Source organism: Canis lupus, chromosome 3, assembly GCF_003254725.2.
Source record: "Canis lupus dingo isolate Sandy chromosome 3, ASM325472v2, whole genome shotgun sequence".
NCBI lineage: Eukaryota > Metazoa > Chordata > Mammalia > Carnivora > Canidae > Canis > Canis lupus.
This window is the reverse complement of record NC_064245.1, coordinates 17396141-17683385: the sequence shown is the minus strand read 5'-3', so window position 1 is coordinate 17683385 and position 287245 is coordinate 17396141. Positions and strand designations below refer to the sequence as shown.

The 287245-nt window shown below is 38.0% G+C and overlaps 2 protein-coding genes, 4 long non-coding RNA genes, 1 other non-coding gene and 2 pseudogenes across 12 annotated transcripts; 4 read left to right on the top strand and 5 right to left on the bottom strand.

Annotated features, from left to right (window-relative positions):
• Positions 1–4486: 4486 nt before the first annotated feature.
• On the bottom strand, positions 4487–8237 carry LOC125754813 (proline-rich protein 36-like). The gene is made up of 2 exons (XM_049108116.1): positions 8219–8237; positions 4487–7425 (listed from the first exon to the last, which is right to left on the bottom strand). The coding sequence occupies exons 1-2, from the start codon at positions 8235–8237 to the stop codon at positions 4487–4489; spliced, it is 2958 nt and encodes a 985-aa protein (XP_048964073.1).
• A 17934-nt stretch (positions 8238–26171) lies between these two features.
• On the bottom strand, positions 26172–33303 carry LOC112654040 (uncharacterized). Of its 3 annotated transcripts, none has more exons than XR_004814394.2 (5): positions 32851–33302; positions 32359–32477; positions 31383–31501; positions 29696–30359; positions 26172–26335 (listed from the first exon to the last, which is right to left on the bottom strand). It is a non-coding gene; the product is annotated as an uncharacterized LOC112654040 (long non-coding RNA). The 3 variants fall into 3 exon arrangements; XR_003132670.3 differs by having other exon boundaries at positions 32359–32622; positions 32851–33284; XR_003132669.3 differs by lacking the exon at positions 26172–26335 and adding an exon at positions 26391–29145 and having other exon boundaries at positions 32851–33303.
• A 14778-nt stretch (positions 33304–48081) lies between these two features.
• Positions 48082–74369, top strand: LOC112654038 (uncharacterized). The gene is made up of 7 exons (XR_003132666.3): positions 48082–48205; positions 53442–53538; positions 55589–55684; positions 60125–60221; positions 67200–67374; positions 68273–68340; positions 72786–74369. It is a non-coding gene; the product is annotated as an uncharacterized LOC112654038 (long non-coding RNA).
• LOC112654252 (U6 spliceosomal RNA) lies at positions 61586–61692 on the top strand. Its single transcript, XR_003132901.1, has one exon. It is a non-coding gene; the product is annotated as a U6 spliceosomal RNA (small nuclear RNA).
• On the bottom strand, positions 68605–82470 carry ARRDC3 (arrestin domain containing 3). 3 transcript variants are annotated; one of them, XM_025438329.3, is made up of 8 exons: positions 81846–82461; positions 77608–77689; positions 75655–75802; positions 74513–74615; positions 73764–74020; positions 73272–73434; positions 72846–73000; positions 68605–71397 (listed from the first exon to the last, which is right to left on the bottom strand). In XM_025438329.3, exons 1-8 carry the CDS (start codon positions 82123–82125, stop codon positions 71341–71343), a joined length of 1245 nt encoding a protein of 414 aa, XP_025294114.1. In that variant the 5' UTR covers positions 82126–82461; the 3' UTR covers positions 68605–71340. The 3 variants fall into 3 exon arrangements, with proteins under 3 accessions (XP_025294114.1, XP_025294116.1, XP_048964212.1); XM_025438331.2 differs by lacking the exon at positions 81846–82461 and adding an exon at positions 79558–79684; XM_049108255.1 differs by lacking the exon at positions 68605–71397 and having other exon boundaries at positions 72847–73038; positions 81846–82470.
• LOC112654036 (uncharacterized) lies at positions 79329–144527 on the top strand. 2 transcript variants are annotated; one of them, XR_003132664.3, is made up of 5 exons: positions 79329–79463; positions 87277–87373; positions 133902–133968; positions 134430–134470; positions 144391–144527. It is a non-coding gene; the product is annotated as an uncharacterized LOC112654036 (long non-coding RNA). The 2 variants fall into 2 exon arrangements; XR_003132663.3 differs by lacking the exon at positions 134430–134470.
• On the top strand, positions 79740–81814 carry LOC112654041 (uncharacterized). Its single transcript, XR_003132671.3, has 3 exons — positions 79740–80287; positions 80422–80506; positions 80813–81814. It is a non-coding gene; the product is annotated as an uncharacterized LOC112654041 (long non-coding RNA).
• Positions 144528–160746: 16219 nt separating the features above from the next.
• LOC112654007 (cytochrome c-like) lies at positions 160747–165011 on the bottom strand (annotated as a pseudogene).
• Positions 165012–279553: 114542 nt separating this feature from the next.
• Positions 279554–279885, bottom strand: LOC112654035 (neuronal regeneration-related protein-like; annotated as a pseudogene).
• Between the last annotated feature and the right edge of the window lie 7360 nt (positions 279886–287245).

Here is a 287245-nt window from a genome sequence, read left to right as displayed (position 1 = left end):
CTCTTTCAGATAAATAGAATCTTTTTTAAAAACCAGTAGAGAGGGATCCCTGGGTGGCTCAGCGGTTTGGCACCTGCCTTTGGCCCAGGGCGCGATCCTGGAGTCCCTGGATCGAGTCCCACGTCGGGCTCCCGGCATGGGGCCTGCTTCTCCCTCTGCCTGTGTCTCTGCCTCTCTCTCTCTCTCTCTCTATCATAAATAAAAAAATTAAAAAAAAAAAAAACAGTAGAGAGGGATCCCTGGGTGGCACAGCGGTTTGGCGCCTGCCTTTGGCCCAGGGCACGATCCTGGAGACCCGGGATCGAATCCCACATCGGGCTCCCGGTGCATGGAGCCTGCTTCTCCCTCTGCCTGTGTCTCTGTGCCTCTCTCTCTCTCTCTCTGTGACTATCATAAATAAAAAATTTTTAAAAAAATTAAGAAAAAAAAAAACAGTAGAGAATTACATATAAGGGGTACCTAGGTGACTCAGTCAGTTAAGTGTCTGACTCTTGATTTTGGCTCAGATCATGATCTCACGGTCATGGGATGGAGCCCCTGGTCAGGCTCCTTGCTTAGCGGGGAATCTTCCTGTGTGCCCATGAACCCTTCTCAAGTAAGTAAACTTTCAAAAAAAAAAAAAAGTTACATTTAAGTACGAAGACCTCACTATGACATTCATGATTCACTATAGTAACTTCAAAACAGCTACTTTGTTGTGTTTACTCCTCCTTATATGCTCCCTACTCCAGCCAAATGAAACCGTACCCACCATACTACTACTGGCATAAGATAAAATTAAGGAAATTAATGTGAAGGGGGAAGGAGGAGAATAAGGAGTATGGATTTTGATAAGATGATGTATCTTGATCAAATTAAATTTTATCAGTAGAGTTCAAAAAAACATCTCTTAGTCTTGGCCAGTACAAAGGCCTTAGGCTAATCTTTGCTTGAGAAGGAAAGATCACATTTAGTCTGGCATAACAGAGACTCTTTTTGCCAACTAGCCCCCTGGTAAAATAGCTCTAATTAGAAACTTTGGAGTACTTTTCTTTAATCTCCTTAATATTGCAAATATCATGAAAACCACAATGAGGAATTGGAGGCAACATAAAGAAGATTATTGGTGTCTACAAGCAGCATAACAAGAGTGATTCTCTCTTTTGCGCCCCCTGGCAATTTGGGTGGTTCAGAAGGGAAGAATGACTCAGCTTGAAATATAGGGCAATAAATGAGAGCTGGTAAAATCAATTGGGGAAAAAAAACCCTGAAAAGATCTTTGTTATATTTCAAGAGTTGTATTTGTTATGGATGCAGACAACATTCAGATTGTTTTAGTGGGGTGGCTGTGGGCAATATGTGCTCTCCCCAGCAATAATTTCATAACAGTTAGGCTCATTTATTGTAAGCAATAGAAACCAACTGGGGCAAACTCTTGGCCCCATTAAGATAATTAACAATAAATTACAATAACAAGAAATAGTCTAAAATAGCAAGTTAAAAATAAACATGAAACATATTAAGCTTTAAAACAAATTAAAAACACTTGGAAAGACACTGGGTCACTCTGAGAACAAAAGAAGTTAAACAACTGGGACTTGGGGAGCACAGCAGCTAGGGTTACTAGCTATTCTCAGTGGACAGACTGCCACATCTGTTCAGTGTCTTCGAGCACGAGGACTGAAATGACTCTGCTTCAGCCGCTTTCTGCCTTTTTGGGACTCAACCAGATTGAGATGTGCAGGACAGATATTAAAGAGTCACGTGTTTCACCCTTGGGAGGAAGGGGGAAGAGAAAGTGCGGGATGTCCTACACTGAAGTGTTAGGGAGGATGATGAGAACTTTCTTAACTAAGGGAAAGAGGGAGAAAGAATCCTGGGCCAGCAGAACAGATGCCCACTACGAACAGTCAGGAGCCTATCTCAGAGCTGCCCCTCTGGTCCTACTCTTATCTTTCCCTGACGTTGGAAGGATTCCCTTCATTTTCTTACCCTGATCCTAAGAGATTTTCCATTTGCCTGTCAATGTGGTCCTAGTTTGGGATCCCTGGGTGGCGCAGCGGTTTGGCACCTGCCTTTGGCCCAGGGCATGATCCTGGAGACCTGGGATCGAATCCCACATCGGGCTCCCAGTGCATGGAGCCTGCCTCTCCCTCTGCCTGTGTCTCTGCCTCTCTCCCTTTCTCTCTCTGTGACTATCATAAATAAATAAAAAATTAAAAAAAAAATGTGGTCCTAGTTTTAGCTATAATTACTTTTTTATTTATTTTTGGGCTTACTTTTATGGTCAGACTAATTTCATTATGAATTTTGTCTTATCCAGTACCATAGGTAGAACACGTCTCTATGGATACCTTGACTTTGGGCTGTTGGCCTCCAGAACTCTGGAGGAACACATTTCTGTTGTTCTAAGCCACCCAGTTTGTGGTACTCTGCTAAGGCAGCCCCAGGAAACTAATTCACCCTCACCTCTTACTTCCTCGTTTTTAACCATCAGCCTTAGATTGTTACCATTACTACAAACTGGTACTTGCAATATTTTATTATACACGCAAATCACTTGGAGATCTTGCTAACCTGTTGATTCGGTTGTGGTATAGTTCTGGTGGCACCTGAGAGTCTGCATTTCTTACAAGTTTCCAGGTGATGTCCATGCTGCTGGCCCAAAGGCCGCACTTGGAGAAGCAAGACTATATGTAAGAGGGTCAACAATGGGAGGTGCTTGTCAGAGATGTGTCACATCTAGGCTTTTTGCCACAATGCTAACAGGGATAAAATGGGGAAACTTACCCAGTGAGATGAAAAGACCATGAGTAAACAAATAAAATATCCCAGGGAAGAAGAATAGGAAAATTTTCAAAATATACTCCCTCCCAGATTATTCTCTAATCTCCAACCTCTCCCACAGCCCCCCTCAAAAAAAAAAAAAAAAAAAAAAAGTTTTAGAACACAAAGATTTCAAGTTTCCTTTCTAGAGATATACATTTATCAATATAATACCAAGTTGATATCTTATGTGGTCATTTTTCATTTTATTTTTTAAGTTGAGATCTCAGGTTGTCTTTTTTTTTTTTTATTTGTTTATTCATGAGAGACACACACAGAGAGAGAGATTAAGTTGAGATTTCAAAAGGAAACAGTGCGAACAGAGATGAATGGGCACCATAAGGGAGCAGCACAGGCCAATTATCTTGAAGTTAATGAAGTTTCTCTTGTACTTGGGAAGCGTGATCACTTGGTCCAGAGACTAACTTTCAGGGCTTTCCAAATGGTCTGTTCTTAGGTATCGCCTTCAGAGATAGTGTCTCTTTAGGTATGAGGTCTGGTCCGGGAATTGGTGTTTAAAGTCTCTGTGGATAATTCTGTTGTAAAGCAGGTTTAGGAAGTAACCGGCCTGAAATAAAACTGACTGTGTAGGTACTACATTTTATTTTGTAGCCAAATGTCTAATTAAAAAAACAAAACAAAACAAAACTGTCTCTATTAACATACGTTAAACAATATTGCATATAAAACCAGTTTTAGAAATAGGGTTGCCCAGTATCAGAACTTCAAAATCAATCTTAGGACAAAGTGCTGTGCATTATGAGGATGTTTCTTGGTGTCTTCACAGAGTAATGTGTCACAGGGTCCTCCTCTGGCTAGTAGTTTTGGAACTTTAAGTGTAGGCAGGCGACTCTGTGGACTGCTTATTAATAGGGTCTATTTCTGGGCCTCCCCACAGGCATTCTGAGGCTGTAGTTTGGAGTGGGGTCTGAGAACCTGCACTGCGGCCACGTGGCCCCAGTCACTCTCCAGGCAAGTGGGCACAGGCTGCAGCTGCAGAAGTCGTGCTGTCCCATTGTTCTCCACGTGGAGTCCGAGAGAGGAAGAAGTAAGGATGACTGCTCGAGAATCTGCATTCTAACAGCCTGTCCCAGGACCTTTCAAAGGGTAGTGACAGCCTGAAAATGAGCCTGGCATCCAACCAGCAACTGCGGTGGCAGATGCCAACGCCTTTATGAAGTGTTCCCCGGTTTTACAGTAAGTCACTTAAGCCCGCGCATCGTGCCAAGTTCCAACCTGATTTGCGTCACTGCACTTGTGGGTTTGTGCCAAGACAAGTCACCAAACATATTGAAAAGATAACCTAAGAAAACGGGGGATAAAAATAAGATGCAGGCCTGGGACGACAGAAGCAAAGCCGGAGCGGAGGTCATCTCTAAGTCACCGTGGAAGGACGACTTTAGGGATCTGTCCCAACAAGCCTCTGATGGAAGCATTTGATTAGTGGGGCCAGGGAGCGCCCGAGGCCAGAGCAGCCGGCCCGTCGCCGCCCCCCCTCGCCCCCCGTCGGGATTCAAGGCGCGTCCGGGGGCCGCTCCTTCCCGCTCGGCCGCCGGCGGCGGGGCTGCTGGCGCGCAGGCGGGCCCGGGGGTGGGGGGTGGGGGGAGGGGGGCGGGGAGGGCGGACGGGGCAGCCCCGGCGGCGGCGGGAGCCGTGACTCGGCGCTGAGTCACGCCGGGCGCTACGTGCCGGCCGAGGCGGCCCCGACCCGGCCCGACCCGACCCGACCCGCCGCCGCGAAGTCAGCCGAGCCCGCGGCTTCCTGGAAGCCCTGCCCGCGCCCGCAGCGGCGGCTCCCCCGCCCCTGGGCCCCGCGGGCGCTCCCGGGCCTGCGAGTGCTCGCCGGGGCCGTGCCGCCCGGTGACTGCGGGGGAGGCTGCGGGGAGACTGCGGGGGTGACTGCAGGGAGACTGCGGGGAGACTGCGGGGGGACTGCGGAGGAGACTGCGGGGAGACTGCGGGGGGACTGCGGGGGAGACTGCGGGGGTGACTGCGGGGTGACGGGGGGAGACTGCGGGGAGACTGCGGGGGAGACTGCGGGGTGACTGCGGAGGAGACTGCGGGGTGACTGCGGGGGAGACTGCGAGGAGACTGCGGGGAGACCGCGGGAGACTGCGGGGTGACTGCGGAGGAGACTGCGGGGGAGACTACGGGGTGACTGCGGGGGACTGCGGGGGAGACTGCGAGGAGACTGCGGGGAGACTGCGGGGGAGACTGCGGAGGAGACTGCGGGGAGACTGCGGGAGACTGCGGGGAGACTGCGGAGGAGACTGCGGGGTGACTGCGGGGGAGACTGCGGAGGAGACTGCGGGGAGACTGCGGGGTGACTGCGGGGGTGACTGCAGAGGAGACTGCGGGGAGACTGCGGGAGACTGCGGGGAGACTGCGGAGGAGACTGCTGGGTGACTGCGGGGGAGACTGCGGAGGAGACTGCGGGGAGACTGCGGGAGACTGCGGGGAGACTGCGGGGTGACTGCGGGGGAGACTGCGGAGGAGACTGCGGGGAGACTGCGGGAGACTGCGGGGAGACTGCGGAGGAGACTGCGGGGTGACTGCGGGGGAGACTGCGGGGTGACTGCGGGGGAGACTGCGGAGGAGACTGCGGGGTGACTGCGGGAGACTGCGGGGGTGACTGCAGGGGAGACTGCGGGGGTGACTGCGGAGGAGACTGCGGGGTGACTGCGGAGGAGACTGCGGGGTGACTGCAGGGAGACTGCGGAGGAGACTGCGGGGAGACTGCGGGGGTGACTGCGGGAGACTGCGGGGAGACTGCGGGGTGACTGCGGGGGTGACTGCAGAGGAGACTGCGGGGAGACTGCGGGAGACTGCGGGGAGACTGCGGAGGAGACTGCGGGGTGACTGCGGGGGAGACTGCGGGGTGACTGCGGGGGAGACTGCGGAGGAGACTGCGGGGTGACTGCGGGAGACTGCGGGGGTGACTGCAGGGGAGACTGCGGGGGTGACTGCGGAGGAGACTGCGGGGTGACTGCAGGGAGACTGCGGAGGAGACTGCGGGGAGACTGCGGGGGTGACTGCGGGGAGACTGCGGGGGTGACTGCCGGGTGACTGCAGAGGAGATTGCGGGGTGACTGCGGGAGAGACTGCGGGGGTGACTGCGGGGAGACTGCGGGGGTGACTGCGGGGGAGACTGCGGAGGAGACTGCGGAGGAGACTGCGGGGGAGACTGCGGAGGAGACTGCGGGGAGACCGCGGGAGACTGCGGGGTGACTGCGGAGGAGACTGCGGGGGAGACTACGGGGTGACTGCGGGGGACTGCGGGGGAGACTGCGAGGAGACTGCGGGGAGACTGCGGGGGAGACTGCGGAGGAGACTGCGGGGAGACTGCGGGAGACTGCGGGGAGACTGCGGAGGAGACTGCGGGGTGACTGCGGGGGAGACTGCGGAGGAGACTGCGGGGAGACTGCGGGGTGACTGCGGGGGTGACTGCAGAGGAGACTGCGGGGAGACTGCGGGAGACTGCGGGGAGACTGCGGAGGAGACTGCGGGGTGACTGCGGGGGAGACTGCGGAGGAGACTGCGGGGAGACTGCGGGGTGACTGCGGGGGTGACTGCAGAGGAGACTGCGGGGAGACTGCGGGAGACTGCGGGGAGACTGCGGAGGAGACTGCGGGGTGACTGCGGGGGAGACTGCGGAGGAGACTGCGGGGAGACTGCGGGAGACTGCGGGGAGACTGCGGGGTGACTGCGGGGGTGACTGCAGAGGAGACTGCGGGGAGACTGCGGGAGACTGCGGGGAGACTGCGGAGGAGACTGCGGGGTGACTGCGGGGGAGACTGCGGAGGAGACTGCGGGGAGACTGCGGGAGACTGCGGGGAGACTGCGGGGTGACTGCGGGGGTGACTGCAGAGGAGACTGCGGGGAGACTGCGGGAGACTGCGGGGAGACTGCGGAGGAGACTGCGGGGTGACTGCGGGGGAGACTGCGGGGTGACTGCGGGGGAGACTGCGGAGGAGACTGCGGGGTGACTGCGGGAGACTGCGGGGGTGACTGCAGGGGAGACTGCGGGGGTGACTGCGGAGGAGACTGCGGGGTGACTGCGGAGGAGACTGCGGGGTGACTGCAGGGAGACTGCGGAGGAGACTGCGGGGAGACTGCGGGGGTGACTGCGGGAGACTGCGGGGAGACTGCGGGGTGACTGCGGGGGTGACTGCAGAGGAGACTGTGGGGAGACTGCGGGAGACTGCGGGGAGACTGCGGAGGAGACTGCGGGGTGACTGCGGGGGAGACTGCGGGGTGACTGCGGGGGAGACTGCGGAGGAGACTGCGGGGTGACTGCGGGAGACTGCGGGGGTGACTGCAGGGGAGACTGCGGGGGTGACTGCGGAGGAGACTGCGGGGTGACTGCAGGGAGACTGCGGAGGAGACTGCGGGGAGACTGCGGGGGTGACTGCGGGGAGACTGCGGGGGTGACTGCCGGGTGACTGCAGAGGAGATTGCGGGGTGACTGCGGGAGAGACTGCGGGGGTGACTGCGGGGAGACTGCGGGGGTGACTGCGGGGGAGACTGCGGAGGAGACTGCGGGGGTGACTGCGGAGGAGACTGCGGGGGTGACTGCGGAGGGGAGACTGTGGGGAGACTGCCGGGTGACCGCGGGGGTGACTGCGGAGGGGAGACTGCGGGGGTGACTGCGGAGGGGAGACTGCGGGGGTGACTGCGGAGGAGACTGCGGGGGTGTCTGCGGGGTGACTGTGAGTGATTCCTGGTGACTGCTGGCTGACTGCGGGGCTCTGCGCCGCGAGAGGCTTTTTTTTCTTTTTTGTGTTTGCCAGGCTTTTCTTTTCTTTTTTTTTTTTTTTTTTTTTTTCGTGTTTGTGAGGCTTTTTGTTTCTTTTTTCTTTTTTTAAGATTTTGTTTATTTATTCAGGAGAGACACAGAGAGGCAGAGACACAGGCAGAGGGAGAAGCAGGCTCCATGCAGGGAGCCTGATGGTGGGACTCGATCCCGGGACTCTGGTATCCCGCCCTGGGCAAACAGCAGATGCTCAACCGCTGAGCCACCCAGGGGTCCCTCTTTTTTTCTTTCTTGTTTGTGAGATTTTTCATTTATTTTTTTCTTTTCTTTCTTTTTTCCTGGCAGGGGAGTGACACGCAGATCTTTTTATAGTTTCCAGTATTTTAAATGAAGCACAGGAAGAATGGATTAATGAAACATGTGTTGAAAATTATGCATCAAATTGTCACACACACATGATTATAAATGTGACCACAGTGGTAGCTTTGAATGCTGGGTAACTGGGGGAAAGCCGTATTAACTGTTCTGATTTGCCCCTTGTTTTAGCAACAAGACAAAACAAATCTCCAGGTTTTTGTGATTGTGTCCAGTCACCTTTTCTAACACGTAAATTATTCTAAAGACTGCAAACATATTTGATAATAATTTGGTATGGGTTACCAAAGGACAGGGGAGCCATGTCGTTGTGGGCCTTGTGCCTTCACTAATAGCAGGTTGTCCTGAGGTACAAATGATACTTTGTCAGTCTTACAAAATATTAATGGTAATGCTTACATCTTTGCTGAAAGGCGAAGGCAGGTATTGTCAGTAAGTGTAGCTAGTTAGTGAGATAGTCCTGGTCTGGGTGGGGTAGTTCTGATTTTGAGGCTGATTTCCAAGACAGAGTCAGACTGAGTCTATAGAAGTTGTGCCAGCTGTTGCCAGTCATTCTGCTTCTTTGGGAGAATTGCATCCTTCTTTATTCCTGTGTGTGTGTGTCTGTGTGTGTGTGTGTGTGTGTGTGTGTGGCGATGCAAGACATTCAAGAGTTGTATTTTGACAGCTTTTCTTGCAAAGAAGGAGACTGAAGTAATTAGAGGTTGCACTGACTCACCAAGGTTACAGAGAAGTATTGCTGCCCAATTTTCTTATAAGAAGGGAAAAGCTACCAATCATATAAAATAAGGAAACCTGAAAATAGATGCTGAGGGGCCAGGAAAGCAAAAATGAGTTCTATGGACCAGAGATGGAATCTAATATACTCAAACTATTTGTAACCAGAAACATACTTATGTGCAACCCTTTAACAAAAGGACAGGTCAAAATATTTCTGTATAAAATATTTAAAAGCGGGATCCCTGGGTGGCGCAGCGGTTTGGTGCCTGCCTTTGGCCCAGGGCGCGATCCGGGAGACCCTGGATCGAATCCCACGTCAGGCTCCTGGTGCATGGAGCCTGCTTCTCCCTCTGCCTGTGTCTCTGTCTCTCTCTCTCTCTCTCTGTGTGTGTGTGACTATCATAAATAAATAAAAGTTTAAAAAAATATATATTTAAAAGCTTAACTAAATGTGTATATCATTTGATGTTAAAAAAATGTGCTTGATTCTGATTTGCTTTATTAGCTGATCCATATTGAGACTGCTTTGGCGCTTACAGGTTCAAAGTTGAGTTTGAAACTCAAGTTCACTTTACAAGTATGAGCTTGGGCAAGTTTCTTAGCCTCACTAGGCCTCAGTTTCCTCCTCTGTGAAATGGAGATTATAATTACTGTTTCATGGGCTTGTAGGCAGGATTAGAAGAGATGATGCCTATAAAAGGTTTAGCATAATGCTACGCACATTTGAAAAAAAATCCCTCAGTAAATGAAATCTTGTGTCTTGTCACTGTTATTGAACTTGATTGATTGGTTAGGTCACAAGGATGTATTGTTTTGTCCAGATCACAGCACTAATAAAAGGTTTGGGAATATATGTTATTAGTACATTGGTTCAATGACCTTGGGTAAGATTGTAAAACTTCTGGGCGAGTATTTAATTGTCTTTGATTATGAGAGGAAAGCTGGGAGAGAAATAAGGGAAGTTGAAATCAAGGGAATGCTTATAATCACCAGTTGTCCAGAAAAGTGGTAAGTGATGTAGAATAGCCAGGCAAGAGCCCTTTCCTTTTGTCCTCAGCGGGAAAAACTTAAGAATAGAATAGCAGTCACTAGACAGAATATAACATTTGCCCTTTAAATTATAGAGCAGTTCCCTTGCCATGTAGTAATTCATTAGATTTTGGAGACAGAAATGTGTTACTTTCCAGGTATAAACCCAATGAGCTTAGCTATGGATGGAGGTTAGTGACCAGTCTCCCAACAACCTCTCCAAGCAGCTCTGAGTCTCCTCCTCATTCGAGGTAACAGTCAATCTCTTGCAATAATGGAATATTTCTTTTAGAATTACCCTTCAAGTGCTGTAAACACCTGTAGTCTCCCATTTACAGAATCGAGAGTGATGCCATCCCTAAAGCAGCTGCATTCTGTGAGACATTTGCTATAATGATTTTCCATTTATTTCCTTTTATAAATTCATCCACTAATTTCTGAAATTTTCACTATTGGATTCTGGAGACTGAAAAGTGAACAAGGTGGACAAGACCTGATCATAGAGGTTATACCCTGGTAGGGAAAACAAACATTTAGTAAGTCAAACAACAGACAAATTCACTAAGTATTAAAAATTCTTAAGAAATTGGGGATCCCTGGGTGGCTCAGCGGTTTAGCGCCTGCCTTCAGCCCAGGGCTCGATCCTGGAGGCTCCGGATCGAGTCCCGCATCCGGCTCCCTGCATGGAGCCTGCTTCTCCCTCTGCCTGTGTCTCTGCCTCTGTGTGTGTGTGTCTCTCATGGATAAATAAATAAAATCTTTAAAAAACTAAAAAATAAAAATTCTTAAGAAATTGATAAGTACTGGAAAGGAAAAATCCTAAAGCACTATCTTAGAGACTAGCAGAGAGAATTTGTTTACAGAGTCAGATCAAAGAAAGCCTCTCTTGAGTAGGTAACATTTCAGCTGAAGTTTGAAAGGAAAGAAGGTAGCAGGAAGTGGGGAGAGGGGGGAGGAGTGTTTCAAACAGAGGGCACAGCAAACCCATAGACCTTCAGCTGGGAAGCACCTTGGCTGGTTCAAGGAACTGCAAGTGACTAAGGAAATGGGTAACATGATGTGAGGTCAGAGTGGTAAGGAAACCATATCCTGGGGAGCCTTAAAGGCCATTACAGTTTGGATTATATGCTCAGTAAAATTGGGAGTCCTTGAAAGGTTTTCAGCAGGGGGTTCCCTGATATGATTTGCATTGCTAGAAGACTGCTGTGTGGGGAATGTATGGGGGCACCTGTAGTGCAGTGGGTAATGAAGGCTGATACCGGGGCTGGTGGCTAGCAGTGGAAATAAAGAGAAGGGGGAGGTAGAGGAGCCAGAATGGGCTGATAGATTGGAGTGAGAGTCAAGAGCAAGTGAGCTCAGAGATGACCTCTCCTTTTCTGGGGGTTGAACTTTGGAGATTCACAAGTCCTTGGTGTTTTCCTGGCCAGTATGTATGTATGTATGTATGTATGTATGTATGTATGTATTTATTTATTTATTTATTTATTTTAATTTTTATTTATTTATGATAGTCACAGAGAGAGAGAGAGAGAGAGGCAGAGACACAGGCAGAGGGAGAAGCAGGCTCCATGCACCGGGAGCCCGATGTGGGATTCGATCCCAGGTCTCCAGGATCGCGCCCTGGGCCAAAGGCAGGCGCCAAACTGCTGCGCCCCCCAGGGATCCCCTGGCCAGTATTTTAAGTGAGGAGTTCAGACTCATGTGTGAACATAAGTACACACACATGCACACTTGGGAAAACACCCACTGCTACTTGTGAAAACAGAACACGCTGAGAGGACTAAGGTCCATATAAGAAATGAGTGAACAAGTGCTTTTCGGTGAGTGCCCCGTACTTAAAGGTGTTCTTTTCTACCTCACTACTTTTATACAGGCTGTTGAAAGGAACATCACACCCTGCCCTCTACTCTTTGTGTATTCTAATCCAGCTTAATCTTAATGCACAGGTAAAGTCCCATTTTCTCTATGAAGCCACCATTGACACCCAGGTGGATCTCACTGTCTGTAGGACCTTGTGACATACATTCATGGCCCATTCTTAGGACACGTCAACTTTGGCCAAGTCATGTAGCTATCCCCATAGTTTACAAGTCTCATAAATGTCTCCAACTCAGCTGTAAACCCTCTTGAGACCAGACACAGATTCTCATAAGCCCATTATGACACCCACAATACCTGGCAGCGTGCCCTCAACATAGAAGGGCCTCAACAAACAGCAGTGTAATTACTGGCATTTTTACATGGACAGTAACTTGATCACCTAGTTTAATAGTCCATATATTTAGTAAATAGGAGATTAGGTCACAGAGAGATAGTACTCTCACCAGATCAGAGAACTCATAAAAGCTTTGGGACTATGCATCACACACCTGTGGGTTCAGTGACCTTGGACACGATCCGTAATGTCTGGGCCTCCATTTCTCATATAAAAAAATGAAGAGGAAAAAAAAAAAAAAAATGAAGAGGTTTATGCCTCATGATCCCAAAAGTTCTTTCAGGATTTCTTTTTAAAAACCAGAGTCACTGAATATTGTTAAGAACCAGACACTGAACTGAGGAAGCACTGTTGCTATCCTTTTAACTTTTGTAACAACTTCATGAGGTGAGGTGGTGTTATAAGGAAATTTAGATATAAGAAGTTTAAGTAACTTGCCCAAGGATACTCACTAACAAGCAGCAGAATAGAATTGGATTAGAATGCAGGCCTGTCCAACTGCAACTCCCAAGATCTTAATCGTATCGCTGTCTGCCTCATTTCTACACCCTTCATTTTATAGACAGGTGGTGAATTATAGATATTTTACCCAGAACCTGGATGTCTAGGAGTTGGTAGAGGTAGATCTGGATTCCAACACCAGCTCTCTTTTCTTTATGATATGCTGTAAGTGTCTATTTTATCAAAGATTATTCAGGATGGGACTGTTCTGGTCTATTTCGATGAGTATGTTGGTACTGGAAAGAATTCAGCAATGAATATAGTCAATTGTATTTGCCGAATAAAGAAATGAGTTTATTTACTTGTTTAGAAAGCTTTTGCGAAGTACCTCTGTGCTTCACCAATTCTAAGCGGAAGTCAATGAAAAGGCAGGTATCAACAAATATAGAATCATTATGCTGTACACCTGAAACTAATGTAACACTATATGTCAACTATATCTAAAACAACACATACACCACAAATGGCTTCCTTATTTTACCATGCTAAAACTTAGCAGGGGATTACCCATGAACATGGGGTTGGAATAGATAGTTCTCTGACTTAGAGATCTATGATAGTCCACAGAGTAACAGACTTTGAAGTTCTTTTCCTGTTAAAAAGTATGCATCTTTAAAAGTTGAATGCAGAAAGATTAAACCTAACAAGAACATGAAAACCTCTGCCATTGTGTTTAGGAATATGATGATACAAAGCTTCATTAAGGCTTATTTATTCCTTAATTATTAAAAACTTTCTGGCTGTAATGCTCCAAAACCCCCACATATATTGGTCTCATGTACCTAAGAGAAACAATAAACACCATGGGGCCAATTCTGATGCATAATACCACCTGTTGGGAGACTTCTGAGATGGGAGGGGTTACTTTTGACAGTGGTACCACTCCTCTGCTGCTCTTTTTCTTTTTGAGAATTAATACTTCACACAGTGTGACTACTGTTCTCATCCTCTAGAAATTACCCTGTTCTTGGCTACTGTTGACAACTCATTACCTCCTTAACTACTTTGCTGATGTAAGGAGGAAAAATAACTTTCTTTTACACTTCTAAGTTCTCAGCTGGGGTTTGGGTAACAAAAGAGTAACAAAGAAGAGAAAAATCATATTCATTTATGAGAGGTTTCATGTGACTTGGGAGCCCTCCTAAGGAAATGAGGACATGATGATGTTACTTAGACCCTAGTGATTTTTAGGATAGATGTAACAAAAGGTGGAAGGTCATGGGGAAATGTGATAGGCTCAGAAGGGAGTATGAGCTTTTTGTTACCACACAAATTGGGGGAAACAGCAAGAGATGTTTATTCAGATTCCTCTCAACATCTTGAAAATAAGGATGCATCCTTATTCCTCCGGGGATGAGAAGGTCACCCCTCACATAAGGGTGTTATGACCTGCCTTAGGGGAGGGTCGGAGAGTCCTTGCTACTTGTGCTGTTTCTCAAATTGATTATGCCACAGTGTCCTATTTCAGGGTACCATGTCCTGAACTCCTGTCAATATTTAAGACCAATAGCCTACAATTTTGGAGACCACAATAAGTTTCACAATAAAATGGCCCAAAAAAGGGGGCGGGGAGCAAGTATCTGATAAAAATTCCATTAACATAATTGTGGAAATACACTTGGGAGCCAAGAGGTGGCAGTTTTTATAATATATGAACCACTCTTTGTATGCAGTTTACTGAGAAAAGTCGATGAATATAAAGTATATTCCTTCTTAATCAGACTGACACAGAAAAATGACACAGTTTACTTCATTTCTATTTCCAAAAAATAAACATGACTCCTTGCCTTAATTCAAATTGTGATTTGGGGCACCTGAGTGGCTTTTTGATTGAGCCTTTGGCTCAGGTCATGATCCCTGGATTCTGGGATTGAGTCCCACATCAGGCTCCCTGTGGGGAGCCTGCTTCTCCCTCTGCTTATGTCTCTGCCTCTCACTCTGTGTCTCTTATGAATAAATAAATAAAATCTTAAAAAACGAAAGATTGTGATTTGAATCATCACAGAACCCACTTTTCCTAGAATCTCTGAATGTATAGCCCACAAAATGCATAACGAAATGGCCATGGACCCCCACCTGAAGGAATTTATAATGTACTTCGGACACAAAGTCAGGAGAGGAATTCTAGGTCTTACTATGACTGTCCTCGATTATACTCTGTTCTTTGAATATACCCCCATGAAATGATATTGCTGGGTGCACTATAAGGCCACACACGTGGACTCCACTCAGTAGTCTTCTTATCTCCCAGATCTGAAGTCAGGGAGGCCTGCATTAATATGAAGGCCTTCCCAAAGCGTCCTCTCTGAGAAAGGAAGAATACAGAAGGGCTGGATCTACACAGAAGGGTGATGGTGGTGATGATCTCAACACCCATCCCAAATCAGAATATTCCTAGATCTACTCTGGGATTTTCCACAGCCAGACTTAAGCCAAAAGCTGGCACTCATCCCAGTAGACCAGGGCATGCTTTTAAGTCTCCTAGCAAGTCCATGGACCCCTAGGAAACTTGAATACTAGGCAAAAAACAATATTTCCTGCTGTTTCAAATGTCAGTGAGTTGCCTTTAGAGTTAAAAGTGACAGTTTGCAACTTTGTATGTGTTTATTCCACAAATGTACACAACATATGTTTTTCTAAGTGTGACTGGAGAATGAGTCATCAACATTTCTAGTTGAGTTCTGAAGAATACAGGAACTTCTGGATACTCTGATAATATGTTCATATGCCAAGGGACATTTGTTCTTATTAATAATTATAAGAAACCACAGTTCTGCTAATCGAGTATTTGCCAAATGTTGATGTATGTACAACTTCTCCACAATATAATTAGATGAAGTAAAACATCTGTGGGTGAGGGGAGGCCTAATTCAGCTGACATCTGGCCAACTTGCATTGGCAAGCTTTTATCTGGCCAAAGCCTATGCCTCTATACTGCACATTTGGTAGGATAGAACCTACTCTCTAAGGGAAATGGTTTGTTGCAGGATCTAGGAAAAAGACTCAGGGACCAAAGTGAGTGAATGATGGGTCTGTCTTAAAAAATCTAGGGACTCGGGATCCCTGGGTGGCGCAGCGGTTTAGCACCTGCCTTTGACCCAGGGCGCGATCCTGGAGAACCGGGATCGAATCCCACGTCGGGCTCCCTGTGTGGATCCTGCTTCTCCCTCTGCCTATGTCTCTGCCTCTCTTTCTCTCTCTCTCTCTCTCTCTGTGACTATCATAAATTAAAAAAAAAAAAAAAAATCTAGGGACTCAAGATGAAAATGCTGTTATCCACTGTTTGTATTAATATAGGTAATAGTGACAGGAAACAGACTCACCATATGAATAAAACCAGTGCTGGTTAGTGAAAATCACAGCACGTGCGTAGTCTTGGTTCTTCAACAGTGTAATCTCTAGCTTTAGATAATACTCCTTTGAGGTGAACTGGCACAGTATCATTATCCCCCTCTTAAAGATAAGTTAACGGGGGCAGCCCCAGTGGCCCAGCGGTTTGGTGCAGCCTTGGGCCTGGAGTGTGACCCTGGAGGCCCGGGATCGAGTCCCACGTCAGGCTCCCTGCATGGAGCCTGCTTCTCCCTCTGCCTGTGTCTCTGCTTCTCTCTCTCTCTCTGTGTCTGTCATGAATAAATAAATAAAATATTAAAAAAAAAAAGATAAGTTAACAGAGTCAGGAGATTCGATGCTTTATTTGAGGCCACCCAAAAAACCAGTGAAGACTTCATTATGCCTCTTCTGCCCAATTCAGCATGGGCTAGTAGCCCCTAGATGGCTGTGCTGTTTTATTACATGTGTTGCTTTATTACTGGGGACAGGGTTTTCTGCAGGCTTTGCACTTTGATAGCTTACTGGGTAGAATTAGGATTGCCCACTCACCCTTGAATAAGAGAGGGAGGATGCTTAGGCCAGAGGTGTGGTGAGGCATCTTGGATACTTTGTCTAGTGAAATCTCTCAGATCAGATGGAAGCCCCAGAGATATTGAAGATACTGCTACCACATTACATATATTGAAATATAGTTATAGAAGGGCTATTGCGTTAATAAAACCTCTACAAGGTTGAATCTTCTAGAGGAGAGTCCGGATGTTATGCATGAGGTAATGCTCGTTAGTGGGTGTCAGGGTGAGGCTCAAGGGTGCTGTGCCTCTGATGAGCTTGGCAAAGAGGAAACCAAATGTAAACCTTTGGCCACCAAACTTCTGCCAGAATGAAGGGGAAAGGGGGTGGGGGGCAGGGGAGTAGATGTTCCCTCTAAATCTAAAGTTTAGACTTCCATCTTGGCTCAAAAGGAATTTTACTTCAGATTTCTCCAAATCTAGAGGCACATAGAACAAACGGAACAAACGGAAAATTAAATAAACATAAATACATAAAAGGGGGTTAACCTCGAATACTGACATTAAAGACCTATATATGAATGTCCCCTTAGCCTCGAAGCATTTATAGTCTTAGTAGCTCGATGTGCTATGCTTTATGTACAACGGTAATGAAGTCTTGCCAAGCAAAAGTTCAGACTCCTAGTCAAGATGAACATATGCATAATAATTATTAGTGTTACCATGATCATGGTAAATAGCATTTATTAATGGCTTACCATATGCCAGGTCTTAGGGTAACCTTTGTATCTCATTTAATCCTTAGAACAAGCCTACAAGACACTATTATTCCTTATTCACTGAAGCAAAATCTTGGATCAAGAAATTTGTTCCAAGTCATCCAGCTATTAAAGTGCATAATAGGACAAGATTTAAGCCCAGGTCTATTTGCCTCCAGGGTCTATGATGTTATAAAAAAGGCAGATACAAATGCTTGTTCAGTCGTGCCTGTACGTCTGTGTATAGATAGCAGGCATCAAAATTCGGACACGGGCTCAGATATGCCCGTATGTAGCTCTGTTTCTCCATCTCTGATCTTAGTCTGGCTCAAGGGCCCTGTTTCCACTGCCCGTGAAAAACTGCATTTTGCTAATTAAAAACTCATGTTATTATTATTATTAATTATTATTATTTTTGTAATTCTCACTTAATATAGGATTGCTCTTTCTCTGTCTTTTCCCTTCTCCCTTTTAGCAATGAGCTAGCAAAGGGAGATAGAGAGTGGGGCATACGTATCACCCTGACGTCAGGTCGGAGTGGCACATGTTGTCTCTGTCATCCTCCATCCCTGTGGGCCTCGAGGTAGAGCCCAGGCTGCTTGGCCCTGCTGGCCTCTGCTGCTGCTGCTCACGGTTCATAATCTGTAGATGTCATGCTCCGACGTTCTCTATACTCCTTATCCTACCCCAGGCTTTGGGTCCCCTGGCTATTCTCTGCTACCCCAGCTCTTCTGTTGAGAACTGTGGGGTCAGAACTGTGGGCACTGTCCTTCTCTACGTGGGGGGTTGTGCGGGGGAGGCTCCCTTCAGGTCCATGTACCCAGCTCCTCCTGAGAATGGAGGCAATACTCTCCACAGTCTCCACCTCTACTCTTCCTAAGCCCTATGGGGTTTCTATTGCCCCCACTCAGGGACAGCACATAGACTGACCAGTTCTCCCTTTGGATCTCTCCCTTCTTCCCGCTGGAGAAACACCAGATGTTTTACCCATTCTGTGGCTTAAAAGAGAAACTCTCTGGGGTTCTGGTTCCTTCAGGCCCCCCCCCCCTTTTTTTTAAGATTTTGTATTTATTTATTCATAGAAAGAGAGAGAGAGAGAGAGGCGGAGACACAGGCAGAGGGAGAAGCAGCATCCACACAGGGAGCCCGACGTGGGACTCGATCCCCGGTCTCTAGGATCAGGCCCCGGGCTGTAGGCTGTGCTAAACTGCTGCGCCACCAGGGCTGCTCCCAGGCTCTAAGTCTTAAGAAGCTTAAAACATCCTTTCTTCTCATACAAGTATTTGCCTTTCAATGCAATTCTATTTACTTTAGCCTTCCAAAAAGTTACCCAGTACTTTAATTTATTTCTTTAGTCTATAACCTTCCTACTCCAAGGCATTCCCTTCCACTAACCTACAGGTTGATGTGGGCAAAGGAGAAATGCAAGAAAGAAAAACATCAGTAATTATCTCAAAATAGTAACACATTTCTGTACAGAGATAAATGAGTGTGAACAGAAAGTCTTTGTCTTCTGTGAGAGTGGTGCCTTAACCCTAACTTCCCTGTACGTATGTGTCTTTTAGTCACTTCTCAACAATATTCATCATATGTTACCTGATAATGAAATGAGACAATCACGTAAGGGGATACTATACTTTCAGAGTTTGCAGTTATACTTTCCTTAACAGAGAAGCAATTAGGAGGTGTGAAAAGCACTGTATTTTCTGTCTATGTGTAAGTTAACAGCTGATGAGACTGCCGTTTCGCACATATATCATCATACTTGCTTCTTGTGCTAAAAGCAGCACAGAAGTGAACCACAAATTGTAGCCACTGGCAAGTTTCATACCAATTTCATTGTATTCAAATCACTGACATTTTCAGCTAAATCATATATTGCAAACTCACTCATATATTTCCTACTAGCTGGTTAAAATCATTCTGCTCCCGGACTGGGTGAGGCTCTGAAACACCAGCACCTGAGTCTTGGCCGTGTGACTTGTACCTGAAAACCAGATGTTCTCTGTGTCGGTGGCCACGCCTCTGCAGCATGGCCCAGGCCCCAGATGCCACACCAGAAAGCTCTCTCTGTCATGAGGTCACACAGAGTCAGCTCATGGAGCGAGGCTGGGAGGGAGAAGAGAAAGGCACATTCATCTACACCCCCTCCAACTGCCAGGTGCACACACATTTTCAGCAGATAAAGAGAACATCGAGAGACCTTTTTTTTTTTTTTTTTTTTTTTAGATTTTATTTATTTATTAATGAGAGACACAGAGAGAGAGGCAGAGACACAGGCAGAGGGAAAAGAGGCTCCATGCTGCCCATTTTTGTAAAAACAAAACAAACCTCCAGAAGGCTCAAACTCTTGGAAACACTTAACATATATGTTTGCAGGTGTTTAGAGAAAGGTCCACAAGGGACACATTGTGTCAGAAGCACAGGTCTGAAGGTGTTTCTTCCTTCTAATGCAGTCAGCTTTGGAGACCACTCTTGTGGAAGTATTTGGTGATGCAAAAGGAGCAAGGGGGAAACATGAGCTCTTTACTCTTCAGGGACATGAAGCAAAGCATAAAGGATAAAGGATCCCGTGCACTGTGGGGAAGGAAGGAGGTTTGCAATCTAGAGGCCACAGCCTAACTCTTCTCAGATCCATGCCTACCCCGGCTGAGATAATAGACTCAGCACGAAGTCACATCTTGATTCTGTCCCAACAGTGTCTCTGCCCAGGCGCCCAGAAATGCAGTATATTCATGAAGTGAAGGATGTGTGGCAAGTCCTGCTCTGCAGTTGGGACATGGCCCTGGCACACATCTTGCTGACATGTGCCACTCCTGGAATGCTGGGCCACTACACCCTCAAACTAACTTCTGGCTGAACTGGGGGTGTCCTGGTTCCAGCCGAGAAGAGGCTTCAGTCCCGGTTTTCACACTTGAACTTTTGTTTCAGGAGCAAAAGCCAAAAAATGCAACCTACCCTGAGCAACAGCCAGGATGTTGATACTGCCAGGCAATTCCTGGCTCAGTGGACCACCACCTCCTACTTTTTGGACCAAGAGGATACACCAGAGACCAACCTCCCGTGATTCAGGCCTTGCTGACACATCACTGATCCAGCCAGATTTCTTCCTTTGCTTGAATTACTACCTGGTAATGAATTGCACACTTTGCAAATGTTAATGCTCTCAAACTAGCAAGATATGGAAGAAATATATGCAAGATTTATTTAAAAATGATGGCCCTGGGAATTAGAAGAGTTTATGGGGAGGGGGGAGATTTTATTTTTAGTACCATTTCTGCTCTAACAAGCTTCAACTTTATATAATAACTTGCTACTGACATGTGATTCATCATATCATCACAATTCTAGCGTGGTGTATTCTTTTTCTATACAGAAATGTTAAATGCATAGGACTTAAAATACAGCTGTATGGGAGAATACTTCTTAATCTATATGGAAAAGTTGGCTAGGACTTGAATGAAATAAACGTGTTGGTACCCATTAATACGATGTGGGGGGATCCCTGGGTGGCTCAGCGGTTTAGTACCGCCTTCAGCACAGGGCGTGATCCTGGAGTCACAGGATCGAGTCCCACGTCGGGCTCCCTGCATGGAGCCTGCTTCTCCCTCTGCCTGTATCTCTGCCTCTTTCTCTCTGTGTCTCTCATGAATAAATAAATTAAAAATCTTAAAAAAAAATATGATGTGGGATAGTAAAGGTGAAAAAAATCCAAAAATATTGGAAGAATTACACAGTGAGACTCTGCAATTATGTGAAGATTGTCTCAGGCTTCTGGATCTGGCAACTAAACAATTTACATTATATTGCCATATAATCTATTCATGCCACTTTATATTTTAATTGCTAAATTTCCTTTAAAAAATAAACTCATGTTAGGGCACCTGGCTGGCTCAGGTGGAAGAGCATGTGACTTGATCTTGGGGTTGTGGGTGCAAGCTGCACGTTGGGTGTAGAGGTTACAAAAATAAATAAACACACAAACAAAGTCATGTTTTCATTTGCTTTTAACCTTTTTTAAAAATCAAGAGTCACAGAAAAGCTAACTGGTTATTATTTACCAAATAAATGCTTAATAGAGAAAGTCAAAGCATCTCCAGAGTCCAAACCAAGGGCATATTTTATTTGACCCACCTGCCTCCAAGGCTGTCCTTTCCAGACAATTATGTTTTATTGCTGCTATTCATAATGCCACTTTGGAACTTGATTTTTTTTTCCTTCCTCCTCACTTACCTATTATCACTGAGCTATCTGTACTGCACCTAAAATGCTCAACAGATAGTGGAAAAAGACACAGAAACTTGGAAAGCATGAGTAGGTTAAGGGCTAAGTAACAGCAAAAGTTGTCATAGGTGCTTAAATTAGTAGAATGGGAAAACAAGGATTGCTTTTCTTGTTTACAGTTACATTGACTGACTCTTCACAACGACAAACAGAGTTTCAACTTTAGGAATGTAAGAGGTTAATAACTGTATTTTTACATCCTACCAGTTTCATCAGTTTATATTTTATCCCTGAAAATTTGCTGTGTCTTTGTGCTAACTATAAGAGGCTTGCATTTTTTCATGAGCATACTGAGCACAAGAATGATGAATATTGTCGAGTAAGGAAAACTGAATTCCCTACACTTGTTCCAACTTTGACCTTGAAGAAGACAGAAAGTTTTCTCATTAGGTATTGTTTATGGTTCATGTGTTCAGATGAAGCAAGTTGGTAAACCTGTCAGAGAAAAATTCACATTTCTCAGGAGCATCCCATCAAATAATATGAATATATACATGTCATATGTTTGAGACTCTATGGTTTTGTTTTTAGTGTTTTAAGCTTCAGTTTATGTGCTTGTTGATACGAGAGTCTTTCTTTTTGGAAGTCCAAGCAGATTGAAAAACAAATTGTGAAATCACATGACACTCAGAAATATTGCATCACTCTATCCCCTCCCCCCCCATCCCTTTCTACTTCTGTCTCAAAAGATTTCCTAACATCTGAGAGCACCATTAGTGTGAGTACATGGGCATTTAGAAAGATGAAGGAATGTTTTGTAGAGCCCCGCAAAGCACTTACTCTTATAAATCCTGTATGTGATGAATTGACCACTGAAAATTAATCTCACATATGCTTGTGTTTTGTTCCATTGCAAGCACAGTTGAAAGAATACTTGTTTTGTGTTAAAGCAGTATTAAGACAGCATTTATTTTCCAATCTCTTTCTGTATTTGAGTTGTAGGAAACCAAGAAAGAAATTAGAAGAACTGGTTCTAGTAATTTAAAAATCATGGTGAAGAAGTCATAATGCTCTCAGTTCTGGTTGCCTTTCCAAGGACAATGAGTATAAGTCCATGCTCATTGGTGGATGTATCCACAAGAGGCAGGTTCAACAACAGCTGGAAAGCACTTCTTCCCAGAGCTGGAGAATTTCAGAGCAGATTAGCTGTATATAGTCAAATGGAGGTAGCCCCAAAGAGAAGGCTTGTGCATATTGAGCTTTGGCATTTTATTCAACAGTTATTATTTATTAATATATTGGTCCCTGCTACAGTAGCTGTTATTGTTATTACTATTATTATCTGCTCTGCTCACAGTACAGAAATGAGGACTTGGCACATAAAAGGCAATCAATAAGTATTTATTGAATGAATGTATGACTCAGTTAAGAGATAGGAATCACTACTTAAAGAAGAGTAATTTTCACTTGTTTTACTGTGTAAAAACAATACTCAATAATCAGCTATATATAATTTATTTTCTTTCAGACTCTTTTTTGCTAAAACTTTTCTTTTGTCTCTACCAGAGAGTCAGTGAAGTCGGACACTCAACTTCAAGTTAATTTCCTTCTATTTGTGGATGTCGTCCATGTATATGCCTTTCAGCCAGTGTAATCTTTCCAAAAGTTCTTGTTGACTGTAAGAGCTTGAAAGCTCGTTATTGTTGAAGGAATGAGAAGACTGACATCCATTGTGTCTCAGTTGGTGACAGAAATATGTGACACTAAACAAGGCCTTTATCCTCTGTTTATCCATCTGGAAAATGAGAACAACAATACTCACTAGTCTGGTATGGAAGTGATTGCCAAGGACTTTGTGATCCACACAGGGAAGGTGATATTTTAGTTGCTACATATTACAGATGTTTCCCTTTGATTAATTGGGTGTTCAGGTACTGGAGCACTTTCAGAGATGTTAAGCAAAAAAAAAAAAAAAAAAAAAAAAAAAAAAAGAAAAAAAAGAAAAAAAAAGAAAAGAAGCAGAGATGGGCTTGCAAATTGTAAATAATAATTATGTTTCCTTGATGTTTTAACTTTACTTTTAATAATCTACAGCCAGAGATTAGAGACAAACAATTTAGTCCAGTGCTATTTAACCAGGCTGTACCCACACTCCCTTATGGAAGCTTTAAATCTACACATTTCTTGGGCCCACCTTACTTTCCCCTGATTAAGAACCAGGGTTCCAGACCAACCTCTCTCTCTCTTTTTTTTTTTTTTTTTATGAACTTGGACATTGAGAGGCAGCTAGTAAATGTAATTTCAGTACTAAAACCTGCCTCTTCTGACTTCTGATGGGTTGTTATTCCCATTCAATATGAGATATCTAATCTGTTAGTGTTGAAATTATATAATTTTTTTTTTAAACTCGGAGCTCGAACTCACAATCCTGAGATATAGACCTGAGCCAGGATCAAGAGTTGGACACTTAACCAACTGAGCCACTCAGATACCCCTGTATTGATATATTTTAAGTTAACTTTCTAGATACAACTTTGCAGTAACCCCTGGAAGTTTAATTATCTGCATTACTTTATAGTTTATAGGTATTTTATCCCTTTTTATTTCTTATCTATAAAGTCTTCTGAGATTCCCCTTGTTAGAAATAAATTCAATCCCTAATAAGCTTTTAAAGCACATTAAGCTTGTATTCGATCATTTATCACTCAGTATGGTCCTGTATTAAAGAATTTAATATGGAACTTTTTCTTTGTTTCCCTAGCTTATAAGCTCTTAGAGATAGAAGTCAACATGTTCATTGTCTTTAGGACATAAGAACATATAAAGTTTGCACCAGGCAATGTGTTAGACCAGTGGTTCTCAAATTTTAGCAAGCATCAGAAATAGTTGGAATGCTTATTAAAGTATTTATTGCTGCCTCCCCGCCCCCCCTTCTGATTAAGTGAGTCAGGGGTGAGATGAAGAATTTCCATTTCAAGTAAGCTCCTAAATGATGCCACTCTTCTTCAGGGTTCCTCTTTGAGTATTGCTACTACTCCAGTAAGTAGGTTTTATTATTCTCATTCTCACAGAAGTCACACAGCTAGTAAATGGGAGAGTCAAGACTGGAAACTAATCTCTTGATTCCTAGTCCTGTGGTCTTTCCTTTATGCCCTTTCTCCTATTCTTGGAATTCCTTGTATACATCTTAAGCTTTCAAGAAGTGCATGCAAGCGGGGTGCCTGGCCGGCTCAGTCAGTGGAGCATGTGCTCTTGATTTCAGGGTTGTGAATTCGAGCCCCATGTTGGGTGTAGAGATTACTTAAAAATAAAATCTTTTGGGCAGCCCGGGTGGTTCAGTGGTTTAGCGCTGCCTTCAGCCCAGGGCATGATCCTGGTGACCCGAGATTGAGTCCCGTCTCGGGCTCCCTGCATGGAGCTTGCTTCTCCCTCTACCTGTGTCTCTGCCTCTCTTTCTCTCTGTGTCTCTCATGAATAAATGGATAAAATCTTTTAAAAAAATAAAATAAAATAAAATATTTTTAAAAAAGAGAGAGAAAGAAATGCAGGAGAATAACTGACTATTAGAATGGAGAGAGACTGTTGACATTCAGTTATCAACTTCGGCAAATTAACTTAACCTTTCTCCCCTGTGTGTCAGTTTTCTCATCTGTAAATTGGGAATTAGCAATATTTACCTATAGTGCACATTATAGTTGGCTCTCCCAATTTGATCTATTCTTTTTGCACTGTGTGGTAGGCATTGTAGTATGGAGAATTGCCCCAGCATCAGGCGTAAATTATAATTATCCAAATCAATCAAGATAATCATAATCCTCTGGATTATGAGATGAGTTAATCATACCATAGTATTTCTCCTCCTCCCAACTCTACTTCTTATAGCTGTTATTTAAAAGATAAACATCAGACTGAAGGTGGATCATAAGGAAGAGAAGGCAATTCTTTCACTTTTTTCATTGTTTGTGGGGCACTCTCTCACCTTTGCTAGATATCAGTAAGGAAGCAAGTTTCCTACTGATGGCCATGCTACGGAGGGAAATGGGTGTTTAGGAGGAAAGCAATGCTGGACGTAAGGACAGAGATCGCACCTAGGAACCTGGTAATAGTATGAAGCCACTAGATTCCTCAACCAATCCTGAAGCAGCTTTCTCTTTAGACTGCCAGTTATGGGAGCAAACAAGTCCCCTTGTTTTAGTTGGTTGGAGATTTGTGCTTTTTTTATTCCCTTTAACTTAGAGTCAAACACCCTAGCTGATAACTTATCTGAAAGTATTACTGTAAGAGTTAAATGACATATGCATAAAAGGGGCTTGGCATTAATTAGGACTTAACAAATATGAATTATATATCCTTATCAGGGAAGTTAGTGGGTCCAAGTGAAAAAAAAAATATATATTATTGGTCTCCTTTCAAATTCTCCTTTATCAAAAGCACAGGTGACCTTAAATGCCATTGTCAGCTCCTGACCAAAAGCTCCCTTGGAGGTGTTTTCACCGGCAGGATTAGAGAAGCCAAAATAACCAGGTGAATATCTGTGACCATGATAGACAACTTGGCTATAACAGGAAAAGATTATTCTGAGATTTATAGAATCACAGAACAACAGATAACAGTTAATTTTAGTGAAGGGATTCACAAAATAAGTAGTTGGGTGTTGATATCTCTGGTCATAGCTGAAAAAACTGGGGCTCAGATTAAGTGAATTGCCACCAGTCTCGTAGGAGAGATGGATTGCATCCAAACTTGGTGCTCATATTACTTGTAGTGGACGTTTGTTCTTTTGGCTGTCCAGAATGCCACCCTTTCTTTTAGGGCACTGTCCCTCCACTACATTAAACATGTGATTCTTTGGAGGCTGCCAAATAACATTTAGGTTTTTTTTTTTTTTATTACTAGGCTAAAACGAAATTGTTTTTTCAATAATAATGTATATAGTCATTGACCCACACCTAAACATATTAAAAGACTTTATTTATTTGTTCATGAGAGACAGAGAGAGGCAGAGGGAGAAGCAGGCTCCCATGCAGGGAGCCCAATGTGAGACTCGATTCTGGAACTCCAGGACCACATCCCGAGCCGAAGGCAGATGCTCAACCGCTGAGCCACCCAGGTGTCCCTAAAATTCAAGTTTTAAAAGGAAACAAGAAAGGATAAGTAGAAGATACGTAATCTTTGGTCAGTAGATGATTCTATTATGATATCTTTTAGATACCAAGGTTTGGAATACCTTGACCAATGTATTAGACAAAAAATCCATAAGAATTTGCTTGGGAGACAGGGAATAGATCCATTTCAAGTTAAAAAGTATGAATTTGAGGATATATTTTAGAGAGAAAGAAGCTTGCAAGTCACCAGAACATGCCCTGGACTCGTGTGTGTGTGTGTGTGTGTGTGTGTGTGTGTGTGTCTTGGTAGTGATTTTGTGTCATTGCCTCATTCTTGGCACTCTGTCAGTACTCAAGAAAACCAGATTGAAAATTTGGAATCTGTGCTTCAGTGGATTGAAACTGACCTCTAGTCACTAAGGAAAAATCAAAACAAAACACACAAGAATTTAGAGAGGATTTTTTCTGCCAACAAATAATTTTTCCTTGATGTTATTTCTTAGTTGGGCCAATATTCCAATGGAAAAAATAGATAGATTGGTCAAGAGTTCAATGTGATTTTTTGTGACATTTGACCTTAACTGACATAATAAAAAACTAATGGCAGAAAATTATATTCTTTCATATGGATATATGTGTGACTATTTGTTTCACACAGAATATTTCTTTAGAATATTTTATTTATTTATTTATGAGAGACACAGAGAAAGAGGCAGAAACGTAGGAAGAGGGAGAAGCAGGGTCCCATGGGAAGCCTGATGTGGGACTTGATCTCAGGGCCCCAGGACTACGACCTGAGCCAAAGGCAGATGCTCAAGCACTGAGCCACCCAGGTGCCCCTCACACAGAATATTTAAGAGGAAAAAGTAGGAAGGATAATCTAATGGTATTTGGTTTTATTTGCAATGTAAACTCTTAAGCTAATTTATTTATTCAGCAAATATTTTTGCCAGGTACTATTATAGCTACTTGGGATGGATCAAGGAACAACCCAAAATGGTAACAAAACTGCAGGTGGAGATGAGGATTTAAAATAATGTTGGGCTTCTGAGACTTGTGACCTAATTTGTCTGTTTGCCTGTAATTGTTATCATGATTCTTGGCTAAACAGCTTTTTATAATGCCTTGATTTTAAAAACTTTGCTTAGGGTCTCACTTCCCATCCTTTGTTGAGCCAAATGATGTGATAGGTGAGGGAACTAGGGAAGCTCAGAGGAGGTTAAACTGGTGGCAGACTCTGGGATTATTTGGAGGAAACAATGTAAAAGAGTGACATCCACGTAAAGAAGAATCTCTGAAGGGAGATGTTGGATTCCTATGGAAAGGGGAACTCTGAGGGAAACTGGTCAAGATTTGAACAAGATATTACTTATCTTTGTGGTGTGAGATACCAAAACAAATACCTCAGCAGTACTTAGGGAAACTTCAAAAACCTCCATCTCTCTTCAGTATTTCTGGTGGGGATTTTTTTTTTCCTTTGTATCTCTTCCTATTTCCCTTCTTTTTCTTTTTTTTCTTCTTCCTCCCATACGTCAAATGTGTAGAGAGTAGCCTTAGGGTAGGGGCCAAACAGCCTAACATTTAATTAACAGAAGAAGGCTTTAGCCGGGGGTGGTTCTAATGCCTTGGGTGCCTACATAAGCAAACCAAAACCTAAGCCTGTAATGCCTCAAGGTTAAGAAATTGAAACAAAGACAACCAATCACAGTCAGTTAGGCTTTCCCAAATAAGGCAAGCCCTTAAGCTCTAGACAATCAAATAATTTTCTTGCTTTTCTTCCTCCTCTTTTCTAGAAAAATCTTTCCCTTAGCTCTTGTGGGTAGAGCCCTCTTGACCAATTCTGGTCTGGGGCTGCCCAATTTGATTCAATTTTTGCTCAAATACTTAAAATTCGTAATATGCCTCTATTTATCTTATAATGCTAGTTATATTTGGGTTACATATAACTTCTTAAAACATTCAATGTTATATAATCTTACATTTGGGAAAAGCTGTTGCTCTCATAAATTGGACATCAGTAAATAACTTAGACAATCTCTTCTTGACAGGGAGTTTCAACTGGAGGTCAATTTAAAATCTTTACCGTTGTCAGGGGACACCTGGGTGGCTCAGTCAGTTAAGCGTCTGCCTTTGGCTCAGGTCATGATCCCTGGGTCTTGGGATCAGGTCCCTTGTCCAGCTCCCTACTTAGCAGGGAATCTGCTTCTCCCTCTGCCCTTCACCTTGCTCATGCTTTCTCTCCCTTACTCTATCTCTCTAATATAAATAAAAACTTAAAAAAATTTTTTTTTACCATTGTTGAAAGGAAAGCATAGGTTTAGAGAGGCTTACACCGAATCATAGAATTCCATCATTAAACATCAAGCCATTGGTCAGACTAATGGAAAAACTGCTGGCTTTAATGGATATAACCTAAGCAACAGTAGTAGAAGGAGGAGTAATGGTAATGAGATTAAGAGAATTTGTAGTAGTGATAGCTTCTATTTACAAGGAGCCTCCTGTGTGCCAAGGACTATTCTAGACAACTAGATATTGTCTCATTTAATTTTTTTTTCTTTTAAGTAGGCTCTACGCCCAGCATGGAGTCCAACATGGGGCTGGAACTTACCGTCCTGAGATCAAGACCTGTGCTGCAATTAAGAGTCAGATGCTTCACTGACTAAGCCACGCAGGCGCCCTTTGTCTCACTGAATTCTCAGGACTCTTCTATCAGGTGGGTGCTTAGTGTTACACAGTTTTGCAGCCATTCTTTGACACATCTTTTGGGCATGGATCCCCAGGAGAATAATAGATTATCTATGGTTCAGGATTCTGGCCTATTCTGAGGAGATAACAAAGAGCCTGTTACTCTCAGAGAAGGTTCTCAGGACTTCTAATGTTTACCTGGCCTCAGAACGGACCTCCTTGGTACTATAACCTCCCTGATGAGGAGCCCATTTGTCTCCTGAAGCACTACAGACTCTCTAGATGCACATAGGGGCACAAATCTGTAGTCTATTTGGAATTGACACTATGGAAGAAAACAAATGGCTGGATATTTTCATCTTCATCTGCAAATACAGTAAGAAATGACTGTGAGATGACTTCTTTTCCTCCCTCCCTTTACTATCACCTTCCTTCTTTCCATCTTTTTGTCATTCTATCTTTTGTTTTTTCTTTTGTGTATCTACTCAAGTGTTGAGGAGCTTCTTTATGCAAGGCCCAGGGCTAGATGCTGGGGCTGCATGAACGTGGTATAATAAATATATATTTTGGTCTTCCTCCCTGGTTCCTGGCACAGAGCCTCTAAAACTGAAACCCTTGGAATTCCTTGAGGAATAAGGTGACAGAAGCATCTTTTGTTATTCATAATAAGCCCTTTTCAACCATACCTGTTTATGCTAATGAGATGACTCTTGGAAGGTGGAGGCTGATTGCCAGAGGATCCAATCATGTGATTTAAGGGTTGGAACATTCATTTTCACCCTTTGACCTCCAGGTAGGAAAGAGGCTGGAATGATAACTTATTCACCAGTGGCCAATGATTTAGTCAATCATGTCTACACAGTGGACTCTCCATAAAAACCCTAAGTTATGGAGTCCAAGGAGCTTCCATGTCAGTGAAGACATCTAGGTGCCAGGAGGGTGGCACATCCAGGGAGGGCATGGGAGCTGCACACCCCCTCCACCCACACCTTCCCATATGTATCTCTTCCATCTGGCTTTTCCTGAGTTGTATCCTTTATAATAAACTGGTAAATGTCAGTGAGGTATTTTTCTGAATTCTGTGAGCCATTCTGGCTAATTTTCAAACCCCAAGAGGAGATGGTGGAAAAAGTTTATATTCAGTTGATCAGAAGTGCAGGTGACAACCTGGGTCTTACGATTGGCATCTAAAGTGCAATCTTGTTGGACTGAGCCCTTATACCCAGGGCGTGTGCTAATCCTGGCCAATTACTGTCAGAGTTGAGTTAAATTGTAGGATAGTCAGTGGTTGCTGAGAATTGAAGAATTCCTTGGTGTAGAGAAACCCACACATCTGGTGTCAAAAATGTCCTGTGGGCAAAGAGGAAACAAGTTTTCCTTTAGTTGATGTTCCTTTTAATTGTGTTCAAAGCACAATCTTGGAGTCTAGAGAGAACATAATTTCCATACAGTGCAGGTCATAAGTACCATGAGGTCAGGAGCCATATGTCTTGTTTGCCACTTTATCCTCTACCCTTCCCTTGTACAGGACACAGCAGTAAGCACGTGCTCCAAAAAATACATTGCATGAATGAATACAAGTTTAGTATTGCTTCACTAATGAAAGGGTACGCTTGAAACCGCATCTGGTTAATGCCACCCTACAGACTGCCCAAACTGCCCTCAGGAAAAACAGAAGCACCATGAATTCAGATCTTGAGAGTAGTCATCTGGAATACATACCTTATGAAAAAGTAAGGATATTCAGGTTGAGTAAGGAGACACTCAGTTTGCAAATAACACATGTTCGTTTTTATGTTGCTAAAGACTCCTTGCTAGGAAACGAAACACTTGTAATTTAATATGTAATGTTCTCAGAGTCTGAGGCCAAACCACCTCAAGTTGTGAACGCTTTGGCTCTGAAGAGCCAGTCAGGGTCAGGGCAGGGCAGTACTTGGCCTAATGCCCCTCCAGAATAAACCAAACAGCTACAGGAAGTGGTTTCCGTGATTCAGTAGGTGGCACACTTCCTTTTGAGTCAGAACTGAATCATGGCCGTGAGAGACAAAAAAGACCTATTTCTTTATCCCATACTTTTCCCCTATTCCCAATAGTAAATTTATCACAGTCTGTCATATGACATATCCTGTTTAGTTTAATGTGTTTCATCAGAAAAGAAAAAAAAAATGCGAATCAACTCCGAGGAGGCAAGAAGAGACTGGGAAACACGGCAGATTGAAATGAATCCGAGCATCATTCTTTCATCAAGGGCCATATTCTCCAAGGAGATTGGAAGAAAAGCTATAATCTGATTTCACTGGGGTCATAAAGGCCCCAGGTTCTCTCGACTCAAATCTGACCCATTTCCAGTGGAAGCAATTAGATCACACTTACATAAACCATGTTGCTTTAAATGGCTCTGCTCTCCTCTTCACTCACTGACCCTGGCTTCCTCCCTGGCCTGTCTGCTGGAAGGCTCTTCTGGTGCTGTCCCAAGCATGGCCCTCCATCAGCTGTGGGTGAAATGATCCTGTTCTGAATGTACTGAATGCTGCTGGCAATGCTGTAAATTGTTTTGAGGCTTAAGGAAAAACCCCCTGGATATCAACAAGTCATAAAAACAGACATATTTTCTCAGTGTGTCTTTTATTTTTCAATATTTACAGTTCTGGGAATGTAAACATTTTTATCCATATTTTCATCTGATAAACTTGGTTTTATTATATATTTGTTGCTTCCTTCTACTCCAATTTTTCAGGTTTCGTGTTTCAAAACAAAGATTCAGAAACTCATGCTATACGTCCTGTATTTATATCACACAAGGTTGAAAATCAGACAGGAATCAGAAATCTTACTGCCATGGGGGTGCCTGGGTGGCGCAGTCGGTTAAGTGACCACCTCAGTTTTGGACCAGGTCATGATCTCAGGGTCATGAGATCGAGCCCCACATTGGGCTCCGACCTCAGCGAAGAGTCGGCTTGGGATTCTCACTCTCCCTTTCCCTCTCCTCCTCCCACCTGCTCATGTACCCTCTCTGTCTCTCTAAAATAAACAAACAGATAAAGTCTTTAAAAAAAAATGCTATTGCCATGTTACTATTCTACAGCTGCTCGGTGAACCATTCCAGTTGAACACAAAATTCAGAATCACATAGACCTGTGTTCACATTCAAGCTGAACCAAAAATTGCACAGCTGTGTGACCTTAACCTCTCTGAACCATAATTTCCTTAGTCTATACAGTGGGACTCTAGCATAAGGACAATATTACTGTGAGAACTAAATAAAGCTTTTACATAGTGCCAAGAACAGTTCCTAGCTCATACTTGGCGTTTAAAATAAGCTGGTGCCCTTTCACTTTATTTACAATACCTTTCCATTGGGAGGTAAGGACAGCATTTGGACAGCACAGCTGCATGCGCGCACACAGCCTCGTCCTTCCCACCGACGTCAGTCACATCCAGCTCCTTTAGCACTTTCATCAGCAGCACCTGCAGCACATGTGATGTCAAATGGTATCCTTAATGGAGCGGCCGAAGCCAGCTCCTCTGGACGGGACAGTTGTGGCTGACAGATGACAGCCAAATGTGAGGGAGTCCTCATCTGACACACTGACGAGAGCACCTAGAGGATGGTCTGGGAAGAGAACCACGGGCAGCGCTCAGGGCCAGACAGCAGCCGCTCAGCCCAGGTCAAACGGGGCAACGTCCGGCAGGCAGGTGGAAATGCCCTTCTGAATCCTCCACCCTTCCGCAGCCCTTGAATTCCTCCCACCTAGCCACACAGAGAGGGCCGTGGCTTTGAGGGAAGAGTAGTGGTCCCCCCTAAAATTAAGGTCCAAAACACCGTTTTGTTTGTACTCACCTGTCTTAGAGGCGTCCCTTCATATATTGTGGTCGCCCGGTTTCCGGACTGCCTCTTCCCCTGGACTGTGAGCTCCTAAAAGGCAAGGAATGTGTCTTAATTGTTTTTTCGTCACCCCTTACCTGTATAGCTCAGTCCCTAACCCACAACAGATGCTCAACCAGTGTTTGTTGATCTAGAAGAAAGCCAAGGAAGTCAAGTCGGAGAGACCATGGGAAAACTCAACAAGGAGTCGGTGACCTCTGGGGCCCAAGTCTCATGGGAGGACTGGCTGGGTAGGCCAGTTTGGAGAAAAAGAGCCAGAAGTCAGATCCCCAGTGTGACAATATCGGGAAAAGAGGACAGAAACTGTGAAAATTGCACTTGTTGCAATCTAAGCTAGACATGACTTCTGGAGGTCTGGCCATTGTCTGAGTGGAGTGTTGATCGTGCCTCTGCTGGAGGCTTCTGTTTAAATAACTACCAGAGTAGGATGACTCAGCAGGCACTGAGTGGGGCACTCTCAGGCTGTCTCCTCCTTTAAGTGACAAATCACATTGCCCCGGGTGTCTGTGGAGGTCCCCGGTATGACACACAATAGCTCCTTTCTTGCCAGCTCATCAGCCAGGGTGCCAAGTCACCCATTACTAATTTGGAGATGGACAGAAATTGTTTGACAGGCATGATCTCATGCCCCAAGCCTGGAGATTCCTCTTTAAAATGGACTCTTATCAATGGATTCGGGTTCTGAAATTTAGAGGCTGCATTTAAATTTGTATTCTGTCTCTCCATCCAGGACTCTTGATTATCTTCAGGATAAAGCCAGAGTTTGATATCCTGGCAGCTTAAGTCCTGCAGAAACTGACCTACACCTGCTCTCCCAGCACCACAGCCCCTAACTAGGCTTTGTTTCTTGGTTCCCCTTAACACTGGCTTGCTGCTCTTTGTTTCTTTGTTTTCACCCCTGGCAGATAAAGGGCCCCAGGACAAAGCTTTAAGAAAGAGGCCTAGGAGGAAATCCTATCTAGTGGCCACTTCCTGAGAATTGAGGGAAGTTACCATTATTAAAATTTAATGGCATATTGGTCCTGAACTAGCAGTATTCTCAGGAATTTTTGTTTGATAAGTGCCAATCACCTTTCAAGTAGGGATCCGAGAATAGGTCAGATACAAGGGTCAAAAACAGCAGGAGCCTTGAATGCAATACGTGAAAAGTCCTGCCTAAAAAGCACGAAGTAAAATTTTAAACTTGTGTTTTTAAGCACTCGAAGTGTTTACATGTCTTCAGGACTGATATCAACCTTCAGATCCCATTTTTGCAACTGGCGGTGCAGAAGGAAGTAACCTGTACCGTCCACAACGCCACTCTTCACCTCTAATGCCATCTTATGTGTGAACGCACCCCAAATGGCTTTCCAATGCAAAATTTCTCAGCTTCATCAGTAAATATAGTCTCTGGTGAGCAGTGTGGTCACATATACTGTTTCCTCAGAGCTTAGGTCAGTGGGTCCAGGACAGGTAGTGGTGCTTATTATTTATTCCATTTGAATTTGAAAGAGGACCTCGCCACTTGGTTCCATCCTCTGTAGATTGTACTCAAGAATAACGGTGAATTGTGGCTCCTGTATACCCTCCAGGGTTTTCATTGTCAACCTAATTATTATTCCCAATAATAATTTCTGTTGGCAGACGGTGGTAACTCTACAAGAGCCCAGAGACATGTTGTTCCACTTGGGTAAAATGGGCAACAAGTAGAGAAAATATTCAGAAATTATTACGATTCTAGTTCATTTGCAAATTTTACTTTTTCCACTTGGAGCTATGCTATAGTTATGAGTCCTTAGGAAATCCATTTTGGATTGCTTGTGATTTTTAACACTATTGAAAAATGAAAACAACACTTAATTTCATGAGTTTTTTATAGACATTTAAATATGTGTAGATAAGCACGCAGAAGAAACTGCAACATCTACAGTCTCCGGATCCAGAAATAACCACAATTAATATTCTAGAGTTCCCCAAGTTTTCCCATGTCTAAGGAATTATGCTGAACATGTTACTTTGTTACCTGGTCTTCAACTTTAATAATAGTAGATATACCTCTGTCTATAGCAATTTAATTGCTATAATGATTTATTATTTTATGGGTTTTTCATAATATATTTAACTATGCCTCCTTATTTTTCTGTTATATAAATGCTACAAAGACACTTTTATAAATACATGTTTGTCTGAATCTCCTGTTAAGCCCTACAAGTAGAGTTTCTGAATGGAGGTCATGATTTCTCTTAGGCTTCTTTTTCTAATATGTGGTAAAATATCTTCAGAAACTTTATATCAATTTATACTCCTACAAATGGTGTAGATTTTTTTAGAATCACCATGACAATCGCTGCTGCAAAATACCTTTAAATAAATGTGTGTGTGTGTGTGTGTGTGTGTGTGTGTGTGTCTGTGAATTGACAAACATTTATTGATCATCGTCTTAAGTGCCACACACTGCTCTGGGTACTGAGAAAGTGAAAGAGGTAGGCAAAGACTTCTCAGCTTAAATTTTATTGATGGAATTGAACAATAAGCAAATAATATCATTTTAGGTTGTGATATATGCTCTGAAGAAAAATAAAGCAGTCTGTGTGTGCATTTGTGTGGAAGCTGGATGGGACAAACATATAACTATTTTAGACAGATGGTCAGGTAAAGCCCTGTATAAAGATTCAATATCAAAATAGAAAAGGTTTCTTAAGCTAATACCTGATTATTTTTAGAAAACTCTAAATGTGGACAAGTACAAAGAGAAAATAAAAAGTTGTGTATAGTCCTAGCAATTTGGTTCATATGTTTCCAGTTTCATTTTCATCACATGCACACATAACATGTGTACCTACATTATTATTAATATATTGCTGAATATATTATAAATATTTGCTCAGCATATGAAGACATTAGTTGTCAGAAGTATCTATGGCCGGTGGGTCCAGTGTGAAGATTCAGTGCTCAGAAACTTAGGGTTTTAGTGTGTGGACCAGTAGATATCAAGAGTTTTGCAATTGCAACAACCATTGGCAATTTGGTTTAAAATACTTCCTTTCTTTTTTTCTTAAAAAGGCTGCATTGGCATAATTACATGTTTGCTTTTTTCATTAAAATGGTTTAAAATTCATTCCCTATGGCTGAAAAATCTGCAACAGAGATAACTGGAGAAGCCACAGAAGGCCACAGGACAGGCTTTAGGAATTACAGTTTTGAGATGAAAATACCAATAGGAAAATACTTGCTAATGCAATCTTGCAAATTCTTAGAGGATATCCTCCCACCTCTGAAAACACCACAGCCAGTTCTCTCCCTGTCAGGCCTCTAAACAGCACCATTCTGTTCCACAGTTGTAAAATGAAGAGTCTTTTCTGACACTTGTTTTCTGTTACGTCCCATATCCAGTGCATCAGCAAGTCCTGTTGGCTCTGCCTTCACATTAAATCCTGACTCCAGCCACCTCTCACTACCTCTGTTGTTGGCACCCGGATGCACACTACCACCATCTCCCTGAACTGTCACAACCCACTCCCTACTGGTCTGCTTTTAAACTTTCCTCCTCCTCCTCTCACTTCACCCCTGCACCTCCGTATAATCTTTTTCCCACAAAGCAGCCAAAGCCACAGTATTTCTATATCAGGACCAAGGCAGGAAACAGAGGGCATACCCAAAGTAGGTAATTTGAAGAGTTTAGTAAAGGAGCAAGTTAACAAAGGTAAGGACAGGTTTGAGGGAAGTCAAAAGGGAACAGTGTGCTGTCTCAGAGCTTGGTAGTTACCAGAGTCAAGAAAGGGAAATGTCCAGACCTCACCCCACGTGAGCTCTCAGAGGCCCTCCCTACCATCCAGTCTTGTTTCCCCCAGCACTGAGCTGGAGGAGGGGCAGATAGAATGTAAATCAGAGAACGTCCTACCCTGCTCCAGATCCTGGAATGTGTGCCTATCTCACTCAGTACTGTTTCTCCTCTGGGTTTCCGTATGGAGGGAGTAATTCCTAAATACATTCCTAGCTTCTCTCTGTCTCTGGATACTCTGCTCCTGGGAAGATGGATTGACTTATCCGGTTGATAAGTGTGGGACAGAAAACCAGGCATGGCACTTCACTCCCTGGGAGTGACAGCCAACAGAAAGCAGGCTCGCTCTTCTCTCTGCCATCATGTCTTTCTCAGGCTGCTTTGGCCCTGCCAATTGACTGCAGTGATCACTGCTTCCTTCTGCCTAACACTGGGTTCAATATTAGCAGGTCTGCTTGGTTGACAAACCCAAAGCAGCATCTAACAACTGCCTCAATCGTTAACAAAGCTGTTGTGTTGGCTTCCATTTTATACTTTAGAACAGAATTTCTCCCTTTAGTCACTCATCAGGTATTTTGTGAGAGAATGCTCTATGCCTGATACTGTTCCACTGCTCAGGATACATGAGAGAGGAAGAGAAAGAGAAAAACAGATAAAAACATCTTGCTCTATTTCACCTAGTTATTTAAAACCTGGGTCAGGAAGATGAGTACAACTTTTTTTTTTTTTTTAATTTTATTTATTTATTCATGAGAGACACATACACACAGAGAGAGAATGAGAGAGAGAGGCAGAGGGAGAAGCAGGCTCCAAGCAGGGAGCCCAATGTGGGACTGGATCCTGGGTCTCCAGGATCACGCCCTGGGCTGAAGGCTGAGCCACCTGGGCTGCCCGATGGATACAACTTATTGGGGGTCTGTTCTAAGGCTTATAGCTTTATTCAGCTCTGATTAAAACAGAAGGTTCTCATACAAGGATCTTCCTGATACTGCGATGAACCTACTGGGAGCTTGCTTCTTCGTGAGCTGCAGATATGAACTACACTAGATGGAGTTGTTACACAAAGGCAACTTTATTTGAAGCAAATAAGGAGATCATGGGGAATAGTTTCCAAAGCCGTGACTCCCTGAGCAGGGATAAAGGGGTTCTTTTTACTTGGGGTTTGTGGTGAATATTCAGAGGGAGAGTTTTGTCATTGCAATGAAAAGGCGGGCAGAGGTTTGCGCCTGTGCACTTCAGACAACCTGCCTCTACACGCACTGTATGTTATGTTAATGGAGCTTACGCCTCTCCCAGGGCAGGGATCTTAAAATTATAATAAAGTTGAGGTAACTGCCAGGTACTTTATTGTTTAGCTTCTCAAGCATCGCCCTGGTGGTCAAGCTCTAATTTGCCTAGGCCAGGTGGTGTTTGTTTCTTTTACTGTTCTAGAAATTCATTAGTTTCTAAGAAGTAAAATTGATAGTTAGTCCTGAGCACAGAGGTCTTGCTGGTGACAATATGATTCTTGCTCTTTCTTTCCTCATCTCCCATCACACTCTTTTTCTCCGTTGTGTTGGCTTCCCTGCTGTTCTTGAACCCAGGATACACACTCCTGGCTCTGTTCTTTGTACCTGCACCTTCCTGCACCCAGACCACTCCTTCCCTACGCTGTCCCCATGATAGCATGTCTCACCTCTGTTGGGTATCTGTTGAAATGTCACAGTGAGGCTTCTTCCATCCACCTGTATAAAATGAACCCCCCACATCTGTTTTTAGTCTATTTCTCTTACCACATTCTTCTTCATATCATTTATTACCACTACATGTATGAATTGCATGTTTAAAAAAGTGACTGACAAAGAGGAAGCACTTTACCAGGACAATGATCCTGACAAGAACATACACAACATAATGCTGACTATCTGCCAGGCACTGTTCCAAGAGCTTTATAACTATTAACTCATTAGTATCATATCATATCACTTTATATCAACCTCCTAAAGTGGGAACTGTTATCATCTACACTTTACAGATAAAGAGGCTGGAGCACAGAGAAGTTATGTAATCTGCCCAAGGTCACAGAACTCATAAAAGTGGATAGAGATTTAAACGTAGACAGAGTTGTACCCCTGTAGAAGAGCAGGGACTTTGTTTTGTTCATGTTCTATCTCCAGGACATAGAGTAGTACCTGGCATAAAAGTATCAATAAATGAACAAATTATATTATTTGCTTCTTAGAGTTTTGAAGACTAAAAATATTAATATGTGCAAAGGGCTTCAGCCAGAGCCAGACACATAGAGCTCAATGAAGAATTTTTTGTAAAGGAAGCTGCCTTCCAGTTAACCGTGGCCTATAATAATACCCTCTTTCTATCTTCTGAGCGGCATTTAGATATTGTAGTGGGTGTTCAACTTAAAATTAGGAGAACAGTTCTCAAGCTATGCTCTGATCCATTATTGCTGAACTCTGAGTTGGATCACTGTCTTCACTGCTAAAATCAAATAATGGAATTTTCTCAGCTCTCAGAAAAACTTCAAATAAGTAGATAGAATCTTTTTGAAATTTTGGATTTTCTTCTCTCATGAATTTTTCTTAAGACATCAGCATTTGCATCTTATCTGTTAGGACCAAAGTAAGCAAATAAGTAGCAAACAAATACCAACAGGAAAAGATGGAAACAGCCCTAACTGGAAGCCAGGAAGCAGCTTTGTTTTATTTATAAATATAAGATCCAGAGAGTGTGACTTACAACACCAACACTGAATATTCTTGAAAAATACATAAAATGAATATTTATATATTTATGTAAGTTGTCTGTATCTAGATGTAGATACAATACATAAGTTTTTTGGTACTAAATCCGTTTTTTGGATTGGAATAAATATATCTGTATTTTATCATGTGATGTGAAGAATAGCTTGACTTCCAGGATGTTCTGCTTCCCAAACAAATTAGAGAACTTTTGAACTTGGGAGAGCAAGAACAAAGAAAAAGTAGAAACCTAGAAACCAGTGTCAGAGATTTCCCACTGATCACTCATCATTTTAGATGAGGACACCCACAAGGATCTTCGCACCACTGTATTTTCAGTATAATTTTTGGTCTGTCATTTCTCTTCCACCCACGTGGAAGTCATTCAAGTGTTTAGAATACCAAGAAATGCAGTTCTACAATGTTACTCAGACACTGTACAGATAACTCATACACACACACACACACACACACACACACACACATATACCAAGAAAATATGATTTTCCCATTGGTACAGCTTACAAAAGAAAAACCAAGATACATTTTTTAGAAGTTACCTAGTGGCTTAGTATTATTTTGCTTAATTATTTTTGCAAAGTAATAATCTCAATACAGACACTGGATGGCAAGAAAAAGTTTGCAGTGTAAGAGTAAAAATGTGAAAATAACATGTCATTTGAAGGGCCTAATTATGCTTTTGGAAAGAGCACTGAACTGTAGCTATTTTCATTAGTGGGCATTGACTGTGCAAATTCCCACTTCAATCGGGCCTTGCCATTGCCCCCAAACCATGCCCTTCGTGTAAATATTAGTGCAATTTCCACCACAAGGATAAATCATAGGGATATTAACCAGATCTCCTTGAACAGTTCCACTGAGTTCCTCCTGGCTGTAATGAATCTCTTCCAGCAGTCAGCTGAAACATGTTTATTTTAAAATATTTAAACATTTACTTGGTGCAAAATAAGGGAGCAGCAGCAGCACATTTAATGACAATTTTCTTAACAAAAAAGAGGAGAAATAGATGTACGCATTTATAGTAAGTCCTTACGTCACAGACACATTCCAAATCTAAAAAAGAGGAAGATATAAGATCCCCCTCACCCCAAAGTTGCAAAATCATTTCTCAAAAGAACCAAAAAAAAAAAAAAAAAAAAAAATCCTCCAAACTTGGAATGTCCCCTTTCCCTAATTTTTTTTCCTCTTCATTGTTGGCATTCTATTTCTCTCTCCACTGTATCTTTTATCTTGGTAAATCCCTTTAGATCCTTACTATACCCCCCCCCCCAAAAAAAAAAGAGTTTCTCCCATAGAGGGTCTTAGTGAAAGCAACCTAGTCTCACCAGTACCAGCCAGGCAACTAGGGCAGTAATATGTTGTCCCCTTAATGGAATGATTCCTGTCACTTGAAGAATCAGCCACGTTGCACAAAAGCAAAGAGCAAGACAGGTTAGCACATCTCTAGATTTAGTCTGGGACCTTCTCTATGTTTCTGGAGTGGTTTCCGCAAATTGTGCATAATATGTATCAGAAAAATGTGTATAGATAGATCTAGAACTGGAGGAGTCCTTGTTTAAAATATGAAAAAATAGGTAAAATACCGCAAACAGCCACTTATTGTGAGCATTGTCTTGTGATCACACCATTGCTTTGTGCTGGTGCTCAACCTCATGGAAGACATGACTCAGATTCATTTGCATATTACACATGTCCAGTCACATTGCACAACAAAATAGATATTTCAATAGCTCTACTTCAGTCTAGTCTGGTATATTTGTGGTTCCTATGGCAAATAGCCAGTTCTATTGCACCTCATTTTGCCTAGTATGTAACACAGATGCAAACCTCAATATATCTCAATAGCTAATGCTTATGTTTCATTTTTGCCTACATCTCCATTCACTGAAAGCTTTGAACATTTAAAAAACGTCATGTAAAAATAACCTGTGTTTTTATACAAAATGTAAAAGGCTAGAAGGCTGCAGTTAACATTTCTAAAAATAAGGTTGGGAGCGTTGCTCTTTAAATGTAATTACAAAGCCACCAGTGATGGTAGTGAGTGAGGAAATTGCATTTGTAGCATATAATTGGCATTGACAATGAATGCAGAGATTTATAAAATTTAATTGCTACTCTGATAGTTGGACTACCATTAGGAGATGATCATAAACTAATTTCTAGATAACTTTCAATACAAACTCATACTCTGCATTTGTGTACTCTGAATCATAAGGTGTATTTTAGAATCCAAACTCAAGAATATGCTGTATTTTTTATTTTTATTTTTTTTATTTATTTTTTTTTGAATATGCTGTATTTTTTAAAGGTAACTGTTGGCTTGGCCAAGACTAGCAACTATTTCACTTTTCAACTTAAAATTGTTTGTCACTACCTCATCATGTCTCATTTATTTTATTTAAAACAATTCATAAAACTTTAAAAAAGATTTTATTTATTGATTTGTGAGAGAGCATGAGCAGGGGAAGGGACAGAGGGAGTGGGAGAGGGAGAAGCAGACTCCCCCCCTGAGCAGGGAGCTGGATACAGGGCTCAAGCCCAGGACCCTGGGGTCATGATCTGTGCCAAAGGCAGATGCTTAACCAACTGAGCCACTCAGGCATCCCCAAATCATAAAACTTTTGCAATGGAGAGCATAGTATTGCATATATCCTGGCATCTTTAAGTTTATGGATGAAAATAAGGATGGGAAGCAAAACAAGTGGCCAGTACTGTCTGTATCTACCTGCTAACATCCAGTTTACCACAAAGTTCTATCTGTTTCACATTAACTACTTTTCATCCTCTTTGATACCCTCTGTCCAGGGTATCAAAGGGACCTAGGGACCACCCTCTGTCATCTGGACTAGTGCAGAACCTCCTGACTCTCTTCCCATCTTTATGTTTCCCCCCTTGGAATCTATTCTGCACACAACAGCCAAATAGATACTTTAAAAATTTAAGTCAGGTTACCTGTCTCCCCTTTTTCAAACCTCAGAAAGGCATGGCGATGCTTTTAGAGGAAAATCCATACTGCCTGGCTTGTCCCACATTGTACTTTCTATCCTCTAGCTGCTCCTCAAGTCCTACCATGCTGCTTTTTTGTCATTATGGCCCAGCCATGCACCAGCCTTTCTGGTTCCTTTAATGGGCAATGACTTGCTGATCTCTCTGACGACCATTTTTGCCTCTTATTTTTTAAGCCATACTAAGTACTAAATATTGATTGTATTTTCAGACAGCAAAGTCATTGTTTATTCATTCTCTTTCCTCTGAACCACTGGGTAGACATTGCTGGTTCACCACTGTCTTCCCTTTGTTCTTGGGCATGAAGGAGACTCTATTACTACGCAGCCTGTTTCTAGTCACTTGAGGCCATGTGTCCAGTACTAGCCATGAAATGTAAGCATAGGTGAGACCTGTTACTTCTGGGCTGAGGCAGTGGGTCCTCTGCTTTCCCATGTCAGATTCTTCACCACCATTCAGGTCTTAGTTCACATGTCCCCCACTCAGGGAGCCCCTTGGCCCCAATCCAGTCACTCGGCCCACATGACCTTGTTAGGTTTTTTTCCCCCCATTACACTATTTACTATTTGAAGTCATTTATGTGTTTATTTAGGTAGAGTCCTCTTCTCCACTAAAGATTTTAAAATATTAATTTTCATATGACTTTTACTTCTTGCCTAATACAGTGGCTGGCACATAACAGTGCTTGAGAAATATGTGTTAAATGTATGACCAGAGTACAAATTAGAAACAATCAACCCACTCTCACTCTTTGAGATCTCATATATAATGATAGAAAAACCTCATTTAGTCATTTAGTCATTCAGCCATTCATTTACAAATTCATTCAGCTTTCACTGAGTACTTCCTATGAGTTAAGCACTATACTTACTAGGCAGTGCAAAAGTGAGTAACATGGCACCCTAGACATTGAGGTACTCCTCTTGTGGTGGGACAGTAAGACATGTAAGCATATAATTATGGTACCATGTGGTACATGGTACAACAGAGATTGGTGCAAAGTGCTGTGGGAATAACAGAGAAGAATTAGTGAGACTTTTAATTTGCTATTTCACTAACAATATTCTATGTTATCTGATATTTTGATCCAGTAAAAATGCTAAATTATAAGCTTATGTTCTGCTATGATTACAATGATCCTTCAAATAACCTCAGAAAAGTGTTACTACTCTAATTTAGAATAGTTTGGCAAATACAAACTTAAATCATATCCCACTTACTTATTTTTATTTGATTAAAATTTTTTTTTTTTTTTACTTATTCATGAGAGAGAGAGAGAGAGAGGCAAAGACATAGGCAGAGAAGCAGGCTCCCTGTGGGGAGCCCACTGTGGGACTCAATCCTGGGTCTCCAGGATCATGCCTTGGGCCGAAGGCAGGCACTCAACTGCTGAGCCACCCAGGCGTCCCTATTTATTTATTTTTAAAAGATTTATGTATTTTAGAGAGAGCATATGTGAGTGGGGTGAGGGGCAGAGGGAGAGGAAGAGAGAGAGAATCCTCAAGCAAATCCCCACTGAGCATGGAGCCTACTCTGGGGCTCTATCCCAGGACCCTAGGATCATGACCTGAACCAAAGGCAGACATTTAACCAACTGAGCCATCCAGGCACCTCACTTTCTTTCCTTTTTTTTTAGTTTCATGTCTTGGAATACTTAAGTTGTCTTAAAGTAAATCTTTTTAAAAAAATTATTTCTTTATTTTATTATTATTTTTAAATTTTTATTTATGTTTAAAGTAATCTCTACATCCAATGTGGGGCTCAAACTCACAACCCTGAGATCAAGAGTTGCATGCTCCACCAACTGAGCCAGCCAGCTGCGCGGTCTTAAATTAAAATCTTGAATTCTTGAATCCTGCTTTGATAGTTAGAGTGCAGTGATCTTGAGAAAATTAATCATCTCACTAAATCCCAATTTCTTCATCTGTAAGTTTTGGTTGTTTAAAGAACTAGGTAAGTAAAAAATGTCCTTGGCAGCTATATTATTATTAGTTTTATTCTTGAAATACAGTCAATTCTTATTATTCGTGGATTCCATATTTTTGAATTTGCCTACTCCTACAATTTATTTATAATCTTAAAATCAATACTTATGGCACTCCCGTGGTCATTTGCAGACATGGGTATGTGAAAATTTGAGTTACCTTAAGAGCATGTTTCTAACTGTAGTCAAACAGGTGACTTTTTATGTCTTCTTATTTTAGCTCTCATAGTATTAAATGCCCTTTTCATGGTTTATTTAGTGCCACGTTTTCCTTATTTTTGTGCTGTTTTTTTTTTTGTTGTTGTTGTTGTTGTTTTGGTTTTATTTCACTGTTTAAAATGGCTCCCAAGCATAGTACCGAAGTGCTGGTCCTAAGTGCAAGAAGACTGTGATGTGTCTTCTGTATTATCTATCAAGGAGGCATTAGTTATAATGTGAGTGGTCATGACATTATTAAATAAGTTATCTTTAAACAGAAAAATACAGAAATAGTAATGTATTGATCAGTTGACAAAAGTATTGTGACCAAAGGCTTGTAGGAACCTAGCTTTGTATTTTCCCTAGGAGCGATGCTTCACTGTTCACTAATTCAGTGTTTATGGCAACTTTATAGAACATAACTACCCTGAATAATGAGAATGAATTATATTTATGTTGGAACCTTGCTTTAAAAACACCTACGATTTAGTGGAATGGTATATAAATAAGACTGTTGGAATTCTCAGAATCACTTTATTCTAATAAACATCAGAAGTACCTGTCTATGTCAGTATTTTATATAACCCAGCAAATATTAAGGATCAAGGTCAAAATTAATTTATGCCAGTCTAACTAAGGCTCTCCTAGTTTTGCCTCAATCCACCTGGTAGGTGGCCAAATAAAACATAAACAGGATGTACAAGAACATGTTTCTTACTTCAAAGTACATAACTTAAATGAAAAGACATTGGGAAGAAGAAATATTTCTTACATAGAGAAGCACCTTTCCTCTCAACCTCATTAAAGAACAAGAATTGCCTTGAGTGGGAGAAAGGTTATCACAAATCCTTTCCTCTATGAGGCTGCAAGAGGACAGTCTCTGGCATTGGATACCAAGTTAGGGAGTTTTCAATTTTGTGGAAAGGTTTTGAATGCAATTATGGAGAGGGGCTCTTGGGAATTACATTAAAATATTATCCATAATTATTGCCTAAACATCTCTCAGAAGATTAGCCTTGGCAGGGAATCAGGCACAAGGAAGTGAGAATTGGGAAGGGCACATTTGAACCTGGGAGAAAGATCAGGAAAAGTCTAGAGTAAGACAGTGGTTCTTAAACACCAGAGGGATTTAAGAAACATACCAGAAACCAGCTAAAATACAAACGCCCAGGGGTTCTAACTGAGTAGGAATAGTGAGGGTCCCGGGAATCCTGATCCAGATGGTCCTGGGCCAGACTTTTGGTGCGGATGCTGTCCATGGCCAGCATAGAGGACTTGGGATGCCTGCGGGAAGAGTCCTTCCTACCACTCACCTGAATGCACTTCTGTGCGTTATCCCAAGGATATAAGGCTTTGGTGGGATGATTCTCTGGGAGAAGATTATCAAGAATGTGCTGAGGAGACAGGAGGATGAAGAGTTCTGAAAACAAGATTTGCCTGTATATTACTGTTTTTGTTCCTTTTGGGGGGTTTCTAAAGCCATTGGAAAAAGGATGTGTGGGCATTATTCTGGCATGAGGAATTCTACAGTTAAAGTCGTAATATTCATTGCTTTTCAATTTATGTTTTGATGTTGGTGATTCATGGGAAGGAAAATTTAGCTTCCTAAAATTTTAAACACTTGCATCTACGTGCCAAAAAACTGATGTCCCCAATCGTAATACATTTCACATACTTACTTCCATGGACAACTTCCTGACTTTAAAAATGAGCTACGTGTATTCCTTGGGGTTACTAACCAGGGCCACTTTTTCATTCACTCATCATCAAATTTGTTTCATCAACAAATCTGTATGGTATTTAAAGTACATTTAGTGCTGGTAAGCTTACATTCCAGTGGAGAAGACAGACCAACAGCATGTACAACAAATAAATAGTAAATTATATATTATATTAGAGAGTGTTAAGTCCCGTGGGAAAACTCCTACATGGGAAAATATACAGAGAGAGAGATGGGATTCAGCAGGACGGGAGAGGCTGTTTATAATTTTAAATGGGGTTTTACCTCTCATTTGAGTAAAGACTTTTGGAAAATGAGGTGAGTGACCATGTAGAATTCCAGGCAGAAGGACTGGCCAGGGCATAAGCCCTAAGGCAGAGAGCCCGTGTAGAATATAAAAGGAAAGGACTCGAGCAAGGATCAAGGGAAGTGTGGCCAGACAGCTCTGTTGGGTGGGTGCGTGGGGGATGAAGTCACCATGATGAGAGAGGAGATCCAGAGAGTCTGGAGGGAGCCTCATACGCCACCGTAACAATTTTGGCTTTCACCATGAATTAAATGGGGATCCATTAATTGAGTTTGAGCAGAGAAGTGATTTGAGCTCACTTTTGAGATCACTCAGAGTGAAGTGAGTGAAGTGAGATCACTGGCTGTCATGTTGGGGGTAGCTTACTAGAGGGCAAGGCTAGAATCAGGAAACATTTGGGAGGTCAGCACAGAAATTTACCAAGGGGGTCCCAGCAACTTAGGTAGACTAGGGCAGTCAGTAGTAGTGAAGAGGATGAGAAGCAGTTGCAATCTGGATATATTCTGAAGGCAGAGCCAGGTAAGCTTCCTAATAAATTAGATGTGAGATGTAAAAGAATTCGAGGATGTGTCTCCGGATTGAACAAATGAAGGACAGAGGTGGCATTAACTGAGGTGGCATCCTGTATGTCACCTAGCACTGTACCACTTTCAAAAGCCAGTCAGTATGAACTGAAACAAATTGAGGCATGAGTATGCATTGGTTAAGTGTAGCCTCCAGAGGTTGACTGCCTAGGTTCTAATCTTAACTCACCACCTCGTAGCTGTGTGGCTTTGAGTAGGTTGCTTAACTTCTCTGTGTCGCAAATTTGTTCTGTGAAATGGGGATGACAATAGTACCTACTTTGTAGAGTTGATAAGACTTAGTGAATTCATACATGAAAGCATTTAAAAAACAAATTGGAATGTATGTGTTAGCTAAGAGTCCTATTTAAATGCTAGATATGAAGACGTTGCAACTCTTTTTCCCATTTCTTGCCATAATGAGTCACTCGGTGACTTTTAGTTAGGAAGTTGTAAACCTTTCTGGGAACTTCAGAATAAAGGTTAAGTATGATTTTCATTTGCCTGTTTGTCAGATGAGTGTTAAAGGAACAAAAGAAATAATACTTGGACCTGCCAGAGGAAATGCACACATATTCAGATATTAACATTGAAGGCAGTTTTTCTCAGATTTATGCTTCAGCCTGTAATTATGTTAGAATAAAGAGGGGAAATGTTCAAAAAAGAGACCTTAGATATCGTCTAGTTTAACCCAGTCTTTCTTCATTCCACATTGTTATGTAATCCAGACACAGTGTCCTGGTGTCGCCTGCTCAGGAGCAACTAGACCTCTGATATTGACAGAAGATCAACTCCAGCCCCTTTTATAAATATGGAGGAAGAAACTCAGCATCTATCTCAGTATTTTCAGTAATCCTTGAGGGGCTTTTTTACATTTCTCTTCCTTCTTTTCCAGTTTGCTGTTCTCTCTTGAGATCTCAGGCTCCGCCCATCTCCGATGTCTTTTTCCCCATCCTGTTCCTAGCATTGGACACAGCCTGGATTACTCCCATTTCACAAAGCATCATTCATACAAGGTCAGGAGCACAAAGACTTTATTGGAATTGGAATTCGTGTTAACAATAAAGGGTTACAGTACAGGAAACAACTTCAAAATCATTACTGTCACTCTTCTAAAAACTAGCAGTTAATTCCCACTATGGAGAGAGAATTTCTGTGTCTCCTGAGCATATTGCTTCTAGTTATATTTTTGAGGTCACAGTTCTCTTCTTTCCCAAGTCACCCCTGTCTCCAAGCCTCGTATTCTTCTTCTATCTTGCAAAACAGTTTAAACTGGAACTAAACTTTTGCCTTGTAAACTATGTCTCTCAGTGTTTCCCCTTCCATAGCGAGTATTATATTGGTATATTGGTAAATACAGGAGACATTTATTCCAACCCCATCAGTTGTGTCACCCAACCACCCTAGAAAGCAAAACCTGGGATTTATTCATTCAATGACATTAATTGAGCTCCTGTGTCAGGTACTGGGCAGGGCCTTGGCCAGGTAACAACAAGCAAATGAGGTAGTGACTCTGTACTCACCGAATTATGGTCAACTGGCATAGGTAGATGATATTTAAAAAAAAAATGTACACTGCAAATTATAAAGAGTATCAAGAGAAAAAGTACTGTGAGGGTTTCTAGCAGACTGAGCTCATCTGGTGCAGGTGGATTAAAGAAGGCTTCCTGGAACTGAGATGAGATCTGAAAGATAAGGAATAAAGGGTGCAAACCTGGAAGGCTGAGAGCAAAATGAGCTACTAAAAGGCAAGTGTGGCTTAGGCAGGAGAGCGAGACAGAAGGTGGACTCTGCAGGGTCTCAGGTAATACTGACTGTAACGTGGTCGATATCAAGGGGAACCACCTGTCAGTAAGCCACTCTGGCTGCTCCAGGAGAGAATGGACTAGAAGGAGCAGACGTAGAAACCGGAGGCCAGTGGGAGGCTGTTGGAGAAGTCCAAGCAGGAATTTATGGTGGAATAGTCTAGAATGCCAGCAGTGCACCTGGCAGATAGGGTGTGTGTCAAATTGTTTTCTCTCTCTGTGCACTGAATTACACCCCAAGGGACTTGTGCCACGTCACATCCTTCAAATAAAGAGAAACAAAGATATGCTGTTTCAGGGCTGCTCAGCCTCAGCCCTGTGAACATTTTGGATGGGATAATTCTTTGTTATAGAGGCTGTGCTGTGTTGTAGGATGGCCAGCAGCCTCCCTGACTTCTACTCACTAGGTGCCCATAGCACCTCTGCCTCTCCCCGGGTTATGACCACCCAAACTGTATCCAGACATTGCCAAATATCACCTGGAGTTTGGCAGGGGTAGGGGAGATGCAAAATCACCCCTGTTGAAAACTGGTCTGTATGAAACACAGATATTAATTTGTTTGAAAATGTCTGAGGAATGTTCAAAATTTCCAGGCTGGCTTCTCTGAAAATAATTGAGATGGAAAGCAGAGCAAAACTGAATGTTTTGGGAAGCATTCTACAATGAAATTTCAGGTTGTGTGGATAATAAAGAAAAAAGGAAACTGATTTGGAAAAGGTTTTGTCCATGATCACATTTTATATGTCATTATTTTATAAAAGATTTTATTTATTTATTCATAGAGACACCCAGAGAGAGGCAGAGACACAGGCAGAGGGAGAAGCAGGCTCCATGCAGAGATCCAGGGTTTCCAGGATCACGCCCTGGGCTGCAGGCGGTGCTAAACTGCTGCGCCACCCGGGCTGCCCTATGTCATTATTTTAAACTAAGTTTTCTAAAAGCCTTCTATCATAATAGGAAAGAAAAATACAAGAAAATCCCTTGAAGTTTTTTTGTTTTTTTTTTACTTTTAAATAATCTCTTCACCTAATGTGGGGCTCAAGCCCATGACCCCGAGGTCCAGAGTACTGTGCTCTACCTACTGAGCCAGCCAGGTGCCCCCCAGAAAACCTTTTTTGACAACCTTATAAAAAAGATATTTCTCAAGATTTTCTTCTTTTAACTCTGACATACATAATCTCCCAGAACAACTGAGATATGCTCCTGATTATTTATATAACATTTCCTTAAGAGGAAGCAGGCAGATTGCAAACTAATACTGACAATAATTTAGAAGCATTTTGGCTGATGATTATTTTTCCTCTTCTTGAACATAGGGCCTGGATTATTTTATTTTATCTTATTTTTTTTTAAATTACTTATCAGGGGGAAGGTACCAAATTACTTTATTTGAAGGAAGGGAAATGAAAAAACTTCAGTTGACATTTTGGTACAGGGTCTGAATATTTTAGATTCACACAAAAAATAATTCCTGTTTAAAGCTATTAGAGATTCCACTAAACACTTTATAATTGAGGACTGGCAAAATATTATTTTGAGTAAATTACCAACTAGAAATCTCTAAATTTGGGGCACTAGCCTGGCTTAGTCAGTGGAGCGTGTGACTATTGGTTCTGGAGTTGTGGGCTCCGGCCCCACAATGAGTATAGACATTACTTAAAAATAAAGTCTTAAAAAAAAAAATCTCTAAATTTAACTAGCTGTTGGCAATGACAGTGGACCAAAAAAAAAAAAAAAAAAAAAAAAAAATCTAGCGCTAAATTAGTTTAAGTAATTCATGACTTGCTTTAAAGAAGGTAAAATCAGATTAAGGATTTTAATGTCATGGGTCTGATTGGGAGTGGATCTTTTTGTAGTACATCAGGCTTTCCCTTGTCCCTGCGCCCGCCTCCTAAAGCCCTCCCTGCTTCTCTAAGTTCGTATAATCATAAACTGTCTTTTTGGCAGACTCCTCTCAAAAGCTTCATGGCAAGAATTCTCTTGGATTTTGTTTGTCCTTTCCCTTTTATAGATCTGTTCAATTGAATGATCTGTGCTTCAGTTTCCAAATCATTATTGGCAGAAAACTGGAGTTTAGAAAGATTTATTGTTTTTAATTTAAAGCATTGCATTCTGAATGTAGACTACGAAATATTATCTTTGCTAGGACCATTTCTTCTCTTTCTTTTTTTTTTTTTTTTTTTTTTTTTTGCTAGGCCCATTTCTTAAACTCCAAACACTTCAGCACCATCACACAGTCCAGGAGCTCTTAATATTGTTTCCAACTTTTCCTGCAGGATATTTTTTCTTTCAGAGAAATGTTTACTTGCAAGACCAGCAGGAGCTTGTAAGTATCTGAGCTAACAAACACTGTGGGATCACACTAGAATTCCCTTTAGGCACTTTCACATTTTAAAATCTTGAAAGATTTTGATCTTTCCTTCACACAATTGATCACTGAAGCAAAACTCTGAAACATAATCATCAGATCATCAGAACATTTTGCACCGTGTGTTTTGCACGTCAGCCTAGCAAAAGCACACAACTTTCTCCAGAGGCCGATAGGCCCCGATGGAGCCTACGTGTCACAGCAGACGGAGCACGTGTGCTCAATGTGGCTTTTTCTCTAACATATACAATCTGTGTCTCACAGACCGCAGTTCCTGCCTACAATCTGGACAATCCAGTTCTTCCTTTGCAGTGATTTACATTAAGAGAAAACAGTACCCCTGCTGTGTCATTTTCCATTTCATATGCACTATGTCTTAGAGAAACAATATACATAACAGTCAATGGGTGGCAAATACTGTCTCCGAATGGAATTTTTGGATTAGAAGGAGACTTAGAAAACTAGCTCATGCCCAGATATTCATCAAAAGAGAGGCAAAATATTGCAGTGCATAGAAAAAACCTGTCTTCTAGTCCTGTGGAAACTGTGTGTGTGTGTGTGTGTGTGTGTGTGTGTGTAAGTTGTTTAGCTTTTCTGACCCTGTTAGCTCTTTTGTGAATAACATCATATTCATACACTTCAAGATGTCTTTGAGTTGACGATGCACCATTATTTTAGGTATCATTAAGGAAGAAAAATATGATAGGTGGGGGAATGGGTGAAATAGGTGATGAGGATTAAGGAGTGCACTTGTCATGATAGGCACTGGGTGATAAAAATAAGAACTAGGGGAACCCTGAGTAGCTCAGTGGTTTAGCGCCTGCCTTCAGCTCAGGGCATGATCCTGGAGACCGGGGATCAAATCCCATACTGGGCTCCCTGCATGGAGCCTGCTTCTCCCTCTGCCTGTGTCTCTGCCTCTCTCTCTGTCTTTCATGAATAAATAAATAAAATAATTTTAAAATAATAAAAAATAAAATAACTAAAAAAATAGGTGTAGACATCTAGGTCAATGGACAAGATTAAGAGTTCAGAAATAGACCCACATTCAAAACATTAATTGATTTTTTTTGTTTGTTTGTTTACAAAGACAGTAAGGTAATTCAATACTGGATAGTTTTTTTTTTTAATAAATGGTCATGGAATATGCGGATATTTACATGGAAAAAATAAATGTGACCCTTAAATAAAAAAAAATGATGCCAATTAAAGTATGACATAATTCATTTTATTACTTAGAATTATTGCTTACTTTTGATATTTGTGTTTTTTTTAATTAGCCTTTTTTTAAAAAATTAAGTAAGCTCTACCCCTAACATGGGACTTGAACTCATGACTTCGAGATCTACTTTTGATGTTTTTTTATTAAATATTTTATTTATTTATTGATGAGAGACACAGAGAGAGAGAGACAGAGACATAGGCAGAGAGAGAAGTAGGCTCCCGACAGGGAACCTGATGCAGGACTCGATCCTAGGACCCTGGGATCGTGACCTGAGCCAAAGGCAGACAGATTCTCAACCACTGAGCCATCCAGGCATCCCTATGTTTGATATTTGAAAGAGTTCTTTTAGACTTAGATATAGATATAAATTTTTGTGGTACGTAACTCTTTAATTTTTTTTTTCTTTTTAATTTTAGAGAGACAAAGAGCAATGTGGGGAGGTCAGGGGCAGAGGGAGAGGGAGAGAGAAACTCAGACTCTGTGCTGAGCATGGAGGAGCTCTACAAGGGGCTGGATCTTAGGACCCTGAGATCATGACCTGAGCTGAAAACAGGAGTTGGTTGCTTAACTGACTGCACCACCCAGGTGCACCAGTACTTTACTCTTGTATATAAAAAAAGAAAAGTAGAAACCAAATAATCAGTTAAGGTATTCTGAAATTTTCCTTGGAGTCCAGCTCTTCAGATTTACTTTTGAGTCACATTTATCAATGCCTATGGATATTGGTTGTTAATGCAGCATTTTCTAAAAGACAGCTTTACTATGGTTATTATACATTCTCCGCTCCCACCCCCCAAGCTTCTAACCCTATTTATAAGTTTTGAAGCTGTTGCTTTTTTCATCTTATCCAAAGGTGTTATCAGAAGGCTTCTGGACAAGAGCTACAACTCAACTGGTCCTAAAATGACGTGTGCTTAGAGTTTTTGTGCTGCCACCAGAAATAACTACAGGTTTGTGCATAGTCAGTGGCAAGTGCATCATGATCCCTGCTTAGCCAACAAAGATAGGAAGATACTAACCAGTTTCAGAGATATTAAAATGTGAAGTAAGAGTGTGTTTTTTAGAATCCAAGTATTGATTCAAAAAACCAAAAGAGGTCATTGTGACTTTGTAGAATGAGTTAGTATATTTTAAACATCATGCCTGTGTAGTACTTTTTAATTTAGGTATTCCCATGTTCAATGGAATAACAAGAGAGGAGAGTATTGCCATGGAGACTATTATTCCTGCTAGGTTTTAGAAGGAAAATGTAAGACTCAGAGGTCAAGCAGCTCCCTAAGGGGTGTTATTTTTAGGGATCAAAGTGGTCACCTTTCCCCCCTACTATGTCTTAGGTCCCCGCTAGAATCTCTGAAATTCAAAGTATTTAAATTCTTTTAGGGAAGTTGCTTGTTAAAAGCACAATCTAGAAACGGGGATGTGATAATCTATTATTAGTCAATAACACCTTGGCTTCAAGTTGTTTATCAGAATAATTTTGGAATCGACAGCCTAGTTAGAAACTAATCTATAGGCAGGTAGTAAGAAGAGCATAGTCACAAAGTAATAAACACGTACAAGGTGGCAGAGTATGGCATAAAATAAATATATCGATGCTGTACACGTTAACAGGATCACAGCCGACCTACCCACAGCAAATGACCATGTTAACTGACCGTAAAGATCTTGAGATGGACAGCTGATTCTAGAAATGCTCTACGTATCTATCAAGTCTTGTCTTCAGGGTGTTTAAAAAAATGATGATGTTCTTCAAAATGGGCTGTTGTAGCCTGGTGGAAAACGAATAGACAATTTGCTGAGTGATTTTTGAGAACTTCCTACACCTGTTTTATCCCTCACCTTCCTCTTCCATAATGGGGGTGGTAACCATGCTCACGTGTAAACAGGAGCATCCCTTTCACTTTGTTCTCTACAGGCTACCGTCATGGTCACTGAATGCATTGCTGCCATTTCTGGCCTCACATGACATAACAACATTCAGTGGAAGAAGATACAATGTTTTTTCCTTCTGTTTTCCTTTAAGGGAGAGGAAATATTTCCTGGTTGCCTTGTGGTTCATTGGCTAGACTTCATTCACATGATCTTTTTTAACCCGTCTCTGGCAAGTGGAGAGGGTTTACTGTGATCGCCTTACTGACTAGGATTCACTCCTTCGTCACCTGCGAGGGATGGATGCCCTAAGCAAGTGGGAATTCGGTCAACAATGAAGTAGGTGGGAGTGGCTGTAAACTGGCCCACCTAACAGTTCTGTTCTGCTATTCCTTAGGATTACTGGAAAACTAAGTGATAGAACCTTTTTCTTTCTTTTTTTTTTTTTTTTGGTAATGAAAGAACTTCTGTGAAGTACTTAGTAATAAGGATGGCATTGGCAAATAAATCTCTGATACCTGCTGGGTGCAGTACTTTGTCCTATACATGTAGAGCTGTCAATATACAGTATTCATCACAAAAGCTTCATGAGGTATTTGTGTAATTGTGATCTCCTTTTTACATATGTGGAAACGGCACAGAGTGGTTAAGTAACGTGCCTAAGATTTTGCAGCTTGTAGGTGGCTACGCAGTGTGGTCCTGGAGCACATGGGCTTAACCATACTCCTGGTAAATAGTAAGTGTTCAACCTCTGTTACCTCCTACTATCATTGTGTTGACCTACATTCCTTAAGCAGCCTTTACAGATTTTTGTCTTCTTATTCTGGTCTTTGAAGAGAAGGAAAGATACATTTAAAAAATGTATAGGAAGGGGTTTGAATAAAAATGGAATAGAAGCGTTTTTCAAATTTATGTCATAGCCTGTTAGTGGGTTATAAAATCTATTTAATGAGTCACAATCAGCATTTAAAGGGATAAAATACAATGCAATAGGATAAAATAAAACATTGGAATCAGATAAAAAAATACCAGCTGTACCCCTTATAATGACTCTTGTTTCCCTTTCAATTACATGTTTATTTTAGGTATTTGTTCTAGGTTGTCAAGTAAATTTTTTTTTTTTAATTTTAGGTCGTGGTCAGAAAAAGCTAGAAAAATCTACTGTAAAGTCTTGCTACTCAAAGAGTGAACAAACAGCATCACAACACCTGGGAGCCAATTCAAAATGTAAACTCAGACTCCACCCCAGGACCTGCTGTTTGGGAATCTGCATTGTAACAAGATACCTAGGTTTTTCTTCTATGCTCCTTGAAAGTAAAGAAGCCCTGTTCCAATACTGGCTGTTCTCTGCCTAATTACATGTGCCCTCAGGTGTGAGGAGAGGAGAATTGAATGTAGTTTGAAAAAGATGCTCAAGTGATCTGCTCCTCAAGTTCCTTTTTTTTTTTTTTTTTTTTTAAGATTTTATTTATTTATTCATAGAGACACAGAGGGATGGAGAAGCAGACTCCATGCAGGGAGCCTGATGTGGGACCCCATCCTGGGACTCCAGGATCACGCCCTGGACCGAAGGTGGCGCTAAACCGCTGAGCCACCCAGGCTGCCTTCCTCAGGTTCCTTTAAGTTGACTTCTCTATGGAATAACTCAGAGAAATAGCTCACTGACTTTCTTTTTTCTTTCCTTTTTTTGGACTGAACGTTGATTTTTTTTCTAATTAGCTGATTTTACACACACATACTGTATATACACACATTTCTAGTTTCTCTTGAAAAAACTGGAAAATCTGACAACACAAAGCTAATTTTCTCCAAGGCAGCAGTCAGCTGGAGCTGAGTACTGTCGGTACACTTTGGACAGAGCACTAATCCCCAATCTGCTCCACTCCCCAGGCACACAGCCTGCTCCTATGTAGTACCTGCGTGGTCCCTGAAAGCATTCACTTTTATGATCCCTGCCCTGCTCTATATTATCCTGATTTAAAATTTTTCTTCAGAGAGCTTAATCTGTGATCATTAGATCTTCTTTGGACTTACCTACTGAGAATGATTAAAAAAAGATTAGGCTCTGCACCAGCAACATAATTTATCAAAAGTATATTATCTCAATTATAACAAAAATATATGGCTTTGGACCTCCTGTTGCTTGTCTTCTGTGGTTTTTAGATTTCTTCTTCTATTCTGCTTCTAAGAAAGACAACACAAGACAGAGCTAACCAAGGCTTCTCTGTCTTAGCTCATCCATACTTCATGGCTGAATGGATGGTGTAAGGATAGGAAGCTGACCAGAGACACTTTCTTTAGAAGCTTCATTAATTATGATCATCCTCTCAGTTGGTACCTCATAGGTAGCCCTTCTTTTTGTATGGTAGTTCTTTGCTTTCACGAGGATGAAGCCTTAATCATAAAAAGATTAAGTACTGGTTACACCCACAGGCTGCCATAGTGAAATACTGTAGACTAAGAGGCTTGAAAGATAGATATTTATTTTCTCACAAATCTGGAGGTTGGCAAGTCCAAGATCAGGATGCCAATGTGGTTGGGCTCTGGTGAGAGCTCTCTTTCTGGCTTCCAGATGGCCACCTTTTTGCCGTTTCCTCACGTGGCAGAGAGAGAGAGAGAGAGAGACAGAAGGAGAAATCTGTCATCGGCTTCTTCTAAGGCCATAGTCCTACCAGATTAGGGCATCACCATTTTGACTTCATGTACCCTAAATTCACTTTTAAAGATCTTGTCTTCAGATAGTTACGTTGGGCATTAGGGCTTCACCATATGAATTAGAGGGGGGCCAGATTCAGTTTATAGCAGTGCCCACATGTTAATCATTACCCAAGCATTTTTTGAGCATCTGCTCTGTACTCAGGCTGGACCAGGCATTGTGATGGTTGGAAGTGTGGTGGGATGGGATGAAATACTCACTGAGGAGGCAATCATAAACTAGAACAAATGCTGTGAGGTAGAATAAATGCTGTAGGAACTTCAGAGTGGCAGGGATCAATGAAGATTGAAATGGTCCAAAAGCCTTATGGAAGAGTTGAGGCTTAAGCTAGGATTTTAGAACTGGTGAAAGGAAGTAAGAAATGACAGGATAAGAACCCAGACCAGGAGGGTAGTAATGGGAATGGAGGAAAAGGGCCAGGTACCAGAGAGGTCTTACAGAAAGCACTGAAAAAACTTGCTAACTGACTGGCATAGAGAGGACTTCATAACCGAGACATGGAGAGAAAGGGTGAGGAGAGTGGTTCTTTTAACATAGATCAGAAATTCCAAGGGTGAAAGAACGTATGGGGGTGGTGTTAGGTACATGGGGAAAGATAAATTCTTTTAGAAATAACAGTTTTTAGAAACTGGAGAATTTGCTAAATAAAATATCTGTGTTATCATTGAGAATAAGGGCAAGGAGATGAGAAAAAGTAGGACTGGAGATAATAGGTATTTGAATCATTATCATAGGGTTGATAATTGAGGCTAAGGAAATGAAACATCTCTTTGAGAAAGTATTTAAAGAGATTGTAGAGAGATGTATGGAAAGAAAAGAGTGAATAATTGTCATGACTCCTAAGGATCTAGCAACAGCACATGGCGTGGTGGTGTATGACTATTGAAAATTTAATGGATTTAGTTCTGATTTTCTCAGGGTATACACAGCACTTAGTGTTTTGTAAAATGAACATTTGTTGGTCAGTTTGGTGACTGAATGGATGAATGTTAGAAGTTTAAAGTCCAAAGTGCCTGTTGTTCATCAGAGATGTTTTCAGGTTGAGCAGCTTTCCCACTTCCATTTAACTGATTGTTTTGACCATTAATTATTACTTACACACTGAAGAGTTGATGAGGTAAAATGTTTCTCCCATCACATGAAGGGGTTAATCAGCTCAGTTTTCAGAGGAGTCATCTGACTGTCATACTCGTCCAGGTACATTCACTAAGGCATTCCCAGTGGGCGGGGATCCTGGAAAATTATTATGCTGTGACCTAGTTTTCCCTTTGGAACCAGGTCCTCTCTCCTGGGCCTGTCTCAGCCTTCCCTTGGCAGTTCTGCGCTTATTGACCTTTCTCTTTGCACCAGCAGCTGCTGCTGATGGTCCAGTCTGCTTCTGGGAAGACAAGGTGTAGTTAGTGGTCTGCCTTTGAATTTCCTACTCCTCCGTTGGAGCTCAGAGCTGCTCACAACTGAACCCAATATTTTAGATCCTCCAACCTCTTCTCATCTCCTAGCAGTATTTGCCATTCTAGTGTCTAGTTCTTCTGGAGTCCTGGTGTGGATAAATGAATTTTATGCTACCTTGTGGCTTTCTGATGACAAAGCCTTGATTCAGATAAGGGGTTAATTAATAATATTTGTAGTGTTATAATAAAATTCTAGGACTTTAAATCCAGACAATCTTGGATGTGAATCATTAGGCTTTCATCTTGACAGGTGTGTGATTTGAGATGGCTGCTCAACCCTTCTTGAAAACAGTTTCCCCAGCTAAAACATAAGTGTAACCACTGTCTTTGAAATTGGCTATAAGGATAAACAAGGCAGATGTACATCAAGAGACCTCGCCCAGTACCTGGCGTATTGTAGGGGCTTCGTAGGGCAGTATTTTATATGACAGGCCAAAGCAAAATACACGTGTGTCATTTCTCTACTTCACAAATCACTCCACGTGGACTTATGAGGAAGAGGGTTAAGGCATACAGACATACAGTCTTTCCCCTAATTTAGCAATATATACTCCAAGCTCTACCTGGTCAGAGCTTTTCGATTTCTATGATGTTATTTTGTTAGCTAGTGCTTCAACGTACTGAGGAATAGTACCTTAGAGAACCAAACAAGTTAATAGATTTTCCTTAAATTGGAGCAATTTTCTTCTCCTTTATTGAATCAAGAAAGCTAACTGTCAAAGAAGCATAGAATGGTGTAGATAATACCCTAAGGTAACAAAACTCTATTATGTTGTATTCCATTAGAACTGAGCTGAGGGTATTTGGGAAGGAAATTTCACTGTGTAATAAGAGGGGATTGTAGCCCGAACTTTATACTGTTTTTCTCCAGGGTTTTCTATTGTGTACTTTAGTAGCGTTATCCCAAATAGAGATATCCCAGGTTCACTTTTTACTCTTGAGAGAATCTAGTGTTAACATAAATTGGAGATTATCTTTGAAGTAAACAACATTAAGGTGAACAGAGAAATATTCAACTTCCTTTCAAAGGAACATTTCTACTTGCCTATCATCTTCCTCCCTCTGTTTATGTAAGCCAGAATCACTGGTATCTTTCCCACAAAAGCAGGCAGGTGACTTTGCAGCTGTTCCTGAATAACAGCCAGATCTTTTCAGAAGTCTTACTCTCTTCTGACTCGTAAACCAACTGAGGCTCAACTACTCTATGAATTAATTTTTGTTGTCGTGAGTTTTAGAAAACCAAATACATTCCTTATTTACTAGTCCTGTCCTGAAATGTTTTGGATCTGTATCTTAGCATTAGGAGTATATGCTGAAATTGCTCAGTGCTATAGGTAAAAATACATATCTTCATGTTAGAATTGGGAAGAGTCTAATTACCTTAAACAAGAAAGAGACTTTTGTCTAAATAACCAAACCAATCCCAAATTGTATGTAGGCACACCTCATTTTATTGCACTGTGCTTTATTGCACTTTGTGAATACTTTGTTTTTTTGCAGATTGAAGGCTGGTGGCAAGCTTGTGTGGAGCAAATCTTTGGGGGCCTTTTTTCCAATAGCATTTGCTTATTACTCTGTGTCCCTGTGTCACATTTTGGTAAGTCTCCCAATATTTGAAACTTTTTCATTATTTATTGTATTTGTTATGGTGATCTCTGATCAGTGACTTTCGATGTTGCTATTAAAATTGTTTTGGGACAGTGTGAACCACACCCTTGGAAGACCGTGAACATAAGTGACAAATGTGTGTGTCTCCTGATGGGTTATACCCCATCTCTCTATCTCTCCTGCCTCCTTCTTCCCTGAGACACAACAATATTGAAATGAGGCCAATTGGGATCCCTGGGTGGCGCAGCGGTTTGGCGCCTGCCTTTGGCCCAGGGCGCGATCCTGGAGATCCGGGATCGAATCCCACATCGGGCTCCTGGTGCATGGAGCCTGCTTCTCCCTCTGCCTGTGTCTCTGCCTCTCTCTCTCTCTCTCTCTCTGTGACTATCATAAATAAATAAAAATTAAAAAAAAAAATTTGAAATGAGGCCAATTAATAACCCTCTGATGGCCTCTTAGTGTTCAAGGGAAAGGAAGAGTCACATGTCTCTCACTTTAAATCAAAAGCTGGAAATAAATAAGCTTAGTGAGAAAGACACGTCAAAAGCTGAGATAGGCCAAAAGATAGGCTGCTTGTGCTAAATAGCCAAGTTATGAATGCAAAGGAAAGGTTCTTAAAGGAAATGAAAAATGCCACTCCAGTGAACAATGTGATTGATAAGAAAGTTAAATAGCCTATTGCTGATATGGAGAAAATTTTAATGGTTGACTATAAGACCAAACTAGCCATGACATTCCCTTAAGTCAAAGCCAAATCCAGAGCAAGGCCCTCTCTCTCTTCAGTTGTATGAAGGCTGAGAAAAGTGAGGACACTGCAGAAGAAAAGTCTGAGGCTAGCAGAGCTTGGTACATGAGATTTAAGGAAATAAGCCATCTCTATAACAATAACAGTGCAAGGTGAAGCAGTGGGTGCCTGATGGAGAAGTGGCAGCAAGTTATTTCGAAGGTTTAGCTAAGATAATTCATGAAAGTGCCTACACTGAGCAACAGATTTTCGGTGTCGATGAAACAGCTTTATACTGGAAGAAGATGCCATCTAGGACTTTCATAGCTGGAGAGGAGAAGTCAATGTCTTGCTTCAAAGCTTCACAGATAGGCTGACTCTCTCATTAGGGGCTAATACAACTGGTGACTTTAAGTTGACACCAATGCTCACTTACCATTCTGAAAATCCTAGGGCCCCGAGGACTTATGCTAAATCTACTCAGCCCGTGCTCCATAAATGGAGCAACAGAGCCTAGATGACAGCACAATATGTTTACAACATGGTTTGCTGAATATTTTATGCCCACTGTTGACATCTACTGCTCAGAAAAAAAAAAAAAAAAAGATTCCTTTCAAAATATCACTGCTGTGCTTGCTTCAGCAGCACGTGTACTAAAATTGGGATGATACAGAGAAGATTAGCATGGCCCCTGTGTGAGGATGACACGCAAATTCATGAAGCGTTCCACAAAATATCACTGCTCATTGACAATGTGCCTGGTCACTCAAGAGTTCTGATGAAGATGGACAATGAGAAGAATGTTGTTCTCATGCCTGCTAATATTATATCCACTTTGCAGCCCAGGGACTAAAGAGGAGTTTTGACTTTCAAGTGTGTATATATGTATGTATTTTTTAAAACAGATTTTATTTTTAAATAATTTTTATAATAATAATAATAATAATAAATAATAATAATCTCTACACCCAACTTAACAACCCCAACATCAAGATTCTCTTGCTTGATGATTGAATCAGACACCCCAACTTTCAAGTGTTAATTATTTAAGAAATATATTATGTAAAATCAAAGCTGCCATGGATATAGTGATTCCTCTGATGGATCTGGGCAGTCAGTTGAAAACCTTCTGGAAAGAATTCACCATGTTAGATGCCATTAAGAAAATTTGTGATTCATGAGAAGAGGTAAAAATATCAATATGAAAAGGAGTTTGGAAGAAGTGATTCCAGGCCTCATGGATGACATTGAGGAGTTTAACTTCAGTGGAGGAAGTAAGTGCAGATGTAGTGGAAAGAGCAAGAAAACTAGAATTAGAAGTGGAGCCTAAAGATTGCTAGAACAATCTTGATAATTGGCTCAATTGCTAGAACATCGTGATAAAATTTGAACAGATGAAGAGCTACTTCTTATGGATGAGCAAAGTGGTTTCTAGGGAGGGAATCTACTCCTGGTGAAGATGTTATGAAGACTGTTGAAATGACAATAAGAGATTTAGAATTTTACATAAACTTAGTTAATAAAGCAGCAGCAGGGTTTGAGAGGATTGATTTCAATTTCGATAGTTCTACCATAGGTAAAATGCTATCAAACAGCTTCACATGCTACAAAGAAATCATTCATGAAAGGAAGAGCCAGTTAATGTGGCAAAATTCATTGTTGTCTTATTTTAAGAAATTACCACAAGAAAGGGTTCCTGCCTGGCTGCTCAGTTGGTAGAGCACGTGACTCTTGATCTCAGGGTCATGAGATCCACTTTGGACACAGAGTTTACATAAAACAAAAAAGAAATGACTACAATCACCCCAATCCTCAGCAACCAGCACCCTGATCAGTCAGCAGCCATTAACCCTACACCAGCAAAAAGATTATAAGTTGCTGAAAGCTCTCATGATGGTTAGCCTTTTTTGGCCATAAAGTATTGTTTCATTAAGGTATACACATTGTTGGGACACCTGGGTGGCTCAGTGGTTGAGCGTCTGCCTTTGGCTCAGGGCGTGATCCCGGGATCCTGGGATCGAGTCCCACATCGAGTTCCTTGCATGGAGCCTGCTTCTCCCTCTGCCTGTGTGTGTCTCTGCCTCTCTCTCTCTCTCTCTCTCTGTGTCTCTCATGAATAAAGAAATAAAATCTTTTTAAAAAAAGGTATACACATTGTTGGGGTGCCTGGGTGGCTCAGTCAGTTGTGTCTCTGACTTTGATTTTGGCTCTGGTCATGATCTCAGGGTCATGAGATCGAGCCCCACGTTGGGCTCCGTGCTTGGCATGGAGCCTGCTTAAAATTCTCCCTCCTTCTCCCTCTGCTCCTCCCCTCACTGATGCTTTCTCTCTCTCTCTCTCTCAAATAAATAAATAAATAAACAAATAAATAAATCTTATAAACAAAAAAGGTATACACATTTTTTTAAAGACACAATGCTATTACACACTTAATATAGTACATTATAGTGTAAACATAATTTTTAAATGTTCTGGGATATAAAAACATTTATTTGGGGTTCCCTGGATGGCTCAGTGGTTTAGCACCTGCCTTTGGCCCAGGGTGTGATCCTGGGGTCCCGGGATCGAGTCCCGCGTCAGGCTCCCGGCATGGAGCCTGCTTCTCCCTCTGCCTGTGTCTCTGCCTGTCTCTCTCTCTCTCTCTCTCTGTCTCATGAATGAATGAATGAATTAATAAAAATAAAAACCAACAAAAACACTTATTTGACTAGCTTTATTGCAATATTCACCTTATTGAAATGGTCTGGAACCGAACCTGCAAGATCTCCAAGGCATGCCTAAAGATGGATTATGTGGCATTCTGAAAGCAAGCTCTCACCTGAATTTCATCCCTGTTGCATAACAGGTAGATGGGTTGACTATTTGGCTAGAAGAAATCGCAGAAGTCATGGGAAAGTCTCTTTTTACCTGATGAAGAATGAAGAAACCAAGGCCCAGAGAGTTCACTGGTGGTTACATTGGGACCAACTAGCTAGAGGAAGACTGGGAGCAGGATTCTTGATTCCTGACACAATGTGCTTTCTAAAACCCCATGGTTATTGGATGAATCGTGGCTAGCTTTTACTGTTTCAAATAAAGTAGTGGCCTACATAGTACCATATACTATTTTCTAGAGTGAAATTTAGTTGTGTAAGTTTTAGGTTGTAGTATTGGTGTAAGTATAGGGAAATAATAAATTTTACAGTAATATAAAATCTTCAAGTCCAGAACCTGAGTACAAGGTTATGATATTTTAATTCAACTATATCAGGTATTCTGAATGGAAAGGTATTGCTGGAAGAGGAATTTCATTTTTTTTTTAAGTTTTTATTTTTTAAGTACAGCCAACATGGGGCTTGAACTCACACCCTGAGGTCAAGAGTCACGTGCCCCACTGACTGAGCCAGCCAGGTGCCCCAAGAAATTTCATAGATTAAGAAGCAGGAAATGCAACATCAGAAAAGTCAGATGACTTGTTCAGTTCATTCAGCCACTTAGTGTCTGTGGACCAGAACTTAGATTTCTTATCTCTCAGATGAGTGCTCACCCCCAAACAGTAACCCAGCAGGAAAAAAAGGGGTAGCAGGGAGGGAATGTTTCCTTTGATCTATAGTGATTTCACAGTTTGGGACTAAATCTGCTCTATAAAGTGAGGAATAGCTGAATGTATTTCCTCTAAATAGATAGCTTTTCCTTATAGGTACTACATTATTAGCATGTTTTCTTTTTTGGAGGAAAGAAGGTTGTTATGGATTGAATTGTGTCTCCCAAAAAGATAGGTTGCAGCTCTAATCCCCAGTGTCTCAGAATATGACTTGATTTGGAACAGGGACATTGCAGATGTAATTAGGTAATATAAAGTTTGTGCTGTAGTACAGTGGACCCTTAATCCAGCACGACTCTGACTGTATAAGACGAGGAGAAACTCAGAGGAGAAAGCCATGTGAAGGGACAGAGACCCTAGGAGAAGATGGCCATTAGATAAAAAAGGGCAGAGGTTCCAGCGGTGCGTCTGCAAAACAAGGACTGCCAAAGATGGGCAGCCACCACCATAGGCAAGAAGAGGCAAGGAAAGGTCTGCCTCTGTAGACTTCAGGAGTATAGCACTGCCATGATTTTGGACTTTTAGCCTCCAGAACCGTGAGAGAGTAAATTTCAGTTGTTTTAGGTCTCCTGGTTTGAAGTATTTTGTTGAGGTAGCCAGTAGGAAACTAATAACAGAGAACAATGTAATGAGGGAATTTATGGGGCTTTTCCTGGTCAGGCTGCTCAAGGCACTCATGAAAGCTCGCCAGCGGAGGTATTTGTCCACTGCTTCCCTACACAGCGTGTACTCCTGTGGTTGTTTCTTCACAAGGGTTTCCTGAAGTTGACTCTCCAAATAGGAGAAATAGTAAGGAGAGAGAGTATTTTCTCCTCTGCTTTTGTCATTTTGGGATTACCAGTTTGGGAAGGGAATGCATGTGTGATTTTGCTGTTGTGGATTATGGGACCGCTTTTTATAAGGGCTGCCAGCATCCTGTTTATGTGATGTGTGTGCTGTATCTTAGTTTCCTGTTATTTTCCTCTTGTTCTAAACATCGTGAGTACTACCTTTTGGGATTCAGATCTGTCAAGATGTGTAGATTATACAAGTGTGTCTTGCACTTGAAGGTAGAAATGTTGATGATGTCCTTAAAAAAAAAAAAAAGCAAAGCAGAAACTGGCTGTTTATTCTAGCAATTTGTTTTTTGCATTTCTATCATTATTTAAGCTATTAATCATTAGAGAAAGATGATCTAATAAGTACAAATTCCTATATTCAGTAAGGATCAGATAGCAAAAATTCATGTCATCTAAAGTAATAGTAGTGTAATAATTTGACTTTCATCTGTTGTATCATCACTGTTAGACTTAGGACAATATATTTTAATTTTTCACATCCTTCTGTTTACTGATAAGACTGTTTTGTGTAACTAGTAAATCTCTAAATTATGCAAAGATGTTTTAACTCCCTATTTTAACTTTATTAATGTTCCCAGAGACCTATCAGTGCCAGAGGTAATAATCATTTTGTGTAGATTGTAAACTGATGTTGAGAATTTATGGAAGTCTTGAATTTAGAAGTAGCAAAAATCCATTTCCAGTTAGACTTAACTATAATGCATCAGAAATTCCTCAAGTCATAAGCATTTGTTTTCGTGAATCACATTAGGCTATATGATCTTAACATAAAAGTATTAGAATCTATTCTAAAGCAACTTGTTGTTTTTCTGCTCTATAATAATCGTGACTTCAATTACCTAAGTTAGTAATTGTGAAGCTGGTTTGAGAAAATATATTCTTTTCCTTATAACTTCATGCTATTCAACAAAGACAATGATATTGGTTCTATTTCCAGTTGGGCTTGTGCATTTGGATTTTTAACTACTGGTTGTTTTGGATTTGACATATTCGTGTATTGGATTTCCATCTTCATGTATCTACTGCATTTCCTGGCTATTTTCCTAAATTTTTTTTCTTAAAAAGATTTCAGACTACATTCCTCAAAAGTCAAATTAATTTTTTAATCTCAATAAATTTTTCTCTCATGAATTGAAAAATGCATCTCCTATTGATTTTGAAATCAAGAAATAAAAAGACAAAATATTTCATCATTTAGTCATGGATGTTTTGAGAAATGCTGGTTGTTAATATAAGTATAATAATTGCCACCCATCATTATAGTAGTAGTTACAAAATTGTATCCCCAAAATATCAAGCCATAAACAGGCTTTGAGATTTAAAATGGCATGATTATTTTTCATTTATTTTTTTTTTAAACAAGATTTTATTTATTTATTCATGAGAGACACAGGCGGAGGAGAAGCCAGCTCCAAGCAGGCTCCATGCAGGGCAGTCCCATGATGTGGGACTCAATCCCAGGACTCCAGGATCACGCCCTGGGCCGAAGGCACAGCTGAGCCACCCAGGCGTCCCTAGTTTTCACTTACTAAGTTCCCAAATCCTCAGCTCACTTACAGTCTGAGACTCATGAAAACAAAGTTGCCTGTTGTGTCTTCATCTCTTACTTTTCTTTGGTGTGCTACAGAGCTTCTTAAATTTAATGTACTTACAAATTATCTAGGAATCATGTAAACAGGTATTGGGTCAGTATTCTGGGATAGACCCTGATATACTGCTTTTCTAATGCGCTTTTCAAGTGATCCATTACTGCTGGTTTGGACAACACTAGAAATACCAAGAATATATAGTAACCGCTTTTCTCCCTTCTTCTGGAAACAGATTTCTATTGGGAAACCCATTCTGTGTGGCATGAGACATAACCCAGATATTGGCCAATCAGAATCTTCCCTAACAAGTGATTTGGAGAGTCCAGATGGCTTTTCTTCCTGGAGCTATAGAAGCTGGGCTCATCTTTCTTGGCCTATTATGAAAGAATAAGGCTAATATGAAAAAGGTAAGTGAACAGAGATGAGAGACAAGTGTCCTCAGAGCATTATTTGGATTTCTGGATTCAAATGTATTTAATATAGTTCATCCTTGGAATTACTGGTTATTAGTGTTTTAGTACTTAAGCTAGTCTGAGTTTCTCCCTGTTACAATAAAAAAAAATCCTGAAAAATATAGTAAGCTTGGTCATTCAGTAAATCCTAACTGGTGATAGTTTGCTAAGTATCGATGACAATGCGGAAGCAGAGCCAGGTAACTATCAATTGTATATAACTTGAAACATGTACTTAACTCAGTCTAAAAGTATTCTAATGCAAATTAAGAAGCACTGTAGTTCATTTCCAATGTTGTAATTGACTTAGAGCATTATTTCTTTACCTAAAGATATATTATAACCTTGTACCTTCAGTGATGAAAGGGACTTTGGAGATCTTTTCCACCTTGAAGATGAAGACATCAAAATTCACACATTTTGTTCAAGGCTACATCTAAAGTTATAGAACCCAAAACCTCTATCTCCCTTTCTCATGCTATAGTTCTTCCCTTGGTCATCTTTCTTACTGTATAGACATTGTGTAGATTGCTAGCTCTTATATCTGTAAAATTGATTATAAACATATTGTCTAAACATTTGTCACACCTTATGTATGTATACAAATTTGAGAATAGGAGAGAATCATAGTATAAGGCACATATACAACTTGATAGCTAATCTAGGAGTATATAAACACTGAAGAAAGGTTATTTTCTTAATGTGGTCCAAAACTACTTCTAATGTTACAAATCACTGTGAAATCCACACATTCCTTCAGAAAAAGAATACGTACAGTTGTTCTAAAGTTTATAAAAAATATTTTTCTAAGATTAGTTAATAAAACTTAATTTATGTGCTCTTGAAATAATAGAAACTTGGGACACATCACAGCAAGAAGGAATTGGTACCTGAAAGTGAAACTACTTTACCTGGTAACAGGTAAGTTTGGATCATATAGAGGACTGAAATTTATACAATGGACTTACAGCTTTTATTTAAACAGCATCCATAATTTGATGGATTATTAAGTCAAACGCTGATAATCAGTATTAAAAATTCCTTTAAGGTTTCAGTAGTTCTCTTTGGTGGCTTGAAGTAAGTCTTACCCAGAATGGCTTAAAATAGAATTTAATTGTAGTTCTAATAGTGTTTGCATGTATGATGAGTTACTGACATGATCAAGATTCAAGTAAATCTCCACAATTTTACAAAAAAGAAAAAAACAAAACACTTTATTTTCCACAAGGAAGAGCAATAGGAAAAATTAAATCATTTCCCACATATTGTTTTCTTAAAACAGAGCCTACAAGGACATATTCAGCACCAAATAAAACAGGAAAAAAAGAGAAATTACAAACAGCCATAGAATATAATCTATAAAGCAAACATTTAATATTGCACTTTGTTTTGCTAACGTTTTGGGTTTTACTTTTCCTAATTGCAAAATCAGGAATCTATCTTGAATACTGGAATACAACTGTGAACCTCACATCTTATGTCAGGAATTGACCAATATTTAGAAGAGAGTAAAGTAATGCCTCTAAATAAGAAAGAAAAGAAATATTTTAATGGGGAAAATAAAACTTTATTTGATAAAGTTTTATATATTTAAAATTTAATCACATTTTGTGACCCAGTCCAATTATCAGAATATTGGTCATTCTTGCTTCATGTGTTATAAGAGTATATGGTGATAAGTATTCCAATGCTATGCATATCAACAATTGTTCCCTAGTCAGTTAGACATAAGAAGAGAGAAAAGAAAAGGGATTTTTCAGACAGTCCCCCCCCCCCCAAACAAAAATAAAACCACCAAATGCCCTTTATGCCAAATATTCCATTAGCTTCTTTTGAGGGGGACATTCACAAAATGATTTAACAACAATAAAAAAATATTTCACCCCCATTTCCTTATTATCTAGTATTAGTTTGCTACGGGAGCCCAAACCCTTTACTGAATCACTTAAAACGCGATTCATTTTTACGCTGGGCTTTCTTCACCCTGTCAGCATTTTTCAAACATGAATTGTCTTCCATGTTTTCTTAAAGGCCACTTATGGAAAAGCCTATTTGTTTTGTATGAAGCTTTAAGACAGTATTTAACCAGGTCAAGCACCAAGCCAGAGTTACTATTATTTTCAGCCACTTTATTCACTGTGGGGTTAAATGGCAGGATAGATGTAACATCCATTTCACACGTATGTTGCAACATCAGAGATGCTGATTTTCATTAAAAACAGCAGAGCTGAATTCCTTCTGAAATAAGACAATCAGTACACTTGGTACCTTGGAAAGTGGTTTTTAAGTGTCATCATGAATGCTGGTATATTTGTAATGAGCCAACTGTAAATTATCTTTAATTATAATGTACTGAGGTGGTTGCTCTTATCTATATATACTCAAAGTGAGTGGTTTCTCATGTTTAAGCAAAATGTTCTTTAGGTAATGGAAAAAATACTTTCATTAAAAAAAAAAAACCCACAAAAATATAAAAACAGTTCTCATTCCAGCATACATTCTAGTATTTGTAATTTTGAAGTTATACACTTTTAGAATAAACCTGGGTTTTCAAGCTCTGAGAAGCTTGAGCAGGATAGGAAATGTATAAATTAAGCTAATTGTAACCTGAATATATATATACACACACATACACATATATATTTGGATCTATGTGTATGTGTGTATATATATATTCCTGCTCATTAAAATACTCTGCACCAGCAAAAATGATTTCCAACATATGTGTTTTGGAGGTAATTAAGTAACTCTGTATAAAAATAAATGCACTTTCTCCTCTTCTCCAGTGACTGGAAAATTTCCATACTCTTAAAATAATAAAAATAACAGTAAATTTTAAGAGCAACAAGCCCTTAACTCTTTGCTGGTGCCTGCCATACTGCCTTTCTTACTCCATTCTTAGCTCTGCTAGTTTCTTCTTTTATGTCATGATAAAAAGGGAATGTGGGTGGGTTATCACTTTTGTGTATGTCCCTTTTCCAAATTTCCCTCTCCAAAAAGCCAACCAAACAAACAAACAAAAAAATAACTCAACAGTGCAACAAAACACAAATAGCATTCCAACAGTTTGGCAAGTGATGCGTTCACCTGAGATTAAGTGATTTTAGGCAGTCAGTAACAAAATGCTGCTTTGCTGTAATAGTAGAAAGGCAACAAATTCTTAAAAGAAACCAAGAAGGTATACAATCTTGACAAAGTCTCTTATTAGCTTCCTCCTCTTATCTCTTTTTCCCACATATCTGTTGCGTATCTACTACAGTAGGCTGCAAAACATACAGCAAGAAGGATTGGCTTGAAGGCATTTGATGTTTGTAAATAAATCCACAATAGGATCCAAGCTGAAGAGGTGATACATGGTCAGCCTAGTAGGACATTTCTGAGCATGTGCATACGCAGGTAAAGTCCAGGCTATATTAAATTAAAAAAAAAAAAGTCAGTGCGTTTTTTTCATGTTAAAGTTTTTTCAAAGCTTTCTTTTGTTCCTTGTTGTGCTGACCACAAACAAGTTTTTAAAGAGTATCAAGAGTCTGGCATAAATGGAAAAAAAAAAAGCTGTAGTGACATCGGAACTGCACAATGTAAGCATTGAGCATGTGCAAATTTTCAAATCAAAAGAAGGAAATCATCCCTCTTTACAACGTGGTGTCTTGACACGTATGACCATAGGCTAAGAAGACTGCTCTTAGTATGTGCCTGTTTTAAAGGAGAAAAGCTTAGATCTTCAAGCATGTTGGAGCAGTCCCAGAATGTTGCTGTAGGCTTCTAAAGCATGATCACTGGTTGTTTCATGTATTTGCCATTTTTCTGGGCAAAAGCAATTCCACTTCCTCTGAAAACGTGTCTCCAAGATACTTCTCTGTCCTCAGCTGGGAAGAGATACAGTTCGGAATCCACATCAACTTGATTTAACCAAGTGTTCCTTCAACGAGATGGGCAGGATGGTCTATCATCTGCTGACTGATCAGGATTTGGATCAATCTAAAAAGAAAAGTGAAAAAAAATTACACTTCTTTGAAAAGGTCTAATAAAAATGGAGCAGTGACTAACATTTTGAGTACTACTGAAGAGTTTAATCAGAACATACACAGCATGTAAGGGAGAAAAGGATACTCGTAATATCTATAAAGTGGCTGATATTTAATTACTAGATTAATAAGGTATGCCCAAATAGTTCTCTTTCCCAAAAGCTAATGGTAAAAATTTTATCAGTGAATGGTGTTTTACTCAGCACTTCGTAGTATTTAAGACTAAAATACAATGGAGAACACATCTTCGTAGTAATGATCTTTGTAAAGTATCCCTTCCATCCTTTTACAAAAGTCAACTCATGTTTTTCTAGGCTTTGGGAAGAATGCAGTTGTGTAAATAATGTTCTTGGTGAATATTTGAAGTAATAATTTGTGAGTAAGAGACACCAGAGAGGGCCTAGGAAAATTAGGTCTATCAAGAAATAGCAAGGCTGAGCCTGCCCCCTTCCTCTGTTACTAGTGTGACTTTCATATGCACATATATTCAAAGCAAGGTGACTGTATCTCAGCTGCCTCTCGGGTACAAAGAGAATGGGCACAAGAAGGCAAATAATTGGCTTTAATACATTTCGTTTACTGAAACATCTTTTGGACAAAACCCATTTTACTTGCATTTAAATGTGGCGTAATTTAAAGTGACTCACAAAACTAGGTAAAACACATTTTTGAGGGGGGAAAAAAGCAAGTAACTTTCAATAACTTAAAAGAGAAAAAACCTTAATACAATCTAGAACTTCCTCCTCCTTCCTCTTCCTTTGAAGATTTGGCTCCCTTCTCAGGGAAGACTTTCTCGATTTCCAAGGCCTAATGAACTGCTCCTCAAATGAACTGAGTGCATTCTAATCACTTTATTATGGAATACCTTGCTTCTAAATTTGTTCTCACAAATCTGTAGGCCTCTCCCAAGTAAGGGCCATGTTCTACTCACGTAAGTGCTTCGTGGTCATTCATATGAGATGAATAAAAAGAAACCGTGTAGAAATGCTTGTCTAACATGATTTGCAAATATGTTATCTTCCCCTATGACTGGGAACGTTATATGCAAGAATTACATTGGGAAAGGATGATAAAGATAACTTCTAGTTACTTGATTAGTTCATGCTTGCAAAATGCCACTTCTATTGATGCTTTAAAGTATGAATTGTTCCTTTAACTGGCACTTTGTAAGTATGAGTTTAGAGCATTATCCCTATTTCCCCAATAATATGAGTTCTACTTATTAAATTTAAGAATGTGAATCTTGACACCTTAATCAAATGTTTATCCTGTTGTTCTAGATCATGTTTTTCTATTAATACGATGAGAATCAAAACCTAACTACTTTTTTTTTTTTTTAAGTCTGCAGTGCTATTTCCTAGGAGAGTCTGCCCATTTCAGACTCAAGATGCTGGGGCTTACCTCTGAATAAAGAGGTGGAGGCAAGAACCGAAACTCCTGGATATATGCAAACAGTGGTCCTTGAAGCGCTCTCTCAAAGTCATCACAAGCACTCACTGGTGCAAGATTGTTCCGCCTTTGTTCCTCTGTTACCACTTCTGCATAGCTGGGTGGTGCTGAAGGAAAAAGATACACGCAATTCGAACAGCATGTTCTTATGCATGTCAAAATACACAGAATAGTAGGTATTAAAAAGGAATGTCAAGGTAAAAATAATAATTGTTTTGTGATTAAAACTAGGGGGATATATGTTTTAAATCTAACATTAGGGACACATCTACTTTCTGCAGATATAGACAAAAATTTAATCATAAAATACTAGAAGCAAAATTACAATCTTGAAAATAATCATACGAGATTAGGCTTAAACATGCATTATTGAATTACCTTCAGGTCTTTCACGTAGGGATAAGCCAAGCCAGTTCATATTCATGCTACACTGACTGCTTACACTTGAGGTTCTGCTACCAAATGGATGTAGAGGAATGGTACCAATGACAAGTGGCAAATTAAGAAATAAATCCATAGCTCCAGGAATATCCACATATACCTAAAACATTGAAAGGAGATGATAGGTTTAGAATTCCAAGCATTATTTCTTTTTAAAAAACCAATAACCCAATTTTAACATTACCTTAGTTTTTCATTTACTTTCTTTTATACATACATATATATATATATTCTAAAATAAAAGTTCCTCCACTATGTATAGTACTGTGTAGTACATTTACATGTGACATAAAATAGTGGTAATTCAAATTAAAGGTTTACATATGTATGTATCTATGATACATGGAAGATAAAAACCAAACCCTGGAATAAGACAGAATGATATCCTCATGACTTTAATAATGAACAAACTCTTAAATCTATACATACCATTAGTGAATATTCCACACGAATGATGCTACAGTCGAGGATAGAGGGAGAAACTGGTGGAATTTTCAGCAATTTTCCATTCCATGTATCGGTCTTTCCAGATGATAAGGATTCTCCTCGCAAGTTAGCCACCAGCTGTTTTACTTCCTTCATTTTCCCTTTGGCATAGAAGGCCTGTGTTTGGTAAATGGCTGCCTTTGGCACTACCATTCGGGAAGAGCAGTTCTCAATCTCAGCAAATATCTGAATTGATTCACCTGGTGAAAAAAAACATGTATCTACTGTTAAACAAATAAAAAACCCTCTAAAAATGTAGATAAGTGTGAAAGTTCAATGGACTACATGGATGAAAAACTGTCCCCAAAGTGGCAAGTAACTTAAATTGGTAAAATGGCTACTGATTTCTAGTAGCTATTTAAAAATAGACATCACACAGGACACCTGAGTGGCTTAGCAGTTGAGCATCTGCCTCTGACTCAGGGCATGATCCTGGGGCCTGGGATCGAGTCCCATGCTTCTCCCTCTGCCTAGGTCTCTGCCTCTCTCCTGTGTCTCTCATGAATAAATAAATAAAATCTTAAAAGAAAAAAAAAAAAAAAAAGGAAACCACATTCCCATGCATGAAAGAAAACGGAGTTATTTTACCAAAGAATACTGTATTACATTTGCATTTAGTAGAAATACTATAAATTTACACCAAGAGCTAAGAGAAGAAAGACCACTTCTGTGGGAATCCATCTCATACATACCTGGGGTATAGCCCTTCCTTTCGATTTTGGCACTTAAGGATATTGGGCCTGAGGTACAGAACCAGCAACAGAGAGTCTTTTCTTTTGTGCCTGCTTGGGGTGACTGCAAGAAATAAATTTAGAGAAAAGGGTCAATGTATAAATTAGAGCAGTAACAGAATGTTTTAAAATAAAACTCTTGATTCTTGGGGAATTAAAATTAAAAGCAGTGTTGCTTTTTTTCCCCCAAGTGTATTGAAATATACTTTTTAAAAAACTAACCAATGGCTTCTGAATTATACAATTATTTTTGTTTTATACAAATTTCCATCCAGTTAAAAAAAAATAAAACAAAAAACATGGCTTAACATATCCCATAAACACAGTTTTCGCTCACACTATTTACATATATAGTAATTAAAAACAAACCAATCAAACAAACAAACAAACAAAAAAACCCTTTCCACATTCCACTTAAACTGCCTTAAAAAAAGGCAGCTTGGAAAGCAACTTGGTTCTAATCCCAAATGTTAACATCTTTCTTTGAGAATGTAAAAATCAGTTTTGTGAAAAAAGGAAAACTCTCATTTTTAGGATTCTTATTTGCCTAAAGATGTTATCATTTGCTTAAAACTGATGAAGTTTTTAAAGTCAAATTTGAATCTTGTGAAAAAATGCAATTAAAAAGGATTTCTTTTAAAATGTAATGGTTTTTTCATGAAAGTGACAATCTCCCCATTATTTGACAACTATCCCTATATTGGAATATGCAATGCAGTCCAAATTTTAGAGTATGATCTTTTCATGGTAAGTGACATACATTTTCTTACAATAAAAATAATTGATAGTACTGTTCCGCCTCCACTTAAATTATCCAGGGAACAGATCTATTTTTTGTTATTCTGTTAATTTCAGAGTAAGAGTTATTTCATACCATATGTTGCTTTGACTTTAAAAAATTTTTAAAGTCATTATACTGTCAGGAAATACGAGCATATTCTTCACTAATTTGTGTGCTCTTGACTGTATTTTAAAAAATATATTAGTATTTACGGAATTTGAAATCACGGTTTTAAAATTATACAGACTGCATAGTTTAGGTGATTATTCTTTAGTATTTATATGCCAAAAAACAAAGAATGAAGAATTCAGTCAATTCTTACCAGTAATGAAGGAGTGTTGATATCTATATGCTCAAAGACTGTAAATTCCTTCTTTAATTTTACTGGTAGAAGCCAAGGCCTGTGCAATTCGGCTTTCACCCAATAGCGCACACTGCCATGTCGGCCTTCGAATGAGGTAGCAAGTGGTCTGTGCAGAATATAAAGTTCAATATATTAATTTTATACCTCTTTTTAATAATTATACAGTAGGTCAGCATAGAAGTGTTACTATATTGCACTGTTCATGTATCAATGAGGTATCAAACAGAATTTTTTTAATTTCCAAAGGGAGAAGTCATTGGGGGAAAAAAAGCCTTCTGTTTTCCAAAAAACAATAGCTAACACTTAAGTATTATAGAAATTTTGCTTTAAAAAGCCAGAAGAATACAATCCCTTTAAACTAAGAAGAGGCTACTTTCAATGCTGGTGGCAAAATTATGAAAGTTTGGAAAGTCAGCAATTCTTGAAAGGTTGGTAATTTAAAAACAAAGTTAAGAATGGTTTCAGCATTTCTAATATTCTACACACTGGCTACGAATTCTCTCTCCTTTTATAGGAACTAATTAAGAAGGTCTAGAAAATGCCTGGGACTGTTGTTATAATTTCAAAAATTTCACATTTTATAAACTCTTCTGAAACTCTAAAAAGCTGCTTTTCCGTTTCTTAGGTTACTCATGTCCTAAGAACTCTTTTTGGCTGTGTTGTATAACTTTACAGAACTTAAAAATAAAAAGAAACATTTCTATTAATCTGTATCCAGAGAATCAGAACTGGTTTTCTTCCCATCCCCCTTTTTTCATCAGAACTGGTTTTCAACTCTCCCCTAGATTTTATTAATTGTGGAGGTTTTATTTCAGTAAGTTTAGTCTCTTTTTCATAATTTCATTAGAAATATGCCCAGTAGTCAGTTACTTACAAGGTAGAGTGCTAACCTGGATTAGCATGAGAAGCAGTGGTGTTTTTACAGATTTATTTTGCATTTTAGACTCTTGCATTAATGTGTATAGCATGAAAATGCAGTATTTATGTAAGTCTTCCAGAGTCTATTTTAGATGACTTTGGTTTATAGATAGAATTTTTTTAAATATATATTAAATGACCTCTATCCTTAAAACTACTCAGGTCCAATATTAGCATTATATTCAGACTCGCAGTACTTCTATTAAAAGTAGATTAGGGCATTACATTTAGAAAGAGGTCACGTAATTTGATAAATACTCTGGAAGACACCATTTATGAACTCTATCCACATATAACCATTCAAATACTAGAATAAAGACATTTAAAAAACTGAGGAGAGTATAATCTCTTGCAACAATCTATTTTTACTAATAAACCACTCTCCTTTTTCATGCTATATCTGTGCCTTATATTTAGGTATCTGATGGGTGTTTCCCTTGAATTCCAGGTCGTAGTACACCTGTGTGACTTTTTCAGTTCTTTGCACAGAAGCTACTGAACTCATATCAAAAGAACATCCACTTCTAACGTTAGGATATTTATTTATTTTTATCTTTTCAGCTTACTGCTGTTGGTTAGCATTTAGCAGAACAGATTAAATGCTTAATTTTTTTTGAATTATTGAGTCAGAGACTTGATATGTTCCACGTTTCGGCTAATGCCACCTGATATAAAGTACAAAGTGCTTAGTATCTGACGAGCACCTTCCAATTCACTCTCAGTACCTGAAATACTATTCAAGTCTTGAAAACCTCATAGGTTTCAAGACCGAGGACTAAGAATCGAGCTTTGCTTTCCATAATTTTGCCAGGCTCCATCAAAAAGCAGCTTCTTTTTTTTTAATGTATTGTTTTCCTCTAGCAATATTCAGTAATGAAAAGGGTTTTTTTTTTTAACTAAAAAATATCTAAGTTTAGAATGACTTTAATTTTCAAAGAACAGAGGTCTACCAAAAAAAAAAAAAAAAAAAAGCCTGTTACTCATAATACTTACGTCTGTGGAAGCTCGAAGCTGAATGCATATTCATGCCTTCCTGAATGAATAGTGTTGAAACCTTCTTCTGAATTATCATCATCTGAAACAAACAGGAAAAGAAAACAAAAGACTGGATATTAGACCTTTATACAGTCTTCCTGGTGGCATCGCGTTAAAGGTACTCTGATAATAGTTAAGGCCACGGGCTTTGGAGCCCGCGAGATCGGAATTCGGACTTTGGTCGCTCCCTTCGGGCCAACTACAAGTCCCGAGACTTCAGTTGCCTCCCCTGTGAGACCGGGATGATCCGTAGGCCTACCTTACAGGTGTCTTTCTAAAGGGAATGACCCGCACTGCGGGGCACCTGTGACTACTAGAGTTCACGTCCAACAGAGGAGTCAGAGCTCAGGTGACGCCGTCCTGGTCTCCAATGGTTGACCTAAAAATTCATGACTGGGGCAGCTGGGGTGGCTCAGCGGTTTAGCGCCGCCTGCGGCCCAGGGCGTGACCCTGGAGACCCGGCATCGAGTCCCACGTCCCGCTCCCTGAGTGGAGCCTGCCTGTGTCTCTGCCTCTCTATGTATCTCTCATAAATAAATAAATAAAATCTAAAAAAAAAAGAAAAATTCATGACTGTATGTGAGAGAAAAATCGCCTAGATCTTTAACGTCCGTTTTGATACAGAGGACACGAATGTCAAAATCCTACAACCATCAGAAAACTTTGTCGAAATGTTGGAAGTCAAAAAAAAAAAAAAAAAAAAAGGAACGGGGATTTTTTTTTTTTAACGTTGGTTTTAGGGCTAACCAAAACAAAACTTCTTGATTGAATCTAAAACGATCACACTTCAGTTTGTCCTGGCAACAAGCTAGAAATTTGCATAGATAAAAATTTATCTTTTGAGATCTAAAAGGTGCCTGGCCTGCCTGCTTTTACCGGGAAACCACACTGTTCCAAACATTCTGGAAAAGGTGAATTCTGATCAGGTTGTTTCCAACGGCCAGGAAGGAGGAGGACCTTTCTTTTTTTTTTTAAGACCCAATTTCTGGAGACCGATTTTTTTTTTTTTTAAGATTTCTCCAGAATAAATAAATTGCACGACACTGTGGGCGGGGATGCCGGACTCTTCGGAGGACTCTGATTTCCGCCTTGGCGAGCGCAGGGAACGTCTCGCTGACGGAGAGTGCGGCGCGGAGGCCGACCTGGCCAGGAGCGCCCGGGCCCGCGCCCGCGGACTTCCCCCGAAGCGCCGAGAGCACACGACGCGAGGCCCCTCACGTCCGAGGGGCACGCGGCGGGGAGAGGCGTCCCCGCGCGGCCGCTTCTCTTCAGAAGCCCCGCGGAGTCCCTTTGCCCTCAGCACGGCTCCCCTCGCCCCCCGTGCAGACGCCCTCAGCGAACCCCCGCCTCGGGAGCGGGCCGGCGGGCCGGGGGCCGTTTCGCGGCGCTCCCCTGCGAGGCGCCCAAAGTTCGCCTCCCTCTCCTTCCCTTCCCTCCTCGCTCCCTTTTTGTGCCAGCTCAGCAGTCTCATTGAGGCGAGCGGCGGCGGCGGCGGCGGCGGCGGCCGCGCCGTGGTAAACAAGTGCCGGGCTGTCAATCAAGAACTAGACCGGAGCAGGAGAGGACCGGCCTAAACCGGCGCGAGCAGATCCCAGCCGGCCCGCCCGCGCGCCGCCGCCGCCGCCGCCGCCGCCGCCCGCGCGCCCCGCTATACATACGGCATACGTCGCGCGGCGCTCGCGCTCGCGGTCGCGCAGCCTAGCCTGCTGGGGCCGGGGGGCGGGGCGGCCGCAGCGCGGCGCTTCCGCTTTCCACGCCCCAGCCGGTGACCGGTTCGATCTGGCTCGGGCCACCCTGACACCTTTCCAGTGACGGTGAGGGAAACCGGGGCGGGGGGGAGGGCAGGGCCGCACAATGGGGGGTCGGAGGACGCTCGCCGAGGGCCCCCACCCACCCACAGCCACACACCCGGCTTTCCTTCCCGTCCTGGCCCCTCAGGTCCCAGCGAGGTAGCCGGCCTGGGGGCTGCTCGGGGTGGCACACACGCTTTGTTCCAGCTGAGAGGAAACGGGCCTTCACAGAAGCCACCTGACATCTTCCAGCCAAAAAAAAAAAAAAAAAAAAAAAAGCCAGGAAAATGGGGTCCGGCTAACCCTGCCGCGCAAGTTCCCTCAGGATGGGCTGGCCGGCTCCGGGCACGCCCAGCGGCCCAGCGGCACCTGCGAGGCCGCCGCGAGCTTCTCCCCGTGGGCTCGTCCGACCCTGGAGGCCGCAGGCTTCCGCCCCCCCAGCCCCCCAGGAAGGCCGGCGCGGGGGGCGACCCGGCGGGGACCCGGGGGGGGGGGCGGGGGCGGCCGCTCCGGAGAGACTCTGCCGGCGCACGCCGGTTCCAAGCCACGCCCACTCTCCCCACCCGCCCGCGCCCAATCCAATCAGCGCGCGGCATCGCCTTAGCAACAGGCTAACAAACGCGGCTCCGCCTATCGCCGGGCGCCCGGGGCGGGGCCTCAGTTACCAGGCTAGTTTGAGAGGTCCCACTTTTAAGTCATTGAAACTATTCCAGCTAAAGAGAGCCCGTCCACGCTTTACGGGGGTCGAGGGGGGGCATCTCGTGGGGGGGGGGGGAGGGGGGTACGGGGTACCCGGCTTTCTTTAGCACGGAAGCACGGAGCCAACTAATGAAATTGCGTTTGTCCCCGTAAGTCGTGATTCTACTTCTAGCTCGGCTGCAAGCCTCAACTCCTCCAAAACCTTTGTTTCTTATGTATTTTATAAAAAGCTGCAACGTCCAGAAAGGTTCAAACGCAAACCCCTGCGTCTGCTTTCCAACAGATACCGAGGCTGTCATTCGGCATCTGCAGTTCTTATCAGTGTTCCTGCTTGGAAAGAGGAGCTAGGAAATTATCTCAGGATGCAGGTTAGCTAAGGTGCAACTGTGAAAACCCAACTTTATATAAAGAACTGATTTCATCTTCGTATTTAATAATAGTGATAATAATAATAATAATGCATTACGTGCCGTAACTCAAAAGCATCCTTCATTTCGACACTTGTCTTAGTTCAATTAGCACTTCCTCCGGGGACGTGGTTTTTAAGATGAAAAAAGGTTAAAGGTGTGCTGTACTTTTTGAAAAATCGGCCCCATTTGAACTAAATACTGCATTAAAAAAGAGAAGCATGAAATTACATAACCAGTTTTAACATTATATTCTTCTTGGGCTAGGAATTAAGTCATCGCCACCACCTGACGCGTGTAACCAATCTGCTGAGAGCAGAACAAGCGCCCCTCCTCACCACCCCCCAGAACTGGTCCGAAACAGGATTGAACCGCTTCTAACAAAGGGTGGAAACTTAGAAAAACAAGCTTAGAGTCTCCTATATTTCCACAATGTAACCATTTAAACAATAGATTGGAAATCTCAGGACCCCTTCTCCCCTTGACAACCCTTTATCTCCCTTTTCCAACCAAAAATCAAATCCAATGTGCCGAATACTTTTCAATTCCATTTGACTGGCACGGGTTTCATTGAATGCACGTTCCAAAGTTAGGCATCCTACTCGGAAAAGAAAATTACTGACCCGAGATGGTTCCTGAAACTGATTTGAAACCTATCCTAATGATAGGTTACTGTCCTTTAAAATAGAGAATGCTTGATGTAAATTTATAAAGGATTTGGAGAGAATAAGGAAAAAACACGTGGGGTGTCGATACCATATGTCAAAATAAGCCACAGAAATCCTTGATCAAAAAACAACGATGAGTCCTTTAAAGTATTTTGCGTGTCAATATTAAAAGCGAAAACCACCTATTAACCCACTTAAAAATGTTATTCCATTTCTCCACTGAAGCTTAGTTTCTAGACCTGAGGTTGCAGAGTATAAGGGGGAAAAATGGAATATTGGGACTGCAGGGTTTAGCAATTAATTTGGAAACTGATTAGTAAAATTACTGGATGGGATTTAAGTAGAATTTACAAGCAAGGTAGAAATGTACTGCAAGTGCGTATGGCACCGACCAAGCCGGGTCTAGAGGTAGTTAAGTGCAGTTTGCAGTCACTTTGCAGATGCCTGCATGCATTACGGCTTAACACACGATGAATGTCAAGGAGAACCAAGATCTTCCAACTTTGCTAATCTTCATCAAGCTGCTATGTGTTACGCCCGGAGTGGAATTACATTAATTCAGAAAAAGCTGAAAAGGCACTTTCCCAAAGAAAAAATCGGTCTAATGAGTCCTCCATAATATAAAAACTTACCTCTTTCGTGTCCAATTAAGATGTCTTTATGGTTGAAATATTCTACTTCTTCAGTGTAATTCTGCGTGTAGGCAGTATTGGAGCCGGCGTTTCTCGATTCGGTCCAGCGTACTTTCGCATGCCCTCTTGCATGAATTTTAAGAGATTTTACTCTGATTTCCCCAGTAACTTCTAAATTCACCCTTCCTGAGACTGTATCCCCACTAGAATACACAGGGACGTTGCTGTCATTAAGACAGTCAAAGCTTATTGTCAAACTCTTCACCTTTCCCAGCACCATGTTTATAACAACAAAAAAAAATCTATAAAAATATAATGTAAGACCAAAAAAAAAAAGTCAAGATCACATATAAAATGTGATCTTCACCTAACACTGATCGATGTCTTTGCCGTGCAAAAAGCTTGCAGGCAAGATCAGTGATTCTTTACAAATAGTTCATTGAGATTTCTTAAAAAGTCAGGGCAGCAGAGCCGCCGCCGCTGCACGATCCCGCTAGTCTCAGTGGTCTCCTTACAAAGACGGGCGGCTGGAGCCTGCCAGCTCACTTTAAGAGCAGCTTTGTGAAAAACAACCCCAGTGCGCAGGCGCACGCCGCGGCTGCTGTCCGCCCTCTCGGCGCGTCCCCGGCTCGCTCGCGGGTACAGTAGGTGCGCGGCTGCGGGAGGGAGGCTCCGGGGCTGTCGGGAGGCCGGGCCTGACTTCTCTCCATCGTGGGCTCCCATTGGCAGGCGGGCTACCGTAAACCCTCGACGTGCGCTCCGGGGCCGCTTACCGAGCTCACCCTAATAGATCCTGAGACAGTGGGGCTCGGGGTGGGGGGGCGGCCAGGGACGGGCGGGAGGCTGTGTGCAAAGCCGGGGAAGGACAAACTGCCGCGTGCACAGCCCGAAGCCTGCGTTCCCGGCACTGCGGGGTTCGGCCCACTGCTCGGATGGAGGGAGGAAAAAGTGATGCGTGAAGGCGGGTGGGGGCAGGGGGGAAGGAAACCGGTTGGGCAAGCGGCCGGCTGCTGAGCTGAGCACGACCTAACGAATTTCAAAAGAAGACGTAATAAAAACCAGACAAGAAATAATGTCCGTAGACACGAGCATTCTTGGCTTGAACTTTTTTTTTTTTTTTTAAAGACCAGTGCGTTGTAGGCAGTTGTGGAAATGAACTCAGGCGAGGCCACAGAAACCTTAGAGGAGAGGACACCGTAAGGAGCCAGAAGCAGAAGCAACTAGAATTTCATCAATGGGTTGTCGTTGTTGTTTTTCAATCAATAGGTTTTGCTTTCTCTTCAACTGTTTTTGTCTTCCATCTCTTAATTAGCAACGAAACGCAACAAAGTTGTTTGCATGATGACGCGGGGGTGGGGTGGGGGGGGGAGGCTGACCACTTCCTAGAAGGAAGAAAAGAGACTTTTTTTTTTTTTTTTTTTTTAAAGACACCACCTCCGGCTAGATGTGCAGTGTATGACATGATTACAACTCTGTCCAGGGGATTAAAAATAGAGTTCGGCCTAAAAAAGTACCACCTTCTACGAGGCAACATGACACAGTGTTTTAGCTGACATCACTTTCACGACATAATAGATCTTCGTTAGAAATTAGTGAAGGCTGTAACCTGGTTTTTAAAAAGCATGCTTTGGTATATGAATAGAGCTTAGTTTTGTAAAGTTCTAATGTTAATTTTTACAGGCCCAATAGCCTTAGACGGTTCAACATCGTAATTCTCATACTAAGTCTCAAGACAAGTACATGTATCTCTCGATTGTGAACATTTTAGTAACAAATGGCAATGTTTTCATAAAATCACACTGGGGTTCAAAGTGTAAGCATAATCTTTTCTAGATTTTTGCAATCAGAACTTTCTAAGAAATGTAGAAGGGAAAAAAATAAGAATCTGGAACTATATATTCATAAACTGTAGAAGGTTTTTGACTGTATTTAATGGTCTTGCTGTTTTCTTGCTTTTGGGGGAAAGTTGACAAGGCCAATTGCCTTATTTGACAAGGCAGTGATCTTGGCCTCAGCATTATATATAAATATGCAAACTATTTGGAGAGCTAATGGCAAGCCATTTATCTCTAATTGAGTTTAGGTGGTTATGTTTAAAGCTATGAATTTGTGTATTTGAGTGGGGAAAAATAGTCTTTTTTTTTTTTTTTTTCTCCTCTTGGTTGACACCTGGTGGAAATTCTAGTGGTTTAAGTGCTTGGGATTTTGTACTAGCCTTAGTGGCAGATACTACTTGGGTTTTTTCGCCACCTAGTGGCAAAATGGTGAATTTGCGAAGATGTCAGTTTCTTAGCTTTAAGGTCAAATGATATTAAGCATTCAAATGACATTGGACAAGAAACGGATTTAACCGTGTAGTACACAATGAGGCCTTCATTAATAAATATTGTTTTAAATTCTTAAAGGCTACTTAACAATGGCTGAATTCTTGAGAATTTTTAGTAAACTTTTCCCAGTAGGAATATAACTTACTTACGAAAAAATAAGTCAGCTTTTTAAATAAACTAGAATTGCATTTAACCAGAAAGAACCCTAAGAGATTTACTTGTAGTTTGGAAAATTGTTTTACTATATTTAATGATTCATTCCTGTGACTATCATGCTTTATTCCTTCTCTTTGAAGCTTTTAGGATATTATCGTCTTTATTATTTACTTTGCCATTTCTCTTTATTTTCTTTTTACTCTGTCTTCCTAAACATTGATCACTGACCAGTTGCCAGGAAGTTTTTATCCCCTATCATTTTTACTTAAGATCCTACTCAGCCTAAATATTACCTTTCTTTGTTTTGGATTTGGTCACCTAACTCTTTCTTACATGTCTAAACTTGAGTTTACTTGCTTCATTTTGTTTACTTCCTCCTATTTATTCAAACCATGAAAACGCCAGAAACAACAAACAACTCTGGCACCCCTAAATTCCTGTTTATGTTTTATTTTTTTTTTAAAGTTTAAGTAATTTCTACACCCAATGTGCAGTTCAAACTCACAATCCTGAGATCGAGTCGCATGCCCTTCTGACTGAGCCAGCCAGGCGCCCCTATGCTTTCATGTCTAAAAGAAAAAAAAAAACAAAACACTTGGACTAAATTTTGGACTGTTTTCTTTCCTGGCTTTTGTAACCTCCCCTTTTCAAAACTCCTTGTTTAAAAATCTGCCTTTAGATAAGTTGAAATGTTGTATTGTAGCTGTTATTGTGGTCTTCTGGACTTGTCTCACTAGGCCCTTATTGTATTTTGCATTAAGTTTAAGCTATTCATCTTTACCACCAAGGCTCTTTCCTAGCACCCCAGCCTACGTCTCATATGCCATCTCCTCCTACTCATCTGCTAACTCTCTATACTCCTGTCAAGTACATCTTCTGTCCCTTTGTTAGCCTGTCTTGCTGTTGCCAGTGTGAAGTTACATGCTGCTTTCTCTGCCCAGAACAACATCCCACTGCTGTTTTCTCCTTCCCTTCTTCTAACCCCTTTACTAGACTCAGCTGGCACAACTGAATAAAATTCCAACTAGACAGAATAACGAGCACCTCCTTCCTTTTTTAAAGCTTCATCAGAGCTTAAAATAGAAATCTGTCTTTATGGTATTTGTTTCTTGGATTTTAAATTCAATGGCTGTTCCGCCTTACTGTACAAAGGAGTAAACCCAATCTCAAGAACTCTGTCTAGGGGCACCTGGGTGGCTCAGTTGGTTAAGCATCTGCCTTTGGCTGAGGTCGTGATCCCAGGGTTCTGGGAGTAAGTCTGCACTGGGTTTCCTGCTCAGCAGCGGGTGGGTTGGGGTGGGAAGGTGGGGAGTGAGGGGGTTGGTCTTCTCCCTCTCTCTCTGCTGCTCTCCCTGCGTGTGCTCTCTGAAATAAATAAATCAAATCTTCAAAAACAACTTCTAAAACTGACAAATGATAATCACTATCAAGACACTTCATATTGATGTGGTATGTAAAAATTACTGCCAAGTCTGGAGTTTTTCACATATCAAAATGCTTGATATTATTTTTAAAAAAGCAAGCTATCTCAACTTCTCTTTTTCTCCCTCCCTCTCTAAAAACAACTATCCCCCCACCAAAAAAAAAAAAAAATACCCTCAAAAACTTGTTATTTATTGTCACTATTTTTCCACTGTTTAATGGAAGCATTTTCCAAGGGTCTGCTATGTAAAGTTAGTTTTATTTATTGATGTTAATTATTATACTTATGCTATCATGACTTAAAAATGGCGAGAGAGAATTATTGCTTGTCATTCATCTGAATCAGCTCAGTTTTCCTATTTTTCCTGTTGTTGAGGAATTTTACTTGCTACGACTTTGAAGAAGTAGCTATGATGAAGGAAGCGTTTGTTGGGAAAAGCTGTAAGAAGGAGGGGCAATTTAAGTTTAAAATTTTGCTGGGGACTCACTACCTCCAGAATTCTAAGTGTTTCAAATGACCTTTTGTTTCAGGGTCATGATACAGGTTAGATGATAGCTAAACTTTGAAATCATACAGTCTGTGGCTTAGTAAATTCACATGTTGCTAATCAGCAATTGGTTTTCTATTTTCTGTTTTTGTAACACAATTTTTTTTTTTTTTTGGTTTATGTATAAACTCTACATTTCAGGGGAAACATTAGGCAACTGAAATTTTCTGCCCCAAATTGATATGTAATTGATACAACCCACTGATAATTGATTTCTGTAATCAGGTATGGATTTGAAATTATTTTGCTGTGGGGAGTCTGATAGGACCTTAAATGCTTTACTATTTGGGACTTTGAAACACATGAAAAGTTTTGTGGGCATGAAGTAAACATGCTGTTGTAAAGATGCACAAAACAAAGTGTCTCAAATGAGGAACAGAATTAAATCATGAATAATTTACAAATTGAAATAATATAGTCTATCTTGGTCTTTAAAAAGTGGGAGTAATGCTTTGGTAAAGCTAAAATAGTTTTGTAAGCTCAGAAAGGTCAAAGTATAAGAAGAAACTGAACTGAGGGGCACCTGGGTGGCTCAGCGGTTGAGCATTTGCCTTTGGATCAGGGCCTGGTCCCAGGGTCCTGGGATTGAGTCCCAAATCAGGCTCCCCATAGGGAGCCTGCTTCTCCCTCCTGTGTTTCTACCTCTCTCTCTGTGTCTCTCATGAATAAATAAATAAAATCTTAAAAAGAAAAGAAAAAAAAAAAAAAGAAACTGAATTGAGCCTGGACCCATCCCTCAGGTCTTTCTGCAAATGAAGAGGAAGGAGAGAAAAACCTTTTAGGGAGAGTTACTTGATAGATAAGTGGCCAATGGGAGATTACTGAAGGAGAAAGAATGATTATAAAATACAGTCATGTTCCTAAAGAGGATAATGTGGGAAGGAACAAAAGACCATACTCTTAATGTTTTTAGCGCTACCCTTTCTCAACTTCACGAACCTCGGTGATTTTGTGTTCTAATCGCATTGTTTTATTCAGTGTCTTTGCAGGGATGTTCAATCCAAATGAAACATAATGAAATGAAGTGTTGGCTGCTGGCTCAGAGACAGTGGTGACCATTAGAGAACAAAGCTGGGTAAGTGGCCTATGGAAAAATCATTGAAACATTGGTAAGAAAGACCCATCAGAGAGGGTGAAGGTGAAGGGCAAAGATCTGTATTCTCATGGAGGAGGAGGATGGGGAAGGATGACGGGACCGTTATGGTAGACAGTCCGGAGGTTTCTCAGTGGTCAGGCTTACATTCAGAGAGTAGACATGGTACGGGCATGGCTGTTAATGATCAGCAAGTCAAGGAGACTTTTTGGGGGATCAGAAAGCCTGACTGAAAACAGAAAATGGAGAGGGGCAGGCTTGGTGGGATGAAGAAGGTTTTTCTTTTATAGGTATATAAAAGACTTAACATGTATTGACCAACAAGTCCAGAAAACACCAGCTTTTAGGCTAAGTGGGGTGTGTGTGTATGAGAGAGAGAGAGAGAGAGAGAGAGAGAGAGGTCATCATTATAACAACCAGAATACTAGTATATTTTATGGCAGCCATTGTACTTTCTAGTTATTATCTTATTTGGTCCTCTTAATAGCACTGTGAGGTAAATACACTCATATCCATCTTATAAACAAGGAAATAAACTTGGAATGACAAAGTAACTTGCCCAAACCCATACAGCTAGTAACAGATGATTCTCAGATTTGAATTTATGCTCTTAATCAGTAGGCCATGCTGAAAGCAAGGCAGTAGGCTTGTTTATTGATAAGCCTCCAAGAAAGCCTTTGTAATCGTCCTCCCCTCCCCTAGTTTGGATTATATGTTTCTCTTCCTCGTTCACAGAACCTTTTGAAAACCCTGTTTCTTAACAGGATTTTATTTGGTTTGTTTTTACTCTCTCTTCCATAAGAGAGAGTAAAACCATTCCGAACCTCTCAGGGGTACTCTTCATATCTTATCTAGGGCTCAAGAGTTAATCATTTTTCTGTCTCCAATACTTAGCATAGTGCCTGGCACATAGTACACACTCAATAAATGTTTACTGATCTGTGATAAATTGATAAAGGAACATTATCTGTAAGCAATCTTCTGTTATAAGAATCTTATGGGAAAATTTTCCAGATATCCACTTGAAAGCACCTGAGACTGATGAATGAAAAATGAAATATAAGTTCAAGCCATCATTTTATAAATGTGTGCTGATTGCCTCAATGTCCTCATCATGATGTATTGTCCAATCTCCGTTGAAGTAAATAAAATTTAGTGCATTAGCTAAAATTTTATGGTTTTAGTTTTTATTTATTTTTTAAAAGATTTTATTTATTTATTCATGAGAGACACAGAGAGAGAGAGGCTGAGACACATGCAGAGGGAGAAGCAGGCTCCATCCTGGGAGCCCGATGTGGGACTTGATCTTGGGTCTCCGGGATCATGCCCTGAGCTGAAGGCAGATGCTCAACCGCTGAGCCACCTAGGCATCCCAAGTTTTATGGTTTTAAAGTAATAATCATGTTAAAAATGCATATATCACCTTTCAGCATTTTTTACTTATATTTAGTATATTATTTACAACTAACGAACAAAGAATCTTCCAGCCTGCTTTTGATTGCTTTAGAAAAATACTATTGTGTGCCATAGCAGAGAGCGCAATACCTGGCTGTAAGAATTTGGGAAGTTCAATGAAACTTGTGATATTGCTTTCTGTATTTTTAACATAGTTTCACAGCTGACATTTAATAAAAGTATTCTGAACAGATTTGCAAATAGATCATAGAAAGGTTTATTTCAAAAATCTTGATTTTGTAATATTTTATTTGGTATATACATGGAGATTATATGTAGGTGATATCTATCTTGGAAATTAAAATCACTAAATACATTTCTGAAGACAAACACTTTTTCGTTCGTAAGTTTGGTAAATCTGACAGTCGGGTATGTGAAAACCTGGTCACTAAAAATCTATATTATTTAAAAATGATTTTGCATATTTTTCAAATATATTTTTATTTTTAAAAACAGTGAAATAATTAGATGGAAAATACTACAATATTTGCTGTGGAGACACAAACTTTTCTGGATTCATGAATAAAAATGTGATATAATCTTCTGGATTCTTACAAGGTAGTAGAAAGCCTGAGCAATCTCAAGTGCTGTGGATTACATTTTTAAAAGAGTTTGTATTTAAATTCCAGTTAATATACAGGGTTATATTAATTTCAGATGTACAATTTGGTGATTCATCACTTCCATACAATACCTAGTACTGATCATGACAAGTGCACACCTTAATCCTTATCACCTATTTCACCCATCCACCCACCCACCTCCCCTCTGGTAAACATCAGTGCTTTCTCTATAGTTTAGAGTCTGTTTCTGGTTTGTCTCTCTCTCATATTTTCCTTCCCTTTGCTTTTTTGTTTTGTTTCTTAAATTGCAGTGGATTAAATGTGTTTGTGTAAAATTAACTTCTGAACTAGTAAATTAATTTTCCTTCAATAATTATAAGAAAAGCTCTAAGAATGTGTTTAAAATATTGTTTTGCATAATTTACTAAATAAAGGAGATCAATGATAAAATCATATAATTAACAAAGGTAAAATATGGTAGTTAAGTTTAGAGAAAGAATGTGGTCAGTGAGTAGAAATGTATGATCATGTATGCAATTGTAAATTTTTACCTCTGGCAGCTGGAATTTTTAGTTTAAAATTTATAAAAGACAATTTAAGAGAGCTAGAAAATACCCACATATACTTCTTCACAATTATGGGACTCAGAAGACCTTTTTATGTATTGTATGCAATGTCCAATCTGTCAGTGTAGGTCCCATTAAGTAATTGAAATGTTATTTTTTACAATAGGGATTTTTCCCCCAAATAATGTTTAGTTATTAATAAATAACCATTTAAATGATAGAAACATTGTCTTCCACAAATCTTTATATTTGGCCCTCATTGTTTTATAATATTTTAAAAGGATATCTTCTTATAAATATACTATATTTACCATACAGTTTATGTGTAGAATTTGCTGTGGGGACTTATATGTGTTTACTCACTAGGACAGAAAGGAAAGAAATATTCTATGCCTGAGCAGTGCTAATAATTTCTGGTATTATCTCATTTCTCAGAAGATAACTTTCTGTTAGAGCATGTTTTTTTTTAAAGCAAATAAATAAAATGAAAAATAAGAATCGTAAAGAGACTTGTTATATTGTGTTAAGAAGAGACAATTTTTATCTCTGCTTGATAAGTAGGATACATAGAAAAAAAATCAGAAGATTGGCTATGAAAAGAAGACAATTTTAAGGAGCACTAGAAGAAATATGCCTTTAACTACTTACATAGTTCTTAAAACATAAAATGATGAATATGGTGGGCTAAGCCTTTACCTGCTTTATATCATTTGATAATAATAGTGCAATTATCCTCATTTTACGGATGGAGAAACTGAAGCTTAGAAAGGTCTAGTAGCTTGCTCAAGGTCACACCCCCAAATGGCAAAGTTATCTTTACAGGATTTACTGTTTAAGGGTAAATATAAGCAAATAGTTACAATAAAGACGTGTGTACAATAGATATATGTTACTTAGAAGAACTAACATAGTATTAGGAAGCATCTAGCAAAGGTATTGAATCCTGATACAGGGCTCAGGCAGAGCTTTCCCAGAAGAGTTGAGATTCACTAGAGATGAGAGGGAAGTATCATCTAGATCAATCTAGAGAAGTAAATGGAACATATGATTCATTGTCTGTTTTTTTTTTTTTTTTTAGATTTTATTTATTTATTCATGAAAGACACAGAGAAAGGCAGAGACATAGACGGAGGGAGAAGCAGACTCCTGGTGGGGAGCCTGATTTGGGACTTGATCCCAGGACCCCAGGATCACGACCTATGCCAAAGGCAGATGCTCAACCACTGAGCCATCCAGGTGCCTCTGTGATTCATTGTCCTATTTGGGACACTAGTGAGCATGAAAGGGAGGCCAAAAATAACCAGGTTTGTCCAACAGAAATAAACAAAAAGCATCCTGGGCAAACCAGAATGTGTGGTAGTCTAAGGAGTTTGGATTTCATTCTAGAAGCATTCAAGAACATCGAAGGATTTTCAAGCAGGATGACATGAACAGATTTATGTTTTGGAATAACTGAGACTGATGCTGGAAAATGGATTGGAGGAAATTTATAGATTATTTTAGGAGGCTGTTTTGGTAGCACAGGGGAGTGTGATGGTGGCCAGAATTGCGTAATATTAGATGAAAGGGAAATGGATTAAGTTTAAGAGAGATTTAGGATGCAGAATCATTATAATGTGGGGTGTAATTGGATATGGGTTTGGAGGGAGCCATATATATTAACAGGATGTATATTGTAGTGGAGGGAAAGGGAAGTCAAGGATGACACTGGATTTCTGGATAAGCAACTTGAGTGAGTGGTGGAGCCATTCACTGAGTTGAGGAACATGGGAGGAGTGAGGGTGCTAATGATTTTACTTTTGTTCAGTTTTATATTTGTTCATTTTTAATTTTTTTGATTTTTAAAATTTTGAAACATTAAAAAATGTATAGAAATTTGCAGACACAGTACAACATGTTTTTTCCAAAACCATTTGAAAGTAACTTCCAGTATTATGCTTCACCACTCCTAAATACTTTACTATGTATTTCCTACCAACAAGGACATTGCCTTTGTAACTATAATGAAACAATGAAAATCAAGTCATTGATGATAATTATATATTACTACCATCTGATCCTCAAATCACAATCAAGTTTGCCACTTGTCTCAATCCTGACCTTTAAAACAGAAGGATATAGTTAAGAGTCATCTGTTGCATATAGTTATAATACATCTTTAGCCTCTTTCAGTTGGGAACAGCAGTAAAGCCATTTCTAGTTTTCAGTGACCTTGACATTTTAAAGATTACAGACCAGTTATTTTACAGAACGTACCTCTGGGCCTTTTCCAACTGGAGACGTTAGACCCTAACATCTTAGGGCATCTATTGTATGAAAAAATTAACTTCTTTCAATATACCTAGAATGATGTTAATTATGTGCTATTCTTGAGAGAGTTGAGAAAATAGTCACTGTGTTCTGTGGTTCATTTGAAAAAGACTGAATTAATAGATTTGGGGAGGAATACCTTAAAAGTGATACTGTTTTCTCCACATTGAATCCTATCAGATGACACGCAGTTTTGATTTATCCCATTACTAATGCTCACTTGAGTAAGGATGTGTCTCTTAGGATTCTTAACTATTTAGTTTTTTTTTTTTTTCCTTCCTTGGTAATTAATAGGTATTTTGTAGGGAAGTTCTTTGAGGCTTTGCAAATAGCCCATTTCTCATCAAACTTTCAATTTAGTCATTTATTTATTTATAGTACTAGTGATTAATATGGGTTTTAATTCTTTACTGTCATTTATCCTAGTATTCAAATTGTTCCCAGTTTAGCTAGTGGAAGCCCCTTGCAGGTGGTTTATGTGTTCTCTTGACACGTCTCTAGCACTTTGTTTTACTTCTTTCCTTCTGGCATAAGATATGAACAAGGTCATTTTGTACTTCCCCTACCCTAGTCCTGGAATTAGCCATTTTAGCCCTGAATAACATTTAGTGGAAAATAACATTTAGAAGACAAAGCCTGGGTAAAGTCAAGTGTACTTACTCTTGGAGTGTGATGCTTCAGTGTTTTTCAGTGGAGAGAGCTAAGCTTTATATGCCCATATATATGAATGAATGTCCACACATTTGGATTTCATCTGTCTATCCATCTATTAAACCGTGAATGTATACTGATAACATTAGTTTTAATCTAGCATGTCAGGGTTTATTCTAATTTTTTCCCTTTCCATATATGTAACCCCTTTCCTTGCTGCTGAGAAACCTGGCTCCCACGGGCCTGATTATATGACTTATATTCCCAGTCCTTCTGTATGTAATCATTATCTCCTTTCCACCGCCATCCCCTCTCCTCTGTAGGTGCACTATTCCCCTGTGCAGGCTCTGTCATCCATGCCAGACTGCCCCTGTATATGGGCAAATTCTCACCCTACTCAGGCTTGGCCTCTCTACACTGGACTAAACTTTGTGTGGAGACATCTTTATCCAGTATCAGGTGGGCTCCCCACTTCCCCCAACTTGTTCCACAAGCAGGGCAGATATGCAACTATTTCAGTTTAGTTGTTAATGAAAAAGAAAGGGAAGTAGCTAAAAGGTCCCTCATTCAGGAAAGACTTGTTTTTGATAAGATGACAATCTGAGGGCAAATTTAAAGATGTAAAAGAGATAGGATTAGTTTTTGTTTTTTAAAGATTTTATTTATTTATTTATTCATAGAGACGCACACACAGAGAGAGAGGGCAAAGACACAGGCAGAGGGAAAAGCAGGCTCCATGCAGGAAACCCAACATGGGACTCGATCCAGGATCACACCCCGGGCTGCAGGCGGCGCTAAACCGCTGCGCCACTGGGGCTGCCCAGGATTAGTTTTAAATATGAGGAAAGACCAAGTTCCCACTTCAATAGGAGGAGAGGAGAGAATGGCTTCAATACAGATTGGTTTGAAAATTTCCTGGCTGGAAGAAGAGTGACTTTCTATCTTATGGCTTTTAGTTTCTCTGTGCAGATTGCTGAGAAGTAGTGATTTAGTTGGAGCTTTGAGGAAACTAGAGAGAGTTTTGAAATCCCTGGAGAGAACGAGAAAGTGAAATGAGCAAAAACAAAACAAACACAAATTTCTGAGTATTATGGAAGATCTGAGAATCAAAAATGAAAATGAGTTAAGACACCCACCTGAATGGTTGCAGTGTTTTCTTTAGCAGGTGCCAGCGATAGGAGTGGAGAAGGCAGTTTTTATGAGGCAAACAGTTAAATAGAAAAACATGACACAGGTAAGTTGAAGATATTGGGTTAATGTGAAGGAAATGAATGTTGAATATTGGAATGTTGAAATGAGTAGTTATTAAGAAAATAAAGGAAGAGAGGAGGGGTATGGAAGAGGGATAGTAGATGGGTCAATGGTCCATTTCAAGGTCCTTGTGTGACTTTGTCCCAAGCAATCAGAAACCAACTTTAACTTAAGAGTATTTGTATAAGGGTAGGGAGGTGAAGGATTTGTTATGAGTATATTGGGTAGCTCACCGAATTAAAAGTCAGGCTGAAAAATTTTGCCTCAGAAATACAGGAAGCATGTGGTTTTGGTGTTGTAGTTATTAGGAAACCTCTTTAGATGACCAGTACTGGAATGAATCAGCTCTATTATCAATCTATTCTTGCTCATGATTCAGATACCAAGAAGAAAATTTAAAGTTTAAATGACTTGGGTCTTGTTCTCACCCTCTTGGACAGGAGAATAGGGTTCTACCAAGAAGGATGAAATAGGATAGAAACAGTTCCTAAAGGAAAACAAAAGTATTAAGAGAGGTAGAATGGATGCTTTTGGTGCCAAAAACAAGAGATGACTTGACGGGATGAGCAATGGGTGTTATTCTGTATGTTGACAAATTGAACACCAATAAAAAGTAAATTTATTTAAAAACAAAAACAAAAAAACGAAAACAAGAGATGTTCAGCTTTGGTAGATTGCATGTGTGGTATTGAATTTATGTAGGCTAAAGTATAATTTCACAGGAAGGGGAAGATGATGAATAGAATGCTAATCATTTTTTTTTACTTTTTTTTTAAATTACAAAACTAATACATGTACCTTGTAAAAATAATTAAAACCACTCTCCTCCCCCATATATCCAATGAATGTGAAAGTAAGACAGCAAAAGGGAGAAATAGGTAGAAGGTGTTAGAATTGTTACAGGTTTTCTTTTCCTTTGGTGCCCGTGGTTCTTGGTCACTGCTTGGGAGAATGAAGAGGTAGACCAGACAGTGGTGGGCAGCAAAGCAAAGTTTATTGAGCGATGGTAAAGTAAGAGTACAAAGCTCCCAAAGAGAGAGGAGACCAGAGAGGGTTGCCACTGGAGTTTCTAAGTCTAGTGGTTTTTATGGAGTTGTTGGTGGGCTGTTTTAATCTGATTAACCCTGCCATGAACCTGTGATCCAAACAGGTTTTTGTTTTCTATCTATCATGTGGGAAAAGGTGGAGGGCTCCTTCCATGGTGGGTGTAAAATCCTTTTAAGGGTGGTTTCCTCTTAGGGCAGGGCAGGAGGGGGACCCTTGTCACTCACTGCCTGCTTTTCTTCCAACTATCCTTCATCAGAATGACTTGAAAATCATGATTTGAACGTTTTCTGTGGTTCAGCTCTGTCATAAACACTATGGATATGGAAGTGAATAATGAAAAAAAAAGTGAATAATGAGAGTTTAGTCTTTTGCTCATAAAATAAAATTCAAAACAGTACATTGAAAACTTGAAGGCCTTAATACAAATCTAAGGTTTGCTTTACTAAAAACATCTTTAAAAAAAATTTATTTGGTGGGTGGAAGGAGAGCAGAGGGAGAGGGAGAGAAAGGGGAAAGAATCTCAAGCACACTTCACACTGAGCTTAGAGCCTGACCCTGGGCTCGATCTCACTACCTCAAGATCACAACCTAAACCAAAACCAAGAGTAGATGCTCAACTGACTAAGCTACCCAGGTACCCAGGTGCCCCTAAAAATGTCTCCTTTTAAAAAGGACATAGATAAATAAGTATGTGGCTTCAATTTATTATATAAAATCAAATATGAATGATTTTTTAATTCTTTTAAAATCTTTTTTCCTAATTCCTGCATTTAAGAATTGACTTGTTTTTTATTATTGTAGTTCTTTTCATTGTCCACTATTTTTGAGATAATGTGTGACCCCCTCCCTCCTCCCAAAACCCCTCCCAGCCTGCTTTAGAAAGTCAGCATTTGATTGATTGATCAATCAATCCCTGGGTGGCTCAGCGGTTTAGCGCCTGCCTTTGGCTCAGGACGTGATCCTGGAGTCCCAGGATTGAGTTCCAGGATTGAGTCCCAGGATTGAGTCCTGGGATTGAGTCCTGCATCGGTCTCCCTGCATGGAGCCTGCTTCTTCCTCTGCCTGTGTTTCTGCCTCTCTCTCTCTCTATCTCTCATGAATAAATAAATAAAATCTTAAAAAAAAAAAGTCAGCATTTTAGTGTAAACAGTTTTACTGAGTAGACTCTACTTGGTGGATATTAACACAATAATGTTTTTATTTTTCTCCAATCACAATTCCCAGTAGTGCTTTGTAGAAATCTCCCAAGACAATTTCTTGGGCATATTCCACATCTTTCTCATCACTTTCAGTTATTAAAAAAACAAAGCAAAACCAAACTAATTTCACTCCAGTGTAAAAATCCAGTCTCAAATCTGATTTCAAGTATAATCCTCTCAGTTGCCTCTGCCAGCATCTAACTCCTCTGTTGGGGAAGAGGAATATAAGAGATGGCAGGGACTGCTTATTGGAGATGAGGAAGTACCCTTACCCACAAGAAAGTGCATGATTCTGTTGCTACTGGTGTTGCTGAGGATGTGGTGGTCTTCTCATAACTTTGTGCAATTTTTAGTGCTGTTTGGCTTCACCTTGGAGGATATGGGCCTTCTCTATGGAGATGTCAGAGGAGGTACCCATGTTGTCCTTTAGTCCTGCCTTTGGTCCACATTTCACTCCCCATAAGAAACAAGCTGTCAGGTAACCCTAGGGCTTGGGCTTTCCCCTCTCTCCTCAGTATTTCTTTGTATTGAGTCAAGCATGGAAGTCCTCTTCTGCACCTTCTGATGGGTCAAGAAACTGGAAACATGTTGGAAGTTTCCTCCACATTTTTCTTAAATTCCTTATAACATGGTCTCGTTTTGTCCCTCTTGGGCTCAGCCAGCAAGTGCTTCTCCTTCAAAATCTCCAGAAAAGGAGGAGGCACAATTCTTAGTGTTCAGATATGCTCCCAAATTCCAAACGACATAGGTCAGGTTCTCTGCCAGACTCCCTCATGGGGCTCACTGCACTTTGAAGACAGGCTTCAAATTGGTCTCTAGGTCCCTGACTATAAATATTTAGCTAAGTAGGAGGCTGTCAATCTTCCTGCCTTGCCAACACTCACATTCTGCTTTTCACTGGAACTCCCTGTTTACTTGGCTTCTGGTGGGTTGAGGGGATGTACTTTTCTGCCCATTTAGGGCTGACATGTTGGTTGGGAATAGGAGAGGTGGTCCCTTTGCCTCAGGGCAAAGGTTTTTGGATAAGTCCTCAGGGAGGCTTTTGTCCCCAGTGGTTGGAGAGGCCTTTGGAAGTATGAAATCCTTATACTATTTTGTTATCCTTTTTTTGGTCAGAATAACCAATTCCAAGACAACAAGAAAGATCTCATTCAATATTCAATTATTATAGCACAAAACTAAATGATATCTTTCATTCTTACTTGACCTTGCATTATACAATGAAAAGGAAAAAAACAAACAAACAAACCACAAACTAACCCATGGGATGTGACGAACCAAATTTTTTCGGTGCCTAAAATTTTGAGTTAAGTATGTTTAGAGCAGCATTGATTTTCCAAGGTCATCAGAAATACTGTTAGTGAATAATATTATAGTTGCTTTGTCTGAATTCCTTTTGGAATATGACAGGTATAAGATGGATGTCAGAGTGAGGGAGAGAAGTTAGGCCTACTATTATATCATTAGTCAAAAATATAGCTCAGTAACAATGTTTGGCTTTAACTGTTTTTATTATTAGGGCTTTGCATATAATAAGCAGGTTGGCATTGATTTAAAAACAATAAATAGATGTCCCTTTAAGACCCTTGAAAGATGTTTGCAAAATTTAAATAGATGTTAAAATGTACTTGTTAATCTTATGCCTCATAGTCCCCTTAACAGAGGTTTGAATAAAGAAGTATTTTAGGTTCTGGCTTAAATATGAAGATGGTTTTAAGCATTCCCAGTGGCGAACAAATATAATGATTATCATTCCCAGAGCAGTACTGTCTTCAAACTTTCTCAGCTGAATTCTTTCTGAGTGACATTTCTGCTATCCGTATCCTTCTTGTTAAGAACTCAATAATGGACTAGGTTAATTAGAGATAGGTAATCTTACCTTGTATTAATCATCCTTCTGTCAGAATAAATTAACCTTTTTAGCTCCTATTTTCTGGAATTCCCAGCCTCCATAGATACTGTTCTCGAGGCATTAGATAGCCTCATAAAATTTTAAACTCATTTGAATTTAGAAATATCCATTACTGATAGAATTATTAAACTTAATAATCATGGAGATTTACTCTGAGATCATTGAAGATTAGACTAATTCAGGTACCATATCAGCTTGTTTCTTCCTACCTGTGTGATCTGGGGAAATTCAGTTATCATCTCTGAGTTTTCATTTCCTGACTTAAAGAATGGGAATAATTATATTCACCTCAAATTGTAGAAATAAAAACGGACAGCACTTACAGTGGATTCTGAAATACACTGCTGAAATGTTTGGGATTGTATTATTTTGAAATGGTCAAGTCCGAAGATTTCACTTTTTGTACTGTTAGTGTTAACTGATCACTAATATCTTGGATCCTTTTCCCTAGCTCCTTTTGTATCATTGTCAGGAAGCAAAATAATGGCAAAAAGTTGTATGAGAGGGTATTCGGTACATGTGTGGCCCAGGCAGCAGATTTATCAGTCAGTCCATGGAAGAATAGAGCTCATGGGGCTGGCCATAGTGGAGATTCATGACACACCATGACAAACGGAAAAATGAGCATATGTTAAAATAAATCTATTAACAATGTAAATATAAGCTTGTCTGCTTTTAAAAGGCAAAATAATGCAGTGAATTTCAGAGGTAATTTAGGAAGTATTCAAACATTTGTCTTTAATTAGGAAGGCAGGAAAATATATCAGAACGGATTCCATTTGGGCGGGGTTTGTTTATCCTTCTCATCTTGAGTTTGAGCCAAAATCCTCAGTTTTGACTAGTTTTAAATGTTTCTCCAAATTTGGGCAGAGCCTTTTGCCTCTTTAGAGATAGATGCTACTTGTTCAGCATTAGATAAGAGGGATGGAGGCCCATGCATATCAGGACCCACCAAAATAAAGAGCAAGAGAAGGTCATGTGATAGAAAATGTGTGTGAACAGAGGGGCACCACTAGTAAGTAAATGAGTACCTCATGAGGTGGAAAAATCCCATTCATTAGTGTTTCTCTTGGGCAAAAATGTATGTATTTAGAAAAAAATACTTTGATAAACTACTTTGGAGTAGTTTGATAATACACTGTTGGTAAAGCTTTGAGAAACTAGGCACTTTTATTCATTTCTGTTTCAAGCATAAATCAATACAATTCCTTGGGAGGGAAATGTAGCAATGTTTATCAAAATTACAATTGCATATCAAAAAAAGACATCCAGATGGCTAGCAGGCACATGAAAAGATGCCCATTATCACTTATCATCAGGGAAATGCAAATCAAAACTACAATGAGATATCACGTCCACCTGTCAGAATGGCTAAAATGAACAGCACAAGAAACAACAGGTGTTGGTGAGGATGTGAAGAAAAAGGAACCAACCTTCTTACACTGTTGGAGAGAGTGCAGACTGGTCCAGCCACTGTGGAAAACAGTATGGAGGTTCCTCAAAAAGTTAAAAATAGAGCTGCCCTATGATCTATTGATTGCACTACTGAGTATTTATCCAAAGAATACAAGAACTGTATTTCATAGGGATATATGCACCTCTATGTTTACAGTAGCATTTTTTTACAATAATCAAGATATGGAAGCAGCCCAAGTATCCATTGATTGATGGATAGATAAAGAAGATATGGTACACACACACACACACACACACACACACACACAGTGGAATTTTATTTAGCCATAAAAAAGAATGAAATCTTGCCATTTGCAATGACATGGATGAAGCAAGAGAATTTAATGCTAAGTGAAATAAGTTAGAAAAGACAAATACCACATGATCAAAGGTAATTTGAGCAAAGGGAAAAAAAATAAGGGAGAGAGAGTTGAGTCAATGCACTTGTCATGATTAGCACATGGTGCTGTATGGTAATTTTGAATTATTATATTGTATACCTGAAACAAATATAACACTACATGTTAACAAATTGGAATTAAAAAAAACTTTAAAAAAAGAAGAAAGGAGGGACTCAGTCGATTAAATATCTGCCTTCAGCTTAGGTCATGATCTCATGGTTCTGAATTTGAGCCCTGCATCCACCAGATACCTGTTCAATGGGGGGGTCTGCTTCTCTCTTTCCTTTGCCCCCTTCCTCTCCTCCGCTGCTTGTATGCTTGCTCTCTCAAATAAGTAAAATATTAAAAAAAAAAGAAAAGAAAAAGGAAAAAATTACAACTGCATATATCTTACCCAACTGTGCATGTATCTTATCCAACATTACTGAGAACTTATTCTATGGACCTAATGTCCATAAACAGGTTAAATTAATTATGGTACATAGATAAAATGGAATACAGTGGAACAAGGGAAAAGAATTAGAGAGGTCTCTATGTAATGATAGGAAAGGAAAGATATCCAAAATATATACATGTTTGACAGGAATATGTTTGACAGGAATATGGCAGAAATGATGCTATGTTCTTCTCATTGCAACCTATCTGGTGACTCAAAATTTTGATTTATTATATTATGGATGATGTTATTCTGATCACTTCATTAAATTTTTGGCTGCCATGATTCTCCACTGTAAATTTAGTCTTCCTTTTGTAATTATAAAGTACTTTGAAATTATATAGAGAGATTTATTTTATTTACTTACTTACTTATTTATGATAGATACAGAATGAGAGAGAGAGAGGCAGAGACACAGGAGGAGGGAGAAGCAGGCTCCATGCTGGGAGCCTGACATGGGACTCGATCCTGGGACTCCAGGATCGTGCCCTGGGCCAAAGGCAGGCGCCAAACCACTGAGCCACCCAGGCATCCCCCATATAGAGAGTTTCAGTGTGAAAATTTCAATGTGTCAGTTGTTTCCTTTAGTAATATCACTGTGGACCCCTGGTTTCTCTTATATTTAATAGGTCATAGTCTGTTACTATCATTATTTATTTTCATGGTCAAATTGTCCTAGATATGTTCAAAGGGAGCTCCTTCAACCTGGCTCCTCTGTCCTTTTGACTTATCTCCATTATCTGTGGACACTTTTTTGCTTTCTGATCCAAAGAAATGTTCTAGGCTCATCTAATACTTTGCTTTCCCAGACCTGGAATCATCTATTTCTTCAAGGAAACTTTTAGTGAAGAGTGGTATTTAGAAGCCAAGATCGAGTACTAGGTGTGGTCCTTGCTACTAGGGTGTCTCTGTCCCTGGATCCTCTTAACAAACAGTTTTTTCTTCCTTCTTTCTTTCTTTTCTTTCTTCTTTCTTCCATTCCTCTCTTTCTATTAAAACTATGTGTTGATACTATAACTTCAAGTCTTATCTAATAACACATAATTCATTTTAGTTATCTCTCTTTCCATGTTTTTAATTCTTTCTTCTTTCTTCCATTCCTCTCTTTCTATTAAAACTATGTGTTGATACTATAACTTCAAGTCTTCTTTCTTCTTTCTTCCATTCCTCTCTTTCTATTAAAACTATGTGTTGATACTATAACTTCAAGTCTTCTTTCTTCTTTCTTCCATTCCTCTCTTTCTATTAAAACTATGTGTTGATACTATAACTTCAAGTCTTATCTAATAACACATAATTCATTTTAGTTATCTCTCTTTCCATGTTTTTAATTCCTTTCTATGACAATTAGAAACTTATTTCACATTATTCTTAAATGTTTACTTATTTAATGATTCCTGCCTGCATGTAACACATCTCCCTTTACTGCCCATCTCCCACAGTAATACTTTCCTCAGTCTTCTTGGGCTTTGTGCAGATACCTCTCTTTCCCCTCCTCTTGCCTGCCATTTCTTACAGAAGTTCTCTTCACTCTTCACAGGCTCTAACAACTCTGGCTTCTTGGCGCAGGTTTAGGTTGCATTTTTTTTTGTTGTTGTTATGGGTGAGGTTGAGCAATTTCAATGAAGAATGCCAATATAAATCCTTTCTTCATTTCCCATATAAAATCTTCAGTAAAATCACCATTGCCCAATAATATGTTTTTTGTGAGTGAATTATTTAGTAGTTCTTGAATCAACTGAGTTTTATGTTCAGCTGTACAGAGTAAATTATTTAAATAATTTGTTCATTTTGCACATATTTATTGAATTCATTCTATGCTCTGGCCACTGTTCTAGGCACTGAGGATCAGTGGTAAGAAAAAAGAGACAAATTGCCTTTCCTCCTAGAAGTTGTATTTTTAATGATAGGGTCAAATAATGAGCAGTTTAGCTTATATGCTTAGAATGTAATTTCAGTAGTGAAAAAGCTACAAAAAGAATAAAGTACAGAGATAGCATATGCACTTGTGGGTGTTGGAGCAGAAGGGAAGCCTCAGTAGACATGTGGGTAGTAGAATGGAAAGAAATATTTGGTGTATACATTCCAAGGGCCAGCATTTGGGGATTTATGTCTCTACCTGGAAGGAACAAGTCAATTTTTGGAGCTGAGATCCTGAATCAGGGATCCAAGCTGGAGAGTACGACAGTCATTCCCTCTGGACCTCTTGCTAATTAATGCTGGGGCCACATCTCAGAGGCGGGCCTGTGTAAGACTGTCTTTGCAGCTTCGGTTCTAACAAAGACATCAGAAACGACAACTTCATAAGTAACTGATAAAGTTTGTTAACTGATAAAGTTTTGTCTTAAAATGTTTTTAACCTTTTTCTAATCTTTATGAGCTCATCCTTGCAAGCTAGGGGGTATTAGTTCCATCTTACAGATGATAAAACTGAAATACTTAATGATTAATAACTTGTCTTAACTAGGAAGACACTGAGCAGTGATTAATTCCAAAGCCCAGCTCTTTCCACTGTTGCCCAGGGTCAAACTCTGACCTGTTATGTTGGACAAGTGCTTTACAGAGGCAATGCCATTATATAAACCAGGAATCTCTAGACTATGGTCCTTTTGCTAAAACTTGATAAATATTCTCTAATCATGTAGACATGTTTCCATGTAAGTTAGAGTGAAATATAATTTTTATTCATCTTCTCCGGCTTACACATTATCCTCTAGTGTTCAGAATCCAGAGTATATAGATGATTAGTTATATACTTAATTTTTTAAAGATTTTATTTATTCATTCATGAGAGATACAGAGAGAGAAGCAGAGACACAGGCAGAGGGGGAAGCTCCCTGTGAGGAGCCTGATGTAGGACCTGATCCCAGAACCCTGGGATCACGACCTGAGCCAAAGGCAGATGCTTAACCACTGAGCCACCCGGATGTGCTCTTATGCCATTTTAGAAGTCTAAGCTTATTATTAACCAAAATATGTCTTTAAATGATAAAGAAGTTACTATCATGATTTATTTTCAGTTAATTAGAGTACATTTCTAATCCAAATTACTGAATTAAAGACTAGGATTAAAATGAGATCCAGCAAATATTTCACCATAATATAATCCCATAAATTATTACATATCATGATTGATTATATATAGTTTTATACAGATGTCACTGTTCAGTCATATATATTAGAATTGCTAAGGATCATTGTTAGCAATAGCTTAATTTCTTTTCTTTTTTAAAGTTTTTATTTAAGTTCCAGTTAGGGGGCACCTGCCTGGCTCAATCAGTAGGGCATGCAACACTTGATCTCAGGTAAGTTCAAGCTCCATGCTGAAGTTACTAAAAAACAAAAAAACAAAAAAAACAAAAAAAACAATAATAAATTCCAGCTAGTTAGCATACAGTATAATATTAGTTTCATATGTACAATACAGTGATTCAACACTTCCATACATCACCTGGTGCTCATCACAAGTACCTTCCTTAATCTCCATCACCTATTTCAACCATCTCTCTACTCATCTCCTCTCTGGAAACTATAATTTTGTTCTCTATAATTAAGAGTCTGTTTCTTGATTTGTCTCTTTTTTCCCCTTTTCTCATGTGTTTTGTTTCTTAAATTACATATATGAGTGAGATCATATGGTATTTTCTCTGACTGACTTATTTCACCTAACATAATATTCTCTAGCTCCATCCATGTTGTTTCAAATGGCAAGTGCTCATGCTTTTGTGTGGCTGAAGAATATTCCAGTGTGTGTGTGTGTGTGTGTGTGTGCGTGTGTGTGTGTGTATACCACATTTTTTTTATCCATCTGTTGATGGACATTTGGGCTGTCTCCATAATTTGGCTACTGTAAACAATGGCTCACTTTCATAATTTGCCAATGAAAATTTTCTGTTTTGACAGGTGAAACAATATATTGAAAAAATGTCTAACGAAAGAGATATTAACCTCTATACATCCTTAACTTTGAATTTGTTCTTTTCAATTAGAATCTCCAGATGCATGATTGAAAAATTCAAGCAGTACAAAAAGACACAGTAAAAATCAGACTCGTGTTACACCCAGAAGCTGCCATCTCCCTCCCAAGTATTAACAGTTTGAGTGTCATTCTCAAAAAATGTATATACTGATACAAGATATATGTATATGTATGTGTATATATATATATATATATATATATACACTTAAAATGCCCTTTTTGAAAAGGCAAACATATGGTATATGCTGTTCTACATCTTACTCTTTTTCAAGCAACAAATATCTTGGAGATCACTCCATAGTTTTTATTTTCCATGCAGTGTTCTATTTCTACATAATCATTAAATGAGTTTCATGTGTCCCTGATCACTCATAAGTTATTATATTTTATTATTATTATTTTTAAATAACAAGAGTTAAGGGGCACCTGGATGGCTCAGTCAGTTAAGCATCCAACTCTTGATTTCAGCTCAGGTCATAACCTCAGGGTTATAACCTATTGGGCTCCATGCTGGGCATGGAACCTGCTTAAGATTCTTTTCCTATCTCTCCCTCTGCGCCTATACTGCCTCTCTCTCCTTCTCTAAAAAAAAAAAATAATAATAATAAATAAAAATGAATAACAAGAGTTAACACTCGCAAACTTACTATCTATCAAGCATCTGATAAAATATGGATTATTATCTCTATTTTATTGATAAAGAAAAAGGGTCCAGGTTTCACAGATAAGAGAGTCAGGATTCAGAAAAGATTTTATATATTAAAATATTCTATCCTAATTTTCAGTTTCTACTTTAAAATGTATTTTTAAAAAATATTTATTTATTTTAGAGAGAGTATGTGTATGCACAGGAGGAGGGGCAGAGGGAGAGAGAGAGGGAGAGAAGCAGACTCCTCACTGAGCATACAGCCCAACATATGACCCTAAGATCATGACCTGAGCCAAAATCAAGAGTCAGATGCTCAACCAACTGAGTTACCCAGGCGCCTTGCAAAATATATCTAATCATTATTATGGTCCTGTGTAGAAAAAGATACCACAGAGTAGTTCTTTTTATTACACCAACTGCTACTATTTCTGGCATGTTTTTGATTCCCAATGCAGAATTCTTTTCCATTTCTGCGTGTCCTATCTTGCCTGATCTATAATCTGCAGGGCCCTGCTATTGCCCTGCAGAGGGTTGCGCTGTTGAAGCTGAACCTAGTAGTACTTCCATTTCCCAGGCCGTCTCCTCACATGAAATATTGATTTCCTTTTTTCCAGCTCCAGAAACTCTTCTATCTCTTTACTTTTAACACAAGGTTAAAACATAAAGCTCTTCTTGTAGGGTGGTACGTACCAGATGAAGTTATTTTGATTATAGGTCAAAGCAAATTTGAGTGGCCAGCATCTCTAGGTCATGTTTTTTTCCCTTTTTAAATTTAAATTCAATTTGCCAACATATAGTATAAAACCCAGTGCTCATCTCATCAAGTGCCCTCCTTAGTGCCCGTCACCAGTCACCCCAACCCCCTACCTTCCTCACTTTCCGCAACCCTTTGTTTTCCAGAGTTAGCAGTCTCTCATGGTTTGTCTCCCTTTCTAATTTTTCCCCACTCAGTTTCCCTTCTTTCCCTTATAATCCCTTTCACTATTTCTTATATTCTGCATGAATGAAACCGTATGATGATTGTCCTTCTCGGACATATTTCACTTAGCATAATACCCTCCAGTTCCATCCATGTTGAAGCAAATGGTGGGTATTTGTTCTTTCTGATGAATAATATTCCATTGTATATATAGACCACATCTTCTTTATCCATTCAACTGTCAAAGGATATCGTGACTCCTTCCACAGTTTGCCTATTGTGGACATTGCTGCTATTCTAGGTCATGTTTTCATTTTGTTCTGTAGCTGCCTTGAGGAAACAGCAGCACAGCTAGTTCCAGTTGGGGGCCTGACAGTGGCTCTAGGGCCAGTGTAGCCTCAGGCAAAATGAAAGCCACCATTTCTCGTTCCCTTTCTGGAAGCATACATCACTAATTGATCCCTGCACTCTAGGCTACTGAGACCTATCCAGGATTCAAAATCTTTCTCAATACAGCATTATAGGAAGGCACACCGAGTGACTACTAGTGAGATTACATTATACCCCAGGCTTATTCTAAATCACAGATGAGGCAAATTACATTCTTCCACAGTGACATTTCTTTCTCGTTATACATAAAATGGTTCAAATATTTTGTTTTTACTATCTCTCCTGTTTGTTTTCTTAACTTGATTTTTAATAGGTAAAATATGTTTAAATATTTTATTTCGGCCCCAATCATAGACAATTTGTCTTTTAATAATCTGATGTTTTTAAATGTAATACTAACCTCCATGACAGTTTAGTTACTGAGTTCCCATAATTAATCCAAGTAAATCTATTTAAGTGGTCTGTAATCAGGACTTTGCTTAATTGACTGGCTGAATTTATCTGTGATCTCACTGGTAAAATTCAGTTCAGAGATGCACATTTGCAGGAATATCAAGTGGTAGCCACACTTACTGTGAAATAGTATTGTTCATTTTTACATCTTACAAGGATATAAAAGTCTTTGTTTATTATGAATATATAACTAGGGGGCACGTGAGTGGCTCAGTGGTTGAGCATCTGCCTTCGGCTCAGGTTGTCATCCTGGGGTCCTCTCATGAATAAATAAATAAAAATCTAGGAAATAAATAAATAAATGAAATGAAAGAAGAGTGGCCGATAGTTGGCTTTAAAGTGAATAACATGTAACATTCTTGCTTGTTAAATGACAAATATTTGTTTTACAATATTTGGAAATTATAGAAATAATATGCCTCCCCATAAAAATTGTATGTTGCACACTTCTGTGATTTTTTAAAAAAGATTTTATTGATTTATTCATGAGAGACACAAAGAGAGAGGGAGAGAAAGAGGCAGAGACACAGGCAAAGCAAGAAGCAGGCTCCATGCAGGAAGCCTGATGTGGGACTCGATCCCGGGTCTCCAGGATCACACCCTGGGCTGAAGGTGGTGCTAAACTGCTGAGCCACCTGGGCTGCCCTATGATTTTTTTTCCTAGCTTTTTTCTTTTTAGTTTTTATAAATCACACAAGAAGATGGTGACCAGAACATCCTTACACTTCCACTCCTAATTCCAATCTGTGGGCTTCTTCTCAACCAAATTCAGAAGTGAGTGCAAGTAAGGAGTGAGGCCCAGTAAATGAGTGGGCAGCTGAGGACCACAAAGTAGTGAATTCAGAGGAGACTGTGGACCCATAAGGGAGGGGTCATCACAGGCTCAGCAGGAGTAAACCCAGTTTCCTTGGCTTCCAGAAAGTCAAGGAGTATCCCTGCGCTCGAGGCTAGGTAATTGGCAGGGACAAATAATGGGGAAGCTTCCCTGAGGTGCCTAGTGAGGCACTAGCCGTCTGCCTGCTTGTCTCCTAGGAGAAGCCTAGCCTTCACCTGCAGTGTTCTCGAACACCTAAGATTCAGTCCCTTTGAGCCAAAAGAAAAATGACATCTTATGTAAAGGGGGCCAGAAGCCCAAGAGGGGAAGATAAGGCAGAGTAATCAGTGCAGTAGAGCTTTCAGGAGAGGGCAGAGGAAGTCCTGAACTCAAAAATGGGCAGAGCACCAAGGGAGATAAAAACACAGCATAAAAGAGGCTTTCTGTGGAAAAAAAAATTCAAATAAATAATTTATTAGGGGAATTTGGAAAGAGGATGCTCACTGTTGAAATTTGAAATAGTCAACTAAAAATCAGTGCCAAGATGTTTATTAAAGTTAGAGTAAAAATATAAGAGGTGGGAATCTGAGGGAAGCAGTTAGATGCTTAGGAAATATGTCTAGAGGTCTAACATGTGAGTAATGGTAGTTCTAGAAGGGAAAGAAAGGCAGTAACTAAAGAAATATGGAGGGGATCCCTGGGTGGCGCAGCGGTTTGGTGCCTGCCTTTGGCCCAGGGCGCGATCCTGGAGACCCGGGATCGAATCCCACATCGGGCTCCCGGTGCATGGAGCCTGCTTCTCCCTCTGCCTGTGTCTCTGCCTCTCTCTCTCTCACTGTGTGCCTATCATAAATAAAAAAAAAAAAAAAAAAAAAGAAATATGGAGATTGCTTTCTATTCACTGAAGAAAGAAAGAAGCTTGCAGATTCTAGTATCTCACCAAGTTCTAGGTTTGAGAGGTGAGGAAAAATATACTTAGTATGTCATGATAAAGTCCCTGAGCTCTAATCATGAATAGAAAATGGTGCAAGACTTTAGGCAGAAAGAACAAATCCTACAAGGAGGAAAAATGGTACTTATGATACTTCTTGACTTAGAAATATTAATTTATGCCTTTATTCTTCACAAAAACCCTATAAGGTAAGGGTAGTTTTTATCTACATTTTACTCATGAGGAAACTAGAATACCCAGGTGTTAAATCATAAGCCCAAGGTCTGTCGCATAGGTAGAAAGTGACAGAGCCAGGACTCCATAAAGTGGTCTGGCTACCCTGGCACCACACCTTATCATCACACCAATTGGGTCTCAAACAAGGTATTGTGTTTGAGAAGATATTTGGGAAAAAGAGTCTAAGCATACAACAGATCAATTAAAAGAAGCAGGATGAGCACTAAAATGTTGTGTGTGCGTGTGTGTCTGAGCTTCTCTTCCTCAGCCTCTCATTTTCTCTCTCCCTCCCTCCTTTCTTCTAATTTTCTCAGCAAATTGTACCATTGTTGACAGTGGTTCATCGTATTGACTGCCACCCCAGGTGAAAGAGGAAAAGGGAAAATCTTCAGCTGATTGCTTTGACTTGAAATCATTATTAGAATGTGAAATATTTCTTAGAGAATCAGTCTTGCATTAAAATTTTTCGTAAGTTGGTGAAGATATAGACTTATTTTATAAAGTTGATTAGATAAAGCTTTGCTCTTTGAAAGTTCCCTGCTGCTTAAAAATAATAGAAAGCTCAGAAACAGATACTTACATATATAGAAACTTAATATATGACAGATAATTAAAAAATCAAGGAGAAAAGAATGCACTATTCCATAAATAATGCCATGGCAATTCTTTACTCAGGTGGAAAAATAAAATTAGATTCTTGACCAACAAAATACTCGAAAATATATTTTAGAAGCATTAAAGTCTTTAATGTGAAAGAAGATTTTGTAAATTTCTAAAAGAAAATATAAGGAAATATCTTTATGCCTTCGAAATAGCGATCGATAAACAAGAAACAAGATACAAAAAACACAGTAAACAAAAGATATAACAAAACAAACTACAAAAAAATGCAATCATAAAGCAAAAGAGATGAGACTGCATGGTAGATATTCCTAATATTTATGTACATTAGAAAACATTAGAAAGTAAAAATATGAGCTATAAATTGAAAGAAGATATTTTTAATGCTTATTATTGACTTTTTTTTGACTTTCAAATGATATTCCAAATATACAAAGAACCTTGCACAATCAATAATAAAGAGATGAGCAACCCAGTAAAGAAATAGGCAAAGCTCTGACAAGGCATTTCACACATGAGAAAAAATGGATGTCCTCTAACACAAAAAAATGCTTATCTCATTTGTAAACAGGAAAAAGAAATTAAAACCTCAGTGCAATACCATTTCACACCCATCAGATTGGCATAAAGTCAGAAAATTTATGAAAAGTTTTGGTGAGGGGGAGAAATTAAAAGAACTAATACTACTGATGACAGACAGGATGTACATCAAAATGTGGAGGTTAGAGAAAGTCTTGCATAATGTGAGGGGATTGGGATAAGAAGGTTGATGGAAGCATTGTTCAATATTATGAGTATGGAAAAATATCTAATTGTCCAATAATAGAATGGATAAGCAAACAGTATGTGGAAGAAAATGTGAATTACCTATATAGTTAGGTGTATTAACCTGTGGCTAAATCCCAACATGAGGTTGAGTGACAAAATGGGGAAGGATATGTACAGTAGAATGCCATGTGTATAAAGTTTTAATATGTACTAGATAATATTGCATGTTGTTATAGATGCTTACATATGTAATAAAAATATAGCAACTGTGCAGTATCCTAATGAGAAACATCAAATTGAGATAGTGTTTATTTCTAGGATGGGAAAAAGAGGTTGGAATTATAACATGTGGAGATACACAACAAATTTTATTTTGTTTTATGTTTTAAGATCATGGAGGGGGTATTTAGATATTTCTGTTACTTTATGTTTTAATAGGTCTTAAATAATCAATAATTATTTTTTTTAAAAAAGATTTTATTTATTTATTTGACACAGAGAGAGAGAGAGAGCACAAGAAGGGAGGGTGGCAGGTGGAGGGAGAGGGAGAAGCAGGCTCCCTGATGTGGGGCTTGATCCCAGAGCCCTGGGATCATGACCCAAGCTGAAGGCAGATGCCCAACCCACTGAGCCACCCAGCTGCCCCTAAATAATCAATAATTAAAACAAAAAATTACTATTGTCATTTTTTGGGAAAGATTTAATTTTTTAAGTAATCTCTACGCCCAGTGTGGGCGTAGTACACCTAAAAGTAATATAACATTATATGTCAACTATACTTCAATAAAAACAACAACACAAAATAACAAAATTAATCCATATTTTGATATATTTGAGTCAAGAATGCCTTGTATAAAGAAATATGTTTTTAGAAGTTAACACAAGGGGCACCTGAGTGGCTCAGTCAGTTGGGCGTCCTATGACTCTTGATTTTGGCTCAGGTCCTCATCTCAGGGTCCTAGGATCAAGCTGTGCTCAGTGGGGAATGTGCTTGAGGATTCTGTCTCTGCCTTTCCCTCTGCTCACTCTGTCTCAAATAAATAAGTCTTAAAAAAAAGTTAATGCCAAAAAGCCTTTATCCCCCCCAGAAAAATAATGAAGTATTATTTTACTTCAAAGGAAAACCCTATGATTTAGAATTAAGTTGAAATTACTTGAAGACAAAAAATATGCTCTTAGTTTCAATAACTCTTGGTAAATACTTATAGTCTAATCTAATGCTTTCTTTCTTCAGAGTTACGCGAGTACAAATAACTAATCATTTAGTGCTTAAGTAATATCATTTTCATATAACTGTGTGGTTGAATTGTTCACAATGAAAGTAAAAGCACAGTGAGAAGAGCATTACATAAACAAGATTAGTTGGCTGCATTCCCTTGGGTCTGTTTGCTAGATGAAGGTTTAAGTGATAGGCGCCACCAGTGGAGGATGTTGAAATACTCTCTTCTCTCGTTGCCTAGTTATAGTTTTGTTTATATAGCATTTTTTAAAGATCTATGGAACATTTTGACATATTAGATATTTGACTGTGTCACACAAATCATTAAAAAAACCCAAACAAAACTTTTCTGGGCATGAGGGTATATAGGGGGCTAAGCTTATTTTTAAGAATTTTTCTTGGTTTCTCATCTACATTGCCTTTTCTTTTCTTTTCTTTTCTTTTCTTTTCTTTTTTTTTTTTTTTTAAGATTTATTTATTTACTCATTCAGAGAGAGCGAAGAGGAGGCAGAGACACAGGCAGAGGGAGAAGCAGGCTCCCTGCAGGAAGCCCGATATGGGACTGGATCCTGGGTCTCCAGGATCACACCCCGGGCTGCAGGTGGTGCTGAACCGCTGTGCTACCGGGGCTGCCTGCCTCTTCTTTTCTTGCATCCTAATCCAGATTCCTGTAACTTTATGGGTTATTGCAGGTAATTTTGGAAGTTCTGTTTCTAGGCTTCTCCTTCCATCTCCAGTCCCCAATTTTAGTTAGTGCTCTACTTAAAGATAAATAGTAATTATTGGTTGCCAACCAGATGAAATAAAAAAAAAATTGTTTGAATTCTAGTTAGTTAACATATAGTGTAATATTGGTTTCAGGAGTAGAATTTAGTGATTCATCACTTATATACAACACCCAGTGCTTGTCATAAATCTCTTCCTGAATACCCATCATCTATTTAGCCCATCCTCTACACACCTCCCTCCATCAACCCTGTTTGTTTTCTTTTAAGAGTCTCTTATGGTTTGCTTCCCCTCCCCCTCTTTTTTTCTTCCCCTATGTTCATCTGTTTTGTTTCTTGAATTCCACAGATGAGTGAAATTATCATATAGTATTTGTCTTTCTCTGGTTGACTTATTTTATTTGGCATAATACACTCTAGTCCACCATGTTGTGCAAATGGCAAGATATCACTCTTTTCCATTGCATATATATGCCACATCTTCTTTATCCATTCACTATTCAATGGACATTTGGGCTCTTTCCATAGCTTGTCTCTTATTGATGATGCTGTCATAAATATCAGGGTGCATGTATCCACTTGAATCTGTATTTTTATATCTTTTGGGTAAATACCTAATAGTGTGATTGCTGGATCATAGAGTAGTTCTATTTTTAACTTCCTCAGGAGCCTCATTTCTAGAGTGGCTGCTCCAGTCTGCATTCCCATGAACGGTATAAGAGGGTTCCCCTTTCTCCTCATCCTCACCAACATCTGTTGTTTCCTGTGTTATTAATTTTAGCCATTCTGATAGGGGTGATGTGGTATCTCATCATGGTTTTGATTTGTATTTCCTTGATGATGAGTGATATGGAGCATCTTTTCATGTGTCTGCTAGCCATTTGGATGTTTTCTTTGGAAAAATGTCCATTCATGTCTTTGCCCATTTCTTAACTGGATTATTTTTTTTGGGTGTAGAGTTTGATAAGTTCTTTATAGATTTTGGATACTAACCCTTTAACAGATATGTCATTTGTAAATATCTTCTCCCATTCTATAGGCTACCTTGTATTTTTGCCAATCAGATGAAATTACTCGATTTCACTTTGAAGGTGTTCTGACTTTCTCATTAATCTCAATTTGGACTCTTCATTTTTTTAGGCCAGTAATCACAGAAGCTAGCTTGTGACCAAGTTTTCACCAGCCACAGTAAAATGATAAAAATATGGATAATGTTAGAGTTGTATACAGCTAAAATTACTTAAATGTAAACTTTTGAGATTTTTTCCCTACTTTTTCTGATAAATTTTTTTTCTTCATAAAATAGTGATAGTTGATGGCAGAGTTTTTTTGTTTTTAATTTTTTTTAAAAAAGATTTCATTTATTTATTCATGAGAGACACACAGAGAGAGAGGGAGAGGCAGAGACACAGGCAGAGGAAGAAGCAGGCTCCATGCAGGAAGCCCAACGTGGGACTCGATCCTGGGTCTCCGGATTCATGCCCTGGGCCAAAGGCAGGCACCAAACCACTGAGCCACCCACAGATCCCAGAATTTTGTTTTTTAAATATGATTTTTCTCTCTAGGTGTTCTTAATGCCTGTAAAAGAAAGAACTTTTTCCATTTCCTTAATACAAAGAGGATTTGGTGGTAAGGACATAAAATTCATATACGGTGTTTTATGTTAGAGTAATCCTATATATATATATATATATGGGTATAATGACTACATATTTGTAAATTGTAGTGACTCTCCACTATATATTTCCAGCTTTCTCCTTTCTAGATCTCCTGGTGTTAGGTATATTGCATGCAACTGGTTTGGGCCAATGAGATGTGAGTGAAAATGATGTGGTAATTCCAGTTGGACCTTTTGAGCCAATGTAGATTTACTGCCTCTGTTTCCCTGTGCCATAGAGAGTAGGAATATCTAGTTGGTGAATGATCTTGAGGTTGGGTCCTGGAGTGAGTGTAATGTGAAAGAGAGCCCCAAACAAATTGCAGTGGACTTGTAGTGTGCCTGAGGAATGAACTTTTGTTTTTTAGTCCACTGAGATTTTGGAGATTGTAGTAGCATATGTTATGTAGCAGCATAATATAATCTGTTGATACCAATACACTGTAATTTAAAAAAAATAAAAATTCTAATTGGGGAAAAACTGAGAATTTTTCCTCCAAGGTCAGGAACAGACAAGGGTGTCCTCTCTTCCCATTTTTATTCAACATAGTATTAGAAGTCCTGGCCACAGCAATCAGACAACAACAGCAAAATAGAAGGCATCCAAATCAGCAAAAAATAAAACTTTCAGTATTTTCAGATGATCTGATATTACATATAGAAACCTAAAGACTCTGCCAAAAAAATTACTACTAGAACTGATAAATTCATTAGAGTCACAGGATATAAAATAAATGGATAGAACTTCATTGCGTTTCTATACACTAATAATGAAGCAGCAGAAGCAAAAATTAAGAAAAAAATCACATTTACAATTGCACCAAAAATATTAAAATACCTAGGAGTAAACTTAACCAAAGAGGTAAAATATCTATACTCTGAAAACTATAAAACACTGATGAAAGAGATTGAAGATAATACAGAGAAATGGAAAGACATTCTATGCTCGTGTTTTGGAAGAATGAATATTTTTAAAATGTCTACATTACTCCAAGAAATCTCTATCAACATGCCAATAGCATTTTTCACCAAACTAGAATAATTCTAAAATTTGTATGGAACCACAAGAGGCCCCAAATAGCCAAAGCAATATTGAAAAAGAAGAACTAAACTGGTGGTATCACAATCCCAGATTTCAAGATATAGTACAAAGCTGTAGTAATCAAAACAGTATGGCACTAGCACAAAAATAATCACATAGGTCAATGGAACAGAATAGAAAGCCCAGAAAGAAAACCACAAATATATGGTCAGTTAATATTTGTCAAAGGAGGCAAGAATATGTGATGAGAAGATGACATTCTCTTCAACAAATAGTGTTGGGAAAACTGAACAGCCACATGCAAAAGAATGAAATTGGACCACTTTCTTACACCATATACAAAAGTAAACTCAAAATGGGTTAAAGATCTAAACGTGAGGCCTGAAACCATTAAAAGCTCAGATGAGAGCACAGGCAGTAATTTCTCTGACATCAGCCATAACAGTATCTTTCTAGATCTGGCTCTTGAGGCAAGGGACTATGCCTGTAGTCCAACACTGTTGGGATTATATAAAAATGAGAAGCTTCTGCACAGCTAAGGAAACAACCAACAAAACAAAAAGACAACCTACTGAATGGGAGAAGATATTTGCAAATGATCTGATAGAGTTAGTATCAAAAATATATAAAGAATTTAGACAACTCACCACCCCAAAACCAAATAATCCAATTACAAAATGGACAGAAAACCAGAAAATATGTTTCTACAAAGAAGACATCCAGATGGCCAACAGACCCCTAAAAGCTGCTCAATATCACTCATCATCAGGGAATTGCAAACCAAAGCTACAATAAGATATCACCGTATACCTGTCAGGATGTTTAAAATCAAAAACACAAGATACACGTGTTTGCAAGGATGTGGAGAAATAGGAGCTTTTGTGCACTGTTGGTGTGAATGCAAATTGGTGCAGCCACTGTGGAAAACAGTAGTTTTCCTCAAAAAATTAAAAAATAGATCCAGGAACTGTACTATTGGGTATTTACTCAATACAAAAACACTAATTCAAAGGGATACAGGCATCCCTGTGTTTATTGCAGCATTATTCATGTTAGCCAAATTATGGAAGCAGCTAAGTGTCCATTGATAGATGAATGAATAAAGAAGAGGGGTGTGTGTACATTTGTGTATGTACACAATGGAATATTATGCAGTCATAAAAAGAATGAAATCTTGCCATTTGCAACAACACGGATGGAACTAGAGAGTATTATGCTAAGTGAAGCAAGCCAGTCAGAGAAAGACCAATACCATATGATTTCACTCTCATGTGGAATTTAAGAAACGAAACAAATGAAAAAAGGAAAAAAAAAAAAGACCAAATAACAGGCTCCCAACTGTAGAGAACAGATGGTTATTTAGAAGGGAGGTAGAGGAGGGTGAGTGAAATAGGTAAAGGAGATTAAAAGTACACTTATCTTGGTGAGCACTGAATAATATATAGAATTATTGAATTACTATATTGTACACTTGAAGTGAATATAACACTGAATGTTAATTATAGTGGAATTAAAAAACAAACCTGAATCTCTTCATTAAGATCAACAATAAAGACTCAGAGTCTCATAGCAACATGCAGAAACATGTAGGACAGATTTGAAAAACACACCTGAGTATTGAAATTGGCAAGTAGAAAACTAAAACACATATGAAAATTAAACTTCTTTGAAAAGAAGCAGCTATGTAGTCCCTAAGAGTGGAATTTCCAAGTCTTATGAATACATCTGAAATTCCACTTCCTACTACAAATCTCAATCTCAAGAAAGTTGATTTGAATCAGTTTCTACCATGTTACTTTGGATTTAAAATAACTAAAATTTGACATCTGGGAGTAATTTTACTTGATATTTTTTCTTCATTCATGGCCTAACGTTTAATGAATATATTCTTCAGTAAGTTTACGTGGTAATAGTCTGACATTGAAAAGTATCTTGAAAACTCAACACATTAAAATATGAACAGCTAAAACAGGAATCTGATAGGATCCCATAAAGAAATCTTTTTTTTTCTTTTTAAGATTTTATTTATTTGACACAGAGAGAGAGAGCGTGCACAAGCAGGGGGAGCAGCAGGCAGAGGCAGAAGGAGATGCATGCTCCCCGCGCATCAGGAAGCCCGATGTGATTCTGGAATCATGACCAGATCAGAAGGCAAGATGATTAAACCAACTGAGCCACTCAGGTGCCCCCGTAAAGGAGTCTTGATCCATAAGAAATTATTTCCTGTGATTCTTCAGGATGATGTGCATGTACCAGAAAAACACAACCAAGCAATTGACTAACCTTACAGCTCTAAATTAACTTTTGAATGCTCTTTTGTTTGCCTAGTACAGATATTTGGGATCTTAGTGCCATCTGCTGGCCAAATTCCAGCTCTTCAGTTTCCCTTTTGTGACCTCTTTTTCAGGAAATACTGTGAATTACTTCACACTTTGTAATAATTAGTGTTAAGTCAATGAGTAAAAATATTTCAAATGCCAATTTCAAGAACTTGTGCACATAAAATGAAGGCATGTTTCTGTATGGTATAAACTATAGTTGTATGACAGAGTTTCCATTCTGTTTTATATTTATACTTGATTTATTTTTGAGAGCCTTACACAGTTAAAACTGCCACCTTTTTCTTAATATAAAATATAATTCCAAAAAAGTCATATTTGTCTATGCTCAATAAAATTTAAATTATTTTTTTTCTTTTTTCTAGGAAAGATTGATGTAGGTGTGTGTGTGTGTGTGTGTGTGTGTGTGTGTGTTTAATATAAGAAATTATTTTTTAAATGCAAGAAGAAGGGGGAAGGGAGCTGGAAATAACTTTGTTAATTGTCTGCTTTGTACTCCGCATTGTGCAAGATTTTTTAAGTAGACAGTCTGCTTCCCACAACCATCCTTCATATTAGGCAGTGTGAATTCAATTTTACTGTTCAAGAATTAAGTCTAAGAGGTTAAGGACACAAATGTGAATGTTTTGGAAGAAATTCAAGTTTAAGAGAATGATTGCAATTGCTCATTTATTAAGCTATCCCAGGAAACTGATTTAACAGATTTTTTTCAGTCTTTGTCTTCTGTAGTGACTGGTTTTTATCATTGTTAGATTATGTTGGTATTTGATTTAATTGTATTTTGGGGATAATTAAAGGCACAGAGTTGTTTGTGTTCTTTGTTACTACACTTTTGTTCATTGCTGTCTCTTCAGTAACCAAATGAGGCATTAAAGGTCAATGGGTTATGAAAGAAAGAAAGAAAGAAAGAAAAGAAAGAAAGAAAGAAAGAAAGAGAAGAGAAGAGAAGAGAAGAGAAGAGAAAAGAAAGAAAAGAAAAGAAAGAAAAGAAAAGAAAAAAAGAAAAGAAAAGAAAAGAAAGAAAGAGGAGAAAGGGAGAGAGGAAGGAGAAAGGAAGGAAAAGAAAAAGGAAGAAGGCAGGAAGGGACAGGAGATAATTTGCTGCTTGTCACATAAAAAGCTTTGGTAAAGATACAGTAAATTTCACCTATGACATTTACTGTGTCATAGGGGTGCTGGGGGAAATGGAGTGGTGGAGAATTAACCTTTGTCAGAATTTGCTATATTCCATGCACTGTTAGGCACGTTACACTTGTAACTTCATTAGTCTTAAAAACCAATCAAGTGAGCCATTTATTATTGTTTCCACTTTTACAGATGAGAAAATTGTGCTCAGCATGGTTAAATTGTTTATCCAATATACACAGCTCACAAGAGGCACAGTCAAGATTTAAATCTGTATCTGTCCTATATTTTTAATGGGTTATTCATTTACTCATTTACTGAGCAAATATTTACTGAATGATGTATCACTCTTCTCAGAGAATCTGATTTCTTCTCATACCTTACAATATCACAAAGTATTTCTTCAGTCAAAACCTCTCCTCTGAACTCTAGTCTTGTATACTCACATGCCTTTTTGACATTCCCACTTGGCAGCCTATACATCAACCTAATATGTACAAATAAAATTCTAGATTTTAGCCCCAAATGTGTCTTTTTCTGGATCTTTACTGTCTTTGAAAATTACACAACTGTCTATAATGCTAATAAAATCATAAAACCAGGAGTCCTCCTTAACTCCTTTCTTTTTATTTTTTTAACTCTCAAATCTTAGCCTCGTGTTTTACCTGACTATAAGATCTGTACCCTGGCTCCATCTCTACCTGTCTTGCTTTCCACTTGCTAGTCATGCAGGCATTCTGGCTGTTTTGAGAACAGATCAAACTCTTTCTTACAAAAGGATTTTGTACTTGCTATCATCTTCCCAGAATGCTTCCTCCATTGTTTCTCTCAGGTCTCAGCTTAAATGAAACCGCCTCAGAGAAATTTGTTCTTGAGAAAAAAAATTCTAAGTAGGTTCATAGTACTCTGCTCATTTTCTTCCTAGCACTTGGAACAGTCTGGACTTATTTTACATCTTTGATTATTTGTTAAGTGTGTCTTCACATAGACTAAGTTCGATGACTCACTGAATTTGTTTGTCTGGTTCATTGCTGCAAAACTGTGATGTCCTAGCACTGGGCTTGGTACCTAGAAGATCTATGATTGATACTGGCTGATTCCACAAATAGTGTTCAGCAGAACCTCTTAATATAATATATACCTGTGCATTCAGAATGCTTGTTCTGAGACCCTTTATTATATCCATTTTACAGACAGGAGCTTTTTTTGTATCTATCAGAATTTTGTCTTCAGCCTCTTCTTTGTTCTCTTATAGCTCTCCATGGATTAGAGATTCCTAAATCTAACCCTTTAGCGCAGACATTTCTTCTAATTTTAGGCTGCAGTTACTGTGAGTATTCTGAGTACTTTTTTTCAAAGCCAAACTCTGATTTTCTCCACAAATTTCTTTTCTTTTTGTAAAATATATCTAGATCAGTGTCAACACAATTCGCCTAGTCCACCAAATCTGTTAGCAATTTGGGACCTCATGGACTACTGCTTTCTTTCATCCTGTATCTAATCAGTGAAGTCCAGTCACCTTTAGCCCAGATATGTCTCCTAGTCTGATTCCTTATCATACCCTTGCTGCTTGTGCTTTAGCTCCTTGTCACAGTCTCAGAGAACGTTCATCTTTTAGTCTGCAGGATAAATTCTAAACTCCTTCCCACAACATGCTATGACATGTTTATCCTTTAAGAATTAACTCAAATATCTGTGTAAAGCTTGATAGTCACTCTTTTCTGAGATCCCATACCTCAGATGCACACATTTAATTGAGCACTTTTATTGAATTGTGATCTGTCCAATAAATATTGGACTTTTATTTTTATTTATCAATATTTTATTATATACTTTATTTACTTGAGAGAGAGAGAGAGAGAGAGAGAGAGAGAGGACAAGTGGGAGAGGGGGCAGAGGGAGAAGCAGACTCCCTGCTGAGCAGGGAGTTGGACATGGGGCTTGATCCTAGCACATGACCTGAACCAAAGGCAGCTACTTAACTGACTGAGCCATCCAGATACCCCTATTTTTTTAAAGTTTTTATTTAAATTCCAGTTACTTAAAATACAGTGTAATGTTAGTTTCAGGTGTACAATATAGTGATTCTGCACTTCCATACAACACCTGGTGCTCATCACAAGTGCACTCCTTAATCCCCATCATTTTTTTCACTCATCCTCTCACCCATCAGTTTGTTCTCTATAGCTAAGAATTTCTTTCTTGGGACGTCTGGGTGGCTCAGCAGTTGAGCATCTGCCTTCAGCTCAAGGCGTGATCCCATGGTCCCGGGATCGAGTCCCACATCAGGTTCCCTGCATGGAGCCTGCTTCTCCCTCTGCCCATGTCTCTGCCTTTCTCTCTCTCTCTCTCTGTCTCTCATGAATAAATAAATAATTTTTTTAATAATTTTTTTTAAAAAGGATCTCTTTCTTGTTTTGCCACACTCTCTCTCTTTTCTCCTTTTGCTTATTTTGTTTCTTAAATTCCACATATGAGTGAAATCATATGGTATTGGTCTTTGACTGACTTATTTCACTTAGCGTAATACTCCTTAGCTCTATCCATGTCGTTGCAAATGGCAAGATTTTGTTCTTTTTTTGTGGCTGAGTAATATTTATATACCACATCTTCTTTTAAATATCAGACTTTTAAAAGTTAGGGTCTGACCAACTCCAGCATCAAGCAAGGTGCTTTTTGCATTATAGTTGGTGTCTAATGACTGTTTTTCAGAATAAGTGATGATCACAGAGGTCAGATAGTTTTCTCAAGTTAATCTCCCTTGTGCGGAAGGTTCGAGCTTAGGTTTCCTAACTCTTTTGCCTGCTGTAGTGTTGGCCTAAAGGGGCACTTTCAAGAGGAGATTTTATACCCTTCTGTAATCTGCACTGTTTCTTCCCTCTATCATATAAATTGTCCCAAATAAATTTATAACCTAAAGAAAAGTAACACGCTTTGTATACAAACTAGTTCAAGACTAGCCCTGCCTTCCAAGCAGTTCACCCAAGTTCCCTCTATAAAATGACATTCTGTACTCGCTTACTTAGATTATGTTATGTGTACTTCACAGTTAATTTAAATATGCAGATTAGCACAGTGCACTTAAGATTGATGAAAAGCTCTCTGTGATCTGGTAATTCATATATATATTTGTAGTCACCGAATGTAAGATTATTCTGATTTAAAAGAATGAGATTAAACTCAATCAGTTTTTAAACAAATCTGAGATAATTTGTCACTTCAATTTTCAGGTACATGTTCATTTTATTTAATAACTCAGTAATTTCACTTAGATCAGTGAACTAAAATGGAAATAAACTATTTTCAAAATATTAAGGCAGTTTTTATTTTAGGTTGGTTGTTAAATATTATATGATATTCTTGCAAGTTGAATATTGTCTCCCATGGGATTTTATAAATGTTTAGTAATTATCTTTATAGTCTGAAACAGGAGTTGGCTCCCAAACTATGGCTACTGGGCCAAATACAGCCTACCACCTGTTTTATATGTCTGCAAACTGAGACTAGTTTTTGTATTTTTAAGTGGTTAAAAAATTCAAATAAGAATGACATTTTGTAACATGTAAAAATTATACAAAATTAAAATTTCACTGCTTATTAATAAAGTTTTATTGAAACAAAGCCATGCTCTTTTGTCTGCCTATGGCTGCTTTGTGCTACAGCTGCATAATTGAGTAGCTGCAACTGGCCAGCAAAGCCTGAAATATTTCCTTTCTGGACCTTTACAGAAAACATTTCCCTACCCATGGTTTAAAATACTATAGCCAAGACTGCCCATATTCCCTTAAGTTCCACCCCTGTAGTACAAAGTCCTGTCACTGTTTGAGGGCTTTCTCTGGGTCTGAGCATCCTTGCCTGTGTTCCCAGCAGGTCAAAAGTGTGCACAAATCAACAGCCTTCAACCAATGATAGTTAGTAGATAAATACCCATAGATTAGGCATGTTCAACACCAATAAAGTTTTCATTTGTTTGCTTTTGTTTTGTTTTTTTTTGTTTTTAAAAAATTTTTTTTTTAATTTTTATTTATTTATGATAGGCACACAGTGAGAGAGAGAGAGAGGCAGAGACACAGGCAGAGGGAGAAGCAGGCTCCATGCACCGGGAGCCTGACGTGGGATTTGATCCTGGGTCTCCAGGATCACGCCCTGGGCCAAAGGCAGGCGCTAAACCGCTGCGCCACCCAGGGATCCCTTGTTTTGTTTTTAATAGGGTATCAAGTCTGGTTGCCCATAGTGCTAACTGCCTTGAAAAAACACCCCTCTCTGACTTCTGACCCCACCAATTTTTTCCTGGGATCTCCTCTCAAATGAGCTACTTGTATTAGAATACTTGTTGCGGATTATGCTTCTGGGGGAAATCCATACTGAGACAAATGTGAATTATTTGTGTATATATATTATTTAGGGTGTCACTTTGATGTATAAGCTACCCTATGATGAAAAATTTATAACCAAACGTTTGGGCCACTTTTTTCTTACTGCTAAAGGAAAGACAGTTTTTATTAATTGGTAGTTTTATTCTGTGTGATATTTATTGGCCAAATTTATCCTGAAAGATGCAGTTTGATAATTTTCTCATATTTTTGAACATAAATGCTTATTCCAGGAGAGTTATTCTTGAAGTATTGAATTAATTTTTCATATTGTAAAATCTTTTCATCCTTTGTAAAATTTATATTTTCTTCTTTCATACTAATAAAACTTTTTTGCTCTGTCTTTAGAAAACTTCCACTAAAATTTCATTTTGCATCAATAAAAGATGGAAACAAACACAGCATAAGAGGCAGCCATGAGAATTTTTTCCATATGATAATTAGCTATAGGTTCAGAATGTTTAAGAATAAATATTGCTATAAGTCTGTGGAAAATGCCCATATGTTTTCCTTGTATATGTCTCATTTCCCTAGTGGTTAGTGAAAATCAGTAAATAGTGACAGACCTAAACCTCTTCCATTTATCCTTTGTTTGAGATTCTATAGGCATCTATATGTTGAATAAAACTTTATTTCTTAAATTTTTATTATTTTTATTTGAATAAAACTTTAATATTAATACTTAAATTATATGACTTTTTCTTAAGATTTTATTTATTTGGTTGAGGGAGACAGAGACAGAGATAGCTAGAGAGAGCATAAGCAGAGGGGAGAGGGAGAAACAGGTTCCTGCTGAACAGGGAGCCTGACACGGAGCTCTATACTATCACCCTAGGATCATAACCTGAGCTTAAGGCACATGCTCAACCAACTGAGCTACTCAAGTGCCCCACATAAGATGTTTTTTCATTTGCTTAATGAATATAATACTCGATACCCCTAAACTATTGTAAAGTATGGAATAGATATTTAAGAGATTTAATTGAAAAAAACTAGAGGAATAAAATATTTGATTTGTTTGGGCCACATAACTATTTTATAGTTTAAACAAATAGACTTTCTCAAGTTACTTTGAGATTTCCCAGTTTGTGTGTGTGTATGTGTGTATGCAATATATTTTTTGGGGATTTTGGAGACATAATTATATGAAAAGTTGAATTACTATGTTTAAAATACTATCATTTGTGTAAAAAAATTGCCTAGGATATATTTAGGATAATACAAAGGAAACTAGTGGTGTTTTTTTTTTTTTGTTTTGTTTTGTTTTGTTTTTTGTAGAGGGAAACAGAGGCTAGGTTCAGTGGTGGGAAGGAGACATACTTTTGACTAGACAGTCTTGCACTGCTTGTGGTTTTGTTTTTGCCATTTATGTGACTAGCTTAAAAGGAACTCAGGAAAGGAAGAAAGAGGAAAGAAAGGAAGGAGGCTACTGGCATTAGAGGGACTCAGGTATGAATACCTGTGAAGCCACTTCCTAACCATATGATTATATTCATATGGCTTAATCTCTCTGCTCTCATCTATAAAGTCCAGATAATACAATTATAGTACACGAATTAAAGCACATAGCATATTGCCTGGCACATAGTAAGTCTCCAATAAGTGGTTATGTGACCATACACAATTATTAATATTTAAGGTAATCTTCCCTAGCTTCTACAAAGGATAGGCTTTTTATTTGTCCACTCACTGGACACATGTTCTTTGAGCATTGTTATTGAGAGGCACAATAATGAATGGCTGATGCATCATTTATGCTATACTCTGTTGGTCAAAGCAGTCATAAGATTCAAGGGGAAGGAAGTAGACCCCACCTCTCAATGGGAGCAGTAGCAAGGAATCTGAGATCATCTTTAGTCTACTATAGGTTGCCTTCTGGTTGTAGACTATTTATATACCTCTCACATACAAAATATTCCAAGTTCCTATAAAATGTCATTTTGCTACAGCATCAGCTCAAAATTAAAGAGCTCTTCATCTGAATCAGACTCAGATATGGCTGATGCTCCTCATGTGTGATTGCTTGGGTACAGCTCCTTGAGTTCAGATCCAGTTGCTCAGAAGACTTGTACATTAAAAAGAGTGGTTATCTGTCCCTTTTTGTCACTGTCAGGCCTCCCTGTCTCCACCCTTACATGTACTCTGGTAGGACAAAGATAGGATCACCAAAGTAGACATTTCCATTAAAAAGCAGGAGGTGGCCGGGATCCCTGGGTGGCGCAGCGGTTTAGCGCTTGCCTTTGGCCCGGGGTGCGATCCTGGAGACCCGGGATCGAATCCCACGTCGGGCTCCCGGTGCATGGAGCCTGCTTCTCCCTCTGCCTGTGTCTCTGCCTCTCTCTCTCTCTCTCTGTGTGACTATCATAAATAAATAACAATTAAAAAAAAAAAAAGCAGGAGAGGCTGATAGCACTTGGCATCAATGTACACGGAGAAAAGGCCCCCAAAAATATCTATGTCCTAAATCCCAACACCTGTGAGCATATTACCATACCTGGCAAAAGGGACTTTGCAGATGTGTTAAGGTTAAGGACTTGAGATGGGAAGATTTTTCTGGATTGTCCAGGTGGGCCCAATCTAGTTACCTGAGTCCTTAAAAGTGGAAGAGGAAGGCAAAAAAGTGAGTCAGACAGAGGCTGCTGTAGGCTTTGAAGATGGAGAACGAGATCATGAGCTCAGCAATGTGATGACCTTGAGAAGTCTACATTCCATTTACAGCCAGTAAGAAAACAGGGGACTCGTTCCTATAATCACAGGGTACTGAATTCTGCCAATAACCAGAATGAGCAGGAAACAGATTCTCTCTTAGAGACCTGCCAAAACCTTGATTTTATTTTGGTAAAGCTCATATTGAGCTTTTGATCTAGAGAGCTGTAAGATCATAAACTTGTGTTTATTCACCAAATTTGTGGTAATTTTTTATGGTAGTGCTAGGAAGTGAGTCCTCTGACCAGTACTCTGAGGAGTCCTCTGGCCAATAGCAATTCTGAAATCAATCTGGGCACCAGATCTGTGGTTCTGCCCCTATGTCATCCCTTCTTCTCCTTGTCCCATGTGCCAGTGTCAAGGTTAAGCCTACTTTTTATCCTCTCTAGAACAGTGGTGGCACTATGGCCCCTCTGCCTTGTCCCCTTTAGTTTAAGCTGGTGGTACTTTTGTTAGTACAGTTTTCCTAAAAGTTTCTATAAATCCTTTTGGGGTTTATAACATTAGGTAAAAGCCACAGCCACAAATCTCTGCAAGTTTGGTCCCTTTCTGGCCTTGCTGACTGTCAAGATGTGAGACAGAGCCCACACTAGTCATAGAAAGGCTGCTTATCTGCTGGAGAGGGTTAATTTTTCTGAAGTCTTAACAAAAAGTCTTATAGCCACATTGAAGTAATCTTTACCCTTTTTATTCCTGCTTTGAGGACTGCTTGCCATCTGGAAAGGCTGGGTACCAAATGACTTTGGTACTTTGTACAGCTTTTCCCTCTGGCTTAAATCATAGCAAATATCCTTAAGTGTGTTCTTGTCTGTTCTTGCCTGCCAGCTGATTATGAATATACTATAAAACAATTGTTCTTAACTTATCATACACCCAGAATCACTTGGGGCTTTTATAAATACGGATGTCTGTGTCTTATATGCAGAAATTTCTAATTAATTTATCTGGGGCGTGGTCTGGACATCAGGAGTTTTAAAATCTCCCCAGGTGATTCTAATATACATCCATGATTGAGAATAGCTGCCTTTAAATATTTTATTTTTGTTTATATTTAAAGCAAATTTAAAAACCTGTTTGTCTTGAATTTCTTACCTTTATTTTCGGTGGAAGTTTCCTAGAAGACCAAATGAGTGATAAAGAAGTTTAGTTAGATTTCCATGTTTTAGCAAATTATTAAATTCAGAGTAAAAAACCTATATAGCTTTTTAACTTTATAAAGTCATCGTGACACAAGTCAGAAATTTCATAGCCATCCTAAGAATAGTGTGAATAGACACTTTTAGTTAAGTCTATGGAAATACTATTTTTATGTTGTGGTCTTTAAATCGAGCTTCTATGTTAGACACTTTGGGAATGATTATCAAATCTTTAGTAAACTGTTTAGTTTATGGTGGAAGATTACATTTTATAAAATAATGTGAAAAGGACTTCCCCTTACTGCCTGCAAATTAATGCATCCATAGTGGTCTACATGGTTATGAGTAGCTTTAAATATACGATATTATGGTTCATTACATGAACTCTTTGAGAGCAATGTCTTTTTTAAAACTGATTTGGTTTGCATTAGAAAGAATGCTTTTCTTGTTCAGCAGCTGGGTATGAATTTAATTATTGAAAATAAATATGATCTAATGTTTCATTGAGTTTTCTGAATAACAGGATAATTTGGTCAGCATTGCTATCTAAAAGGCTGGAAGAAAGCCAGATCACACAAGAAGCAACTGCTCTGGTGATGAGGAAATTATCGGCAAATTCATGTGCCTTACTCCATTTAACATACAATTAAAAATGGGTGTAGATTTGCCTGATACTGTAAATGCTTCTGTTATCTCATGACTTGGTTACAGATAAATTTTGTCACAAGAAAAAGTCTGTTGATGTGTGTTCTATGTTTAATGTGTGGATTCATAAACAAAGCCACTGTCGCTTTGTAGAAACTTGGTTCTGACAGTGGCAGCTGGATTTGAAGGTGCAAGATCCTGGAGCATGTTGCCATGTGAACGTGTTCTTGGCACTGAATATATGTAGGCAGTGGTGAGAAACAATGTTTGAAATGTATAGAGCCAGAAACTAGTCGTGTATGAAAAAGACTTAATGAGAGGCTTTGTTGAATTTGAAAAAAAATCTATTGTGACAAAAAAATTAATTGTGAAATTAAAAGAAACTTAGAATCTATCAGTAAAAAAAACAAAACAAAACAACACCCAAATCTCCCAGCCAGGCTAGAAGATTGAATTACTTTTCTATTCTCTTTACAGAAAATATGACCTAATTGTTGTCATTTGAAGAAGTGGTCAATGGGTGTGCAGGTTAAAAATGTTGAAAAACAGTATTAAAAGTGTGTCATATTTGTCAGCTTTTAAAAATGAGTAAATCGTTATTTCATCTCTCATTCTAAATACTCACTTTTGTGTTACTTTTTAAAAATTTGGAACTCCACAGATCACACAAATGTGAATCTGTCCCTATCATTTTCCTTCTTTCTTTCTTTTTTTTTTTTTTAAGGATTTTAGTTATTCATGAGAGACACACACACACACACACACACAGAGGCAGAGGCACAGGCAGAGGGAGAAGCAGGCTCCACTCAGGGAACCGGATCTGGGACTCCAGGACCACACCCTGGGCCGAAGGCAGGTGCCAAACCGCTGAGCCACCCAGGGATCCCCTGTCCCTATCATTTGAAACAGTTACTGTAGTGTCTAGACTTCATTATCTCCTTACAGGTCACAACTTCTTGTACCATCTCATTTCTTCACTTTTTTTTTTTTTTTTAAGATTTTATTTATTTATTTGAGAGAGAGCAGAACAAGGGGGGAAGGGCAGAGAGAGAGGAAAAAGCAGACTCCCTGCTGAGCAGGGAGCCAGACTCAGAGCTCTATCCCAAAGACCCTGGGATCATGACCTGATCCTAAGGCAGACGCTTAACCGACTGAACCCCCCGGGTGCCCCACTCCTGTCTTTAAACCTGTGATTCTTCTGCTGACTGGATCATATCAGGGCTAAATGTCTGGGTCTACACTACTTACAGTCTGGGTTTTTTTTCCCTAGCACACGATCCCTACTGTATTAATGGCTATTCATGTGCTAATTTGCCACTGCAGTTGTGTATATCTTAACAGCATTGATCTGGAGAGACCAGGCCTTAAACTTCTCCTGTGGTTATTAAGTGTGGGAATTTGGGGACAATGTTAACTGCTGTGTAAAGGAAAAAGCACTATGGAGGCTTTTAGCACCTCGTGAATCATAACCGTTTTTCTGTGTTCATCTCTCTTTGGAAGCTAAGTTATTGAGTTGGGATTGACTGATCCAGAATACTGAAATGAAAACATTCAGAAACCAAAGCAGGGGAGAGGAAATGAGAGAGGAGAGATGGAGGAAGGACTCAGGAAGGAAGAAGAAGGGAGAGATTTTGATTTGTAGATTTGTAGTTGGACAAATAAACATTAGCTGTGGCTAATAATGGGGATACCTGCAAACTTCCTTAGGTATAGGACATGATAATGAGACTACTGCTGATTGGGCAGCCCAGGGCTCAGCAGTTTAGCATCCACCTTCAGCCCAGGGCATGATCCTGGAGTCCCGGGGATCAAGTCCCACGTCAGGCTCCCTGCATGGAGCCTGCTTCTCCCTCTGCCTGTGTCTCTGCCTTTCTCTCTCTCTGTGTGTCTCTCATGAATAAATAAATAAAATCTTAAAAAAAAAAAAAAAAGACTACTGCTGATTCCATTCATTAGCCTATCTCAGGAGGTGATTTATTTCAATGGCATGTAAAAGGTCATTCCTAATACTTACTAGTTAAGGTAGCAAGCTGGCAGTGTGCAGGATTACCAGTTTCAAGAATGATCAATTCAGTTTAAATTGTGGCTTATAAAGGTCTGAAAACTATTGTAGTAGTTCTTTGGGTAAGAAAAAGCAGAGACAAGTAAAAATCTCCCAGGTATTAAAAAAAAAAAAAAGCCAGTTAATGAAATTTAATTTCTAATATTGAAGGAGGATGGAAAAGTAAATGAAAGCTATATTGATGTTTTAAAATTTAAACAGAAAAGGGTTATGTTAATTCAGAGATTTAATTGTATTATCTGGATCTAGGCAATTTTAAAATTGTAAATGATAGGGGGTTGGGAGAGTATATAATTTTTATAAACTTTATGCAAACAGAGTATAAATGGTATAAATAGTAAGTGCAGAATAAATAGTTTCCATTGTGGTAAATCACTATTTGGCAAATAGAACTTTTTTGCATATCATTTGTGTAGGGATATCAGTAAACCCTACTATTGAAAGTGTGTTAAAAATTTTCTGATATTAAGTCACATTGGTAATGAAGCAGATTGTCTATGGAAACTACTGGGTTTTGGTGTGTGAGAGTTCAGTAGGGCAAAGTTATCATTGCAAAACTCCGGCACTCATTCACTCTCTAGCTCCAGGTTAGCTGTGTCAGTGTGTGCTGCAGGTACAAACTCCAACCTGGTTGTTGAGCAAATTCCATACTTCTACAGTTCAATGCTGAATTCTGTGTACTGTTTCTTCTTGCCCCTAATTTTCTTAGTAAGTTCTGTTTGATGTGTTGCAAAGGTCTGTTTGTGTATTAGCATCTGTTCTTTGACCCTTTTCAAAGGATCACACCTAGTTGGATAGGTGTGATGATGAGTTCTAATTTGCAAGACATCTTCAAACACTTTTCCTTCAGGGACCCACGGATATACAATGAACTCATTTATTAAGAGACTATCCATACGAAAGACTCAGTAGTACAAAATAATATGTGTATCATTGAGGTGTTTTTAGCTTTACGGGATGAAGACTGTCTCTAGTGAGCCTAGGGCAAAAAAAGAATTGACCAGAAGCAGAGAAAGGATTGAAACTATAAGGCCTTGGGAAGGTCAACAACCAGGGTGGCTCCAGGGATCTCTATGGTAAAAACTCATGGAGAGTCTGTTTAGGTCACTAGACTTGACAAATGCCTTCTGTTTTGTGTGACTCTACTCAGGTGTTCCATCCTAAGAAGGAAAGGCTGATTGAAAGCTTGGGCTCAAAGTTTCTTCTGGGCCAGTTGCAGGAAGGAATCTTAGGATGTCATAGTCTTGATCAGTTGCTCACTCTTTGTTAGTGGACCTAGCAGGACTCCATGGAATAGAAACTATTAGAAACAGTGCCCAAAACAGATATCCATTATAAGTTCTTTGGGGCGCACTACCAGAATTTGATTAAATCTCAAAAGAATCAGGTAATAGGATAAACTAACCTACTGTATTAGTTTGCTAAAGCTACCATAACAAAGTATCATAGACTGGGTGCTTAAAGAACAGGAATTTACTTTCTTCACAATTCTTGAGACTGGAAATCCAAGTAAGGCCTTTCTCCTTGGCTTATAGATGGTTGTCCTCCAGTGTCTTCACAAGGTGTTGCTTCTATATGTCTATGTCTCATCTCCTCTTTTTATAAGGACATTAGATTGGGTTAGGGACCACCCATACGACCTCCTTTTTATCTGAATTACCACTTTAGACCCTAGCTTCAAATAGAGTCATATTCTGAGGTACTGATGGTTAGAACTTCAACATATGAATTTGGGGGAATATGGTTAGGCTGTAATACCTACCTAGTAAGTTGTAGGTTAAATGACAATGTATTTAAGTGGCCAGCATAGTCTTCAATCAATGGTAGGTAAAATATTCTTGCCTAGTTTAGAACATTTGTGTTGATGCCTACGTGTCAGGTTATCATTTTTTTTTAAGACTTTTTTTTTTTTTTTATTTATGATAGTCACAGAGAGAGAGAGAGAGAGAGAGGCAGAGACATAGGCAGAGGGAGAAGCAGGCTCCATGCACCGGGAGCCTGATGTGGGATTCGATCCCGGGTCTCCAGGATCGCGCCCTGGGCTAAAGGCAGGCGCCAAACTGCTGCGCCACCCAGGGATCCCTCAGGTTATCATTTTGTGTGGATTATGTGTGTGCGCATATGTGTGTGTATGCTTTATATATATATGCTATATATCTAGGGGTATGTATATAACATGTAGCACTTGGTGCTAATACACCCTCACTTCCTGCCTTGGCAAACTATAGCCTCTCTTTTGTTCTTAGAGGCTATAGTTTCATAATAGTTTCATAATTCATAATCCTTCATCTATCACTCGAAATAGCTATTATTCATACTCTAGTTCTAGGAAAGGCCCAGCCAGAGGTGATAGCAAATCAAGCAAACCAAGAGTAAAACAAAATAGGAATCACTTTGTGCTACATCTTTTATTACCTTCTTTCAGTGAATCTTCTTACAAATTCTCATAGTTCTTGAAGTTTTTTGGGGTGGAGGCAGGGGTATGTGGGGAGGTTGTGTTTTAGGTGGGGCCATACATTTACTTAAGACAATCCTTTGTGTATGAGATTTATTGCTTCTTAGATTTCTGACATTCAACAAGCTCTTTTTTTCTGTGTATTAAAAACTAGTAAACTGTATCTTTTAAAACACACATAATATATGAATATATGCTCGTTGTAAAAATTTAACAATATACAGAACTGTACAGAGGAAAAAGTCAACATCTCTTTTCACATTTTCCCCTACTAACTTTCTCCATCCCATTCTCCTTTTGGATGGCAGGCATGGTTAGAATTTGGTTTGCATCCTTTCTGACTTTTAAAAATATTACTCTCAGAGTCATATAAGAACATACAAAGAATTTGGGGCTATTTTAATTTTGACAGAAATAGAATTAGAGATATTGTTTTAAAGCTTTTATTTCTTCATCTAAAAAATTGCTATTTTGGTTGGATTTTTTAAAAAGATTTTTATTTATTTATTCATGAGAGATACAGAGAGTAAGAGAAGCAGAGACACAGGCAGAGGGAGAAGCTCCGTGCAGGGAGCCTGACGCGGAACTCGATCCCGGGATTCCAGAATCACGCCCTGGGCTGAAGGCAGGCGCTAAACTGCTGAGCCACCCAGGGATCCCTGGTTGGATTTTTAATACTAAATTTTTCCCAACCTCACATCTGTCGACTGCAGGATGTACAGTTGTATTTGGTGTCTGTAAGTGTTTGATAGGTATCTCAGTGAGTATGAGAGTTAGCAAATAGGCCCCATCTCTTCTCTCTATAGTCTTCATGGACCCAGACTGTAATGAACTACAGCAGTGTGAGAGTGAAGCAGCATTTTACAAATAAGGGCACCAGATACAAAAAGACAAGGTAACTTGATCAGGTTGCAAAAATAGTGATTGGAAGAGCCACAACTAATCTCATGTTTTCTGACCTCCAAACTACTAGGCATGTTATTTTGACACATGTATTTCTAAAACAGAGTGACAAAAATCATTGTTTAAGTGGCTTAATTTGATAACACTGGTTGATATGTTGCTATTTGATAGAAAGTAGATATAGGCATCCAAGAAACACACAGTGGAATATTTCTAGATACTGCAAGTGCATTTTTAGTAAACTAATTTAAAAATCAGTAACAGAAGGCCTATGATAAAAATTTTTTCCTTTTATTTTGTAATTTCAAATTTGACAAATCTATAACACCCAAATGTATGGGCATGAGTTCGTGCTGAGAGGAAAACTTGATGAACTCAGGAGGACCATAAGGCATTCAGAAAATAAGTTAATATTCTGAAGTGCATTAATTAATAGTTTTGACTACCCTGACCAGTTAGGATCCTCAGAGACATATACCCCAATTTTGAATCCAATTAAAATGATATCCATTACCAAATTAACCCATGTACATTCAAATCTTGATATAAAATGACATAGTCTCAAGACACCAATTAATTAATCAAACATGCAAAAATATGTCAAGAAAATTATTAATCCATCTATTCTGATGTTGGATCTCAAAGGTCTTCAAACTTCTTACATATTATAAGTATTATATACTATGTCAATTCTTCACTTTATTTAAAAGATAACATTGAAAAAATATTTCACCATATGTTTGTTTTAGATGCAGTGAAAAAATTTTTCTTTTCAAAACATATGGTGATGTAATTAGGTGTCTCTGAATACAGCAAGGTTGGAAAGAGAACTGTATGAACTAGATTGAAATTATTTGCTGCTCTAGTGTCATCCCGCACCTTCCTGTCAACATCAGTATCTTCTCTGGGTTATCGTTGTTTTAATAAAGAAAAATTTTAAGCACTTGAAGATGAGGAATATTTGCTATCACCCACTATAGTTATGGCAGATAAAATTCCAGGACTGCTTCCCCTTCCCTCACTGTGTAAACCTATGTGACTCCTCTTCTCAGTTTCTCTCACTGAGGAGTTTTGGCATCAATCCAGCATCAATGACATTTGTGTTATGTTTTGCAGCTGGGAGCCTGCTCTTATCTATGGCTTAGTTACCTTTATACAACCTCATGGGATTTATCTTCTAATGGTAAGAGGCCTTATATTTCTTTTTCTTCAATAAAAAGGTTTGTTTTAAAATATTTCTTCCTTTTTTAATGTACTCAATCTCTGAAGAAGTTTGAAAATGGGTTCTATATGATATAATGATAAGGACATTGGTTGTTATGAGAAATATAAATTAAAAAATTCACATTGAAATCTGGGAAGCAAAACATCATGGTTTCATGTGGGTTTGAGTATGGTCTTGTATACTGTTTTTTCTTCATTCTTTCAACTCATTAGAACATACAAATGTTTCCCAGTATATTGAGCAGTAGGATTTGTCACATTTTAAACAAGTTCATGAGTATATATGAGTAATAAACCTTTCATTTTAGGACATCAGTGACTGATAATTCACTGATAACCACGGTCTGGTTTTTTTTTTTTTTTTAATTTTCATTTTTTTTAAAGTGCCTGACTGGAATGAATAATATGTGTTTATCTTAGGCATATGTTGTTTTCAGCCAAATTCATTGCTAACTGATATGGTAAGTTTCACTAATTTTAAATCCTATTTTTATATCATTTATAGTAAGTATTCTTGATTTTGGTTAACAAGTAAAACTGTCAGCAAACAAATGTGGATTGTGCAGCAATATACATAGAGGATAGATACTATGGAGAGTGATGACTCATGATCATTCAATGGATTATTTGCTTTGCTACTTTGGTGATAATTCTGTTGGTGAATATTGAAGAAATGAATCATTTTCTTTGGCTTTCACTGCACAGCTCCTTTCTAATCAACTTGTTTTTGTTTTTACCTTGCATCAGGAGAACAGAATCTCCTGAGGTGAAATTCTATAATGAGCCAAATCTTCCTCCCCAGTGCAATGGTTTGCAAACTTAGTGTATATTAGAATCATCTGGAGGCTTGTTAAAATACAGATGGCTGGGACTCATCCCCGGAGTTTTTGATTCAGTAGGTCAGGAATGGGGCTGCATTGTTTGCATATTAAATGAATTTCCAGGTGATGATGTTTTGGCCTGGGAACGACATTTTGAGAACGGTCCTTTGGTCAGGCATCTCTGTATCCCAGGGGAGTCTGGAAAATGTTTTACTGTTTGTTGAGCCAGGCTCCAACCAGCTCCAGGTCACCAAAATTCTTTCTATTTTGCTACAAAGCTTGGCCACTTAACTTAGGTTTCTGTCTTTTAGACCTTTGCACTGCCAACTGTGTTATGAAAGGTCTTTTTTTCTATGTGGTGTGGTTGGTTAAAAAAAAAAATAGTAGTTCTCTTTCCTTTATTATGCTTGAACATAGCACCCAGGTCCTTTTCTCTCTCTCTTTTTTTTAAATAAATTTATTTTTTATTGGTGTTCAATTTGCCAACATAAAGAATAACACCCAGTGCTCATCCCATCAAGTGTCCCCCTCAGTGCCCGTCTCCCAGTCACCCCCACCCCCTGCCCACTTCCCTTTCTACCACCCCTAGTTCATTTCCCAGAGTTAGGAGTCTCTCATGTTCTGTCTCCCTTTCTTTTTTAAAGATTTATTTATTTATGATAGTCACACACACACACAGAGAGAGGCAGAGACATAGGCAGAGGGAGAAGTAGGCTCCATGCACCAGGAGCCCGATGTGGGATTCAATACCCGGTCTCCCGGATCGCACCCTGGGCCAAACCACTGCGCCACCCAGGGATCCCCCTTTCTGATATTTTTATGAGTTTTCAAGTAATCATTTTGGAAAAAAAAAAGAGTTTAATGAGATAAGTGCACTAGAGTAACTTCCAAAGTTTACAAATTCTTGCAGGTATCTCTTTTTTTTTTAATAAATTTATTTTTTATTGGTGTTCAATTTACCAACATACAGAATAACACCCAGTGCTCATCCCGTCAAGTGCCCCCCTCAGTGCCCGTCACCCATTCACCCCCACCCCCCGCCCTCCTCCCCTTCCACCACCCCTAGTTTGTTTCCCCGAGTTAGGACTCTTTTTCTTCTCCCTTCCCTTATATTCCCTTTTACTGTTATTTATATTCTCTTGCAGGTATCTCTAGTCCATAGTTCCAAACTCTCTTTAAAGTGGTAGCTGGAAGCCTCAGTGGGGTTCTTTCTTGAGTTTTATTCCCAAGGATGGAGTTTGGCAAAGGTCAGATACCCTTCTGATCTAGTCATATGGTGTCTTTCTTTTATGAGACCTCATCAAGGAAAAGCAATAATACCTCTTTGATTTTTTTTAAAAGGATTTTATTCATTTATTCATGAGAGACACACACACACACAGAGGCAGAGACACAGGCAGAGGGAGGAGCAGGCTCCATGCAGGGAGCCCGATATGGGACTCGATCCCGGGACCCCGGGGTCATGCCCTGGGCTGAAGGTGGGAGCCAAACCGCTGAGGCACCCAGGGATCCCTACCTCTTTGATTTCAGTGAAAAATGTAAATATCTATCTCTGAGGACACCTGTGTTTCTGCCTTACTTAAAAATTATTATCCATATGGTATTATGTCTCTGAAGGGTCATCAGCAATTTTGTTCTTTGAAATAATGTAATGAGTGGTAAATATAACTGTAGAGCCAAACAAATTTGAATGGAGTCTTGGTTTTGTATTTTATTAGCTATGTGACCTCGCATATATCAAGTAAACTGGTGGAGTCTTTGTTTCCTCACTTGTAAATTGGGAATGACAGTAGTTACCTCATAGAGGTATTTATTTGAGACAACAATAAGGCACTTAGTATAAAACCTAGTTTTTCAATTTGTTGGTAGTAATAATGTTATTAATAAAAATACTAGGTCCTAAAATGTTAGGACTACTAAATCACTGTTTTATAAATAGACACCTTGTAAAATTACAGAATCTCAGATTTGGATGAGATCTCAGATGAACCTACTATCATTGCTTCAGCTATTATTTATTGAGTACTTACTATTTGCTGGCCACTGTGCACTCTCTGATCTATAGCACTATTGATCCTCTGAATAAACACCTATGGGGAAGTCTACTCACAGTCGGCCCTAATCAAGTGACCAAAGTACAGATACAGAAAAATGTTATGTGATTATGGAGGCAGAAATTAGAGTGATCGGGATCCCTGGGTGGCTCAGCAGTATAGTGCCTGCCTTTGGCTCAGGGCGTGGTCCTGGAGTCCCAGGGTTGAGTCGCACATCAGGCTCCCTGGGTGGAGCCTGCCTCTCTCTCTACCTATGTCTCTGCCTCTCTCTCTCTCTGTGTCTCTCATGATTAAATAAAATCTTAAACAAAACAAAACAAAACAAAACAAAACAAATTGGAGTGATTTGGGGAAGAGGCAAGGGAGGATCCTTCCCTAGAACTTTCAGAGGGAGCATGGTCGTGCTGACACCTTAATTTCTTTTAGCCCCCAGAAATGTGAGACAATAAATTTCTGTTGTTTTAAGCCATCCAAGTTTATGGTAATTTGTCATGGAAATCCTAGGGAACTAGTACACTTGGCATTGGAGGTGCTGTGTTTGCCTTTAGATAATTCAGGAGGAAATGTTTTGCAGCTATTTTTTGTAGAAAGATTGATATGGAATAGTGGCACCCACTTTCTTCCTTGTGCTCCTGGGATCAAAGTCCACCACTCTTCTTTTCAGGGAAGGCAGAAACTGGAGCAGAGAAAAATGAGCATTAAAATCAGGCTGAAACTGGTAGCATCAAAGTTCATAAGGCATAGGAAAGGACAATGTTATGAGACTTCTCATATTTGAGGATAGGTGGCAAATCTTCAGGAGGGGATTTGAGACTGGACCAGAGTGGGATCCTAAGATGAGGCTGAGGGTTGGTGAAAAAGTATATGATTGAGAGTTAGAAAGCAAGATAATTTCCAAGTGGGGCACCTCCCAGAAAGCATTTCTTTACTCCCTTCTCTTAATGTTATAAGTATACCTGTTATTGCCAAATAGAGTATGTCTATTTAGTAAATTTTAAATGCGTTTTAGAAAATATTCTCCTCAATCAACTGGTCAAACTGTCTATGGAGTTCTATGTTAATTAATGTGAAAGGTATCCTTTCCTTAAAAACACATGACTTCCATTTGGTCAGATAAATTTCATAATAAATATAAAAAAATACATGAAATCAACATGAAAGTCAATGTTGTCAGGTTATGTGTAGTCATTCTACGCTGTATAATCCATACAATCTGTATAACTGCATTGTGGCCTTACTTGGCACATTTAGATTGCAAGAATATACAGAAAAGAATGTGTCAATCAAAAGAGTTTGGTCAGCTTATTCCACAAACAGAAGCCCCTGGAAAAAATGTTAACATCATTCATCCAGTCATTGTTCTGAGGAGTCAGATTTGTGGATTTGTCTGTTCCTACTGTGCAATGGTCATATCATGTTAAGTTACTGTGGCATTGTTTAGCACTTGATTCATACTATAATTTTTTTTTTTTTTAAGCAATTGCATGCTCACCTGCTAGTTGTAATTTGGCCTCTATGACTTGGGCTAACCAGGCTGACTGAGTAGTTGGTACCCTGTGATTGTTCCTCTCATTGAATGCCTTAAGTTTGCCCTCTGGTACTAGTGTTGTTGCTCTCTTGTTGAAGGGTGGAACCACTCTCTGTCTTCTAACCTATTGGATTTTGTGGTCTGTGGTAGCGTTTACTTCTATGCTGGACGTTCGACGGGTACTGCCCTCACTCTCTTGTTTCCTATCAAAGTGGGACCCTACAGTCTTAAGTAATGTAATCATGTGCATCCCATTACCTTTATCACATTCTACTGGTTAGAAGCAAGTCACAGGTCCCATCCACAGTCGAGAGATTATGTGAAGGTGTGAATACCGAGAAACAGGGGTCACAGGGCTTTTTAAGAATCTTTGTACCGAAACTAAGTATATATCTGCTCAGGCATGGTTTGCATTTCCCAGCCTTCCCTGAAGCTAGGGATAGCTCTATGTTCTGGTCAATGGGAGGACAGCAGAAATAATGAGGGTGGAGATTCTGGAATCTTCTTTAATAAAGAAGTTTTTTGTCACCGTCTGCTCTGTCTCCCCCTTCCTGCAAATGACAATGTAAATATGGTGCTAGAGAGTGGTGTTGACTTTGCAGATGAAGATAAATAATGTTAGGAGGTTTCTGGAAGTGGTACGGCATGAAAAGACTGCATCCCTGGATAAACTTAAGCAGGGCCCCTTTACTGGCCTTGAAATGCTCACTTCTGGACTGTTAAATGAGAGTGAATAATCTTCTTTGCTTCCTTAGTTATATTTTGGAGATTCTTTGTTACAGCAATTTGGCTTATACCTACCTCGTTCATTCTATACATAGACTATCTTAATATTATGAGCCACATGGCACTCTCTGAATAATGGGAACCACTCATGGATCAACCTGAACCTGGAGGATAGGGTGTGCAGTCAAAGAGCAACATACATTGACTACAAGAGATTTCTTATACTTTTATATAAAAGAAAGACATCACCTTTGTATAAGAGAAAGACATTACTTTAAAAAATACTTGTAGAAACAAAACCTAGTTTCTAATATTGTTAATCCTTTTGGCATTGATAAGAATTAAAGTAAATAATTTCTTTAATAGTTACTGTTCTAATGATTTATTACTACATAATGAATTGTTTTAAAACTTAGTGGTCTAAAACAACAGGATTTATTTTATATTTTTTTCTTATGATTCTGGGGTTAATTGGATTTGGCTAGGTAGTTTGTACTTAGGATCAATATTCATTGATACAGTCTCTTAGTGGCTGGGGCTGGATTATTCACAGGATCACTTGCTCCCTTGTCTGTAAGCTGATACTGCCTCTTAGCTGTGACCTCAGCTGGGGCTGTTGGCTAGAACACCTTCAAGTGGTTCTCAGTGAAGTCTTCCTTCTTCCTCAGGACATGGTGACTGATTCCAAGAGGAAACATCCTAAGGGGCTCTGATACAAACTGTGTTACCTCTTATAGCTTATCTTTTGAAGTCACATCATTTCTGCCACAGCCATAGGCCTGTGCAGATTCAAGGAAGATCGGGAGGAATGATCTCTCAGGGTCACAGTGTAAGAAGAGCGTCTGGTATGGGAGGTTTTGTGGTCATGTTAGAAAGTACTATGAGTCACAGTCTACCCTTTTGCCATAACAATTTATCTCTCTCCCATATGCACAATACACTTATCCCTTCCTCTTCCATTGCGTCTCATTCCATTATGGCATTTGCTCAAAGTCCAGGATCTTGTCATCAAAATCAGGCCCATGGGCAGATAAGGCTTTTAAAATGTGGTTGTTGGGATATACCTTCTTGTATCCCATTTCCCTCAGTTTGAACTCCTATGAACTAAAGAGACCTATCTTCTTCCCACACCCCAACATACAACTGTGAGATAGTTTCTCAAGGGTAAAACAAGAGATGTAAAGCAGTCACTGATTCTTAGCATGTTTCCAAGAGCTTGGATTAGGGCTCAGTCCACTTGCCTGGTAGGTATTTGTCATGACTATTGGTCCTACCTTTTGGGCCTTTGGTTCTGCCCTCAAAGTCATCCTTTTATTTTTCCTAATAAGAAATCCTGAGTTTGTAATGGAATAGCTTTCTCAGCCTGCTTCTTGCTTGCAAAAAGTACAGGTTCAAAGTCCTTTTTATTTAATATTTAGTGTTTGTTCTTTCTAGGCCAGCTTCGCTATGGTTCCACCAGAATAATTCTCTTAAGAACATTATTTGTTTTGTGCATTTAAATGTATCACTTTATAATACTATTTCTTCAAGCTAAGCCCTCTCTACCTTGGGCTCAGTATGACACTGCTATGGGACGATATCCTTTAAGATTCTTAAAGGCCCAATATTTGCAGAGAAGATGTACAGAGAACACTCCCACAATTCTTGAAAAGCGTTTGGTCTGATTGGAAGGTTCTGCGAGGTATCACCTAAGATCTTTCTAAAATCTTAAGAAAGAATTTACTATCATGTCCTTAGTTTCATTTTTGGACCCTGTTTTCCTGATAGTATAGTAGATTTGATCTCTTCCCAGAAAGTAGTTTTTATTTTAGAATCATTTGCTGTCTAGGGAGGCTGAGAATATGAAATAGTTTTATTTTGAAGCCCAGCAAATCTTGGCTCCTCTGTTAACAGTTCATTCATTAGCTTATCTCCAGTTTTTTCATTTTATCATGGGCAGTGAGACGCAGACAGGTGGCAATTTCAGTAGTCTGCTTGGAAAGCTCCATTAGCTAGATCTTGGAGTTCATTAGGTACATTTCCTATTTTCCACATGACCACAGGCAACAGTCCTGCCATACTTTGCCCCTCTACAAAATAAGGGTGCCTTTTCCTAACTGCTTCCAATGATATTTCCCGTACTTTGCCTGAGCCTTCTATGACAGCCCCCTTGAAGCCCTCTAGGCTTCCATAATGCTTTCATGGAAGCTCTTTGGTTTCCACTAAGTCTCCTTAATGTCATCCTACTTTCTGCTCACAGCCTGGCCCTATAGGTAATGCTACATGTCCTAGGATTTTGTTATTGTCATGCCCCACTTCTGGGTATCAGAATCTCTCCTCAGTATTTACTGTTCTGAAACAGACCACTCAAAGGCATAATGGCTTAAAACAACAACAGTCCATTCATTATTACCTCTAGTGGTTCTGAGGTGGACTAGGCTCAACTAACCAGCTCTCACTAGAGATCTGTCTTTTGGTGGCAGTCAGATGGTAGCTAGAGCTGAGACCACAGCTCAGGCTGTTTTTGTGATCATGTTGGAAAATACAGTCTGACACCATAGCTTTTTTTATTTTCAGAATATAAAATTTTAAAACTTATACAGAAAACCTCACTAGTTAATTACAGCAAAAAATTACTTATAGTGTGTAAATTATAGTACTGATGGAATGTCAGGAAAACCAGACACAGAAATTATGAACCAAGAACCAGTAGAAGGTCATGTCAATGTTGCACTGGATAAAGGATGGAAGAGGAGTAGACATAGTCATTGGAGCATCAGAATCTACTTTGACTCTCACCTTGAAATAAGGAGAATGTGGGAATATGGAATAGGGGAATATTTGGAGAATGTGCCTACAATGAGGAGAGTGTGGTGTGTATTAGTGACTTCATGATTTCCTCCATTTACACTTTGATTTTGCTGATCCTTTCATTGTAGTAGCCACTCAACTATCTCCTACTGTTAAAACCTATTCATCCTTCAACAGTTGCCTCAAATGCCAATATTCCATATGCTTTGCTGGGTTTGCCAATTAGAATTGATCTCTCCCTCTTCTAACTCATAGTGCACTTTCTCCGTCTCTTACGATACTTTCTGCACAATGTTTAGCATTAAAGTATGAGTTAACCTGTCTTGTCAGCCTAACAAGGCATAACTCCTTGAAAGCAATGGCTTGGCTTAGATTTCTATATATCCCCAGAATATCTCAAAGCAAAAGGTGCTCAGACATATTTGTTGAATCATTAAGGTGGGTACCAAATATGTTCTGCATGAATATTTCCTTTTCATTGTTTTAAAAACCCATAAGGTACACCTGATTGAACATCTGCCTTTGGTTCAGGGCATGATCCCGGGACCTGGGATTGAGTCCCACATCGAGCTCCCTACATGGAGCCTGCTTTTTCCTTTGCCTATGTCTCTGTATCTCTCTCTGTGTCTCTCATGAATAAATAAAATCTTAAAAAAACCCTAAAAATAATTCTCTTCTTTTAAGATATCATTAATTAAAAGCTTTCAGAAGATCAGACATATGCAAAAGTTTTATTTTACTAAGAAAATAATTTAGTTTGAGATTAATGATTGATATTACCTCAGAATATTGAATAAGATAGAGCAGCAAAGTTCCTTCAAATAATTAGTTTCCTGATCTATATAATTTTAACCAATGACTTAAGGTGATTTTTGTTTTATTATTATGTAAATACTTTCAGTGGATTACAAATAGCTTTGCTGTTAGATCAGAAAAATGTTTTCCTTTATTTAACTATGGATGGACTTATAATTTTTAGATTGATTAAATTACTATGGTTGAGAACCTCTATTTTTACTTTTGTGCAGATATTTTAGTGTTCTGCCAAGACAGAATAGTGAACATGTGCAAAATCAGGTTTCAACCAAATAGGAGTGTGTGTACAATGAAAACTTACAAATTTGAAGAAAAATTATTTAGGAATGTGGTAGCCAGCTTTAATGATGGCCCTCAAAGATTTTTACCTTTGATATTCATGCCCTTATGTACTCCCCTTTTATATTGTGCCCGGTGTGGTAGTATGACCAATAGACTATGGTGGAAGTGCTGGCGTATGACTCTCAAGACTAGATTATGAAGGGCAGTGCCTCTTCTACCTTGTTCTCTTAGATCACCTTCTCTGGTGACAGCTGAATTTGTCATGCCATAAGGACACTTAAGGAGCTTTCTAGAGAATTCCAGATTAAAAGGAATGGTAACCTCTTGCCACAAGAGTCAGTGACAACTTGCCAATCACCAAAGCGAGCTATCTTGGAAGTGGCTCCTTCAGCCAGTCAAAACTTAAGACAAATGCAGCTCTGGCACCTAAAGTGTAACCTCACAAGAAATTCTGAGCCGTAACTGCTTAGCTAAGCCACTCTTAACTTCCTGACCCAAAGAAAGCTCAAGACAATAAACTATTATTGTTATTTTAAGTCATTAAATTTTGGGCTGTTGCCCAGCAATAGATAACTAATAAGAAGAGGTGTTTGTTAAACTTACAGTATGCAAACATAAGGCAAGTAACTGTGATGAGAATGAGGACACATAAAGATTTCTTTAATTAAATAGCCACAAAGCTTGCAGTGCAGATATTTTTTCAGTAAGAAGTATAGTTGTCAAGAACTAAGTAGAAAATGTGTCGGACATAGATTTGGCAAGGAAATTATTGTTTTTTACTGTATGATGATTTGAAGATGGGTACCATACTGTACATATGTTCAGCTGTGACAGTTAAAGTTATTTCTCCATTAGAGACTTTTGCAACAGGTTCTATCAATATACATTAAGTATATAGCCCTATCAACAAAAAACATATGTCCAATCACAGATAAAAGGATTTCAGTAAAAATATCATCTTATTATTTTCGAAAATTCAGCATCATAGCAAATGATGCATGAGTTTTGTGACATTGCTGGATGCCTCTCCATATGGGGAGCTGAGCCTGCACACACGCGGTAATGCATGCATCACCACATATTCACTAATGAAGCAAGGTAAAGAAATAGAAAAGCTTTTCATTCCCTCAACATGCAGCTGGTGTGTGATACCAGATGTAAAGTCATTGATGTTCTTGCCAAGTTCTCAGGATCAGGCCATGATTTATTTAAACTCAGGCAATCAAGAATATGTTGATTTAAAAAAATAGTCAAATTCAAGGAGAATAATTAGGAGGCAAATAGGAATATATTTTTAAAAATAAACTATTGACTGTATATTAAATATGAAATTCTTATTTATATCTTTTATTCCTTCTTTGTAGGTTCCTGTGGTTTTTCTCTGAAGAAAGAGTTAATGACTCTATTTTCTAATCCCTCAACTCCTATAGAATTACTTTATAGAGAGGCACATAAATTCACTAGAGCTGTAATGGAAAAAAAAATCTATGTTACTTTGAAATCTTTTTTGTTTAAAAGATTTTATTTATTTGAGAGTGAGCGAATGAGAGAGAGAGAGAGAGTGAGAGAGAGAGAACGTGAGCGGGGTGAGAGGTAGAGAGAGGCAGAAGCAGACCCCCTGCTGAGCAGGGAGCCTCATGTGGGACTGGATTCCAGGACCCTGAGATCACGACCTGAGCAGAAGGTAGATGCCTAACTGACTGAGTCACCTAGGTGCCAAAAAAATCTATGTTACTTTGAAACAAATATTACAGATGCCTATCCAAAATGGACAGATGTCATGACTTCTTTTAATAGTATCAAGCATTTCCTATGACACTTGATAATATATGATACTAAAATTGACCATAACAGAGACCAAGCTGCAAGGTTTCTTCCAGAGGGGTTGTTGTCACCATCTACAGTATCAGGACATGAAACATTACAAGGGTTGGAGATTTTTTTTTTCCTCTCAGAGGAAACTTTATTTGGCAATAGGAACTACGGTGAACATTCTGAGTGACTGTCACCACCATCAAGGGCAGTTGTGACCTAGAACTAATGCAAAAGGGAACTAATTTTTATCAAGCTTCTGCCATGTGCCAGGCACTGTGGTATCTTACTTGATTCTCAAAACAACTTTGTAGTTCAGTAGCAAAATTTCCCTTTTTTCTCACCATACAATCACTAGTGGACATTAAAAAAAGTTGTGGTAAAATATACATAACATAAAAGTTACCATTCTGACTGGTTTTGAAGGGTACCATTTAGTAGCATTCACTAGAGTCACATTGTTGTGCAACCATCACCACTGTCCATCTCCAGGACTCCAGCAACAAGCATTTGTAATCATGTAGCACTTCTCATACATCGAGGAGCTTTTTTGTCACATAAAGAAAATTCACCCAGAAAAAGAGCAACGGTAAAAATCATATTAATATATTTTATGTTTATTTAACCTTATGGCAACTTAGTAGACATTTTGGGACCCACTGGACATAAGACCCCATACTAGGCAGTTTAGAGGATGTGTATGCACTCATGAGATGAGAGGCCCATTGTCCATTGTAGATAGGAATTCTGCAGTCTGGTCTTGATTCCTTTAGGAAACTCATTCATTTAACAAGTCTGGAATATTTTCTCCATGTCAGGAGTTCTACCAAATATTTGGTATATACTGGAGTGTAGTTGCAGCCCTCTTGAAACTACATTCAAATCATTATCGGCTTTTATTGAATGTTTACTTATACAATGGTTTACTTATACCTATACTCCAAATAGGTGTAATCTTATTGGATTCTTACACTAACCCTAAAAAGTAGGTACATTTACCACTTTCATTTTATGCATGAGGACTCTTTTGTTTATTAAACAAAAGATAATTAATTTAAATATTTGTTTATTCATGAGAGACACACTGAGAAGCAGAGACATAAGTAGAGGGAGAGGCAGGCTCCCTGTGAGGAGCCCAATGCAGGACTTGATCCCAGGACCCCAGGATCATGCCGTGAGTCAAAGGCAGACACTCAACCGCTGAGCCACCCAGGTGCCCCGTATGCATGAGAGGAATCTTAAGTCTACAGGTGTTGAATGAGGCCTAGGGTAACACAGTGGTAGGACTGGAGTTGAGGCCTAGGTCATTTTATTCTGGAAGTTGCCTGTTTAATCCTACCCAACATTGCCTCTATTATGGGATTGTAGGCATATGACCTTCATGGAACTATATTAGTCATTCAAAATAAATCGCTCTTTAAGGAAGGTGTGGAGGATGGGGTAAACAGGGGCCAGGAAGGGTTTCTTACTATGGAGCAACATGGCTCTCCCAGGAGGTCTTTGTGAAAGCTAGAAAAGGGTAACTCTTTCTTCAGGAAGTGTTCAATTAAAAAGCTTTCTGCAAGAAAAATTTCCATAAAAAATTAGAAAAAATTATAATTGTGACGTGGATGACACATTCTGGAGTTGTGCAGTGTGTAACTGGCACTACCATATGTGGCACCTCTGTCCCCTAATCCTCTGTTATGGGCTGATTCATGGCCTTGCAAAATTCATATTTTGAAATCCCAACTCCTAGTACCTCAGAATATAATGATATCTAAAAACAAGGTTTCTAAAAAGGCAATCAAAATGAGGCTGTTGAGGGGGTGGCCCTAATCTAACCTGACCAGTGTCCTCATAAAAAGAGGCAGAGACATGAGATGTGGCAGGCACAGAGAGAAAAACATGTGAAGAGGCAGCAAGAGATTGCCTTCTGCAAGCCAAAGAGAGTGGCTTCAGAGGAAACCAGTCCTGCTTTTGATCTTGGACTTGCAGTATTCAGGAACTGTGAAAAAAAAATTCTGTTGTTTTAAGGTACCCAATCCGTGGTATTTTATAGCTATGACAGCCCTAGCTTAACATTTTCAATTTACAAAGCTAAAGCGTTGATGCAGATAGTCCATCATGGGCATTCAGGACGCAGCACACACAGTGAGAATGAGAGGTAGGGATGGATGGGAGGGGTATGAGAGAAGCCTCTTTACATGATAGCGAACTCTCAGCATCTTAATAGCTTGATGCTTCTAATTCCACATTCTGTACTCTTCACCTGGTACTGTACTATCTCTCCTTTGTAGCATCAATTACATTTTTATTATGTATTTTTTCATGGAATTATTTGAATAGTCTTTTCTCTCTGTGCTCCATCAGAAGAGATCTTCCTTGTGTCCTTAGTGTTTGCATTGTGAGTGGCACAGACTAACCAATAAATATTTGTTGGGTGCATGAATAAAGGAAGGAAGGAAGGAGTATATCCCTGAACTTGTGAATGTTTTCAGTCAGATTATTAACTGATTAACAGTGATACATACATCCAAGAAAAATGAAAGTATAATAATTATACAGAATAACAATATATTTTTTCCAGTTAAAATGACTAAAATGTACCCAGAAGTAAAACATGGTTTTATTAGAGTACTTTGCTTAAAGGATTTATTTTTATTTGGTGACATACAAACCTGAGGTCTGGACCATTTTCTATCATTAGGAGTCCCATGACTTTTCTTCATGCACCAGGTTCAATACACCAGCCAAATTCTAGCAATTATGTGTTTCCTTCGTAGAATTCCCGAAGAGCATGGATTCAAAAGATAATTCTTTTCTTTCCCCTGTTGGCTATTATGATCATTTATTGAAACCACCAATGTGCAATGCAGCTAGTGGAAAATATCAACTTGGGCCACAGCCATAGTTATGTTCTTTGTATCAACAAACCCCCACACGTTAGTGAAACAATTATTTGATTTATGAGAGTTTGAACTCAAGGGTAGACTAGCTTGATGATTAAACTGATTAAGAATAAAAAAAGAGGTGAAACTTGAAGTTCCTATGCAACACCTTTAGCTGGTCTTTTCAAACTCCTATTTTTTCCATATACCAGTACTAAATATTTTACATGTATTATATTATTTATTTTAATTATTACCAAACTCTGTAAAGTTGGTATAATTATCGGCCCACTTTTTTAGATGAAGTAGTAACTGGCTGAGTGAGCTTAAGCAATTTGCTCAAGGTGACCCAGCAATCACTACAATCCAGACTTTTCCTTCTTTTTGCGCTGGTTACAAAAATATGACATTTATTATAATTTATAAAATAGATAAAGGGTTAAGAACAACATAAAAAAAAAAAAACCCCAAAGCCAGAAAGAGCCATGATTGACATTTTGGTGAATGTCTTTCTATGTTTATTTTCTATGATTGGATGTGTCTTGTAAAATGTTATATTTTTATATAGTCTTTTATAATTGGTTCTTAAATTTTTTAATATTATTTTATTGAGAAGATTTTTACAGCATGTTAGTGATTATATACTATTCTAATTAATTATAGTATATTTAATCAGCCTTTTGGACACACACACATATATATATATTTATACACACACATTTTAAAAAGATTTTATTTATTTGAGAGAGAGCATGAGTGGGGGGAGAAGCAGAGAGAGGGAGGGAGAAGCAGACTCCTCTTTGAGCAGGGAGCCTGACCGGGAGCTCAGTCCCAGGACCGCAAGATCATGACCTGTGCTTCAGGCAGACCCTTAACCAACAGCCATCCGGGCACCTCTTAGCTATATTTTTAGAACTAAAGTTAATGCTTTAAAGGTAAAATTTTCTTTTTTATATTAGTTGTAAAAAATTACTGTAATAAAATGTAAATTGTTAGAATTTATGCTTAGATATAATTTATATTGTCCATCTCTAAATTCTATAGCAAAGATAGTTTTCTCTGAATTCATAGACTTTTTAAGGAAAAATCCCATTTTTCTCTATGTTTACTTACTTTCCTTGATGAACACTGTCTTCCTTAAGAACCCGTGAGTTCCCTAAGAGCTCAAACTAGGCTAAAGAACACAGACCCTGTGGTGGGGTTCCAAGGTGCAAGTAAGCTTGACACATGGGAAATGGCTGCAGAAAAGCAAGATGAGGACTGACTATGGATAGACAAAGTAATGGTTCCATTCTATTATAGAGAGAGGGAAAATATTTTTTTCCCCTTTCTACTCTCTACCATTGTACAATCTTAAAATCACTTTTTTGAACTTTTGGAAAACAAAATTTCTGTAGCAAACCAAAACCATTTGTATAAGGAAAGAGTTGTTAGTTTTGTGTACCTGTAGATAGTGCATTATGGGAAATATTTGAGAAAAATTTTTTGCTTGGAATGGAAATTATTTTCAGCAGGAGCTATCAACTGAAATACTATCCTGCTTGATTTATTTTACCTAATAAGTGATCCTTAATATAGAAAAATAGCTCCAAATGATTTCTATGTTTATTATTATTGAGCATCAATTGTTTTGCTAATTTGAGGTGTGCAGTTTTTTAAAAGCTTTTTTTAAATGATAGTGTGAGATCTACCTCAATATCTCAGACTATGAATTGCCTAGGCAGCACTTTTTTTCCATGGGAATTAATGGAATTTTAGTTTTTAAGGCATTTAAGATATTCATTCTTGGTTCTCAGATCAGATCTTTTGAATCAGAATATCTGAGTAAGCATCACAGGTATTTCTGTGTCACTTTAAAGCTTGAAAAGAAAAAAAAAGAAAAAAAAAAGAAAAAAAAAAGCACTGTTTGAAAACTGTATCTGGGATAGCCATTTTGTTCCTGCATTTGTTCACGTAAACTAGCTGCTGACCACTCAGTCTGTGAGGGGCAGCAGGTCATGTACTAAGGGATATAAGATAGTAAGACATAGTTCTTGGAAGGGCAGAGAGCCTAGGATCGGAAAGTAAGATACATGAGTAAAAATAATAAGTATGATACGAAGTAATATGTTTTGCTGTAAAATGAAGGCAACCAAAAGCTCTAGAACAGCAGGAAAAACTTCTGATGGGGGATCTGTGGGACAGTGAAGCAAGACTTACAAGAGTGGAGGACATCTGAACTGACACCAAAACAAGTGTGTGTGTTTGTGTGTGTGTGTGCACGCGTGTGCATGCACTGGGGCTGGGGGAGACTGTCTTAAAGGGAAAAGAAATGGTGGGGCTCCAGGGCAGGAAAGTGGTCGAGAGCAGGATTCTAGCCAGCATGGCTGGTGCCCAGAAAGGCAGGAGTAAGACTGAGAAGCAGCTTGGGGTGCATTTGGAAGTAGCTTGGAGTATTTGTAGAGCAGAGGAGGGAGAAACCAGAATATTTCTGATAAGAACAATGACCCAATCAAGGCAGAGCTCATACTCAAAGCAGAAGCCACCTGCCAGATGTCTGAAATAGTTGAGGGGCTATGGTCAGGGAGCCAGGTGGGAAGTCAAAACAAAATTAGAGATGAAGCAATGGGAAAAAGAAAGCAGCAGAAAGTTGCAAAAAAAAAAAAAAAAAAAAAAAGTGCTGAAGAGAAAAACAGACCCGAGTTGGTATTTAATTAGATATAGTGGGGGTGGGTGAGGAATGAGGCAGGATGACTCATGTTTGGAGCCTGAGAGAACAAGTGTACCCTTAACAAACAAGGAAGTCAGCAGAAACTGGTTCTTGGGGAAGTTTAATTTTAACTTTGAGGTGCTTCCAGGGGATCCAAATTTAATCCCTTTGTTGGATCCTTTATTACAGGGAATAACAGACAAGTCCATTCCATTACCAGAGACACATGCTGTTAACCATTATCACCTACTTCACTGTTTCCAGTGAGCTTTCTACCCTCTCCCCAAGGATTCTCTAACTTCTAGCATAAGTGTTGTCAGGTCTCTTCTATACGTTAGATTCAAGAGACTGAAGGATCTGCAAGGCAAGTAAACATTTTTCCTTGTTAATTTTGATTACTACTCCTACTAAAATGTCAGTGGCTCACTATGGCAACCCACAATGGTTCTCCTCACTAGGTCCTACCAATGATGCCTTCCATACTTGCAGTAAAACCATGGAAGAAGGACAGAGTGAGTCATGGAGAAAGAATATTCCATCTTACTACCCCAGTGGAATTGGAATTCTGGGAGAGGTCAGGGTTAGAAAGAGGTTGATAATTTGGGAATTATTTACATGGAATTGAGTGGGAAAGCAGTGAAGCAGTTTATTTTCTGAGTGTATGCTTTAGCAAGTTTTGTTTTGCAATGCGTATTTTGTTGGTGGCTGGCTGTGTCTTCTAAAATAGATCCTACTGTACTAGGGCACTGTGAGTCATTCCACATTGTTTTCCTCAGCTCTACTCTGGATTTGTCCCTCATCAACTTCCTCTTCTATCTAACTATTTGCCAGTGTTTCTGTCTAAGCATTTCTCCTGTCTCCACTAAGGTCAGAGAAAAGGGAAAGAAACCGAAATCGTACCATCAGCCAGGGTTTATGTAGTTATCTGGTATGTTCTCAGCATCATGCTGGATGCTTCAGTCACATCGTATGAGTGATTGGAGTTAGATAAGAAAAGGTTTACTTTATATGACAATGATTAAAAGTTTGAATTATCAAGAGAGGCCATATATTCTAAACATGGAAGAAACGATTAGGTTGCTGCCAGGTAATTGATAATGAAATGCAAGCTCTTAGAGGTTCTTGAGATAGTAGGGATACATTTTCAGTTATATTTCTTTCTGACATAAGGCTCAATTATTTTTCACTTTTCTCCACACCTGTATAAGAGAACCCTGTATCATTGTGCTTGTGACTCTTTTTATATACAATTACTTTTATCTGCCACATCTTCGATATTGGCTTGTACATTAGCCATTGAAAGGTGAATTTCCATTCTTCCACATAAAGCTTTTTTCAGTCATTGTAGAAATAAAATATATATTATAATCAGCATCATATTCTTTAAATGAGAATGATAAGTAATATTCTTTCTTTATACAGCAAATATTATGGAAATGACAAAACCTTTTTATGTACGTTAAGAGAGAAAGAGGAAATAGTGTTTTAATTCAGCAGGAGGTATTTTTGTTTTGCATAATTAAGACATTTCTAATTTAGGGAATAGTGGTAGGTTAAAGTTCAGGGGATTCAAAGAAGGACTAATGTAATGTATTTTCTCTTTCTCTCTTTTTTTTTTTTTTTTTAAGATTTCTATCAATAGACCAAAAGAAGACCTCTGTAGGATGTTTGGGTTCAGGTGAGGCTAATTCCAGGCAAGTCTGCTGTACACAATCACAGTCTTACTTCCCTTTGTCTGGGGCCCCAGCTCCTTAGTGCAGAGTTCTTGCCTGCCTCCCTCTAACACTGTCCCCTTTGAAAGCTCCTACCCCAACCTTGGACCCTGCTGTTTTCCTTGGTGGCTCTGATGGAAGGCATCGAAGCACTTGGTATATGCTGGTCATGGGGGATGTATTTTGGGGCAGTATTTTTCCTCCTAATCATCTCTGTTCTAACTATTCTCTGGGTGCAGCATTAGTCTAATTATAGCAAAGCTAAACAAGGTGACCTTTAGCCCAGGAACTTTTTCAGTTTCATTATATTTTGAGAGAGAAGAGTTTTTCAAATAATCTCCCTGCTTATTGGTTTTCATCCTGCTTTGTGGGAAGCATCTAGTTAATTGATTGATCATGTGATTTTACTTTTGGCAAAATAGTGGGCAAGTTGTCTCTAAGCCGATTCTCCTATCTAAAAGTAAAACTAACCACACTTCAATTCTAGGTTTATTCTAAGGATTAAATAAGATCATGCATAATACAGAGAACATATATTTGATAAAAGAATCAATTAAATTCAATTTATCACCAGTATTGTGATGTGCTTAACTTCACTGTTAATTCTGAATTTCAGAGTTTTGAGAATGGCACACATAATTTTATATTAGCTTATTATAATAGCAGCCACTTATTGAGTGCTTACTACCTGTGAACCTCTGTGTTAAACACTTAATATTAACTGGTTTAATTCTGACTACAACATCAGGAAGTATGTTCCATTATCTCTATTTTATGGAACTTGGATGGAAGTAACTTGCCTAATGGCAGCCTGTTAAAGTACTGTACTCCTGATAATACTATACTACCTTCTTGTGACCCTCTTCTAAATACTGTTGTCATATTTTGAAAGCACAGTGCACAAACTTGAACAATGATTCTCTGTTGATTATGAGTTTGACTGTGAGGCAGGAAATGTTGCAATTGAATGGAAAGAACTTGTGTACTTGGAACTCTATGATAAGGTATATCATGGATTGAGGCCTCTGTGGACAGCTTTCTTCCTTTCTAGAAAATTAGCCAAGAACCTGAGCTCTGGAATCATATTTTCTGGGTTGTAGCCCGGCTCTGCTACTTAGTAGCTTTGTGATCTAGGGCAGGTTCAGCTCTCTGAGCCTGAGTTCCCTTATCTATCAAATGGGGATATTACCTGCCTCAAGGAGTTGTTGTGAGGATGAAATGAGTTAATACATGTGGATTCTTTAAAGTAGTGGCTGACACTTGGGAAGCACTATTAGATATTATTAGTGTTTCTATGTCCTTCACTTTGTATCTCTCTTCTAGCTGTCTTCATTTGTACATCATTGCACTCTTGCTAAGAAAGGCATAAATTTACTTAAAGATGTTGTGATACCTGTCCCCCGGATCATATTCTGCTTTCATCATTTCGAGCATATTTTAATAGAGGGAAAAGTTGCTTATTACCTTTGATTTTTTTCTATCTTATTACTGCTTAAGAATTAATAGGATCAATACTCTAGGTGTTTTAATTCTGACTTCATGTTTATAAAATTGAAATCTGTTAAAAATTAATATTAACAGAAGCTAAATATATGGAGTAAAACCTATTGGCCTTCTCTTTGGTCATAATTTCAGATTAGAAATAAAAGTGAACTTAAAGCATATGACCGGATAGTTTTTTCTTTTTTTATGCAATCATTGGCTATGAGGTACATTGGATAGGTGTCTTACTTAGCCTTTTTGCCCAGCTCAAGGAAGAGTTAATAAAGTAAAGTTATGTAAAGTGCACTGAATTCCTCAAGAGAGAAGTGTTATATTAATACCTGCCTCACAGTGATGTTCTCAGACTTAATGATAGAAAGTTGGTAAATTGCCTTGGTACTCCCAGTAACATCCTGATGAAGCATCATTTCGTTTTATTGCAAAGAGCTCTAACTTACACAGAATGCAAGTTAAGGGGGGGATAATATCCCAGTCCTTATTTTACAATCAGAAGTACATAAAATAAAAAGAAAACATTTTGTTCCAGTTGTGAGTGATAGAGTTGATCATTTTTATATTTTCCTTCTCTATTACTTTCGGGAGAGGGGCGGAATTTATAATGCACAGTTTAGTCATTAAAATATGTAATGGCAGGAATAGCGATCATGATACAGAGACCTTTAAGGACACTATTATTCAAACATTTAAAAATTAAATTCCAGTTTTAAAAGAGTCAAACCCCGTTTTATATGATTCTATTAAGTTTGGCATTTTTGAGACATGTCTTAAATCAATACCGGTAATACTTACAAACATCAGTAGAGAGAATAGTATTGTACACATATTCTTGCTGTAGGGTACATTTTAAATGTCTAAACACTAATCAATATAGAGAAATTAAGTATTGACTAAAATAGCTTTATAATAAGTAATTATTGGTTTGCTCTTTTAGAAATTAGACATTTTCACTTTGGGAATAAAGAGTAAATTTACTGTCATGAAATTAAAGTGTTTTTGACCTTTTTGTACAACTTTCCTCTCTCTATGAAATGATTAGGTTTAAATATGATTGCACAGCTGTATTATGTTTCAAGCATCAATTTTTAATTATTATAAGGTCAATGTTAGAACAAATGTGATTAGTACAGTACCTCAGTGCACTTATTTACTTTCCGCTCAAAAACCACCCTGTGTTTACTAAAACCAACCTGTACATCTCTCTGCTGATATGACTAATTAGATTTATGTCAAATCCTTTATTTTCTTCTCTAGTGTTCATCCTATGTATGTAATTATGTTGATTCTTTCAATTTTAAAAAATATAAATTGCTTGACTTATCTCTTCCCTTCAAATAGATAGGACAGTTATTTTCCTATGTGTGTGTAGGTGTCTCTGTGTGTATAACCCTATATATTAATAACTGCACAGTTCTCCTGCCTTTGTATAATATGAAGTCTTAGTCAGCTTGGGCTGCTATAACAGGATATCATAGACTGGGTGGCTGAATGACAAGCATTATCTCTCACAGTTCTGGAGGCTGGGAAGTCCAGAGCAAGGCATCAGCCAATGTGGTGTGTGGTCAGAGTCCTCTTCCTGGTTTGCAGATAGCTGTCTTCTGGTTATGTCTTTACATGGCCTTTGCTTGGTGGGTACCCATGGGAAGACACAGAGGGAGCTCTTCTTCTATGAGCATTAATTCTATTATGAGAACACTCATGACCTCATCTAAACTTAATTACCGGGAATCCCTGGGTGGCTCAGCTGTTTGGCACCTGCCTTCGGCCCAGGGCGTGATTCTGGAGACCTGGGATCGAGTCCCACGTCAGGCTCCCTGTGTGGAGCCTGCTTCCCCCTCTGCCTGTGTCTCTGCCTCTCTCTCTCTCTCTCTCTGTCTTTCATGAATAAATAAATAAAAACTTAAAAAAAAATAAAAAAATAAACTTAATTACCTCCCAAAGGTCCCACCTCCAAATATCAGCCCATCTAAAGCCCATCTAAAGAGAAAAGGGGTTTCCTTTCCAAGTATGGGTTTACATGTTTGTAGAGATTTCTTTTATTTTCTTATTGCTCCAAGTGACTTTGGATTTAGCTCTTTAAATGAAAAGATATGGCATATGAAAACAACAGAATAATACATGATCTACATAGTAGTCATTAAAATTCCTTACATGTTCAACATGAATAGTAATTCAGGTTTTAACAAAAAGGTAGTTTTTAAATTCTTAACTGTTTCTTTGTATTTCATTTCTGTTGATAGATTATTTATATTTTAAAAATAAAAAGTCCCCATTTGTTGTATTTAGTAAATGAAGCAGTTTAAGATTTCCTACAAACCAGAACCAACAGGGGGATCCCTGGGTGGCTTAATGGTTTGGTGCCTGCCTTTGGCCCAGGGCACGATCCTGGAGTCCCGGGATCGAGTTCCGTGTCGGGCTCCCAGCATGGAGCCTGCTTCTCCCTCTGCCTGTCTCTCTCTCTCTCTCTCTCTCTCTCTCTCTCTATCATGAATAAATAAATAGATAAATCTTAAAAAAAAAAAAAAAACAGAACCAACAGGCCAGATATTCCATCCTCAGGGCTTGGTGAATGAATGGTCAGATACTGGTTGGGCTCCACTGGGGATCTTCAGATGCAGTAGCGAAGAATAGGTCATTGCTTGGCTTATGACAAGTGGTAAAGGGGCTGGGGAGGGGGGGCAATGACTCATTAGTAGTGTTGATGAGAGTGGGCTATAAAGAAGGTAAGCCTTGCCTTTAATTCCTTCATGCTTCTTCAGTCAATTGAGTAGGGGCAAAATAAACATTTATAGGGGTTATAAGAACTTCTGTGTTGGTTGATGCGGTTTTAGCTGCCATTTCCTTCTCATCCACTATGTTATTTTTGAGTCACATATTCTGCAAATAGTTGCCTTTAAAAAGAAACACGTAGGGTGTTCTTGTTGAGAAATTTCAAGGCCTAATAATTAGGGTTGGATGATGGAAATCCAGGCACTGAAACAAGGAGTTAGGAGGCATTTTGGGATTGGATGGTTTTCTCAAACTTCTTAAATTGTGTTTCTCAAGAGTAAGCTTGTTCTCCGTAGTTTTGTGAGCCACTTATTCTCTTACTCCAGCTCTTCTGCTGCCTCCACTCTCCCTATCTACATACCAAAATATTGTGAATAATGCCCTATGAACATTGCTAAAGAAATTCTTTTTCTTTTAAGCATGACATAATGAAAACAAGCAAAAGATTTGTTATCATACACTGATGTAGAAGATCATGAACATATAATTTGGTAGAATGTAAAAGCCACGGAAATATTGCTTAGCAAGGTTAAAATCAGGCTTTATTCCTCTCAGCCAAGGAACTTGGGCAAAAACTTTTTGAACCAGGAAATGTCACTGTTTTTAGAGATCACACATGCGGTGCAGCAATTATATGATGCCTTTCTCAGTTACCTTCATTGACCCACTTTCCCCAGACATACTTAAAACACTTTAAAAGACAGGAGGACCAACTATGGTACTTCATTTTCAGTCTCTGACTACCTTTAGATTTGCTTTCTATTTCAAGACTGTACTAATTTTCATCCTGGTTTTGAACATATACTAATTTGTATGAATTACACATTTAGAGCAGATTATACTGTGTTCAGTTTGGTGGTCAGAGGAGTCTACTATAGAGTGTGTGAATATGGGCTTCCAAATGGAGGTGCAACAGTATCCTATTGCTGTATATTTCTCAGTAAAATAAAATCCATGTATTAATTATTCAACTTAGTTTGGCTAGATATTCAATATTAGTTGTAATTCGTTTGTCAATCTCTTCCTTTTTGCTATGGTACAGGGTACTCAGGTGGCTTACATAATCCAAAAAAAGTAGGAAAGGGCTTTTGGATATCAGGGTTTTTTTTTTTTTTGCCATTGTGATAGATGCTCAGGGTACAAACTTTGATGGCCAATTTGGAGGGCGGAACTCCACTCTCTCTAAGTAAAACTGGGACAGAGAATTTTTCCAAAGCTTTGGTTTTTAAAAGACTGTTGGAAAATGAAGTTTTTGAACAGCCTGGAGCCATTTTACCCAGCTGATTATATTTGCCCCTCTCTAGCATGATGAAACACTTTCATAAAGACACATAAATAGCCAATTATCCTTTGAAAACATGATCAATCACATGAGGAAAATGAAAATACTATAATGAGGACACATTTTATGCCCCTGGATAGCAAAAATGAAGCATTACAACTATAACAAGTAATGGTGAAGAGAGGGAGAAATGGAACAGAGAATCTGTCGTTGAGAGTATAGTAAGATGCAACAATGAACAATAGTCATATTTTGCTGTGTTAGACATTACTCTGAATTGTGAGAAAACCTTTGATGGCTATGAGGCTGCAAGGTAGAGTGACCAACTTGTCTTGACTTGTTGGGAACTTTTCTGGTTTAAAACTGAACATCCTTTGTCCCAGAAATTTTCTTAGCTCCAGGCAAATTGGGATAGTTTAGTCATCCTAGGGCCATGGAAAATATAGGGGGACCCTTAAGAGATTCAGGGCAGCAGCTATTTCTTACGTGTGGAATTATTTCAATATTTAAAAAACTGGTGAATCTATACCTGTGTATACCAGCTGAAAAATAGACACCCATTTCGGAAGATATTTTGATGTTATCATATGGAGTTTATCAATATACAGTTTCCCTATGACCCCCAAATTCATCTCTATGACGTATAGATTAGAGCAACTCCTGAACATGTGTGGTGGGAGATGTATACCAGCATTTCATAGTTGTGTTGTCTATACTAACAAAAAATTGGGAACAACTTGAACATTCTGCAGCAAAACATGAGATTATTAAAGATAACTATATTGTGTTTTTCATACAATGGGATACTATGAAGGAATAAAAATGAGGGGACCACAGCTATGAGTTCACCTCAAATATACTGAGCCAAAGAAATAAGTTGAAAATACATGGGATATTGTTCACTTATATGAAGTTTACCACCTCACACCAGTGAGAATGGGGAAAATTAACAAGGCAGGAAACAACAAATGTTGGAGAGGATGTGGAGAAAAGGGAACCCTCTTGCACTGTTGGTGGGAATGTGAACTGGTGCAGCCACTCTGGAAAACTGTGTGGAGGTTCCTCAAAGAGTTAAAAATAGATATGCCCTATGACCCAGCAATTGCACTGCTGGGGATTTACCCCAAAGATACAGATGCAGTGAAACGCCGGGATACCTGCACCCCGATGTTATAGCAGCAATGTCCACAATAGCCAAACTGTGGAAGGAGCCTCGGTGTCCATTGAAAGATGAATGGATAAAGAAGATGTGGTCTATGTATACAATGGAATATTCCTCAGCCATTAGAAATGACAAATACCCACATTTGCTTCAACGTGGATGGAACTGGAGGGTATTATGCTGAGTGAAATAAGTCAATTGGAGAAGGACAAACATTATATGGTCTCATTCATTTGGGTATATAAAAATAGTGAAAGGGAATAAAGGGGAAAGGAGAAAAAATAAGTGGGAAATATCAGAAAGGGAGACAGAACATGAGAGACTCCTCACTCTGGGAAATGAACAAGGGGTAATGGAAAGGGAGGTGGGCGGGGGGTTGGTGTGATTGGGTGACGGGCACTGAGGGAGGCACTTGATGGGATGAGCACTAGGTGTTATGCTATATGTTGGCAAATTGAACTCCAATTAAAAAATTAAAAAGAATAAAAAAGATTAAGTTTAAAGTAGGCAAAAAGAAAATGATATTTTTAAAGGGAAACAACAGGGGCAACTGGGTGGCTCAGTCAGTTAAGCCTCTGCCTCTGGCTCAGGTCATGGTCCCAGGGTCCTAGCGTCAAGCCCCACATCAGGTTCCTAGTTCAGCCAGGAGCCTGCTTCTCTCTTTTCTACTCCCTCTGCTTGTGTTCTCGCTCTCTGTCAAATAAATAAATAAAATCTTTTTTTTAAAAAAGGAAAAGGCAAACAAACATTCAACATTGTAAAGAAAAGCAGGTGGATAAAAAAGTAAAAAATTCATGGCAGTGATTCCCTGTGGGATAAGGAAGGGGCTCACAAAAGGCTTTGAAGATGTTGAAATGTTCTAATTCTTCAGCTAACTAGTGATATGTGGTTGTTTTATTTATTATTTTCACCTAGCATACATTATACACACACGTAAAATACTTGACAAAAATTTTGAAAATTCCAAAAAGTTAAATTGTGGGGGTCTCTAAAAATTACATTTGTATGTTTTTTTTAAAATATTTTTATTTAGTTATTCATGAGAGACACACACACACACACAGAGGCAGAGAGAGACATAGGCAGAGAAAGAAGCAGGCTCCATACAGGAGCCTGACGTGGGACTCGATCCCAGGACTACAGGATTACGCCCTGGGCCAAAGGCAGGTGCTAAACTGCCGAGCCACCCAGGGATCCCCACATTTGTATGTTTTATGTCCTTTCAAGGGATCTGGGAAACTTATCACGTAACAAATATTTTTTACTGTGTATTAGTTATGTAATGTTGAATAAACTCAAATCTCTGCCTTCAAAGGGCATAAATTTTAGTGGAGAAGAACAATAAGCTTCTACATAAATATATAAATAGGTAGGTACAATATGTATGTTATAAAATATCAGGTTGAGATCAGAATTGGAAAGCAATAAAAGACAAAGTAAGAAGAGAGAAGGTGATGGTGGGGTGTCAGAGTCGATTTTTTGAGTAATCAGGAAGGCTTTCAGAAGCTCATGACATGTGATTAGAGTCTTGGATGAGGTGTGGAATCAGACATGTGAATATTTGGGGGAAGAACATTCTAGGTAGAGGGAAGAGCCACTAACTTACCTCCCAAAGGCCACTCCAAAACCTTCCCCCTCATCTGGGCACTGTGTACAAAAAAAGAGGAGTCTCTGTCCCTCATACATCCCAAATACCTTTTATTTCTCAAGACTTAGAGAAGTTATCCTTTTGCTTCCATATAGGGCCAATAATCCTAGGCCCCTCACCAGAGTCTATGGCCTCTGTAAGCAGAAGCATTTCCAAATAGAGCCCTGTTAATTTCCCCCTGTGGCAAGAGAGTCTCCAAACCTCTAGGAGTCCAGGGTACGTTTGCTGTCTAGGAGGTAGTTGAGAACAACATCTCTCATTCTTTTGGGTCTTTAAAGAAGCAAGAAGAAAACAAATGATGATTGTAATAGATTATCTTGCTATGTTATGCATGATAAAATGTTTTGAAGTCCGATTGACAATAGTGTCTATGAAAGCTGCAGAATCAGTCTTCAAAAAGGCCCAGCATAGGTTTTCTAATTTTAGAGTATGAAAGTATTTTTACATGAGAAGGTTTTGCATGGTCAACTTATATGATCATCTTTAGCTATGGGTAATAGAGATCCTGGCATAATGAACAGATGCATAATGATGTCAAACCACTCAGCTTCTCTGAGTGTTAGTCTCTCATCTGCTCTTACCTGAAATGGTTATTGTGTAGATTAAATAAATTAATGAATATGACTTCTGCAGTAAAGTTAAGAATAGTCATTGTAGCTGATGTGACCTCTGCAGTAAAGGTAAGAATAGTCATTTGGAATTCAAAACATTTTTTTTTAATGGTCTATGATTTTGTTTTTAATTATCTTAAGCTTTATCACGTAAGTTACAAATCTGTGCTGGTGATATATCTCCTCTACTTCAATCCTTCTAAGGAGTTGGCAAAAGTACCATCGTTACCAATCATACATATATGGTAATTCTAAAGTTGTGTTTTTGAATAGCTGTTTAAAAGACAATCCTGAATTATAACTTAGTCTGACTTAGTAAAGAATAAATAAATTTGCTACTATATCTTGTCACACTGAATTTTAAAAGCATCTGACCTTATAGATCATATATAAAATGTGAGAAGTGTTAAATATTCTTTATTTAGTATTATACATAAGCCAAGCAAAAATACCTTTCATTAAGCAAAAGGCAATATATTAAATGCAAGGAATTTTAATTAATTTGGCATATTTAAGACCAAAAAGATAAAGTGGACAGTGCCAGCTTATCATCAGTTCTTGTGTTTAATAGGGTAATGAACATGACTTGAAACACAGCTAAGTCTTGCTGTTCTATGGACAGTGACCCTTCACTATTTTCTCAATATTTAAACATATTAATATAACCAATTATATATAACTTTAAATATAAAACCAATCTCCTGCTGATTTAGAGCTGGCATTTGCTATCTCTGTGAAAAGCTGAACATTACTAATCAATTCCAATCATGTGGTTAGAAAGGGAAAACAGTGATAACACTTGCTGAACCAGACTTACTATAAAAGTTCCAAAAGATAGTCATACTCACTTCACCAGAAGCCAATATTATTTCAATCAGGACTGTCCAAAAGAAATAGTCTATCAGCCATTCATGGTCTGAATTCTGATGTATGAAATCAATTTAAATATAGTATACATAAAAGAAGTCATGAAACATTTTTGTTTTGTAATAGATAAGGCAGTGGCCAACTATTGCTCCTTAGTAGCTTTTTTGAGATAAGCTATCAAGTCTGTGCTTTCCCCTGCCTTAATGCCAGTGAAGATCACTTTTGTTTTAGGGATGTACTTCTTGGAATTCTCCAAATACTTCATTGATATCTTCTCTCCCCAGGTGATGTCTTTGTTCTTGTTTGCATCCATGTAAGAAAATCCAGGGGCCTAACCTGCCTTTTGTCCAAATAAACCATGAGGAATTGGCCCAGTCTTGTGCTTGTCTCCCTTTCCCACAGTATGGTACTGGGCATACTTATGAACAGAAATCTTCTTGCCTTCTCAACATCACTCATCTTAAAATCACTCTTTCATCGCACATGAAAGTTGCTGACTCGCAAGCCAGACGTCCTACCCAAGACAAATTTAATTTTAAATTCTGGTTCTACTACTTAATAGATGTGGCTAAGTTTCTTTTCTGAGTCTTGAGTTCCTCATTTGGAAGCTGAGAATTCATTCAAAAATTTTGGTAGCTTACTTAACTAGACTCTGTGTTGAGTGTTAGAAAATAATAATAATGGGAGGGGTGCCTGGGTGACTCAGTGGGGTAAGCGTCTGCCTTTGGTTCAGATGGTGATCCAGGGGTGGTGGGATTGAGCCTCCACTGAGTGGGGAGTCTGTTTCTTCTTCTCCCTGTTTCCCTACCCCTGCTTATGCACACTCTCTCTCAAAATAATAAATAAAATCTTAAAAAAAGAAAATAATAATAATAATGGTAATAATACTCATTATGAATTCAACAGTTTGGAGGAATAAATAACTTACAACATCAGCTGCATTGTTTGGTTCATAGTGAGTGGAAGTAATTATTATTAATATCTGAGTATTAATATTTGTATCTTCTGTTCAGAACTCTAGACTTGTATATTCAACTGCCCACTTGCTATCTTGGTTTGGATATATTCTAGATATTTGAAATTTAACACATCAAAATAGACCCATTTTTTCCCTTATTTTCCTGCCATCTTCCTTATCTCAGTAAATAGCAAAATCATCCTTTAATTTGCTTAATCACCCTTGATCTCTTGTTTTCTCTCACATGCTATATCCAGTTTTGTTGACACACTCACCACCATTTTGTAAATAACAAGAGGCTTAAAGAGCTTAAATAATGTGTACATGATCTCACAGCTCGTAAAATAAGTGTGGGCATCAGGATTATGGTTCAAGTCTTCTAGTTTCTAGCCCATTGCTATTTTATTTTACTATTATACTTTTTATTAAACTATTTTATGGTATCAGGGCATAAGTAATGATTCTTCTTTATCAGCTTGGTTTTTCAATGAATTAGTACATGTTGATTTAATGCTCATAATAACTATCTCTTGCAAATACCAGCATCTGTAAGTGTGGCCAGAAAATTATGAAGTACTATTTTAAAGAAAGCTATTTGTTTCTGAGAATCTAATTTTAACAGGAGGACAAAAGGACATTTATATTCTCAAATAAATAGAGCACCGATGGAAAGCAAGATTTTGATGAACTTACACTAGGAGATACTATCATACAAAACTGATGGCATCTTTCAGAAACTGTTAAAAGCCACAACAAAAGCAATAGAGGGAATTAGAAGTCTCTTCAAATATCTACCCTGCCTACTCCTGAGGAAATCTCCAGGACAATAGGAATGGTAACTAGTTTTTCAAGAGAAATCAATACTCTTCTTTGTTAACAAACATTAATGAGAAACATAGGGGAAAAAGAGTAAGGTGGAGAGAGAAAAGCCAAAGAGAACTTATTTTTTTTTTTTAAAGATTTTATTTATTTATTCATAGAGACACAGCTAGAGAGAGAGAGGCAGAGACACAAAGGGAGAAGCAGGCTCCATGCAGGGAGCCTGACGTGGGACTCGATCCCAGGTCTCCAGGATCACGCCCTGGGCTGCAGGCGGCGCTTAACTGCTGCGCCACCGGGGCTGCCCCAAAGAGAACTTATTTATGCAGATTTAAAGAATGCTGAGTATAATAGTTATTAATTGCAGTAAAAAGGCACTAATTAGATTTGCATTTAGTGTTGAAGGCAGCAACCTTCTCTGTGATTTCTCAAACTCATATTTATATGAAAATATGGTCACCCAAGAAAATGATTTGATTAAAACTCTTCACTTTCGACATTGGTAATTACCACAATATTTTTTTTATTGCAGTCTCTTTGAATATTAGTTATCTATTTAATTTTATGATGCCTGTCACTGACATACCTAACTGCTAGAAGTTGATATGGAAATACACTTATCATGAGTGCTTACTGATGTGTGAATTAAACATTGGTATAAAAGATGCTTCTCACAGTCATGGAAATGTTAATTAGATTGGCAAGTAGAAAAACAATTCTTTTGAGCAAATTTTAATATAAGCAGCTAGAATAAATATATTACACATAAGGGTATTCTGATTCATGTATTTTGGAAAGGAGGACAAATGACTTTGGCAGGTTCCCTCTCCAAGTCATCAAATAGGCGTCTGTTTTTCTAATTAAGTATTTTGACACAACTTTGAACGTAACAAGGTAATATGAAAAGATTATAGGAAGATAAATGATAAGGCACAGCATGATGAAGCTGCCAAAAAGTATATTTTTTGACTATTTAAAAATTATGCTGTAAAGAAAGGAGAGGGATGCCTAGGGGGCCCAGTGTTTGAGCATCTGCCTTTGGTTCAGGTCATGATCCTGGGGTCCCATGGGGACCCTGCTTCTCCCGCTGCCTATGTCTCTGCCTCTCTTTCTGTGTCTCTCATCAATAAAAAAATAAAAAAATAAAATCTTAAAAATAAAACCCAACCAAAAACGGGAAGAAGTGGTAGTCCTGCTGTATTTCCTGTTGGTGGGAGCACATATGGATGATTGTCTTCACCAGTGAGGGCTGTGTCTTTGGGGAGAGGAAGAGAATGACAAACCATGGGAGAGGATTTGAAGACAAGATAATGAAGTCAGTTCTGAAAGTCATGAGATTATTTCATCTAGAGAAATAAAGGCATAGATAGATATATTAGTCCCCTTTATAATTTTTTTTTTCTAAAAAAGAAGCTTTGGTTAGCAGGTTTCACTGCTATACTGGTTAGTAAATATTTTAAATTTTGCCACTGCCTCTGCCTCAAGTGTGTCAGAGGCCATCATAATGAGTGAGTTTTTTTTTTTTTTTTTTCCACAGAGCTACTAAAAGATCTGTCAATTGAAAGGATACATTCTCCACAAAAAGTAGTAGGATTATGAATAATGTATATATTTTTCTGAATAGATGTATACAGAAAAAACATTTTGAATACACACACACACATATATTAATATAATATATAACACACATATAATATATATGTGTGTGTGTGTGTATGTGTGTGTAAGACCAGGAACTAAATGAAAGACTTCACTTATAATTTGACAGTTATGTAAGGAATCATATATAAATTTATTTAAAGAATAAATAAAAGACTATTTTCAATTTATTTAAAGAATTTTTGGTGTCCATTACAGCCTGGCATTTTGGCTGTCCAGCCTGCCTGTCCCTTAATACAACTTTGGTTGGATGGCATGTTTATTGGAAAAATCAATAATAAAATCAAGTGGAGCTTAAATGTCTGGGATATAGGACTCTTAAGTTCATCCCAACACTAGGATACTATAATAAGATCTCAAAAGATAAGTTGGTATTCAAGGATATGCAAAAATATCTTGATTGAAACTATTCAGCTAACCAATTGATCTGTTTTTTTGCATGTGTCTGGAGGTTAGGACACAATGGTTGTAGCTACAGACTACCAGAAGGAACAGGCAGTAAAATTCACACACTGTTCCTCCTGTTTGTACCATCTTTCAAAAGATTAGTGTTAGTCCTTGATTATAGAATCTTCCAAATGAAAATGATTGCATTTTTGACTTTTTAGAATGAGATTTTTATTTATTTTTATTTTTTATTTATTTTTTAATTTTTAAATTTATTTATGATAGTCACACAGAGAGAGAGGCAGAGACATAGGCAGAGGGAGAAGCAGGCTCCATGCACCGGGAGCCCGACGTGGGATTCGATCCTGGGTCTCCAGGATCACGCCCTGGGCCAAAGGCAGGCGCTAAACCGCTGCGCCACCCAGGGATCCCTAGAATGAGATTTTTAAATATTATGAACTTGATATCCAAGGTAGAAAGCCAGCATTTTCTTTCATTACTAATGTTTCTTGTGATTTCTAATTAAGACAGAGGCAGTTTGCTGAAGAGACAGTTTGTGTGAAATGCAAATCTGTAAAGTTGCAGATTGAGTTTTTCTGCCCTTGCCTCCAGTCAGCATTTTATTTTAAATGATTTAACCATATATATATATGTATATATATAATTTTTTTAAATAAAATTGCTCCTTGTAAACATATATATATGTGTATATATATATATATATATATAATTATCTCTATACATAATTTTTAAAAATAAAATTGCTCCTTGTAAAATGTTTCAGTCAAATTCATGGGGGTAAGTACTGCGCTCTTTTTGTGTGTGTGTATCTGTTAGTGGCCATGGATTTGCTGTCATTTGCTCATACTTTTTGCTGGTCTGAGGTTTGTAACTGATCAATTGGGATTGCCCTATCATTTTGCCTTTGTTAATGCAGAGATCGCACTAGCTCAGGTCTTTATCATAATTCTGGTTAAAAATTTGGTCATGGCTCATGCTAGTTTTCCAAGAGCTAAAAAATTAAGTTTATGATTTAGCCTTGTTTGCCCTCACTACCACATTAAGTAGGAAAACTAGGAAATATTAGAGATAAACTTATAAAGAAGGAAACCATATCTATATTAAGAAAACTATAAAATCTACTGAAGTCCATTACCCATTCTGAAAGACACCATGCTCTTGGCTGGGAAGAATTAATAATATAAAATGTCAATAGTAACAGATTTGTACATATATTTAATACAACTCCAACTAAAATTTCAATATATTTAAAGCACTTTGGACAAAATGATACCATTTGAATATAAAAGAATGAGCAACAAGGTTAGCTAAAGAAGTTGGGAAAAGATAAATGGTGGGAATAAACTTATATTAATAGATATTGAAATATTAATCTATTATTAACAAACAATATGGCATTGGTATAGTACCAGAAATATCTACTGGAAGAATAAAATAAGAGAACTCAAGTTAGTATACAAAGGATTTAATATATGGAAATTTTATGGGAACAAATTTTTTGTGTAATAGGCAGTATGAATACAATTGGCTATTCATTTGGAAGAAAGTAAAAATGGGATCTTTATTCTTTTTATTGTATACAAGGTACAAAACTGAGCAGGATTAAGGATTAATATATTATGAATTCGTTGAAATAAGCTAGCTCTCTACCATCTATCAGTTGAGTGGGAAAGATTTTCTTTCTTTCTCTTTCTTTTTCTTTCTTTCTTTCTTTCTTTCTTTCTTTCATTTTATTTCTTCTTCTTTCTTTTCTTTCTTTCTTTCTCTTTCTTTCTTTCTTTCTTCTTTCTTTCTTTCTTTCTTTCTTTCTTTCTTTCTTTCTTCTTTCTTCTTCCTTTCTTCCTTTCTTCCTTTCTTCTTTCTTTTCTTCTTTCTTCTTCCCTCCCTTCCTTTCTTTCCCTTCCTCCCTCCCTCCCTCCCTGCCTCCCTCCCTCCCTCCCTCCCTCCCTCCCTCCTTCCTTTCAAGTTTTTATTTAAATTCCAGTTCACATATGGTATAATATTAGTTTCAGGCATGCAATATAGTGATTTGACACTTCCATACATCACTCTGTGCTCATCACAAGTGCCCTCATTAATCCCCATCATCTATTTCACCCATCATCCCACCTACCTCCCCTCTGATATCCATGAATTTACTCTCTATATTTAAGAGTCTGTTTCTTGGTTTGCCTCCCCCCTCTCTCTTTCCTCCTTTTGTTTTGTTTCTTAAATTCCACATATGAATGAAATCATATGGTATTTGTCTTTCTCTGACTAACTTATTTCATTTAGCATTATACTCTCTAGCTCCATCCATGTCACTGCAAATGTCAAGATTCCATTCTTTTTTGATGACTAATATTCCATTATATATATATACATATATATATACACACACACACACACACACATATATACACATATACACACCACATTTTCTTTATCCATTCATCAGTCTGTAGGCACTTTGGGCTCTTTCCATAATTTGGCTATGGTAGATATTGCAGCTATACACATTAGGGTGCATGTATCCCTCTGAATTAGTATTTTGTCTTTTTGGGGTTAATACTTAGTAGTGCAATTGCTAGATCATGGAGTAGTTCTACTTTTGACTTTTTTGAGGAACTGAGTTGGAGAGATTTTCAAAAGTAAAGATAAATTGTGGTAAACCATACTAACACACACACACAGTGAAAGCCACAGAAAACTATATTCTAGGTTTCTAGTGTTGATTACCTTGATGGAGATATGATGATTTATAGAAAGGTACAGGTAGGACAAGAAAAAAAAAAACACACACAAGTGAAGAAAGAAGGAGTTAATAAATTTGTTCACAATAAAAATTACCCTGAAAGATGTAAAAGTGTGTGTGTGTGTGTGTGTGCATTAAAAGAACCATGGGCAATGGGCACCTACAGTGTTAATAGTGGATGTTGCAGTGTTGTGGAATTTCTAATGATTTTTGCTTCATTTTGCTTTTCCGTATTGATTAAATTTTATTCACAAAGAACATTTATAATTATTTAAGCAGAGCAAAACTACTGAAGGATTTCTGACTGGAGAGCTGTCAGACCTGAGGAATAAGAAGAGAAAAATGGAAGGGTCTTACAGGTGCACAGGAAGGTATTAAGTGACTACATATTGCAGCAAATGTTCATAGGTTTTTCCTTCCTTTTTTTTTTTTTTTTAGATTTTACTTATTTATTCATGATAGTCACACAGGGAGAGACAGAGAGGCAGAGACACAGGCAGAGGGAGAAGCAGGCTTCATGCAGGGAGCCCGACATGGGATTCGATCCCGGGTCTCCAGGATCGCGCCCCGGGCCAAAGGCAGGCGCCAAACCGCTGCGCCACCCAGGGATCCCTAGGTTTTTCCTTCCTTAAAGCTATTGACATGTTAAAAAAAAATCACAATTTGTTATGGAATATGAAGCTTTTAATTTTTGCAGTGTTTGCAGAAAAAGAGGGATAAGCTTATAACAAAAGGAGGAAAATAATGTTTGCTGCTTCTGTAACTATTATGGTTTTGTTCTGTGTCAACTAAGCTTGGTCTCTTTCCCATTGTTCTTTTCCCTGTGTGATTTTGGGTTAGGGTTGCCAAAAGAGAAATTTAAATGAGATTTGGGGGACAAAAAGGAAGCAATGGCTATTATATTTTGATATATATACCTGATGAACTTATGAATCTGGCTGAATAGATTTAGATATTGCCGAATAGGTTTTTGTTGGTGTATATGTGTTTGGTGGTGGTAAAATAAGGAGGTATGAAACTCAAGAAGAAACTGTTTTGAATAGAATGTAGAGATTTAAGGAATGGTTTTTAAGGAAAGTTAGGGGAAATATACAGTAATCATGGTTTTCTGTATTAAAAAGTTTCTCACCTTCAGTGTCTCCCAACAAGATTTTCTGTCAATGGTGACATCTGAGCAAAGATCAAATCTACGGTGGTACAAATGCAGATCTCAAGAGTATACCTGTGAGCCCCTTTGTTGTCAGCCAAGAAAAATTTAACAGTATGCTTACCAGGTTTTCTAAGAATATTCTGGCAAACTTTCTCTGCTAGAAAATAAAGGGCCTGAAGGATCCTAAGTGTATGACTCAGATATTTTCAACTAGACGACAAGGCTTCAAAGTTTTTTTTTTGAGGTGGGGAGGGACAGAGGGAGGAGAGACAGAATCTTAAGCCTGGTGCAGAGCCTGATGTGGAGCTTAATCTCACAACTCTGAGATCATGACCTGAACCAAAATCAAGAGTTGGACACTGAATCGACTGTATCACCTGCTCGAGGCTTCAATGTATCTTAAAGTCATTGTCCCATGGAACATTGGTACTTAGGCCAAGTATTTTTTGGAAAGAAATAGGGGTGTAACTTTTGTTGAATGGAGTGGATTATGATTTGATACACAGGAAGCACATAAAGCTTTTAAAGGAATTGTATAAACTTGGCATGCAAAGAATGAGATACTACAAAACAATAAGGTTTTATTTTCTTAACCTGGAGGAGGCAGGCTGAACAAAACTGCTTATTACAAGAATGCCTATTTTTTTTCTCATGGGGAAAAATGATTCAGAGTGTGGAATCAACATCTCAGAAGGAGCAGCCAAAGTTCCAGTGAGTCATTCCCAGGAAGCATGACTGTGCTGTTATCAAGAAACTGGGAGCACACACCCAGATGGATTTCAGAACTGCTGTGCTTCCCATTTTGTGTTTTTGTGAAAGGCAGTATCTGTTTCAATTATCCTGAGTTTTCTTATCAGTGTGTGGGCTAGGTATGTGGCAGATAATTTTGCCTCTTTAGTTGACAGTCTTCAGCTTGGTAGGAACCATTCTTGAGAAACTAAATCCAAGGAAACGGCACGTCTGCACCTGGACCTGACTTAAATGACAAGATCTTGGAGGCTGAGATGATGATATAGTGGGACAAGAATGTTGGAAATGTTGAGAGAGTGTGTGGGAGAGGCATGAATTTTGGTGGCCCAAGGGTAGACTGTGATAAATAGTAAAAAAATGGCCCTTCTGAATCCTGTTCCTCTTTATACAAATACACATGCTCCTACTCATGTCAAAGGACAGAGTTAAATTTCCTTCCCTTTGAGTCTGGGCCCATGTTAGTGATTAGCTTGACCAATAGAATGCAGTAAAAATGATTTTATGGCATTTTAGAGGCTAGGTGATAAGCTTTACTGCTTCTGCTTTGTTCTATTGTAATGCTTGCTTATGAGACTTTCTGTCTTAGAAATTAGCTCCTACTCTGGGGAGCCCAGGCAACATGGAAAGGGCACTCGTAGGCACTCCAGGTGAACACTCCAGCTGAGCTCCCTCCAAGAGCCAGAATCATCTGCCATCTTGGATAAGCAGTTCAGCTGAGCCTTAACCATTGTCTTCCTTCAATTACATTATAGAACCCAAGTAAGCACCATCCAGTCGAGCTCAATCAATCCATAGGACTGTGAGAGAGTATAATAAATTACCTTAAGCCACTAGATTTTATGATGGTTTGCTCTGTAGCAAAACACAAATCATTTTTTCACACTTATCACACTTCTTTCCCTCCATATCGAATACCTTGCTTTGATACTTTCCTAGCATTTCAGAAGCAAATCTTATATCTGGCCTCTACTTGAAAACTCTAAAATTCACTCTCTTTTTTCCTGAGAATTTCACTTGTTTCTGACTCTCTCCTTTGCACTTGAGATGTAATTTGTCTCATGTTAATTTGCAGTTAGTTAGTTACATTTTGTTTTTAAAAGTCCTTGATTCATTCTCAAGTGACATATTCTCTGCTTTTTGCATTCAGTTGTAGATTTCTCAAGGCAAACTCAATTTCTTATTCCTCCCTTCACAGCCCTCCAGTTCATTCTGATCACTCAGTAGTTTTAACTAACCTAAACCTTTTATAGTATGCTTTTTGGAATTGGAGGAGGAGTTTTTATGTTCTCTGTTGTCCTGGAGGTCCTACTAAACTTGCTTAGTAAAAACTATTAATCACCACATGAAATTTCCTGTTCTACACCACATTAATGGTTTGAAAATCTGGGGACTATTTTCTTATTTTTCTCTGATCCTGTCTTGATTTGGTCCATTGACCAGTTTTCTTCATTTCCTACTCCTGTGGTCCTGGTAGTTTTCCTGACTTATGCCAAGCTTCTTTCTGCCTTAGGAGTTTTGCCTTTAAGTTTTCTTCAACCTAAAGTTCTCTGTCCTGGCTCCTTCATACTCTCCTTCTCTCAGCTCAGATATCACATCCTCAGAGATTTTTTTCTGGCCATCCACTCCAAAGTAGCTCCAAACTCTATTCTTTTATTTGATTTTATTTTTTAAAGCATTTATCATTACTTGGAATTTTCTTCCTCATGTATTTGTTTATTTTCTGGCTCCCCTTAATGTTGTTTGTCCTCTTCTCTCACTAGCATGTGAAGTCCAAGAAAGAAGAGTTGTTTTTGGTGATATGTGTGTGTATGTGTGTGTGTGTTGTTATTGTTTATTTCAATTATTGCTATATTTTCAGAGTATGATAGATGCCTGGTGCATTGTAGGTATTCAGTTATTTTTTTGATGAATGAATGAATGAACTCTCATATTCTTCTCTCCATCAGCATAAGGTGGGCCATGGAATACCAGCACAACCCAGGAGCTCTTGATTCTGGCCACTGGGAACTATAGTGACAGCACTTGATTTGGCTGGTGGGAGCAGTAACAGTAGGGGACTTTAACAAATTTGAAAAAGCTCAACTCTCTCTGCTATGAAATTGAAAGTGTTGGAATCTTAGATTTCTTATTAACATTTTTGTGCTTAAAATCTGTGTTTATGCTTCAACAAGCCAGAATTGGAATGACTGGGCATCAAAATGAAAAATTTAATTAATCAATCAATTAATTAATTAAAAATATTTTATTTATTTATTCATGAGAGAGAGAGAGGCAGAGACACAGGCAGAGGGAGAAGCAGGCTCCATGCAGGAAGCCTGATGTGGGACTCAATCCCGGGACTCCAGGATCATGCCCTGGGCTGAAGGCAGGCGCTAAACTGCTGAGCCACCCAGGGATCCCGAAAAATTTTATTTTAAATTATTTTAATTACTTTGCCAATTGGAATACATTTTGTAGAAATTAAAGATAAGCACTTTCATTGGCTTACACTATAGGCAGAATATTTGCTTTTTCTTTTAAATATATATGGCAGCTTAAATAATGGAATCAGTTGTCAATTCATTTATTGTCATACAGGTAACTTTCTCTGTAAGTGCATAGCCTTATAAATTCCAGAGGAAGTGTGTGGTATTCAAGATTCTACAAAGAGAATGAAGGAGAGTTCCCTATAATAAACTTGGAAATTTTTTACTCTTTAAAAATAAGTAAGTTTTAGATTTCTTAAGCTCATCCATATCCTATTTTCTCCTTCCAGGCACACAGAAAGATTTTGTTTTCTCTCAACCTTGCTGTTGGGAAGAGCCATGTAACTAGTTCTGGCCAATGGGCTATGAGCACAAGAGACTTATAATTTAGTCGTGTAATCACTGGCTCGGGACCTGTGTCTCACTCTTCCCCTTCTATGGTGTCTCAGGAGGCTGCGTATTCCAGATGGTGCAGACATAAGATGGGAGAGCTTCCATAAACTGGCTCCCTCAGTGACTCTCTGGTGACCTATGTGGAGTCTGTAGCATGGGTCCCTGAGCCACTGAGTCCCTAAATGACTGTCTGTGGATTTGTTTGGGGTACATAGCATGAGCCAGAAATTATAGTTTTGGCCACTGAGATTTGGTGGTTGAGTGTTACTGCATTGTAGCCAATCTTAAATGCATAATATAGTTGAGGAATAGGAACTGGGGTTGATTTTTATTAGCTTAACTCTAGTTGAAAAGATTTATAAATATTAATACAATCACTTTAAACTATCTTACAATTTTTTTTGAAGAACAAAGAAATTTGTGCAATGTGTGCCTGCATTTAATAAAGGGGAATACTTTGTGTGTTCCTGAGTTTTCTTGATAGTATGAAAGAAAAAAATCAGGTACTGAGGGATGTGGTTGTAGTAGTATTGCGGATGCCTTGATCATTTGTGAATACAGAGGGGGAAGCTCTAGGTCTTCTGTGATTTTAATTAATAAAAACATCCTTTATTTGCACTTAAAAGTAGCTGCAGCTACTACCATTTAAGATATTTTTTTCAGCTTTCATTGTGCCATGGAAATTAGCATTTTTATTACCACAAATTATTCTTGTTTGCTAATTCCAAAGATGTCCAAAAGCAAGAACAGCTTCCCGAGCTGTTAGACTTTGGAAGAGAATAGTAAATCAACGGGTAGATAGGACCATATATCATATTAAACACAGGGAATTCACCACAAAATCATTACACTAAAAAGCGACAATTTTGATTGATTAAAATGGTATGGGCTGGATAGTGTTAAATTACTATGAGTGATATGACATTATAATTTTACATAGCATATTTCTGCCAAGACAATGAAGGTAAAAGGCATTGTCATCAGATGATAACAGACAATAAGAAGAATCCTGATGTTAGATTTATTACCTGGTTTAGATTTAGAAAGAAGTAATTCTTGTCCTGTTCCACTTATCAAATGACTGTAAATTCAGTGATGATGTAAAATTCTAAGGCAGAGCCACTTATAGGTTTGACAAAGTGCCAGCTATAAAGTATTTATTGTTCTCAGTGGTTCTGCCTTACACACTTAAATATTTATCAGAAACATAAGCCCCTCTGATAAATGTTTCTGATCTTTGTGGCTAGATTTTTTTTAACATTTAGATTTTTCATTAGAAACTATGTCTATATTTTTATCATCTTTATAACTTTGAGCTTATAATTTGAAAAGGCAATATGTGAGTTTTAAAATTTTACTTCTTTTACCTTCTGCTTTTAACTGTAACATTTTGGAGGTAGTATTCTAACTTAGAAATGAAGACTTCCTTATTTTGCCTTCACTATAGAGATGGCCTGGCCAAATTTTCTGAATTTTATCCTTGTCTATTGACCAGATGAGATTTAAGCTGATGATGGTCTAGGTATAGTCTGAGAAAATTTATGGTGTTTAGGTATATTAGGTAATTGTTTTAATGCCACTTACCTCCATGTTTTGTTTCCAAAGGACATGGGCATAGTGGTTTCTTACCCTGGGTATTGGGGAGATCTTGTTTGGGAACCCAGCTGACTGGGCCAAGGATTAGTACCGACATCAGGGAAAGGCAGCACTATCCTGGCCAGTGACCTGTGGGTGGCATGTCGCGGTGTGAGAACCTCAGGAAACAGGATGTTCTGCATAAGAGATAGGAGACTGAACCTGGTTAGGTCTCCTTAAGGCATTCAAACATGAGACACACAAATGGGAAACAACTCAGAAGCACAGAGACTCCATAGGTTTGCCCAACCCATCACATGCAAAAGCCAACCATTGAAAGAAGAGCAAAGTCACTGAGCAGTAGCAGAAGCCATAGCTATTATGGAAGTTGAAACACAAAGTAGTAGAGCCATCAGGAAATTAAAACTTGATATTTCAGAAGACTGGAAGTGGGCTGTGTTGCTACAGTAAAGGTGTTGAGATTATTTTTTTTTGTTATTCTTCAATCACACAGCAAACTAACTTCAACTATATTAAACTGGGCTTCTCACCCTTCCTCCAACTTCAAAAAATCTAACAGTTAAGATAATATAATGATTTATAAGATCAAGAATTTCAGTTCTACAAGAGAATTTAGAGATGTCTTACCAAAATTTTTTTCTGTTTATTTTTCAGTGCATTTCATTGCACTGAAATGAAGAACTTCAGTGCAAGAGAGGATAAACATCAAAGTCCCTTCCTATGCTCTACCAGCTGGTCATACACTGTGATCATAACTTCTTAAGGCTATAAACATATTTTAAGTAGTTGTTTCCTCTGGTGCTGGTACAAAGTAGGAGCTCAATAAATGCTTTTTTGAATAGTAAGTCAGTAAAATCTTATGGCATTTGATAGTTTAGATTTGTTTGCAGAGTTGATTAGTTCTAAATAGTAAATATAAGGGATATGGTTAAAAAAAAGACTTTTATTTGACTCTCCCTAATCTATTTTGTTAACACTTTCTCTTCTGCATGCCACACATAATACTGTCATACTCATGTTCAAATAAAGGAGTTATTAGCCTAGTAATCTGATTAAGGGAGATTTATATCCATCAAAAATGGCCCTGGAAAATTCATTGCACAGGACTAGCATTTGGGGTTCAAAATTGCATGGCCAACAGGGCACTGACAGCCTCCAACTAATTTACCGTCCATTCTGCACATTTGCTTGGATTCATGGATTAAAAGTGAAAAAGGTTTTATGTTTGGAACATTTTCTGATTCAAGGATAAGGAAGGTTAGTGTGAAGCTAGGTTCTCTGACCCTCTGATAATTTATGTGGAGCTTTCTGTATCAGTGTCGCTCTCTTGAATATCAAAGGCTAAAGAGTATTTTGAATAAATCATATCTTAAAAGAAGTCTCTGGGAAATATTACATATCTGTTGAGCAGGCTGTTTTATAGAGGGAGAACAATTATTTGAATGCAGAGACATTTCTTCAATTTTAGTTACCTCTGAAAGAATAGTAAGAGGTATCAAAGTTATATCTGCCTCTTTGTTGTTTTTTTAGATTTTAAATTTATATTTAGTTTAGTTAACATATAGTGTATTATTAGTTTCAGCGGTAGAATTTAGTGATTCATCAATTGCATACAACACCCAGTGTTTATTACATCAAGTGCTCTCCTTAATACCCATCACCTGGTTACCCCACCCCCACCCACCTGCCCTCCAGCAACCCTTAGTTTGTTCTCTATAGTTAAGAGTCTCTTATGGTTTGCCACCCTCTATTTTTATCTTATTTTGTTTTTCCTTCCATTCCTTTATGTTCATATGTTTTGTTTCTTAAGTTCCCCGTATGAATGAAATCATACGGTATTCGTCTCTTATTTATGTTGCTTAACATAATACCCTCTAGTTCCATCCACATTGTTGCAGATAGCAAGATTTCATGTTTTTTAGCTGAGTAATATTCCATTGTATGTATATACGACATCTTCTTTATCCATTCATCCATTAGTGGACATCTGGGCTCTTTATTCTATTAGGGACATTGCTGCTATAAACATTGGGGTGCATGTGCCCCTTTGAATCACTATTTTAATTTAATTTAATTTTTTATTTTAAAGATTTTATTTATTCATAGAGATGCAGAGAGAGAGAGAGAGAGAGAGAGAGAGAGAAGCAGAGACACAAGCAGAGACACAGGCAGAGGGAGAAGCAGGTTCCATGCAGGGAGCCTGATGTGGGACTCCATCCAGGGTCTCTAGGATCACGCCCTGGGCTGCAGGCCGCGCTAAACCGCTGCGCCACCGGGGCAGCCCGAATCACTATTTTTATATCCTTTGGATAAATACATAGTAGTGCAATTGCTGGGTTGTACGGTAGCACTATTTTTTTTCTTTTTTTTAGGGTAGCACTATTTTTAATTAATTAATTATTCGAGAGAGAGAGAGAGAGAGAGAGAGGCAGAAGGAGAAGCAGGCTCCATGCAGGGAGCCTGGCGCGGGACTCAATCCCTGGGTCTCCAGTATCATGCCCTGGGCGGAAGGCGGTGCTAAACCACTGAGCCACCCGGTCTGCCCTATTTTTAACTTTTTGAGGAACCTCCACACTGTTTTCCAGAGTGGCTGCACCTGTTTTTATTCCCACCAACAGTGTGAGAGGGTTCCCCTTTCTTTGCATCCTTGCCAAAATCTGTTGTTTCCTAACTTGACTTTTAGCCATTTTGACTAGTGCGAGGTGGTATTTTAGCCATTTTGACTAGTGCGACGTGGTTATTTCATTGTGCCATTTTGTTTTAACTTTCAGTTTTGTTTGCCCTTGAGATAAATCCTTTAGAGCCAGATTAAAGAAGTCTTCAAAATAGCATGTAGAAAAAAAATGTATTTCTATTCTTCATCTTGGGTTCATCTTAGGAATTATAAAAATAGATCCTTAGTTTGGGACAAATTCTGAATTGTGGTCTGTATTGGAGGATTGGGTTCCTTTTGACAAGGTTTAGTGGTCTGTATTTCCTACAAAAAGACTGCTGAGAATTGTGATGATTTATGAGACATTATTAAGGGGTTGGGTTTTAGAAAGAGAAAATGCCAGCAATTTCCATACTGCTCTACCTTGGAGAAGTGGGAAATGCTTCAGGTGAAGGGCAATGCAAAGGCAATTCTAATCATTCATAAAATTATTTTATTCATTGTACCAGATGTGGTTGTTGGAATTCTGTATGACACAGTAGTCATTCTCTAAATTCTGGAATAAAATAAATCCTAAAGAAGGCAAAGTCAAGAAAAGTTTGCAGTCCTTATTTGTGTGACATGAAAGAAAGAAAAAAAGGTTCAACTGAAGATCTTATAACTAGGTGAACTTTATATCCTGTGCTGAGTACAAAAAAAGTTTCAAATGTTGAGATGTGTATGCCAAAAATGTCATCCCAGTACTACGGACTGTGCTAGCATTTGTGAGGGAAGTCCTAAGTTCTCCCAAGGAGACAAATAAGATTATCTTAATGTCCTCATAATTTTTTTAATGAGCCAGACCTTTGTTTTAAGAATCAGTTCTAAAGGACTCAAGGGACTATTTTATCCTAACTTAAAAGAATTTTAGAATTTGAGAATAGTTCTTTCTAGTTTGATAAATTCCCATTCTGTATTAGCTGAGTAAATTTTCATCCTCCTTGACCTGGGGTTATTCTTTAGTGTTAAGGGACTGACATAAATGTGGCATAAAGCTCCTTGAGTGGATGTTGGTATTCACACAAGAGGTGGGATATGATTTGGGACCTGCCACAGTTCCAACAATCAACAGTACAGGGCAAATAGGATTGGTAAATACTGAAATTCTAATTAAAAATTGCTCTTAATTGGTTACTTCATTGTGGATGATTGATAGCCATTAATTGTTGCTTTAAAAACTGAGGCTGTATCCATCCATCAATCCATCCTATATTTTTTGATGTATTTCAAAATTAAATTTTCAGTACCAATCAGCACCACTTACCTACTAAGCACTTTAACATAATGAACAATAGAATTTAGTATTTGATTTTTTTAAAAAGACTTTATTTATTTATTCATGAAAGACACACAGAGAGAGAGAGGCAGAGACAGGCAGAGGAAGAAGCAGGCTCCCTGCAGGGAGCCTGATGTGGGACTCCATTCCAGGATCCTGGGATCACAGCCTGAGTCAGATGCTCAACCGCTGAGCCACCTAGGTGCCCCTAGTATTTGATTTTTTGAGGTAAAATTATAGAGAGTGAAATTTTCTCCTGAAGTTTATAATTTGATGATTTTGGCAAATGCATACTCCTGTGTAGTCCAAACCACTTCCCATCACCCAGAAATTCCCTTTGCACTGCTTCCCAGTCATTCTCTGCTTACACCCTACTGTTTTGATTTTTTTTTTTTCAGGACAGATTAGTTGTGTTGTTCTATAGTTTCCTATAAATGGCATCATTCATATCTACACTCTTTGTAAGATTTTCACTGAGTATGTTTTAGAGAGCCAACCATATTGTTGTATGAGTAGCTCATGTATTTTCATTGTTGAGTACTACCTCAGATGTACTGACTATAATTTGTTTGTCCTTTGTTGATGTCCTTTTTGACCATTATGAATCAAATCACTACAAGTTCTTGTGTGGCTGTTTTCATTTCTCTTGCATATATACTTCAGAGTGGAATGGCTGGTCATAGCAAATGGGTATGTTTCATTTTATAAACATTTTCCTAAGTGAAAGGAAATGATACTTTCTCAAGTATCATTGTACATTCCCATCCTTAATGATCTTTTAAAGAGATTATTTATTTATTTATTTATTTATTTATTCATTCATTCATTTACTTTGAGAAAGAGGGAGAGTAAGTAGTGGGAGGAGCAGAGGGAGAGAATCTTCAAGTAGACTCCTTGCTGAGCAGGGAGCCTGATGCCGGGCTCAGGCTCACGACCCATGAGTTTATGACCTGAGCTGAAACCAAGAGTCAGACAGTTAACTGACTGAGCCCTCGAGGTGCCACTCCCATCTTTAATGATTTCAATCTTTTAGTTCTCCTATACCACATTGTCCTTCTCTGAAGTAAGGGCCTAAGTTGGGTATAGGAATATTGCTTTCATTATAGTATAGCAAGCCATATGGTTCTATAAGTTAGGTTCATATACCTTAGATTTCTACTATTCAGGTTCAGCATATATTTTATACTTCATTGAATACATGCTTGTCCACTATACAGTAAAAACAAAACCTGATTTCTAAGTTTGTCAATTTTTCTTAACCATAAAAATTGGCTAATATATGGCAAGAATTGGGTCATGGCATATCATATATATATATATAGTTTATCATATCATATATATAGTTTAAAATTATATAATATGTATTTTATATATGCTTTTATATAATTATATATATGTGTAATATAATAATATATATTATATATAATTTTAAACACAGGAAAAAAACCTTCAAAAACTGGTACATGTCTATAAAGTTTTTACCAGTTAGAAAATACATATGTTTTTCTAATTTCTCTTTATTAAAAAATGTCATGATAATTGGGATTTTCTAGATGTAAGGTTTTTTTTTTAAGATTTTATTTATTTATTCATGAGAGACACAGAAACAGAGGCAGAGACATACGCAGAGGGAGAAGCAGGCTCTCTGTGGGGATCCCAATGCAGGACTTGATTCCAGGACCCCAGGATCATGCCCTGAGTTGAAGGTAGACACTTAACCACTGAACCACTCAGACGCCTGTATATGTAAGCTTTTAATGACCTTACTTATACTTACCTAAGTTATTTCCATTTGCCTTTTTAACTATGGGATTCTTTTTCACAAGGGCTCTTCTGAAAGAATCTTTGTGATAGTCTAGGAGACTCAGTTTTAAGGTCAGCTGAGGAGCAGATTACTTCCATCTGCAACTTTGCTTGTGCTGTTGCAAGCAAACCCTGGGTCTGTCATTTTCTAGGGCATCCTCTAGTATATCCTGTTTTTTTCCTAGACAAATTGCAAAAGGGATCCTCCATTGGGTGGGACAATTAGAAAGTGGTGTCAGGACCCACAGGTTGGTTAGAAATTAAAGGACAGATTTCACCACCACCTTACCAGCGTACAACCTATATACAACAGCCCTCCTTTGTCACCTGCAGTTTCTTTAGACTGAGTCCCATTGTTTCCAGCCCTTAAACCCCTAAACCTTTATTTGCTCCATACTCAGAGCCACCAAAGGGAGACCTGTGTCTTAGGATGTTTCCAAGGGCCTCGTCTAGCAATGAGCACAGGGTAAACCCTCCAGACGTATTCTGCTAAGATCTACAGGTGGCAATACAAAACTACACCCTCTCTTTAAACAGAATTAGGCATTTTAAAATAAAAATTTACAGACTTATAGCTCTGTAAGATGATTAGTAATCATTACAAGCAATCTTACTTCATGGTAATTAAAAAATAAATGAGGCTTCATCTTCTGTGATGCATCCAGGCTGAGTGCCCCATTATTTGTGCAGGCTACAGAATCAGCTACTGAGAGAACCCAGACATGGCCAAGAAACCTTGGAGGAAGAGTTTCTCTATAATCCCATTAACTCTGAGTTCTATTTCCCCGAAGAAAGTAGGTGCCTGACATTTTATGAAGACAAATTTTCTTGATAGGGTTCACACAAAGTAGGATTTCTCCACTACTACTCCACTACTACTACTTTATTCAGCTTCCTGGACACTTTGGGGGAAGAATTTTAGATGGCTTGCAGTCATTTTATTATTCCACAACTTCTCCTAGAATTAGGCATATTAAAGAATGTTTCGAGGCATGATATTGATGAGGTATTGAAAGTACATAGAGTAATTGGAAAAGAATTTTTAGGACACTAATGACAAATTTCATGTGGATCCTAACTTCATTTGGTACTGTTTTTAAATGGAAAGTTGTGATAGTTTATAGCAGTTCCTCAGGTGTGTTAGGCTACTAAATATTTTTCCACTTGTCATGGGACAATAGCTCTCTATGTAGGAGCATCTGGCATCCTGAAACTGAAGGTTCTAAGCATTAGATCAGCTTAAAGAATTCAAGAAGAAGGTTTTTTTTTTTTTTTTGATAGTAATAGACCTTAAAGAACTTATTTTATTTTATTTTATTTTATTTTATTTTATTTTTCTTAAAGAACTTTTAATGATGAAATCCTAAAATTACTCAAGATTCTTTTGGACATGTGAAAAAAGTTTAGTTCAGATTACCTGGAGCAGAAAGGAAATGTGTTGGCTCTTATAGCTGGAATAGCTCACATGCCTGAAGGAATTGCTAAAGGAACATCCTGGAAGGGGTCTCAGTGCCTCTGGACTCTACTTTTCTAGCTAGCTTTTATCTCTGTTTGTCTCTGACTAGGCTTTGTTCTACACACAAGCCCTTTTCAAATGATGGAGAAGATGCCTGCTGGTTGCCCAGAGTCTTAACTTCTAGATTTAGCAATCCTAGCTTAGTAAGAATCCCTTCCTGCCAGCCCAGTTCTAAGAAAGGACTCTGCTCTTCCTTACATCCTGTGCTTAAATGCTGCCATAAAACCCGCTTCTCTTGCCAGAGTGATGGGGCACTATAGTTTGACAATTCTGGCCTGTGCTTCCTTGAGCCTTTCAGTTACATATTGTTAGGAAGCACCCTGAGAAGAAGGCTGAATTCAGAAAGGCTGGGAGTAGTAGGATGAGGCAAGCAAGACAGGGTCAGATCCTGTCTTTATTTAAAATTGTGGTACTTTGTTCTAAAGTCTCTGGGGCAAGCAGGAAATAGAAGATGTCAAAGTCATGGATGCAACCTGTTAGGGTTTAAAAAAGCTAATTTGATACTCTTCCTCTGAATTTAGTCGAGAGCTCAACATAGGGTAGGTACATACAGATTTTAAAACGTTTTTTTTTCTTTTCTTTTTTTTTTTTTTTTTCTGACAAAGCTTTTGGGAAAAGTGGTTTGGAAATGATCCATTGACACTTCTTCACATCTGCCCCTTCCCCATTGGATTATAACACTTGGGATAGCACACTTTAAGGGAGGGAAGTACAACTTCCCTGTTTAGCGGAGTTCCATTTGCCTGGATCCCTGGTTTGCATTGGTTCAGGGCATCAGGAAAGAAAATCCCTGTTTTCCATTCTTTATAGAAGTCCGTAAATTAACACCACCCACTAAGCAAGTCAGTTACTCCTAATCTGTGGAATGAAAATGGGGCAAGAAGCGAGGCATGCTACCAGAGGGCTCTACCTGAAAACAAGGAGGAGTCAGGAAGAAAAGTTTCTACTAATAATGAGTTGAAAGCACCTATTCTTCATTTATTCAACTATTTGAAAATCCTATTTTTGTCAAATACAATTGGATCTGTGGATTGACTCTAGAGAGTCACACTCATGCTTAAGGAATCACTACACCTCTGAGCTTATCTGCTTCCCATTGTCAAGGTTGTAAAAGGCTAGTGACTACTGAGTGCCTATTATATGAAATTGTTCAGTGTTTTACTCTGGTATAAAGTCTTCTCCTAAAGTATCTTAAAATCCAGTGGGGAAGGGGCATTAGTGAAATTAGGTAAGTCATGTCGAGAAATCAGGCATTGCTCCAAACCAGAGAAAGGCAATATTAGGGCAAAAGAAGCAGTACTGAGGGAGTCTTCATGAAGGATGTTACACTTGAGTTAAATCTTGAAGGAGTATTCCAGGCAAAGGGAACAGCATGAGTAAAGTTCCATGGCTTGGAGTATATAAAGAATGTTTGGGAATTGATAGGACATTTGACCGGTTGTGAATCTAGCAGAAGAAAGTTAAGAAGGCAAATTGCCAAACACATTAAACACTTTCCTATGAACCAGACTTTATGGTGCTTTTCATATATCATTTAATTTAATTCCTGTGTAGTAGGGACTAGCTCATTTCTTCAATGAAGAAGCTGAAATTTGCAGAGGTTAAACACTGTTTCCTGACCACATGGATAATATTTAAGACAGGAATAAAATGCAGATCTACTTGACTTCAATTTTCAAGCTCTCAACTTTCACAGTGTGGTGAAGCCAAGGACAGAAAGGCTGGGTGAGACAGGTTAAGGAATCTGTCTAGGTTTGCTCAGTTAATCACGAGGAGGGAGAAAGTGAAAGAGCTTGCCATTAGGCAGATTTGGTGCACATGTGTATTCAAAAAAATTTGCCCACACATTATTTATTTAGAATCATCCTCATTGTACTGTAAGAACAATAATGGGTAAAGAGCATGAATAGAGCAAACATGAGGGTTGAACTTGTGTGTTTTTTTTTTTTTTTTTTTTGCCTCATGTAAGGAAGAGAGACAAGCCAGCAATCAGGTGCTAAAAACTACAAAATTAAGTCTCCTAAAGAAAACACAGGATGGTGGAAACAGAGTCAGGTAAGGGCTTTGTGCTTTTACATAGAAATGGGATATACTCATTGAAATAACCTCTCATATTCAATGCAGAAATTTCTATTTTTATACTTAATTGAATAGATTAGCTACTATTCACCACTAGATGTCACTGTAAGACTAAAATTAAATGACTACACGAGGCTCCCCTGCGGCACCCTCCACTCATTTATTTTTCAGTGAATGAGTGGATTAAAAAGTATTAAGAAGGGATACATTTAAAAGCGGCAGGGGTGTTAAAAAAGTGAACAATTTTATCCTAAATATATCTTTTATTGTAATGCATTTCTTTTGGAGAACATTACATCACAGAAAAATAAAGTAACTCCCAGTAATTTTAGTATAAGTGCTGCCGAAGCTAGCACAGCAACTGCCAGTAATTATCTATTTAGGGCTAATATTTTAAATTAATTTTGGTTTGGAAATGTATTCATTCGTCCAAAAGTAGGATTGTATTTTAGACCTAGACTTTGGGTTGTCCATTTGAGGTGGTATTTTAAATTGTGGTTTTAATAAAAAGAAAGCATACCATTAGACAGTGTCCTGTGACTACTGCCATCCACATTTATGAAAACAGTATATCTTCGGAGTGATATGGTGTTGGTGAGATGGATTCTTTGGATTATATGGTTCTTTAGATTCTACAGTGTCAGTGAGTTTAATAGAGGTTAGCTCAGCTACCTTTATGAACACCATTTTACTCAAAGTTATCTTGCTTTGTTAAATTTCACAGAATTTCATTGCCTAAATTATGTGATGAAAATTTTTCAAAAGCAATGCAACTGTATTTTTCCCCCTTCCCTGTTGTAGTCCTTGCATTAATACATAAATTTTGTTTAGGATAAAATCTTCAGGAGTTTGGATTTCTGATTTCACGTTTTAATATTTTAGAATATTATATTTTCTGCCATCGTTTCCTTCATGTTAGTAGTTTTATCATACTTCATCCCTGCTCAGACACATGAATCCTTTCTCTCCGTCTTTCCTTCGATCTGCCCTTCACCTCTCTGGCAGAAAAATTCCATCACAGCGGCCTCTCTGCTATTCATGGCTCACCATGCTTACTAATGTGCTTCCTTTTCCTTATTCACTCTTCTAAATTTAGTTTGTCATGTAGTCTTATTCTTTTCTTACCAGTTTTTGTCCATAACATCTTTCATTAATCTTTGATAACAATAAAATAGATAAAAATAGCAATAGTTTATTTCCTCCATTTAGCTTTCGTATCATGTTTGTGATTATGGGGCACCAAAATAACTGGCTGGCAAACTAAGCTAGATGACCAGGTGGTAGTTTTTGCAACTTCGGATCAAACACTTATTTGGGTTGCTATTTATTTCCAGTGAAAAGACTGGATATTTGGATTCATGTGGAATTAGCCTTTTTCCAGCTTCCCAATTTTCCATTGTTACTACTTACTAGTTATTTCATTCAACTATTTCTTACTACTTTTAGGGGAGTTTCTACTTTACAGTTCTGAATCTTTGGGATTACACAAAAACATGAGAATAGGGCTTTCCATCAAGGTTTTTCTTTTATTTTTTTAAGATTTATTTATTTTTTAGAAAGAGAGAGTGAGAGAGCAGGGAGAGGATCAGAGGGAGAGGGAGAGAGAGAATCTCAAGTTGATTCCATGCTGATCATGGAGCCCTATATGGGGCTTGATCCCGGGACTCAGAGATCATAATCTGAGCCATAACTAAGAGTCTGCTGCTTAAACCACAGAGTCACCCAGGCACCACTCAAGGTGGTTTTTCAAGTCTACTATTAAACAGCATTTTCTATTGTGCAAGCAGACATAGTATACCTGAGATCTAGATATATGTTAATTTCTTTGCTTTTTATCCAAACTTCACTTTGTGCAGAAAGGCTACATTAAAAATCTTTCCTCCATGTATTCTATATACAAAAGGTGTATAGAGATAACACATGAATTATGCAACTTGTCTTTATTAAGGACATAGTAAATGAATGTTGGCATTTGGCTGCTGTTGGTATTTTTATTGTGGGGTTATTTAGCAGAAACAAGAATCAGCACCCCAAATCTGATTTCTGCCACATATGGATACAGTTTGTTTTTCTTGGTTCTGAAGACCTCATCTGGCCTGGCAACCTACCTTCCTAAGGTGTGGCCAATGCTGGCTTGTTAGTAAGCCTGCTACCTGATTGTCTGATGGCCTGACACTGCCTTTTTCCTTTTACAGTAGGAAATATGTTTTAAGTGTTTTAACAATAATCAAATAACCAATATGCAGAATATATGAGATGTAAGGAAAGCAAAAATAAAATACTCCATGGTTTCATGGAGTGCAGCTAGGAATTGTGAAGGATATGACCGAGAGTATACTAAAGAGAAATAATAAGAAGGTGCAAAGTAAAAGCCAGTTATTAAGTCATCTTTAGACGCCTTAGAGCAGATGAGTCCAATTACAATTTTTGTTTGAATGAATCCATTTAGTAGAAACTTCTGTCAACATGCAGGGAAATCTAAGTCATTGTTGCTCAAAGTGGGGCCCACAGAGCAGCAGCACAGGGTCACTGAGGACCTTTTGAGAAATATAGACTCTCAGACCCCATTCTCAACCTACTAAATCAGCACATTGCAGTTCAGCATGATCTCCTGGTGATCCTCCTGCACATGATGGTCTGAGAAACACTGGTGTAGTCATGGTTAGAATTAAGACTACTTGATCTGTTTAATTTAGTTGCTTCAAGTTTCCAATGCTGGAGTTCCTTCTCTTTTCTATCCTCCTCTTTTTTCTTTATTTTCATAAAAAATCTAGGAGATTATTGCTACAGAAGTTTCAAAAGTCTTTTCAGACAACAACAATGAGTGCAGCTTTAATTTTCCCCAACTCCAAATCGAGATTCATGGAAAGGGAAAATAGAAAATATCTCCGAATGGTTTGAGTAGTTAATATATTACTGGAACATTGTTCTCTGTAAGACTTTGTTCCCTAAATAAAACAATGATACAAAAAAGAACCCGCACTAAATTAATATTCTTATTGTGTTTCCTGTCCCTTCCCAGCTGTGAAATGACTTCTTTCTTTTCTTCAGTCTCTTGCTCCCAGACCTCACCTCACTCACCCCCTGTTCCAGCTGGTAACAGTTTATGGAGCATGTTGCAGTGTTAATACCTTGTTAACGTGGTTTCAGCTGTTGGGTCTTTGAGACGTCAATGTCAGGACTATTTTACTATAAACCCTTGATGGAGAGGGTAAATCTGGGACGTGTGGAATTTGTACCTTCTCACACTGCAGGAAGCTGTATAATTATAGACATCTCTTCCCATGATGCCGTGTTGCTGGCTGGGTAAATAATTAGAACTATTCTGCTTCTAGTCAAATAATTAGGACAATTTTAAAATTTATTGAAAATTATTAGTGGGCTAGACATGCAATCATTGGGATCACCTGATATTTTTAAATTGCCTGTAGTCAGGCATCAGAGTTAAAAGATTGGATGAATATTATAACCTTTATTTTAACATAACATTTTAGAATTTGTAACAGAAAAATAGAATAACATTTCTTCTTCCAGTTTTGTCATACCAACACATTTTTAGAATTCTCTAACTTGGTTAGGATATTACATTTTGGGGTGCCTGGGTGGCTCAGTCGGCTAAGCAGTTAAACATCTGCTTTCAGCTCAGGTCATGATCTCAGGGTCCTGGGATGGAGCCCCACAATGAGCGGTCCTTGCTCATTGAGGAGTCTGCTTCTCTCTTTCCCTCTGTCCCTCCTAACCCCTCATCCTCTTTCTCTCAAATAAATAAATAAAATCTTTTAAAAAATAACATTTTTAACATATAACAGAGTAATGCATAGAATTGAGGAATCATATTGTAGACCTGAAACTAATATAAAACTATTAATTATACTTGAATTAAAAAGATAAAAATAACATTTTATCTATTAATTTTTTTAATGTAGCATGATTTATTGAAAGCAATATTTTTCTTTTTAAAGAAACATATATTGTTCAGATCTTCAAGTCAGGAAAGAGGGCTAAAAACATTTTGGTGGTTCAAATTGAATATCATCCAGTTTCATCCTAAATATAGTATATTTAATCTTTTTTTCTCCACAAAGGAAAATGTAGTGAGAAGCATGCTTTTTTTTTTTTTTCCTCACACTCTTTTTTTGGTTAATTTAAACATGCAATTTGGTCAATTTTTACTCTTGCTTGCAAGGTTAACTATAGGTCAGCACTGTTTGTTTCTTTAATATTGACTTAACTCTGACTGCTGTTGACATTTTTTAAGGTCTATTTCTTTTAATACTACATAATTTAAGGGGAAAAATCAAGACTAATTAGTTGTTAATGAGAAACACGTATAATGAGAAACAAATGTAACATTAATGTCATGTACAATGTATATCTGTGTGGTTTAAAAGGTAGGAACATGGCCATTATTCAAAATTAGGGAATAAAATCATTGTAATAATTACTAGCAGATGTGTTGTAACTTGTCTTGCAAGTCAAAATTTCTTTAGACGATATGTTGCAGTGTTTTATAGTAAGCATTTGATATGGTTTTTTGGAAGGGTTTATACATTTTCTTTTAATCACAATCTCTTTTAATCTAGCTGCCTGGCATCTATAGAAGATTGGAAAAGATTTAAGCTACTGTTTTCTCTTCTGTACAACTTTATTATCCCTCACAGGTACAAAGATCATTGTTGACACTCTCATGCTGGGTTTGATTGTGGTGGCGCATCTTTCTTTCAGGTTGTGGTAGGCTCATGGTCTAAGGAGCATGCTGTGTGTCCCAATTTCCAGTTTACAATTGTTGCGTCCACTACCAGAGGTTGTTTAATTTCATGCAGGGGGTGGCTGGCCTCATGGATTCCTGGTACATGTAGGCTATGGACCTGGACCCGCTAGTTCTTAACCTTGTGTGTGTGGATCCTGAAATGCTGAGCAATGTCTTAGGTTTGAGCAATAGTCTTTCCACTTCAGAGAAGTCTAGATAGAGGCAACTCTGAAATGCCAACCTGTGAGAACTACGGACGATAAAGGGCTATGTGCATTGGCTGTGGTGGTGAAAATGAAAGGATGAGAGTGAGGAGGGCCAGAAAAGGAAGGCAGATGTTGAAACAGCCTGTGTTTTAAGGTTTTAAGTCTTGAACTTTTAAATGATGTCCACCCAAGTAGGTGATAGTAATAACAATTTTATAGTCCTATTCATCCATCCCTGCATTCATCCACCCAACAGATATTTATGAAGTATCCTCTATGGTTGGAGAAGTTAAAGAAATGAATAGAACATAAGAAGTCTCTTTTCTCATGAGACTTATATTCTCATGAATAATAATATCTAGTATTATTCAGACTTGGGATAGTCTAAACATGCTTCTAATTCTTTTAAATATGGTATCTCATTTAATCCTTATGACAGTCTTAATAGATTATTCTCATTGAAGAAATAATAAAACTCTTTAAAATAAGCCATCACTAATAGTAAAAATGAAAACACATCTTTATAGAAATATATACTTGTTAGAAAAATATTTTTAAGATTATTTATTTATTCATTCATTTATAAGAGACACAGAGAGATAGGAAGAGACATAGGCAGAGGGAGAAGCAGAGTCCCTTGAGGAAGGCTGACCCAGGACTTGATCCCAGGACCTTGGGATCATGACCTGAGCCAAAGGCAGACTCTCAACCACTGAGCCACTGTGGTACCCCTAGAAAAATATTTTTGAACTTCTTAATCAAATAAACATTCAAGTTACTGGAAGAATTATGTACATACCAGTTTAAGTGTAAGAAACCATGTAAAGAGAGAGAAAAATCTCCAAATTAATATTAAAATTAACTCTGATAAAACAAATTTAAAGGAAAGGGCAAACATCGGAGTGTGTGTAGAAAGTATGTTTTACGTTTATGTTGGAGCAGGTTACTAATGGGCTCCTAGTAAAGGATACTTTTTTCAAAGTTACAGTACATGGACTTCTTATATCAGAGTTACCTGGGATTTCTGCTAAAATTGCCAGTTTGTGGGAATTTCTCTAGACATAGTATATACAAACACCTAGAGACAGGGCTCAGGAATCTGCATTTTTCACCAAATCCCTAGATGATTCCTACTAACATTCAAGTTTGAGAACCACTGATGTAGAGTGTCATTTTCACAGTCTGCTATCTCAGATGGTCTCTATTTGACATTCTCAAAAGTTATGTTGTCAGCTGGTGAACATCTGTCTAGAATTCTTATACAAACAATAATAGTGTGTAATAGTATACAATATCCATTAATGTTGAACAAGGGTGTGTGTTCTCTGGTATTGTGAAACCTAGAATATTGCTTTCATTTCTATGTGTGTTATGAATCAGTGGCATAAATTTAAATTTTTGTCTGACTTCATCTCAGATGGATATTATTTCATTTACCTATACAATGTTTTTTGTTTTCTACCTTTTCAGTATGTCCTCAACCTTCTCTCCAAATTTCTTTAATTTTGAAAATAATTATTTTTATAAGGTTAGGACAACTAATTACTAAATGATTTGCAATCAGAATCATTGTTAAATATATATTATTAATATTATTATTACCATAATTAAATATATATATCTTTCTTTTTTATTCAGGTAAGAGTGGCTGAACTATATAACAAACAATTTTAAAATCTCAGCGACTTACTGCAGTGAAACTTCTAGCTTATGCTACTAGTCTAACATGAGTGAGTGGGGCTTTCCTCCTTACTGTCACAAAGGATCATAGGCTAAAGGAGGCTCTGCATCTTGTAGTTGCACTATCTGAAACATGAGGCTTCTTTGACAGAGGTTGAGAGTTGAAGGTTCCCAGATGGACTTGGAAATGCTTTGATTTAGAAGGTGCCCATACCGTTTCCTTCCATAGACCATGGGCTCTAACCATAGTTCATGTGGCTTTATGTAATAACAGGGGGCAAGGAGTGTGAGGGAAAACTTGAATATTGGTGGACAATAACATGCATGCCATATTTTGATACCTTTAAATTTCAGTTCCACATTGCTTGGCTTGAATGAAGCAGGTGTGGGTTACTATATTTCATTTATCCAGGAGGGAGACAGAAAGAAGACATCTTTGTTAAAATACATTGTTATTTGTTTTTTTTTTAAATTTTTTAAATTTGTATTTAATAATGATAGTCACACAGAGAGAGAGAGAGGCAGAGACATAGGCAGAGGGAGAAGCAGGCTCCGTGCACCAGGAGCCCGACGTGGGACTGGATCCCGGGTCTCCAGGATCACGCCCTGGGCCAAAGGCAGGCGCCAAACTGCTGCGCCACCCAGGGATCCCAATACATTGTTATTTGTATCAGCCAAACAGTGAATACAATTTTTCTTAAACTGGTATGGTTATGCACTATGAAAAAAACACAAAAAGTGTGTAAGATGCCAGAGAAAAATGGTCATAAAAAAAAAAACAGAATACTTGACCAAGTGAGACTCAAGTGATAGTTTTTAATCCTACAAAAAAATTTTAAAGGCATGACAAGGCTAACAAAAAGGCATATTGGGCAGGTACTACAAGGAACTGCATAGAATGTCTTAATAGGTAGTTTATATAAAAATACATTGTGTGAACAGTTATAACAGTGAATAAAACAAAGTCTCAGTTCTCCTGAACTTAGCTTAAAAAGCATAATAATGGCTACCCTTTACTTGGGCTTACTTTAGTACTCCTGTTACTACTTTACATACATTATTTCATTTAATCCTTATAACAATCTCACAAGGCTATTGTAATTGAAGAGGAAAGGCTGAGGTGAACTTTGAGGAGTTAAGCATCGTATATATTTTTTTAAGTTTATTTATTTATTTATTCATGAGAGCACACAGAGAGAGGCATAGACATAGGCAGAAGGAGAAGCAGGCCTCCTGCAGGGACCCCGATGTGGTACTCGATCCCAGGACTGCAGGATCATGCCCTGAGCCAAAGGCAGACGCTCAACCACTGAGCCACTGAGGTGTTCCAGCATCGTATCTTTTAATGGTTTTTTTTATTCCTGTGAATCAGTAGTAGGCTTAGATATGTTAGGTTGGGTCATATGAAATAATCATTATTGTAGGTTAAAAATGATCAAATATTGGCAGTTTCACACAATTCAACCTAGTAGTCAAAACTTCTGGAAATTATTATCAGAACAAAACTAGGAATTGTTGTCCATTATGATGGTAACAATGTTTACTGAGTACTTCAGTGTGTCCACTATTGTACTAATGTTTCACATGTATTTTTCCTTTTAATTCTGGATTAGTTTCCTATGACTTCTGCAAAGAAATTATCACAAACTTAGTGGTTAAAAGAGGCCTACACATTTATGATCTTGTAATCTGGAAGTCAGAAGTCACTGTAGGTTTCACTGGGCTAAAATTAAATTATGTAGGTTTATGTTCCTTCTGAAAGTTCCAGAGGAGAATCCTTTCCTTTAGCTTTTCCAGCTTCTTAAGGGTGTCTGCATACCTTGACCCATGGCCTCTCCCTCCATCTAGAAAGCCAGTGATTCCATCCTTTAGACTTCTGACTCAGTACTCACAGTTCTTTCTTTGGTTCTAAAGGACCCCTTGTGATTACTTTGGATCCATGTGCATAATACAAGATGATCTCCCTACCTCAAGGTCCTTAACTCTTTTTATAGCTACCCTTTAGACCCACTTTCATGAAAATTTTAATGCCCTCTGCCCAGCTGAGAGCACAAGTCAGGCTCATTAATTTCAGAAACAGTATCTACCCTGTCTCTGTCTCCTACCCAAATGGAATATTTTATATCAGATATCTCTATTCATATGTGTCTCCATCACACACATTCTGTCACTCACAAAGACACACCAATGCACTTCCATCCATAGTAATCATTTTTAATTTAAGTTAGAACATTTGTTCATTAGGCATTTATCTGAAAGCCCTGCCTTGCCACGATCACCATGAACTGCCAAAAGCATAGGTAAAATGACTGATACTCTAAAAAGACAGGACTATATACACTGTTACTTTTTCTGTTCTCTAATCACTTTGTTAAAAAATAAGTATATCAAACACACATAAAAATAAAGCCTTTAACTTTTCTCATGTAAAGGAATGGTAATCTTTTTTTAAAAATAAAGCAATAGTATTGTAAAGTACATCTCTGCATCTTTTGTAAGAACTCTTTCTTGAGTACATTTTTTATTTCTTTCCTCTCTCCAGCAGCCCCTGGCCACTCCCACTCCTTCCTTTGTGGTGTGCCGCCCCCGCTGCCTAGCTCTGACCGACTGAGGACATTCTTAATGTAATTGAATGTTCTTAACGTAAATATTTACAGGAAAACTCCTCAAGGTTAGTAAGAGATAAGTGATTCATCATCTTTTCTTTTATTTCTGGGACTGCCAGGAAACTCAGGCCCTAAATTGGCACTAATATGGAAAACAGCTTCTCTTGTCCTTATGTGTGAATTCATGATTATATTTCATTATTAGCCAAAGATTTGTGTGTTTCAAATTATTTAAAAATCGTGGACATAGTATGTATTTTAAGGGAGTAATATTAAAATCATTTATAAGCTACCAGATAGAGCTTCTGGCGAGGGCTTTTAGGCAAATGATTTCTAAAAGGGATGGATTTGGGAAGAGAAGGTTGTTATCCCTCAAAGGCATCCATGAGCAGAAACTTAAAGTGGTAACCTGGCTTTAATTCTTCAGGCAATTGATGATAGGGCACTATCTAGAATTCTGCTTGTCATTTTTGTGATTTGGTCTGCCTGAAGCTGAGCTAGTGAGATGTTGAAGTTCAAAATTTTGCAGAGGTAGAACATATAAAAAAAGAGTCTGAAATGCCAAGTGGCCTGACATACTGATGTCATATTCTAGGATTGTGGGTAAGCACATAGAAATATGAAATCAGACAGGAAGACAAACCATAAGGGACTCTTAATTAAGACAAACCATAAGAGACTCTTAATTATAGAAAACAAACTGAGGGTTGCTGGAGAGGCTTGAGGTGGGGGAATGGGGTAACTGGGTGATGGGCATTATGGAGGGCATGAGATGAGTACTGGGTATTATGTAAAACAGATGAATCACTGAACTCTACCTCTGAAACCAATAATACATTATATGCCATGTTAACTAGTTTAAATAAAAATAGAAGAAAATTTCCATTTTATGGACATGATCAAAAGTATATGATTACTAATTATACATAGGGGATAAAAAAAACCCCACATAGATATATAGATTCCAAAACATTCCATTCTTGTGTGCCATGACATAAACAAGAGTGGCTTTAACCCTGGAATACAAGCCAATGGAAGTCTTGTCATCATTGTTCTGGCATAATGTCTGTGTGTAGTAAATGCTTCATAACTAATATTGAATTACCGAGGGCAAATTTTAAATAGTGCACACTTTTGAAAGTGGTTGTGTTTCATAAATAGGAAAAAGAAGAGTCAGAATCTAGCTGTGGTAATAGTGTAATAATGGCTTGGATCATTTATCTGCAAAATTAATAGGGATTTTGGAGATAGGATTGATAACTAAAGGGGGACAAAGAGGTGTTATTTTTCATGTATCTTTGGTAAGAAGAGACCAAGTTGATGAGGACAATGGAGGTGACAGAATGAAGCCTTTTCTCTGGTTTGAGTCCCAAGGAAGGAAGTGGAAGAAGAGCCATGTTATGAAGACGTGGTGATACTTTGGGAAGAAGATAGGCTGATTTGGAGCCCAGGAAACAAAGTGCCACATACTTTTGAGATCTTAAGAAGTTAGTACAGTGAGGGTCTGTGCTGTCATGAATATGACAGCCCTCCTCCACAGAGGAGCATTCTTAAGGAGGATGTGGGTGTCTGAAATGGTGGCTCCGAAATGAACTGACATGTTCTTGAACCTATGAGATACTTGCAGTGATACTTAGATGCTACTGGGGAAGATTTTGAGTAATATCTTTATGTTCAAGAGCATTTATTCCCTACTTTTGATTTTTCTATGTGGAGGGAACTCTTGGTCTGTCTCTTCCCCCTTAACCTGCTAGAAGAGTTTTAAAGGAAAAACTGGATATTTGTGCCCAACATCTCCATCTCCCCTTTATCTTTGGAAAGAGCCTGGCTGCAAGAAGCACAGCTCCTACTTTTCTCTCTGTCAGGCAGTGAGAGGATCTGTCTTACCTAGGAAAGCCTGTGGTTTACCTCTGCTATGACATGGGAAGCCGTCTATGCCTATTTTGAGGGTTTAACATTAGAAAGGCCCACAAATCTGGAGATAGGAGCCACTTTGTTCCATAATCATTTTACTAGTAGTAAAGATGATATTTTGGACTCCTGCCTCATTCTTGTTTTATTTCTAAAATGTTTCAAGACACAGGCAGATACTGTAATAATTCATTGATATTATAAAATATATGATTTGCATGCAAAAATCAACCGATTTCATGATAGCAGTGTTTCTTAACTGAGCTGCCCCCCTGTCCCCATGTGAGGAGGGGACATTCTGGGTTTTCCTGACAGGGGATGGTATTGATACCAGCATCTACTGGGTAGTTAACAGAGATTTGCTAAATGTCTTAAAATGCATGGGCTAGCCCCCTTCTCCCCAGCCAAAAACAACAACAAAAATTACTGGTCTCAGAATGTCATTAGTGCAGTACAAAGGCTGAGAGACCCTAATATACACAAATAATAATCTTTGAGAAAATAAAATGAGATCTCCATTGGGCAGAAACTCTGTTTCTGCTAAAAACTTAAAAATCTGAAATTTTCGCTTAGAGAAAACGCTGTCAAAAAAAAAGGGAAAATAGTTAGGAACAAATCCAACAATAATTGTGCCAAATATACATGAAGGAAATGGTGTAACATTCTTAACTTAATCAAATTGAATGACATCCCTCCTCTTGTATAGGATGCTTCACCCTTATCAAAAAGGCAGTGCTCCGTAGGTTGATTTGTAGACTTATTTTGATACTAATAAATACATCAGCAAATTTCTTTTTGTGGAATTAGATAAGTTGATAGCAAATTTCATATAGAAAATAACTTGTAAAGAAGATGTGGCTTATGTATACAATGGAATATTACTCAGCTATTAGAAATGACAAATACCCACCATTTGCTTCAACGTGGATGGAACTGGAGGGTATTATGCTGAGTGAAGTAAGTCAGTCGGAGAAGGACAAACATTATATGTTCTCATTCATTTGGGGAATATAAATAATAGTGAAAGGGAATATAAGGGAAGGGAGAAGAAATGTGTGGGAAATATCAGAAAGGGAGACAGAACGTAAAGACTGCTAACTCTGGGAAACGAACTAGGGGTGGTAGAAGGGGAGGAGGGCGGGGGGTGGGAGTGAATGGGTGACGGGCACTGGGGGTTATTCTGTATGTTAGTAAATTGAACACCAATAAAAAATTAAAAAAAAAAAAGAAAATAACTTGTAAGAATAGCTAGGACATTACTGACAGGACAGAGCTATGAAGGGGGTAGTGCTACTATATTTTAAGACACCCTGTAAAGTCTCTGTAATTAAAATGGTGTGGGACTGGTGCATGAATAGGTAGAACAGTGGATGGATCAAACAATTCTAGAAATAATTGCAAGTACATGTGGAATTTTAGTGTATGAAGAAGTTGTTGAGGGGCACCTGGCTAGCTCAGTCAAAAGAGTATGCAACTCTTGATCTTGGGGTTCATGAGTTTGAGTGCCATGTTGGGTGTAGAGATTATTAAAAAAAGTAAATAGAAAAAAGTCATATCACTGGAGAAAGGATCAATTATTTAATAGATGGTGTTGAGACAACTGGGTAGTCACTTGGGAAAAGATAAAATTATGCCTTTTTCTTATACTAGTAAACAAAAATAAACTTAAAATGGATTGTAAATCTAAAAGAATGAATTCACATAGGATCTAGAAGAAAAACCAATGAATCCTACTAAAATCTGGATTTAGGGAAGGCATTTCTAATATGATTCCAAATCCAGAAGAATTAAAGAAAGAAATGGATAAATTTGACTATCTAAAAATTAAAAATTTCGTGTGAAAAATAACCGTAAGTCAAAAGTTTAATATTTCTAACATATAAAGAACTTTGAAAAGTCATAAAGGATTACAAATCCTATAGAAAAATTGGCAAAAATGCTTGAACAATTTATTAGAATGTATAGTAGTCAGTGCCTTTATATACAAAAATACTCAACTTCATTGATACTGAGTAATTAAAATAAAAACTATGGTAAGATGCCATTTTCCTCATACAGAAGATTGCAAAAATACGAAAGCCTGACAGTATCACTCTATTCACAAGGTTGTGGGGAAGAAGGTATTCTTATTCATGCTGGAAGGAATGTGACACTGTCAAGCCCCATGCAGACTACCTATACATTTACTTTTGGGCCAATGGACAATTTTTCTGTCTGCTTTCTTTGACATTTGTGCATTTAATGATGTTGACATTTTCCCTCTATCTTTGCTTTCATGGTTTTCCATATCCATTCTCGTGTGGAACTTGCCTATTTCTGATACCACCTTCTTTATCATCAACTTAGTCTTCTTACCTTATATCTTTGGAAATACTAATACAAAAAGGACTTCCTGTGAAATAGTCTTATCACCTAAACTGTAATATTTGATCATCAACCTGGTTAAATTTTGGTCTTTCCTTTATTCATCATCTTTGTGTTCTTCCTGGATAATCCCATTCACTTCTGGAACTTCATCCATCACTGCATTGCTTATGGTGTCAGAGTTAATTTCCCAGTATCTCAGCAAATCCAAGTTCAATTTCTGCTTCCTATATATATCTATTCCAAATTTGCCATCTATCCTTTTCTATTTTTATGGCTAGAATCTTCACATACTACATAGCCTAGAAACTTTGAGATCGTTGTTGTTCTTGCTTCTTTCTCATTACTCACATTGAAGGATTACCACATTTTGGGCCTCCTTCACATGAGTAACTTATTTCTGTGCCCACTGGTGTTGCCTTGATTTAGGTCTTCATCACTTTTTGCCAGAGTTAATGATGACTTCCCTATTTTCCTTATTCCAGTTTCTTCTTTTTAATGCCCATTTTCAACAAGCCAACCATATTATCCTTCTAAAATACAAATCTGATTTTATCTACAAGATACTTAAACACTTTCAAGAGATCTATGTTCATACATGTATGCATTTATTTGTCAGTTCATTCATCAATATTTTTGGGTAACTGTGCCAGGAATTGTCTGTGTCCAGTGTTATAAAGATAACTAACTTTGTAAATTGACATAGGTCTTTTATTAGCATCATAGGAATAAAAGGCAATAATGTTTTATTTTCCCAAGGCTGCAGTTTAAATATATTAAATTCATCGATTAATTTTTCTTTTACACCAAGTTTCACTATGTTTCTCTCTAACCCTGCATAACTTATTCCCTGATAAGGAATTTTCTTCTCTATTTCTTCCATTCTCTTACCATTTTATACTAGGAAATTCCTAAGACAAGAATCCTGAAGTAATAACACAACTAACATTTATTGAACACTTACTAAGTGCCAGACACTGACAACTGTATTACTGAATGCTTAATTCTTACAATAAGTCTTTGGACTAGGTATTATTATTAGCTCTGTTTTATGAAGGAGAAAATAAGTCCTGTACTCCATAAAGCATAGTGAGAAACTTTCAAAATCACACAGCTAACAGCGAGTGAGCAGAGATTTCAGCCCAGATCTTCTGATTTCCTACCCTACATTATTTACAGTTAATATATTACCTACTATGTAGTAGACACTTAGTAAATGCTTGTTGAATAAATAAATACATGTGTAACAATAATTAAAAGTCCTCCACATATGAAAAAGATTTTACTAGCAATTTCCTCTGTGTTCTCTAGAGCAGACATTTGGACTCATAATTGGTTTAATTTGCAGAGAAAAGACCTTATGTAACTGCATATATGCAGTCATGATAGATTAAAACTGTTTGCTGTTGTCCAAATTTTTTCCCCCAAATTTATTCTTAAAAAGAACCTCCTAGCCATCACTAGTACCTTCCTGAGATGATTATTGGGTAGTTGATTTACTCTCTATTGGGTAAACATTCTACTTAGTACAAGGCTTTCTTAAGAGTATAGATATTCCAGCATCATTAAGTTTTACTAAACCAAAAGTATCAAATAGCAATGCTTATAGCATAGTGGTAGTATTTTTATTCTTAAAAATGTACTGTAGGGATGCCTGGGTGGCTCAGTAGGTTAAGTGTCTTTTTTTTTTTTTTTTTTTGACTTTTGATTTTGGTTAAGGTTGTGGTCTTGGGGTCATGGGATTGGGCCCCACCTTGGGCTCTGTGCTTAGCACTGTGTCTGCTTGGGATTTTCTCTCTCTCTTCTCCTTCTGTGTGCTCCCCCTGCTCCTACGCTCTCTTTCTCTCTCGAATAAGTAAATAAAAATAAAAAAAAATGGTAATGTGTGTGTGTGTGTATATATGTATGTGTATGCCCCTAATCAGATTTATTTAAATACGGGTAGATTTGGAGAATTATACTATAAATATTTTTTAACTCCAAGAGCTTATAATATCAAAGAAATAATATTTACTTTGTTAAGAAGGATTACCTTAATGGACTATATATAAATGAGGAAATATTATGGAAATGTATGTATGCTATGATGCAAAGGTAAGTGAGAACTGTAAAAAAGCTGCAACACACAGAAGCATTGTACTTTGGTATTTCAACATAGAGTGCGGCTCTGAATCAGAAGGTTAGAGTGTGTCAAAACAGGTGCTGAGGCAATTGGATGGAGGAGTTGCTATTAGAAGAACAAAATCAAGAACCAAACATTAACCTGATAGGTGGCAAGATGTAATTAGGAGTGGAAAAAAATGAAGAATTTTTTGATCTGTTCTGCAGAGAATAAATTATTTTTTGGAACCTAATTTCGAATAATTTTCTGACAGTGAGAATGATAGACTTTATTTAGAATGGATCAGTGGTTAATGAAACTGTAAGACAACCTATTGAATGAGAGGACAGACTTACAGATGATATATCTGATAAAGGATTAGTATCCAAAATACGTAAAGGACCAATACAATATGATTGTCAAAAACCAAATAATCCAATTAAAATGGGCAGAAGACAAGAACAGACACTTCTCCAAAGAAGATATACAGATGGCCAACAGACACAGGAAAAGATGCTGAACATCACTTATCAATCAGGAAAATGCAAATCAAAACTACAATGAGATATCACCTCATACCTGTAAAGATATCACCTAAAATGGCTAAAATAAAAAACACAAGAAACAACAAATGTTGGCAAGGATGTGGAGAAAAAGGAACCCTCATGTACTGCTGGATGGAGTGCAAACGGGTGCAGTCACTGTGGAAAACAGGGTGGAGGTCCCTCAAAAAATTAAAGATAGAACTGCCCTATGATCCAGTAATTGCATTACTGGGTATTTACCCAAAGAATATAGAAATAATAATTCAAAGAGATATATGCACCCTTATGTTTATTGCAATGTTATCTACAATAGCCAAATTATGGAAGCAGCCTAAGTGTCTGTCAAAAGATGAATGGATAAAGAAGAGATGGTGTGTGTGTGTGTGTGTGTGTGTGTGTGTGTGTGTGTTGGAATATTATTCAGCCATAACAGAATGAAATGTTGCCATTTGCAATGACCAGGATAGAGCTAGAGAGTATAACACTAAGTGAAATAAGTCAGTCAGAGAAAGACATACTGTATGCAGAATTAAAGAAACAAAGAAGCAAAGGGGAAAAAGAGACAAATGAAGAAACTGATTCTTTTTTTAAATAAATTTATTTCTTATTGGTGTTCAGTTTGTCAACATATGGAATAACATCCAGTGCTCATCCTGTCAAGTGCCCACCTCAGTGCCCATCACCCAGTCACCTCCACCCCCCACCCCCGCCCACCTCCCCTTCCACCTCCCCTAGTTCGTTTCCCAGAGTTAGGAGTCTTTCATGTTCTGTCTCCCTTTCTGATATTTCCCACTTATTTTTTCTCATTTCCCCTTTATTCCCTTTCACTATTTTTTATATTCCCCAAATGAATGAGACCATATAATGTTTGTCCTTCTCCGATTGACTCATTTCACTCTGCATAATACCCTCCAGTTCCATCCAAGGAAACTGATTCTTAACTACAGAGAACAAACAGATGGTTATTAAAGGGGAGGTGGATGAGGGAGATGGTGAAATAGGTGATGGGATTAAAAAGTACAATTATCATAATCATGGAATAACGTGTAGAAGTGTTGAAATACTAAAATGTACACCAGAAGCTAATATAATACCATATGTTAACTATACTGGAATTAAAATAAAAAACTTAAGAATATAAAAAAATGGGTCAATGGGTTAAAGTAAATTGAAAATGGTGGGAGGGTAGAGTGAGGAAAGCATTTCTTATTTCGCTAGACTTAATTGGGGTGATTGAATATGATCCCTTTTATGTGTTTGTACGTATTTCCCCGACTTGGGAAAACTGCATGTTTGCAAGCACAGGGGTTGCCTGATGCAGAGAGCTTACTGTTCTCTAACTGCAGGATCCATGTTGGTGTCTGGTTTGATACTCCAGGATTTCTCTCCTATTTCAGTTTTTCAAAAGAACTCAAAACAGTGTTATCTCCAAAAGCTTAACACTGATCCAAAAATTCTTTCCAACAATTGAAACCCTATACTTTTTCTTAGAGAGAGGGCTCAGGAGAAAATAGAAAATCTTTTGGTAAAAAAAGGGAGTTCAGGGATACTTTATTTTCATAGTTAATTCAATTTCTCCTAAAGATAGTAAAAACTTAAGAGAATTTAGATGATAGAAACATCTTCTGGTTTTATAATAGATTTATTTTCTGTTTGTTTAGTTGGCTTTTAACTATTGAACTTTTTCTTTTTAAAGTGGAGATGATTACAAATGACAATGACAATGACAAAATATAGCTTAAACACTGGCATTTATTTAATAAAGTGTGCGGCTGGAAATGATGTTCCTTTGGGCATGATTATTATCTTTTATCTTATTGATAGAAATATATTGTAGTGGTGCATGAGGTGTTTATGAATTCAGTAATTTTGGGTATTTAGCATTGAACAATTATTTAAATTCACATAAGGTTGGATCTTTGCCATATTGAAAGTAACTTTATGTAATATTTTTTTCCTTTTAGTTTTTAAAAAAGAATTTCTAAAACAATATCTTATTGGCACATATGCAACAACTCAAAGATGTGTAAAGGAAAAGTGACTGATTCTTTTATATCTTTCTATTTTTACTTTCCTGAAACCAACCACTTTTATAGCACAGAGCATGACATTCTCTACCTTCCTTCATGTTCATGAAAAGATATCAAACATGTATACACATAGACAGGTTTTTGAGTAAGAAAGTATTATTGTTATGATATTTTACAATTTGTTTTTTGAAAACAGATCTCCAGATTAATAGAAAACATTTTCACTGGCTGGCATATATTGCATAGGGTGAACATACTATAGTATGTTTAATCTTCCTATGAATGAAACTGAAAGTGATTTAATTTTTTTAATTACAGAAAAAAAGTTTGTGTACATATATCCCTGTGTTCTGATGCTTTTATTACTATCAAATATATTTCCTAAAGTGGGATTTCTGATTTTAGTAATATTTGGCATCTTATGCTTGTTTTAATTTTAATTTCCCTGGATATTGGTGAGATCATAAACCATTTCATTTGTTTGTTCACAGTTTGGATATGCTTCCTAAGTTCTCCCATTTTGATGTTGGCTCTTTATCTTTTACGAATCTGTAGGAGTACTTTCTACTCTTCTAAGGTATTAATGAATGAATTGGCCAGTTCTCAGTCCTCTGATTTACTAGGAAAAAGATTCTCTTCTCTGAGATTATATTTTAAAAGATTTATTTATTTTAGATGGGGGGGGGAGAGAGAGAGAGAGAGAGAGAGAGAGACAGAGACAGAGACAGAGAATGAATGAATGAATAAGGGAGGGGCAGAGGGAGAGGGAGAGAGAATCTCAGGCAGACTCCAAGCTAAATGTGGAGCTGGATGCAGAGTTCCATCCCACAGCTCCACAATCATGACCTGAGCTGAAGCTAAGAGTCAGTTGCTCAACCAACTGTGCCACCTATGTGTCCCTTTTTCTCTGAGATTTTTAAGGTGCAAAAACAGTCTTCTCATTATAGAGACTGCAAGCAATTTAGTTTTTTCATGTGGCTAGGTATCTTTCAAGATAATTGGGGCAAGTGGGATTGTGCTGCTGCCCTGAGGATTCCATGTAGCAAGTGCCCAGGAAAAACTTTCTCTTGTTGTTTAATAATCAATAGACTCTATTGACTTTTGCAATAATCCTTTGGAAAGCCAAAAAATTAGCAATTTCTGTCTTGGGTTTTGAAGAGAATCTGTTCTATTTCTTTGTGATTTCTTTCTTTTGGCTTTCCTTTGCCTCTAGGAGAAAGAAGCCCTGGTCATGGTCTCCTAGGAGATCCAATAGAGCTTAAGATTTCAGAGACTTCTCAGTCTCTGCCAACATGTTTGCAATGGTTATTGAGTTATTCTGGTAGGACCATAGAAGGCAGATGTGTCAGGGTTATTTGCTAAGATTGCCAGATTCCCTGTGCTCAGATTTCAAATGACAGATTTGCTTGACTTACAAACAGAAGTTTTTGAACTTGCATTTTTGCAGTAGTTTTCCTATTGAAATCCTTTTCAGTTTGAGGTTGTCTAACCCATAGGATTGTATAGTCAGCATAGCATAATATTAAGAACCAGGAATCTTGGCCAGAGATGAATTTAAGGCCCCAGGTATTTTACTTGTTAACAGGGTCACCAGGGGCACCTGGTGACTCGGTGGTTGAGTGTCTGCCTTTGGCTCAGGGCATAATCCCAGGGTCCTGGGATCGAGTCCCGCATCAGGCTCCCCACAGGGAGCCTGCTTCTTCCTCTGCCTGTGTCTCTGCCTCTCTCTGCGACTCTCATGAATAAATAAATAAAATCTTTTTTTTTTTAATAAATAAAATCTTAAAAAAGTCAACAGGATCTCCATTTAATGATCTATAGAATAAGCATAATTATTGGTACACTATGGAATGAAAAAAATAAAGTGCTTAACAAAGTGTCTGAACAATGTAAATACCTGATAAATAAAAGACTTTAAGGAATATTTAAGACTAAAACTATCATGAGTGGTCACATCCTTAAGTCTAGGTCTGGCAAGTCTATCTGCCATGAATTCCCTTTACAGAGCAGTTTTCACCATTGCTGTTCCAGCAGACATCTTTCCATGTCATTCTGTCATTCCTTTCTATGTATCCAAAGTCTGCCAAGCTGCTTGATCCTTACCTAACTCAGTATAAGGTTTCTTTCACAGCTTTAGAATTTTCCCTTAAAATGCATTAAAAATAAAATGCACATGGCTGTGGGCCCTGTGAAGTTTATTTTTTTCATTTTTTAAAAGAGAATCTTAATATTTTTTTAAGTAATTTATTTTTAAAGGATTAAAATTGTTTTAATATTGGTAATGGCAGTGGCAGACAACTCACAGGATGGAAAACAAGTTTTCCCTCCATTTTTAGTAAAGGTTCAGGTAAAATTTGAATTTAAAGCCAAGTCATAAGCAGTTTTAGGCTCAGCAGAGAACTTTTACAGCAGCAAATCACAGAAGGATGTTTATGCTCTTCTTACAGAAAGATCACTGCCAATTGATTTTTTTGGCAAAACCTACACACATGAATATGTGTAGGATAATTGAAGTAGAATGTGTATTTTTGAAAAGTGACCAATAATATTAAGTAATTCGATAAGCCATTTGAAAACATTCTGTGTGGAATACATGGAAATGTTCAACTTTTATGCGCTGGTAAAAATTCACATGGGATATTTTTGTCTTGGAAATTTTGTTTTGAATTGTTTTCCATGGTGAAATGTACCTGTAGTGGCCATCTCTGCTTCAGGTAAAAGGCAGTTGTTGTTAGAGAAAAAGAGTAGGGCCTGCCTTCATTCAGTGAGTACACATCAGAGTACCTGTGCTAGGTTCTGAGGTTGCTGTGATGGTTAGACAAATGGGCATGGTCCTCATGGAGTCACAGCTTCGCAGAGGGGACAGACACAACACACAAAGGTGGAAGAGTAATTCATTTCAGTTGTGATAAATGCCAAGAAAGGGAAGTAGAATTAGAAGGGGAAGCCAGGGACTAGAGCATGGCTACCTTAATATTCAGATTGTGTACACTAGAATTCATCCCAATGCTTTCTGAGAGATGGCACCTGGGGGTTTTAGATGTGACAGTTTTAACTGCACAAGGGAAGGGGAAAGGGCGTGGGGGGAACTGATGTTTATTGAGACTTATTATTGTGTGTCATGCACTTTAAATGCATTGTTTAGTTTTGAGAACAGGTTTAAGAGAGAGAGAAATAATTATTCCCATTACACATGAAAAAGCTTTGCAGTGGAGTCAAGTTATTTCTGCATGTTGTCCCTATAACTGTGTAGGACTGAGCTCAGACCTGGCTGGCCCCCAACACACTACTTTCAGATACTTTAGCCCTTCTGGTAGATTTTTCACATTAAATCAATAGCCTTCCTTCACCTTAGGCCAATACACCTCATGAATATTTTCTATAAAAGTACTATATAGTATTATCACACAAGTCAGAGTTTCCTCTTTTCACCTGAGATTCTCTCAAAGCAAATAGAAAATGAGACATAACTGTGTCCTAAGTGACCAGAAAAAAATTTAACCTCCTTACAATCATTTGAAATAGTTTTGCTTGAAAAAAGTCTATTGATTCATGAAAACTAAACTTGTAAAAACAGACCTAATTCAGGAAGTATAGTTTTTTGGTATTTATCAGGGAAAATGGTCAATTCCACAAATACTCTTTTAGTTATGTTTTCTAATGCAATGCAGGGCCTTTAAATTAGATTTTATAAAGTCTGGCTTTTGAGAAAATATAAAATGGAAAAATATTTCAAAGTCATACAGGCATATGAGACTGAACTATTTTATATATATATATATATATGCAAGCTTTGATTCACATAATATAATCTATGAATGTGGAGATGATTCACAAAGTAGAAAAGAGTGACACAAATACAGGAAAGGAGAAGAAAACTGCTTTCAGGTGCAGAGAATTGAATGCATAATTCAACAGTTAAAAAGAGTAAATTTATGGCCAGCTGATCAGTTAACATTATTTGTGGCTTCCTGTGGTTAAGTGATATAGCTAATTCCATTCTCTTTCATGAGCCACAAACAACATTCATTTGCCAATATGAGAATTAAGCTGACACACTGAGTAAATGGGTCTAAAAACCAACTAATAGAAGTGGAAGTTTGTGAATATTGGCCTATCAGTGTCAATTTCAGGTTTCACACAAAACACCCAGACTGCTTCCCAGAAATCTTTATTCCATTGGTATTCATTTGGTATTGGACATTAGTTATTTACTTATAAAATATGTGCTCATTACAAAGGTCTGTGAGTGCAGTTACATTAATTATTCATCCTAAGATTCTGAAACATGTTGGAGGTTCTGAAAGGTAATTTAAACTGCTGATGGGAAATGTTTCACATGAGAGCCCATCAGCAGGATTTCAGGAAGTGGGTCATGGATTTGGAAGGAAGCAACCAATCACACACTGCTATCATTTTCTTTAAAGTTCTCCACTTTAAAGGTAAAAAGGTAAAAGAGATAATTAAGAAATACCCCTTTTTCCTAAAAATGAATATATTAGAAATGGATGAAAAATATATAAACTTCTTTACCTTCTTCTACCCCCACCCACTTCCTTGAGTGAGTAAAGACTAAGAATTATAATAAGATGATAGAAATCATATTTGTTTTATTATGTTTATTGGAATAAGGGTATATCATGTTTTAAGTATAGCCTATATCAATATAGAAATATAGATGCAGTCAGAGAAGGACAAACATTATATGTTCTCATTCATTTGGGGAATATAAATAATAGTGAAAGGGAAAATAAGGGAAGGGAGAAGAAATGTGTGGGAAATATCAGAAAGGGAGACAGAACATAAAGACTGCTAACTCTGGGAAACGAACTAGGGGTGGTAGAAGGGGAGGAGGGCGGGGGGTGGGAGTGAATGGGTGACGGGCACTGGGTGTTATTCTGTATGTTAGTAAATTGAACACCAATAAAAAAATAAATTAAAAAAAAAAAGAAATATAGATGTAAAGACAACAATTAGAAGATTGTTAATTCAGTTTAAGAAATGTTTCATTTTTAAATGTTGAATATATTTTCCATGATATTTAAATATCAACCTCTCAATGCCTTTAAATAATTTTTTACTATTTTTTAAAAATTTTAGTTTTAATGACTCTAAACCCCCCTAAAATCCTAGTCATTGGTTTCATACAGACATGCACACAGGTTACGCAAACATAAATACATCTCATTGTTAAAAACTCAAACTATATAGAACTGTAGTCAGGAAAATGTAGAAATCTCCTTTTATTATTCCCCCCAACTCCATTTTCCTCCTGAAGGGGAGCACTGTCAACAATTTTATGAGCATTGTTTCTATCCTCTTTCTCTTCATTTGCATGTAAACATACACACAAATACATCTTTTTTGCAAAAACGGGATAAAGTACTTTTAAAAATTAAAAATAGAAATTAAATTAAAAAATTAAAAATTAGAAATATTAGAATAAATAATCTCTCACATGAAGAAATGTTTATTTTTATAATCATTATTAACTTGTTCTGTTTTCTTTTGGGTTAATTACCTAGCATGAATTTGTAGCAGTCCTTCAATAATGGTAAATCTTGTAATCTTGTGTTCTGTGTCAAGTACTTGGAATATATTGCTGGTTCAAATTTTTCTCTTTGTAATGAATAATGAAGATGTATTTGCACTTTCTGATGAGATAATCTATGAAGGTATAGACTGAAAGTCGTTACATAAATACATAGTGTTTGATTTTGCAGTGAGAAGAAAGGAAGATACATTACAAGAAATCTCTAACTTCCCTGGGAGATTTAGTGAACTAAAAATGAACCCTGATATTTCAAGAGAGTTAGAGCCCTTTTGTTAAAGATACAACATACTACATTTACATGTAAGAGGGAACCTGGGGACAGAAGTAGGTTTTAACAAGTTTAATATGCACTTCCCCCCCCAGAGTATATTAAAAAAAATTATCTTATGGTAAACTTTATTTTTTTAAAATTTCAATGGTGATTAATACACATGGATGAAATAATTCAACTAGTCTGGAATGGTACTATCTTCTGACCCTGTTCCTATGACCATGATTAATCTTACTCTAAGAGATACATTTTGAAGTGTTTTTGTTACCCCTCACCCCCAATTCCAGAAGCAAATTCTTTTTATTTTATTGAAGTTGAATTTGATTAAATCAAGAGATCCTTTATTCTCTAACAATAGGGCCTTATGTCAAGATATTTGAACAGTTAGCCTTATATTGGGATTTTTCAGTAGATTCCTCTTGGGGTTCTGACACTCATAGTTGGAGATGTGCCCTTGGTAATGTTACCCTTTGTGGGTAACAAAGGGTTACCCACATCTTTCTACTCTGAGGGCACATGTGTGACTAAGAAGTAGGTGGATAAAATGTTCATTCAACAAATATTTGTTGAACATCTGTTACATGAGGCTATATAAAGGCATGTTCTAGGGCTAGGGGATACAAATATGAACTAAACAAAAAAGTACCTGTACTCATGCAGCTTACATTTTAATAAAGCATATTGTCATTAAATAAGAAGAAATATAAAGAGTGAAACATTAATAAATTCCATAAAAAATAATACACAGCAGGGTATACTTGAAATAGAGTATCAGGGAAAGCTTTTATCAGAAAGATAAATTTGAACAGAAACCAAAATGAAACTAGTGACTAAGCCTTCAGGAGAAAAAGTACTCCAGGCAGAGGAAATGTCAAGTCAAAGTTCCTTCAGCAGAAACATATTCTTGGGAATTTCACAAAGGCCCGTATCCTGGAGTGGAGTGAGTACAGGGGGGAATAATAGGATTTCAAGTGAGAGACCAGAAATGTGATCAGGAGATAAGCCAAATGGGGTGTAGAGGCCAGGCAGAAAAATTTTGATTTGTTTAGTGTGATGGAAAGCCTTTTGATGGTTTTCAGCAAGAGATTTCCATCATCTTTTTTTTTTTTTTTTAAGAATCTCTTACCACCTGCACAACCATTTATACTGATTAGCTTTCAGTATACTGTTTTTTTTCTAATAATTTTTTTTATTGGTGTTCAATTTACCAACATACAGAATAACCCCCAGTGCCCATCACCCAATCACTCCCACCACCACCCCCGCTCTCCTCCCCTTCCACCACCCCTAGTTCGTTTCCCAGAGTTAGCAGTCTTTACGTCCTGTCTCCTTTTCTGATATTTCCCACACATTTCTTCTCCCTTCCCTTATATTCCCTTTCACTATTATTTATATTCCCCAAATGAATGAGAACATACACCGTTTGTCCTTCTCCGACTGACTTCACTCAGCATAATACCCTCGAGTTCCATCCACGTTGAAGCAAATGGTGGGTATTTGTCATTTCTAATAGCTGAGTAATATTCCATTGTATACATAAACCACATCTTCTTTATCCATTCATCTTTCGCTGGACACCGAGGCTCCTTCCACAGTTTGGCTATCGAGGCCATGGCTGCTATAAACATCGGGGTGCAGGTGTCCCGGCGTTTCATTGCATCTGTATCTTTGGGGTAAATCCCCAACAGTGCAATTGCTGGGTCGTAGGGCAGGTCTATTTTTAACTCTTTGAGGAACCTCCACACAGTTTTCCAGAGTGGCTGCACCAGTTCACATTCCCACCAACAGTGTAAGAGGGTTCCCTTTTCTCCGCATCCTCTCCAACATTTGTTGTTTCCTGCCTTGTTCATTTTCCCCATTCTCACTGGGGTGAGTTGGTATCTCATTGTGGTTTTGATTTGTATTTCCCTGATGGCAAGTGATGCAGAGCATTTTCTCATATGCATGTTGGCCATGTCTATGTCTTCCTCTGTGAGATTTCTGTTCATGACTTTTGCCCATTTCATGATTGGATTCTTTGTTTCTTTGGTGTTGAGTTTGATAAGTTCTTTATAGATCTTGGAAACTAGCCCTTTATCTGATATGTCATTTGCAAATATCTTCTCCCATTCTGTAGGTTGTCTTTGAGTTTTGTTGACTGTATCCTTTGCTGTGCAAAAGCTTCTTATCTTGATGAAGTCCCAATAGTTCATTTTTGCTTTTGTTTCTTTTGCCTTCGTGGATGTATCTTGCAAGAAGTTACTGTGGCCGAGTTCAAAAAGGGTGTTGCCTGTGTTCTTCTCTAGGATTTTGATGGAATCTTGTCTCACATTTAGATCTTTCACCCATTTTGAGTTTATCTTTGTGTATGGTGAGAGAGAGTGGTCTAGTTTCATTCTTCTGCATGTGGATGTCCAATTTTCCCAGCACCATTTATTGAAGAGACTGTCTTTCTTCCAATGGATAGTCTTTCCTCCTTTATCGAATATTAGTTGACCATAAAGTTCAGGGTCCACTTCTGGGTTCTCTATTCTGTTCCATTGATCTATGTGTCTGTTTTTGTGCCAGTACCACACTGTCTTGATGACCACAGCTTTGTAGTACAACCTGAAACCTGGCATTGTGATGCCCCCAGATATGGTTTTCTTTTTTAAAATTCCCCTGGCTATTCGGGGTCTTTTCTGATTCCACACAAATCTTAAAATAATTTGTTCTAACTCTCTGAAGAAAGTCCATGGTATTTTGATAGGGATTGTATTAAATGTGTATATTGCTCTGGGTAATATTGACATTTTCACAATATTAATTCTGCCAATCCATGAGCAGAATCTCTTTGTGTCTTCCTCAATTTCTTTCAGAAGTGTTCTATAGTTTTGAGGGTATAGATCCTTTACATCTTTGGTTAAGTTTATTCCTAGGTATCTTATGCTTTTGGGTGCAATTGTAAATGGGATTGACTCCTTAATTTCTCTTTCTTCAGTCTCATTATTAGTGTATAGAAATGCCACTGATTTCTGGGCATTGATTTTGTATCCTGCCACGCTACCAAATTGCTGTATGAGTTCTAGCAATCTTGGGGTGGAGACTTTTGGGTTTTCTATGTAGAGTATCATGTCATCCGCGAAGAGGGAGAGTTTGACTTCTTCTTTGCCAATTTGAATGCCTTTAATGTCTTTTTTGTTGTCTGATTGCTGAGGCTAGGACTTCCAGTACTATGTTGAATAGCAGTGGTGAGAGTGGACATCCCTGTCTTGTTCCTGATCTTAGGGGAAAGGTTCCCAGTGCTTCCCCATTGAGAATGATATTTGCTGTGGGCTTTTCGTAGATGGCTTTTAAGATGTTGAGGAATGTTCCCTCTATCCCTACACTCTGAAGAGTTTTGATCAGAAATGGATGCTGTATTTTGTCAAATGCTTTCTCTGCATCTAATGAGAGGATCATATGGTTCTTGGTTTTTCTCTTGCTGATATGATGAATCACATTGATTGTTTTACGAGTGTTGAACCAGCCTTGTGTCCCGGGGATAAATCGTACTTGGTCATGGTGAATAATTTTCTTAATGTTGGATCCTATTGGCCAGTATCTTGTTGAGAATTTTTGCATCCATGTTCATCAGGGATATTGGTCTGTAATTCTCCTTTTTGGTGGGGTCTTTGTCTGGTTTTGGAATTAAGGTGATGCTGGCCTCATAGAATGAATTTGGAAGTACTCCATCTCTTTCTATCTTTCCAAACAGCTTTAGGAGAATAGGTATGGTTTCTTCTTTAAACGTTTGATAGAATTCCCCTGGGAAGCCATCTGGCCCTGGACTCTTGTGTCTTGGGAGGTTTTTGATGACTGCTTCAATTTCCTCCCTGGTTATTGGCCTGTTCAGGTTTTCTATTTCTTCCTGTTCCAGTTTTGGTAGTTTGTGGCTTTCCAGGAATGCGTCCATTTCTTCTAGATTGCCTAATTTATTGGCGTACAGCTGTTCATAATATGTTTTTAAAATCGTTTGTATTTCCTTGGTGTTGGTAGTGATCTCTCCTTTGTCATTCATGATTTTATTAATTTGAGTCTTCTCTCTCTTCTTTTAAATAAGGCTGGCTAATGGTTTATCTATCTTATTAATTCTTTCAAAGAACCAACTCCTGGTTCTGTTGATCTGTTCCACAGTTCTTCTGGTCTCGATTTTGTTGAGTTCTGCTCGAATCTTTATTAACTCTCTTCTTCTCCTGGGTGTAGGATCTATTTGCTGTTTTTTCTCTAGCTCCTTTATGTGTAAGGTTAGCTTTTGTATTTGAGTTCTTTCCAGTTTTTGAATGGATGCTTGTATTGCGATGTATTTCCCCCTTAGGACTGCTTTTGCTGCATCCCAAAGATTTTGAACGGTTGTATCTTCATTCTCTTTAGTTTCCATGAATCTTTTTAATTCTTCCTTAATTTCCTGGTTGACCCTTTCATCTTTTAGCAGGATGGTCCTTAACCTCCACGTGTTTGAGGTCCTTCCAAACTTCTTGTTGTGATTTAGTTCTAATTTCAAGGCATTATGGTCTGAGAATATGCAGGGGACGATCCCAATCTTTTGGTATCGGCTCAGACCCGATTTGTGACCCAGTATGTGGTCTATTCTGGAGAAAGTTCCATGTGCACTTGAGAAGAATGTGTATTCAGTTGAGTTTGGATGTAAAGTTCTGTAGATATCTGTGAAATCCATCTGGTCCAGTGTATCATTTAAAGCTCTCGTTTCTTTGGAGATGTTGTGCTTAGAAGACCTATCGAGTATAGAAAGAGCTAGATTGAAGTCACCAAGTATAAGTGTATTATTATCTAAGTATTTCTTCACTTTGGTTAATAATTGATTTATATACTTGGCAGCTCCCACATTCGGGGCATATATATTGAGGATTGTTAAGTCCTCTTGTTGGATAGATCCTTTAAGTATGAGATAGTGTCCCTCTTCATCTCTCACTACAGTCTTCGGGGTAAATTTTAGTTTATCTGATATAAGGATGGCTACTCCTGCTTTCTTTTGAGGACCATTCGAATGGTAAATGGTTCTCCAACCTTTTATTTTCAGGCTGTAGGTGTCCTTCTGTCTAAAATGAGTCTCTTGTAGACAGCAAATAGATGGGTCCTGCTTTTTTATCCAGTCTGAAACCCTGCGCCTTTTGATGGGGTCATTAAGCCCGTTCACATTCAGAGTTACTATTGAGAGATATGAGTTTAGTGTCATCATGATATCTATTCAGTCCTTGTTTTTGTGGATTGTTTCACTGAACTTCTTCTTAAAGGGGAATTTTAAGAGTCTCCCTTAAAATTTCTTGCAGAGCTGGTTTGGAGGTCACATATTCTTTCAGTTGCTGCCTGTCTTGGAAGCTCTTTATCTCTCCTTCCATTTTGAATGAGAGCCTTGCTGGATAAAGGATTCTTGGTTGCATGTTCTTCTCATTTAGGACCCTGAATATATCCTGCCAGCCCTTTCTGGCCTGCCAGGTCTCTGTGGAGAGGTCTGCTGTTACCCTAATACTCCTCCCCATAAAAGTCAGGGATTTCTTGTCTCTTGCTGCTTTAAGGATCTTCTTTTTATCTTTGGAATTTGCAAGCTTCACTATTAAATGTCGAGGTATTGAACGGTTTTTATTGATTTTAGGGGGGGATCTCTCTACTTCCTGGATCTGAATGCCTGTTTCCCTTCCCAGATTAGGAAAGTTTTCAGGTAGAATTTGTTCAAATACATATTCTGGCCCTCTATCCCTTTTGGCGCCCTCGGGAACACCAATTAAACGTAAGTTTTTCTTCCTCAGGCTGTCGTTTATTTCCCTTAATCTATCTTCATGGTCTTCAATTGTTTGTCTCTTTTTTCCTCAGTTTCCCTCTTTGCTATCAACTTGTCTTCTATGTCACTCACTCGTTCTTCCACCTCGTTAACCCTTGTCGTTAGAACTTCTAGTTTGGATTGCATCTCATTCAATTGATTTTTAATTTCTGCCTGATTAGCTCTAAATTCTGCAGTCATGAAGTCTCTTGAGTCCTTTATGCGTTTTTCTAGAGCCACCAGTAGCTGTTTAATAGTGCTTCTGAATTGGCTTTCTGACATTGAATTGTAATCCAGATTTTGTAACTCTGTGGGAGAGAGGACTGTTTCTGATTCTTTCTTTTGAGGTGAGGTTTTCCTTCTAGTCATTTTGCTCAGTGCAGAGTGGCCAAAAGCAAGTTGTATTGGGAAAAGGAGAAAAAGAGAGGAGAGAAAGAAGGAAAGAAAAGAGAAAGAGGAAAAAAAAAGGAAGAAAAAAACGAAAAAAAAGAAATAGAGAAAAAGAAAGGAAAAACAGGGGGTGGGGGAAGGAAACAAATCAAAAAGCAAAGCAAAACAAAACAAAACAAAACAACAACAACAAAAAAAAAAAAAGAAAGAAAATAAGAACCACGGGGGAGTATCTTCTGATTCTGTGTACTTTAAGTCCCTTGGCTTCCCCTGGAAATTGTCCGTCTAGCTGGTCTTCTGGGGGAGGGGCCTGTTGTACTGATTTTCAGGTGTTAGCACTTGGGGGAGCTGCTCTGCCCCCTGCCTGGTGCAGGGCTCAGTGGGGGTTGTTTACCCCGTCAAACCCCTGGAGGAACAACCCCAGTGGCGGCGGCCAGCTCTGGAGCCCTGGATCAGCTCCCGCAGTAACTCCAGAGCTCTAGGTCTGCAGGGCCTGGAGGCTCCGGGCGGGGCTGCTGATCTGGCTTGCGCTGTTGGATTCGCGCTCCTGCCCCGCAGCCCCCTCCGCGGAGCCGCCGCCCGAGCCCCCCCGAGCTGCTCCCGCCCCGCAGCCCCCTCCGCGGAGCCGCCCCCAAGCCCCCCGAGCTGCTCCGGGTCCCGCCGTGCGCGCTGCAGCCCTTAGGGAGCTCGGCGCACTCTCCCGGGGCGCAGGTGTCTGTTAGTGTCCCCTGGAGCCCGAGGGCATCCCCGCCCTCCTGCGTCCTGCTCCACCTCCCTGCGAGCCCCTTTCCGCCCGGGAAGGTCGGTGCAGCTCCTGCTCCTCCGGGACGGGGCTCTCCTGTCCTGGGGACACTCGCCCCGGCCTCAGCCCAGCTCCTCGCGGGGCCCCTCCCCCTGGAGGCCTTTGTTTATTTCTTTTTTCCGTCTTCCTACCTTGATAGAAGCGCAAACTCTTCTCACTGTAGCATTCCAGGTGTTCTCTCTTTAATTCTCAGGCCGAATTCATAGATTTTCAGGATAATTTGAAGGTTTTCTAGGTAATTTGGTGGAGACAGGTGATTTGGAGACCCTACTCTTCCGCCGTCTTGCCCCTCCTCCTTTCCATCATCTCTTACATTTAAGAGAATTGATCTGGCTGCTGTGGTCTGCTGATGTATTAATAATAGTTGGAAATCTTGGTATAGAAAGCACCTCACAGAGGGTAAATGCAAACTTTGGAAAAGTAGACAATCTCAGATTCATACTGGAGCTATTCAGTATAAAACTCCTTTTAAGATTTTCCAGGCACATGATGCTTTGTCAGCTATTAAACTGGGCGAGGAGGAGAAGAGGTGGAAGGTAAAGGCGGGGTGAGAGATCCATAAAAGTCCATCCTAGAAGGCAAACACTTCTATCATGTGCAGGGCTTAAGTTGAGAGTTTGAACAGATGACCATGTGTAGTATTTCTAAATATTTAAAAGTTATCAGTCATGCTAAACATTCATTCCATTCTCACACTTTGATGATTACCCCTCCAAAATTACCTGTAAGCCAGCATTTGAAGATTTCTTGACTTCTTGGAGTTTCTATATTCAACTATATTAGTAAGATAACTTCATCATCAAAAGACATTAAAGAGTCAAAAGATAAGCTATGGATTGTGAAAAGGTATTTGAAACCTATGTAGCTGACAAAATTCGTTTTCAGAATATAGGAGAATAAAAAACAGATAGCTTAATTAAAAATGGACAAAACACATGAATAGGTATTTCCCACAAGGCAAAAAGAGAAATAAACCGTGAAAATTTGAAATATTTCATTTCATTAAAATCAAAGAAATGCAAAGTGAAACTGGAATGACTCCTTGCATGTCTAAAAAAGTCTCCTCTCTATTTTTGTAGTTGTTTGAATAGTTTTGTAAGGGATTTCAGGCTCAAACCATTTTATCACCTTCAGAATCTGAGCGTTTTTTTTTTTTTTTGTTGTTGTTGTTGTTTTTTCTCCCTAGCATTCAGAACCAATAAGTAATACAGTGCAACTCCAATATTGGTTTTGCTTTAGGTAAATTTTATTTTTTCTATGAAAGACTGTAAACTTTGTTTTTTTTCCTTTGAAGTTCTGAAATTTCTCTGACATAAGCCTGAATGAAGTTTTTATATTTTATTTATATATAAATTTTAAATTCAGCCTGTCAAGGTCTATCAGCCTATAAAGATTCATTTCTTTCCTCAGCTAAAATATATCTTCTTGAGAATATCTTTATCTTATGATTTTTTGGTTTCTCTCTCAGATTCTTATGATGGATATTAGATTTTATGCTTTTGTTCTATCTCAACTTTTCTCTCATAGTTTCTGTTTTTGCTTTTTATTTCTATATTCAAAGACTTTCTTTGATGTTTTCTTCCAGGTCATTTATTTGCTTTTCGGGGTTGCCTATACTTAACCCTTTTTTTTTTTTAATTTTTATTTATTTATGATAGTCACAGAGAGAGAGAGAGAGAGAGAGAGAGAGGGGCAGAGACACAGGCAGAGGGAGAAGCAGGCTCCATGCACCGGGAGCCCGACGTGGGATTCGATCCCGGGTCTCCAGGATCGTGCCCTGGGCCAAAGGCAGGCGCTAAACCGCTGCGCCACGCAGGGATCCCTACTTAACCCTTTTATTCAATTTCTCATTTCATCAGTTGTATTTTCTTCTTTTAAAATTCATTTTATCTTAATTTTTGTCTTGATTTACCAGGATTCTTGTTCTTTGATTGCTCTTTTTGCCCTCAGTAGGTTTTTCTTGCTTTGTGGTTATAGTAGCTACCTCAAATATTTGGATAAAATCATTTATAATTTTTGTTATGTATCTTCTTTTCCAGAGTTATTTCTCTTCAACCATGTGAATTTTTTTCATTTGTTCTGCTTTATCCTTCTCTTTTTTGCTGTCACTTTTTCTGAAATGGTAGATTATTATCCATTTATATTTAAGAATAAAAGATTAATTGATTATACAATTAATATCAAATCAGGCATAATATGAGAGAAGAGTGAGCATACTAAGTTATGCTTAAATTTTATTGATTTTAGTAAGTAGGAAATTATGGATGTTTTAAAGCATATGTTTGTTAATGAAACATCATATGTAGTTTTTTTTTTTTGAATATGTAGTTCTTTCTATGTGTAATCAAGGAAGAGAATCAAACTGGTGAGGGAGCTATACAATTATGGCGGGGGGGGGGATTGTGACTGCAGCAAGGGCATAACAAACAGTTTAGGAGAGACTAGAATAACTGGCAGATAAGGAGCCCAGGTTAATAACTACAGGTGTCAAACACGTTAATAAATGGGAAAGAGAGACCCAAGATTGTGTTTTAGGAATGATTAAAAGACCTAAATTTTCTTGAAATGACAGCAACTCTATGTCACCAAATCTAAGGTGCTTTTGAGGATAAGATGCATCATGTTTTTATACCACCAAGAAAAAAAATGACTGCCAGTTATATCTTAGTAAAGATCTCTCTTATCATTTAAAATATATTCGGACTTAGTTAGACATAATTTTAATACTATGCATCCATAAAAAGGAAAACGTAAAATAATTGGTTAAGGTATAACTAAAGCTTTTGTTAACCTTTATGAGTCTTCTGAACCACTTATTGGCTCTAAATTATTAGTGTTTGTGTTTTTCTGCATAATTTCACCTTTTTTAGTTTACAGAGCATTATACTATAGCATTTTCTAGAAATATGCTACTCTTATTCTGGGATTTTCTTCCAAATCTATGACACCCCTTCAGCAAATTTTGTTACTGTTGTTTTCATATTTTTGACAGCAGGTATCAATGGAAAATTTTCAGTCAATAATCAAGGGTCATAATTCTTCCTTTAAGTATCCTTAAATATTTTGTTGTCTTTGAAATGTCTTTGAAATGTCAAAGGCTTGCTGTTTCCAGTCATACTTCTTGGAATAGCAACCAAGTAAATGCATGAGCAAGCAGTGACCACACCTGCTCCTGGTTGACCTGGACTAGATGATACCCTTCATTATAAGATGTACCCAAATTTCAAAGATGTTAAATGTGGGGAAGAAAACGGAATGTTTTAGAAATGGTGAAATAAGCAGAACTTCTCTGTTTCTGGAAGACAAAGCTTTTATGGCCTCTGTTAGTTATAGTAAAATACTGATAAGAGATATGGCATTTTTAATAACACTAATAGCCAGAGTCTGTTGATCATAATTATAGGAAAATCAGTCAGATATAATTGGTTACTTTCACTTTTCAAGAATATCTTATTTCAACAAAGGGAAAAGGAGTCCAACCATGTGGGGAAAAGAAGTCCAACCATGTGATTGATGACTTGGGTATGCTTTTTTGAACTGTGTCGTTAGGCACTATGTTCCACCTCCAGTGTCAACTATTCACAAACTAGCTCTATAATTTGACTTTCAGAAGATTGTATTTTTTTTTTAGAAGCTTGTATTCTTATACCTTTGGGTTTAAAAATTATCAAAAGCCTAGGAATTAAAATAAACAATATTTTGTAGAATCAGTGAAATCTAGAGAAGTGTAAGGATAAGGAAAGCAGTTACATGCAATGGTGCTAGTGTTTTGTAACTGTTTTTATTATAAAGGTGCATGTTTTATAATTACTGTATTTATGCAAGCTTGTGTTTGTTTAAGGGATTTGAGGTGTTTAAAAGATTTAGTCATGTTATGTTTGTAATTGCAGTTTGAATTTGTAAAGGATTTTATTTTTTTTTTTTTTTTTTTTTTTTTTTTTTTTTTTTTTTTTATTTTTTAAAGTTTTATATTAGTGATGATTTTTAATAACTACAGAATAACACCCAGTAATAGTCACTCTACATAAAAGGCTCTGTGGGCCTTAGATATCTATCAGTAAGGAGTTCGTATTTTCAAAGATTGGCTTCTTTACATTGTTGTTCTCTCCTTTCTGTTAGGTGTAGACATTTCACTTCCATTTCACTCTATACCTTACTCCTTAGCTCACCCAGAATTTCATTTCTTTAAAAGAATTCTATGGTATTATCTTGGGGCTTCTCCTGCCTGATACCATGACTCAGGATAATAGGCTTAAAGGAAGATCACACTGTTGTGCAAAGTGTATTTCTCCTTGATTATAGCTGCATTAATATTCCCTTGTATTCATAAACCACACCTTCTGGGATCCCATTCAGCTTTCGTTGTTGTACACCGAGCTTTTCCACAGTCTTGGCTGATTTTTGCCTTGTTGTGGAAACTCTAGTTGCCTGTGTTACTATCTCAGTCTCCTTAATATTCAGCCCATCCCTCTTGTAAATCCCCAACAGTGCAATTGCTAGGGTTGGGGAGGGAATGTATAACCTACCTCTTGAGGAACCTCCACACAGTTTTCCAGAGTGGCTGCACCAGTTCACATTCCCACCAAGTGTAAAGGGTTCCCTTTTCTCCGCATCCTCTCCAACATTTGTGGTTTCCTGCCTTGTTAATTTTCCCCATTCTCACTGGTGTGAGGTGGTATCTCATTGTAGTTTTGATTTGTATTTCCCTGATGGCAAGTGATGCAGAGCATTTTCTCATATGCATGTTGGCCATGTCTATGTCTTCCTCTGTGAGATTTCTGTTCATGTCTTTTGCCCATTTCATGATTGGATTGTTTGTTTCTTTGGTGTTGAGTTTAATAAGTTCTTTATAGATCTTGGAAACTAGCCCTTTATCTGATATGTCATTTGCAAATATCTTCTCCCATTCTGTAGGTTGTCTTTGAGTTTTGTTGACTGTATCCTTTGCTGTGCAAAAGCTTCTTATCTTGATGAAGTCCCAATAGTTCATTTTTGCTTTTGTTTCTTTTGCCTTCGTGGATGTATCTTGCAAGAAGTTACTATGGCCGAGTTCAAAAGGGTGTTGCCTGTGTTCTTCTCTAGGATTTTGATGGAATCTTGTCTCACATTTAGATCTTTCATCCATTTTGAGTTTATCTTTGTGTATGGTGAAAGAGAGTGGTCTAGTTTCATTCTTCTGCATGTGGATGTCCAATTTTCCCAGCACCATTTATTGAAGAGACTGTCTTTCTTCCAATGGATAGTCTTTCCTCCTTTATCGAATATTAGTTGCCCATAAAGTTCAGGGTCCACTTCTGGATTCTCTATTCTGTTCCACTGATCTATGTGTCTGTTTTTGTGCCAGTACCACACTGTCTTGATGACCACAGCTTTGTAGTACAACCTGAAATCTGGCATTGTGATGCCCCCAGATATGGTTTTCTTTTTTAAAATTCCCCTGGCTATTCGGGGTCTTTTCTGATTCCACACAAATCTTAAAATAATTTGTTCTAACTCTCTGAAGAAAGTCCATGGTATTTTGATAGGGATTGCATTAAACGTGTATATTGCCCTGGGTAACATTGACATTTTCACAATATTAATTCTGCCAATCCATGAGCATGGAATATTTTTCCATCTCTTTGTGTCTTCTTCAATTTCTTTCAGAAGTGTTCTATAGTTTTGAGGGTATAGATCCTTTACATCTTTGGTGAGGTTTATTCCTAGGTATCTTATGCTTTTGGGTGCAATTGTAAATGGGATTGACTCCTTAATTTCTCTTTCTTCAGTCTCATTGTTAGTGTATAGAAATGCCACTGACTTCTGGGCATTGATTTTGTATCCTGCCACGCTACCGAATTGCTGTATGAGTTCTAGCAATCTTGGGGTGGAGACTTTTGGGTTTTCTATGTAGAGTATCATGTCATCGGCGAAGAGAGAGAGTTTGACTTCTTCTTTGCCAATTTGAATGCCTTTAATGTCTTTTTGTTGTCTGATTGCTGAGGCTAGGACTTCCAGTACTATGTTGAATAGCAGTGGTGAGAGTGGACATCCCTGTCTTGTTCCTGATCTTAGGGGAAAGGCTCCCAGTGCTTCCCCATTGAGAATGATATTTGCTGTGGGCTTTTCATAGATGGCTTTTAAGATGTCGAGGAATGTTCCCTCTATCCCTACACTCTGAAGAGTTTTAATCAGGAATGGATGCTGTATTTTGTCAAATGCTTTCTCTGCATCCAATGAGAGGATCATATGGTTCTTGGTTTTTCTCTTGCTGATATGATGAATCACATTGATTGTTTTACGGGTGTTGAACCAGCCTTGTGTCCCAGGGATAAATCCTACTTGGTCATGGTGAATAATTTTCTTAATGTACTGTGGATCCTATTGGCCAGTATCTTGTTGAGAATTTTTGCATCCATGTTCATCAGGGATATTGGTCTGTAATTCTCCTTTTTGGCGGGGTCTTTGTCTGGCTTTGGAATTAAGGTGATGCTGGCTTCATAGAACGAATTTGGAAGTACTCCATCTCTTTCTATCTTTCCAAACAGCTTTAGGAGAATAGGTATGATTTCTTCTTTAACGTTTGATAAAATTCTCCTGGGAAGCCATCTGGCCCTGGACTCTTGTGTCTTGGGAGGTTTTTGATGACTGCTTCAATTTCCTCCCTGGTTATTGGCCTGTTCAGGTTTTCTATTTCTTCCTGTTCCAGTTTTGGTAGTTTGTGGCTTTCCAGGAATGCGTCCATTTCTTCTAGATTGCCTAATTTATTGGCGTATAGCTGTTCATAATATGTTTTTAAAATCGTTTGTATTTCCTTGGTGTTGGTAGTGATCTCTCCTTTCTCATTCATGATTTTATTAATTTGAGTCTTCTCTCTCTTCTTTTTAATAAGGCTGGCTAATGGTTTATCTATCTTATTAATTCTTTCAAAGAACCAACTCCTGGTTCTGTTGATCTGTTCCACAGTTCTTCTGGTCTCGATTTCGTTGAGTTCTGCTCGAATCTTTATTAACTCCCTTCTTCTCTTGGGTGTAGGATCTATTTGCTGTTTTTTCTCTAGCTCCTTTATGTGTAAGGTTAGCTTTTGTATTTGAGTTCTTTCCAGTTTTTGAATGGATGCTTGTATTGCGATGTATTTCCCCCTTAGGACTGCTTTTGCTGCATCCCAAAGATTTTGAACGGTTGTATCTTCATTCTCATTAGTTTCCATGAATCTTTTTAATTCTTCCTTAATTTCCTGGTTGACCCTTTTATCTTTTAGCAGGATGGTCCTTAACCTCCATGTGTTTGAGGTCCTTCCAAACTTCTTGTTGTGATTTAGTTCTAATTTCAAGGCATTATGGTCCGAGAATATGCAGGGGACGATCCCAATCTTTTGGTATCGGTTCAGACCCGATTTGTGACCCAATATGTGGTCTATTCTGGAGAAAGTTCCATGTGCGCTTGAGAAGAATGTGTATTCAGTTGAGTTTGGATGTAAAGTTCTGTAGATATCTGTGAAATCCATCTGGTCCAGTGTATCATTTAAAGCTCTCGTTTCTTTGGAGATGTTTTGCTTAGAAGACCTATCGAGTATAGAAAGAGCTAGATTGAAGTCACCAAGTATAAGTGTATTATTATCTAAGTATTTCTTCACTTTGGTTAATAATTGATTTATATATTTGGCAGCTCCCACATTCGGAGCATATATATTGAGGATTGTTAAGTCCTCTTGTTGAATAGATCCTTTAAGTATGATATAGTGTCCCTCTTCATCTCTCACTACAGTCTTTGGGGTAAATTTTAGTTTATCTGATATAAGGATGCTACCCCTGCTTTCTTTTGAGGACCATTCGAATGGTAAATGGTTCTCCAACCTTTTATTTTCAGGCTGTAGGTGTCCTTCTGTCTAAAATGAGTCTCTTGTAGACAGCAAATAGATGGGTCCTGCTTTTTTATCCAGTCTGAAACCCTGCGCCTTTGATGGGGTCATTAAGCCCGTTCACATTCAGAGTTACTATTGAGAGATATGAGTTTAGTGTCATCATGATATCTATTCAGTCTTTGTTTTTGTGGACTGTTCCACTGAACTTCTTCTTAAGGGGAATTTTAAGAGGCCCCCTTAAAATTTCTTGCAGAGCTGGTTTGGAGGTCACATATTCTTTAGTTGCTGCCTGTCTTGGAAGCTCTTTATCTCTCCTTCCATTTTGAATGAGAGCCTTGCTGGATAAAGTATTCTTGGTTGCATGTTCTTTTCATTTAGGACCCTGAATATATCTTGCCAGCCCTTTCTGGCCTGCCAGGTCTCTGTGGAGAGGTCTGCTGTTACCCTAATACTCCTCCCCATAAAAGTCAGGGATTTCTTGTCTCTTGCTGCTTTAAGGATCTTCTCTTTATCTTTGGAATTTGCAAGCTTCACAATTAAATGTCGAGGTGTTGAACGGTTTTTTATTGATTTTAGGGGGGGATCTCTCTATTTCCTGGATCTGAATGCCTGTTTCCCTTCCCAGATTAGGAAAGTTTTCAGCTAGAATTTGTTCAAATACATATTCTGGCCCTCTGTCCCTTTCGGCGCCCTCGGGAACCCCAATTAAACGTAGGTTTTTCTTCCTCAGGCTGTCGTTATTTCCCTTAATCTATCTTCTTGGTCTTTTAATTGTTTGTCTCTTTTTTTCCTCAGTTTCCCTCTTTGCTATCAACTTGTCTTCTAGGTCACTCACTCGTTCTTCCACCTCGTTAACCCTCGTCGTTAGGACTTCTAGTTTGGATTGCATCTCATTCAATTGATTTTTAATTTCTGCCTGATTAGCTCTAAATTCTGCAGTCATGAAGTCTCTTGAGTCCTTTATACTTTTTTCTAGAGCCACCAGTAGCTGTATAATAGTGCTTCTGAATTGGCTTTCTGACATTGAATTGTAATCCAGATTTTGTAACTCTGTGGGAGAGAGGACTGTTTCTGATTCTTTCTTTTGAGGTGAGGTTTTCCTTCTAGTCATTTTGCTCAGTGCAGAGTGGCCAAAAGCAAGTTGTATTGGGAAAAAGAGAAAAAGAGAGGAGAGAGAAAGAAGGAAAGAAAAGAGAAAGAGAAAAAAAAAAAGGGAAGAAAAAAAAAAAACGAAAAAAAAAAAAAAAAAAGAAGAAAAAGAGAAAGAAAAAGAAAGGAGAAAAAAAAGGGGGTGGGGGAAGGAAACAAATCGAAAAGCAAAACAAAACAAAAACAAAAACAAAAACAAAAACAAACAAAAAAAGAACCACCGGGGAGTATCTTCTGATTCTGTGTACTTTAAGTCCCTTGGCTTCTCCTGGAAGTTGTCCGTCTAGCTGGTGTTCTGGGGGAGGGGCCTGTTGTGCTGATTTTCAGGTGTTAGCAGTTGGGGGAGCTGCTGTGCCCCTGCCTGGTGCAGGGCTCGGTGGGGGTTGTTTACCCCGTGAGGCCGCAGGAGGAACAGCCCCAGTGGCGGGGCAGCTCTGGAGCCCTGGATTCAGCTCCGGCAGGAACTCCGTCTGCAGGGCCTGGAGGCTCCGGGGCGGGGCCGCTGATGTGCTCAGCTGGGGCAGGAGCTTCCTTGCGGTCCTGGGCCCTCCCGGCCTCTGCCTGTCCCGGGGGAGGCGGGATCCTGGGCTGTGTCCGGCGCCCTGTGCTCCGGAGCCTGCGCTGTTGGATTCGCGCTCCCGGGCCGCGCAGCCCCCTCCGCGGAGCTGCCGCCCGAGCCCCTCCGAGCTGCTCCTGGAACCGCGCAGGCCCCTCCGCACGGAGCCTCTTCCTCTGCCCGAGCCCCTCCGAGCTGCTCCCGGGGCCGCGCAGCCCCCTCCGCGGAGCCGCCCGCCCGAGCCCCTTCAGCTGCTCCGGGTCCCGCCAGGTCCCGCCGTGCGCGCTGCAGCCCTTAGGGAGCTCGGCGCACTCTCCTGGGCGCGCAGTTGCTGTTACTGTCCCCGGGAGCCCGAGGGCATCCCCGCCCTCCTGGGTCCTGCTCCAACTCCCCGCGAGCCCCTTTCCGCCCGGGAAGGTCGGTGCAGCTCCTGCTCCTCCGGGACGGGGCTCTCCAGTCCTGGGGACACTCGCCCCGGCCTCAGCCCGGCTCCTCGCGGGCCCCTCCCCCTTGGAGGCCTTTGTTTCTTTACTTCTTTTTCCCCGTCTTCCTACCTTGATAGAAGCGCGAACTCTTCTCACTGTCGCATTCCAGCTGGTCTCTCTTTAAATCTCAGGCCGAATTCATAGATTTTCAGGATAATTTGAAGGTTTTCTAGGTAGTTTGGTGGAGACAGGTGATTTGGGGACCCTACTCTTCCGCCATCTTGCTCCTCCCCCCCTGTAAAGGATTTTAAATCAAATTTGTATTCAATGTCAAAATCCTCGAGAAAAATTGGCTTGCAAAGTGTTCTATATTAGACAGATGATTTTTAATAAACTAAGCAGAAAACAAAGCCCAAATAATAGTGAACTCTACATAAAAGGCTCTGTGGGCATTAGATATCTATCAGTAAGGAGTTCTCTATTTTCAAAAGATCTGGCTTCTCTTCACATGTGTTGCTTCTCTCCTGTTTTGTTAGGTGTAGAGTTCATATTCACTTCCATTTCACTCTATACCTTACTCAGAGTCTTAGCTCAACCCAGAAGATCCTTCACTTTCTTTAGAAAGAATTCTATGGTTTTATCTTGGGGCAAATACTGCTGCCTGATAGCCATGAAGAGGAAGAGAAAGGCTTAAAGGAAGAGCTCACTTGACTGGTCTGTGCAAAGTGTATTCATCTCCTTGATTATAGCCCTATGCATTCTGCTATTCCCTGTTCTTATTCATCCCAAACCTGGCACCCCACTGGGACTCTGCCATTAGAGCAGCTTTCACCTCTGTTGTAGTCTTCTGTAGCTTTTCAGCCTACACTGTCTTGTCTGATTTTTGCCTCTAAGTTGTGGAGATTCTCTAGTTTCCTGATTGTTACTATCTCAGTCTCCTTAATATTCAGCCCAGTCCCTCTTGTTCATTTCTATTATTGTAATTCTAGGAAGTTGGGGAAGGGAATGTATACGGCCTACCATCTTGAACTAGAAACCCGAACTTTTAAAAAGATGTCAACATACAAATTATACTTTCCATGAAGTTAAAGCTTTTCTTAGGGGTTTAAATGAACCTAAAATTTTAGGATATAAATGGTTTGATCCTGCAGGGAAGGTATTATGTTCAGGTTATGTTCACATGTCCTACAGATCTTGCAGGTGCACGCATTAGTTTTGCAGAAAGGTTTGGAGTCACTCTTTAAGCAGTCTCAATTTAGTTTGGGATATCCCAGTTGTACATCTCAAATTTAGAAACATTTTGAGTTCTTAAGGAACAGATTATGTTTTAATTAATGCATTTCAGAGTCACAAAATATTCAGTCATTTTTACCACTAGAATATGTTCCATAAGGAAATAAAATCTAAACCAAAGTACCGTTCCCTCTGTTGCTAACAGGAAAATGTTCTTAAAAAGCTTACCTAATAGAGTTGGATTTACAGACTACTTTCTAAGCAGCTCACCTCACAGCCATCACTGACTTCCGTAACTTAATATAAAGAAAATCTGTTTCTTCATAGATTGTGGTTGTTAAGATTTATTAGTGACTAAAGCATGTAATTCCCATAAATAAGCCAGTTCTGGGTTAGATTCTCCAAGGCCAAAGGGCTCACGTGACATTTTTCATTTGGGTACAGAATGGCCATTTGGGCTTATAGGATCATTGAGCCTACATTCCTAGTAGTTGACACGGATCCATTCAAAGTCTATAAAATATAGGAGATGCCTCCGATGCCTTTAAAGTTTTAAAATAAATAATTCAGACACCTTATAATTTTTTGCCTGCAGGTTCTCTGAAACTAAATGAAAGCAAACTTGGTCAGTACTTAAATGGAAAATAGTTGAATAAAGAATGAAACAAGGGATGGCTAAAGTATCAGTATTTTCCCCCCTATGTTCTTATAATTTTCATGGAGCAATTTCTGGTATAGTGTTAGTACTGTTTTCCAGGGAGTAGTAGTTTTTCAGGTGGGATTTTTCAGTTCTTAGATCAAAGTAATACCACAGAATAATGCTGCTTAGACACAAACTATTTAATCTTTGTAGTTTGACTAAGATAGAAATTTTTAAATCCTATAATTAATAATTCCTCCTAGAAGTTAATGAAAGCATTTCCAAATGTTAGTAGAGTGGCATTTTTTTCCAGAAATTGCATTTCATTATTTTTCCATTTTTCTTTTATTCTGTTCACAAGTCTTGGATAAGCAAAGGCGTAGAATAACGTATATTCTAAACATTTTAAATATAAAAATATAGTAAATTCTGTATTATTTACATATATGTTTATACATAGGTACACATATAGCTCTTTAACAGTTGGGTAAAATTTTCATATGTTGCAGAATATAGTATTTGGGAGGTGGTTGTTTTGCAAAGTGGTGGGACATAAAGAAACAAATATAAGAGTATCTGAGCTTTATATTTATTAAGTACTGATAGTGGGGAAAATCAGCTGTAGATATGTGCTACATGATGTTGAGTGAAATAAAATAACATTATCTACTTCTTGTCTAGCCCTTTGTTATCTCCTGCATCTGATCACAGGTGATGGAAAAACAATAGTATTAGATTTTCCTTGCCTTTTTTTCAATATTAGGTATTCAGTTATGTATTCAAGGTTTTTTATATCTTGAATAATATCAAATAAGGAATAATATCAAATAAGTAAATAACAATTGGTGCTTTGTAAAGGGTTAGATCTGGTGTAGTGGTCTAAAAGGAGTTCTTGTGGCTTGAGTCACATGTGATAGGTGTCAATCAGTATGGCCTTCAGCCACATATTTCTGTATACCAGAACAGGAATATGTTAAAAGATTTTTTTTTTTTTTTAAACTTTGAGGCAATGATCTCATGATTGTTCATGGTTAGGACTGACTTTCTAAGGTCACCTGGTCTCATCTCTTTGAAGCTTACAAAGCTCTAGCCTTCTTCTTTTTCTTCAAATAGGATGAAAACACACATGGGGAACCCTTTTGTTACTTCGGAATGGAAATATACTTCTAGTTGGTGAGAACTTGTCTTTCAATATTCAGCTTTAAGCAGTTTTAAAGGACTGCAAAAATCATCCTCTTTCTTAGATCAAAATTTTTCTGTCTTACTGTGGTCCTTATTAAATCTCTGAATTCCCAGATTCTAGACCCTGTCTTTTTGGTCCTACCCTCCTGACTTTATTGACTTCCTGTGATGTTTGTTGTAAGTTTAGTTTTTTGATTACTGGGCTTTATCCCTGGCCTCTTATGACTATCCTTGGTACTATGTAAATTTTCAGGGTACCTATATGTAGTTATCTGTATGTAACCCCTCTCACCCCTTTGTAGTAGACTGTATTGAAAATAATTTTTAAAGCTAATTGGATCTAAATAAAAGGGAAGAAAGGAAGTACACGGAATAGTTTTGGGGCTAAGAAATACTCTGGATTTTTTAAACATTTAAATTCAATGAATTAACATATATTATTAATTTTAGAAGTAGAGTTCAGTGATTCATCAATTGCATATAACACCCAGTACTCATTACACTCATTAAAGTGTCCTCTTTAACCTATCACCCAGTTAGTTACCCCATACTTCCATCCATCTCCCTTCCAGTAACCCTTAAGTTTGTTTCCTAGGATTAAGAGTCTCTTATGGTTTGTTTCCCTCCTTGACTTTGTTTTATTTTATTTTTCCCTCCCTTCCCCTGTGATCCTCTCTTTTGTTTCTTAAATTCCACATAAGTGAGATCATATGATGATTGTTTTTCTTTGATTGACTTATTTTGCTTAGCATAGTGCCCTCTAGTTCCATCCATATTGTTTTAAATAGTAAAATTTCATTTTTGATGGCTGAGTAATAGTCCATTACACACACACACACACCACATCTTCTTTATCCATTTATCTGTTGTTGGACACTAGGCTCTTTCCATAGTTTGGCTATTGTGGACATTGTTGCTATCAACATTGGGGTGCAGGTGCCCCTTTGGATCACTATGTTTGTATCCTTTGGGTAAATACCTAAGAGTGTAATTGCTGGATTGTAGGGTAGCTCTATTTTTAACTTTTTGAGGAACCTTCATTCTGTTTTCCAGAGTGGCTGCACCAGCTTGCCTTCCCACCAGAAGTGTAAGAGAGTTCCTTTTTTCCACATCCTTGCCAACATCTGTCATTTTTTGGCTTGTTCATTTTAGCCATTCTGATTGGTGTGAGATGGTATCTCATTGTGATTTTGATTTGTATGTCCCTGATGCCGAGTATTGAACATTTTTTAATGTGTCTGTTGGCCATTTATTTATATGTCTTCTTTGGAGAAATAGTCTGTCCACGTCTTCTGCCCACTTCTTGATTGGATTATTTATTCTTTAGGTGTTGAATTTGATAAGTTCTTTATAAATTTGGGATACTAGTCCTTTATCTGATAAGACATTTGCAAATATCTTCTCCAATTCTGTCAGTTGTCTTTTGGTTTTTTCAACAGTTTCCTTTGCTGTGCAGAAGCTTTGTATCTTGATAAGGTCCCAATAGTTCATTTTTGCTTTACTTTCCCTTATCTTTGAAGACATATCTAGCAAGAAGTTGCTGTGGCCAAGGTCAAAGAGTTTGCTGCCTGTGTTCTCCTCTAGGATTTTGATGGATTCCTGTCTCACATTTAGGTCTTTCATCCATTTTGAGTTTATTTTTGTGTATAGTCTAAAGAATTAATAGGTCAACCAGGAAATTAAAGAAGAATTTAAAAATTTCATGGAAAAAATGAAAATGAAAACGGAATTTTACAGAACCTTCGGGATACAGTAAAGGCGGTCCTAAGAGGGAAATATATAGCAATACAAGCTTTTCTCAAGAAAGGCGAAGAGTCTCAAATATACAACTGAGCCTTACAGCTAAAGGAACTGGAGAAAGAGCAGCGTAAACCTAGCTGGAGAAGAGAAATAATAAAGATTAGAGCAGAAATCAATGAAATAGAAACCAAAAGAATGGTAGAACAGATCAACGAAACTAGGAGTTGGTTCTTTGAAAGAATTAATAAGTTCAATAAACTAGCCAGACTTATCAAAAAGAAAAAAAGACCCAAATAAATAAAATCATAAATTAAAGAGGAGAGATCATAACCAACACTGAAGAAATACAAATAATTATAAGAACATATTACAAGCAACTATAAGCCAACAGATTAGGCAATCTGAAGAAATGAATGCATTCCTTAGAAACATGTAAACTACCAACACTGAAACAGGAAGAAATAGAAAACCTGAACAGACCCACAGCCAGCAAAGAAATTGAAGCAGTAATAAAAAGTTTCCCAACAAACAAGAGTCCAGGACCAGATGGCTTCCCAGAAGAATTCTACCAAACATTTAAAGAAGAATTAATACCTATTCTTCTGAAGCTGTTTCAGAAATAGAAATGGAAGGAAAACTTCCAAACTCATTCTGAGGCTAGCATTAGCTTGGTCCCCAAACCAGACAAAGACTCCACCAAAAAGGAAATTTGATTTTGCCAGCAGTATGATAGTTGCCATATTTCCCATTAGCTTTAGAGCATCCGCCAGGGCATAAGCATAGTACAGTGCCTGTCTTTACAGATAGTGCAGTTTACTGAGCCTATGTAATATTGTTTTGTTAAAAATAAATGTACAAAGCCACTCAGAAATCTGTGATGCTATTTTTTATCTGTGGAGTGAAAAATATGTATTTTTCCACTCAGTGTGTCTTTGGGGAGACCATTCATTCTTCAGTCTTGGTTAGTATAACCCAGAAGTATTCCACTCACCATGACTCCAGGAGAAAAGGCCAAATCTTGCCAATCAATGTCACATGCTTGGATAGAACAAACAGTTCAGAAGTGGGCATGTTCCTCAGGTTCAATCCCAGTTAGTTTGAGGCTTTAGCAGAAACTACTGGAAGAGAGACTCTCCCTTTCCATTTGCCTTCTATACTGATAGAAAGTCCTCCTGGAGCTATTAGAAGCCATCCTTACCCACTGCCTGAGAAAGGCATATTTGACAAGAAAGCCAACATGGGGGGAAATAGAGTTAAGGCAGAGGGACAGTGCTCTGATGAATTTATTAGAGCAACTGTATTGAGCACGTGCTTTTGTCCTGTTAGGTGATAGATTCCCCCTTTTGTTTTAAGCTGGTTTGAGTTGGGTTTTTATCTCTGTCACTGAAAGAAGGTTGACTAAGTCAGTAGTTTGAATATAACTTTTAGATGAGAACTATAATAGTTTTGTAATGGATATGCTTACCTTTCTTGTTGGAAATAACATACGGCTTTAAAGCCATTTTTCTTGTTTTCCTTACATAATATGATGGCCCTCTGAGAAGATACTATCAACAAGGCAGTTGATTACACCGTGTTGCATTTCTTAAACAAAGTAGTTCTCAGACAAATTTGAAGACAGATGCATCACCTTGTTTTCTGTTTGGGTCCAGATTCACACCTATTTCCTAAACATTAGGGAGAAAACTTTTTTTTTCTATTGATTTCCTGTGATTGTACATTGATAATGATCTTGGCAGAATGTACCCAAACAGGGGAAATGTAATTACATGCATCAAGTTTCAGTGGCCTTGGATTAGTGTGTGACTTCCATCAGTTACAGAGATGGTAAGTGAGGGATTTTCCCCCTTCTGTGGTTTGGGGCTTTCCATTTCACTCTTTCACCCATCACTGAACTTGAGATGGCATGATGACCATTTCTTATGTCAGATCTTATCTTTTCAGACTTCTGAGTCTGCCTTTTTAATTTCTTTGTTGTCTTATGAATATATGGGCTTGTCTCTGAGAAAATTTCCAGAATGAAGGAGAGCTTGGAAAACATCTCATTATCACAAAAACACGGTTTCTTATGAGCTCTATTCCATATGTAAATACCCACTCATTTGAGTTTCTTTTCAATGTTTGGCATTTCAGTTTGTATACATCTACATATTTATATATAAATTATTCCACACACTTTAGGAGAAACTATTATGGGGGTGGCAAACATTATGTTAAATAATTATCATTTTTACAATTTGAAAGACTTCTTTCCCTTTCTGTTTTAAAAACACTACCCTGTATAGCTTCTGTGGCAATGACATTGAAAGTTCTACAGTTCAGATCCCTGGAATTCAAATAACATATTTGATTCCTGAATAATTAAAGTTCATTGTAATTGGAGATTTCTGTAGAAGCTATTCAGCATATTTCCATGGTCTCTCTACCTTGTCTGCTCAATTGATGAGTTACTGTTTCCAAACTTCTCTGAGAGAAATGCACCTAACAGCTTGTGATGCAAATTATGCACATACAGGATTATGTATTTATACACACAGAGCAGTATTTGTGGTGGCACTTGTGAATGAAAATGATGCTTCCGACCCCTGCTCACTGTCTGATCACATTACACCACTGCTTAAAACTATGAAATGCCACACCATGGTCTGAGAGATAAGTCCCAGTACCCCTGCATGCTGACATGCCTTACCTCTTGTGTTCCCCAGTTCCAGTCCCACTCACGTGTCCCAGGCTCTCATGTGGTTTTAGACTGCTGGGCTTTAGCACAGGCTGTTGTCTCAATCTGCAGTGCTCCCTTCCTGCTTTTGTCCCTGGCAAACTCAAGTCTCCATTTAAGTTTAACGACTTAGATAAGGACTTTATTGACTGCTCTAAGTAACCTTTTGCTCCTTGAACCTGGTGTACTTTCTTATACACTATTATCACAACAATGATAGGATTTGTATTTGCTGAGATGTAATATTAACATAACAGACTAGCAATGGAGGCAAACTTTGTCTACCCTTATTTTACTGAATGGTAAGCCAGGGTGGTTTTGATTTAAGAGTTATGGTTTCTTTTTATTTTTTCAGTTATTATTATTTTTTAAGAGTCATGGTTTCTTTGGTCACAACTGGTGGGAATAGAATACTTTGTGTAATAAGCATACTTCCAAAACTAGAACTCTTTTATAGAACTTACTTTAGACAAGTATACTTTTATGGTTTTACTGATTTGGACCTATTGACCACTTAATGATTGATTTACAAGTACTTCAAGGACTTTCCATCCAAGAATATTCTACTTTATCCCTTGATGTGGAACCACAGGACACATGCACTAAATTACCTGTACCTAAGTTCAAAGTGTTGGTTCAGATTTAAGACCGAAAAATTCTAAGTGAGATGAGTGGAGGTAGGCTCCAGAAACTGGTCTTTCTCCTGAGACAATGCAGACCCAACACTCAGATGAATCCATTCTCTGCTTGAATTACAGCCATGTAAAACCAGTTCCCAGGAATGATGACACTTGTCCTCCTCATTGAGATAGGTAACACTTGGCTATGGGGAGCAGCCACTGCATTGTGCCTTACTGTTTGTTATTCCTTAAAGATGCTTGAGCTCTTTGAGTGAATATGGACACTCAAACTCTCTTAAATGACCCAGGACACTAGAAAATGTTAAGAGTGGAGGGTGGGTCTGGGATACCGGGTCCATAGCCTGCGGTGATGGGTGATAAGGGAGAAAAAACTGGTGTTTTTTTCTAGATGTATGAAAGTGGTTATAAGATGTCAGTAAAACTGAAAATGACCAGATAGGCTCAGATATCTGTCAGGGTAAAGTGCAGTGATGATAAGTCCTCCTGATGATGTTCCCTCTCACTTTTCTTGGCTTAATATGAGCAGTATGTTCAGAGTATGGTGGAATTGGTAAGAGAAGTAATGGTAACTTGAGAATTAGTCTGAAACTGACCTGATTCTGAGATTCAGATGATAATAAAATCTCCTAAGATGATGCAGGTCAACTGTCTCAGCCTTCCATACCTTCATTTCTATTATCCCAAGATCCAGAGGCCTGAAGATAGAGGAAAAGGAGTCTTCATTAGCAGTGAAAATATTAAATTTGTCTTTTATTATTTTTTTATTAAAAATTAAAAAAAAACTTATTTCAGAGAGAGAGAGAAAGGAGAGAGTACAAGTAGGGGCAGGGACAGATGGACAAGCAGACTCCCCACTGAGCGTGGAGCCCCAAAAAGGGCTCTATCCCAAGACCCTGAGATCAAGACCTTAGCTGAAGTTGGACACTTAACTGGTTGAGCCACCCAGGTGTCTCTGTTACATGTCTTTTGAATGTCTTCCCCCTCTCTCCATACGAGCATCTTGCAGCACATATGTCGTCTTTGAATTTTCAGGATCCTTAACATGTAGCGTAAGCCCAGGTCTCCATTGACTAAACTAATGCTGAATGTGTGAATGGGGATGCAGGGTGCCCTTTGATGAAAAGCATACATTTTATGAGACTTCTGATCTGCTTATTTGTATCAAACTTATGACCCCCATGAACATGGCACTCTGAACATGTTCCTAACATTTTGCTAACTTTTGTTTTAAAACCTTTTTGAAGTTGTACACTGACAAGATCAATGCAAAATTGTATGAATGCCATTATTTTCAGCATTCACTCATTTTAGAAGAAAAGGAGACTTCCTTTCCTCACCTCCCACAGCCTGAAGAAAGTTTCCTTTTTGAGAACAAAATTACCATTTGTTTCAAGCTTTCTCTCAATTATAGCAATTTCCACATGTTTTAAAACTATTCTCAGCAAAAGAAAACTCAACATTTGCACTTTTGATGCATAGGCTAATCTAGCAGATACAGGTTTAAAGGCATCATCACTGTGACAGATAATTGGGAAGATTTTTCTTTATTTGCTCCTGGTTATTGCCCATGCTGTCTGTGAACTCAGAAGCAGGACAAACGAAACTGTTTTTTGAGTGCTGTTAAATGGTCCATATAAAGTGGACCTTGGTATTCACTGTCAGACAGCTTCATCTTTTCTTAAGGATAAGACAGCATGCCCATTCAGCTTCAGTTTTCCTATATATTTCTTATGTTTCACAGACTTTGGTTGGAAGGACAGTAAGGGAGCATCCACTGCAAGCAACCAGCTGTGGCCTGCCAATTCTAGTTCCTGACAGGTAGCAAGCTGGATTCTTGGCTGTAAAGAATCTCAAGCAGTTTCGATATGCTCTAGGGAGGGCAACTGTTTAGCCTAAGCAATTCAAAGAGGCATAATTGTGCTTCACAGTACACAGAAAGTCACCACATCTGTTTCATATTTTTGGCTTTTAGAACTGAACTAGAACAGAGAAATAAACATACAGCTTTGAATATAGAGTAAAAACAAGTTCATGGTGCACAGATGAGCATATTGTATGTAACTCAGTGAAAATTTCCTTAATGAGGGTTTCTTTTGGTAAAGTGAGAAATATTTCTGGTGTTAATCAAGGTTTTTTAAAAAAGATTTAATAGAAAATATTATCTATTTAAATGTCAAGGCAGCCTATCATTCTCCCTTAAATCTATTATAGTCAATTGTTGAGATGCCGTGGCGGCATTCACGTGACCTATTGCAAATATTTGGGGAGTCATCTGCACTGCATTAGCCTTTCTAGTGGTAGTTATTTAAAAAAAATAATTTGGATGTAGTAGGCTAAAAACATTCAAGGCAATGAATTAGAACTTCATTAACCACTTTCATCTTTTATTTTGGTTCAAATGTAAATGCAGTCATTTGATATCTAAGTGTATATAATATGTGATGACTGTCTTTTAAAAATGTAATCTAGCAGAAAATACATCTTAATTTGAATGTAACACTGTCTTAAATATAATTTTAATATTCTTCAGCATCTGGCGTCTCAAAGAATGAGGTCATTTGAGGTTAAGAAACTTTTCCCTGCAGTAATAATAGTAATAATAATAATCACACCAACAGTGAAAAAGGCAAGTACTTATCTAAATGATCAAATATCATGGAGAAAAAGGGAAGAAAGAAATTGACATGTATCAAGGTTTTCCTTTTACAGGGGTCTTTACATTATGATGCTTATATATTTCCTATAATAGCTTCACTGTAGATAACATTTTGAGATCTTTTGGATAAAGAACCTGTCGTGAAATAATTAGCTCAAATATTATGAGATCTGCCCTAATCATACTCAGATCCTCTTTTACTTCTTTTCAACTTGCAGTTATGTATTGTTGTATGGGTGTATGTATTACTTATTTTTTTAGAGAGAGAACATGTGGGGAGAGGGGCAGAGAGAGAAGGAGAGAGGGAATCATAAGCAGGCTCCATGCCCACCCTGGAGCAGGTTATGGGGTTTGATCTCATGACCCTGAGATCAAGACTGGAGCTGAAATCAAGAGTCAGAAGCTTAACTGACTGAGCCACCTGGGCTCCCCTGTATTTTTTTTTTTTTTTTTTTTTTATAATGTCTGTCTTTCTAGTAGTCTGTAAGTTCCATGAGGTCAAGGACTATGTCTGTCCTTCATTATGTGCCTGGGGACCTTCTCATATATAAAGAGAGGCTAATTGATATTTATTGACATAATATGTGTCTGGGCAGGTTCTAAACTACTTAAATATATTAACCTATTCAATCTTATCATCCAAACATAACTTTGAATGGATTACTATTGTGCCTATTTTATAGATGAGTTAGGCGAAGCACAGAGAAGTCAAGTAACTTGCCAAAGTCACACAGTTCAGTGGAAGAAGCAGGATTTGGGCCTTGGCAGTCTGACTCTATATAGGTCCATGGTTTTAATTATGAAACAGATTCTTGGAAAAGTAAGAAGTAATCTGAAGTTAACATTGAAGAGGACCTCATTGACAGAATTATTCACTTAATGTTATGGTAGCTTATCATCACCCTTTGACATAGTATTTATTCATTGAACACAAGAGCATGGAATGTTTCTATGCCAATGTACTAAGCACCTTTTTCAGTTTCTCATTTAAACCTTTCTGGTCAAAAAAAAAAAAAAAAAAAAAAAACCTTTCTGGTCACTAGGAACTCTCTCTTGGAGAGAGAGAGATAGAGAGAGAGACAGAGAGAGGGAGAAAATATCTTATTTCCTCTAATTTGCAGATGAGACCACTGAGGCTATCAAAGCTTAAGTAATTTGGCCTAGGTAAATGCTGCGTAATTAGCACACACTTGAAGGCAGGGCTTGTTCAACTCCAACTTCCTTGCTGTGTGCCATTTTCTCAACTCAGAAGTCTCTTTCCCTTTTCTTATTATTAATACATTTGGGGTCAGTGTTGTTAGCCAAACTGCCATGACACCTAGAAAGGCATTAAACTTGATTTTTGGCTTCCTTTTTTCTTATTTAATGATTCGGGCTTTGTGATAACATGGGTCTGTCTTTTCAGGCCTCGAAGTAAAAACAAGGTGGAGCAGATGCTCACCTTTGTAACTGATCCTGGCTGGCAGGAATTTAGTGTAGCCCTGAAGTTATGACCGAGAGCCTTCATGATTCTGTGCCGCAAGCCAGGAAGAATAAATTAGGCTGTTCTCTTCTTCTGTCATCTTAAATCTGTAAAGGAATTGTGTGCTATAAAAACTTGAAACCTGCTCCTCTATTGTTAATGTCTGATTTTTTTTTATAGGCTGTCAGAGATTAGAAAGAGAGGCTGCACAGTTCAAGTGTTATTTTCAGTCAGGTACCTATCACACATTTTATATTGGGAAGCCAACGAGTATTTGTTAATTATAGCGATCATAGAATCTTTCAAATGCAAATAGTCTGACTCAGATTTCAGTTTGTTTGGTACCAAGCGATGATGAAAGAATGGTATAGCCTGATCGTTGTTTTACTCCCATCTGTGTGCACCAGGCAATCACCACTTACAGATGGTTGTGATTCAGAGACAGGTTGCCACATGCGAAAAAAGTATGTTTCAGTTATTTTAATAAGATTTATTGTAGTAGTCACAGTTAAATGCTTAAACCTTAATGATAATTGCTGCTAATCTTTCAAGAAAATGATTAGAGTTTAATAAACCTCAAGAAGGATATTTTGCTGTAAACTTCAGCAAAATTACAAAGGTAAATTTTACGTTTGCTCCCTCATCTCATAAATCGGAATGCCGCATACTTTTTTTTTCCATTTTCTGAAATGCAATTTTATAAGGACACACACATTTATATTACATGTACTGGGGACAAGCTCAGACCTCTAATTTTTATGAAAAAACATAATTGGCCAAGTGACAACAAATAATTCTGAACAAATATACCAAAATGATTCCTAATCAGCTTTGAGGGTTATTTTTAGTGTGTGTGTGTGTGTGTGTGTGTGTGTGTGTGTGGTAAAATGGACATAACACAAAATTTGTTTTGGCCCTTTTTAAGTGTACAATTCAGTGACATTAAGTACATGCGTGGTGTGCATCCATCCTCACTGTCCATTTCTAAGATCCTTTCATCTTCCTAAGCAAAGAACTTGTACCTATTAAATACTAATTCCCTATTCCCCCTCAGCCCAGCCCCTGATAACCTCTATTCTGCTCTTTGCTCTATGAATTTGCCTATTCTACACACCGCATATATGTAGAATGACACAATTTTTGCCATTTTATGTCTGGCTTATTTCTTTTAGTGTGATTTTTCACTTAACATAATGTTTTTAGGTTTTACCGATATATTAGAATTTTATTCCCTTTGTGACTGAATAATACTTCATTCTTTGTGTATACCACATTTTGCTTATCCATTCATCTGTTGATGGATATTGGCATGGACATTGAGACATTCTGGCCACTGGGAATAATGCTGCTGTGAACATTGGTGCATCCATATCTCATACCCTTCTTTGAATTTTTCTGAATATATAGCTAAGATTAGAACTGTTGGATCATATATTAATTCTATGTTTAACTTTTTGAGGAGCAAATTGTTTGTCACAGTGGCTGCACCATTTCATATTTCCACTAGCAGTGCATGAGGGTCCTAATTTTTCCACATCCTTGCCAACACATGATATACTTCCTCCCTCCCCTTATAGTCCCCCCTCTTGCCCCACCTTTTATATAATAGCCATTTGACTGGATGCTAACCTTGAGATTTTTAAGTTAAATAGATACTTCGAGTAATCACATGAAAATGAAAGTTTTTTATTTACTAATTTTATGCAAATTGCCACAATATTAATAATTTAGAATAATATTCCTTTGAATCATTCCATTATAGTAGTGGTTGGGTTAATCTCTTTGATTCTGAATAGGAAAGTTTCTTTATTTAAAGGTGATAAAGCACCTTTATATGTGCAAAAAAGCACATATAAGTGATGTTTAACCATTTGTGAAACTTAAATAAGTAGTTTAATCTTAATGTATAAAATAAGGGTAGCAATAAATTTTGTAAATGCATGTAAGAGATGAAACACTATAGCTTATATATAGAGCATTTCTTTGTTATTCAGGTAGGTTGATGTGTATTGGCTACATAGATTGAAATACGACACACACACACACACACGCACACCCACACCCCTCTCTATAATCAGGAGGCTATCGTAAAGGAGAGATGGGTAGATTAAATGGGATCCTTATAGTCATCAAAGCCTGGGATACTCTGATTGACCTTTGATTTTAGGATTTGTCTTCAACTGAGGATGCACTGGCATTATGAGGTTAGGCTAATGGATAGGTAGGATCTGTTTGGCACATTCTAATTATGGCTTTTTCATTTTCCAGCCAGGATTTGAATGGAATTTGTGCCTTATTAAAGCTTGTGTTGTTGTAAGCCTACATTTCTGGCTGGGAGAAATGTGAAGACGGGGTGTTGGGGATAGAGTTCTACATTAGAGAGACCACTAAGAGGGGAACTGGGCTTCCTGTTTTGGGAAAAAAAAATCAATGGGTATTGAGTTTTGATTGAAGATGGCTACAAACCATCCGTTAGACACATTTTAAGGTTTAGTATTTCATTTCTTGTACTAAACACCAACATTTTATCACCATATAATTCTAGGTTATATGGCTTTGGAGCTTCAACTTTGGGTTCATGTCTGAAATAAAAGTACTTAAATTATTTGTTTGTAGTTTTAAGATGAAATAACTTAGTTGTATTTTTTTCAGAATCAAGTTCAATACTTTTTATAGAAGTATTATGTAGAAAAACTCATAAGAAAGTAAAAACAAAAGAATTCTTTGAGATCTAGAATGTTGATAGTATTTTCATTGAAACCATAAAATGTTTATTTACAAGTGAGCTAGTTTATAGTAACACTTAATAAGATATTAGTGTGAAAGCTCTGATCAGGGCACTATAAAATATAAATCAAATAAACTGTGTCTTTTTCTCAGACAACTTACACTCCAAACTGCATGGAAGGAAGTACGTAGCAAATTGGGATATTGTACACATATTCAAAATACAACCATAAATGACAAACCACATTGTCAGGAACAGACAATATTCTCATTATACTGGGAAATGTATGTTAGCCTGGGTAGTCGTGGAAGGAATGAATCATAGCCTCTCTTCCAATGAATGAGTCATGGCTGGCTGAATGGAGGTGGGAGTTTCAAGCACTCTTTCTTTGAGTGATGGAAAGAATTTTTCATCGTTTTATATATTATTCAATATCTCTGTCACTATCACTGTTGATAAATGATATGAAAAATGATCATTTATCATTTAAAATCAATTGAGATATTTACAACTAATACTTTCCTTCCATAGATCTGGAAGTGCTTTCCAAAAATCAATTAATTCACACAATATACTACTGTAAGGCTAGCCTTATTATCACCATTTTATGGACAAATTCAAAGCAAGAGAGGTTAATTAACCCATCACAGAGTCCAAAGGGCTGAGTGGCAAGGCAAAATGGACTGAGGACCAACTTGAAGGCCAGGAACTCTGCTTTTAGCATGGATTTTAATTGATTTAGATCAGTTTCTCTAGCCTAAAAAGCACAAGCAATAATTCTGAATTATCATGCAGCAATATAGTGTGGATTAAATAATTAATATTCTGAAGCCCTTTATAAATGTGAATTATTATTACTCATTTTAGCTTTAGACCACTAAGTCGGCCAAACTACCTTCCAGCACTGGTGACTAAAGTGTAAATTAATTGGCTAAGTGAGAAATTCATCTCACACATTTCCTGCTGAGAGATAAGAGATTCCTCTGATTGGAAATCTATATATGTAGTCATGAGTTTTACTCTGCTTCCCTTAATGTATGTGTTTGTATCCAATTCCCTAATAAATTGGGAATTCATCTTATATGGGGAGATCCATGTTTAAAATATCAGTGTAAAATGCTCATGTTTCTTTTAAGAAAGCCTATCTCCCCTGTTCTAGAGATGTACTTTTAGGAATATTGTCATGTGGTTAACCAAACTAGTAATTTGCTTTACTCATCTTTCACATACATATTTGGAAAGACTACTGAAAATGATATTTTCTCCAAAGATGCACTGTCCTAGCTTATCAAGCTTTGTGCTCATTTTTGGTGCTTTTTCAATAAATATATTTAGGGAACACTGTATTAGAAATTCTGAGGTTGCTTTATTAAGTTTTTTTCCTCTAATTATCTGATTAGGAAAGTTATCATTGAGACAAAACTCCCAAACTCTTCATTAAAAGGAAGGGATAAAAAAAAAAAATAAAAGGAAGGGATGACTCAGGGTTGAAAGGAAGTCTATAGCTCATTAATAACTTTATGTCTTTTCACAAGAATAAGGAAGTCTATCTATAGAATTCTTAATATATTAATGGATAAGTGATAAGAATGATTTTCCATATTGTGTTAAGATAGCTTTTCAGTCATTCATTCAACAAATATTTTTTGAGCCTCTGTTACATGCCAGCCACAGTTGCCAATGCTGAGACTAAGGACTAGGACTTTGCCCTCTATGACTTATAGTAAACAGGTTAAAAAATATATATGTATTATATATATGTATGTGTATATATATATATATATATATATATATATATATATATATATATACTCAGTCATTTAGATAAGAGCTAGGAAAATACAATGAAACTGAAAGGGGACAGAGTATAATGGGAGTACTATTTTCAAAAAGGATGGTCAAGAAATTGGAGATTGGCAATTGAGCAGTTTGAAGTGAGGATGCAAACCTCAGGATTATCTTTGGGAAGGGCATTCCAAAAAGAGCCAGTAGTCCAAGCAGGGGCCATGAGAAGGTAGTATGTGGCTGGAGCAAGTGTGGTGATCCTGAGGGTTTGGTATTTGGAAGCATACTCATTTCTCAGAAAATAGCTGAAAGACCTTTGGAGAAAGGAACAGTGTGTATATACATACAAAGGAAACACACTGTAAACCCTTGAACATTGGTTCTATCAAGAGCTAGCACACACCTAGCTTACAAAGAGCTAGCAGAAGCTTGACTTAGTGATTTCAAGGATATTTAGTGAACAATTCTTGAATTTTCAAAACATACTTAAGTGTCTTATTTTGAAGGCAGAAGAGTAAATATATACTGAGGAAAGGTATATAATTTGGACAATTGCAGTTTGGGTCAGAGAACCCACTGGATAACCTAGACAAACCAGTAGAGTACGCAGTGATTGGTCTATCAATAAATCATAATTTTTGCTTTCAATTCCTTTTATTGAGATAAAAATTATACATAATAAAATTTACCCTTTGAAGTATAAAATTTAGGGTGGTTTTCAGTATTTTTTTAAAAAAGATTTTATCTATTTATTCATGAGAGAGACAGAGACAGAGGCAGAGACCTAGGCAGAGGGAGAAGCAGGCTCCCTACAGGAAGCCTGATGCAGAACTAGATCCCTGGACTCCAGGATCACGACTTAAACCAAAGGCAGATGCTCAACCACTGAGCCACCTGGGTGCTCCTAGTTTTCAGTATTATTCACAAAGTTGTACAAACATCATCTTTATCTAATTCCAGAGTGTTTTCATCATGTGATTGTGGACATTCTCTTTTTTCTACCCATCCATCCCTCCCTGGCAACCCTTAATTTGCCTTCTGTTTTTATGAATGTGACTATTTTGGACATTTATTACAAATGGAATCATGTAGTTTATGGCCTTTTGTTCTTCTTTCACATAATGATTTCAGTGTTCTTTCATGTTGTCATAAAAATAAGGATAAGTACTTGATTTTTTTTTATGGTTGAATAATACTCCATTATATGGATATATCACATTTTGTCTATTCATCTGTTGATAGACACTAGAATTATTAGGATTGCTTTCACCTCTTGGCTATTAGAGACATACCTGTATAAGTTCTTGTGTAGGCATATATTTCTTGAATACTCACCTAGGAGTAGAAGATCACTTTGTCAATTTCCATAAAAAAGCCAGCTGGGAATTTGATAGAGATTGCATTAAATCTGTAGATCTATTTGGGGACTGACACAGTCACAATATATAATTTTATTTCAGTGTTTTGTAATTTTTTGTGCATATCATGCACTCCTTTTGTTAAGTTTATTCCTAAAGATTTTTTTTAATGCTGTGGTAAATGGAATTGTTTTCATAGTTTAATTTTCAGATTTTTTACTACTAGCATATAGAAATTTAGTTGATTATGGTGTACTGACCTTGTATCCTGAAATATTGCTGAAGCTATTACCTCTAGTAGATTTTTAGTGGATATTTTAGGATTTTCTAATTGCTGGGTCATACCATCTGCAAATGTAGTTTATCTTCTTCTTGTCCATTCTTAATGCCTTTTATTTCTCTTGCTAGTTACCTTGGTTAGAACCTCTATACAGTGTTGAATAGAAGTGACTTAAGTCCTTGTCTTGTTTGTGATCTTGGGAAAAGAGCGTTCACTTTTTCATCATGAAATATTATATTACCTATGGATTTTTTTTTGGTAGATAATGATCGAGGAATTTCTATTCCAATCCTAGATTCTTGAGTGTTTTTGTCCTGACAGGTGTTGCATTTATCAAATGCTTTTTCTGAAATTATCATCTTTTGTCCCTTAATATTTCTATGGTGTGGTATATTATTTTCATGTATTGAAAAATATGAAATAAATAAGTCCTACTTGATGATATTGTTGAATCCTTTTTATAAGTTGCCAGACTGGATTTGCTAGTATTGTTTTGAGGATTTTTGTGCTTATATTTGTGAAGGATATTGGTCTGTAGTTTTCTTTTTCTTATAATATCCTTGCCTCTTTTTCGTATGAGGGTAATTCTGGCCGATAGAATGAATTCAAAAGTGTTCTCTCCTCTCATATTTTTAATTACAATTTTTTTGGAGAAATTTATGAAGGTTTGGTTATTGGTTAATTTTCCTTTTTTTTTAAAAAAGATTTTATTTATTTATTCATGAAAGACACACACACACACACAGAGAAGAGAGAGTCAGAGACACAGGCAGACGGAGCCCAATCCAGGACTCAATCCCAAGACCCTGGAATTACGCCCTGAGCCAAAGGCGGACACTAAACTACCGAGCCACCCAAGTGTCCCTAATTTTTCTTTAAAACATTTGGTAGAATCACCAATGAAAGTATTTTGTCCTGAGATTTTCAGGCTGGGAAGTTTTTTTGATTACCAATTCAATCTCTTTACTTGTCATAGGCATATTCAGATTATCCATTAACTTCTTGAATAAGTTTTGGTAGTTATATCTTTTATCCCTGATTTTAATAATTTAAAATCTCTATTTTTTCTTGATTAGTCTAGCTACAGAGCTAACAATTTTTATAATCTTTCTGAAGAACCAACTTTGGGTTTTATTGATTCTCTTATTTTTTTTCCATTCTATACTTCTTTGCCTATCTAATCTTTCTTATTTTTTGAAATTTTTACTTTGGGCTCAGTTTGCACTTTTTCTAATTTCTCACAGTGGGAGATTTGCTTATTGATTTGAGATTTTTCTTTTTAATATAAGTGCATAGAGCCATAAATGTTTCTGGATTCACTGGTTTATCTTATTCATAGCATAATCTTTGGCATATTGTGTTTTCATTTTTTAATGTGTTTTAATCTCAAGGTATTTTATAATTTGTCTTATGATTTCTTCTTTGATTCCTTGATTATTATAGGAGTGTATTGTCTAATTTCCACATACTTAGGGGTGCCTGGGTGGCTCAGTCAGTTAAGCCTCTGACTCTTGATTTTGGTTCAGGTTGTGATCTCAGGCTCCATACTCAGGCCCAGCATGGAGCCTGCTTAAAATTCTCTCCCTCTGCCCGTCTCCCTCCCTCTAATAGAAACAAGAAAATTTCTACATATTTATGAATTTCCCAAATTTCTTTCTGTTATTGAGTTTTCATTTTATTTCATGCTGTCAGGGAAATATACTTTGTTGCCTTTAATCCTTTTAAATTTTTTGAAACTTGTTTTATGGCCAATATATGACCTATCATGTTGAATGTTTCATAGACACGTGAATATGCTGTTTTATGTCATATTATTAGGTGTGCATTAGGTATAAATTCTGTTCAAATCTTGTATTTCCTGGTTGATCTTCCATCGAGTTGTTCTATCTACTGTTGAAAGTGGAGTATTGAAGTTTCTATTCTATCAGTTTTTGCTTCATGTACTTGTTCTGTTGTTAATATGCATGCATGTTTATAATTGGTGTATTTCTTGATTCAGTGATACTTCTATCATTATAACATGTCCTTCTTTGTCTCTAGTAACACAAGTTTTTCATTAAAGTCTATTTGGTTTGAAATTAGTATTGGTATCTTAGTTCTTTTTTTCGTTATTGTTGGCCTGGTGTTTTCTTTCTATCCTTTTATTTTTAATCTCTTTGTGTTTGTAAATATGAAGTGTATACAAAGCATCTAGTGGATTTATTTAAAAAAATTAATTCTGCCCATTTCTGCCTTTTAATTGTAGAATTTAATCCATTTATATATAATTACTAGGTTATATTTGCCATTTTGCTGTTTGTTTAACATGTCTTAGGTTTTCTTAGTTCCTCCCTTCCTCCATTTCTACCTTATTTTATATTAAATAGGTATTTTTTACTGTACCACTTAAATATCCTTGTTTCTTTTACCATATTTTTGAGTTTTTTTTTCTGTAACTAGGGATTACTATTAACATCTTCACTTATTCAATCTAATTCAAATTAATACCAATTTAATTAAAATGACATAAAACATTTGTTCTATTTGGCTCCTTTCCTCTCCTTCCTTTGTGCTGTTTTGTCATAAAAATTTCATCTTCATAAATTATATGCTCAGGGATATAGATTTATAATAATTGCTTTGTGCTTTTAAACCATATAGGAGAAAACTAGAGTTATAAATAAAAAATACATTTATACTGTCTTTAAAAAATAATTAGGTACTTACCTTTACCATTGCTTTTTATCTCTTCATGCAAATTTGAGTTATTATGTTCTTTCATTTCAGCCTATGGACTATCTTTTGTTTTTATTGTAGGTTAGTTTGACTGGTAACAAACACTCTCAAATTTTATTCATTTGGGAATGTCTTAATTTCTCCTACATTTTTGAATGATAGATCTATTAGATATAGAACTCTTGATTGTCTAGGAATGGAACTTTGAAAGCATTCCAAAAGCATGTTTTGCTCCTTCCAGTGGCTTTAGCCTGAGGATTGTCATCACGAATGTAGGTTTTGGATTTTTAAGACTATTGTGGATCTGTAAAGAAAGGAATGAGAATAAAGTAAGTTAAAATGTCACATAGCTTACTGCTCTTACCAATTCAGCTGTTTTTCTCTTTCTTTTAACTTTTTAATAAACACTCCACAGCCTTTGGTTATTTTGTTTATTTTCAGAGTTCCAAAAAAGTTAACTCTGACAATCTTTGCCAGTATTTTCATTACTTTTATGGAGGAATTTTCAGATATCTATACTTGTTCTTTAAACTGATGTCACTAGGACACTTAGGGTGTCACTAAGACACTTAGGGTGAGTCATTTTAACATCTCCCCTTCTATTACAGTGTTCCAAATTAAAACTGTTTGGTTTTTTTGAAGATTTTATTTATTTATTCATGAGAGACACACACACAGAGAGAGAGAGAGAGAGAGGGAGAGAGAGAGAAACAGAGACACAGGCAGAGGGAAAAGCAGGCTCCATGCAGGGAGCCTGAAGTGGGACTTGATCCTGGGACTCCAGGATCACGCCCTGGGCCAAAGGCAGGTACTAAATCACTGAACTACCCAGGGATTCCCAAAAATGTTTGTTTTAGCTTGGGTTTCACTGGCAACAGAGCATGATATAAAAACTTGTATACAGATAGTTTATCTGGAAGGTAATTTTAGGGAGCAGAAGTGAAGGAGCTGAAGGAATGAGGATGAAAAGGAGGACAAACCAATATCAAGGTATGTTAATCATGTCTATGCTACAAGCAATGGAGGCTTGGCTGCACCAGGACCTCCACAGAAGCACATAGCATGCTTTCCAGACTAGAAATGAATGCATTTATCCATTAGCTCTTGTCCTCCATTGGCTGTAGACTGCCCACAAGGTTCTTAACTTTCCCATACTTCCATGTCTCAAGTTGCCATGACCATAGAAACTTCCTATATCATCCAGACACTGGGGGACAAAGAGTAGTGCCTGCTGTAGACACTGTCAACACAAAATGAATAAAGCCCTCAATGGTCTTGTTTTCCCTAGCTTAGAATGCAAACAGAGATAAGGTGAAGAAGATATGAGCTGGAGTCTATGTGTATTAGTCAGGGTTCTCCAGAGAACCGGAATTAGAGAAACAGAACCAATGGGATGTGTGTGTGTGTGTGTGTGTGTGTGTGTGTATTGTATGAACCAATTTCATATATATTTGTACACCATTATAATAATAATATATTATAATTTATGATAATAACATGATATTGTGTTGGGATATATGATAATGATATATGATACTGTGTTGGCTCATACAATTATGTGGGTTGGTGAGTCCCAAGATTTGGAGGATTAGTCTGTAAGATGGAGATGCAGAGGAGCTGGTGGTATAATTCTGTTTTGAATTCAAAGGTACAATAACCAAGAGAGCTGATGATATCTGAAGTCCAACAGACTTGCAACCTATGCAACCTATATTTCAGACTGAGTCTGAAGGCTGGAAGAAGTGCATGCCACAGTTTGAAGGCAGCCAAGCAAGAAAAAGTCTATTTTACTTAGGAAATAGTCAGTCCTAAAGCCTTCAGCTGACTAGATGAGGCCCCACACTTTACGGAGAGCAATCTATTTTACTAAGTATACTGAGGTTAATCTCATCCAAAATACTGTCATAGAAACACCCAGAATAATGTTTGACCTCAGTGTGTTCTCTAATGGTTTGTTTCCTCTTGTTTCCCCCCGATGCTCATCTATTTTGTTTCTTAAATTCCACATATGAATGAAATCAGGACAAATCATGTGGTATTTGTCTTTCTCTGACTGACTTATTTCTCTTAGCATAATACACTCTAGCTCCATCCACATTGTTGCAAATGTCAAGATTTCATTCTTTTTATGGCTGAGTAATACTCCCTATATAACCTCCTTTTCTCCTCCTCCTCCTTCTTCTTTTTAATTTAAACTTTACTTAGTTAACATACAATGCAATATTGTTTCTGGAGTAGAATTCAGTGATTCACCACTTACATACAACACCCAATGCTCCTCCCAACAAATACTACCTCTTCTTTATTTTCATCAGTCAATGGACATTTGGGCTCTTTCCATAATTTGGCTAGTGTTGATAATTCTGTTATAAACATTGGGGTACATGTGTCCTCTGAATCTGTATTCTTGTATCCTTTGGGCACATATCTAGTAGTACAGTTAACTGTTGGATCACTAGGTCATTCTATTTTTTAATTTTTTGAGGAACCTCCATACTTTTTTTCTGAATTTCCCAGAGTGGCTGTACCAGTTTCATTCCCACCAACAGTGTAAGAAGGTTCCCCTTTCTTCATTAACATCAAAACTATTGGTTCCTGTGTTAATTTTAGCCATTCCAACAGGTATGAGGTGAAATCTGATTATGGTTTTGATTTGTATTTCCCTAATGATGAGTGGTGTTGAGCATGTTTTCATGTGTCTCTTAGCCATCTGGATGTCTTCTTTGGAAAAATCTCTGTTCATGTCTTTTGCCTATTTCTTAACTAGATCATTTATTTTTGGGTATTTAGTTTTATAGGATCTTTATGTATTTTGGATACTAACCCTTTATTGGATATGTCATTTGCAAATATTTTCTCCCATTCCATCGATTGCCTATTAGTTTTGTTGACTGTTTCCTTTGCTGTGCAGAAGCTTTTGATATTGATGAAGTCCCAATAGTTTATATTTGCTTTGTTTCCCTTGCCTCAAGAGACATACCTAGTAAGACATTGCTATAGTCAATGTCAAAGAGGTTGCTGCCTGTGTTCTCTTCTAGGATTTTGATGGTTTCCTGTATCACATTTAGGCCTTTCATCCATTATGAATTTATTTCTGTGTATGGTGTAAGAAAGTGGCCCAGTTTCATTCTTCTGTATGTTGCTGCCCAGTTTCCCAATACCATTTGTTGAAGAGACTGTCTTTCATTGGAAGTTCTTTCCTGCATTGTTAAAGATCAGTTGGCCATACAGTTGTGGGTCCATTTCTGGGTTTTCTTTTCTGTTCAGTTGATCTATGGGTCTGTTTTTTGTGCCAGTACCATACTGTCTTGATCACTACAGCTTTGTAATATAACTTGAAGTTTGAAATTGTGATGCCTCCAGCTTTGCTTTTCTTTTTGAAGATTGCCTTGGCTATCTATCTATCTATCTATCTATCTATCTATCTATCTATATATTTTTTTTTTTTGTGGTTCCATACAAATTTTAGGATTGCTTCTTTTAGCTCTGTGAAAAATGCTGGTGCTGTTTTGATCTGTTTTGATAGGGATTGCATTAAATATGTAGATTGCTTTGGATAATATAGATATTTTAATAATATTCTTCCAGTCCGTGAGCATGGAATGTTTTTCCATTTCTTTGTGTCTGCTTCAATTTCTTTCATCAGTCTTTTAGTTTCCAGAGTACAGATCTTTTACCTCTTTGGTTAGCTTTACTCTTAGCTATCATACTGTTTGGTGCAATTCTAACTGAGTTTAATTCCTTGATTTCTCCTTCTGCTGTTTCATTATAGGTGTGGAGACATACAACAGATTTCTGTATGTTGACTTTATATCCTGCGACTTTACTGGATTTGTATATCAGTTCTAGAATTTTTTTGGCGGAGTATTTCAGGTTTTCTTTTCTTTTTTTTTTTTTTTAAGGTTTTATTTATCCATTCATGAGAGACACAGGCAGAGGGAGAAGCAGGCTCCATGCAGGAGACCGACATGGGACTGGATCTTGGGTCTCCAGGATCAGGCCTTGGGCCAAAGGCAGGCGCTAAACTGCTGAGCCTCCTGGGCTGCCCATTTCAGGTTTTCAATATAAAATATCAATTTGTCAGCAAATAGTGAAAGTCTGACTTTTTCCTTGCTGATTCAGCTGCCTTTTATTTCTCTTTGTTACCTGATTGCTGAGGCCAGGACTTCCAGTATTGTGTTGGATAAAAGTGGTGAGAGTGGATATTTCTGTTTTATGCCTGATCATAGAGAAAAATCATTTTTTTCCCCATTGAGGAGGATATTGACTATTGGTTTTTATATATAGCTTTCATGATGTTGAGGTATGTTCCCTCTCTTCTTACTTTGTTAGGGGTTTTATCAAGAATGGATGTAATACTTTGTCAAATGCTTTTTTTGCATCTATTCAAAGAGTCATATATTTCTTATTCTTTCTTTTATTAATGTGATGTATCACATTGTTTGATTTGCAAATATTGAATGACCCTTTCAACCCAGGAATAAACTCCACTTGATCGTGGTGAATGATTTTTTTAATGTACTGTTAGATTTGATTAGTTAGTATTTTATTGAAAATTTTTGTATCCATGTTTATCAGGGATATTGGCCGATAGTTCTCTTTTTAGTGGGATCATTTCCTGGTTTTGAAATCAAAGTAATGCTAGCCTCATTGAATGAGTTTGGAAGTTTTCCTTCCATTTTTATTTTTTGAATACTTTGAGAAGAATAGGTATTAACTCTTCTTTAAATGTTTTGTAAAATTTCCTTATGGAGCCATCTGGCCCTGAGCTTTTGTTTGTTGGGAGATTTTTGATTACTGTTTCAATTTCTTGGTTGGTTGTTAGTCTGTTCAAGTTTTCTTTTTCTCCCTGTTTCAGCCTTGGTTATTTATATATTTCTAGGAATTTATCAATTTCTTCCAAATTGTTTGATTTGTTGGCATATAATTTTTCATCATATTTTCTTATAATGCTTTGTATTTCTTTGGTGTTGATTGTTATTTCTCCTTTCTCATATGTGACTTTATTGATTTGCATCCTTTCTCTTTTCTTTTTGATAAGTCTGACTGGGGTTTATCAGTTTTATTAATTTCTTCAAAGAACCAGCTCCTGGTTTCATTGATCTGTTCTATTGTTTTTTTTTTTTTGTTTGTTTGTTTCTATATCTTTTATTTCTGCTCTAATCTTTATTATTTCCCTTCTTCTGGTGGCTTTAGGCTTCATTTATTGTTCTATTTCTAGTTCCTTTATGTGTAACGCTAGGTTGTTTATCTTCTTTAGATTGGAGCTTTTAGTCCATTTATATTCAGAGTGATTGTTGATATGTATTTAGTACCCTTTTGTTACTTGTTTTGTCATTATTTCTGGATATTTTCTCTGGTTCCTTTCTAGTCTTTATCACTTTTGGCCTTTCCCATTCAAAGAGTCCCCTTTGATATTTCTTGCAGAGCTGATTTAGTGATCACAAATTCTTTTAGTTTCTGTTTGTTCTGGAAGCTCTTTATCTCTCCTTCTGATTTGAATGAGAGCCTTGCTGGATAGAGGATACTCGGTTGCAGATTTTTCCCATTCAGCACATTGAATATATCATACCATTTCTGCTGGCTTGCCAAGTTTCTGTGGAGAGATCTGCTGCTAACCTTATTGGTCTTCCCTTGTAATTTAGGGACTGCTTTTGTCTTGCTGCTTTGAGGATTTTTTCTTTACCTCTATATTTTGTAAATTTATATTACATCTTGGTGTTGGCCTGCCGTCGTTGATTTTGATGGGAATTATCTGTGCCTCTTGGATTTAGATGTCCATTTCTTTCCTCAGATTAGGGAAGTTTTCAGTTATAATTTTCTCAAATAAACCTTCTGCCCCTTTTCTCTGTCTTCTCCTGGGATTCCTATGATACAAATGTTATTAGGCTTGATGGAGTCACTGAATTCCCTGTCTACTTTTATGATCCAAGATTTTTCTTTTCCTCTTTTGTCAGCTTCATTATTTTCCATAATTCTGTCTTTTATATCACTTATTTGTTCCTCTGCTTCTTCCATCCTTGTGGTCATTATATCTATTTGGTTTCAAATCTCAGTTATTACATTTTTCATTTTTGCCTGATTGATGTTTAGGTCTTTCATCTGGCAAGGGACTCCTTGATGGCCTCCCTGCTTTTCTCAAGCCTAGCTAATATCCTTATGACTGTTGCTTTAAATTCTGGATCAGGCATATTACTTATATCTGTTTTGATTAGATACTGGCCATGACCTTTTCTTGTCCTTTCTTTTGGCATGAATTCCTCTATGTTGGCATTTTGTCTAGGCCTCTGCCTTCTTCTCTGTGTTAGGAAAGCCTCTTCTATTTCTTGCTTCTGAGTGTAATGGCTTTATGAAGAAAAGGTCATATAATGTCCAAGGCCTGGAGTTTCAGGAAGTGTCTCTGGTGTGTGCTGTGTGTGCCCTGCTGGTGTTATGGTTGCTCTATCCGTCAGGTCAGTTCTCTGCAGAGTTTCTCCTTGCCTCCAGTGGGGAGTGTTTGGTGAGTTGCAGCTGAGTGTGCTCAGGTCTGTTTGCTAAAAGAGACCTGATACTATTTCCACTAGAATTGAAGCTTGACAGAACCCTATGGTCAGTAGATGTGATTCATGTGGGGGTTTGTGTTGGTATTCTGGGGAAGGGACCTACTGTGCTGGTTCTTAGGCACACTTCCCTGAGAGAAGCAGTGCCAGCAGAGCACAGGGCAGTGGGACTTGGTGTAAGCAGGTTAGGCTGCCAGTATTGGCACTGTCGTGTTGACTGAAATCAGTTTATGCTGGGCGGGGGGCGGGGGGGTGGGGACTAGCCATCTCTTTTGTCCCTGGAGAGTGGAGTCTGTGCTTATTGCTTTTAGGGAAGCCCTTCCAGAGGAGTGAATAATTTCCCCTCATGCATCCTAGACATTTTTCAGATCACTGTTTTTATATTGTTTCTCTTTGGTTTGCTTACCTGCCTTGAGCAGGGCTCTATCTCATCCAAAGTGGCTAGCTATTAAAACTCCAAACTGTAGGCACCTGGTGTTATGATGACCTGAGCTGGTCTTCTGGGAGAGTGTCTCCTTGCACTGGGCCTGATGCAGATTTCACCCAGAAGGGCAGTTGCGTCCAAGTGCAGGGGCAGGGGGTTTGGAGCAAAGCTGGTTAAATAGCCAGGGTCTTGGCTAGCTGCACTCAGCAGGTGTCTCTGCGCCTATGTGAAGCGGGGAGAGAGAAGAGGGAAATGGTGCCCATCAGCTCCTTTGCCCTGGAGAGGCAATGCTACCTCTTTCAGATGCACTCCAAGAAGAGGGAACAGTCTTTCCTGTGAGTCTTAGATGAGCATCAGATTGCATGGTCTGCCCCCAGGGTTACCTTGCCTGCTTTTTCTCTCGGAGCAGAGAAGCATCTTTAGGGCTCTATCCCAGCTGTGTCATGGACTTCTAAAACTCCAGTCTTTAAGGCTCGCTGGTTGCAAAACTCATGAAAATCAGCCACTCAGGTTTTCCCAGCCAATGGCTTTGGGGAAGTGTTCTCCTTTACAATCCCCTGTGTGCTGCTTCTCTTTCTCTCTCGCTTTTCTCCACTATCATGGCTTTCTCCCTCTGCAGGATTCTTGATCTGTTTCTTCCCCCAAACCATATCTCTGCACTTCCTACCTTCCCTGATGTGGCCTCTTCTATCCCTCTAGTTGTGTAGTGCTGTCAGTCCTCAGGTTGATTTCTTTGCAGTATAAAACTTTTAAATGAGTCACATACTATATTTAATGTCTCCATCTTAAGTATATACTCTAATATTAGTGTTAAGGTATGCTTTATAGGGAATATATGTAATATATCAATGTTTATTATTGATCTGAGTTTCTCTAAGCAGAGCTATAAATAAGTTATTTTCCATCTCATTTGAAGCCATAATTTTAGGTGCTATTTTATATTAATGCTGAAATTCATTAAATTTGTCCTTAACAATCTAAGGTTTTCCTATTTTAGTGCTATGTGACAGAATTAGATTTCTAGCTCCAGGGTATTGAAAGGTGACAGCAAGGTTCTGTTGTATTTTTGCAATTCATTAAGTGTGTTTGGAAAAGAGATACCAGATGTTTAGATTAAGAAGATTTGGGCTTTTCCAATTTCTTTGTAGTCCTAAAGAAAAAAAAAGAAAAAATCTATATATTAGTTTAGAAATTCAACTTTCCAAATGTTTTTATAATTTTTTTCTTTTTTTGAATAGCAAAAATTTTATAGACATATGTTACATTACATTGGTCTGAATTTGGTAAGGTCAACCAGATATTTATTTTATGCATATGAAATACTATTTTTCAGATTATTAAATCATCATCTGTCTTTTTAATAATCTTTATCTGCAATTGAAAAATGACTTCCAAATTAATGATCAAAAGGAAGAGTTTCCTGGAAGGCCAGAGGATGTCATCAAAACAGAGAATTACTTTTGGGCTTTAAAGCTGACTAGAATTTTCTCTGCTGGATTTAGGACTTCTTTGGGAGCTGTGACCTCTTTGTGTCTTCCAGTATCTCCTTTTTTTTTTTTTTTTTTAACAGAAACGAAAATCTTTTTTCTTATTCAACAGTCTAGGAAAATTCTGGCACTTCAACTTTAATTTGCTTTCATTTTCTTTTCTTTTTTTTTTCTTTTTTCTTTTTTTTTATTGGAGTTCAATTTGCCAATATTTAGCATAACACCCAGTGCTCATCCCACCAAGTGCCCCCCTCAGTGCCCATCACCCTGTCACCCCAACCCCCTGCCCACCTCCCTTTCCACTACCCTTTGTTCATTTCCCAGAGTTAGGTGTCTCTCATGTTTTGTCACCCTCACTGATATTTTCACTCCTTTTCTCTCCTTTCCCTTTATTCCCTTTCACTAATTTTTATATTACCCAAATGAATGAGACCATATAATGTTTGTCCTTCTCCGATTGACTTATTTCACTCAGCATAATCCCCTCCAGTTTCATCTATGTTGAAGCAAATGGTGGGTATTTGTCTTTTCTAATGGCTGAGTAATATTCCATTGTATACACATAGTATCTCACTTTTGAGATCTTTTTTGTTTTATCACTGTATTTTTTTTCAAATAATTGCATTATAATTAAACTTTTGTTTCTGGGAATTCTCCACTTATTATTATTATTATTATTATTATTATTATTATTATTATTAGTTTTTCACCACTGTGTTTTGGAAGAGGATAGCTTAGTTTTTATATTTCATAGATTCACAAATGAAGAGAAATTTTGCTTCAGGATAGGCCATACCCAGAGTCTCACCTATAACTGACTCAGATGATGTGGATGAGAAGATGTGGAGTTCTTTGTTTTGATATTTAGATGAGATTTTGGATTTAGTGTTGATTTTAGAATGGTTTAAGTCTTTAGAGAATGCTGAGATGAGATGAGTATATTTTGCTTATAGATAGATAGAGAGACAGACATAAATTTGGGCATATCAGAGGTGGCCTATATTGTATTAAATTGTGTCTCTTTCAATTCATGTCCCTCTAGAATCTCAGAATGTGATCTTACTTGGAAATAGGGCCTTTACAGATGTAATTTGTTAAGATTGAGTCATACTGAATCATGATGGGCCCTAAGGACAGTGACTGGTATTCTTATAAAGCAAGCATGTGAAGACATAGACACATATATACACACAGAGGAGAAGGTCCTGTGAAGATGGAAGTGGAGATTGGTGGGAAACATCTATAAACCAGGGACTTCCTTTTTTTTTTTTTTTTTAAAGATTTATTTATTTATTTATTTATTTATTTATTTATTTATTTATTTATTTATGAATGATAGACAGAGAAAGAGAGAGTGAGAGGCAGAGACACAGGAGGAGAGAGAAGTAGGCTCCATGCTGGGAGCCTGACGTGGGATTCGATCCTGGGACTCCGGATCGCGCCCTGGGCCAAAGGCAGGTGCTAAACCGCTTAGCCACCCAGGGATCCCCAAACCAGGGACTTCCAAGCATCTCTAGAAACTACTAGAAGCAGGAAGAGGCAAAGAAGGATTCTTCCCTAGTATCTTCAGAGGGAGCATAGCCCTGCTTAATTTTAGACTCCTAGAGTCTATAACCTTGAAAGGAAATTTTTTCTTATCTTAAGCCACCCAATTTTTGGTACTTCATCATGTAGCCCTTGGGAACTAATGGGATTTTTTTTTAATTGATGGATCCTGATTTTATTTTATTTTATTTTATTTTATTTATTTTATTTTATTTTATTTATTATTTTATTATTTATTTATTTATTTATTTAATAATAAATTTATTTTTTATTGGTGTTCAATTTGCCAACATACAGAATAACACCCAGTGCTCATCCCGTCAAGTGCCCCCCTCTGTGCTCGTCACTCATTCACCCCCACCCCCCGGCCTCCTCCCCTTCCACCACCTCTAGTTCGTTTCCCAGAGTTAAGAGTCTTCATGTTCTGTCTCCCTTTCTGATATTTCCTACCCATTTCTTCTCCCTTCCCTTCTATTCCCTTTCACTATTTTTTATATTCCCCAAATGAATGAGACCATATAATGTTTGTCCTTCTCTGATTGACTTATTTCACTCAGCATAATACCCTCCAGTTCCATCCACGTTGATGCAAATGGTGGGTATTTGTCATTTCTAATGGCTGAGTAATATTCCATTGTATACATAAACCACATCTTCTTTATCCATTCAACTAATGGGATTTTGTACTCAGATGTATCAGGAATGACCAGGTAAACAGAAGTCCTTTTGGAATACATAAATATGAGATGATCATGCACTTACATACCAAATACAGCATAGATGACTAAATTCAGATAGTAATACTGCTAGCAAGTTGCTAGGTTTACATACTAAGTTTATATGTTTTCCACTATTTAAGGAATTGTGTTATTATAAAATAGTACCATTTTAGGGACCCAGGACCTAATTCAAAGAATTTCCCCAAGGATGTCTACCAAATATATTGTCATCAGGTAACTCCTAAAGGTGGCCTCAGATGTCTCCTCTAACTATGCCTAAATGTATCCTGTCAATTTGCTGCTGCTAAATTCACTGGATACTAATAATTTTATATTTTCATAAAGTCTGTGCATTATGATGCATACTTTATCCATAAAGAAAAAAACACTTAAAATTGAAATCCAAAAAAATTAAATAAACATGAAAAGGATAGATATAATTGAACATTTCTTATAAACAGGAACTATTATGGAGCAGATATGATTAAAAATTTTTTTTAGGGATGGCTAAAACCCCTAGGTGGCTCAGTCAGTTAAGCATCTGCCTTCAGCTCAGGTCATGATCCTGGGGTCCTGGGATCAATCCCCACATTGGGCTCCCTGCTTAGGAGGAGTCTGCTTCTCCCTCTCCTTTTATCCCTCCCTTCAGCTTGTGCTTTCTATTTCATGCTCTCTCTCTCTCTCTCAAATAAATAAAATCTTTAAAAAAATTTCTTTTAATAATACCATGAAGCTAACCAATAAGAGTTAGGTTTGAGAGGGCTCATTCTTACTTTTTTCTGGTTGATGTTTTGAGATAAATTATCATCTCACTTCATGACTTATCAGAGACATTGTTTCTTCCAGGATGCTATCTTTGAACTTCAAGTACAGATGTTTGTCCCACAGCTAGTGGCTAGCTCCCCAGTCCTTTTTCATATCTCTTACTATAGTGTAATCATGTGTTTATGTAATTGTCTTCTCTACTTGACACTCAGCCCCTAAGAAAGTTGACTGAATTAGCTGGGTTGTGTTTTTTTGTTTTTTGTTTGTTCCAGGACTGAACATTCTTTATCTTTAAAAACAGCTTTGACAGATTAACTGACACACAGTAAAGTGCATATATTTAAAGTGTACAATCTAATAAGTTTTGACATACCCATTGGGCCATCACCACAAAAGAGCGAACATAGCCATCAGCCCCACAAGTTTCCTCAGGTAGATGGGATGGATGTAAATAAAACTTTAGAAGAGAAATTGATTCTAGAGAACTTAAGAATCCTGAACAAGAATGCTGGTGGGTAGAAGTTAACAGTTTGTAGCAGTTAGATCAGAAACATCAGGCAGGACATGGAGGTAGCTTTTTAAGACTCATCCTGGCTTATTGAAATCCTCTCCCTGCATCACGTCTGCTCAAGAAATGGTGCCTTTGATGTCAACCTTAGTGAGTTTGGAACTCAGTAAAAAGCAATAAAAGCCAATACTATAGTTTATTCATTCTAAGTTTATATCTTAATTCTTTGAAATGAAGATACATCTTGCAATCAGTAATGTTTCCTAGTTTAATTAACATTTTCTTTTAATCCAGTATATAAAGTAATAGTGAATCTTAATATTCATTTTGTCTTGTACAAAGTCTGCTTCTTTGTGGCTAAGTCAGAGACAGAAAGCCCATTATATTTTCTCTTAGTTTACAGTTTGCTCCTAAGCCACTCATGGTTCTGTTTTTTTGTTTAGTCTCCTGAAGTTTAAATTGTGGGCTTGTTTCCATAGGATGCAGTGAAAGTCAGTTGGAAAGATACGGAAAGTCAAGAACCACTGATGCTAAAAGATGACCTGATGTACCTATAAGATGTTACTCTCTCCAAAAATAAATTTAAACCATTTTGGGAGTGCCTGGGTGGTATAGTCATTTAAGCATGTAACTCTTGATTTTGGTATAGGTCATGATCTCAGGGTTCTGAGATCTAGCCCTGCATGAGTATGTGGAGTCTGCTTCAGATTTTCTCTCTTCCCTTTGCTCTTCCCCCTTTTTGCTTTCTCTTTCTAAACAAACAAACAAACAAACAAACAAACAAACAATTTTTGAAATTTGTACAAGTCATTGTGTAAAGAAAGACTTGTTTCAGGGTCCCACCAAAAATAAGCATATATATGGGACCAGAGAAGAACTACTCAAAAGACAGCAAGGAGAACATGAAAAATAAACCTTATTATAAATTTAATCTGGACTCACACTGTCAAAGTAGAGGTATAGATCAGAAATTTTATTCTGTTATTATTGTTGAGTTTGTATATTTGGGGATGCTACTCATTGGGTCTACTGGTGTGTTGCCTGGCAAGTCCCAAATACTTGTTGGATTTAAATGGAAATCCAGTAGTGAAGAAGTGATATTGATCACATGACTGACAGGCTGTCCTGATGATGTAAAGATGGAATTTGCTGTGTTTCAACTAATCACAATCTGGGTTTTTGTTTTTTGTTTTTTGTTTTTTTTTTACTTGCTCTTTGAGATTAGAAATGCACTTTTATTGGACATGGAGACTACATCCATTTCTCTGGATCAGAATTATGTCAACCAAGGACCTAGGGCCAAATTGTTAATGAACAATGAGAAGGATGACTGTCAATGGACTAACCTGTTCATGTTGGCACAACTAAACATTCTCTTTTTTTTTATTTTTTTATTTTTTTTTTAAACATTCTCTTATTTTAGGCAGAGCTACATGGGAAACTAAATTAGAATCAGAAGACTACTTGATGAGGACAGAATCATTACAAGTAGAGTTAATTGTGTGATAAATAATAGAAATGGAATGCATAAATCAGTGTTGAGGAAACCTCCTCTCTGTGTTGAGTGTTCAAAAACCAGTCTCTCGTATTTAAGCTTCTTTTACCTGTAGTTCAAAACTGACAATCGCTGTACATTTTATTTCCACGTCTTTTTTAGGCTACTGTATAATTGGTTATGTTGATTCAAGTTGACTCAATTATCATTATATGCCTATCTTAATTGCTGTGTTTATGTACCAAACTCTGCAGTCATATATCACAGACAGTATCTTGTCTGAGTTAATATTTTGATTTACTCTTGCATTTGAATCACCATTTCTAGTCTGCATTTGTGACTGCGTAGGTTTACAGGTTTATAGGTATTTACTTATTTATTTATTTTTTAAAAAGATTTTATTTATTTATTCATGAGAGGAGAAAGAGAGAGAGAGAGAGGCCGAGACACAGGCAGAGGGAGAAGCAGGCTCCATGCAGAGAGCCTGACGTGGGACTCGATCCTGGGTCTCCAGGATCACACCCTGAGTTGTAGGCGGCGCTAAGCCGCTGAGCCACCGGGGCTGCCCAGGTTTATAGGTATTTAGATACTTAATATTTTAGTAGTATATATTTCAGATTATGATCTAATTCTTGAATAGGGAGACACTTTATCATTATCCTTATGCACTGTCATAGACATCACATTTCAAGATGCCTCCATCTCCAAATATTACAAGACTTTGAAAGTGTTTCTGGATTTTATGTAGGCCATGTGAAAAAAGGAGATTGAAGAGGCTCAAAAACAATGGTTTTGGCAGTTTCCTTGAAGCAAGTTTCAGTGTTCATGTGCAATCAGAGTTGACTTAAAAGTAAGGTGGCTGCATCAAATCTTTCTTGAATATCCGTGTTTCCTCCATTATAGTCACTGTGACAGACTTATTAATCTCTTTATCTTCCTTTTTTGTTTCACTTTTTTCTCCTATCAATAATGAAGAATGAATCTCAATTCATGCAAATGAATATTACTATACAGATAAGTGTAGCTGACAGTCACTGAATGCTAATTTTATTATTCAGATTTAGCATGTGCATAAATTAAGTCGTGTTGTTCAAGTTTCTTTATACAATTGTTATAAAATGAATAGTTCTTAAGCTAAAGTCATTCTCTTACTAACTTTGTTTTTACACTTCTTTATAAATATACCTATGAAGATTATTTCCCTTTCCTATTTTTTAGAAAGGAAGAATTATAAGTAGAGAGTTAACAATGGGGAGGATGTGCGTTCATTTGCATGAAATTATTGTTAAGGGAAAAATTACTATACAAGTATTGTAATGTTGAGATAGCATGCAATACATAATAATTATGTTATTATACTTTAAATCTTCTATTATTGGTCATAATTGTCAGTTTATGAGTAACCTTTGAGGAAAAATGAGTTAAAGGAAATGGGTAGAGAGCAGACCAGTGAGGAATCTTACCAGAGAGGTAATAGTTATGGTAGAGACTGATGAAATTTTAACCAAACCATGCTTCCTCTTCTTGACCACACAATTAAACTCCATTTCCCAGTTTCCCTTGCACTCAGGTATAGCCTGAATGTTGGAGATCTATCCATTGTCATAAGAGGAGAAGTGACAAGCTCCATTTCCTGGTTTGGCATGTGGAACTCTGACACAATCCTCTAACCTCTATTACTAACCATCTTGGCACAGCTTGGCCCATTGGCCTTGGATATCACATTTTGGATATATGGAGTCACAGAAAGGAAAGATTCTGACTCCCTGCATTGATGTTTAGATGAAAGTTCTTGATTCTCAGAAAAAATAAATAAATTGGGCTTTATATGAACAAGAAATAAACTATTGGGGCAGCTCTAGTGGCTCAATGGTTTAGCCCCGCCTTCAGCCCAGGGCATGATCCTGGAGACTGGGGAATCGAGTCCCACCTCAGGCTCCCTGCCTGGAGCCTGCTTCTCCCTCTGCCTGTGTCTCTGACTCTCTCTCTCTCTCTCTCTCTTTGTATGTCTCTCATGAATAAATAAATAAAATCTTAAAAAAAGAAATAACCTATTGTGTTTGAGTCATCCTACATTTTTGAGTTTGTTACTGTAGCTGGTATAACTTTAATGCAACTCGAAACAAAGAATTTCTTGATAATCCTCTCATAATTTTTAGAGTGCTATTTATAATCCATCAAAACTGTACATAGCCTTAAAAAGATGTCATTATACTTTTTAAAAAAAAATCATGGTGCCTGGGTGGCTCAGTCAGTTAAACATCTGACTCTTTGATTTCAGCTCAGGTCATGATCTCAGGGTTGTGAGACAGAGCCCCACTTAAGATTCTCTCTTTCCTTCTCCCTCTGCCAGTCCCCTTCCCTCTAAAAAAATGTATGAAGGGCTCTATTACAAGGACAAAAGCAGTTATTATTAGTTGGGACTCTGTTATTAGTAAGTGACCATAAAAATCAGGAATTCCTTGACATATTAAGGGTATTTAAAATTGTTTAGGGCAGCCCCGGTGGCACAGTGGTTTGGTGCCGCCTGCAGCCTGGGGTGTGATCCTGGAGACCCGGGATCGAGTCCCACATCAGGCTCCCTGCATGGAGCCTGCTTCTCCCTCTGCCTGTGTCTCTGCCTCTCTCTCTGTGTTTATGAATAAATAAATAAAATCTTTAAAAAAATAAATAAAACTGTTTAGACACAAAAGTCGTAAGTCTTTAATTTTATTGTACACATTGACTCCTAATAAAGAAAAAAACCCCTCTAACACCATGAGAAGCATCTTGGTATCTTCATTGTTGGTGTTGTGTTTGGATTGCACATGTTTTGTTCATATGCAGTGGTATGTGCAAAATTTCCTTCCTTCCACTTCAGTATGCTAGGACAGGATGATTGGAATACAGCCATTTTGAAGCAAACGTGTTTTCTGCCCACAAAGACTAAGTTTATCATTAAGAAAAATAACCTCATAATTGACTAATTACATTGATATGTACTGTACAGATTACATAGTACTGAGTGAACATAGCATGAGGGATTTCACATAAAAAAGGGGATTGGGATAATTAGAGAAGTCTCCTATGAGAAAGTAACATGACAGTTGAGAACTAAAGAATGAGTATGACCTATCAAAGTAAGTAAGTAAATAAGCAAGGGAAATGGACATAGGACATTCAAAGAATCAGGAAGGCAGAAGGATAGGAGAACAGAAGTCATGCACTGGAGGATGTGAAGAGAGGCTGCAGAAGGAGAGAAGCAGTGGATGAAGCAGGGGCTTCTTAGGTGTGCTGAGGAATTGAACTGTATATCAGCAGTAACAAGATACTGTGTATTTATAAGTAGATTGACAGAGATTCATAATTTAAAGTGATTGCTCTGACTCCAGTGAGGTGAAGGATCTAGAGAAGGGAAATAATGATGCGTGGAGTCTAGTTGGGAAGTGAGGTGGATAGTCCAACTGAGAGAATGATAGGGAGTTACTGTACTGAGTGATGGCAGTGTATGTGGAGACCTGAGGACCAGTTTCAAAGGTCTTCAGGAGAAAGAATTATCAACATCTGTGAATAATTGGAATTGAAGGTGAGAGAAAAGTCAAATATAATTTCCTGATTTCTGAGTTTTGTCATTGGTTAGATGACATGATACTTTATACCAAAATAGAGAACACTGGAAAAAGAACAGAAGGAAAGATAACGAGTTTATTTTTGGATGTATTGAATTTGGAACTATGAAATAGTTAAGTGGCTTGTTTAAGTATTTATATCCTTACCTAATGTGTGTCCATAATTAGGCAGTTGGGTTAAGAGTCTAAGATTCAGAAGATAGATCTGGGCCAGAGATGTTAGAATTTAATGGGTTCTTAGAAATGCTTTTGTCCAACCCCATTTTTGTTTTGTTTTGTTTGGCTTAAAGCAAAGAAATTTTTGTTTTACAATTGTGGAGGCTATAAGTCTAAAATCAAGGTGTCAGTAGGGGCATGGTCCCTCTAAAACCTGGAGACAAGTAGACTTTTTTGCCTTTCCTAGTTTCTGGTGTCCTCAGGAATTCCTTGGCTTGTAGCAGCAAACTACAATTACCCTGTTTCTGAATAAGGCTGCCTTTGGGGCACTGGGCAATCCCATTATTTTATAAATGAAGAAAGTTAATCTTGGCAGCATGTATTCATAGAGTACTTTATTGTTTACATAGCACTTTATATCATCTCATTTATTCTTTACAACTTATCTGAGGAGTTATTATCTCCATATATGTCATTGAGAAGTCTAAGACAGAGGTCAACATTTTTAAGGCTTCCTACTACTTTGAACCTACTACAGTGAACCCTTCTGCAGAAGATTAAAGTGACTTACAAACAATGGCAGGTAAAGATATTGCACGAGCAGGGACAGAGATTTGGCTGGTTTTGCAAGGTCCTTTGCTTCATGGCCTTTTTATCATAAAGTTTTAGTGAAATTGCTGAGTAGAACAAGGGAAAAATAATGGAACTTGTTAACCTACTCTTGAGACCAAGTAACCTCACCTCTAATTCATGGGACATGTCTAATAGAAGGCTCAGCCTGCATAGCTACTTTCCCATTGGCGAAAAGAGGTAAGAGGTGTATTTTAATCTCCTCAGCAGTTTTGGCATAATAACATAAACTGGGTGGCTTATAAACAATAGCCATTTATTTGTTTCCAGATCTAGATGCTGGGAAGTCCAAGATCAAGATGCTGGCCTATTTGTTTCTGGGGAAGATCTGCTTCCTGGTTCATAGATGCCATATTCTTCCTGTGTCCTTACATATTGGAGAGTGCAAAGATACTCTCTTGCAAGATTCTTTTATTAGGACACTAATCCCATTCATGAAGGCTCCACCTTCATGACCTAATCACTTTCTAAAGGTCTCACCTTCAAATACTATCACAATGGGTGTTACGACTTAACATATGAATTTGGGGACAGGCAGGGCAGGGGAACTACACAATTCAATCTGTAGCGAGGTAGAGACAAGTACAGAAGCTTTCTTCCTCAAGAGTAGAAGACTCAGCTGGCATTCTCGTCTCTGTGATCCAAGGTGAAGACATGAGGGGAGGGGAGTTCTTCCCTATAACAATGTCTCTAAATTACAGAATCGGATACTTAACTTCCATATCTAGAATACAGAATGACATATCTTTAAACCCAATTCTTAAAGGGAAAGGAATAACTCTTTAAAATTATTATACCCAGTAACTGTGGGCTTTTTGTCCCTGAAAACCTTAAAAATAGGAAAGACCTCATAGGCAAAGGGAAGAACTGGGGAATCCTATGAGGATTGTTTCTGCCCAGTGATGATGCTAAGATTGTGGAATATTGTGTTGAGATTTACAAGTATACTATAAACACTGTAGTTGCTTAGATTCTTTGCTATTTTAAGTGGCTTCCAGTGGAGAAAAATTTGTCCTGTGTGAATAATCTGGAATTTCTAAAATTGTTTCATTTTCTTTGAATATTAGCAGCCCTATTGTAGTATTTCAATTTAAAACTCTTGAACTCATCCAATCAAGAACCATTGACTTTTGCATGTAAACTAGAATCTATTTTACCCAATAGTAGTGCTGATTTTTATTTTCTTAAAAAAATCATATTTTGGTTCAGATATGTTGAAGAGTCTCCCTAAGAAAAAAAATGGAAGCATCTATACAAAGAAGCAGATTAAGAGCATCTTTGAAAAGCTCATATCATTTAGTACTAATTTACTTGAAGAAGCAACTATAAACTTCTGAAATTCATGCAGACTCAGTGTGACTACCATGTCAGAGAGAAATTTATACAATATCTTAGTGAGAAAACATCTTTATTGGGAGCTATTAGAGACTCTTCTAGCCTGATTATATGTGTTAAGTCTAATAATGATTTAACAATTCTAATCTTAGTCACAAGTAAGTGACCATGATATATCAGCAAGTTCTTATATCTTTTGAATCATCAAAGGACATTTGAAATACAGTATCTCTTGCCACTCCTCTTCTTTTTAGGAAGAAGAAAATACATTCCATAACAGTTAGCCTCAGCTAGGGTTCATTACTGGTTCATTGCATATTTCCCCACTGTTTTTTAGATACTAATTTTACTAGAAACAATTGTCCTTAAATAGTAAAACTGTCATTATGCTATATGTGAGTTTAGGAAAACTATCAAAATTAACTTGGCTCTGTTAGATTTCAAGCACTTAGTTACTATATAATGAAAGGCAAGGGATGTTAGAGAAAATTAAAAATGCACCCCAAACTGATATTGTAATTTGTAAGGCTACAAAATGATACTCTTATGAAATATGTGATGCTAAAATACTGAAGTAAGAAAGAATTGTTGATAGATTTTTTGAGGCTATTAAAACTATTAAAAATGCAACTAATCAGTTTCAGAGTCTGAGGAACTGCTAAAATTGGTATGATGCCAGAAAGAGCATGCCTTTTCTAAAAAGTTCTTTTGGTAAGAATTAAGCAAGTAAATAGAGGCATTAAATTTTTAGTGTAGAGTCTGAAGCTTTGGTAGGCAAAATAACTACTGGAGGAATTTATACAAATTCAAGATTTTGGCTTAATTTCCTCCCTCCTTCCAGAGATTCAGATTCTCTAGGTCTAGAGTGGGGCCTGGAATCCAGCCTTTTAAAAAATGAAGCATCCTTGCATTATCACAATGCAAGTGGACATGGGACTGCTTTAGTATCGATTAAAAGTCAATTTCTTGGCAATTTGGATAAATCTCAATATCATAGTATTGATAAAAAGAATCCAGTTTGAAATTAGTATGTGCTGTATTATACCTTTTTATAAGTTCAAAACAAGCACAATTGACTTGTATCCTGTTAGAAGGCAGAATAGTGATTATCTTTCCTGAGGGACTGTGGATATAAAGGGCATGAGGGGACCCTCTGGGTGTTGGTAATATTTTATTTCTTTTTTTTTTTTTAATATTTTATTTCTTGAAATGTGCTGATACTATAAGTGTTTTTATTTGTGAGCAGTGTACCTTCTATATGTATGTTACACTTCAGTTAAACACCAGTTAATTGCCTGAGTGCCTGTAGTCTTACATACAAGAATCTCAGAATATACACTTTCTTCTGAAAGACAAGTCAATATTTTTAAATAGCTGGACCACCAGCCATGGTCTGTGATCAATTAGATATAATAATAATGCAAACAATAAATTTAGAACTAATGCAATTGGCTGACTAAACTAAACTTGACTTAAAAAAATCCAGTGTTACAGTATTTTTTAATTTATGGCCCTGGTATTTTTTAATTTAAAGTTGAGTATATTAAAAAAAAACTGGTTAAAAGATTCCACCAACTATTGAAAGTGATGCCCTTGTAAGTGCATTGTTATTTTATTGCTTTTCAAGATATTTTTCTTTGCAACATATGTGATGTTGTGGTCATTTTTCTTTGCTGTGCATGCAGCTATGATTTTCTTTGAATTTTCTAGTTTTTTTATTAGAAAAGAGGAATTATAAAGTTTTTATGAAGTCAAATACATTTTCTGATCCTTTCATTTGTTCCTCCTATTTTCCTTTGCACCTTTAACATGAGAATTGTCTTCCTCATCAAACATCTATCAAGGATTCTCATCTCTTTAGTCTCTATCATGTCATCCTTTTTATTTGTTTACCTATAGATGTCAGGCACAGTTTAAATCTTTTACATGTTCAGTGGGACATCCTGAAACCCATTCCTGCAGCATTTGTTGAACTTCTCCCATACGCTTGTTTCCTTGTGGAGATGTCTATGTAAGGTTTACAGAGATGCATGTGGATCATGTCTTTAGGGCCACATACCAGAGAAGTCTGGAAATGCAAAGCTGAGGAGCAAGCTGCAATGCTCTGCTTAAAAAGTCATCTAGGCTACCAGGAAACTTGAGAGGAAAGGGTGTGAAAGGTTAGACAGAAAGAAGCAGAAGCCAGAGAAGGTTGATTAGAAAGGAAAGCATTTCTTAAGTGGGAAAACTGGAGAAACTGAACATGTTCAGCCTGAAGAAGACAGAATGAATGGGTACATAATAACTACTTTCAAATATTTTGAGAATGTTATGTAGAAGATGCATTAATTTTTTCTGCTGCTAAGAACATTGATTAGAAACATTGAAAATTCATGGTAGAATAATTTTGATCCAATATGAGAAGGTTTTTCTTGAAATTAGAAGCATTTAACTGTGAGGAGTGATCTCTGTGGTGGTTAAGTGCCCCACTACTGGAAGAAGTAAGACATTATTTAGATTACGAGTAGTGAGCAATGTTGTGGAGGGAGTTATTTAATAAAAGGCTGAACTATATGCATTTGTGTCCTTTCCAATCCTTAGATTCTGTGATTCCATGAGGAATAGTACAGATGTAGTTATTAATGAAAAGCAATCATAATCACCCCATTCACACCTACTCTCATTCTCTCCACAAAAAATTAATCTGACTAAATCATTTACAAGAGGAATCTGATTAACCTCTGTAATTTAATGTGATATGAACAATACTATTCAAGGTAGAATTTAAAAGATAAAGAGACAATAAGCAATGACAAGATTAATATTTTTGATTGAAATGTCACAAATAGAAGATAGTATATTCCACTGTAATCATGAATGGTTTTTAAACATTTGATTATAAATGTAAATATTCCCTCAAACACACCATGTACTCATGATGAAGCTTCAATAATTGTATTATTTTGATTTACCAAAATTATCAGCACAAATGACTCAGTAGTACTAAAAGAAATTTTAAAGGAGTTATATAAACTAATTTAAGATTCATATTGGTTGAGACAAAATTTTTCCATAAGAATTCATTGGGGATGGTTATTTTTATGTTGTTCTGATCACAAAGCATGTGTTAATTTTCTTTTGTGTTCAGAATATTGTATTTGGTGTAGATATTTATGATGCTAGTGGGAATTTTAGTCCTCAATTTGTGTTAAGCTGAGTCTTCACTAAGAGGAAGGCATAAAGGATCTATAATTGTAAAGGCAGTCAGTGGTAAATTGTGGAAAAAAAATTTCCATTAAGAGGGACCAGCAAAGCCCAATAGAATAGAGTGTATAAATTTCCAAGTAATTCCCTTGATTTGATTTGACAAGGAATAAGTATTTGTAAATAGAGCTTGCAGAAATCAAGTAGGTTTATTATTAAGATGATCTTGCCCTTATTCCTTTTCCCATATGATAGTATTTGAGTTATTAAAACAAATACCAGGGACCAGGGCTAATCCTAGAAATATTGAGAAACTGGTCATAATTGGTTCAGTTCCACCCTCCTCTCTCTACATTTTTTTGAGGAGCTAGGGGCCCAATATCATAGCTATTTAATGTGTAGATAAGCCAGTCTTGTGACCCATGTTTTGAACCCATTCCCCCAGTTACCTGTAGTTTTATTTCCTCAGAAACCTCTCTGAAACTGGATGATAAATTAGTTCATGTGAAGATACTAAGATGTCCCAGGTACCACTTCTGGTCTGGTGATGAAATTCTAAAATAGATCTTACATCAATTCGTATATTTTTAGACTTGCAGAAGAGGTAATCTTATTTCAAATACTAATTTCATAGATGAGGAACTTCAGGACAGGGAGCTTAAATAAGTCAACCTAAATAATCTTTCTGATTTTCTTTGAAGACATTGTCTCCTGATACTCCTGGTAGTCATAGACATGTAAACCTTTTGGACTCTAAGATGATACTATATGTTCACAATCGAGGGAATTTTTTAAAAGTAAAACAAAATATGAGGATATATATAGTCATCTACCATACTGATGGAAATTTATGTTGTTACAGATGTCTTGAAAGCAATTGAAAACTATTAAAAGAAAAACTGTGTATACCTCTGAATTGTAGTCCCCGTTTATAGTGATCCAGCCATAGAAATGAAAGCTTTAGTATGTAAGCACCTACTAGCTATTTATCATAGCATTTATTTATAGTGACAAGAATCTAGAGACAAATTGAATGCTTTTGATAGGAAAATAGTTTAAATAATCCAACAAATATTAAGCATAACTATATGTCAATAATTACTTTAGATACTTGGAATATGTTAGTGTACATACAAACAGTTGAGAATGGAGCTTACATTACAGGATGGGGGAGGAAAACCTAAGAGATCATATAGTATGACATAAGTAGGTATATAATATGATTAAATGAGATAGTAGTGATGAGGTTTGACAAATTAGCATCTTATGGTGGCTTATTTGAGAAGGTGAGAGACTCCTAACTCTGGGAAATGAACAAGGGGTGGTGGAAAGGGAGGTGGGTGGGGGATGGGGGTGACTGGGTGACGGGCACCGAGGGGGGCACTTGATGGGATGAGCACTGGATGTTATGCTATATGTTGGCAATTGAACAACAATAAAAAAAAAGAAAAAAGAGAAAAAAAAAGAGAAGGTGACATGTTAGCAAGGAATTGAAAGGAATTATTTGAAAAATATTCTAGACAGAGGGATCAAGTAGAGCAAATACCCTGAGGAAGAAATATCTCTGATCAGTTTTGTGGGAGGAAGTGCTATGAACAAGTCGAAGACTAGGAGATTTATCAAGCATCACAGTAGAAGATGACACTAGACATGAGACCGAGTAGTGTTGCCAATGGAGTGAGGAGGTCTGGAGAGCTAGGTCCTAGAGTTGCATCCTGGAGTACTCAAGTATTAAGAATCTGGGGAGAAGTCTAGGGACTAGTAAAGAAACCCGGATAAGAGCAAGCAGTGAGGTAGAAGGGAGAACCAAACCAAGTGAAGAAGAAGGAAAACTTGGGGAAAAAAAAGTGAAGAGAATCTAACAAATAATTGATAAATAGGGTTAAATATCATTGATAGGTTAAGTAGGTTAGGGACTGATAATTGATTATTGATGTAATGATGTGGAGGTCCGTGGTAACCTAAATGAGAGCAATTTTAGAGAAGATATGGGGGTCAAAGTCTGATGAGAATGAATCTGTCTTAGGTAGTTTGGGCTGCTCTAACAAAGTACTATAAACTGCGTTTCTTAAACAACAAACTTGTTTTTCATAGTTCTGGAGGCTGGAAGTTTGGGATCAGGGTGCCAGTAGGTTAGGGTTTTTGATGAGGGCCCTCTTCTTGGTTTATAGACAGCCATCTTACTGTATCCTCACATGGCAGAAAGAGCTAACTAGCTCTTTGGCCTCTTATTATAAGGATGCTAATACCATTCACAAAGACTCCACCCTTATGACATAATTATATCCCAAAGATTCCACCTTCAAGTACCATTGCATTGGGATTAGGGTTTTAACATATGAATTTTGGGGGAACACCAGTATTCAGTTCATTGCATTCTGCCCTTGTGCACCCCCCTCATTCATGTCCTCAATACCAAATACATATATTACATTTCCGCACCTCCAAAATTTTAACTCATGGCAGTACCAGCTCTAAAGTCTAATATCCAAAGTCATTTAAATATCTAAATCAGACATGAATGAGACTTGAGGTATGATTCATCCTGAAGCAAATTGCTTTCCAGCAGTGAACCTGAGAAACCAAATGTGTTACATGCTTTCAAAACACAGTGGTGGGCCAGGCATAAGATAGACAATTCCATTCCAAAAGGGAGAAATAGGAAAGAAGGAGGGGTGATGGGTCCCCAGCAAGTCCAAAATCTGGCCAGACAAGGTCCAGGAGATTTTAAGGCTTGAGAATAATCTCCTTTCACTTGATACTTTTGCCTTCTGAATCCACTAGGGTAGCAGCCCTGCTTTTTGGACCTGTTACAGTGAAGGTCTTGCCCCAGCACTCTGCCAGGCAGGGTCCCTAGACCTCTGCTGAGCAGCTCTGCCCTACTACTTTGAGTCGAGCCCTGTCCTCATGGCTTTGGGCAGAGGTCATCTGGCCTGTTGAAAGTGAGGTGATGGTCCCTACTTTTGTAACTGAGGAGGCACCCCTGATCTCTGAATCACCTTCAGGGTCATTATTCCTTTGTTTTGAAGAATAGTGTCTGTTTGCAGCTGAACAGCTCTGTGGTTCTGTCCCATAATATTTGAGAAGTCTGACAATTTTCATTCCTCCCCATCTCCTTCTCATTCATTTCAATTAAATATATTAAGAGATCTATATTTACTGATTGATAGAGATATTTAGGATATTTTAAGAATTAAAACATGCATATTTGTGGTATTTAATGATTCTATTTCGGTATAAATAATGAAATAAAAAAACCAAAACTTCTAACATCACGTATATGCTGATATATGTACATATCTATTTATGTATGTCTGTGAACAGAAAGAAATATATGAAAGTTGTCTCACTGTTAGTGCCAGTCACTTATTATGGTAAAGGGAAATGAGAGCATTAATGGGGACATGGACATTGTTGGGACGGGATATTGCTTAGCTTTGTCTACAATCATTTTTGTATTAATCATTTTGCTTGCCTCAAAGAGCATGCATTAGAATTAAAATTTGAAATCCATTTAGAGATAAAGTTAAGCCAAAGAGTTAATCAGTTATCACAGATTTGAGAAATTATTTTATAATCCCTATCAAGGATTCCAGCATGTAATTGAGAACTTTGAGTAAAACTGAACACTAACAAAATGATTCTTAAATTAGAAGTTTAAATAAGAAAACAAGTAGTTTCATATTTGTAACTACTCAACCTGAATTGACCCAGAAGGAAATGAATGCATGTTCTCTCTTCAATGAGGGAGATGTAGGGGCTGAACTAATTGCCTTCTGCTCAATTCATCTTGAGACATCACAAAGGGAAAGCCACCAGCATGAAGAATTCTAGTACAGTTGTAGATTTCTTGCCCATGGACTTTGGAGACTGAACTATCACAAAATTATCCATAGGAAGACTCACTTTAAAAAACTATTAGATTTGCTTACTATTTAAGAATATATTGTCTATTTGTTACTCTTCCTGAGTACTAATGAGGAAAAAGATCTTCTCAAGATTTCAGGATCTGTGATTGCATTACACATCCAGATCTAAAAGAATTTTAGAAAATGTACCATTTACCTAACCTAGATAGAGCCATCCATTTACATGGGTGTACAGTGATCAGGGTCTAGAGGTTGTCAGCTTTCTTTAAGTGCGTTTAGGGGACTGACAGGTAACTGAGTCACAAAGGTAGGTTGAAGAAAATGGAGTGGCAATGTCTGTCATCTTGGAGCATACATATTCATTCAAATCTATTTTTAAATACTGTGAAAGCTGAATAAGGCATTATAGACTTGGCTAAATTGTTCAAATTTTTTTGTTTTAATAGCTCACGTGGTATTTTTACCAAGGTGTTATTGATATTTTTGGTGGACACTTCTTCCTTGTAAAGGAATGTCCTACATATTGCAAGATGGTTATCATTGTGCACCCCCTCCAACCCCTGCAACAAAACATACATAGCACTCCACCTCTGTCCCTACTCTCCCACCCCTGAATATTATAACAACCACTTTCCTCCATGTTTTAATGTGTCTACTAGGAGGAGAGTTTGACCCTGGGTTATGTGCCCAACATTAGGTTTAGGGAATAGTGTTATTTTTTAGTAATATGTGTTGTTTTACCTAGATCAAACTCAAAATGTTGGACAAATAATTTAATTTTGCTTTTGCTGTTGGGGTCTGTGACACTCAGTGACATTTTGTGACTCATCTTTCAAGAGACTTTACCTTTTTTTTTTTTTTTTATAAAAGTCCATCAAAATGTTAAAGTTTAGGATGCCTGGGTAGCTCAGTCAATTGTGTCTGACTCTTGATTTTGGCTCAGGTCATGATGTCAGGGTTGTGAGATCAAGCCCCACATTGGGCTCTGTGCTTAGCAGAGAGTCGGCTTGAGATTCTCTCTCCCTCTCCTTCTGATCCTCCTTCTTTCTTTCTCAAATAAATAAATAAATCTTTTAAAAGATGTTAAAGTTTATTACTTTAGTGAAATATTAATTATATATGTATATTTCTTATATATTTGAAAATGTTCCAATAATTCATTAAGGGTTGATGGATTTTCCCTCAGGCATTCAAAAAAACTTATTATTATTATTTTTAAAAAGCTTATAAATCAAAGAACTGTTTTAAGAATAGGAAGTGAACTAAATCTATGACCTTTCTGGCACAGGCTTTACTCCCATCAACAGAGTTGTACACTTATGATACTATGTAAATAATAAATAACTGTGGGTGACAAATCTAGAGGGAGAAAAAAGCAAGAGGTGAGACATCTACAGTCTTGCTGTGCATTATCTTCAGCACATTTGTTGCATTGTGGTTTTTTGAGGACCAGGCTTCCAGAGTGTTGCTTGCTAATGGATACTAGCTAGAAGGTGAGAAATCTTCTTGTCATTTACTGTGGTCAGAGAAGAAAAAGATATGTGTTGAATGGTTAGGCACATGTCCAGTAGTCAACTGACTGCCTAATGCATGATTTATCAGAAGGAGTTGAACCTTCCTCACTGGACAGAACTTGGTTTCAAGCATGTGTTCATACTAGTTCTGAACCAAAAGGTAGGTGGCAGGAGAGCGTATCCTGGGATGAGGAAAGAGTATGCCTTTGGATTCAGCAAAGACCTGTGTTTAAATATCAGTTATGTTAGTTACTTTTTACATGTTATGTTATTTACTATTTACATTTACTTTGGGAAAGTAATATTTCCATGCTGTGTTTTTTTCATGTATTTCTCCCCCATGTCTTAGGAGAATCAGTGGAGATAATGTCTGCAGAATGTTCACTTTTTTCCAGTCTTTCTTTTCTTTGTCTCTTTCCCTTCTGTTTCTTTCCTTTTCCTTCAATTTCCTTCCAAACTTTACATGTTAAATTCATTAAATTCACTGTAATGCATTTCTATATAAGGAACAAAGTTAATAATGGAACTACAAATGATTTTAAATGATTTTCCACATCGACTTTTATATTTTTTAGATATATTAAAATAAATACATGGCAGTGTGTCTTTGTAGCACTATGGAAGTTTACTCAGTTCTTTGGACTACTAGGTCCCTAGGTTACCTTAATTTCTTAGCATCAATTGCTTCATGTCACTGGACATATTGATGCAATAAGTTTCTTGAGTTTCTGTAGCAATCATAATAATTTGTGCAGGGCCATATATAATAACCACTAACAAATAGTTTGTGCAGGGCCATATATAATAGCTGTTAACAAATAGTGACTTGATGGGTGAGTGTAAAAAGAAATAGAAAGGAAACTTAAAACCTTTCCTCTTCTTGAGCCTGCTATCCAGATGTTCTGCAGGAAAAAATTCTATTGTTTGTACTTTGCCTTGGGGTCCCTCAGATATCCTGGAACTCTTGTTCCAGGTTTACTATTACCTTTCTGTTTTATTACTGATTTTGGAAGTTTTGGAGATATTTAGCTTTGAGTCTTTGAGATCGCATTAGATTTTGTTAGACCCATATTGTGCTCTTTAAGTTACAAGATGAATGTTGAATTATCACAGTACCTAAAAAGCAATGAAATTCTGAAAAGGAAATTTCAAATCTGCTTCTTACTATAAATGCAATGGTAAAGCAAATGATGACAAATACACATATGTATGTATATTTTACATATAAACTTTTACACTGAAGTTAAGGCAACCTATTTTCCATAATAATACTTTTAAAAATAAATGTATCAAGAGCAAGTCAGTGTTGCTAAAAGATTTAAGTGGCAAAGAGAAAGTATATAGTAAAGGGAGAAGGTTCTAGAATATTACTGACTTAACATAAGAAAAAACTTATTCCATTCCATTTTAAATAGGCATCATATTTTATGTAAGAAATATGAATCTTATTCTATCACTGTAGATTGATATTTCACATATTTGAGTTTGATGTGTATGTATTTTTGCCTTAAATAATACCATGCATTCTGTCCCTACTGTCTCTATCTCTATTCATCCAGGATTGGCAGGTGGAGCATCATGCAGTACTATATTTTAAACTAGGTGCTTATATTATGAGTAATAGTACTTCCTGAAATTGTATGCCTTTTAAAAATAAAATGAACTATAATTTTGCTTGTCCTTTTAACAAATGTGTTTTATGTTTTAATTATGAAATATTTGCTGAAATTTAGGAAAATTCTTTATTTTTTATTTTTTATTTATGATAGTCACACACAGAGAGAGAGAGAGGCAGAGACATAGGCAGAGGGAGAAGCAGGCTCCATGCACCGGGAGCCCGACGTGGGATTCGATCCCGGGTCTCCAGGATCACGCCCTGGGCCAAAGGCAGGCGCCAAACTGCTGCGCCACCCAGGGATCCCTTAGGAAAATTCTTAATGCTTGGAATCAAGTTGACTTGGAAGGTAGAGAAGAACAAATTTTAATAATTGCAGCAAAGGAAATTTTATCTATTTGTAGCAATAAGTTATACCTGACAACATGCTTGCTGCCCCATATCAGGCTAAGGGTGCCATTCATGAATAAGTCATGCCCTGTTCATGTTTATTTTTCATGAAGTACATGCAAGTTTTATAGAAAAATCAAGTAATGTGCATCTTTTAAGAACCTACAATATGAAAAGGGCAAGCTCCAATATTAGGTGGTGTCTATATCTGTATAGTAAAATTTTCAAGCTCTTTCCTATGCTAGGAAAGCAGCATTCAATTTGCTTTAATACAACAACTTTATTAAGCTTTCTTTTTTAATATAGTAGCTTTGTTTATTTTAAATAAAAATAAATTCTTAATTTTAATTCTGAATAGACTTTATTATTTAGAGAAGTTTTAGGTTCACAGAAAAATTGAAGAGGGAGTACAGAGATTTTCCACGTATCCTCTGTTTCCACACATGTACAGCTTCCTCCTTTCTCAACATCCCCCACCAGAATGGTGCATTTGTTATCATTTATGAACCTGTGTTGATATATTATAATAAATTAAAGACTATATTTTATATTAGTGTTAACTCTCAACCTAAAAAATCAATATATATAACATTTTTCTAGATTTCAATGTGTGTATCACCTGTTTATTTGAACCTAGATATTTTAAAATTTTCCTGGAATTTTCTTCTTTGACTTGTGGGTTATTTAGAAGTGTGTTGCTAAATTTGCAAATATTTAGAGATTATTTCTGATAAGTTTCTGTTTATTTTTGGTTCAATTATACTATGATTGTATTAGTTTCCTATGGCTGCTATGTAATAAATTAAAACAAACATAATGGCTGAAAACTTCACAAATTTATTATATTTAGTAGTTTAGTGGTTGAGAATTATAAAATGGGTCTTACAGAGTGAAATGGATGAATGGATAACGAAGATGTGATATATATAGATATATATCAATAGCCATACACCAAAGGAATATTTGTATATGTATGTAAACTCTATGAGACTGCGGTTTATCGGGGATCCGAAGAAAAAGGTGAACGGTAGATTGGTGCCAGAAGACAGTTGCGTCACCGACGCTCAAAGGGCCCAGATGGAGAGCTCCCCCAAGCCTTACTGTGTGGGAAAGAAGTTCTACGTGCCCCTGGAAAGACTCGTTGTTTTTCCAAAGGTGAACCGCTTGGTTGATAGTGTGGAGCGGCTGCGCAGCCTCCTTTCCGAGGCGCTGAAGCTGAACAGGGACCAGAGTGCCCTCCAGGTGGACTTGCAGGATCACTCCTGGCGACCGTGCTTTCCTACTGAAGCCGCGGACCTTAATGATAGGCTTAGCTCGAAAATTGTACGTTTAGGCAACTTAGTTTTGAATTTCCCTACCCTTGCGTGTTTTCATATGATTTTTGGGGGTGGTGTAGGTAGGGTTCATGTTCACACGTTTCTGTTGTACCCGTGTTAAATGACTTAAATTTATAAAGCAAACCATGAAATAAAACTTTTCCACTGGGAAAAAAATCATATGTGATTTTTTACATGTACATATATCCATGTAATGACATATATATGATTATTTATTATTCAGCTGTAAAAAAGAATGAAATCTTGGCATTTGCAAAGACCTGGATGGAGCTAGAGAGTATAATGCTGAGTGAAATAAGTCAGTCAGAGAAAGACAAATAACATATGATTTTTCTCACATGTAGAATTTAGGAAGCAAAACAAATAAGCATAGCTGGGGAAAAAAAGAGACAAACCAAGAAACAGACTCTTAATTACAGAGAACAAACTGATGGTTACCAGGTGGGTGGGAGGGTGGGTTAAATATGTGATGGTGATTAAGGAGTGCACTTGTGATGAGCACTGAGTGATGTATGGAAGTGTTGAATCACCATGTTGTATGCCAAAACTAATATTACACTGTATGTTAACTATATTGGAATTAAAAAATTAATAAAAAAATTACTCCACCCCCCCAGACTACTTGTATTGATGTTACTTGAAGGAAGGTTTATACATAGTGTAGTTTCAAGCATTAAGCACATGACTCTTTTTTTTTTTTTTTACAGCTTGCATCTTTATTGAGCAAATACTACTAAAGTAGCTAAAATACATTGGGTATTTGTGAATACATCAGTAAAGATGGCATTGTTACGAAAGCCTGCATTTTCAGCAGTGCTCAACTGCAGCTCTACATAAATGACAAATATGCAGAGTACTGTTTTCTTCCTCTACTTACACAGCTGTTATACCTGTTCTAACAAAGAAGGGAGGAGGAAAATGAACATGAAACAGAAGAGGAACAGGGCAGAACAAAGCCTTCTCTGTCAAAGGAAGAGCTAAAAGACAGTCATATAAAAATTCATGTGAGCTTTCAGACTGGCTAATACAACAACAATCCCTGAGTAGACAGTATTATCTGATTTTATTTTTGTTTATCTACTTCATTGGGAGCAAGGACAAAAATGTAAAATCTACACCCTGCTTACCAAAACTGTCAAGAGTGCTCTGTCTCTAAAAAAAAAAAAAAAAAAAAAATTATAGACTTTTTTTTTCAACTTACTTTTTAGGAAAAGTGTAATTTTCATATTTCTACTCAGATGCCAGTGTTTGGGTTTTTTCCAGAAGGGGTTTATTTTAAAAGTTTGCCCCTTTCCTCCCAAATAACCTTTGAAACAGAAAGAGCCAAAAGAGACATCTAAAAATGCTTGCCAAATGATTGCTTATCTCTCTTTAAGGTAGGCAGGTGAGGCTACTGAAAAGAAGAGATATGGAAAGTAAATTAGAGTTTTGTGATTGCTCCTGCTACAGGGACTGCAACTCCATGAGTGCAAGCTGATGAAACATGAGTCTCTTTGAGATGGTGTTCACTCAACCTATCATGCTGAAGAAGAAAGCCACACTGAAGACATGAGGAAAACAAGTCAAGCCAGTCTAGAGAACAACATTCAGGAAACAGAGTACCAACATCTCCTTAAAATGTAGAAATAAAGAATAACTCCATCAGAGCTCCCTGGCCAAGGAGCATGTTGAAAGTCCAAAGTAGCACCATTCATCAGTGTCTCGGGTCCTAGGAGTGTATCTCAGTCACTTACGGTGAGGAATCAAGGAGTTTCAACTACTTCTACACATCAAAAGAGTACATGGATAAAATATATACAGACAATTGATGAACGTAAACCACTTGGCTTGTTACATCGAAATGAAAAAAAAAAAGGCGGGGGGGGACTCTTGACTCCTCCAAGAAGCAGTTGGGAACTGTGCGAGTGGAAAAGCCGGAGTGGACCGGTTGTGTGAGAGCAGAGGGGGTTTGAGTTGTGGAAGACATCATGGTTGAGAACCAGGCCTGAAGGCCCACCTGTAAAGGTTATAAACATGAATTCATAGTGTGAAATTCTGGGCATTTTCACCTGAATCAGAAAGATTAAAAACTAATTTGATGATTATTTGTCCACTGTAAATTCTCTAAAGCAAGGCTCAGAGTCACATAGTTCCTTCTTATACTTGATTTACACAGAAAAAATCTCATGTATGATACCATGACCTCGTCAGTACACATACACCATATAGAGATGTTACAATTAAAAAGAGTAGAGGTGACTGACACCTGGGGAGTGGAGTTCATTGCCACCAAGTGGAGTCAGGGAAGTATCCTCAATCTCCTCACTCTTCTTGAGTTCACTTCCTTTGGGACAGGAAATTTTCCCTTAGGGAGCATTCCCTCCATTTCCATATTTGGAAATAGTTCTTGACTGATGCAGACAGAGAGCTCTGGGTAGTAAACCATTTTGAGAATCATTAAGAGTCTTGGCTTTGCACCCTCCCTCTCTTCAGTCCAGGGAGATCAACAGACAAAAGCTCCACTCCCTCTTCACTCTCTCCTCTTTACACCTGAAACACAAATATAGATGAAAGAGGGCATCATGCTAGAAAACTGGGCTGGTGGGGATGGCAGTGATGGTGGATGGAGGCACATGACTCTTTCCATATGTTTCTACACATAAGTTTTAAAACAGTTATATTTAATGAAAGAAGACATTTTTGAAGGATTTTTTTTTAAAGATTTTATTTATTTATTCATAGACACAGAGAGAAAGAGGCACAGACACAGGCAGAGGGAGAAGCAGGCTCCATGCAGGAAGCCTGATGTGGGACTCCATCCTGGGACCCCAGGATCACACCCCAGGCTGCAGGCAGCGCCAAACCGCTGCGCCACCAGGACTGCCCTATTTGAAGGATTTTTTAAGAAAAGATTTTATTTATTTATTTGTGAGAGACACAGAGATAGGCAGAGACACAGGAAGAGGGAGAAGCAGGCTTCCTGGAAGAAACCCGGTGAGGGACTTGATCCGGACCCGGGATCACACTCTGAGCCAAAAGCAGAAGCTCAACCAGTGAGCCACCCAGGCATCCCTGAAGGGTGTTTTATACACAGTGTAGTTCTAAGAAGTTAAATTCATGGCTTGTCCAGTATGCTTCTACACATAAATTTACCAACACATATCTTAATGAAAGGATATATTACTGGAAAGACATATTGTACACACTGTTATTTCAAAAAAAAAATCAAGATGACACAGTAAAGCTGCATTTTTGGGGGGAGTCTCTAGGGGAGGATCAGTTTCCTTGCTCTTTCCAGCTTTTAGAGGCAGTTTATAATCCTTGGCTCGTGAGCCTCTTCCTCCATCTTCAGAGTCAGCAATGTTGTGTGGAGTCCTCATGTTGCTATCTTCGATTCTCCTTCTTCTGCCTCCTTTCACTTTTAAGGGCTTTGTAGATAACATTGATTTCACCTGAAACATCTAGGATACTGTCTCTATTTGAAGGTCACTAAACTAGCAATCATAATTTCATTGTTGATTCCAATTCCTATTTTCCATGTAATCTAATGCATTTATAGGTTTCATTGATTACTACACAACTTTAGGGATCCATTATTTTGCCTGCCACACTGGGAAAACATACTTCATGTGGTTTCGATCCTTAAAAAATTGTGAGATTTGTTTTATGGCCAGAAATACACTGGGCCTTGCTGAATGCTCCATGTGTACTTGAATGTGTTTTCTGTTGTGTTGAGATCCTGACTGACTTCTCTTGTCTACTAGTTAATTATCAAGAGTGGCATATTGAAATTTCTAACTAAAACCGAGAATTCTCTATTTCTACTTTTAGTTCTATCAGTTTTTGCTTCATATACTTTGAAGCTTCATTTTTAGGTACATATGTATTTAGGATTATCATGTTCTCTTGGTGAACTAACCTTTTTTTCATTATAAAATATTCTTTTTATATCTGGTAGTATATCTTGTTCTGAAAATGACTTCATCTGAAAATAACTTTGCTGCTCTAGCTTTCTTATGATTCCTTTCTATCCTTTTGTCTTATATGTGTCACTATATTTTTTAAAAAAATTTTTAATTAATTAATTAATTTACTTATGATAGTCACAGAGAGAGAGAGAGAGAGAGGCAGAGACACAGGTAGAGGGAGAAACAGGCTCCATGCACCGGGAGCCTGGTGTGGGATTTGATCCCGGGTCTCCAGGATCGCACCCTGGGCCAAAGGCAGGCGCTAAACCGCTGCGCCACCCAGGGATCCCCTGTGTCACTATATTTAAAGTGGATTTCTTATATGGAGTATATTGTTGGTTTATCTTTTTAAAACAGAATTTAAGGGGCACCTGTGTAGCTCAGTTGGTTAAGTGTCTGACTCTTGGTTTCGACTCAGGACATGGTCTCATGGGTTGTGGGATTGAGCCCCCCTTTGGGCTCTGCACTCAGTGGGGAGTCTGCTTGAAGATTCTTTCCCTCTGCCCCTCCCCCCCACACTCTTTATCTCTCAAATAAATAATGTTTTAAAAAATATATATAATTTGACAACTCTGCCTTTTAATTTAGGCTTTTAGGCCATTTGTATTTAATGGAATTTTCTATATCATCACATCAAAATGCATTGTTAAGTTTCAGAGTAGACTTACTTTTTTTAGAGCAGTTTTATATTCACAACAAAATGTAGTGGAAACTATAGAAACTACATACCCTTTGCACATCCACCCCAGCCTCTCCCACTATCGACAACCCACACCAGTGTGGGATTTATTACAATTGTGTTTATTAAAATTGGTGAACTTATCCTGACACATAATTATCTCCCAAAGTCTATTGTTTATACCAGGGTCACTCCTGGTGCTATACAGTCTATGGGTTTTGGCAAATGTACAATTACACATATCCATTATTACAGTATACTATAGAATAGTTTTACTGCCCTAAAATTCTTGTTTTCTCTGCACACTTGTCTTTTCCTCTCTCCCAATCTCTGGTAGCCACTGATTGTCTCATCATCTCTCTTTATACTTACGCTTTTTTCAGAAAGAATGTCAAATAGTTGTAATCATACACTATGTAGCCTTTTCACTTAGTAAAATGTATTTAAGGTTTCCCCATGTCATTTCATGACTTGTTGGCTCATTTCTTTTTAGTGCTGAATAAGATTCCTTTGTCTGGATGTACCACAGTTTACTTATCTCTTCACCTACTGAAGGACATCTTGGTTGCTTCCAAGTTTTGGCAATTATGAATAAAACTACTATAAACATCAGTGTGCAGGTTTTTGTGTGGACATAAGTTTTCAGCTCCTTTGGCTAAATACCAATATGCATGATGATTGGATCATATGGTAAGAGTATGTTTAGTTTTGTAAGTAGCTGCCAAACTGTCTTCCAGAGGGACTGTGCAATTTTGCATTTTTACCATCAGTGAGCGAAAAATCTTGTTGCTCCACAGCCTTGCTAGCATTTGGTGTTGTCAGTGTTCTGGATTTTGGCCATTCTAATGGATGTGCAGTGATATCTCACTGTTGTTTTAATTTGTATTTCTCTCATGACATATAATGTGGAGCATCTTTTCATAGGTTTGTTATCTATATCTTCCTTGGTGAGGTGTCTGTTGAGGTCTTGAACCTATTTTTTGTTGTTGTTATTATTGAGCTTTAAGAGTTTGTTTATTTTGGATAACAGTCCTTTTATCAGGCCTTTTGCAAATATTTTCTCCCCATTTTGTAACTTGTCTTCTTCTCTTGACAGTGTCTTTTGCAAAGCAGAAGTTTTAAAATTTAATGAAGTCCAGCTTATTATTTCTTCCAGTGGTTGTGCCTTTAATGTTATATAATGTCATTGCCATATATTTAAAAGGTCACTAGATTTTCTCCTGTTTTCTTCAGTTGTTTTATAGTTTTGTGTTTTGATTTAGGTCTATGATCCATTTTGAGTTAATTTTTGTGGAAGGTGTAAGAGCTATTTTTTATTTATTCTTTGTACCATGTTTTCTTTTTCTACATGCTTTTGAGTTAATTCAAAAGCAACACTCATTTTATCTATGTTATTGGATTATAAGCTGTACGTCTCTGTTTCATCTTAGTGGTTGCTGTAGGGTTTAAAATATAAATCTTTAATGTATCAGGGAGTACCTTCAAATAATACTATACCTCTTTATGTATAGTGAAAGAAATTTATAATAGGATGTTTTAGTTTGTTCTCCTATCCTTTGTGCAATTTTTGTCATGTAGTTTATTTTGACATGTTTTATGAATTCTATATGTTATTTTTTCTCTAAAGAGTAAATTATTTTGTAAAGGGATTAAAAAAGTAAGAAAAATAGCTTTTATATCTGCCCACATAGTCACAGATCTGGTGCTCTTTATTCCTTTGTTTTCAATTTTTTAAAAAATCTAGTATCATTTCCTTCTTTCTGAAAAACTTTCTTCAAGAATTCTTGTAGTCCAGATCTAATGGCAGTTGAGTCTTTCAACTTTTGTTTGTTTGCAAGTCTTCATTTAATTTACCTGCATTTTGGAAGATAGTGTCACTGGGTATAGAATTGTAGTTTTCTTTCAGTATTTTAAACATGTTACTCTCTTCTAGCTTGGAAAGTTTCTAAAAAAAAATACTTAATATGCTTGTTTTGTTCCTCTGTAGGTTATGTTTTTCCTTTCACTCCCCAAATGCTTTTAAGATCATCTCTTTATCATAGGTTTTTAGCAATTAAATTATTATGTGCCTAGTATATATTTCTTTGCTTATTTTTTGGGGGCTACATTGACATTCATGGGCCTGCTTTTATAATTTTTATCAAGTTTGGAAAATGTGTGGTCTCTATTTCTCTCTATTCTTTCTCTTCCCTTCTTTGTGAGACTGCCATTGCAAGTTACTATACCACTTGCTGTTGTCCCACAAGTCACTGATCTCTGTGTTTCTTTGCTATTTTTTCCTTTCATTGCTTCATATGTAATAGTTTCTCTTGCTGTGTTTTCAAGGTCACAGGTCTTTTCTTCACTACATTATCTGTTAATCTCATCTAGTGTATTTTTAATCTCATCTAAGACACTAGTTTTAATCTCTAGGAGTTTCATTTATTTTTGTTTGCTTTAATTTTGATAGTATCTCTTACATCTCTCCTCATTATGCTTATGTTTTTCTCTATATTCTTTTTTCCTCTTTTTAAAAATTGAAGTGTGATTGACATATAATATTATATTAATTCCAGGTGTACAGCATAGTGATGCAACACTTATATGCATTATGAAGTGATCACTACCATAAATCTGGCATCTGTCACCATACAAAGTTGTTACGTATCATTAACCAATATATTCCCAGTACTGTACATTGTATCTCTGTCTTATTTATAACTAGAAGTCTTTACCTTTTATCTCCTCCTCCTTTATCACCCATTTCCCCTCTACCCTCCCTCTGGCATACACCATATTGTTCTCTGTATGTGTGCATCTATTTCTGCTTAGTTTCATCTGTTCCTTTGTTTTGTTTTTAGATTCCACATATAAGTGAAATCATATGATACTAGTTTTTTCTGTGTGACTTATTTCACTTAGTGTAGTATATACTCCAGTTCTGTCTATATTGCTGCAAAAGGCAAGATTTCATTTTTTTCTTAATGGCCAAATAATATTCCACTGTGTATGTGTATATATATATATACACAATACATATATCTTTTTTATCCATTTATCTGTCAGTAGACACTTAAGTAGCTTCCATATTTTGGCTCTTGTAAATAATCCTGCAATAAACATAGAGGTACTTACATCTTTTTGAACTAATGTTTTTATTTTCTTTGGATAAATACTCAGAAGTGGCATTGCTGGATCACATGGTAGTTCTATTTTTAATTTTTTAAGGAAACTCCATACTGTTTTCCATAGTGGTTGAACCAATTGACATTCCCACTAGCACTGCATAAGTGTTCCTTTTTCTTCACATATTTAGCATCACTTGTTACTTCTTTTCCTTTTTGATACTACCCATTCTAACCAGTGTGAGATGATATCTAATTGTAATTTTGATTTGCATTTCCATGTTGATTAGTCATGTCAAACATCTCTTTTTTTTTTTAAATTTATGATAGTCAGAGGGAGAGAGAGAGAGAGAGAGAGAGGCAGAGACATAGGCAGAGGAAGAAGCAGGCTCCATGCACCAGGAACCTGATGTGGGATTCGATCCCGTGTCTCCAGGATCACGCCCTGGGCCAAAGGCAGGCGCCAAACCGCTGCGCCACCCAGGGATCCCCCAAACATCTCTTTATATGTCTTTTGGCCATCTATATGTCTTCTTTGGAGAATGTCTATTCAGGACCTCTGCCTATTTTTAAATTGGATTTTTTTTGTTTGTTTTGTTTTTTGATATTGAGTTGTGTGAGTTCTTTATGTATTTTGGATACTAGCCCCTTATCAGTTATAGCATTTGCAAATATCTTCTACATTTAGTAGGTCGCTTTTTAACTTTCTTGACAATATCCTTCACTGTGCAAAACCTTTTTGGTTTAATGTAATATCTTTTGTTTATTTCTCTATATTCTTAAGCAGTTGAGAATAATAATAATAGCTATTTTGAGATAATTTTAATTTTATTACCTTTGTCATCTCTGGATCTGTTTGTATTGATTTTTCTCCTGTTTATGAGTCATATTTTCCAGCTGCTGTATAATATTAATAGTTTTGATTTGATGCAAGACAGTCCCTCCTTCTCTTTTTGTGAATATTTTGGTGTAGGGCATAGAATTTTGTTACGTTTCTTTAAGTATTGGATTTAAAAAATGTCATGCAGTTAAGTTTTGGGGGGTCAGTTTGATTCATTTGAAGGTTGCTTTTATGGTTTGTTTTTTTTTAAAATAAATTTATTTTTTATTGGTGTTCAATTTGCCAACATACAGAATAACACCCAGTGTGCATCCCATCAAGTGCCCACCTCAGTGCCCGCCACCCATTCACCCCCACCCCCCACCCACCTCCCCTTCCCCCACCCCTAGTTCGTTTCCCAGAGTTAGGAGTCTTTCATGTTCTGTCTCCCTTTCTGATATTTCCCACTTATTTTTTCTCCTTTCCCCTTTATTCCCTTTCACTATTTTTTATATTCCTCAAATGAATGAGACCATATAATGTTTGTCCTTCTCCAATTGGCTTATTTCCCTCAGCATAATACCCTTCAGTTCCATCCACGTGGAAGCAAATGGTGGGAATTTGTCGTTTCTAATGGCTGAGTAATATTCCATTGTATACATAGACCACATCTTCTTTATCCATTCATCTTTTGATGGACACTGAGGCTCCTTCCACAGTTTGGTTATTGTGGACATTGCTGCTAGAAACATCGGGGTGCAGGTGTCCCGGCGTTTCATTGCATCTGTATCTTTGGGGTAAATCCCCAGCAGTGCAATTGCTGGGTCGTAGGGTGTATCTATTTTTAACTCTTTGAGGAACCTCCACATAGTTTTCCAGAGTGGCTGCACCAGTTCACATTCCCACCAACAGTGTAAGAGGGTTCCCTTTTCTCCACATCCTCTCCAACATTTGTGGTTTCCTGCCTTGTTAATTTTCCCCATTCTCACTGGTGTGAGGTGGTATCTCATTGTGGTTTTGATTTGTATTTCCCTGATGGCAAGTGATGCGGAGCATTTTCTCATGTGCGTGTTGGCCATGTCTATGTCTTCCTCTGTGAGATTTCTGTTCATGTCTTTTGCCCATTTCATGATTGGATTGTTTGTTTCTTTGCTGTTGAGTTTAATAAGTTCTTTATAGATCTTGGAAACTAGCCCTTTATCTGATAGGTCATTTGCAAATATCTTCTCCCATTC

Excerpts from the sequence above, each read along its gene's own strand:
- ARRDC3 (XM_025438329.3), bottom strand. The coding sequence starts at position 82,125 with ATGGTGCTGGGAAAGGTGAAGAGTTTGACAATAAGCTTTGACTGTCTT. Across the intron at positions 74,616-75,654 it reads TCAACACTCCTTCATTACTG|TCACCCCAAGCAGGCACAAA; the intron begins GTAAGAATTGAC and ends TATTTCTTGCAG. Across the intron at positions 73,435-73,763 it reads GTGTGGAATATTCACTAATG|GTATATGTGGATATTCCTGG; the intron begins GTATGTATAGAT and ends TCAATGTTTTAG.